Source organism: Medicago truncatula, chromosome 8 (genome assembly GCF_003473485.1).
Source record: "Medicago truncatula cultivar Jemalong A17 chromosome 8, MtrunA17r5.0-ANR, whole genome shotgun sequence".
NCBI classification, from domain to species: domain Eukaryota; kingdom Viridiplantae; phylum Streptophyta; class Magnoliopsida; order Fabales; family Fabaceae; genus Medicago; species Medicago truncatula.
This window is the reverse complement of record NC_053049.1, coordinates 11,655,449-11,912,454: the sequence shown is the minus strand read 5'-3', so window position 1 is coordinate 11,912,454 and position 257,006 is coordinate 11,655,449. Positions and strand designations below refer to the sequence as shown.

Below are 257,006 nucleotides of genomic sequence, written 5' to 3'. Positions count from 1 at the left end.
AAAAAAAAATAGGACATCGAAATAATTTTTTACTAGAGATAAGTCAAAATAGGATAGCAAATGGCAGGTAAAAGTGAGATTTCTTCGAAATAAAAAATAATCTGATTTATTTTATAAATTTTAGTATCGTTTTAAAATGTAACATTAACTTTTGCAAGTTACAAAATTAGATTATTTTAATATGTAAAGTTGTATGAGAAGTTAAAAAAACAATAACAAATCTCGGTTTCTCTAGAACTTGAAAACTTACCTTTCTTAGTATTTTATGAGAGTTACACCAACATACTAAATACATTTTTACGTTAATATAGTGTCACATATATTATAAATAAGAATAATTTGATAACCAATTCAACTAACCAAATCATCTTCAAGACTTTGATTAAAGTATCATTCTCTAAATAGGCATGGCATCATTCAATGGCTTTTACGATGTTGTGACTATTATAATCGGTTTTACTTTGCTTTTCACAACCTCATTGTGTTCTGAAATTTCTCAGCCACCTTCTGGAGGTCCCTTGAATGATGTTGCTTCTGCCCCAAAGCCATTGTCGCCGTATGAGAAGTATTTAACTAATTGTGCAAGCAAATTAAAGCCTGCAGAATGTGGTAAACAAATATTCTCTGGTGTATTTGTTGGAAATCAGATTATTAGTGATTATTGTTGTCATAGCCTTGTGAATGATGTTGGAAAATCATGCCATAATGACTTGACAAGAAATGCACTCCAATGGCCAGCATATGCCAAAAACAAAACTGAAATTTTGAAGAGGAATGACAAAGTTTGGAACGATTGCATTGCAGTTCGTCCCATTTTACCTTGAACATAAATTCAGTGAAAAATAAATGATTTAATTATAGCCTCACGATGTATCGTATGAATATTTTATATTATATTAAATGAATTTTGATCAACTTGAGTATTTCATATCACAATGATCTATTTTAAGATCTCTACCCGTTATTTTAATATCATAAAATAAAAATATATTTGTACAAACAAATATACAATAAGTTTTTCTTATCAAAATTACTATGAAATAGTCATTTCTTACAAATTACATTAAAAAAAAAAATCATATGGACCACCTTTTGGAAATATTAAAGTAAATATGCTCGTAATTACCTCAAAAAGTAGACTAATCTCTCTCATTTTTCACTATATCTCTCTCTAATTTTCTATCTCTCATTCCAAAATATCAAGACGTAGGTAAATAAAAAAGAAAGCAATATATCACTAAAATAACACAAATCAGCAATAATAATATTACTAAGAAAGGCTAGTCGATATTTTCTATTGATGACTTAAGCTTTGTTGATACTTTTTAGGATATTTAATACGAGCCAATATATTTATTTAAACTAATACTGGAGTGTCTATTCCATTACGTAAGTCTCAATAATTAATAGAAAAATTATTAAATTCCAAAAACTTCAACAAAAAAAAGATTAAACCATGCATTTTAAAACAAGTAATAAAAGTACAGGTTGACAACTAAATAAGTAAGCTAATATATATGTTCGATTAATTGAGTTTCCTTCCCTAATTCTTACAATCTGCAAACAGATGCTAGTCGTGAAAAAAAATCATATTAAAAAACGATAATTTAAGTAAAAAAATAGTAGGAATTCATGTAAAAAAAATGTACATTCTTATTTTATATTTCGGAAAAACTATTTCATATGCGTGGTTTAAAATAACTTTAAATAAGTCAAAACTAAAAAAACAAATTAAAGCATGAAAAAATAATGAAGAGCTTCAAGAACGTTATCCTAAAGTTTAAATTTTTAATGAAAAATAGCTTTTATACAGTTGATTTAGAAGACACAATACATAAAAAGGTATCATATTTCTATATGTGAATTAGTTGGGTGCCTAATGTAAGAATAGTAGAAAATATGATCACCTCGCCAACAACTATTTGCTCATGTCTCTTTCCCTATCGTTTGGATTTGAATGAGGGCGTATGGAGATGATAGTACTATATACATGCTTTATGTATTTGCTTCTAATCATTGTTTTGTGGGAAAATGATTTAGCGCAAGGTAATGATTAGTTCTTAAAAATATGAACACAATCTCTTTGTCCTAACATAGTTGATTATCTATCTTGGTTTAACTCATTCTCTATATATCATATTCAATTGGCACGGAAACATTTATTTTACACCTTTTAGAACTAATTTAACCCATCATTGTCCGAATTTAATCTTAGTCCAAAAGAAACCCATGATATCATGGACCGACTTGATTAAATAGTTTTTGTTTAAAGAAAAAAAAAATACGACATCGAAATAATTTTTTACTAGAGATAAGTCAAAATAGGATAGCAAATGCGCAGGTAAAAGTGTGATTTCTTCGAAATAAAAAATAATCTGATTTATTTTATAAATTTAAGTATCGTTTTAAAATGTAACATTAATTTTTGCAAGTTACAAAATTAGATTATATTAATATGTAAAGTTGTATGAGAAGTTAAAAAAACAATAAAAAAACTCGGTTTCTCTAGAACTTGAAAACTTACCTTTCTTAGTATTTTATGAGAGTTACAACAACATACTAAATACATTTTTACGTTAATATAGTGTCACATATATTATAAATAAGAATATGTTGATAACCAATTCAACTAAGCAAATCATCTTCAAGACTTTGATTAAAGTATCATTCTCTAAATAGGCATGGCATCATTCAATGGCTTTTACGATGTTGTGACTATTATAATCGGTTTTACTTTGCTTTTCACAACCTCATTGTGTTCTGAAATTTCTCAGCCACCTTCTGGAGGTCCTTCCAATGATGTTGCTTCTGCCCCAAAGCCATTGTCGCCGTATGAGAAGTATTTAACTAATTGTGCAAGCAAATTAAAGCCTGCAGAATGTGGTAAACAAATATTCTCTGGTGTATTTGTTGGAAATCGGATTATTAGTTATTATTGTTGTCATAGCCTTGTGAATGATGTTGGAAAATCATGCCATTATGACTTGACAAGAAATGCACTCCAATGGCCAGCATATGCCAAAAACAAAACTGAAATTTTGAAGAGGAATGACAAAGTTTGGAACGATTGCATTGCAGTTCGTCCCATTTTACCTTGAACATAAATTCAGTGAAAAATAAATGATTTAATTATAGCCACACGATGTATCATATGAATATTTTATATTATATTAAATGAATTTTGATCAACTTGAGTATTTCATATCACAATGATCTATTTTAAGATCTCTACCCGTTATTTTAATATCATAAAATAAAAATAAGTTTGTACAAACAAATATACAATAAGTTTTTCTTATCAAAATTATTATGAAATAGTCATTTCTTACAAATTACATAAAAACAAAAAAATAAAAATCATATGGACCATCTTTTTGAAATATTAAAGTAAATATGCTCGTAATTACCTCAAAAAGTAGACTAATCTCTCTCATTTTTCACTCTATCTCTCTAATTTTCTATCTCATTCCAAAATATCAAGACGTAGGTAAATAAAAAAGAAAACAATATATCACTAAAATAACACAAATCATCAATAATAATATTACTGAGAAAGGCTAGTCGATACTTTCTATTGATTACTTAAGCTTAGTTGATACTTTTTAGGATATTTAATACGAGCCAATATATTTATTTAAACTAATACTGGAGTGTCTATTCCAGTACGTAAGTTCCAAAAACTAAACGAAAAATTATTAAATTCCAAAAACTTCAACAACAAAAAAAAAAGATTAAACCATGCATTTTAAAACAAGTAATAAAAGTTCAGGTTGACAACTAAATAAGTAAGCTAATACATATGTTCGATTAAGTGAGTTTCCTTCCCTAATTCTTACAATCAGCAAACAGGTACTAGTCGTGAAAAAAATCATATTAAAAAAGGATAATTTAAGTAAAAAAATAGTAGGAATTCATATAAAAAAAATGTACATTCTTATTTTATGTTTCGAAAAAACTATTTCATTTACGTGGTTTAAAATAACTTTAAATAATTCAAAACTAAAAAAACAAATTAAAGCATGAAAAAATAATGAAGAGCTTCAAGAACATTATCCTAAAGTTTAAATTTTTAATGAAAAATAGCTTTTATACAGTTGATTTAGAAGACACAATACATAAAACGGAATCATATTTCTATATTTTAATTAGTTGGGTGCCTAATGTAAGAATAGTAGAAAATATGATCACCTCGCCAACCACTATTTGCTCATGTCTCTTTCCCTATCGTTTGGATTTGAATGAGGGCGTATGGAGATGATAGTACTATATACATGCTTGATGTATTTGTTTCTAATCTTGGTTTTGTGGGAAAATGATTTAGCTCAAGGTAATGATTAGTTCTTAAAAATATGAACACAATCTCTTTGTCCTAACATAGTTGATTATCTATCTTGGTTTAACTCATTCTCTATATATCATATTCAATTGGCACTTATTTTAAACCTTTTAGAACTAATTTAACCCATCATTATCCGAATTTAATCTTAGTCCAAAAGAAACCCATGATATCGTGGACTGACTTGATTAAATAGTTTTTGTTTAAAGATAAAAAAAATACGACATCGAAATAATTTTTTACTAGAGATAAGTCAAAATAGAATAGCAAATGCGCAGGTAAAAGTGAGATTTCTTCGAAATAAAAAATAATCTGATTTATTTTATAAATTTAAGTATCATTTGAAAATGTAACATTAACTTTTGCAAGTTACAAAATTAGATTATTTTAATATGTAAAGTTGTATGAGAAGTTAAAAAAACAATAAAAAAACTCGGTTTCTCTAGAACTTGAAAACTTACCTTTCTTAGTATTTTATGAGAGTTACAACAACATACTAAATACATTTTTACGTTAATATAGTGTCACATATATTATAAATAAGAATATGTTGATAACCAATTCAACTAAGCAAATCATCTTCAAGACTTTGATTAAAGTATCATTCTCTAAATAGGCATGGCATCATTCAATGGCTTTTACGATGTTGTGACTATTATAATCGGTTTTACTTTGCTTTTCACAACCTCATTGTGTTCTGAAATTTCTCAGCCACCTTCTGGAGGTCCTTCCAATGATGTTGCTTCTGCCCCAAAGCCATTGTCGCCGTATGAGAAGTATTTAACTAATTGTGCAAGCAAATTAAAGCCTGCAGAATGTGGTAAACAAATATTCTCTGGTGTATTTGTTGGAAATCGGATTATTAGTTATTATTGTTGTCATAGCCTTGTGAATGATGTTGGAAAATCATGCCATTATGACTTGACAAGAAATGCACTCCAATGGCCAGCATATGCCAAAAACAAAACTGAAATTTTGAAGAGGAATGACAAAGTTTGGAACGATTGCATTGCAGTTCGTCCCATTTTACCTTGAACATAAATTCAGTGAAAAATAAATGATTTAATTATAGCCACACGATGTATCATATGAATATTTTATATTATATTAAATGAATTTTGATCAACTTGAGTATTTCATATCACAATGATCTATTTTAAGATCTCTACCCGTTATTTTAATATCATAAAATAAAAATAAGTTTGTACAAACAAATATACAATAAGTTTTTCTTATCAAAATTATTATGAAATAGTCATTTCTTACAAATTACATAAAAACAAAAAAAATAAAAATCATATGGACCATCTTTTTGAAATATTAAAGTAAATATGCTCGTAATTACCTCAAAAAGTAGACTAATCTCTCTCATTTTTCACTCTATCTCTCTAATTTTCTATCTCATTCCAAAATATCAAGACGTAGGTAAATAAAAAAGAAAACAATATATCACTAAAATAACACAAATCATCAATAATAATATTACTGAGAAAGGCTAGTCGATACTTTCTATTGATTACTTAAGCTTAGTTGATACTTTTTAGGATATTTAATACGAGCCAATATATTTATTTAAACTAATACTGGAGTGTCTATTCCAGTACGTAAGTTCCAAAAACTAAACGAAAAATTATTAAATTCCAAAAACTTCAACAACAAAAAAAAAGATTAAACCATGCATTTTAAAACAAGTAATAAAAGTTCAGGTTGACAACTAAATAAGTAAGCTAATACATATGTTCGATTAAGTGAGTTTCCTTCCCTAATTCTTACAATCAGCAAACAGGTACTAGTCGTGAAAAAAATCATATTAAAAAAGGATAATTTAAGTAAAAAAATAGTAGGAATTCATATAAAAAAAATGTACATTCTTATTTTATGTTTCGAAAAAACTATTTCATTTACGTGGTTTAAAATAACTTTAAATAAGTCAAAACTAAAAAAACAAATTAAAGCATGAAAAAATAATGAAGAGCTTCAAGAACATTATCCTAAAGTTTAAATTTTTAATGAAAAATAGCTTTTATACAGTTGATTTAGAAGACACAATACATAAAACGGAATCATATTTCTATATTTTAATTAGTTGGGTGCCTAATGTAAGAATAGTAGAAAATATGATCACCTCGCCAACCACTATTTGCTCATGTCTCTTTCCCTATCGTTTGGATTTGAATGAGGGCGTATGGAGATGATAGTACTATATACATGCTTGATGTATTTGTTTCTAATCTTGGTTTTGTGGGAAAATGATTTAGCTCAAGGTAATGATTAGTTCTTAAAAATATGAACACAATCTCTTTGTCCTAACATAGTTGATTATCTATCTTGGTTTAACTCATTCTCTATATATCATATTCAATTGGCACTTATTTTAAACCTTTTAGAACTAATTTAACCCATCATTATCCGAATTTAATCTTAGTCCAAAAGAAACCCATGATATCGTGGACTGACTTGATTAAATAGTTTTTGTTTAAAGATAAAAAAAATACGACATCGAAATAATTTTTTACTAGAGATAAGTCAAAATAGAATAGCAAATGCGCAGGTAAAAGTGAGATTTCTTCGAAATAAAAAATAATCTGATTTATTTTATAAATTTAAGTATCATTTGAAAATGTAACATTAACTTTTGCAAGTTACAAAATTAGATTATTTTAATATGTAAAGTTGTATGAGAAGTTAAAAAAACAATAAAAAAACTCGGTTTCTCTAGAACTTGAAAACTTACCTTTCTTAGTATTTTATGAGAGTTACAACAACATACTAAATACATTTTTACGTTAATATAGTGTCACATATATTATAAATAAGAATATGTTGATAACCAATTCAACTAAGCAAATCATCTTCAAGACTTTGATTAAAGTATCATTCTCTAAATAGGCATGGCATCATTCAATGGCTTTTACGATGTTGTGACTATTATAATCGGTTTTACTTTGCTTTTCACAACCTCATTGTGTTCTGAAATTTCTCAGCCACCTTCTGGAGGTCCTTCCAATGATGTTGCTTCTGCCCCAAAGCCATTGTCGCCGTATGAGAAGTATTTAACTAATTGTGCAAGCAAATTAAAGCCTGCAGAATGTGGTAAACAAATATTCTCTGGTGTATTTGTTGGAAATCGGATTATTAGTTATTATTGTTGTCATAGCCTTGTGAATGATGTTGGAAAATCATGTCATTATGACTTGACAAGAAATGCACTCCAATGGCCAGCATATGCCAAAAACAAAACTGAAATTTTGAAGAGGAATGACAAAGTTTGGAACGATTGCATTGCAGTTCGTCCCATTTTACCTTGAACATAAATTCAGTGAAAAATAAATGATTTAATTATAGCCACACGATGTATCATATGAATATTTTATATTATATTAAATGAATTTTGATCAACTTGAGTATTTCATATCACAATGATCTATTTTAAGATCTCTACCCGTTATTTTAATATCATAAAATAAAAATAAGTTTGTACAAACAAATATACAATAAGTTTTTCTTATCAAAATTATTATGAAATAGTCATTTCTTACAAATTACATAAAAACAAAAAAAATAAAAATCATATGGACCATCTTTTTGAAATATTAAAGTAAATATGCTCGTAATTACCTCAAAAAGTAGACTAATCTCTCTCATTTTTCACTCTATCTCTCTAATTTTCTATTTCATTCCAAAATATCAAGACGTAGGTAAATAAAAAAGAAAACAATATATCACTAAAATAACACAAATCATCAATAATAATATTACTGAGAAAGGCTAGTCGATACTTTCTATTGATTACTTAAGCTTAGTTGATACTTTTTAGGATATTTAATACGAGCCAATATATTTATTTAAACTAATACTGGAGTGTCTATTCCAGTACGTAAGTTCCAAAAACTAAACGAAAAATTATTAAATTCCAAAAACTTCAACAACAAAAAAAAAAGATTAAACCATGCATTTTAAAACAAGTAATAAAAGTTCAGGTTGACAACTAAATAAGTAAGCTAATACATATGTTCGATTAAGTGAGTTTCCTTCCCTAATTCTTACAATCAGCAAACAGGTACTAGTCGTGCAAAAAATCATATTAAAAAAGGATAATTTAAGTAAAAAAATAGTAGGAATTCATATAAAAAAAATGTACATTCTTATTTTATGTTTCGAAAAAACTATTTCATTTACGTGGTTTAAAATAACTTTAAATAAGTCAAAACTAAAAAAACAAATTAAAGCATGAAAAAATAATGAAGAGCTTCAAGAACATTATCCTAAAGTTTAAATTTTTAATGAAAAATAGCTTTTATACAGTTGATTTAGAAGACACAATACATAAAACGGAATCATATTTCTATATTTTAATTAGTTGGGTGCCTAATGTAAGAATAGTAGAAAATATGATCACCTCGCCAACCACTATTTGCTCATGTCTCTTTCCCTATCGTTTGCATTTGAATGAGGGCGTATGGAGATGATAGTACTATATACATGCTTGATGTATTTGTTTCTAATCTTGGTTTTGTGGGAAAATGATTTAGCTCAAGGTAATGATTAGTTCTTAAAAATATGAACACAATCTCTTTGTCCTAACATAGTTGATTATCTATCTTGGTTTAACTCATTCTCTATATATCATATTCAATTGGCACTTATTTTAAACCTTTTAGAACTAATTTAACCCATCATTATCCGAATTTAATCTTAGTCCAAAAGAAACCCATGATATCGTGGACTGACTTGATTAAATAGTTTTTGTTTAAAGAAAAAAAAATACGACATCGAAATAATTTTTTACTAGAGATAAGTCAAAATAGGATAGCAAATGCGCAGGTAAAAGTGTGATTTCTTCGAAATAAAAAATAATCTGATTTATTTTATAAATTTAAGTATCGTTTTAAAATGTAACATTAATTTTTGCAAGTTACAAAATTAGATTATATTAATATGTAAAGTTGTATGAGAAGTTAAAAAAACAATAAAAAAACTCGGTTTCTCTAGAACTTGAAAACTTACCTTTCTTAGTATTTTATGAGAGTTACAACAACATACTAAATACATTTTTACGTTAATATAGTGTCACATATATTATAAATAAGAATATGTTGATAACCAATTCAACTAAGCAAATCATCTTCAAGACTTTGATTAAAGTATCATTCTCTAAATAGGCATGGCATCATTCAATGGCTTTTACGATGTTGTGACTATTATAATCGGTTTTACTTTGCTTTTCACAACCTCATTGTGTTCTGAAATTTCTCAGCCACCTTCTGGAGGTCCTTCCAATGATGTTGCTTCTGCCCCAAAGCCATTGTCGCCGTATGAGAAGTATTTAACTAATTGTGCAAGCAAATTAAAGCCTGCAGAATGTGGTAAACAAATATTCTCTGGTGTATTTGTTGGAAATCGGATTATTAGTTATTATTGTTGTCATAGCCTTGTGAATGATGTTGGAAAATCATGCCATTATGACTTGACAAGAAATGCACTCCAATGGCCAGCATATGCCAAAAACAAAACTGAAATTTTGAAGAGGAATGACAAAGTTTGGAACGATTGCATTGCAGTTCGTCCCATTTTACCTTGAACATAAATTCAGTGAAAAATAAATGATTTAATTATAGCCACACGATGTATCATATGAATATTTTATATTATATTAAATGAATTTTGATCAACTTGAGTATTTCATATCACAATGATCTATTTTAAGATCTCTACCCGTTATTTTAATATCATAAAATAAAAATAAGTTTGTACAAACAAATATACAATAAGTTTTTCTTATCAAAATTATTATGAAATAGTCATTTCTTACAAATTACATAAAAACAAAAAAAATAAAAATCATATGGACCATCTTTTTGAAATATTAAAGTAAATATGCTCGTAATTACCTCAAAAAGTAGACTAATCTCTCTCATTTTTCACTCTATCTCTCTAATTTTCTATCTCATTCCAAAATATCAAGACGTAGGTAAATAAAAAAGAAAACAATATATCACTAAAATAACACAAATCATCAATAATAATATTACTGAGAAAGGCTAGTCGATACTTTCTATTGATTACTTAAGCTTAGTTGATACTTTTTAGGATATTTAATACGAGCCAATATATTTATTTAAACTAATACTGGAGTGTCTATTCCAGTACGTAAGTTCCAAAAACTAAACGAAAAATTATTAAATTCCAAAAACTTCAACAACAAAAAAAAAAGATTAAACCATGCATTTTAAAACAAGTAATAAAAGTTCAGGTTGACAACTAAATAAGTAAGCTAATACATATGTTCGATTAAGTGAGTTTCCTTCCCTAATTCTTACAATCAGCAAACAGGTACTAGTCGTGAAAAAAATCATATTAAAAAAGGATAATTTAAGTAAAAAAATAGTAGGAATTCATATAAAAAAAATGTACATTCTTATTTTATGTTTCGAAAAAACTATTTCATTTACGTGGTTTAAAATAACTTTAAATAAGTCAAAACTAAAAAAACAAATTAAAGCATGAAAAAATAATGAAGAGCTTCAAGAACATTATCCTAAAGTTTAAATTTTTAATGAAAAATAGCTTTTATACAGTTGATTTAGAAGACACAATACATAAAACGGAATCATATTTCTATATTTTAATTAGTTGGGTGCCTAATGTAAGAATAGTAGAAAATATGATCACCTCGCCAACCACTATTTGCTCATGTCTCTTTCCCTATCGTTTGGATTTGAATGAGGGCGTATGGAGATGATAGTACTATATACATGCTTGATGTATTTGTTTCTAATCTTGGTTTTGTGGGAAAATGATTTAGCTCAAGGTAATGATTAGTTCTTAAAAATATGAACACAATCTCTTTGTCCTAACATAGTTGATTATCTATCTTGGTTTAACTCATTCTCTATATATCATATTCAATTGGCACTTATTTTAAACCTTTTAGAACTAATTTAACCCATCATTATCCGAATTTAATCTTAGTCCAAAAGAAACCCATGATATCGTGGACTGACTTGATTAAATAGTTTTTGTTTAAAGATAAAAAAAATACGACATCGAAATAATTTTTTACTAGAGATAAGTCAAAATAGAATAGCAAATGCGCAGGTAAAAGTGAGATTTCTTCGAAATAAAAAATAATCTGATTTATTTTATAAATTTAAGTATCATTTGAAAATGTAACATTAACTTTTGCAAGTTACAAAATTAGATTATTTTAATATGTAAAGTTGTATGAGAAGTTAAAAAAACAATAAAAAAACTCGGTTTCTCTAGAACTTGAAAACTTACCTTTCTTAGTATTTTATGAGAGTTACAACAACATACTAAATACATTTTTACGTTAATATAGTGTCACATATATTATAAATAAGAATATGTTGATAACCAATTCAACTAAGCAAATCATCTTCAAGACTTTGATTAAAGTATCATTCTCTAAATAGGCATGGCATCATTCAATGGCTTTTACGATGTTGTGACTATTATAATCGGTTTTACTTTGCTTTTCACAACCTCATTGTGTTCTGAAATTTCTCAGCCACCTTCTGGAGGTCCTTCCAATGATGTTGCTTCTGCCCCAAAGCCATTGTCGCCGTATGAGAAGTATTTAACTAATTGTGCAAGCAAATTAAAGCCTGCAGAATGTGGTAAACAAATATTCTCTGGTGTATTTGTTGGAAATCGGATTATTAGTTATTATTGTTGTCATAGCCTTGTGAATGATGTTGGAAAATCATGCCATTATGACTTGACAAGAAATGCACTCCAATGGCCAGCATATGCCAAAAACAAAACTGAAATTTTGAAGAGGAATGACAAAGTTTGGAACGATTGCATTGCAGTTCGTCCCATTTTACCTTGAACATAAATTCAGTGAAAAATAAATGATTTAATTATAGCCACACGATGTATCATATGAATATTTTATATTATATTAAATGAATTTTGATCAACTTGAGTATTTCATATCACAATGATCTATTTTAAGATCTCTACCCGTTATTTTAATATCATAAAATAAAAATAAGTTTGTACAAACAAATATACAATAAGTTTTTCTTATCAAAATTATTATGAAATAGTCATTTCTTACAAATTACATAAAAACAAAAAAAATAAAAATCATATGGACCATCTTTTTGAAATATTAAAGTAAATATGCTCGTAATTACCTCAAAAAGTAGACTAATCTCTCTCATTTTTCACTCTATCTCTCTAATTTTCTATCTCATTCCAAAATATCAAGACGTAGGTAAATAAAAAAGAAAACAATATATCACTAAAATAACACAAATCATCAATAATAATATTACTGAGAAAGGCTAGTCGATACTTTCTATTGATTACTTAAGCTTAGTTGATACTTTTTAGGATATTTAATACGAGCCAATATATTTATTTAAACTAATACTGGAGTGTCTATTCCAGTACGTAAGTTCCAAAAACTAAACGAAAAATTATTAAATTCCAAAAACTTCAACAACAAAAAAAAAAGATTAAACCATGCATTTTAAAACAAGTAATAAAAGTTCAGGTTGACAACTAAATAAGTAAGCTAATACATATGTTCGATTAAGTGAGTTTCCTTCCCTAATTCTTACAATCAGCAAACAGGTACTAGTCGTGAAAAAAATCATATTAAAAAAGGATAATTTAAGTAAAAAAATAGTAGGAATTCATATAAAAAAATGTACATTCTTATTTTATGTTTCGAAAAAACTATTTCATTTACGTGGTTTAAAATAACTTTAAATAAGTCAAAACTAAAAAAACAAATTAAAGCATGAAAAAATAATGAAGAGCTTCAAGAACATTATCCTAAAGTTTAAATTTTTAATGAAAAATAGCTTTTATACAGTTGATTTAGAAGACACAATACATAAAACAGAATCATATTTCTATATTTTAATTAGTTGGGTGCCTAATGTAAGAATAGTAGAAAATATGATCACCTCGCCAACCACTATTTGCTCATGTCTCTTTCCCTATCGTTTGGATTTGAATGAGGGCGTATGGAGATGATAGTACTATATACATGCTTGATGTATTTGTTTCTAATCTTGGTTTTGTGGGAAAATGATTTAGCTCAAGGTAATGATTAGTTCTTAAAAATATGAACACAATCTCTTTGTCCTAACATAGTTGATTATCTATCTTGGTTTAACTCATTCTCTATATATCATATTCAATTGGCACTTATTTTAAACCTTTTAGAACTAATTTAACCCATCATTATCCGAATTTAATCTTAGTCCAAAAGAAACCCATGATATCGTGGACTGACTTGATTAAATAGTTTTTGTTTAAAGATAAAAAAAATACGACATCGAAATAATTTTTTACTAGAGATAAGTCAAAATAGAATAGCAAATGCGCAGGTAAAAGTGAGATTTCTTCGAAATAAAAAATAATCTGATTTATTTTATAAATTTAAGTATCATTTGAAAATGTAACATTAACTTTTGCAAGTTACAAAATTAGATTATTTTAATATGTAAAGTTGTATGAGAAGTTAAAAAAACAATAAAAAAACTCGGTTTCTCTAGAACTTGAAAACTTACCTTTCTTAGTATTTTATGAGAGTTACAACAACATACTAAATACATTTTTACGTTAATATAGTGTCACATATATTATAAATAAGAATATGTTGATAACCAATTCAACTAAGCAAATCATCTTCAAGACTTTGATTAAAGTATCATTCTCTAAATAGGCATGGCATCATTCAATGGCTTTTACGATGTTGTGACTATTATAATCGGTTTTACTTTGCTTTTCACAACCTCATTGTGTTCTGAAATTTCTCAGCCACCTTCTGGAGGTCCTTCCAATGATGTTGCTTCTGCCCCAAAGCCATTGTCGCCGTATGAGAAGTATTTAACTAATTGTGCAAGCAAATTAAAGCCTGCAGAATGTGGTAAACAAATATTCTCTGGTGTATTTGTTGGAAATCGGATTATTAGTTATTATTGTTGTCATAGCCTTGTGAATGATGTTGGAAAATCATGTCATTATGACTTGACAAGAAATGCACTCCAATGGCCAGCATATGCCAAAAACAAAACTGAAATTTTGAAGAGGAATGACAAAGTTTGGAACGATTGCATTGCAGTTCGTCCCATTTTACCTTGAACATAAATTCAGTGAAAAATAAATGATTTAATTATAGCCACACGATGTATCATATGAATATTTTATATTATATTAAATGAATTTTGATCAACTTGAGTATTTCATATCACAATGATCTATTTTAAGATCTCTACCCGTTATTTTAATATCATAAAATAAAAATAAGTTTGTACAAACAAATATACAATAAGTTTTTCTTATCAAAATTATTATGAAATAGTCATTTCTTACAAATTACATAAAAACAAAAAAAATAAAAATCATATGGACCATCTTTTTGAAATATTAAAGTAAATATGCTCGTAATTACCTCAAAAAGTAGACTAATCTCTCTCATTTTTCACTCTATCTCTCTAATTTTCTATTTCATTCCAAAATATCAAGACGTAGGTAAATAAAAAAGAAAACAATATATCACTAAAATAACACAAATCATCAATAATAATATTACTGAGAAAGGCTAGTCGATACTTTCTATTGATTACTTAAGCTTAGTTGATACTTTTTAGGATATTTAATACGAGCCAATATATTTATTTAAACTAATACTGGAGTGTCTATTCCAGTACGTAAGTTCCAAAAACTAAACGAAAAATTATTAAATTCCAAAAACTTCAACAACAAAAAAAAAAGATTAAACCATGCATTTTAAAACAAGTAATAAAAGTTCAGGTTGACAACTAAATAAGTAAGCTAATACATATGTTCGATTAAGTGAGTTTCCTTCCCTAATTCTTACAATCAGCAAACAGGTACTAGTCGTGAAAAAAATCATATTAAAAAAGGATAATTTAAGTAAAAAAATAGTAGGAATTCATATAAAAAAAATGTACATTCTTATTTTATGTTTCGAAAAAACTATTTCATTTACGTGGTTTAAAATAACTTTAAATAAGTCAAAACTAAAAAAACAAATTAAAGCATGAAAAAATAATGAAGAGCTTCAAGAACATTATCCTAAAGTTTAAATTTTTAATGAAAAATAGCTTTTATACAGTTGATTTAGAAGACACAATACATAAAACGGAATCATATTTCTATATTTTAATTAGTTGGGTGCCTAATGTAAGAATAGTAGAAAATATGATCACCTCGCCAACCACTATTTGCTCATGTCTCTTTCCCTATCGTTTGCATTTGAATGAGGGCGTATGGAGATGATAGTACTATATACATGCTTGATGTATTTGTTTCTAATCTTGGTTTTGTGGGAAAATGATTTAGCTCAAGGTAATGATTAGTTCTTAAAAATATGAACACAATCTCTTTGTCCTAACATAGTTGATTATCTATCTTGGTTTAACTCATTCTCTATATATCATATTCAATTGGCACTTATTTTAAACCTTTTAGAACTAATTTAACCCATCATTATCCGAATTTAATCTTAGTCCAAAAGAAACCCATGATATCGTGGACTGACTTGATTAAATAGTTTTTGTTTAAAGATAAAAAAAATACGACATCGAAATAATTTTTTACTAGAGATAAGTCAAAATAGAATAGCAAATGCGCAGGTAAAAGTGAGATTTCTTCGAAATAAAAAATAATCTGATTTATTTTATAAATTTTAGTATCATTTGAAAATGTAACATTAACTTTTGCAAGTTACAAAATTAGATTATTTTAATATGTAAAGTTGTATGAGAAGTTAAAAAAACAATAAAAAAACTCGGTTTCTCTAGAACTTGAAAACTTACCTTTCTTAGTATTTTATGAGAGTTACAACAACATACTAAATACATTTTTACGTTAATATAGTGTCACATATATTATAAATAAGAATATGTTGATAACCAATTCAACTAAGCAAATCATCTTCAAGACTTTGATTAAAGTATCATTCTCTAAATAGGCATGGCATCATTCAATGGCTTTTACGATGTTGTGACTATTATAATCGGTTTTACTTTGCTTTTCACAACCTCATTGTGTTCTGAAATTTCTCAGCCACCTTCTGGAGGTCCTTCCAATGATGTTGCTTCTGCCCCAAAGCCATTGTCGCCGTATGAGAAGTATTTAACTAATTGTGCAAGCAAATTAAAGCCTGCAGAATGTGGTAAACAAATATTCTCTGGTGTATTTGTTGGAAATCGGATTATTAGTTATTATTGTTGTCATAGCCTTGTGAATGATGTTGGAAAATCATGCCATTATGACTTGACAAGAAATGCACTCCAATGGCCAGCATATGCCAAAAACAAAACTGAAATTTTGAAGAGGAATGACAAAGTTTGGAACGATTGCATTGCAGTTCGTCCCATTTTACCTTGAACATAAATTCAGTGAAAAATAAATGATTTAATTATAGCCACACGATGTATCATATGAATATTTTATATTATATTAAATGAATTTTGATCAACTTGAGTATTTCATATCACAATGATCTATTTTAAGATCTCTACCCGTTATTTTAATATCATAAAATAAAAATAAGTTTGTACAAACAAATATACAATAAGTTTTTCTTATCAAAATTATTATGAAATAGTCATTTCTTACAAATTACATAAAAACAAAAAAAATAAAAATCATATGGACCATCTTTTTGAAATATTAAAGTAAATATGCTCGTAATTACCTCAAAAAGTAGACTAATCTCTCTCATTTTTCACTATATCTCTCTAATTTTCTATCTCATTCCAAAATATCAAGACGTAGGTAAATAAAAAAGAAAACAATATATCACTAAAATAACACAAATCATCAATAATAATATTACTGAGAAAGGCTAGTCGATACTTTCTATTGATTACTTAAGCTTAGTTGATACTTTTTAGGATATTTAATAAGAGCCAATATATTTATTTAAACTAATACTGGAGTGTCTATTCCCGTACATAAGTTCCAAAAACTAATAGAAAAATTATTAAATTCCAAAAACTTCAACAAAAAAAAGAGTTAACCATGCATTTTAAAACAAGTAATAAAAGTTCAGGTTGACAACTAAATAAGTAAGCTAATACATATGTTCGATTAAGTGAGTTTCCTTCCCTAATTCTTACAATCAGCAAACAAGTACTAGTCGTGAAAAAAATCATATTAAAAAACGATAATTTCAGTAAAAAAATAGTAGGAATTCATATAAAAAAAATGTACATTCTTATTTTATGTTTCGAAAAAACTATTTCATTTACGTGGTTTAAAATAACTTTAAATAAGTCAAAACTAAAAAAACAAATTAAAGCATGAAAAAATAATGAAGAGCTTCAAGAACATTATCCTAAAGTTTAAATTTTTAATGAAAAATAGCTTTTATACAGTTGATTTAGAAGACACGATACATAAAACGGAATCATATTTCTATATGTTAATTAGTTGGGTGCCTAATGTAAGAATAGTAGAAAATATGATCACCTCGCCAACCACTATTTGCTCATGTCTCTTTCCCTATCGTTTGGATTTGAATGAGGGCGTATGGAGATGATAGTACTATATACATGCTTGATGTATTTGTTTCTAATCTTGGTTTTGTGGGAAAATGATTTAGCTCAAGGTAATGATTAGTTCTTAAAAATATGAACACAATCTCTTTGTCCTAACATAGTTGATTATCTATCTTGGTTTAACTCATTCTCTATATATCATATTCAATTGGCAATTATTTTAAACCTTTTAGAACTAATTTAACCCATCATTATGCGAATTTAATCTTAGTCCAAAAGAAACCCATGATATCGTGGACTGACTTGATTAAATAGTTTTTGTTTAAAGATAAAAAAAATACGACATCGAAATAATTTTTTACTAGAGATAAGTCAAAATAGAATAGCAAATGCGCAGGTAAAAGTGAGATTTCTTCGAAATAAAAAATAATCTGATTTATTTTATAAATTTAAGTATCATTTGAAAATGTAACATTAACTTTTGCAAGTTACAAAATTAGATTATTTTAATATGTAAAGTTGTATGAGAAGTTAAAAAAACAATAAAAAAACTCGGTTTCTCTAGAACTTGAAAACTTACCTTTCTTAGTATTTTATGAGAGTTACAACAACATACTAAATACATTTTTACGTTAATATAGTGTCACATATATTATAAATAAGAATATGTTGATAACCAATTCAACTAAGCAAATCATCTTCAAGACTTTGATTAAAGTATCATTCTCTAAATAGGCATGGCATCATTCAATGGCTTTTACGATGTTGTGACTATTATAATCGGTTTTACTTTGCTTTTCACAACCTCATTGTGTTCTGAAATTTCTCAGCCACCTTCTGGAGGTCCTTCCAATGATGTTGCTTCTGCCCCAAAGCCATTGTCGCCGTATGAGAAGTATTTAACTAATTGTGCAAGCAAATTAAAGCCTGCAGAATGTGGTAAACAAATATTCTCTGGTGTATTTGTTGGAAATCGGATTATTAGTTATTATTGTTGTCATAGCCTTGTGAATGATGTTGGAAAATCATGCCATTATGACTTGACAAGAAATGCACTACAATGGCCAGCATATGCCAAAAACAAAACTGAAATTTTGAAGAGGAATGACAAAGTTTGGAACGATTGCATTGCAGTTCGTCCCATTTTACCTTGAACATAAATTCAGTGAAAAATAAATGATTTAATTATAGCCACACGATGTATCATATGAATATTTTATATTATATTAAATGAATTTTGATCAACTTGAGTATTTCATATCACAATGATCTATTTTAAGATCTCTACCCGTTATTTTAATATCATAAAATAAAAATAAGTTTGTACAAACAAATATACAATAAGTTTTTCTTATCAAAATTATTATGAAATAGTCATTTCTTACAAATTACATAAAAACAAAAAAAATAAAAATCATATGGACCATCTTTTTGAAATATTAAAGTAAATATGCTCGTAATTACCTCAAATAGTAGACTAATCTCTCTCATTTTTCACTCTATCTCTCTAATTTTCTATCTCATTCCAAAATATCAAGACGTAGGTAAATAAAAAAGAAAACAATATATCACTAAAATAACACAAATCATCAATAATAATATTACTGAGAAAGGCTAGTCGATACTTTCTATTGATTACTTAAGCTTAGTTGATACTTTTTAGGATATTTAATAAGAGCCAATATATTTATTTAAACTAATACTGGAGTGTCTATTCCCGTACATAAGTTCCAAAAACTAATAGAAAAATTATTAAATTCCAAAAACTTCAACAAAAAAAATAAAGATTAAACCATGCATTTTAAAACAAGTAATAAAAGATCAGGTTGACAACTAAATAAGTAAGCTAATACATATGTTCAATTAAGTGAGTTTCCTTCCCTAATTCTTACAATCAGCAAACAAGTACTAGTCGTGAAAAAAAAATCATATTAAAAAACGATAATTTCAGTAAAAAAATAGTAGGAATTCATATAAAAAAAATGTACATTCTTATTTTATGTTTCGAAAAAACTATTTCATTTACGTGGTTTAAAATAACTTTAAATAAGTCAAAATTAAAAAAACAAATTAAAGCATGAAAAAATAATGAAGAGCTTCAAGAACATTATCCTAAAGTTTAAATTTTTAATGAAAAATAGCTTTTATACAGTTGATTTAGAAGACACAATACATAAAAAGGTATCATATTTCTATATGTGAATTAGTTGGGTGCCTAATGTAAGAATAGTAGAAAATATGATCACATCGCCAACCACTATTTGCTCATGTCTCTTTCCCTATCGTTTGGATTTGAATGAGGGCATATGGAGATGATAGTACTATATACATGCTTTATGTATTTGTTTCTAATCATTGTTTTGTGGGAAAATGATTTAGCTCAAGGTAATGATTAGTTCTTAAAAATATGAACAAAATATCTTTGTCCTAACAATGTTGATTATCTATCTTTGGTTTATCTCATTCTCTATATATCATATTCAATTGGCACGTAAACATTTATTTTAAACCTTTTAGAACTAATTTAATCCATCATTATCCGAATTTAATCTTAGTCCAAAAGAAACCCAAGATATCGTGGACCGACTTGATTAAATAGTTTTTGTTTAAAGAAAAAAAAAATACGACATCGAAATAATTTTTTACTAGAGATAAGTCAAAATAGGATAGCAAAGGCGCAGGTAAAAGTGTGATTTCTTCGAAATAAAAAATAATCTGATTTATTTTATAAATTTAAGTATCTTTTTAAAATGTAAAATTAACTTTTGCAAGTTACAAAATTAGATTATTTTAATATGTAAAGTTGTATGAGAAGTTAAAAAAACAATAGAAAATCTCGGTTTCTCTAGAACTTGAAAACTTACCTTTCTTAGTATTTTATGAGAGTTACAACAACATACTAAATACATTTTTACGTTAATATAGTGTCACATATATTATAAATAAGAATATGTTGATAACCAATTCAACTAAGCAAATCATCTTCAAGACTTTGATTAAAGTATCATTCTCTAAATAGGCATGGCATCATTCAATGGCTTTTACGATGTTGTGACTATTATGATCGGTTTTACTTTGCTTTTCACAACCTCATTGTGTTCTGAAATTTCTCAGCCACCTTCTGAAGGTCCTTCCAATGATGTTGCTTCTGCCCCAAAGCCATTGTCGCCATATGAGAAGTATTTAACTAATTGTGCAAGCAAATTAAAGCCTGCAGAATGTGGTAAACAAATATTCTCTGGTGTATTTGTTAGAAATCAGATTATTAGTGATTATTGTTGTCATAGCCTTGTGAATGATGTTGGAAAATCATGCCATTATGACTTGACAAGAAATGCACTCCAATGGCCAGCATATGCCAAAAACAAAACTGAAATTTTGAAGAGGAATGACAAAGTTTGGAACGATTGCATTGCAGTTCGTCCCATTTTACCTTGAACATAAATTCAGTGAAAAATAAATGATTTAATTATAGCCACACGATGTATCATATGAATATTTTATATTATATTAAATGAATTTTGATCAACTTGAGTATTTCATATCACAATGATCTATTTTAAGATCTCTACCCGTTATTTTAATATCATAAAATAAAAATATGTTTGTACAAACAAATATACAATAAGTTTTTCTTATCAAAATTACTATGAAATAGTCATTTCTTACAAATTACATAAAAAAAATAAAAAAATCATATGGACCACCTTTTGGAAATATTAAAGTAAAGATGCTCGTAATTACCTCAAAAAGTAGACTAATCTCACTCATTTTTCACTATATCTCTCTCTAATTTTCTATATCTCATTCCAAAATATCAAGACGTAGGTAAATAAAAAAGAAAACAATATATCACTAAAATAACACAAATCAGCAATAGTAATATTACTAAGAAAGGCTAGTCGATACTTTCTATTGATGACTTAAGCTTAGTTGATACTTTTTAGGATATTTAATACGAGCCAATATATTTATTTAAACTAATACTGGAGTGTCTATTCCATTACGTAAGTCCCAAAAACTAATAGAAAAATTATTAAATTCCAAAAAAAAGATTAAACCATGCATTTTAAAACAAGTAATAAAAGTTCAGGTTGACAACTAAATAAGTAAGCTAATACATATGTTCAATTAAGTGAGTTTCCTTCCCTAATTCTTACAATCAGCAAACTCGTACTAGTCGTGAAAAAAATCATATTAAAAAACAATAATTTCAGTAAAAAAAAAGTAGGAATTCTATAAAAAAAATGTACATTCTTATTTTATGTTTCGAAAAAACTATTTCATTTACGTGGTTTAAAATAACTTTAAATAAGTCAAAATTAAAAAAACAAATTAAAGCATGAAAAAATAATGAAGAGCTTCAAGAACATTATCCTAAAGTTTAAATTTTTAATGAAAAATAGCTTTTTTACAGTTGATTTAGAAGACACAATACATAAAAAGGTATCATATTTCTATATGTGAATTAGCTGGGTGCCTAATGTAAGAATAGTAGAAAATATGATCACATCGCCAACCACTATTTGCTCATGTCTCTTTCCCTATCGTTTGGATTTGAATGAGGGCATATGGAGATGATAGTACTATATACATGCTTTATGTATTTGTTTCTAATCATTGTTTTGTGGGAAAATGATTTAGCTCAAGGTAATGATTAGTTCTTAAAAATATGAACACAATCTCTTTGTCCTAACATAGTTGATTATCTATCTTGAATTAACTCATTCTCTATATATCATATTCAATTGGCACGTAAACATTTATTTTAAACCTTTTATAACTAATTTAACCCATCATTATCTGAATTTAATCTTAGTCCAAAAGAAACCCATGATATCATGGACCGAGTTGATTAAATAGTTTTTGTTTTAAGAAGAAAAAAAATACGACATCGAAATAATCTTTTACTAGAGATAAGTCAAAATAGGATAGCAAATGCGCAGGTAAAAGTGAGATTTCTTCGAAATAAAAAATAATCTGATTTATTTTATAAATTTAAGTATCGTTTTAAAATGTAAAATTAACTTTGGCAAGTTACAAAATTAGATTATTTTAATATGTAAAGTTGTATGAGAAGTTAAAAAAACAATAGAAAATCTCGGTTTCTCTAGAACTTGAAAACTTACCTTTCTTAGTATTTTATGAGAGTTACAGCAACATACTAAATACATTTTTACGTTAATATAGTGTCACATATATTATAAATAAGAATATGTTGATAACCAATTCAACTAAGCAAATCATCTTCAATACTTTGATTAAAGTATCATTCTCTAAATAGGCATGGCATCATTCAATGGCTTTTACGATGTTGTGACTATTCTGATCGGTTTTACTTTACTTTTCACAACCTCATTGTGTTCTGAAATTTCTCAGCCACCTTCTGGAGGTCCTTCCAATGATGTTGCTTCTGCCCCAAAGCCATTGTCGCCGTATGAGAAGTATTTAACTAATTGTGCAAGCAAATTAAAGCCTGCAGAATGTGGTTAACAAATATTCTCTGGTGTATTTGTTGGAAATCAGATTATTAGTGATTATTGTTGTCATAGCCTTGTGAATGATGTTGGAAAATCATGCCATTATGACTTGACAAGAAATGCACTCCAATGGCCAGCATATGCCAAAAACAAAACTGAAATTTTGAAGAGGAATGACAAAGTTTGGAACGATTGCATTGCAGTTCGTCCCATTTTACCTTGAACATAAATTCAGTGAAAAATAAATCATTTAATTATAGCCACACGATGTATCATATGAATATTTTATATTATATTAAATGAATTTTGATCAACTTGAGTATTTCATATCACAATGATCTATTTTAAGATCTCTACCCGTTATTTTAATATCATAAAATAAAAATATGTTTGTACAAACAAATATACAATAAGTTTTTCTTATCAAAATTACTATGAAATAGTCATTTCTTACAAATTACATAAAAAAAAAAAAAATCGTATGGACCACCTTTTGGAAATATTAAAGTAAATATGCTCGTAATTACCTCGAAAAGTAGACTAATCTCTCTCATTTTTCACTCTATCTCTCATTCCAAAATATCAAGACGTAGGTAAATAAAAAAGAAAACAATATATCACTAAAATAACACAAATCAACAATAATAATATTATTATGAAACGCTAATCGATACTTTCTATTGATGACTTAAGCTTAGTTGATACTTTTTAGGATATTTAATACGAGCCAATATATTTCTTTAAATTAATACTGGAGTGTCTATTCCATTACGTAAGTCCCAAAAACTAATAGAAAAATTATTAAAGTCCAAAAACATCAACAACAAAAAAAAAAGATTAAACCATGCATTTTAAAACAAGTAATAAAAGTACAGGTTGACAACTAAATAAGTAAGCTAATATATATGTTCGATTAAGTGAGTTTCCTTCCCTAATTCTTACAATCAGCAAACACGTACTAGTCGTGAAAAAAATCATATTAAAAAACGATAATTTAAGTAAAAAAATAGTAGGAATTCATATAAAAATGTACATTCTTATTTTATATTTCGGAAAAACTATTTCATTTACGTGGTTTAAAATAACGTTAAATAAGTCAAAAATAAAAAAACAAATTAAAGCATGAAAAAATACTGAAGAGCTTCAAGAACTTTATCCTAAAGTTTAAATTTTTAATGAAAAATAGCTTTTATACAGTTATTTAGAAGACACAATACATAAAAAGGTATCATATTTCTATATGTGAATTAGTTGGGTGCCTAATGTAAGAATAGTAGAAAATATGATCACCTCGCCAACCACTATTTGCTCATGTCTCTTTCCCTATCGTTTGGATTTGAATGAGGGCGTATGGAGATGATAGTACTATATACATGCTTTATGTATTTGTTTCTAATCATTGTTTTGTGGGAAAATAATTTAGCACAAGGTAATGATTAGTTCTTAAAAATATGAACACAATATCTTTGTCCTAACAAAGTTGATTATCTATCTTTGGTTTAACTCATTCTCTATATATCATATTCAATTGGCACGTAAACATTTATTTTAAACCTTTTAGAACTAATTTAATCCATCATTATCCGAATTTAATCTTAGTCCAAAAGAAACCCATGATATCGTGGACAGACTTGATTAAATAGTTTTTGTTTAAAGAAAAAAAAATACGACATCGAAATAATCTTTTACTAGAGATAAGTCAAAATAGGATAGCAAATGCGCAGGTAAAAGTGAGATTTCTTCGAAATAAAAAATAATCTGATTTATTTTATAAATTTTTAAGTATCGTTTTAAAATGTAAAATTAAATTTGGCAAGTTACAAAATTAGATTATTTTAATATGTAAAGTTGTATGAGAAGTTAAAAAAACAATAGAAAATCTCGGTTTCTCTAGAACTTGAAAACTTACCTTTCTTAGTATTTTATGAGAGTTACAATAACATACTAAATACATTTTTACGTTAATATAGTGTCACATATATTATAAATAAGAATATGTTGATAACCAATTCAACTAAGCAAATCATCTTCAATACTTTGATTAAAGTATCATTCTCTAAATAGGCATGGCATCATTCAATGGCTTTTACGATGTTGTGACTATTATGATCGGTTTTACTTTGCTTTTCACAACCTCATTGTGTTCTGAAATTTCTCAGCCACCTTCTGGAGGTCCTTCCAATGATGTTGCTTCTGCCCCAAAGCCATTGTCGCCGTATGAGAAGTATTTAACTAATTGTGCAAGCAAATTAAAGCCTGCAGAATGTGGTAAACAAATATTCTCTGGTGTATTTGTTGGAAATCAGATTATTAGTGATTATTGTTGTCATAGCCTTGTGAATGATGTTGGAAAATCATGCCATCATGACTTGACAAGAAATGCACTCCAATGGCCAGCATATGCCAAAAACAAAACTGAAATTTTGAAGAGGAATGACAAAGTTTGGAACGATTGCATTGCAGTTCGTCCCATTTTACCTTGAACATAAATTCAGTGAAAAATAAATGATTTAATTATAGCCACACGATGTATCATATGAATATTTTATATTATATTAAATGAATTTTGATCAACTTGAGTATTTCATATCACAATGATCTATTTTATGATCTCTACCCGTTATTTTAATATCATAAAATAAAAATATGTTTGTACAAACAAATATACAATAAGTTTTTCTTATCAAAATTACTATGAAATAGTCATTTCTTACGAATTACATAAAAAAAATAAAAATCATATGGACCATCTTTTTGAAATATTAAAGTAAATATGCTCGTAATTACCTCAAAAAGTAGACTAATCTCTCTCATTTTTCACTCTATCTCTCTAATTTTCTATCTCATTCCAAAATATCAAGACGTAGGTAAATAAAAAAGAAAACAATATATCACTAAAATAACACAAATCAGCAATAATAATATTACTAAGAAAGGCTAGTCGATACTTTCTATTGATGACTTAAGCTTAGTTGATACTTTTTAGGATATTTAATACGAGCCAATATATTTATTTAAACTAATACTGGAGTGTCTATTCCATTATGTAAGTCCCAAAAACTAATAGAAAAATTATTAAATTCCAAAAACTTCAACAAAAAAATGATTAAACCATGCATTTTAAAACAAGTAATAAAAGTTCAGGTTGACAACTAAATAAGTAAGCTAATACATATGTTCGATTAAGTGAGTTTCCTTCCCTAATTCTTAGAATCAGCAAACACGTACTAGTCGTGAAAAAAATCATATTAAAAAACGATAATTTCAGTAAAAAAATAGTAGGAATTCATATAAAAAAAATGTACATTCTTATTTTATGTTTCGAAAAAACTATTTCATTTACGTGGTTTAAAATAACTTTAAATAAGTCAAAATTAAAAAAACAAATTAAAGCATGAAAAAATAATGAAGAGCTTCAAGAACATTATCCTAAAGTTTAAATTTTTAATGAAAAATAGCTTTTATACAGTTGATTTAGAAGACACAATACATAAAAAGGTTTCGTATTTCTATATGTGAATTAGTTGGGTGCCTAATGTAAGAATAGTAGAAAATATGATCACATCGCCAACCACTATTTGCTCATGTCTCTTTCCCTATCGTTTGGATTTGAATGAGGGCATATGGAGATGATAGTACTATATACATGCTTTATGTATTTGTTTCTAATCATTGTTTTGTGGGAAAATGATTTAGCTCAAGGGAATGATTAGTTCTTAAAAATATGAACACAATCTCTTTGTCATAACATAGTTGATTATCTATCTTGGTTTAACTCATTCTCTATATATCATATTCAATTGGCACGTAAACATTTATTTTAAACCTTTTAGAATTAATTTAACCCATCATTATCCGAATTTAATCTTAGTCCAAAAGAAACCCATGATATCATGGACCGACTTGATTAAATAGTTTTTGTTTTAAGAAAAAAAAAATACGACATCAAAATAATTTTTTACTAGAGATAAGTCAAAATAGGATAGCAAATGCACAGGTAAAAGTGAGATTTCTTCGACATAAAAAATAATCTAATTTATTTTATAAATTTAAGTATCGTTTTAAAATGTAAAATTAACTTATGCAAGTTACAAAATTAGATTATTTTAATATGTAAAGTTGTATGAGAAGTTAAAAAAACAATAAAAAATCTCGGTTTCTCTAGAACTTGAAAACTTACCTTTCTTAGTATTTTATGAGAGTTACAATAACATACTAAATACATTTTTACGTTAATATAGTGTCACATATATTATAAATAAGAATATGTTGATAACCAATTCAACTAAGCAAATCATCTTCAAGACTTTGATTAAAGTATCATTCTCTAAATAGGCATGGCATCATTCAATGGCTTTTACGATGTTGTGACTCTTATAATCGGTTTTACTTTGCTTTTCACAACCTCATTGTGTTCTGAAATTTCTCAGCCACCTTCTGGAGGTCCTTCCAATGATGTTGCTTCTGCCCCAAAGCCATTGTCGCCGTATGAGAAGTATTTAACTAATTGTGCAAGCAAATTAAAGCCTGCAGAATGTGGTAAACAAATATTCTCTGGTGTATTTGTTGGAAATCAGATTATTAGTGATTATTGTTGTCATAGCCTTGTGAATGATGTTGGAAAATCATGCCATTATGACTTGACAAGAAATGCACTCCAATGGCCAGCATATGCCAAAAACAAAACTGAAATTTTGAAGAGGAATGACAAAGTTTGGAACGATTGCATTGCAGTTCGTCCCATTTTACCTTGAACATAAATTCAGTGAAAAATAAATCATTTAATTATAGCCACACGATGTATCATATGAATATTTTATATTATATTAAATGAATTTTGATCAACTTGAGTATTTCATATCACAATGATCTATTTTAAGATCTCTACCCGTTATTTTAATATCATAAAATAAAAATATGTTTGTACAAACAAATATACAATAAGTTTTTCTTATCAAAATTACTATGAAATAGTCATTTCTTACAAATTACATAAAAAAAAAAAAAATCGTATGGACCACCTTTTGGAAATATTAAAGTAAATATGCTCGTAATTACCTCGAAAAGTAGACTAATCTCTCTCATTTTTCACTCTATCTCTCATTCCAAAATATCAAGACGTAGGTAAATAAAAAAGAAAACAATATATCACTAAAATAACACAAATCAACAATAATAATATTATTATGAAACGCTAATCGATACTTTCTATTGATGACTTAAGCTTAGTTGATACTTTTTAGGATATTTAATACGAGCCAATATATTTCTTTAAATTAATACTGGAGTGTCTATTCCATTACGTAAGTCCCAAAAACTAATAGAAAAATTATTAAAGTCCAAAAACATCAACAACAAAAAAAAAAGATTAAACCATGCATTTTAAAACAAGTAATAAAAGTACAGGTTGACAACTAAATAAGTAAGCTAATATATATGTTCGATTAAGTGAGTTTCCTTCCCTAATTCTTACAATCAGCAAACACGTACTAGTCGTGAAAAAAATCATATTAAAAAACGATAATTTAAGTAAAAAAATAGTAGGAATTCATATAAAAATGTACATTCTTATTTTATATTTCGGAAAAACTATTTCATTTACGTGGTTTAAAATAACGTTAAATAAGTCAAAAATAAAAAAACAAATTAAAGCATGAAAAAATACTGAAGAGCTTCAAGAACTTTATCCTAAAGTTTAAATTTTTAATGAAAAATAGCTTTTATACAGTTATTTAGAAGACACAATACATAAAAAGGTATCATATTTCTATATGTGAATTAGTTGGGTGCCTAATGTAAGAATAGTAGAAAATATGATCACCTCGCCAACCACTATTTGCTCATGTCTCTTTCCCTATCGTTTGGATTTGAATGAGGGCGTATGGAGATGATAGTACTATATACATGCTTTATGTATTTGTTTCTAATCATTGTTTTGTGGGAAAATAATTTAGCACAAGGTAATGATTAGTTCTTAAAAATATGAACACAATATCTTTGTCCTAACAAAGTTGATTATCTATCTTTGGTTTAACTCATTCTCTATATATCATATTCAATTGGCACGTAAACATTTATTTTAAACCTTTTAGAACTAATTTAATCCATCATTATCCGAATTTAATCTTAGTCCAAAAGAAACCCATGATATCGTGGACAGACTTGATTAAATAGTTTTTGTTTAAAGAAAAAAAAATACGACATCGAAATAATCTTTTACTAGAGATAAGTCAAAATAGGATAGCAAATGCGCAGGTAAAAGTGTGATTTCTTCGAAATAAAAAATAATCTGATTTATTTTATAAATTTAAGTATCGTTTTAAAATGTAACATTAATTTTTGCAAGTTACAAAATTAGATTATTTTAATATGTAAAGTTGTATGAGAAGTTAAAAAAACAATAAAAAAACTCGGTTTCTCTAGAACTTGAAAACTTACCTTTCTTAGTAGTTTATGTGAGTTACAACAACATACTAAATACATTTTTACGTTAATATAGTGTAACATATATTATAAATAAGAATATGTTGATAACCAATTCAACTAAGCAAATCATCTTCAAGACTTTGATTAAAGTATCATTCTCTAAATAGGCATGGCATCATTCAATGGCTTTTACGATGTTGTGACTATTATGATCGGTTTTACTTTGCTTTTCACAACCTCATTGTGTTCTGAAATTTCTCAGCCACCTTCTGGAGGTCCTTCTAATGATGTTGCTTCTGCCCCAAAGCCATTGTCGCCGTATGAGAAGTATTTAACTAATTGTGCAAGCAAATTAAAGCCTGCAGAATGTGGTAAACAAATATTCTCTGGTGTATTTGTTGGAAATCAGATTATTAGTGATTATTGTTGTCATAGCCTTGTGAATGATGTTGGAAAATCATGCCATCATGACTTGACAAGAAATGCACTCCAATGGCCAGCATATGCCAAAAACAAAACTGAAATTTTGAAGAGGAATGACAAAGTTTGGAACGATTGCATTGCAGTTCGTCCCATTTTACCTTGAACATAAATTCAGTGAAAAATAAATGATTTAATTATAGCCACACGATGTATCATATGAATATTTTATATTATATTAAATGAATTTTGATCAACTTGAGTATTTCAGATCACAATGATCTATTTTAAGATCTCTACCCGTTATTTTAATATCATAAAATAAAAATATGTTTGTACAAACAAATATACAATAAGTTTTTCTTATCAAAATTACTATGAAATAGTCATTTCTTACGAATTACATAAAAACAAAAAAAATAAAAATCATATGGACCATCTTTTTGAAATATTAAAGTAAATATGCTCGTAATTACCTCAAAAAGTAGATTAATCTCTCTCATTTTTCACTCTATCTCTCTAATTTTCTATCTCATTCCAAAATATCAAGACGTAGGTAAATAAAAAAGAAAACAATATATCACTAAAATAACACAAATCCGCAATAATAATATTACTAAGAAAGGCCAGTCGATACTTTCTATTGATGACTTAAGCTTAGTTGATACTTATTAGGATATTTAATTCGAGCTAATATATTTATTGAAACTAATACTGGAGTGTCTATTCCATTATGTAAGTCCCAAAAACTAATAAAAAAGTTTATTAAATTCCAAATACTTCAACAAAAAAAGATTAAACCATGCATTTTAAAACAAGTAATAAAAGTAAAGCGTTTTTTTTTTTTTTTTTTGTAGAAAGGGTGGTAGCTAAGGTGCTAACCAACCCAAAATATATTGATAAAAGAGAATGGGAAAATACAAGATGGAGGGGACAGCACAAAAAACACCATCAAAAAGAGATATACCTAAAAGAAGGCATCCCTAGTAAATTTCTAACATAACAATCATTAATGAAATCAGGAGTAGCATTCCAAACACGTAAATCTTGCAAAGTACGGCCATGGTTAGCTAGACAGTCTGCAACTTATTCCCTTCTCGATAGATATGAGTCATAATACAACGCATATCCCTCAACATGACTTGCATATTGTTCCATCTGTTTCTTAGTTGCCAAGGCACAAGTGAAGTTTTTTAAAGGCTAGCACAAGCAAAGAAGACAACATTTTTTTTTTTTTTTGATAAACTAGGAGAGTGTATACAGCATCAAGAGGCGTCGTCGACATCCCAACTAGGTTGGCACCCCGAGATACCTCCATCCTCTACCGATACAAATAAGTAAGCTAATATATATGTTCGATTAAGTGAGTTTCCTTCCCTAATTCTTACAATCAGCAAACACATACTAGTCGTGAAAAAAATTATATTAAAAACGATAATTTCAGTAAAAAAAATAGTAGAAATTCATGTCAAAATAAATATACATTCTTATTTTATATTTCAAAAAAACTATTTCATTTACGTGGTTTAAAATAACTTTAAATAAGTCAAAACTAAAACAACAAATTAAAGCATGAAAAAATAATGAAGAGCTTCAAGAACATTATCCTAAAGTATAAATTTTTAATGAAAAATAGCTATTATACAGTTGATTTAGAAGACACAATACATAAAAAGGTATAATATTTCTATATGTGAATTAGTTGGGTGCCTAATGTAAGAATAGTAGAAAATATAATCACCTCGCCAACCACTATTTGCTCATGTCTCTTTCCCTATCGTGTGGATTTGAATGAGGGCGTATGGAGATGATAGTACTATATACATGCTTTATGTATTTGTTTCTAATCATTGTTTTGTGGGAAAATGATTGACCTCAAGGTAATGATTAGTTATAAAAAATATGAACACAATCTCTTTGTCCTAACATAGTTGATTATCTATCTTTGTTTAACTCATTCTTTGTATATCAAATTCAATTGGCACGTAAACTTTTATTTTAAACCTTTTAGAACTAATTTAACCCATCATTATCCGAATTTAATCTTAGTCCAAAAGAAACCCATGATATCGTGGACCGACTTGATTAAATAGTTTTTTTTTTTTTTTTTTTTTTTTTTTTATAAAAAATACGACATCGAAATAACTACTTACTAGAGATAAGTCAAAATAGGATAGCAAATGCGCAGGTAAAAGTGAGATTTCTTCGAAATAAAAAATAATCTGATTTATTTTATAAATTTAAGTATCGTTTTAAAATGTAACTTTAACTTTTGCAAGTTACAAAATTAGATTATTTTAATATGTAAAGTTGTATGAGAAGTTAAAAAAACAATAAAAAATCTCGGTTTCTCTAGAACTTGAAAACGTACCTTTCTTAGTATTTTATGAGAGTTACAACAACATACTAAATACATTTTTACGTTAATATAGTGTCACATATATTATAAATAAGAATATGTTGATAACCAATTCAACTAAGCAAATCATCTTCAAGACTTTGATTAAATTATCATTCTCTAAATAGGCATGGAATCATTCAATGGCTTTTACGATGTTGTGACTATTATGATCGGTTTTACTTTGCTTTTCACAACCTCATTGTGTTCTGAAATTTCTCAGCCACCTTCTGGAGGTCCTTTTAATGATGTTGCTTCTGCCCCAAAGCCATTGTCGCCGTATGAGAAGTATTTAACTAATTGTGCAAGCAAATTAAAGCCTGCAGAATGTGGTAAACAAATATTCTCTGGTGTATTTGTTGGAAATCAGATTATTAGTGATTATTGTTGTCATAGCCTTGTGAATGATGTTGGAAAATCATGCCATTATGACTTGACAAGAAATGCACTCCAATGGCCAGCATATGCCAAAAACAAAACTGAAATTTTGAAGAGGAATGACAAAGTTTGGAACGATTGCATTGCAGTTCATCCCATTTTACCTTGAACATAAGTTCAGTGAAAAATAAATGATTTAATTATAGCCACACGATGTTTCATATAAATATTTTATATTATATTAAATGAATTATGATCAATTTGAGTAGTTCATATGACAATAGTCTATTTTAAGATCTCTATCCGTTATTTTAATATCATAAAATAAAAATATGTTTGTAGAAACAAATATACTATAAGTTTTTCTTATCAAAATTACTATGAAATAGTCATTTCTTACAAATTACATAAAAACAAAAAAAAATCATATGGACCACCTTTTGAAAATATTGAAGTAAATATGCTCGTAATTACCTCAAAAAGTAGAGTAATCTCTCTCATTTTTTCACTATATCTCTCTCTAATTTTCTATCTCTCATTCCAAAATATCAAGACGTAGGTAAATAAAAAAGAAAACAATATATCACTTAAATAACATAAATTAGCAATAATAATATTACTTAGAAAGGCTAGTCGATACTTTTTATTGATTACTTAAGCTTAATTAGTTGATACTTTTTAAGATATTTAATACGAGCCAATATATTTATTTAAAATAATATTGGAGTGTCTATTCCATTATGTAAGTTCCAAAAACTAATAGAAAAGTTTATTAAATTCCAAAAACTTCAAAAATATGCGTCTTTTTCACTTAAAATAGGAGAAAGGGTTAAAGTCAATTAAACCAAAAGTGGGTACGTGGCAGAAAAATATACCATGTGATAAATCCAACGATGGGTATTGCTTTGACTGTAGACTGTAGTGAATCTGCATCCAAAGTGGACCCTATCATATCTATCTCAAATCCAAACATCATTATTATCTTCAACAAACAACATCGGCAACAAAACATTTTGACTGAGAAAATGATGACCACTATTACGCCTCTTCAAATTCAATCTTCTTTGTCACCAAAAAAAAAAAAAAAATTCAATCTTCTTTACAAAACCAAAATGTTTCTCTTTCACTTTCACTTTCATCTTCCCTCTACTATTCTCATACTCTTCCCTTCAAACAAAGGGTCAATGTCTTTTACACTGACCCTGGAATTGGAATTGGAATTGGAGGAGCAAGAAGAGTTTCTGTCACTTGTTCAATTTCAAAGATTCACAATTATGGTACTCTTGATTATGAGAGAAAACCCAATTTGAAATGGAATGCTATATACAAGAGAATTTCAATGATGCAGAATCCTGAATTGGGTTCTGCTTCTGTGTTGAATCAATGGGAGAATGAAGGCAGGAATCTCACCAAATGGGAACTTTGTAGAGTTGTTAAAGAGTTGAGAAAGTACAGAAAACATGACAGAGCTCTTCAGGTAAATCCAATCATTATAAACCTTTTCTTCATTATATGTTATTCTATATGGTAAAAAGATATTTAATTGGAGTTTGGTGTTTGTTTGGCTCAATTGAATGGTGCTATGTTAGTGGTGGAATGTGTTTTTGTGATAGGATTGGAGTACTGTGTTGGCTGTTTGGGTTTGTATTGCGTTGGTTGGATTGCAATTGTGTTCATTTTGAGTTATTCATGAATATGATTCTACTACTTTGTGTGAATTATAGGATGCTATGAAGCACAGACACTCCTCGGATTAGGCGTGTAATTACATGTGTCCGACACCAACACATATAATTACACTGAATCATGTTAAACTATGTTCAAATGCAATATAATAAGCATCAAAATGAAATAATTTACCAAGATAGTATCAACTTCTGAGAGAAAGTCCACTTGATGAGTAACTAGAATGACTGTTTTCGCTCTCAAAGCAGTTAGTTCATCAAAATGAGGACAGTAGCGAAATCGCTAAGACAAAGTACATCACGCAGTCATTTAAAATGTTTAATTGTACCTCTTGTTCATTTCTAAATTAGGTCCAACAATTTGTGGACAAATACTGCAGGATAGAGTAGATAAATTGGGGGAAGTGCCCAGACTAGGCTGTATAGCCCCAAATGTAATTGTTGCCCAATACATACACAATATGACTTAAATAACTTATGTGGGACAAAGGAATTAATAAAATTCAACAATTTATTGGACCACAGGATGTATTTTTCCTTAACATGATAAAATGTTATATTTGCTTACATTGAAAAGTATTGCTGCTGTATGAGCATCAACTGCACTGAAAGGATCATCAAGGAGATAGATATCTGCATCATTATAGACTGCTCTAGCTAGTTGAATCCTTTGCTTTTGTCCTCCACTTATATTGATCCCTCTCTGACCAATTTCTGTAAGATCACCATGGCTAAAATCATTGATATCCTTATGTAAGGAACAAGCTTTAATTGCTTTCTCATATCTTGTTTTGTCCATGGTCTTGCCATCTTGAACTGTTCCACTTTGTATCCAAGAAGATTGAGAAACATAGGCAAGAGTTTCACCTACCTTAACCTGTTTTCCATTACATCAAAATATCATGGGGTGAAAAAGTTGAAGATACTAATACTATGTTTCTTCATATGAATTTGGCATGATAAAAATCTAAATCTGTTTTATTAGTTTTAGATACTAATAATATGTATATCCATATGAATTTGGCATGATAAAAATTTAAATGACAACATCCCTCACATTATTAATACTATAAAATCATCCCTGAAATTGCAAAATGTCTTTCAAGTTTATCCCTCTTTTTGGATATTTACTCATTTAAATATGTTCTATTAGAAACTTACAGTTCCTGAAATCTTTGGAATCTCTCCTAGTATTGCATACAAAAGAGATGATTTTCCAGCTCCAACTGGTCCACAAACTGCAATTTTCTGTCCCCACCTGATTTCTATATTAACATCTCTTAAAGTTGGAGACACAGATTTATGATCACAAATGAAGTCTCCATCTTGAATTTCCATAGAATTAACTGAACATTGCTTTAAGTTTCTTTCGCCATCATCATTGTATATTTCTTCATCAAGCAAAAAGTTATTAAGACGATCGAACAAAACTTTAACTTGAATCATAATGGAAAGAGCCTCTGGGATCATAAATCAACTTGATTGAACACCAACTGATTCCTCTCAAACCAAATTGCAGAAAATAAGAATCCAAACAAAGTGGACCATTCCATGCCTCCAATCAATAGAACTTGGCTATTAAGATTATCCTTGATCTACCATGCATAGTGGAATTGGATTAATTAATAGGGATAAAATCCAAGAATTGCTGCCAAATATCTTTTTGACATGGGAGAAATCTCTTAAGCATATGAATTAAAACTTCTTCCTGAGAACCACAGACAGGACACATTCGAATGCTGGAAAATGCACTTCCTTTACTATTTATATAATTCACTTGATTTTATGAATTCAATTACCTAAACTGTTGGTCAAAAAAAAAAAAAAACTGAACTGTAACAGCATTCTTATACTATCCACTTGTCGATTCCTGGTTTGCAAACTGTCAGTAAAGTTTAATAATCTAGAAGTCCATTTCCCCTATGATTCTATTAAAAGGAATGCTTCCTTTGGAATGTATGAAAGTATGACATCACTCACTGTTTCCTTTGGAATGGCTGATCACTCACTGTTTCCATTTCCCCTATGATTCTATTAAACGGAATGCTTACTCGCCTCAAATAATGTCTTATTATCAGCCACAAACGATTTTATGAAAGTAATGACTAATGAACATGTTTTGCAGGTATATGATTGGATAAACAATAGACCAGAGAGGTTTAGAATATCTGCAAGTGATGTTGCGATTCAGTTAGATCTAATCGCAAGAGTTCACGGAGTTTCTAGTGCAGAAGGTTTTTTTCTGAACCTAACCAATGATTTAAAAGACAAGAGAACATACGGTGCCCTCTTGAATGCATACGTTCATTCTAGATCAAGAGAAAAGGCAGAATCTTTACTCGAAGTAATGAGGAGTAAAAGGTACTTAATACATTCACTACCGTTTAATTTAATGATGACTCTGTACATGAACCTTAAGGATTATGATAAAGTCGATATGTTGGTTTCAGAAATGAAAGAAAAGAACATACGGCTAGATATATATACATATAATATCTGGTTGTCCTCTTGTGGATCTCAGGGATCAATAGAGAAGATGGAACAAGTTTTTGAATAGATGTCGAAGGATCCTACCATTATTCCTAATTGGAGTACATTTAGTACAATGGCTGCAATGTATTAAGATGGAACTGTTTGAAAAAGCACAAGAGTGCTTAAAAAAGGCCGAGGGTAGAATATTAGGTCGAGATAAAGTACCTTTTCATTATCTCCTGAGTTTGTATGGAAGTGTTGGAAACAAGGACGAAGTTTACCGCGTGTGGAATAACTATAAATCAATGTTTCCAAGTATACCTAACTTGGGATACCATGCTATTATTTCTTCTCTCGTAAGAATGGACGATATTGAGGGGGCAGAAAAGCTTTACGAGGAATGGGTTTCTGTGAGGCCCTCTGATGATTCTAGAATAGGAAACCTTCTCATAAGCTGGTATCTTAAGAAAGGTAAATCAGATAAAGTTTTTAGCTTCTTTAAGCATATGAGTGAAGGTGGTGGATGTCCAAATTCGACTACATGGGAGCTTCTTTCTGAGGGTCATATTGCCGAAAAGAGGGTTTCTGAGGCGCTTTCATGCTTGGAAAAAGCTTTTATGACAAGTGATTCAAAGAGTTGGAAACCCAAGCCAATAAAATTGGCTGCATTCCTTAAGCTTTGTCAAGATGAAGATGACATGGAGAGCGCCAAGGTTTTAATTGAGTTGTTGAGGAAGCCAGGATACCATAACGATGAAGCATATGCGGCACTCATTAGCAAAGATGAACCGTCAAACAGGACTGAAAGAATTGATGATGTTGACAGTGAAAACATGGATGATGATGACTCTCAAGTGTTGTTCAGCCAAGTAGATAGTAGCTTTTGATGCCTATGTAGTACCTACACTTCAAATTGAAGGTGTGTGTGGTGTCTAACATGTGTCGGTGTCCAACATTGACATTACACCAACACATGTTATTACATTCAAGGGTTAATAGTGTTTTACCCCCCTGTAATATAGGTCATTTCCGGTTTTTCCCCCTGTAAAATATTTTTTTTGAATTTCATCCTTGTAATTTGAAGATTTTTTGGTTTTGGACCTTCATGGAAAATTTCACTCCCTGTAATTTGAGCAAATTTAGGTTTACCCCCTTGTAATTTGAGAAAATTTCGGTTTACCCCCCTGTTAATTTGAGCAAATTTCGGTTTACCCCCTATCATATCTTCGATTTTGTACTGTCAAAATTCATGAAGGTCCAAAACCAAAAATCATCAAATTACAAGGACGAAATTCAAAAAATATATTTTACAGGGGGTAAAATCGGAAATGACCTATATTACAGGGGGGTAAAACACTATTAACCCTACATTCAATCACTTTCGCTTGTTTAAATTATTGTCGGTGTCAATATCAAGTCTGCCCTCGATGTGTGTGTGAGTGGGTGTTTCATAGTTTGATATTTCAAATTTTGTTTTGACTTGTGGAAAATGAGTTGATAGAACATAGGGGGAAATATTGTAATATTCTTTTTCTCAAGCTTTTATGGCTTATCACAACAGTTATGAAGGGCTAGGTTCTTATGCTAGGTTAGGACATGGACTGATGTTTTGCTCTAATAGGAATTGACTCTTCTGATGCATGTGACATGAGGCCATCCTTGTGTATGTTTTCTATGACTTGTGTCTTTAAATTTGGACTGAAGTAGTATTACATGGATGATAGTTTGGAATTGGACCCTTAGTAGATGGTACATGTAATATATATCTAGGTGTGTGTTACTTCCTTGGCTTCTTTTCCTGTGTCCTCACCATTGTTGCAATGTCTCCTTTGGTGCATCCAAGCTGTAAAAACTATCGCAATGGAAGGTTTACTAGTGTGAGGAAGTTGATGCAAGTGAGGAGTTATCATATTATTTTTTTTGGGGTACAAATCATCAATTTTTTCCTTCATTTATCATACAAAAAATGGAATAGTACAATTCAAAGGTTTACATTCTAAATACAGAAATGATAGTTATATGCCTGAAAAGCTCGGCACCGACAACACCTGATTTATATTAATTCTTAAATTCTTAAAAAGAGAGAGAAACTAATGCTAAATTGAGATATATAACGTCAAAATTAAGAACTGAAATCTTTATATATTGTAGCGAGAGGATTGCTATACCGCACGACAAGAAAAATTCATGCGGTTATCTTCTCTTTTAACGGTGCTAGTTTATAATATTTTAAAATAAAAGAAGGATCTAGTTATTATATAAACGTCAGAGAAGACAAGATGTGGTATTTAGCCTTGTGTGGTGCAAATACATGTTGGACACTCTGACAATCAATAGAGATCGGCAATACACTACATTTAACAATGATATGGAAAAGTAATTAGTTGTTAGATTAAAATATAATTTTTGTTTGAGTTTGAATTCAGAACCTTCAACTTTTTATTCCTTAATTCAAACTAATTGAGTTACTCAACTCTGTGCTCATAATAAGTGTCTTGGTGAAGATGAGAAAATGGTCATGTTGTTGAGATGAAAATATTCCCATTACATCTTTACCAAAAACATTTTAAAATAATTTTTACTTGACATCAGACAGTCGAAATCGACACATTTATTTACAAGGAGTCCAAGTACATGTCATTGCTACTAACACCTTCTTAAGACAGGAAAGGCACAAAAGGGTATAACTCCACCACATTTACTTAGTAACTAATTGGTGCATGTAAAATAAAAATTTAAATAAACTTTCAAAACAAAATTTAAATAGGAGAAAACTTAGGTACAATTCCTTACTTGCTTTTCATATCGTTCTTAACTAAAAATACATATTTTTTTTTTGTTAGATATAACAAACTTTGAGAAAATAATGGATTTGAGGAAATTATGGTGAATTTAGTTAAGAACCATACGAAAAACACCTAAGAAATTGATAGTACGTAAGTTCAATTCCATCATCGTCGTCGTGACAACAAATTGAAAAAACATGACTATGTCCAGAAGTTTGTCACTAGAACCCTGTACCTTCCATTTGAAGTGGAAGAAGCAATTCTCTTTTCCTCGCACTCACACCTTCAGAACTTCAATATCAATACCCAACATAAAATCACACAATAACGCCGCCATCAAATTGAAATTCAAATGTCACTTAAACCAAAATCACAATTCCAATTCAAAACCCCTATTAGAATCTCTCGCAACCACAATATGGAACACACTTCGAAAACCCGCGGTAGCCGCGATATTATTAATAGGAATTCTTCTATTGACTACGTACAATCCAAACACGTCCTTAGCAGCACCATCTGGAGGTAGAATGGGAGGAAGTGCATTCTCTAAATCATCTTCGTCCAGGAGTTATTCGGCTCCATCGTCTTCGTCTTCGTCTTCATGGTCCAGGAGGAGTTATTCCAGAGTTCCATCGCCACCGAGTCCAGAGTTTTCTTACTCTGATGAGCCTCCTCTGTTTTGGATTGATCCTGCGGATATTAATTTCAATTTATTCATTCACGTCATAGCGGCTATCTCTACTTTACTTCTTATGAATGCATTCATGGTTTTAATTTTGGTTTCGGTTTCTCGTTTTCTTTCTGATAGTGATGAGGGTAGTGTTCTTACTAATACTGCTGCTGTAAAAACAACCGTACTCAAGCTTCAGGTAATTTACTTATTATAACTGACTTAGATGAAAGAGAGAATGATCCATCATATATTGGTAGTGTATTCAATTCTACCATAAATGTTATTGAAAATGGAAAAGAGGAGGGAGTAGTACACTAGTATTTTCTTTATTCCTTGCTTCTTATATTTGCGTTGCTTCATGTTTTTCTGTTGGTATCATTGCTTTTGCGTTTTCAACTACGCTTTTTCATGTTCTATTTTGTTTTTACGCAAGCAAAATCAAGCCGTTTCTGATCGTGATGAGGGACGTACTGTTCTTACTGCTGCTGGAATAACCACTGTACTCAAGCTTCAGGTAATTTAGTTTAGTTATTACGAGAGAATGATACTTTTAGTGAAAATAGTATCCATCATATATTACTGTACTCAAGATTTCTCAGCACCTTGTTAGCTACCACTACACTGCACATCATAGTCATTTCATTTTATTCACTATTTTGAATCTTTGGTGAATTTCAAATTCTCAATGTTAGTGTTGTTCTTATAGGTTGGTTTGTTGGGGACGGTTCGCTCACTTCAAAGGGATCTCAATAGGATTGCAGAAGTTGCAGATACATCATCTCCAGAAGGTTTGAATTACATATTGACAGGTGAATCTCCTCCTAAACATGTGATTTTTGGTCACTTGTCTTTAGTTGTTTCTTTTTTCCTAACCACATGATAATACTTTAAGGTTTACTGAAAATGATTAGTGATTTCAGTATTGTGTAATGAACGATTATTAATGACATAAAATTAGTGCTTTGTGATGTTGTGTAAACTATTGTGAAAATAAATATCTGTGTTAAATATTGAATTACTTATGAGTTATATAAATTATAATGTAGTTGAAAGCCATGTGGCTGTACAAACTACTTTCTGAATCTATTTTGACCTTCTGTTGCAGAGACCTCATTAGCTTTGATTCGGCATCTGGATTACTGTATCTCGGGGTATTCTTCTGTAAGTGACCTCATTATTGTTGTAAGAGTTGTATTCTGTGTCCTAAATAATAATACTTAATACTTAAAACTTCTATGTTTTCTGTTTATAAAGTTAATTGTATCTAATATCTACTATACAACATTATTTATTTATTAGAGTTCATCATTAGGGAATTTTTTTCCATGCTCATTTGCGATTTAAATTATACTTACTTTATATTGTTGGCAACCGAGTTTATAGAAATTGGAAAGTTGAAAGCACATATTTTCCGACATTTTTGTAGGTGGACATAAAGCGGGGTATAGAAGAAGGGGAGGAACGTTTTAACCAACTTTCAATTGAAGAGCGACGCTGGTCAACGTTGACAACATAAAGAGGCAAAGCACGAGAAGCCAGAGATCTAATGGGTTCAGCAATGAATACACAGTGGTATCATAACTATCTTGGTGTCTGTTTTCAACATGTTGTATTCCTTTATGCACTATAGACTTAAAACCTTAAAAAAATAACTTTGGGATTAGCATGACACAAAAAAATCAGATATTAGTACAAGTTAACCTGTTCTAGGCATGAAACTAGACATACAGTTAATCATTTTAGGCACCTCTTACCGGTTCAATATCCAGGTTTATATCCCTATTGACATCAATATCTAAAACAGAATGTTTTTCTATCCAAAAGAAAAATAATCTTCTAAATTCAATAGGCATGTAACTGAACTAAAACTATATGACCCTTTTTTTTGAATTTTTATTTGGCTGCAGAAACTTTGAATTTAAGCCCTGCAAATCTATTCGCTGAAAATTAAATAGAGCATAGAATCGAGTATCGACACATGATTTGGTTTAACTATTAAGTTGTAGCTATTTTGACTTAAATATGTAATACAACTGTTCTTTATTTTCAACTTCTTTGTCCCTAATCACTTGAAAAAGTGAAGTTCCATGAGGATGGTTCACCTATCTTCTAAACTTTGTTGTTCTTATATATCAGATAACAATCTTGGCCGCTGCTGAAGGAGAACATAAACTTCCTAGCATCAATGGAAGTGGAAAATTGAAGGAAGCTTTACAAAAACTTGTATCCATTCCTTCGAGCAAATTATTAGTAAGATCAGCAATAGTTCCAAGTCATTTTCAGATGTTGTTAGTACCTTTTTTTTTACACGATTTTTCTATAATTACTTGCAGGCAGTTGAGGTGTTATGGACCCCACAAGATGAAAATGATACTCTCTTGGAACGGGAGTTACTTGAAGATTACCCACTTTTGCAGCCTTTGTAAATTGTAATGGCATGCTTGTTTTTATGTCATCTTAAGTTAGTTCAACCACAAATTTTTTCTTCAATCAGTTTACTTTTCCGCTATCGGTTATAGTCTAACCTATCAGTCATTCGTTATAGCCTAATTTATCAATTATTTGTTTTTTTACCGCCAAATAGAACCGACGTGTGCCTTTGAAGTGAACTAAATGTAAATATATTTATAAATGGTCTTTAACTTTAATCCTGAAGGTTTCCCTCACGCTTGAAACGCCATAAGAGAACAATGGTAAAAGTGTTCCAATTAGACTAGTGACGACAAGACCACCGTAGCCACCATAGAAGACCATGACCTCACATAGTCAACGCAACCACCGTCATCTTAGCCACCTCGGATTTTCCTATTGCCCTAAAATAACTCTCAGTGCAGAGGATTTGCCAATAGGCATCTTCGTTTCCGTTGAAAAGTGAAAGCTCCATAATTGACCTTATTTAGTGGGGATGAGATCAAGAATGAAATCAGTAAATAATACGACTCAATTCGAATAGGGATCACACTCCATAAATTAAGAGAGAAAATTAAAGATAAAAGAAAGGAAATTGATTATTTTTCATTCATTCTAATCACCAATGGTACACTATTTATATAAACTAATGCATACTCATGAACGTAACAACTGCAAAATGGCAATGACAGTTATATTAGAATTCCTAAATAACTTGTTACTAGTCAAAGATAAAGCATAGTTAAACTAATCTCCTAAACTTAGGTATAAAATTAACAACATACTAATATTTGTTGCATGGAATATATATTAGTGGTTGTTAATAAAATTTGAGTTTTTTTTTTAAATAGTTTAGTGGCTATAATTTCATCTCTTTAAGGTAAATAAGTTGAAAATTCCGAAATTTCATCTCACGAGAACAAAATTTGATAGATTTAGTTTTGTTGCGTTTGTCTCTACATGATTTAATGATTATAAAAGTATAAGTGAAATGTGACCATCTCAATTAAGTCATAACAATTATTATTTTTTTTAATGATAAATGTTAGTTAGTTTTTCTTACGAAGTAGGAAGTATTAGTAGTTAGTTGTTATATTAAAATATAGTCTTTGTTCGAGTTGAAACTCACGACCTTCAACTCCTTATTCCTTAGTTCAAACCAATTAAGCTGCTCAACTCTCTGGTCATAACAAGTGTCTTGGCTAAGATGAGAAAATGAACATGTTGAGATGAGAATGTTCCCATTACATCTTTACCAAAAATATTTTTAAATAATTTTTACCATTTACTTGACATCGGACGGTCGAGTCGAGATCAACACATTTATTTTCAAGGATTCCAAATACATGTCACTGCTCTAACACCTTATCAAAACATGAAAGGCACAAAAGAGGTATAACTCCACCCCACCTTTACAAAACCTAGCCTCATCCTATCGATTTTAGAATTACAAAACCAAAATATCATATTAATACTTTTACAGTGTTATTTTATTAAAAAGATTTCTTAGCAATTTTAGTATACATGATATGTTAACTTTTTTCCAACATATAACTTTGCTAGTGGTTATAGAATCTTGTTCTCTATCAGACACGGTAATGGTATGCATTATTTTGTTATCTTAATCTCTAGTGTAAATTTTATTCTAGTGTAGGATGAGTTACAACCAGCCGTATATGATAAAGTATTATTTTCAACACTTAGCAGTGAACAAATAATTTAAAATATTCCTTCAAAAAATTAACCTATATTAAAACATTAAAATAAAAAACAAAACATTTTATTGATGAAACTAGTTGCATAAAATAAGAGTGTTGCACGTTTGAATATGCGATCTAATACATCAAATGTCTCTACAATAATATTTTTACTATCTTAGTTGCACTTACATGACATGTTTGTCATGTCTTTATCGTATCATATCATGTTCGACCATTTTATCTTATTCTTTTATATTCCATCATGACCATCAACCGGGTCATTAGTATCTTGGAAAATAAGTCAAAATTGAACACACGGATACAAAAAGAGTATTTTCGAAATATAGACACAAAATGAACAACTTAGCTTATATATGTGTGGAAATTGCAAAAGTAACTTGTAAAATAAGTAACATAGAAGTAGATGTCAAAGAGAAGGAAAAAAAGTAACATAGAAGTAATTGATAAAAGATTACATTTAAATAGCTTTTAATCAAAAACGTTTGTAGAAGAGATTATTTGCTTTTCTTCACCAGCAAGCATCTAATTTCAAGCAATAGTTACTTTTTCCCTGCATGTTAAGTAGCATTGTTGAGTGGAAGAAATACCAAATGAGACAACAAAGTTGACAATGTTTATCACAAATCTTTATAGTATTTTGCTTTCCTAGCACGTTAGATTAGATCCACAAAAGGGGTGTCATGTTGCAAAAGCTTCATATCTTCTATTTTTTGGTTCATTACATTGAATTATGCATCTTATTGTGGCAAAATACATTTCATGCTTGCATGTTGATCATGGGGAATGCAACGTTGTCGCTCTCCAAAGTATCATAAATAAGTTATATTAGATTAGATTTATGATTAAATCATATATTGGTTATGTTATCTTTTTTTGATCAGCCTAACGGCTAGAATTCATCTTATAAGGTGAATAAGTGGGGTGTCCGGGGTTCAAACCCCGGCCCCTACATAGTATTTTGATCCAACGATACTAGACATGGAATATAACTAAATTGGACTTTAGCATAAACATAAAGTAATAAATAATCCATGAACTAATTTGTGCAAAATGGGCACTTATAGGGCAAGTGTAACACAAGTTAAAATCAAAACTTGAATGAAAGAATATATTGTAGTGCTCAAATATTTGGTTTGAAATTTTGAACAAATAAACAAACCTCTCATGTTATATAGCTTACAAATTAAACCCAAAAAATAACTTTTGAACAAATATTTTGGACAGTAAAATTCAACTAAAAAAACCCTTGCTCCAAAACAAAGGGAGGAAGGAATTTTTCATATTTTTTTGTTACTGTTTCATTCAAGAGGTTTCTTCTGGATGATCTTGAGGTGCTTCTGCTGATTGTGAAGGCTCTTCAACAACTTCAACTGATTCAGAAGAAGAACCATTCCTCTTGTGTGCAGATTTGAGTACATGACTGTAGTTACCTTTCTCCATGAAAAGTTGTGCAAAATGAACCCTGCAGTATAGGACACCATCAAGAGCAGCATAGTTTGAATGTGTGAGAGGGCACCCTGCATGAGCACACCTAAAGCATGTCTTGTGGTAGATTTCTCCTTCCAATGTCACCTGTTTAATAAAACCAAAAAAATGTATTACAACTTTTGGTCACGGGTTTTGGCCTAATGCGCCTGTATTACAACTTGTGTTTAAATACTACGTTTATCGATAAACTATGAACCATATCCAACAAAATGTACGATTGCTTTTTAAAATCAAATTCTTGGTCCAAGTAATATGAAATTAGTTAACAACCAAATTTTTATAAGAAACAATTTTCCGCAAAATCAAGGATCATAACAAAAACAACAATTTTCCTCAAAATCAAGAATCGCGACAAACCTTTTCCAGCGGATAGACAGTTTTAGAGCAAGTCGCACATTTGTCCAGGGTACCACTGAACATGGAAGATAGTCTACTTGGTGTCCTATTCTGTAAAAGATCAATACATTTGACATATTAGAAGGAGCACTAAAATACATAGAAATTGATATTGTGTATCCATACATAGATGCATACATATATATACATTTATATCACTACTAGAAAGGAAAAAAATTGATGCTTATCAAAATAATAATAATTTGATGAAATTCATCTCTAATATTTTATGGCGATATTAGAGACGAATTTCATATCTTTTTGGTCCCTAATTTTCATCGCTGATTCGACTTTTTTTCTTGTATTGTATACAATAAAAATTCAAGTAATGGAACACTCAAATTGCTTATAGATAAAGATAAGATATGGAACATACCAGCTCATTTGCTTTGTCAGAAGACTTTGCTGCAATATTTAACATAGCATGTTAGCCAAAATGAACAAAAAATGATATATGTGTATTAATTTGTATTTTGAGATTGAATAATGAAAGACAAAAAATGAAAAAAAATGAAGGATTTGATCATACCAAAGTTCTTGCTAAAATTGCCAGATTCCTTGAAAAGCTGTTCAAAATGTGTTTTGCAATAGAGAATTCCATCCATGGAGGAGTATGTACTCATCTGCACCAATATTCAATAATGCCATTGGTATCTCATTTAGAAAGCTTTAAAATGTAACCAAAAATAAATTGAATCTTCAAAAAATACAACTAGTTTTAAAATTGAGTTAATAATTATTCATAAAATCATATAAAATAAAAGAAATGGCACCTAAGATGCTGCAAATAGGTACATGCTTGTCACAAAATAAATTTGTTTCATTTCATTATGTATATAAATAATTAAAAGGAGCCTATGAAGAATTTAAGGACAAGATATAAAACAAGCAAAAATAATAATAAAAATACCGTAAGATTTCCCTTGCAATGACTACATTTGAAGCAGCTTTTATGGTATGGAATATTTTCAAGAGTTAACAAATCAACCACATAAACAGTCTTGTCACAAGCCTTGCATTTATCAAGAGTTCCAGTGAAAGACATGTTTATTTCCCCTTATTTAGTTTTACTCACAAGATATATTTGTTTCTTGTGTGTGTGTGTGTTGTTTTGTAATTTTTTTGTCTTTGAATGTCTGAGGATCAAAGATAAGAAATTCAATGAGAGTGCAAACCTCAGACAAATGGGGATTAGAAACAAAGTCTTGTATTTGTTTAAGCAAAAAGTAACTTAATTATATTAACATATAATGGATTAAGATACCATTAAGTAAATGGTTGAGAGAAGTGAGTGGAGAGCCAAAAATTATGTTAAGCAAAAATGGAAATTTTTTGTTGTGATTTGTGGATATAATTTATTTGCTTGGAGTAAAAACAGGTTTGTTTTTTGACCATTCCAATGAGAGGTTATTTTTGGATGTATGTAACAAAAATAACTAATTTTACATCTGTTTACTTTTTGTCATTTTCTATTTTTAGTAAAAGAAATAATGTAAGTAGTTCTAGCTTGATTTTATATTTGACATGTCATAAAAGATTGTTTTTGAGTTAATATTTTGTCATTGTGGCAGAGTCCAAATTTATTATACATGTTTATTTTTTATGAAAAGAACCATCCTTTATTGAATTTGATAATTTAAGAGATATAATATTTTAACATGTTTTTGTTTGGGTAATTCTATAAACAGATGAAACTAGAGAGACTCTAAACTTCAATCTTGAGTAAGAAAATAGTTCTTCCTCTCTGGCTTTGTGGCTCCTAATTTAAAGGGTTCTTGAAGATTGGTAAATGTAATTAGTTAGCAGATAATTAAAAGAGAATAAAAATGTGATATCAAAAATTGGTAAACGTAATAATACATTTATGTGAATATAGTTTAGTTGTTACATACATCGCATTATGCAAAGATCAAAATTTAATCTTGAAGTTCCTCACTTATTCATCTTAAGGGGTGAATTTTAAACTTAGACTACTTGACAAGGAAAAATTATGTATTGACTGCCCGCTATAATAAATCGAAGAAAACATGTCTTTGAAAAAAGAAATACTAGTGTTATGGAAAAAGTTGTTTGGTGTTTATTGTCCTTTAAAAAATAAATGTAATGATTGATCCATCTCATTTGATATGCCATTTTTTACAATAAAAAAGAAGGGGAAAATTATATTTATTTTTTTGAAGAAGCTAAATTAGCCCACCCAAATTGACACTAGAGTGAATCGAACCTGAGACCTTGAGGAGGAGCACACTCCCAAGTCCCAAGCCTATACCACTAGGGCAACCCAAATGGGTTAAGGGGAAAATTATATTAATTTATTAAAGTGACATTACTGATCATTTTATAATTATCCTCTCCAAGAGCTTTAGATTATATATATTCTTTGAAGTTATAAAGTTAAGCTCTTATCATTAAGTTGGCATCTCGTGAACTTCATTTGATATGCGATTAAATTTCACTAGTTTGCGACACCTCTAGAATCATGTGTAGTTTTTTGGAAACATGGATTGTGTGTATAGTCACTCCCAAATTAGATTTGAAAGATAACGCCCGTTCCCATGTAAAATATACTTCGGTCTTAAATATAAGCATAAGTTGATGTATTTGGTTCAAATATTAGACTAAACATGTTACTTTCTTTGACCAACTTGAGACTGGAGAATTGCATACTAAATATATTATAAAGTAATCAATTGATGAATATATTGTGACTGGATTTAATATTATTATTTTTATGAAACCTAGATTTCATATATTACAACTATATTAGATGATACTGTTATTATTAGTCTGTAGATACTAAAGAACACAATGGATTATTCTGCCACATTGACTATAATATGAAAGTTTATAGGTGTTCCAAAGATTTATATTTTTTCAGTAAAACTTTAGCCATAATAAACACCATGGCAAAAGCTGAAACTCATTAAAACATTGGTATAATCAAGGAGGCAACTCAACTTGTTGGCACAATATGAGATCTGAAATGGTCTTTCCATGCCGGTCAATTCTTCGCGAACAGTTTACACCGCCATCTAAGACATTCCGGACTACAATATTCAACGATTGGATTCCCTTAACTTCATATATTTCCACTTTAACATTTTCACTTATCCATTTATCTCTTTGATTTCTTGCATCTAAATCAAGAGAAGGAGACAAATCCAGGAGAGGTGAAACCACTGATTTTACCCATTGAGATGTGATAATCTGTTTCAACCTCTTGATGTCAGGTGGAAAATGTGGGATGAGAGAAAAATTGATATCATTTCCTTTATCTCCAGCTCTGCTATGTGCTACATTGTAAAGCGGAATCTTCTGACCTAATGGAGCAGGTGTGTAACTTCTACCAGGTGAAACAAATTCTGAGGAGGATTCATCGGTTTCGGCTTGTGACTTTGGTTGCAATGTTGATATGTTCTTCAGATTGTATTCATGATCAAGTACTTTATTTGACTGGCTTTTTGTGTTCCTCTTCAACCCAATTCGCCAGAAAACATCTTCACGCCTAACCTGAAGAAGAACCTAGCTATGATGAATCTAATAGCATGGTTATGAAACCGACAGTAAGATCACTAGTACAACAACATAAACAAACTGTGTATGTCATGAAACCACATGTTTCGTTGATTGTTTAAGTTAATTATCCGATTGCAGCAGTTCGGAAGATCATTTCCCATGAAGCACTGACATACACGGACACCAGCACGACATTGACACGTCGACATTGGTAAAAATTTTAGAAATTTTTTTTTTAATGTAATCACATATGGCAGTGTCGTGTCACTATTGGACACTGACACATGCTGGAGATGCCTTCAATCTGAAGTGTCAGTGCTACATAGATCATTTCACTGCAACCAAGCACTATGGCTCATTATGTTCCAAGTAATCATTATTATAATGTTGATGGAACAACAAACACCAAGTACTATACCAATAAAACAGATTTAGCTCTAAATTGTTTTACTGAAAATTTGGAAGAGCTCGATGGACTAAATTATTTGATCCAGGTGGTATAGTCCTAATGCATGCATATGCTCAAATGTAAGGCCAAGAGAGGAAGGAGAAAAAGAGAGTACCAAATGTTTTTCTAGAAGAATCTCTTTCTTATATCCAGTACTGCATTCAAAACAAAACGATGTCAACAACAGAATGCGGGAGTAACACATCTTTTGCAACGAAGAAGAAATCAATAAAAACTTAACTTTCTATGCAAAGTTCAACAACCCAGTTTCAATATTTTACAGCAACATCTTTTGCAATTGCAGTTTCCAAAAGAACTGTTATCATGTTTATTTACAATAACAATTGAATTGAAATCTTCAAGAACTGTTATCATGTTTCGTAAACTGATTCCTGCCATTTTTCTGCTGACTGAATAAACGGAAAAATCCAAGTTGATAGTCACACGAAATTTTTAAATGGTGTGGTGTCCACGAGTTAAGACTTTCTTTTATTATTTTAATTAATTGGTTTAAAACGTAAAGTAATCGTAAAACAAGTTTACTATTTTAAATAATATTAAAATCTTAACTCAAATGTCACAAGACACACCATTTAAAAAAGTTCATGTGGTCGGCACTGATATGGGTTTTCGTCTGTTCAGTTAGCAGAAAAAAACAGTAGGGACCAATTCTCGAAACGTGAAATAAGTTGAGAACCAAACTTAGGAGAAAAAATTTGTATGGAAAAAAACTTTTACGATGGGTGTTTTGTAGGGACCAAAAACATATATAACCCTAGAGTATATAAAACATATCTAACCCTAGAGTATATGGTTATCGACAATTATCAAATTGAAAGAACATCGATTACCAATTCAACACAGATCAAATATAAAAACTGGCCATTAAAATTTTAAGCAAACACTAAAAATACTAAATTTAGAGGGACATTGACCTGATACCGCCACCACCGGCGGGTCCATTTGTATACAACGCTGTAAATTCTCTAGTAAATTGTACAGCGTGATCCCTCTGCTCAAAAAGTCCATCCATGCGTAACCTAATATCTTCAGTAGTCGTCTGTCGTGAGGCATTTCCGTTGCTGCTAGCAGCTTTGAGGCTATCATACCCAATTATATAAGAAACTATATGGTCATGAAGACCGGGAAATATTTCTTCCATCCATGATCTAACCTAATAAAGCAAATGAATAATATATTATTAATTGGTGTAAGCTGGATACGTATAGTAGTATCTCTTATCAAGCAGTTGAATCAAATAAATTTAAAAATAATAACGAAGCATGAACATGGATATATAATGGTTGCTATAAGCTTACTAGATATTCAGCTGCTTTAGCACGTTCAACGCATTTGTAGCCTCCATAAGATATCTCTCCCCATCCTTTCCATCCACAATCCTGTAAGAAACAATCAGAGCAAATGAACAAAATGATATACTCTAAATATCAATCTTAAAAATAAATGCAATGTAGGAAAAATACCAAAAGCAATGTAGCACCGACAATTCTGATTTGAATGCATGTCCAGTGTCCAACATGTTGTACAACACGACAACGACACATGTCGTGCCATTCAATTATTTCACTTTCTTAAATTATCAATTGAGTCAATGTCATGACAGTGTCTGTGTAAGTGCTTCATAGCAAAAGTGAATACTTTCATTCTCAAGAGAATAAGAAATGTACCTTTGGAACCAACTGCAGAAGTTTATCTGGAACTGATATAGTAGATGGTTTTGCACCCGAACAGAGAACTCTACAACTTGATAATGGAAGGAAGGACACATCCTGGAAGTCAATGACCTGTAATAGAACACGATAAGAGTTCTATTTTTGTATATTTTACCCTTTAGTCATAAATCATTGATATTTGGTGCTTCATAACAAACAATCTAACTTACTACATCAGGAGTCACGTAAGCACTGGGGTCTCCAATCTCATAGAGTAATTGTTCGGCACATGTATTGAAATCTAAAACTCCCCCACTACCTTCAGCCTTTGCCACGGACACTTGTCCATCGAAACTGATTTCAGCATAAGGAAGTGATAAATCCAGTAGTTGCTGGAAGGACATATCTCGGTATTTTTCACCTAAAATAAACAAGACAGATGTTAAAGTGTCATCCCATTCACACAGCACATGACTTATATTCTATGTAGCACCGAAACTTCAAATTGATGGCGTGTCCGTTGTCCGACATGTGTTAGTGTCTAACTCCGACACACCTGGTTACATTCAATTATAACATTTTCTCAAATTATTATTGGTGTCAACGTGTCAGTGTCGTGTCTAATATCTGTGTCCGTGCTTCAGAGCTTAGATTACATCTCAAACTATATGCAATATCAGCAGACCTGGATGCATGAAATATCCCCCTGTGAGTTGGCAACCACATTCTAGAAGATGACCAGCCAAAGATCCTTGAGCTAGATGCTCTAACTCATCCCAGTTCCAACCTAGTTCATAAACCTACATGTATATCAACCTAATCATTCAGAATTTTATCCAACAGATAACCTAGCTACAGAGAACTAAAGTAAACATTGCAGCTCTTATGATCCTATATTTCGCTTAGTAGTTTTTTTGAAAAATATATTTTGCTTAATAGTATTGTGGTCAAAGATATTTAGCATGCTCCACAGAATATGTCTCAAGTTATTTGAAAGAAAATCTTGATATTATACATATGAAAACTCAGCTCTGTTACTTAAAACGCAAGCAAAAGATGGGAAATATGAAGTAAAGAACAGATCAGATATCATACCATAGGTGCTAAGAATAAAGCAGCATCTGCAATTCTTGATGTAATTATCACATTTGGTTGGTACTTTTCAAGACAGTGAACAATAGGAGAAGCTCCCAAGTAGGTGCTGATACCCTTCGCATATTACAGCCAAATTTCATATCCATCTTAACAAAAAAGTAAAGTTGAGAAAGCATACATGAATAACAAAATTTTATCAGATTCTGCATAGTTTTATTGACAGATAAACAAAGGAGGACAAAGTGATCCATAATATCAATTAACTTGATTCGATAAATCAGAATGTAGCCCTAAAATTTGACAACTGAAGGAAAATTACTAGAGACATAAAAATAGATTCTTACACCCTCCATGATATATTTGTGTGTAGGCGAAAATCCTGAACCTGAAAAGTAGCATATGTATATATAAGTAGTAGAACTTAGCATGGAGAATAATAGGAACATTTCCAATTTTATTTTCTTTCATTGATAAATAAATATATGATAACGTGACAGGCAGGATAGTACAACCAAAGTACACATTAGCAATTTAAGAGAAGCACCTTCCAAAGAGTTAAAATTACCAAAAAGAAAAAGGCCTTTGTAACAGAAAGTGAAAACAAATTTCAGAGGCAAGTAAAAAAAAATATGAAATTAGTTTGTATAAACCCCCCTCCCCATAACAATTTAAACATTGTCTGAAAATTAGGTTCGACCCGAGAAAATCATCTTGTAAGGTGAGGATGCCTGCCACTTATGAACTCATTTTCAGGTCATATCTCATATAGTGAGACTAACACATTGCTTTTTAACCAAAGGAAAGTTCGCAAGGAAATCTAAGTACCTAAATTTGTAACAGACACCTCATGAGAAACAGCGACAGAAACATCAAGCCCTAGTGTGGTAGCTATTTCCAAGACCTTTTGTTGAGCACCCAGAGGATCCACTTTTAGAAACAAAGAATGAATCAAGTTAGAAAAACAATTACAAGAAACCATATAGTCCAACAAATTTAAACCAAATTCATTACAAAACGTGTCACTGAACTTATAATATCTTTTGATGATCAACAGTTGTTACATGATCCATCAAATGCAGCATTAAAAAATTCTTACTAGCACCCATATTGGTAATTATGCAAGTTCCTCTTTCCAAAGCCAGTGGTAGCAGCATATTCATCCAGCTAGAAACTGCATATAAAATTTAACAACAATCAAAAACTTATGAGAAAAGTGCATGACATGTCGGTAACAACAGGTCTTGCCTGCAAGGCTAAAACCGAGTATGCGATAGAAAGAAAATAAAATCAGTGTTGTCAATCGCGATTAGTGGAAAATAGTGGTTTGTTCAAATTCCGTTACATTACAGTGTTATAACACTGCTACTGTCGCTATTTGACAAAACTTTGTACTAAATCGTGTATCACAGATCAATAGTAGTTTGTTAAAATTCTGCTACGCTGTTATTGCGTTTAAGCATTTGGAAAGGAATGAATATTACATTGAAGAATCGAAAACCTATTGAATTTAAAAGAAAAAATGAATTAGTTTGAATATTAAACACCTACTCTGAGAATCATAACCATCACCACCAGACAACATGATTTGATAGCGTTCGGCTAGAGTACGCTCCGCCAGGCATTCAAGGACCAGATAATTTAGTTCTTTGACTCTTTGTAGCAACTTAAGAGCAGCCAAAGGCCTGTCACCGCCAAATCCTGCTCCACAGCCAATGTAAACCTTATCCCTTCGCCTTTTGGGATTACTTCTCTGCAATGCAATATCAACATAGTTGGTATTGATGCTGCATTGGAAACAATAATGAAAAAGACAACAAAAGGTAGGGAACGATAAGTTCACCAGCTCTATCAAACAATTATGAATCTCTTCTCCGTCGTGTGCTTCCATCGCATTAACTTCCATTGAGGCGCTGCTAGCAAAAAAATGACGATGACAAAATGAAAAAATAGAATCCAAAAGCTGTCCAAATATATCTAGAAAAAAACTGGATAAATGAAAAGCAAAACAAAGGTGCAAGTTATTCATCAAACGGATTAAGTCCCAAAAACATCACCTAAAAGAAACATTATCGTAGCATAAACGCTTATCATATAAGTGCTTATGTACAAGATATTTCTCTAAACAAATATAAAATAAAAGAAAACTGTTTCCATATAATTTATAATCTGTTTTCATAAGCTATCTTCAAGAGCTTACAGAAATAAGCTGAAAACAGCCTATGGATATGTCATAAATTGTTTCCATAAGTTCTCCCATACAGTTTCACGAGTGTTTATGTCGGTAGATATGCTCATAAAATTCGATCCAAGTTAGTTTCAGTATGTAAAATTGAACTTCAACATCAAACCAAATAAATTTGACACACACCATACATCAAATTAAGATTTTCTTTAAACCTTTGACAAAAATGATAATTCACTCATGGCCCACTACAGAAGACTGCAAAAATAATCAAAATTGGACATAAACCATTGATCAAAACTAAAAATTATAATTGATCATATGATAATTGTTAGAGTGAGGTGGAAATAGCAAATTGGGGTGTAGCCTAAATTCAGATAACATCATCAGTCATAAGGTCAGAATCACATGCATAGATGATCATTAAGCAAAACTAACATAAATTAAAATTATAATAAGGTTATGGTGAGTACCTTGATCCTGAAGTCAAAAGTTGTGTAGTTGTTCTATTGCATGGAAACTGGTATCGGAAAATTTGTTTGAGTCAATTTTTAATTCAAAAAACCATTTTCATATAAATATTTGTCATGTTTAATACATAAACGGTTGTTTTGAAAGGCTTCAAAGGTTACAATATAAGTTGTTGATATATATAAAAAAAAAAAAAAAAAAAAAAATTGTTGATATATATGTTTTTTTTTTTTCTTTTTGACAAATAATAGTTATTTCAATTTTTTATGCGGTTCAATTCATAGAGTTGGTATCATACGGAAAGAAAATGTAAATTGTTTAATTTTTGTCTTTGGTTCAATCTCTAAAATGTTTATGAGTGAAGATGTTGGTAAAGTGATTTTAAGTTTTATGTTTTGATTATTTTATTTTAATATATTATCGTTTGATCTTTAAAAAGGAAAAAAAATTATCTTGGTGTATTTTTTCGGAGATGTTTTATCTTAACATAAATTTTACGGTTCATTACACAACAAATCAATTCAGTTCGAAAACATACAGTTTTGTTTTTTGTAAAAATTGTTAAAATAGTTAGAATATAAATTGAGTTAGTTAGTGAGTTAAAGTTCTTTACTCACTCTAGTTAGTTAGTTAATCGCACTGGTTAGTATAATTGAGGTCAACCATACATGTACTCATTTCTCATGCTTTTATCAATCTAGTCATTCTACTATGAGTTTCTACGAGTATTTTTCACATGAATACACATATATGCTCTCTATCTTATTTACATCTATAATATTTTTCCCTTCGATTCCATGATTCTTAACAAAAACGGTTCCGATTCGGTTCAAAATAACAAAATCGGAGCACTCAACTTTTATAATGGTCTAGTTTAGTTTTGCCAAATGTTCGTAACAGTTGAAATCGATTTGATTTCCTTCCTAAACCAAAACATTAATGGCATGTTCGGTGTGACCAGACAGGATATGATAAAATGATCATATCGTGTTTAAATTCAATGTTTGATGCACCAATAAGAAAGAATAATTTAAGGGTCCTGCGTATCATCATCGCTATAAAACATATCATAAAAGCTTTGAGCAATTGCATATACATTTATCATCCTTTAGGATCAAAAAGGAACTACAAAAACAAGAATGTGAATTCCTATTAAAAAAAGGAACAACTAATCCAAAACTATTGTCCCTTGTTTTTACTCTGCCAATATTCATCTTCCCAAATTTCTACCTGCATTACTGAATTTGCTTTTCTCCCTAAAAATTCTTCTAAAGCTAAAGGTTCATATGGAGGAGGAATAGTACATGGATTTGAATCACTAGGAACCTTCACCATTGACTCTTCCATAAACCTCATTTTGTTACCACCTATTACATCACATGCCATTAATTTTTCAGGACAAATTTCCACAGCTCCTCTAGGTATAGTTGGTTTGAACTTCAAAAGCTTTGCATATTCATTTAGTAGATGAAACATGTAATTGTATACATTTTTCATGTCTAAGTCCTCTTGTATGAATTTGCTACCTGCCTCCCCTATTGACTGTGCCTGTTAGATGATTTAAGGAAATGTGAGAAAAAATGTAACAAAAAAAAAATTATGGCAAACTTAAGAGTAAAATAAAATCATAGGTAAAATGAAGGTTTTAGTACCTTATGAGTGTGATTGTTTCCCCATTCCACAGCAAACTTAAGAGAGGTGCATTTACTATTGTTTCTAATAGGCCAATAATGTTGTAATGGCACCATGCCTCTGATGAAAAAATCATGGTAATTAGACTTTACATATAATGTCATGGAATCACATGCCATGATGTATTTTTCACTAACTGACCAAGCCCATCCTTCTATGTATATCTTGTACCTGTGCCATGCCAAAACCACATGTATCATTCTGTTTCCCCATATATATGCATGGTAGTTAAGAGTTAGTTATACACCGGCGTCGTTGTTAGAATTAGTTGAATTTTGTATAAACGAAATTCAACTAATTCTAACATACGCGTCAAGTAGTTTATAGTAACTACAGGTAAATAAGTGGGATGTCTGAGTTTTGAACCCCGACCGCTATATATATTATGCATTATCCATTACCAAGTGAGCTAAGCTCACGGGACAGTATCTATATAGTTATTATATAGTCAAATTCAATCATGTCACTCTTGCATAAAAATTGTCCTTGCATCCCCTACCTATGAGTACATTGGTCCCCTAAGTTTGACTTGTTGAAACCTTGATTGGATTCTTGTATCCAGTCCTGTGATCAAATATACACAATACATTATATTTCTTTGATGTTAATTTTAGGCCAAATGCATCCATGATTAATGAAAAAAAAAAAACCTGTATGTATATGAGAGTGTTCCAATCATTTTCTAATGTAACATTGCATTGTAGAAGGTTTTGCCTAGTTGGAGCAACATAAGGGTTCCCCTTCCAATAAGCATAAGGTACTCTATCCTTCCACTTGGTCTTTTTGTTCCCTTCTTTTATGTCTTTAAGGATATTGTTCCATGGCTTTATATTTGTCTCTGCCCTGTTTTAAGTAAAAAATATTAAAAGTAGAAGTGTTGAATAATAGCATGGCAAGGGGAAAATATCTCAAACTTTAGTATTTTAAACCTCAAAATTATGGATAAAAAAATGCCTAAAAAGTTCAATTTAATTATAAATATATAATATGACTTATTAGTTATAGATGTTCATCTTGCCTAGTTAGTCAAGATGAGGGTTTAATATCCATCTTGACCCCCAATGAACTCAGTAAAACTTTATCTTTTATTTTTATAAGTTGTTATTTTTTTTAAAAGAGGTCTTGCTATAAAATTAATTTGTTTTATGTCTTTAAACATGTTGGGTTGGCCTAGAGTTTTTAAATGGGTAAAATGCAAATAAAAATGTGTCCAAGTAACACCCTTACTTAAATGGTTAAAAAATTAAAAATGAAGATAAAAATCAAGTTTTATTAAATAAATTAACAGAGCTTATAAAAAATAAATAAATAAAATCAATTTTTGTTTCTTTTTATGAGGAATATCAAGTTTATATTGATTGCAAAGTTTGACCTTATGAGTCCCTCACTTTAACCTATTGATCTAGTAAACATTTTGGCCAGATTTTGATCTAGTGAAATTATATTTTTTTATACTTTTTTTCACCTAGAATTTAGAGGCCTAAATCTCTAACATGAGCAGCTTTGGTCCTAGGCTAACTTTGATAAAAATGTAGTGGTAGCTATTGATCCACCTAGAATTTTTTTTAAGAGAGAACTAACTAGAATTAAACTCTTACAACATGACAATGACAATTCAAAGCTCAAATTATTGCATGACTAATGGGGCCTGCATTTGTCAAATGTGTGGATTTTTCTAAAAAGAGACTACAATTACCTTTCTCCTTATAAGACTTTTCAATTTCTATCTCCTGAATTATATATATTTGCAATATGATACTTCATTCGATATTATTTTAGTCAACTAAGGTTAATGTATCTGGTTAAAAAATTGGATTAGATAAATCCATTTTTATTGATCTAAATATCTCTTATAAATAGAACCGGAGGAAGTACCAATTATATAAAAAATATTAAACTACTATCAATTTTCTTAATTCTCGTGATTTAAACATGTTTCTATAAATAGAAAGGAAGAAAAGAAGTTATGTTTAGGACATACCATCCCCAAAAGGACCAATCTGGGAACACAATATCCAAGCTCCATTGATCTGAACAATATCTAAACAATGGTGGTGGTGAAGCATTTGGTCCTTGAAACTTATCCAAAGGAACAACAGGCTTATCTTCACAATCAAACATAAGTTCCAAATCAGGCAACTTGCCAGGGTACAATCTCAATAATTGCAAAATACCCCACAAAGTGAACACATCTCTTGTTTGAATTGACTTCCTATACTTTTCCACATACATTTTTCCATCCACAATCACAAGCTTGAAATGTGCTGTCTTTTTTGCCTTTTTCAACATGTTCCTTGTGATCCCTTTTTCTCTCCATGGTTTAAGATCTTCATGGATCCATCTAAAGTATGAGGGACAAACATGGTTGTTGAGATTTGTTGGGTTATGTGTTGTAGGGTTGTCTCTTGGACATTTTTGTTTGAAAGATTTTCCTTGTATGCATTTAAGAAGAAAATCTTCTTGGTTTTGGAGTCTGTCTTTGTGGATGAATGGAAATGAAACACCTGCAAATATGTACTTTAAAAATAATTTCAATATTAGATTTTGTTGGTCAAAAAGAAAATACCAACATTTTTCTATAAACAAAAAATAACATAAAAATCCAATATTAGACTAGCTCCTTCATAGATCAATTATATGTCACAACATTTATTTATGCTAAGAAATGCCAATAGTTCTAACTTGGTGTCAAAAATGTTCACATAATAATAAAGGGGTAGCAATTATAATGTTAAAATGAACAAATAATGAAAAAAGAGTGATATACCATTGAATAAATTAATTAGCTAAAAAGGGTAGTTTCTATTTTTGAGTGTCCTTGGTCATGCTTAACATAATTAAATTGAGTCTCTACTAAGAAGAAAAAAAACATAATTAAAATTTTCGATTGTTATATAATAATAGTGTTACAGCTTAAAACATCAAATAATGAATGAAAAGTTGATATTGATATTTAAAAAGAAAGCTTAATAAAAAAAATATTATGCAGAACTCACTTACAGTCCAGACAGCAAAAGCACAAAAAGTGGCCACTAAGCAAGTAACTTTAGCTTTCTTGGAGAACATACACAGCTTCTGTTGATTAGAACCGCCATAGAAGTGTTTCAGATATGTCTTTTTCATGATTCAAGTTGAATCCTCCTATAAGGAACTTGTTGCAGACATGAAAAACTCAAACTTAGACAGTGTTCTAGGGGATGGAGCAGAGGAACAATGAATATGGTCCACGTTTTGGTCAATTTGACATGTAGTTGAGTTATTTGTTTAAATATATTTGCTTAAATCTAGGAAGGTTGTAAAATTAATTATTTAATATTTGAAATATTAATATATTCAGTTTTATTGTTGATGTGATCTACAGCTGGACCACTTGTTAATTTTGTATATATATAATCATAAAGTAGGAATTTTTGGATAAACAAAAATTGAGTTTTATTGAATACTTATAGCAGCCCCTCATGCTTCTCGAGCAAAAATCTCTGTCGTTGTATTAATCAAGGGCTGAGGAATGGACATTAATACAGCGGCAGATTTGTAGAGAGAATAAAATTGGATATACTAATAAAGCAGCAGCATCAAGTGGGACCCGTATTTGATGTTGTGGCAAATGCACGCAGTTTTCAATCTCAGCCGTTTATTTTAGATCGAACGGTTAAAATTGAAAATGATCATGACCATACAATTCTGATCGGACAGCTCAGATGCTTTACAGCACCTTCCTGTTACAGCAGGAAATCTGTTTCCCATCAAGTGATAGATTTCGGTTGTATAATTTTAAATTGGCGAATGGGACCGTTTTTCTTCATAAAATTGTATTCGGAATATAAACCGTTTCATTTAAAATCAATGGTCGAGATTGGTTTCAACGTAAAATTGTTACAATAGTGAACTCAGGGATTACAAGGATTTGGATTAGGTCGTGTGACCACGCACATGATCAAGATTTCAATGTTAGATCTTGATTTTTTTTTTTTTTTTAATAAATCTAAACTATTGTGTTTGCAATGTTAGAACAACAACTATCAACAAAAGATTAAAGAAATGCAAATCGCAAACAATGAAACTCCATATCATTTGTTTACACACTTCGATCAATTGTGTGTTGGGGAGCAACATGGGTCACAGGAGAAACAATGAGGACAATGATCGAGGACAAAGAGAGAGAGTGTGTGTGAGAGAGAGAGAGAGAGAGTCTCCACCCAAAACCTTAAGGCACAAGGTATATGGGTCACCTCTCTTATATATACACAACATTTTACTCACTTGCATTTGAAACAACAATCTCCCCCACAAGTGTGAATTCCCACCTCTGATATCAGGATCCAACATTAGATCCACTTCTCCTCCCCTGCCAAGCCGAACCATGGCTTGATATCTATTGTTGGGTCGACAACTAGGGGGTGCGTGAGACAAACAACTAGTTAAATGCTCTAGGACCACAAGAGAATGAGACTTCATATCTTCATCAAAAACCTTAACACATTAGGTGTATGTCTCTCTTATATATCCAATATTTTACACATTCATATACAATGTGGGACTTAATCACTCACACATGTAACCCAACAATCTCCCCCCAACAAGTGTGATTTCTCACCTCCTATAATAAGACCTAACACATAATCCACTCTCGCTCCCCCACCAAGTCGAATAAGAGCTTTTATACCACTTATCGGGGAGTCTGCGAGACATGGGAGCAACATTGGCATCAATTGTCTAGGACCATAAGAGAGAGAGAGAGAGAGAGAGAGAGAGAGAGAGACCAAATCTCCACCCAATCATTAGGTATATGCGTCAACTATGATTGCGGTTAAGTTATCACGCTTAGTGGCATAAACAAACCAGCCCTAGGGAAGAATTTTGGTTAAACCCGAAAGGAAAGCTACTTTAAGATAAGAAGAAAATCGTGGGGTTTCTTATGTCGAATAGTTACCCAGGAAAGCAAGTTGATATGGAAGGAAGGAAACATTAATATGGGGCTAGCATTGTAGGCCGAGCGTCTTCAAACCTCTGCTCATCAATCTTCATTCCAAAGGTAAACATTTCAATTGAGTGACTGTAACTGCTATGGTTTATAGTCAATAGTTCTTAACCAACTCTTTCTCGCCGAGCTTTATAAAGTAAAGCTTTAAGAAAGAAGAGTAAGGGGGGCCTTCTTTTTCTCCAACAGAGCCCCTCAGAAAGTAACATGCGATCGATAGCTCTACTAAGTGAATAACCGCTCATTGCCTTTTCTTTGCGAATAACATGTGCAGGGAGCCTCCTAGAAAAAGAAAAGCAAGATACCTCCATCTATGTCTATATGAGGCAACCTAAAATTAAAGGAAGGCAGCCGAGCCGAAAGCCATACAAAGAATATCGCTTATGAACAAGCCCAGGGGTTGTCAGTTGAGAAGGAAATCTTTATTGAATTGATCATAGAAAAAAGGATAGAAATGGAATTGGTTATTTAAGTCGGAAGATCAGACTTTTTTTTTTCAAGTGATTAGAACTGAGGAAGGAACTTTGTTCCTCTGTTGTACGTTTCTTAACCACTCTAGCAGAGCGTTAAGTACAACTGATTGGATTTTTCCTACTACAATATGGAATGTCTATAAAAAATAATATAAAAGAAAAATAATAATGAATAAATAGCAAAAATATATTTTCGTTTTGATTGATGTGTCTTTTAACAATGTACAGAAGAAAAAAAAATACTTATAGGCAAAAATTATTCCTACTAGTCAAATGGCATGGCATATAGTGATCCTTGGTGTGCAGCTCTTCTACGAGCGTGCTTTCTTTCTCATTGCTCTTTGCGGTTAGCGAAGCTAAACATGAGTTTTAAGTGTCACTGTTTAGTTTTACTAAGCTTTGACTTAGTCTGAAATCCTCAAGATCAACGTACTTAGTCAATAGACTTGAGAAAGAATAAGTTTTCTTTAACTTGATTGTCTTAGTCTTCACCTAACCTTTCATTAGTTGAGAAGTTCCTATTATAAACCTTGATCACCACGTCGTTTCAACCAACACATTCTCATTTGAACTAAAAACACAAATTTTGGTTTTTGAAGGGGAAACAAAATCAAAACTCAAAGATAAAATTGTAATTTACGTTTAATAATTAATGTTTTTGTTTACTTTTTTTAGTAACTATGCTTGTGGGGTCATTATTGCTATTGTTCTTCCTCTCTCTCTCACCAATTCTCTCTCATGCACCACTTCTTCCATTTTTTCAAATCAAGTGCAACAATGGTTATAAAATCTTCCAATGTCATTGTTTTGCTTTGTCTCTATCAATTTCATTTTCTTCAAATTAAGCAACATTGATGAATAGGTTACAATTATTGACATACCTCATCTTGGAGGAAGCTTAACCTTATTCCTTGGGCAATCGTAAGCAACAAAAGAAATCCATCCCCATTGGAGTTGCCGGTGGAAGCTTTGCAATCGTCGTCGCCGTCCAGTATCCCCTCCACGTTGTCCAAGCTAGCCTTTCTCTCTTTTTCATATATGCAATGGGAATTTTAAAACCAATGCTACACTTCATTTGAAGAAAATGGAAGAAGAGGTTGAAGAAAGATAGAGAACCGTTGTGTGAGAGCGAAGAACAATAGCAATAATGACCACAAAAAATAGTCTCTCAAAAAAAATAGAAAATAGAAAAGAACATTAATCATAAAGGTACATTACAATTTTATCCATGAGCTTTGATTTTGTAAAAAAATAAAATTCAATCTTTTGATCCAAATGAAAATGTGTTAGGTTGTTAAAATGCTTCTTCATAAAAAGGAGTGGATACGAGTCTATTGTCACACACACACACACACACACACACATATATATATATATATATATATATATATATATATATCGCTATAATTATCTCAAATTTTGTTTTAACTCTCAAATTTTCGATACCTATAAATTACAAAATGTATGATTTTACCGTTATTCTTCGAAGACCTACCGAAAACATGTAAATTTGTAAAGCATACGAACTATAAAATAAATACAAAAATGAAAAACGAAAAAACATTTACAGCATATGATTGTGTGGGCTCTCTGCAACCATTCATAGAAGGTGGGTAGAGTTTCACTTTGATGTTGGGTTCGGACCTTTATTAATAAAATTTTAACTATTGAAAAACAAATATCAACTAAGCCATACTATTGTCCATTGTTTTTCTTCAGCCAATATTCATCTTCCCAAATTTCTACCTGTCTTGTTGAATTAGCTTTTCTCTCTAAAAGTTCTTGTAAAGTTAAAGGATCATATGGAGGTGGAATAGTGCATGGATTTGAATCACTAGGAACCTTCACCATTGACTCTTCCATGAATTTCCTTTGATTACCATTCACATCACATGCCATTGTTTCTGAACAAAACTCCACAGCTCCTTGAGGTATAGTTGGTTTGAATTTCAAAAGCTTTGCATATTCATTTAGTATATGAAACATGTAATTGTATACATTGTTCATATCTAACTCCTCTTGTATGAATTTGCTGGCAGCCTCCCCTATTGCTTGTGCCTGATATGTAATTTTAGGGAATGTAAGATATTTAATGTAATTTAAATTTCTTATGACAATTATATAATGTTATATCTAGCAAACTATGAAGCACGGACACTCCTCGGATTAGACGTGTACCTGTGTCGGACATGTGTCGTATCCAACACCAACACAACACCAACACATATAATTACACTGAATTATGTGATTTTCTTAAATTATTAACAGTGTCAGTGTATCAGTGTTCGTGTCGTGTTTGGTGTTCGTGTCTGTATTCGTGTTTCATAACTAGCAAGTCCACAATCAAATAAAGTCATGTTTGTTGTTGGAGTGAGAGAGAGACCTTATCGGCATGTTTGTTTCCCCAATCCACAGCAAATTTAAGAGAAGTGCATTTACTATTATCTCTAATTGGCCAATAGTGTTGTAATGGATCCATGCCTCTAATGAAAAAGTCATAGAAATTGGGTCTAACATATAATGTCATGGAATCACATGCCATAATGTATTTCTCACTAACTGACCAAGCCCATCCTTCTATATAAATCTTATACCTGTAGCAAGCCAACAATGCACATAAAATTAAGTCTCTACATTAATGAAAAAAAATAAAAAATTTAAACATATGTATGTGAAAAAATCTCTCTTATAAAAAAAGTTTGTTCAATACTTAATAAAATTTAGTTAAGTTTGTTCCGACGAAATTGAAATTCTACTTTGCCTGAACACATTTTATATTCTAACAAACTTGAATTGAGTTTATCGGAATTCCGACAAACTCGAAATTCAACTTTGGTGAAACACATATTATTTTGATAATTCTCTTGCTAAAGGGATATTGATATTACCTATGTGTGCATTGGTTCCCTAAGCTTGATTTCTTGTAACCTTGAGTGGATTCTTTATCCCAGTCCTGTGACACAAACATATATATACACAATGAATTAATCTTCCTTTGATGTGTATTGCAAGGAAAAGTTAGTGCAAAATTATATTGATTAAAAAAAATACCTGTATGTATAGGCGAGTGTTCCAATCATCTTTTGATGTAGCATTGCATCTCAAAAGGTTTTTCCTAGTTGCAGCAACATTAGGGTTCCCCTTCCAATAAGCATAAGGTACTCTATCCTTCCACTTGGTCTCTTTGTTCCCTTCTTTTATTTCTTTTAGGATATTTTTCCATGGCTTTATATTTGTCTCTGCCCTGTTTTATGTAAAAATTATCAATAGTTGAAATGTTGTCTAGCTAGATGGAAAAATATAATGTGCAATTTTTTTGTGCTTTGTGTACAATTTAAACATGCATAATATAAGTTTGTTGAAACACCACCATCACTTGCACACTATTTTATAAAGGTTAAATTTGTATGATATAAATATTTGTACGATTTTATTGGAAACATGTACCTCTCCGTCCTAATTTATAAACACAAAAAGTCAGTTCACACTTTTCGCACCTCCAACATAAAATAATTTTTCCCTCAAAAAAAAATAAAATTGAGAGTTTCTTTTCACACCTCCAACATGTACTTGAGATGGGTAAATATAGAAGAAAAAACTTTTTTTTTTCTCCAAATGGGTGAATGAACTAGGACAAAAACGGAGTTTTTTCCGATTCAAAAGTATACTTCCGCACAGGTGCGGTTTTTTAAAATATCAAGGAGGATAAATGTAGCTCTCAACAATTTTACGATGTTTTTCGGTGCATATCAATTAATCTCATTCTAAAAATAGAAAGGATGAAAAGAAGTTAGTTTAGCATTTACCATCCCCAAAAGGACCAATCTGGGAAGACAATATCCAAGCTCCATTGATCTGAACAATATCTAAACAAAGGAGGTGGTGAAGCATTTGGACCTTGAAAATTACCCTTATGAATAACAGGCCTATCTTCACAATCAAACATAAGTTCCAAATCAGGTAACTTGCCAGGAAACATTCTCAATAATTGCAAAATACCCCACAAAGTGAACACATCTCTTGTTTGAATTGACTTCCTATACTTCTCCACATACATTTTTCCATCCACAATCACAACCTTAAAATTTGCTGTTCTTTTTGCACCCTCCAACATTTCCCTAGTGATCCCTTTTTCTTTCCATGGTTTTAAATCTTCATGGATCCATCTAAAGAATGAAGGACAAGTATGGCTATTTTGATTTGTTGGGTTATGTTTTGTAGGGTAGTCTCTTGGACATGTTTGTGTCTCTTTTTCTCCATTGGTGCATCTAAGTGGAAATTCTTGTTCTTTGTGGTTTTTGCTTATTTGGATTGATGAAAGGTTTTGATTTGGAATGGAATTCCCTGCAATTATGTACTTTAATAAACAAAAAAAATTAATATTAGTTTCTTGCAAATTAATTGGATCAATTTAGGTCCTAGAGTCATGTCACAACATATTTTCTATAATGGTAATAATTACAACATGGTGTCAAGAATTATGACATGATCATTGATCAAGGATTTCATGTAATTCTAATGCTAAATCAACAATTAATGAAGGAAAAAAAATTATATAATGTGACTGATAATCTTTCAATAAAGAGAATATGTGTTGGGATGTTGAAGCATAGGATTGGGCACCAAACACTTAGTTTAGTGTTGTTATTTTAAATTTTAAAAACAATAGCTCCTACACAAGATGGGTGCACAAATCAAGACTAAAAATAAGAACAAGAATAAGATTTTGTTTCCCAATATTGCATTCTTAACATATAATTAAATTGAATCTATTCTATCATTTATCAATTTCTTTGAGTCATGGCATATTTTTGTCTTAACTCTCCGATTTTTAGGTGAAAGAGATTTGAGTAATTCAAAATTCTACTCAGAGACAAGTAAAATCTTGCTAAAGATAGTTTAAGTCATAAATTGAACCACGGTGTTCTTGGTTGATTCGACCTTAAAAATTACTTATTTGAGCTCAACCACATATTTTTCTACCATGGTGTTGATAATACATCAGCATATAACACAACTAATGAGGAAAAAATATGAAACAGAAAACATGTTTGCAAATTATAACTATTATTATAAAAAGTTGAAGTACAAAAGAAAATTAGCAGCAGAAAATATGAAACTAGACTCTAATTTTTCACATCTCTAGCACCTAACAAAATTAGAGACAAATTTCACACTATTCCATTGCTAATTTTTCATGCTAATTCAACCATTTTTCAAGCATAAAGAAAACTATGATTATGCATAATAACTCACAGTATTCCATGTTGCAAAATCACAAAAAGTGGCTACTAAACAAAACAAAGCAACCACAGTAGTGGTAGCTATTGTAACTTTAGCCTTGTTTGTGAACAAACACCTCTTATGACGCTTAGAACCACCCCAGAAGAGTTTCAAATATGTTTCATTGTCCTTGTTCATGTTTGAGTTGAATCAAGCTTCTCTAACTCTTGTTAGATGAAGAACTTGTGCACACATGAGAATCTAAAAAAAGATGTATATGAAAGAGTGTGTTGGAGGGGAGAGAGAAGCTATGGATGCAATGAATATGGTATTTGAATTCTTAGAATTCCTTTGATCTTAGTTTTAAGTCCACGTTTGGGTGAGTCTACCATTGAGGTGATTTATTTAAATCTATTTATTTAGGTTGAATATATTAGTATTTTTTGAGGAAAGATTAGTATATTAGTATTGAATTGTCTTTATATGATCATTGAATTTATTGGATACTAAAGTATTCAAATTATTTTTGGTGAATTAAAATATTCAACTTATCACTTATATTGTATAGTTTTTGTTTGACGGACCTGATTGTCTTTAGTTGGATCATGAAATGGTTTGCAAGATACTTCAAAAAAATTATAATATAAAAACTCTGCAAAGAAATCAAATAAAAAACTACGTACATGCACTAAAGTTGGAAAAAGTAAACCAAGATTTACTATTTTCGACCAAAATTTAGTGTAACTAAAAGTTTTCAATTAATGATGTGAAGATTTACCATGTGATATATTTATACTTTTTTTTTGGTACAAGTGATATATTTACACTATTAGAAACAAGATGAAAAAATTGTACCAAAAAAAAAAAAAAGCTTTCGATTAATGAATGAATAATGACTAATCACTATTTTGATGCATGGTTGCTTTGGACCTAACATTTTATTTGTTACCACCAAAAATGGAAAATATGAGTGCACAAAGTCAACCGTCAACCCTTTAGTATCTCCCCTTATAAATTTTCATGTGTCATGTTAACAAGTGTTTTAAGAAAACTCCGAGTCATAAAAGAGTGGTGATATTTCTTACGAAAATTATGTGTAAGAAATATAAAAAAATAAAAAATAAAAAAAAGAGTGGGATGTGACCGAATAAAGGGAGACATTTGGAGATGCAACAAACGATTGATACTTAGTCTTCGTTTTCGTATCGTAATAACAAAGATTTCCTATGAAAAATAAATCAGTCGTTTTGCATTGAAAATAACAATTTTCAAACTTTTAAAAAATTTAATTCATCAATTATAACAAAATATTCTCATATTGGTTTCTTTAACTAGTACATTAAAGACATTCGTTAATATATTTTTTCTTTATAGAAAAATGTTTGTTGTTAATATGCTATATTAGTACTCCCTCCGTCCCTAATTATAAGACCCTTTTGTTAAAATCATGGGAATTAAGAAAACGGATATTTGTATTAAAGTTGTTTGTAATCACTATTGTTTTTACAATTTTATCCTTAAGAGAGAGAGTTAGTTTATGTTTTCCATATGCTACTTATTGCTGATTGAAGAAAAAGATGTATAATAAATAGGGGCATGTATGTAAAGAAATAATTAATGTAGTTGGAAATAACAAAGGGGTCTTATAAAAAGGGACAAAAAAAATTCTCAAAAGGGTCTTATAATTAGGGACAGAGGGAGTAGTACGAATTTAAACGTGAACTTCCTCCTCAAACTTGTTATTTTTGTGTGTTAACTTTCTGAAACTTAGAGAGAAAAACCTTGGTAATCCAAAATTCAGCCGAGAGGTAAATAAAGTCTGACCAAAAATCGTTTCACTAGATATTAAACACACTTTCTTCTCAACAATTCGTCATTAATAAAGATCATTAACCACTTAAACCAAATTGTTTGGTTTCTCAAAACTTGTCCTTACTCCCATCTGAACCATTCAAGTTACGCTTTTTTTTAACCTAAGGTTCACTTGACTATAAAGACTATTCCACGTTTGTTCCCGTCGTTTACTCCTCAATTTGATGTTACAGTTTTCGGAAACTTGATTGATGCATGTAGAAAAATTTAAAACTTTGAAAATAATTGTTCAATTATACGTGTATTTTGTTTCCATTATTCTCAATTAATTAATGAGGCACTATCATGTTGCGTAAACGAAAAGGCACCAAAATGTAGACCAAATTTTCAGTATATATACTGCTACAAACTAGTCAATTACTTCAAATATAGGCCAAAACTATTAAGCAAAGTAGCAAACTATATTATAATTTAAATCAAATTATTATTACATTAAGTTTCACCTATTATGCCTAGCTAATCAATAGTCAGATTTCCATGTGCTTGCTTCTTTTAGGATTTTTTGCATGATAAACATTGAAGTGTTTATGTCAACATACATATACATATACATATACACACACACACACACACACACACACACACACATATATATATATATATATATATAAGTCCAAAAGAAAAGTAAAATAAAAAGTTGATTTGTGGTTGAAGCTCGTCCAAGAAATCTTTCCCTATTTTCCATTCTACTCCATCTTTTGAGATGATTTTCTTTTTGGAGTAGTAGATGACTTTGAGTCTACCAAAATTAATTGGAGCTTTATGAATTTTAAAACAATATATGTCTATTTTTATTCAATATACATAACGAAATTGAAAAAATATACATAGTTTTTGCCTTGTGTTTAGAAATTTAAACATAAGTTTTGTTACAAATTTACTTTCAAAAAAAAAGATTCCAAATATACATATTGCAAACTTAAAAAGTCAATAAGGTAGGAAAGAAGGCTATTAAGCCTACCGATAAAGTTAGGTTCATAGCATTTTGAAGCCAATAAATTTGGTTAACTCCCTAATTGAAAGTCAACAAAGTTGCACCTTGATTGTGGAAATAATATTGTATTGAAGTATTTTTTTTACCTCATATTTGGTTCTTTTGTCCAAAATAGCATATATTGTATAGACATTTACGTTATCATAATGTGAACCAAACTAATGAGAATGAATCAATCTTCAAATTGTTGAACATCAACGGCAATCCTCAACCCATGTGCCATCTTAGAATTGTGTTAATTAAGATTTCAGTGAACCTTTTTGATTTGTAATATTCAAGCCAAATTATTTTGAAGGTCGGTTTTCCATTGAAAGTCATAACTCTGATTATTTATATATTTCATAATATATAGTAGCTTGTAGTGCAACTAACTCATAGGTTTTTATAAAGCTAAATAAATGCAACAGCCTGGAACAATATTACCATCAACATGATGTTCATTTCACCCATGGTAAAATCAAAACCAGCCTTAGAAACATTAACATTGTATTTCGTTACACGTCGATCTTATTTTTCATGCATACCGATATAATTTCAATGTGATTTTTTCGAAGCTACAAATGTGAGCCCTGAATAGACACCGTGTTTTCTCACTTTTCCAAACATAAACTAAAGGTATGTTTGCGAGTTGAATTTTGGAGGGGAAGGTTTTAGAGAGCTAAGTCTATATTTTAGTATATATTTGATTGATATTGATATTTGAAAATTGAAAGAACATCATGATACATAGTTGTGTTATTTGTACAACCAAAATTGTACAACTTATGCAACAACACAATGTGAGGAGCACGCAAATCAAAATCAGTAAAAATATATTAAAAAGCAAAAAAGTTGTTGGTTGTACAAAAATGATGTTCAAATATCATTCCTCACCCTCCAAAGCCCTCCCCTCGAAAATCCTCCAAAAACCATCTCGCAAACACACCCTAGTAGCACTTGCTACTCAACGTGCATGACTAATACTTTTACACCTATGATAGCCGGTATGAATCAAAATTCCTAATCATTTAGAAGGAAAATGGAAGATAAGACTTAAACAAATTCCTACAGTTAGATATAAAATATCTATCTGTACCACATATCACACAAAATGAACTGTGGGTTGCGTAACTTCCGGATGGCGCATTCAACTACCATGCGTCGAGGCTGTGAACAAAGATGTTAGGAAACGTGAGAAATATTTGAAGAATGGGGCATTACTACAAGTCTAAGACCAATATTGACTTGCATTTTTAACTGCCCAAAGAAGCAAATTACCGAAGATTGAGTCCCACATTGCTTTAAAAATGACAATTACTGAGAACTGTGAACTGTGAACTGTCATAAAACTGGTGAAATTGTTTCTGAACTGGTTTTTATGCAAAGAGTATTATTAATTTATTTGCCCGGACATATGCCAAATTCCCAAACAGACCGGTTGAACCGGACGGTGCAATCCAGATTTCATAATCTTGAATAGAACTGGTGCCAAATGAGCTTACATTCTCATATAACAAAAGTTGGATTCTTGCATGAATTTCAATTGGCGTAATATGCTTTCCGCTTTAGATAGGTAGTCTATGTTTGGGAGTTAAGAGGAGAGGGAAGGGAACAGAAAGATATGACAATCCCTCGCCTTGTCTAAAAGGAAGGATAAACTATCCAGTTTGGGGAAATAGGAAAAACAAAAGCCGAAAAAGAGCGGTTTGGGGAAATAGGAAAAACAAAAGCCGAAAAAGAGCGCTTTGGAGAATTTTTTAAAAATCTCAAAAATCCTCTTTTTTGAAAACTCACACCCGATGAGATATTATCAATATAATAAACCCTCCCCTGGTCTCCTTCCCTCCAAAACCATGCTCTCAAACAAAGCTTAAATGTATTATTATTTTGAAATGGGGAATGCCTCACAGTCCAATGGTTTCACGAACCAGTTGCTAAAAGGTGGCTTCCCTTTAAAAATCTTGGAAGCTAAATGATATTCTTCAGCACCATCCTGCAAAGGATTCATCATGCAAAAAACAAGTGAAAAGGTGAATAACCAAAAACATTCATCCCCGCTATATCCAAGGACAACATAATAAACTAAACCATCACATGAAATACCTTCAGTTCTCGGTAAGTAATATCGTCATCCAGGGACTTGGCCAAAAACTCTTCTCTCAATGGCAAGAAAACCTCTAACAGCCTCTTTCTGGAAAGCAATTACAGTCAGTCTTTAACAAGAAAAATATCTGCTAGGTCTGTTTGGATTGTCTCCTTTGAGTTTATTTATTGGCATAAGCAAGCTGTGAGAGGGCTTATGACATGTCCATAACCTGTTTTCAGCTTATTTCCATAAGCTCTCCATAATAGCTTATGAAATCAGCTTATAACTTATATGAAAACAGTGTGACTTTATTGTATGTTTTGTCATAGAAAAAGCTTATACATAAGCATTAATGCTTTAACTGCTTAATTAAGCAATTTATCCTAACAATTAAACAGGGCTTAGGTCTAGGTACAAATTGACCGCTTACTTGCATAAAGACGACTCCGTTGATGGATAGAGTGCCCCTTTTGCAGACGTGCCTTGCTTTCTTCCGGTAGTTCCAAGAGTGACTTCATGTAAGCCACATTCATTCCAACATATAGAATACCTGAAAATTTAAGCATTCAGCTAAATGCAACAAAAAACCATACAGTAAAATGAACATCTTCACACAAGTACCCGCATGTCAAATTGTTAGCAGAACTCTCAGATTGCAGAAAATCGTTTGGCGGTACAGGGGCAGCCTGAAATAGCGGCTACGAAATGAAAAATACATAAAAATTAGGCATCCTACAATGCAGTCTTTAAGTCAGTCACAGATATACTTAATGTTCCACAGACCTGGTTCACTAGAAATGGAGATGTTAGCGCATTCTCCAAGTGTACAATACGATCATACAAAGCTCTTTTCAAGTTATCCTCGAATTGAAAATTTTCAGGACTGGTATGTGGAAGACCAACGGTAATTGACGAAAGATATACAGGTTGGAGAAAGTACGAAAGCAAAGCTCCTGGTATAAGATGAACCAAGTTACTACATTTAACCGAACAAATGTAATCAATCACGCTAAATTACTTCACATATGAGTTCTATTTCATGATTTTTAAAACTGATTATTTGTTTAGTGATAGTTCCAAAAATACCTCAAACTTCATATCTATGCTTTCATTTAAACTATAAACTAAAAATGTATAAGATTTGTAATAATCATCAAACCAGCATCTCTCAGAATGGTATAACAAACATAGTTAACACAAAATCCTACATTCACACAGAACAATATGATCCTCAATGTCAATTTTGTTTGATTGACACAATTAAAACTGTTACTTTTATACCAGGAACTTTTGCAAAAATAACATCACATATGATTTTGATGCAACAACTACAAACACAGAACAATTCTGGTTTAAGCATATCTAACCTTGAATGCCAACAACGTTCCAACGTGCTATCTTGTCAGAACAACTAACTGACAGGGTTGTATCACCACGACCTGGCTTCCTCTGGACCATTCCTATTTGTTTTGAACTATTAACTGAAATGAAAGGCAAAAGTATTTCTCATCAGATCAGAAAAAACAACAGTTAACGTTCAAATTAAAAATTTGCATTGAATATAACATTTGAAATAACAACTATGGCTTCAAAATTCAAATTTAATAATTAATATAATTAAAAAGCATTTTTTGAAGAATAACAGGGAAAGAGTTACAGCAAAGTATTGGCTATAATTGAACTTGTGGTCCCTCTATGATATCTAATGTATAGTTTTGATCTTCCAATATTTTTTTTTAGCAAACTTGATGCTTCAATCTTTTAATTGTTTTCTACTCAAACCCACTTGGGTTGGTCTTGTGGTGTTCGCTTGGGACCTTGGAGTGTGCTCCTCCTCAAGGTCTTAGGTTTGATTCTTCCCGGTGCCAATTTGGGTGGGCTAGTTTAGCTTCTTCAAAAAAAAAAATTGTTTTCTACTCAAAACCCTGCAATTCCCACTTTCTACTTTGAATCGATCAGATAGTTTGGTGCCTTCTACAGCTCAAAACTCACCAATCAAAGCATAATATTTTACTCTAAATCATAATGTGCCAAATTTACTCCTCTTAAAACCCTATTCTTACATCCTCAAAAATTCCTTCAAATTTTATTAATGTTTCACTATACTTACAAATTATTGCATATCCTAAATCCATTATAAGCATTCTCTTGGCCTCAGTCAAGTTATACGTAAAATGTAGCTTACCTGATGATGAATGTGGACCATTTTCCCCTAAAGGCACACTTTCCAAAGGAGTCACAAGCGAGCTCAGTGAAGCATCTCCACCTACAAAACGAAACACAAAAAAGAAATTACTGTTGAACCTACCTCGGATAGTGACAAAGGAAGGATTTTGAAGACAAGTTCACTATGGAGAGAAAAGGATGCGAAAATGAGGAATTAAATTACATGGTAATTGTGATATATACATATGTAATTTCCAACCACTTCTTAAGGTATATTTCCGTTTGTCAAGACACCCTTCGTCCACCTCGAATGCTAAGTTGTTATCATCAACTTTGAACCGTTTTGCTCCATTGCTAGGTGCAGATTTGCTACTTGGTTCAGATAGACGTTGAATCTGTGTATAGAAGAACCTGGTGTAAATAGAAAAAAAAATGAAATAATATCTTCTCTAAATGCAAGATGTTAAATTAATCAATAAGCATGGTTTTAAAAAAGGCTTTTTAAGTGTGATCTTGGCTACAACAACGAGTATTTTGAAGTATTAATGACCGCAGTTGAAGCCACAAAGTACACATCAGCCACTATTCTTCGCAAAATGAAGAACTACTAAGCAACCATGAGTCCGTGATTGGAAACTTTGTTGAAAACAAAGAGTAGTAACCACCTTATATTTTATACAACTTTAGAAAAATGAAATGTAAAAGTATGTATTAAGGCAGATAAATGATATTTTGATAAATAAAAAATTGACATCAAATTAAATAGTTGATGCAGTTCAAATATGTGGTTAACGCAGTTCAGTTTATGGTTAATGAATTAACAAGATACCACAACTCATAAATGATCCATCAAACACATAGTATACATTTTTCTGTATTTTGGAATTATATAAAGCTAAAGTTAATAAATGCAGCCCAGAAAGGGTCTATGAAAGTGTATATTTGAACACAAATTGTGATCAATGAATATCATGTATATTTGAACACCTGAAAAACATATATTGAACATAATTTGGATGATTAACAGATATGCGTGCACTTGAAAATTGTGGCTAATGACATTCAAAATCATAGTTAAATTACGCACGGGGAATTGTTAATGAGTTGCAGCACCTTAATATATTCATTAACCATGTATTGACCATAATCAACCACATATGTGAATTGTGTTAACCGTCTAATTTGTTGTCGAAATTTGATGTCAAATTCTTATGTCAAAATCACACAACTCATTAAGGAATACAGATATGGTTCACAAACAAGTCTACACTATCAATGTTAAAAATTGACACATCGTATTGACACAAATTGATCAAAATTGATTCCTAAGAAGTGAAATTGATTTTGGCATGTTTGGTTGCCTTTGAATATAATTGAATTTGCCTCCATAACTGATTCTACCTTCAAGCTAGGATTTGTAGCTTTTGAGTCTCAACGTGATTTTTACACTAAAATTTACTGTTCAGCTTACTTTTACGTAAATGTATCCTACCATAGATCAGTTTACATTCAACTAACTTTCAATTTTACAAAATCAATCCATTCAAAATCTATGAAGCACAACACTCCTCGGATCAGGTGTGTCCCGATGTCAGACATGCATGTCTGACACTACACTAACACAACGCCTATGATTTATGTCAATTTCTCAAATTAGTATCTGTGTAGGTGTGTCTGGTGTCCGTGCTTCATAGTTCAAAATCAATATTCATCACTGCATAACCAAACATGCACTAACACTTCCAACTCCAAATTGATTATATGAAGAATTTACGTTGCATAGTAAATATACAGAATTTAAACAAAAGAAAAAAGTTAAACCTGATCAAAGCTCTTCTAGCAATAACTTCAGCATGAGAATCATGAACAACATCACCATAAGGACGTAACATAGAGCGTCCAATACACTTTGTTCCAGTTCCAAGTGCAACCACCTTCAATTCTTAACACCCCAAATAAAAAGTTCAAATTTTTACTTCAATTTTGGATTAAAAATTGAAAATTGGTTAATGGGTATTGAAAATTGAGAAGAGAAAGAATACCATTGGAAGGAGAAGAGAGAAGAAAAGCGGCCAAAACAGTGACTTCACGACCTTGTGGTTTGCCTTTCTTTGGAAGTGAATTGTATAAAGAGATAACTTTTTCTGATACACTTTGATCCAAACATGTTCCTTCTGAAGAAGCCATAGACATGGCTTTGCAAGTGCAGTGAATGTGTAGTCGTAGTAGTACTGTGAAGCCTGAAGAGTGAACAAGTGATAGAGAGAGAGAGAGACGACTTTGTCCAGTAAATTACTAAATACTCAAATTTGTTCTTGAATTTGCAATGATCCGTCAAATTTGTCCCTCAATTTGTAGAAATATCACATTAGTCCTTGAAGTTGTCAAATGTCAATCAAATTAGTCTCTCTGTCAAGTTAGGATGTTAAAGTGTTGACGTGTTCTATTAACCTCTCACAACTCACAAGGCTTATCATGTCAGATGTCACGCAAGTAGGGACTAATTTGGTCGAAAGTGACAAAAATTTTAAGGACCAAATTGAATTGAATTATTTGCAGAAAAATGATTGTTATGCAACGGCACTTTCTTCCTCAAATCTATAAAAATGGAACCTTGATTTTACAATTTGTTATCTATAGTCCAAAATCCCCAAAATTTCTTCCATTAATTGATGACAACCTTCTTCCCAAATTCTAAAAACTTCAAAACCTAATTTTTTTTATTGAATCCAAAACTCAAAAATCCCCAAAATTTCTTCAAGCTTTGGTGTTCAGGTTGAATCCGAAAATGATGGACGGTGGACACGTATGGGCAAAAACGGTTATCAAAGTCGGTATTCATCTTCAAGCTCTATCTTGAATGGTGATGTGAGAGTACTTGAATGTTGGTGTCCTAGAATTTGAACTTAGGTTGACTAAGTATTAAGTATTTGATAATCATAATTTGTTTGTTTGGGTTGTTTAACATGTCATTGTATTGTACTAGGTGTGTGTAATGTTGTAATCAAAAGAGGTTGAAGATGAATATGAATGCAACATTTCTGGCAAAATATTTTCATCAAATTGGTCCTTAAATTATTTGTCTATTTATCAAATCGATCTCTACATTATATAAAAAGGAAAATGTTAACGAGACACAATTTGCAGAACAAAGTAAGTTCTTGAATTTGTTAAATATATGTCAATGTGATCCTTGATGCATATATTTGCATAACAAAGTAAAAAAGTAAAGAGACACAGTTTGATTATTGAAAATAGAGTAGTGATATTTGTACAACTATTTGTGATATCTTTGATGACAACTTTCATTTGTTCTCTTCTTAGAGAGAGAGAGAATACGAATATAATGTGAGTATAAGAAAGAAAGTTGTCATAAAGTGTTTGTACAAATATCATTTCTCTTTAAAATATACCATCAAATAAGCCATAATCAAGTCATTGCACTACAAGTGCAGGAATATTGCATATGTAAAAAGCAACCCAACTATAGGGCATTAACAAGTCATAAGTTATGAAGCCCGGATACTCCAAAACGGAGACGTGCCCGTACCAGATACGTATCAGATACCGATACTCCACGGATACTCGCGGATACGTATCCACGAAGTATCAGAATTAATTATTTTAATTTTTAATAAATATTTTATCGGATACTTGTGTGATACTCCACAAATACACAATGATACTTCCAAGATACTTCACAGACACATATCCTAGAAAAAGATGAAGAGTAAGAAAGTGAGACAATGTTGTAAAAATTCATTATAGATGTATATGACTCAATTTTAGATATGCATCAATAGAACTGTTTCTCGATGAAACACTTAAAATTATACTTCTTGTGGATGAACATAGCGAGAGATGTGATTCAGTTAATCAACATTAGATAAAATTTGTGTTGAGTTCTTTTAATGATGTTTCTCTCAATATCCCAACATATGAAAATGTAATATGGTTTATAAGAAAACTTTCAAAAAAAATATATTTTGATCACATGTATTATTTTTAAAAAATTATAACTTTTATAATAATACAATAATGAAGAGTACAATGTTAATTTTCTTCGAATATTTTACATACATATAAGTTTTATTATAAAATTTTGTTAACGTATCCTAACCGTATCGTATCCTAAATTTTAAAAATTCACGTATCTGCGTACCTGTATTGTATCGTACCCGCACCCGTATCCGTATCGGGGCTTCATATGTTATAAGTCATACATTCTATGTTTTTAAATCTTACATAGTAAAAAAGAAACCCAATTAGGGGCATAAAAACAACTCCAAAAACATAATTTAAACATGCATCATTGCATCAATTCTTTGGAAATCCTGGGGTTGTGATAAACGCCATCAATTGGGGTTGAATAGAACCGGATTGCCCATAACTTTGATATGGTACTCTAATAACTCCAGGAGCAGTTGGATTTTATGGAGCAGGACCCCTCATTGGTGCTTGCCTAGGCCTTTCAGTTGAAATAACTCCTCTCATGCCATACCTCCTTGTACTCACTCCCTGCAATAAAATCAATCGAATCAATCCCTAAATTTCTAATCAAATCAGTCCCTAAATTAGTTCACTTACTATCAAATTGATCCTTAAAAGAGGGGTAAAATTGAAAAAAAAAATTGAAAATGAAAAGTTAAAACTAAAATTTGTTGCGTTTCCATCAAATTGGTCCTTGTACACATGGCTGACTATATGACACGTGTACAAAACAACACAACATACAAGAAGACACCTCAGCATCACTAACAGAGATATTGGACGGAGGGATGAATTTGATGGACGTCTGTTAAATTCGAGGACAAATTTGATATTTCGATAAATTAGGGGACGAAGTTGGCTAGTCGTTGCAAATTCAAGGACAAATTTGAGTATTTACTCGTAAATTACTCTTCTCACTTCCATTTTTCCACGTAACACTCCAAAAATAACAAAAAAGAGCAGGGTTAACAATACTCTCTTTTCATCACTCTTTTAACATTCACTTTTTTGGCTTAATTCATGGTGGGTACTTCTTTAGTCAAAACTTACTTTTTAGACTTGATAGTTGCTTTTTAGTCAAATTTGATACATTGTAATGCTTGATTAGTTATTTCTGTGTGTAAAATTTGATCCGTTCGTACTTTTCGACAAACTTTTCAACAAGGTGAGCGATTTTGAGGTGTCTAAAGATCAACTTTCTATAGACTTTGACAATTAGGACTAACGATGTAAATGGATATCCGTAAACGCAAATGGTATGATATCCGTGTCCACCCTATTAGATAAACATGATATGTGCCTTCTCTACATCCGTGTAGATATTTGCTTAACGGATAATCCACTGATTTTGAGGTATTTGCGGGTATATACAAACTATGGATAACATTTTTAAAAAATGATCATTGTTAATCTTTTTATAATTACCTAAAAGATTTTTTGAAAAAGATATAATTACCTAAAATTTAACAACAAATGTTCAAAACATTCATTTTCTTCTTCTTACCAAACATAATAATGTAATACATTTCATTTCTAACAAAAAAAAAAAAAAGTTAATCACATTTAACAAAAACAAAGTTCCTGGACAAAAACATAAATAAAGTTCATCATATTTAACAAAAACAAAGTTTTAGAGAATTGAAGCGTCGCGTAGTAATATTGTAAAGTATTAGGGTTTTTTTTACTGAAATTGAAACGATAGTTAGATTATTTACGTAATTTACTTAGTTTAATAATAGGTATGAATATCCGCATGTATAGGTACTATCAAATCCGCATCAATATCCATTAATTAACGAAAAGTTAAAATATCCGTTTTTTATATCCATGAATTAAGATATCTACCTCGTATATGTGGTAGATTTTATCCAATTGCAATTACCTCTTTCAATCATACATTTCTCATATAATACAATGTAATGTTAATATTATATTTATTTTTTTAGTCAAGTAGCCTAGTGGTTAGAGCTCACATAATTTAATTGTGGAGAAGTGGAGTGTCCGGGGTTTGAACCACGGCCCCTATATATAATATGTAATATCCATACCAACTGAGTTAAGCTCAAGGGGATAGTGATAATATTATATCTAATCTAACGAGAGAGAAAAAAAAAAATGGAAAGGAGTCATTAGGAGGGAATTATATCAGGGCTTGGTCAACAAACAAGAAAATGAAACATCGTATTACATTCTTATTTTTTTTTTAATGGCTAAAAATTCACTCAAATAAATAAGTGGTGAATTTGAAGTTCGAACTTCAATCCTTACCTATCACACTATCATTTTATACTCACAATGTTTCAACCCTTGTATTCTTATTTTTACACATCAAGAAAACAACAATGCATTTATTTTGTCTTATATACAAACAACTTTATTTGTATGTGTGTATCTATACATAGTTGAATTATTCTTCAAATAGAGTTTTGAGATTGTAAGGGCCGGTGATAGTTTGATTTCCACTCCACATATATTGGGATATAATCCTACTCCCAGCTTCAGTAGGATGAGTAGAGTCAAATAACAAATATTCAGAAGGATTATCACACAAATCATAATCTTTTACTTCTCTTTTACCTCCACAGCTGTGATATCCATTGTAAGGGCCACTACCACAGCATGCTACTCCTCCTTCTTTCAAACCTTTTCATCATCAAATTAAGTCACAAATTTTAGAATTAGATAAATGTAAAGAAACTATAGCAGTGTGATATTTGAATGCTATTACAATAACTTTTTCGTATATATATACCTATATTACAAAACTCATCATTTAATTGAAAACTAATATCATGTAATTTGATATGCCTTTAGGATATAACCTATTTCATGGTAAGTCAATTTCATAATACAAATATGCAGGTCACCAAAGGAATAACAAAAAAAAAAAAAGATTTATATGCGTTGTCAATTTTACATTCTCAATCAATCATAACTGTCAAATCATTCGAATGTTTTACTTTATTCATAACTGTACATGGGTTCAGGTCCCTAATCCTGCCTTTTAGTGTTTTGTGCCTTATCAAAAAAAAAAAAAAAAACTTTATTCATAACTGCTTTTAAAGTCATTCATTTAATTTGCTATAATTTTTTTGTAACAGTTGAGTACTTTAATATTTTTTTATGTCTCTTTCAAATCTTTCATTTCTTGAAATGTTTGCAAGTTAGTCTTTTTTTTTCATTTTTTTATTTATTTTTGCACCGGTTTCCGATCCATCAAAGATGAGCGATTAATCTGGCTCATGCGTAGAGGCATGCACACTGCCCAAACGTTGCTCCCCTTGGAATCGAATCCGGTATTCCCCGGGTACGTCCTTGGAATGAGCTCCTTGCACTGGAGCCCATGCAACTTGGTTATATTTTCATTAAAAAAACATAGATGAGACTAGCCACATATGATTATTATAGGGTTGTTATTTTCTAGGCTTTGATTTGAGACACTAAATCTTAGGGTGTGTTTGGATGGAGGGTTTAGGAGGGTAAGAGAAGGGAGGGTTTGATTTTCATTTTTAAATTACGGACATTATGAAATATTTTTTAAAAAGTTAGCATATTAACATGATAAACAAACATATAATACTTCAATCGCAATTAATGTATTTTAGAAAAACATGTTATATAGTTCATAATTTAAAAAAGAAAAGTAAACTCTCCCCTCCTAAACCCGGAATTCAAACACACCCCTTTTGATTTGAATTTTATGGGTTTGATAAAAAAATATGATGATCGTGAAGATGATGAATATATGAAGAATAATATGAATATATTTTTTTTCTGAGTTTTTAAATGATAAAAATTATTTATAATAAAAACTATTACTATTAATCATACGTGGCAAGCCACCTCAACACTTTTGTTTTTAATAAAAATGAAGAAAGGACCAACTTGTACATGTATTAATAGATAAAAGATTTGAATGAGATAAAAAAATAAGATAAAAAACTCAAATGTTACAAATAAATAAGATAAAAAATTTAAATGAGACAAAAAAATATAGTTATTGAACGATGTATGATTGATCATCAATACTCAAATTTAGATATATAAACAGTGCTAAAAATAAATATACCATAACTTACCAAATTTGGAAGGGTTGCTTATGACTTCAAAAGATAGATGATATAAATCAAAATATGAATATTTAAATCCTTTGATCTGTTTCGTTAAATTATGAAGTTCCACTGATAGTTTTGTGTTGTGCACTTTGGCAAGTGCCGAATACTCTTCAATGCAAGAACCTGATTTAGTTCCATTTACCAATGCCTTGATGATTGGAAAACAACCAAAAGATGGTTGGTTAAGAATCCCAAATTTCCTCCCTCCAATCTCATGTATTCTCTGAAATTAAATATTGGAATGAATCAGATACATAAATAATTAGAATAGTAAAATATTTAGGACGTGTTTGAATAAACAGATTAATTAGTTGCTTATTTCCTTAAAAAAAGCATAAGAAATCTTACAAAATATAAATAAAGTCAAACTATCTTCATATATGTTATAAGTTATTTTCATAAGCTATAATTGAGCTTATAAAAATAAGTTGAAAATAGGTTATAACATGTATGTCATGAGTTGTTTTATTACTTCTTTCAAACAATCTTACAAATTGTTTGTACTGATAAAAAAGTTTAAATAAGTCAATTTAAAAATGCTTTTATTATAACCAAAAGAACTTCAATATAAAAATACAGAAGTAAAGTAACTCTTACATACTTTGATCACTGTTGTAAGATTACCAACTACCATGGATACGTATTTTTCATGAGTGTATAAGCTGGAATTTTCTACAAAATAATCATTCCCTCCTATATTAATCAAGTAAACAGCTTTGGCCAGCAGAGTTGTGGTTTCTTCATCTCCTAGTCTCTGTCTCAATACTTTCTTGACATTCTTCAAATAAGTCAATTGTGTCTTTAGATCTGTCACCTGGAAATATCCAAACACCATATCATCAAAATCTCATACACAAATGTCATATATATATGCTACATAACAATCTTTAAATAAATTTTTTTGTCAGATAATGGACCGTCAATCTATCCCTAAGGGCACAAATGCTTTCCAGAAAGGCTTAGGCGCCCTCCAGAAGGGCTTCTGAAGGCTAGGCGCATTCTCCCAAAGGGCGCCGCCTCAACAGGCTTCTAGAAGTATCTAGAGCACTGTAAAATGACTTTAAAGCTAAAGTTGCTTGGGGCTTAAGTCACAGGAATACAAACCCACAAAGGGATATAAATACCCCTCTTGAGAGCATTCTCAAGCATCACTTAAACAGTTCTAAACCCTAGTTTCAGATATTGCAGTTTTGATTCTCCATTTCTCACTCATCGTATGAGTTCCCTTATTTAAAATCTAGTTTTTTGATCCCTTACTAGGATTTTGCATCTAAAAATGGCGATGTACCAAATTTTTTATTGACAAGCTAAAAAATTAACAAGCATAACATGATTAAATCAACAACATAAAACAGACCAGTCCTTGATGTGTTTCTACTAAAGCACCAGCTCCTGCTGATGCAAAATTAACTCCATTAATATATAGTTGAGAACCAGGAAATAGATATGGTTGAATTAACGGTAACTTAGCATACTCAGCTGCAACAAAGTAATCATGATCAGATTGTTAATTGGTATATGTAATTGAAATGCATTAAAGTACGATTAAAGCTAAAATAAAGTTAAATTGTTTGCATATAAGCGTATTATAAAGAAATTATGAAAATAAGTTGAAAACAACTTATGTCATCTCTCAAAACATATTTTTACCTATGAAATCTGGAATGACACGTCCATCAGAAAATCTACCAGATGGATACTTGAAGAAGGTTTCACCATATGGTGGGTAATTAGCCAGCAAATCAGTAGTAGTATTGATATAATTATTGTTTCCAACATCAAAGAAAGAATCTCCAAATACAAATAACGCAACATGTTCTTTTGGTACACATATATTACCAAGGCACTGTGTTGAAATTAGAATTCCATAACATAGGAAGAAAATTAGGAAACCAAAATTGAATTTTTCGCTTGCCATCTAAGTTAATTTCTCAGAATACTCTTCGGATTTTTTTGTTGGGGTGATGAATACTCTTTGGGTCCAATCAATATATATAATCATATAATGTGACAGTATATATATATAATACATGGGAAGCATGAGGTTTGCATTTTTTTCTTTAATACATGTAACTATTCATTAACTTCATCCCCAAGCAAATGATCTAAGAATTGTGTAAAAAGTCTAACTAAAAATAATTAAAATTTATATTGGAAGTTTCTTAAACTTAAAAAACGGCAGCAAAGGGACAAATATTAATATATTATGCATCTAATTACTTTGTCAACTAATATAAGGATTTTTTTTTTTTTTTTTTATTAATAACACTGAAAACAAAAATTTGTTCCCTAAAAATAACACTAACACAAATGTTCATATTATGGTTGTCTCAGGTGAAATTCAAACTTTACCCCTTAAAATTACAAAATCAAACTCTAACCATAGCTGAATTAAAAAGTCAAACTCTAACAGATGAACTACGTACATTTCTTGAACAACATAGAATGATAAAATAATACTATAGTCAAGTGATTTTATTGAAAAATATACACTCAATAAAATTGTTTAGACTTGAAAACAATTCAGTAAGATACAATATTTAAACATTCGAAATTATTTAATTATGTTTATCAAAAGTTGCCACGTGTTAGTGGCACGTCAATGTCTCTTAAGGAAAATTGTCATGTGTCAATGTTACGTCAACATCGTTAAAGAGAGTTAACAAGAGGGATCAATTGTCATTCGATGAATTCTTTTAAAGAAATAAGAGTGAAAGTTAAGATAATTAGAGAGACCAAAGACATATTCAGCCCTTTTTTCCTTTCAATTAAACTAAGCATGCAAAAGTACGTTGTGGTTTCTTTTGAGGCTTAAGAATGAGATCTGTTTGTGGTGGTTTAGTTTGCGGGGTGGAAGCTTGAGTAAATCCATGGTTAAAAGGTTGAAGATGGCGGTGGAAAAGTTAGGGATGGGGAAAGGTGACGACTAGAGTGCAAAAATCACCCAAATATGGAAAATCAAAAACATGAGACAAGAGACAATTGTTTCATGTCTCAGTCCCTTGATTACACATTTATGCAGATTAAAAATATCCTATTCCTTCTCTTGTTAGATTGAAACTCTTGAGCGTTTCATTCCAAACTTATGTAAGAGTAGCCTTAGAATACTTTAAAATTAAACTTATTTGCACCAAACTATAATTGCCTCTTCCAATCATACATTTCTCATATAGTATTAACAATCCCATCAAGTAGTACTCCTAAATAATAATATAATGTAAAGCTAATAAAACATGAACCATTACTAACCATTTTGGAGATGCACTGAAACAGTTCGGTTCAGTTCATCAGTTTAGTCCAAAACAGTTCATATTGGTTTGAAACAGTTCGATTCGGTTTTCAGAACTTCTAAAATTCGATTTCGGTTGTTTTTTTTATATTATTTTTAACACTATCAATAATAACAATTCAGTTCGGTTTGAAATGCAGAAAGTTCGATTCGATTAGTTATTTTGAATTTAACAAACGGTTCGGTTCGGTTCAGTTCAGTTTTCATCCCAAACCAAACTATGCCCACCCCTAGTGGGCATCACACATTTGAAATGGATCATATATAAAGTGGTGAGACCCACATAGGCTTCACCCAATACAAAAATGAGTGTTAAAAGAGTATTCCTAACATTTTTTATTATATTTTATCCTCATATGGCAAGAACACCTTAATATGTAATAACTTAGTTTAAGTTCTTGATTCTCCATTTATTCATATTAGTTTAAGTTCTTTTTTTAATAATATATTGAATAAGAGAAGAGTATGGGGTATCAGTTAGATGCCAACCTCGTTAGAATATTTCAGACTCTCTGAAAAACCAAAATTGTGTCATGTCCCAGTCCTTTTGATTAAACTTTTATGCATATATATCAAACACATTCTAATACTTGACATGTTGGGTTGAAACTCTAACCGTTTCATTTCTAACTTATGTAGGAGTAGCCTTGGAATACTTCAAAGTTAAACTTATTTCTAATTACCTCGTTCAATCATACATTTCTGATATAATAATATTAACAATCCCATCAGTATTACTCCATAATGATAATATAGTCTAACGAAGAAAAAAATGCAATGGGGGGGGGTAAAGAGGAAATTATATTAGGGCTTGGTCAACAAACAAGAAAATGACACACTGCATTACATTCTTTTTTTTTTTTTGAGTGACTAGAAGTTCACCCCTTACATAAATATGTCGGAAGTTTTAGGTTTAAATTCCGACCATTACATATAACAATATCCATATCAAATAAGTTATAATCACGGTATATTGTTATTCTTATTTACACATCAAGAAAACAACAATGCATTTATTTTATCTTACAAACAACTTAATTTATGTTTGTATATATATTTGAATTATTCTTCAAATAGAGTTTTGATATTGTAAGGGCCAGTGATACTCTGATTTCCACTCCACATAAATTGGGAAATAATTCTATTAGCACTTTCAGTAGCATGAATGGCATCAAAGAACAAATATTCAGAAGGATTGTCACACAAGTCATAATCTTTCACTTCTCTTTTACCTCCACAACTGAAATATCCTCTATAAGGTCCACTGCCACAACATGCCACTCCTGCTTCTTTCAAACCTTTTCATCATCAAATTAAGCCAAAAAATTTAGAACCAAATAAATATATAAAGAAACTATAACCGTGTAATATTTGAAGGCAAATTCTATTACATTGTTCAATAACTTTATACTTATATTACAAAACTGACAATTGAATTGAAAAAATAATATCATATAAGTTATAAGTTATGTACTTATATGTCTATAACCCCTCTCAACAAAAAAAAATGTCTATAAAATCATTTGATATGCCATTCAGATATAACCGATTTGAAGGCTTATGACACAGGACGTCGAGGGTTTGGTAAAATAAAATACGGAATACACTAGCATAAAATTACAAAATAAAAAAATTAATCCATATACATTATCGGTGTAAATTCTTTAAAAAAAAAAAAAACATTGTCGGTGTAAATGTGTTTTACCTTGTGAGTCAATTATAATTGTTTGTTCATTCAAAAATATTAAACTTTTTTCATAACTATTTTTAAAGTCATTCATTTAATTCCTTCAAAAAAAAGTCATTCATTTAATTAGTTGTGATTTGTTGCCACCGTAAAACTTTTTACACTAACAACACTACATGCAAATAAAACTAAAATTTTTTGGAAGGGTGTAACTATACTCAATTTTAAAAATAAATAATGCTAAAAATAAATATGACATAACCTACCAAATTTGGAAGGGTTCCTTATGACTTCAAAAGATAGATGATAGAAATCAAAATATGAATATTTAAATCCTTTGATCTTTTTTGTTAAATTCTTAAGTTCCACTGATAGTTTTGTGTTGTGCACTTCAGCAAGTGCTGAAAACTCTTCAATGCAAGAACCTGATTTAGATCCATTTACAAATGCCTTGATGGCTGGGAAACAGCCAAGAGATAGTTGATTAAGAATCCCAAATTTCCTCCCTCCCATCTCATATATTCCCTGAAATTAAACAATTAGAATAGTAGAAGATCTATCATCTATGGCATGTTTGAATAAACGGCTTAATTAATTTCATATATGTTAAAATTATTTTTATAAGTTATTATTACGAGCTTATAAAAATAAGTTGTAAACATGCTATAAACTTTTTTTTTTTAGGCAAGAAGCAAAAATATATTAAATAACAAACAAGAGATGCAGAGACTGAGGGCATTAGACTTGACCTAGATACAACCCAAATGAAAATAACACAATACATCACAGACCAGATAGATCAACTCTAATTAATTCTAACAGAAAACACTCCTCATGAATACAACCTAGCGCATCCATGTACGAGCACGAAAACATGCTATAAACATGTATGTCATGAATTTTTTTGTAAACTCTCTCGAACAATCTTGCAAATGTATGTACTGATAAAAAGAGTTTAAATAAATCAATCTAAACAAGCTTTTATTATAAGGAAATGAACTTCCATATAAAAAATGCAGAAGAAAAGAAACTTTTACATACTTTGATCACATCTGTGAGATTACCAACTACCATGGATACATATTTTTCATGAGTGTATAAGCTGGAATTTTCTGCAAAATAATCATTGTTTCCTATGTTAATCAAGTAAACAGCTTTGGCCAACAGAGTTGTGGTTTCTTCATCTCCTAGTCTCTGTCTCAATACTTTCTTGACATTCTTGAAATAATTCAATTGTGTCTTTAGATCTATCACCTGGTAATATATAAACAGTTACTTAGATTTTTTGATATAAAAATGACGATGTATGAATTTTTTTATTGATGTGGCATAAAACCTACTGATGTGGAATCATTCAATTGAATTTATAATAATATAGATTTTTCAAAAAAAAAACTATCACATCACAATTTTCTGTTTTCAAAATTTTGATGAGTGAACAAAAAATTGGATTTTTTTAAAGAGTGGTTTTTTGAACAAGTAAAGCACGATTAAGCTAAAAATTAACATGCACGACATTATTAAATTAAGGGAAATGTTAACGAGTGCATTCGAGGTACTCTTTAAACACCTAAAGTGGTAAGATTTTATAAAATTTTGTGCATTTATTGCATTAGAAATTGAAATTTTAATTTTTAAACAAAATAATTTATTCATTGGAGAATGCTTAAAAAATAATTTATTCATTAGAAAATGCTTAAAGAATGCCCCAAAAACACTCGTTAAATTAACAACATTAAACTGACCCGTCCTTGATTGGTTTCTACTAAAGCCCCAGCTGCTGCTGATGCAAAATTGATTCCATTAATATATTCTTGAGAACCAGGAAATAGGTATGGTTGAGTTAACGGCAACTTAGCATACTCAGCTGCAACAAATTAGAAGAACAAAAAAAACATAAAAACCAATACAATCATATATTAACTGGTTCAACTTTTTGAATTTTTTTATAAATATACGGCCCTTATAGGAATTTGAGAAATATTAAATATATTTATTAATATTAAAAAGACAAACATTAAATAAGGGTTAAGAAAGTCTTTTACGAAATAGATACATCTTAAAAATTGTGACCTTTTCTTATAAATAGAACCAAATATTATTTTTTTTTGAAAAGTTTCTTATAAATTTTTTAAAATTGTAACGGGAGGGAGTATCGTATAAGATGTTTTTATTATAAAAGATTAAATAAAGTTAAATTATTTGCATATAAGTTTTTTTTTTGGAAGGTTTTTGCATATAAGTTATAAGTGTTGTTTAGAAATTTTTTAGGGGTCTTATAAGACTCTGGATCTTACTTAAGATCCTCAATCTTAAACGGGACTCGCACTCTTTTAATATTAAAAAGTTGAAATGTAATGATATAAAGTTATTGATAGTTGATTAGTAGGTCTCATTTAAGAAATTTGTGTGATATATGGATTGCAGGGATTGAATGCTTGTTAGGTACTACTATTAAGAAATTATAAATGAATGATTTGTACACGTTGAACCTAAAGTACCTGAAAATAGGCGTCTACACTATGGATGCTCTTAGAATAAAAGTAAAAAATTACCTATGAAATCTGGAACCACACGTCCATCAGAAACCCTACCAGTTGGATACTTGAAGAAGGTTTCACCATATGGTGGGTAGTTAACCTGATAATCACTAGTTGTATTGATATAATTATTGTTTCCAACATCAAACAATGAATCTCCAAATACAAATAATGCAGCATGTTCTTTTGGCAGACATATGTTACCAAGTGTTGGAATTAGCATTCCATAACATAGGAAGAAAATTACGAAACAAAAATTGATTTTTTTGCTTGCCATCTAAGTTAATTTCTCAGAATACTCTTTGGATTTTTTTTTGGGTGATGAATACTCTTCGGATTCTATCAATATATATAACATTGGAAGTATGAGGTTTGTATTTTTTTTCTTTAATACATGTAACTATCCATTATCTTCACCCCCAAGCAAATGATCTAAGAATTGTGTAAAAAGTCTAACTAAGAATAATTAAAATTTATATTGGAAATTCTGTTGTGATTGTTTTTAAATTTCGTTGGAAATTTACTTACTTTGTCAACTAACATAACTAAAATTACTGCCCTAACTAAGAATATTTTTTTTTTATTAATAACGATGACAATAATCACTACTAGAAAATTCGCTTTTTGCGACGGAAATTTGTGAGGAAATTCGTTGGAAATTTACTTACTTTGTCAACTAATTTTTTTATTAATAATGATGACATTAATGTTTGTCGAACTCTTTCCTTTAAAATTACAAAATCAAACTCTTATCCGATACTTTTGAGCAGCTAATGGAATAATAAAATTATATTATATAGTCAAGTAATTCCATTAAAAAATATATATTCAACAAAATTTATTGGACTTGAAAATAATTGATAACGAATCAAAGAAAGAAGCACAAAGATTATTTGAAATTGATGTAGCGGAAGCAGAGCAGGTTCGAACCTGCTCTGATACCATCAGAGTAAAACCCCGCCATTTGAGAAGGAAGAGAAAAACTGTTAGAACCAGAAAAATCAATTATCATTCATTAGCTTGAAGTGGTAGATGATAGGAGCTTATATACAATTGGCTACATGCCAGCTAGTAACTACCTGAACTAAAAAAATGAGAGTCAAATGTAAAATGAAATTACAAATCAAATGCAAACTAGTTAGTTGGTGATTTGTCCAGTGAGAACGGTTGAATGGCAACGGCGGCAGAGAATGCTCTGGTGTGACAGTAACTATTTTCGGCACGACGGAGATGAGTATTTGCGGTGGGACGAAAGATGTTTGCAGGCACGTTAGCACTCCGACGCTCAATGGAACTGAGAAAGAGTGTTTAAGGAGTGTTGGGAAAAGTGATATGTACCTTGAGGGTGAAACAAGTTCACCTTTATATAGGTGCGCGTTGGGCATAACCGTCTCCGGATAATGCGGCGTGTGATTAAGGATGGAGCATGACACATGTAGGGTGATCCCTACATGAAGGTGTGTGTAACGCCCCAATTTTATTTAATTATTATTGGTTGATTTAAAGTCTTTTTTTTATATATATGATTTTATATAATTATGTTGATTATGTGGTGTGTTATATTTTATTAAATGAGTTATTTTACTATTTAATAGAATAAGTGGGAATTTAGAATAATGTGAGAAATAGAATTAATTGGAGTCTTGGGGGTTTTATTTTAATAAATAGAAATTAAGTGGGAGGTTATGTTTTACTGAATTATTAGAAACTAGAAACTGTCAGTCAGAGAAACAGTTTTCACGTACAACAGAGTTTTGGGAGAAAAACCAAGAGAAGAGCCAAGTGGGGAGAATCAGATTCTGTAGAGCTTTGTTCATCGATCTAAGGTAAGGGTGAGACTAACATTCAGTAATCATAGTATATAAATTCTGAATTTGTGATTTAACATGTTGTTGTTCTTAGGTTGAATAATTGGGATTAGGTTTTGATTATTGATTTTTGAATTGAAAAGTGTAGAAACCATCGAAATTGTGTTAAGAATTGATGTTCAATAATCATAGGTTAAGTTTCCTATCAAATTTGGGGTTTGGGTGGATGAAAAATTGGGTTTTTGGCTGGAAACTGGTCTGTTCCCGTAGAGTTGTCTGTCGCAACTCGCCACAGCGAGTAAACGTACTCGCCTCGCGAGCTGCACTTTGACAGCATCCCCTATTTCGCGTTCTTGCGTCTTTTTCACACGTTTCTGTTTTGAATTGGCCTTTGGTGTAAACATGAAAGTTGTAGATAATTTTGTTAGATTTCCAATGACTCTAGTTTGGCGTGAAAATGATTTTTGGTTTAGGAGTTATGATGAAAATACTCCAAGGAGGTCTTAGTGAAATTTTATGAAAATTCAGCAAAACCGTTTCTAAGTTAATCCAAAACTTAGGGAATAATTCCAAACCTCAAAACTAGAAGTACTAGGGGTTTAATTAAGGTGTTTAAGAGTATTTAACCTAAGTTGTGAGTTGGTCCTTGGGGTAGAAACGAAGTTGTTTATAATATTAATGTTCTTCAGAGAGTCTGAAATTAAGATGATTAATGTTGTTGGTTATGTGAAATAACTATATGCCTTATGTGGAAAATGTATGATGTTTAAGTAGTGTTGATTATCATTTGGTATTGTCATATTTTGGGATGTCTATGTGCTACTAGTGTTGCTGTTGGATCTTAATTAAGATGTGAATGTTGGTTTAAATTGTAAGTGTGCTGGGTTGTACGTTGCCGAATGAGTCATAAGAAAATTATGCAAATTGTCGATGTTGTTATCATCGTTGGTGTTGTTGTTGAAGTTGTAGTTGTATCTGTTGTTGATGATTGATCATGTTAGATGTTTCTATAAGAGGTGGTGTACTCTTACGTGTCGTCTTTATAAGAGGTGATGTACTCTTACTTGTCGCTTTTATAAGAGGTGGTGTACTCTTACTTGTCGTCTTTATAAGAGGTGGTGTACTCTTACTCGTTGTCTTTATAAGAGGTGGTGTACTCTTACTTGTCGTTGTTATAAGAGGTGGTGTACTCTTACTTTATTGTCTTTCTAAGAGGTGGTGTACTCTTACTTGTCGTTGTTATAAGAGGTGGTGTACTCTTACTTTATTGTTTTTCTAAGAGGTGGTGTACTCTTACTTTGATTGTCTGTTATAAGAGGTGGTGTACTCTTACGTTGTTTATGTTGATGAGTATGACGAGGTTATGATGATCTTTTATGATGTTGAATGTGGGGTTGTTATGATATTACATGAGGTTACCCATGAGTTGTTAAATGTACTTGATGAGGGTTATGTTAAGTTGATAAGTTGTCTTTTATTCATGAATTGTTAATGGAATGTTTGATGAATAATTATTATTATGAAATGATGATGTTACGTATAGTTGATAAGTTGTCCTCTATTCATGAGTTGTTAATGAGGTGCTTGGTGGAGAATGTTAATACGAATTAATGATGCTGTTATGATGTTGTTTATGATATCGAGTTATGACTGTTGATATGATGGAGTTTAAGTTGTTAGATGCATTTGATGAATTATATGCTTATTATTATTGTTTGTGAAATCTCACCCCTTCTGCTTGGAAATGTTGCCCTTCGTATGGGTAACTTGCAGGTAATAAAGATTAGTAGGAGTGGTGGCTCAAGTGTCTTAGGGCTCTGATACGTACGGGATGGGATTTTCTTATTGTTTTTCATTCCTATATATCAATTTTTGAATATTGCTGACGTAGCCCTATGGTTGTTGAATTTATGTTGATAAGGTTTTTATGCCAAAATTTAATTATGGAGATTTAAACAGTTGCTGTTGTTGTTTTGATGCAAATTTTCCGCTGTAAAATTAATGATGACTTTGAAGGATGTTTATTAAATAGATTTTATATTCTATTTAAGAAATCTTGAAAATGTAGTGTGTCATGTCCGTTTGGGAATTACTCTGATGCATGTTTTATTAATTAATTGATTTTTGGGAAACGGGGTGTTACAGTGTGCTCCTGTGTGGTACGTTGCACGCAAGCAGGTGTGCTCCCTTACGTGCGGTGTCTTAAGACGGTATAAGTCCAGCCACGTGTCGACGTGCGGTTGGTCTTCTGACCGGTCCAAAATAGTAGGTAACTTATGTTCCAAGCTAAGTTACTTTTATTATTTCATCCTCTTTTTCTTCACATGCTAATAGTTAAACAAAATTTCATAAATGTATTTGTAGAGATCAATTTGAATAAAATTTCATTAATGTATTCGTCAATTTGTAAAATTGAAATACTTAGTCGGGATGTATTTTATTAGTATACAAAATGAAAATCTTGGGAAAAGGTAGTCCAAAGTTTATTGAGAAACCAAAATTTGGTTTTTTTTTTTTCTTTTTCTTGTCTTTCCTCCTTGTTTTCTATTTTTTTCAATAATATGAAATTTTTTAAAATCAAAACACGAGACAAGAAACAATCATGTCTCAGTCCCTTGATTAAACTTTTCTGCTGATCAAACACATCAAGGAGATAGTATTCTCAATAAACTTAGATAAATAAATAGGTAATTTGAAACTCGAACTCCGGCTTTTATATATCACAATGTCTCTACCAATGAGATAGTATTCTCAAGGAGACGTTGTATTCTTATTTTCACACAACAAGAAAACAATAATATATTTATTTTGTCTTATATACAAACAACTTTATTTGTGTGTGTATTTCTATATATAGTTGAATTATTCTTCAAATAGAGCTTTGAGATTGTAAGGGCCAATGATACTTTGATTTCCACTCCACATTAATTGGGAAATAATCCTACTACCAGTTTCAGTAGGATGAGTAGAGTCAAAGAACAAATATTCAGAAGGATTCTCACACAAGTCATAACCTTTCACTAGTCTTTTATCTCCACAACTGTAATTTCCATTGTAAGGGCCACTACCACAGCATGCCACCGCTCCTTCTTTCAAACCTTTATATCATCAAAATAAATTAAGCAATATATAATAGAACTAGATAAATATAAACAGCGACATCAGTGTAATATTTTGATATCATTATATTGTTCAATAACTTTTAATGAATAGTGAAAAAAAATGTTTTGATGAATATATATATTTATATTACGAAATTCACTGTTGAATCAGGTTCAAAATTGGTTCAAAATTGATGTTGAAGTTCGTTAAAAACCATGGTACAATTTGGACAAATCGTGACACGATTTTGGTTCGCATTTTTTTGAGGCACGAAGGGAGCAAATCGTGGCGTGATTTTAAGGATCCGGTGTAGTACAATACTATGCACGAGTTTCAAATTGTGGCACAATCGAGGCAAATCGTGGCGCTATTTTGCCTGGGTCTGGATACTATATAAGACTTTATTCTTCATTTTTTTAGTCGCTTCAAGAGAGAGAATCTTGGAAAACCAAAGGAGATAATTTAGGGTTGATGGTCATTGGTGAGAGGTTCTTGGGTTTTAAAACACTTCACAAACACCTTGTATAGTAAGATCTCATTGAGAAAGAATCAAAAAAAATTCTTTATTCATTGGGGGTTTGAGTGACTTGAAAAAAGGGTAATATTAGGATATGTTCTTTGTGAACTTGTAAACTAATTTCTTTTAACCTCTTTGTATCACTCTTATCATAGTGGATTGGAAAGTTGATCTCTCCCCTAGATGTAACATAAATTTGTCCGAAGTAAGTAAACAAATATTGGTGTGATGTTTCTTTATTATCTTTGTTGTTTTTGTTATGCTTTTGGTGTTGCTTCATACTTAGATCTAGGTATGTTTGTTGTTTTTGTTTGAGACAACTTAACTCTTGATTATTCCTTCATTTTGCTTCACACAATCTAAGTTTTTTTTTGTTTTTTTTTGTGGTGGTCGAGGTTCGAACTCGGACCTTGCATATATTATGTATTGTCTCTATCAACTGAGCTAAGCTTACGAGGACTCACACATCTAAGTTTATTGATCTGATTTTTATTGTTCGAATTCACAACAAATCGACTATATCATATAAATTGTCCATAAAATCATTTAATATGTGATAAGATTCTTAGAAATCTGAATGACATTGAATTTGGAACCTCTAGAGCTTGAAAAAGATAGAGTTTTCAAAAAGAATCATATTCAAAAGATAGTGAATAGTGTACACGTTAGTCCTATTTATAAAAATCAATTACTTTTTTTTCCAAGTAGTTTAGTCTACACGTTAGTCCTATATAATTTTACCGGTAAAAAAATCTTTATTAAAGTGTAACAATAATAAATAATGCATCCCTAAAAATCTCTAAAAAATGTCATTACTTACCATATTTGGTAGGGTTGCTTGAGGCATCAAGAGTAAAATTAAAGAGATCAAATAATGAATATTTAAATCCTTTGATCTCTTTGGTTAACTTCTCAAGTTCCTCAGAAAGCATAGTGTTGTGCACTTGAGCTGGTGCTGAAAACTCTTCAAGACAAGAACCTATTTTAGTCCCATTTACAAGAGCATTGACAAATGGAAAACAACCTATAGATGGTGTGTTAAGAAGCCCAAATTTCCTCCCTCCAATCTCATGCACTCCCTGAAATTTTCATAAGATATTATTAAAAAAAACTTATAAAAATAAGTTGAAAACAACGTATAGACATATCATAAGTTGTTTTCATAAGTTCTTTTAAACAGTCTAACAAATATTTATACTGGTCGATAAACTTAAAGAAGTAAATCCAAACATGTCTTTATTATAACGAAATGAACTTTAATATTAAAAAAATATAGAAGTAAAGTGACTTTTACATACTTTGATCCAAGTTGTAATATTACCAACCACCATTGATACATATTTTTCATGAGTGTATAAGCTGGAATTTTCTGCAAAATAATCATTGCCTGCAATGTTAATCAAGTAAACAGCTTTGGCCAACAGATTTGTGGTTTCTTCATCTCCTAATTTTTGCCTTAGTACGTTCTTGACATTCTTGAAATAAGTCAATTGTGTCTCTAGATCTATCACCTGGAAATATATAAACACCATATCATCAAACTCTCTTGTACACAAATTTTATATGCTAATACATAACCTTTCAATAATTTTTAAAAGATCAGGCAAATTTGGTGTGCAAGTGAAAACGTCCGGGGACAAAAACTGCAATTAAGCTAAAATTTTAACGATTGCAACATCATTAAATTAACAAATAAAACATACCATTCCTTGATAGGTTTCTACTAAAGCCCCAGCTCCAGCAGATGCAAAATTGATTCCATTAATGTATTGTTGAGAATCAGGAAATAGGTATGGTTGAATTAATGGCAACTTAGCATACTCAGCTGCAATAAATTAACAAATAATACCAATATAAGTCATTTTGGATAAACAACTTAATTAAAAACTTATAGCTTAAGTGTTTATGCATAAGATATTTTTATAAATAAAAAAGGTCAAATAAGTCAGTCCAAAGATACACATATTCTTACCTATGAAATCTGGAATGACACGTCCATCAGAAAATCTACCAGTTGAAAACTTGAAAAAGGTTTCACCATATGGTGAGAAATTAGCTTGATAATCAGTAGTTGTATTGATATAGTTATTGTTTCCAACATCAAATAATGAATCTCCAAATATAAATAATGCAACATGTTCTTTTGGTAAACATATATCACCAAGGCACTGTGTTGGAATTAGCATTCCATAACTTATGAAGAAAATTAGGAAACAAAAACTGAATTTATTGCTTGCCATCTATGTTGATTTCTCAGAATACCCTTCTGTTTCTATCAAGATATGTGGTTCATATAACATAATGTTATATATAATACATTGGAAGTACTTTTCAAAAAGAAAATAATACATTGGAGGGTCCCTATATTGGAAGTGCCAGGCTTGCATCTAAGAATTGTGTAAAAGTCTAACTAAAAATGTTTGAAGATAGCGTGTGGGACTTGAAAATAAAAACTGAGTTCCATATTTGGATAATATAGCATACTATAGTACGTCTAATTTGAAAAATACTAAAGTCTCACATTGCTTATACCCACATTGGTTAGTTTTCAACATTATGTAAGGAGTGCTCATGACTCTTTTAAAGTGCATCAATGCTTTAGACATTTCCAAATGTTCTCTTTTATGCTCGACGCACTTTCGAATCCCTTCTCTCCTTTCTTTTATGATCCTTCGGTAATTTTTTTCCTTTTAGGAAATTTTGTCTCTTTGGAGAAATTTGTCTTATTGGTTCGTGAGTGGTCGTAGTACCATATTAGAATGGTCATAGTATCATTGTCCCTTCGGTTTATGAGTGATCATAGTACCATATTAGAATGGTCAAAGTAACTTTGTCCCTATGATTTAGGAGTTAGTCCTAGTACCATATTAGAGTAATCTTATTATCATACAAGAATGATCTTATTATCATATTAAAGTGATCTTAGCATCATATTTAAGGATGTATAATTTTTAGAATGAATAATACACTGCAGTAGGACTCTGATACAATTGTTGAACTGTTTTATCACAGGAACATCGTTGTTGATAATCTGTTTGTACCATTTTAAAAAATGTCATGAAACGTCTCAAAGAGAGAGTTGCTTAACTCATTCATTCCAATAATCCCTTCGGTGCCCGAAAATGTTTTTGAACTAGGGTTCCAACAAAAGAAAATTATTAAAGTTCAGATATGCTTGAAAAACTTGAAATTTCGTTGTGATTGTTTTACAACTTGAAAAACGTCAGCAAAGAGAAAAATAATATGCATCTAATTACTTTGTCAATTAATATAGTGATAAAGTAATATTGTAGTCTTGACAAAAAAAAAATGTAGTCCAGTCGTTCAATAGTATTCAACAAAATTGATTGGACCTCAAAATATTACAGTCAGTCGTTCCATTGTATTCAACAAAATTTATTGGACCTGAAAATGATTGAATAAGTCTTATAACAACATTTAAGCATTTGAAATTATATTATGTTTGATTTTTTTTAACAAACTAAAATGAGATATATTATAGACACATCTGATTCACCCCGCACAAGGCATGCAAAAGATAAACCATCCAAGAATATTTACAAAGTCAAGGTGCCAAAATTATGAAAGCACCAACAAAATAGGCAAAAAGATTACATGTGGACACCAAAGGAGCGGATGTTTCCACCAAAATTATGTTGATTAATTTATTACATTTTGTATATATCAAATATATTTTTTTTATAAATGTTATTTGAATAACTATTTTTGAACAATTTATGGGATGATTAATGATATACCGGGTAATGCAGTATTTTAATAATCTTTTGCTTGCTTTAATTTTCATGTCAATACTCACATTGCTTTGTATATCTTTAGTTGTATAAATTGTATCAAAATGGATGATGAAATAACATATCATTATATTTTTTTAACTATCCTAAAAAAAAAAACTTTTTTAAACTAAAAGAAGCATGGTAAAAACATCACCTATACCTAAGACTCTATCTATCGTCTACAAAATGACCTAATATTAAAGGAAACTGAAGGAAAAAAAAATTAAGCACAGAATGATAAAATAGTTTCACAAAAACTTGAAAGATTTTTAAAAAAAATTATGAATAAAATAGTTTAAATAAAGAGTAAAATTTTAAATCAAGTTACACAAACACTTAACATCGCCTTATATATACAAACACTTAGCAAGTCTACTCCCACTTACATTTTACCAAAACTCACACTCCCTTTCACAAAACTTCCTAAATGTATGGACATATATGTCATTTAAAATTTTAACTAAATGGTTTTTTTTTTACAAAAGCTAGAGAAATTTAAGCACTTTTCATTGAAGTCCCTGTTAGTGTATTGTCATTGGTGTCATTGAGTACTTAATATGAATTTTTATTAAAAAAATATAAATAAATGAGGTGTACATATGAGGTCCATTAAAGGAATCCCTATTAGTTGACTACCATTATAGATGCTCTTAAAGTTTTGATGATAACAAAGCAATATACGAAGCATAGTTGAGAACAATTATGATTCTCTAATATGTTTAATTGTGCATAAAATTTTAAGTACATGAAGTACTGCCTCTTGATATAGTCTAAAATCTAGATAAGTTAAAGCTCTAGACGTGAAGTCAAAGCTAATTGTTGCTTCACATGCTAAGTATTTTGAAGCTCTGGACCTTATTGAGTTCAGTGTCATAGATAAAGGCAGAGCTCTGGATCAAGAATAAGGTCATATGTGGAAGTCAATTCTTATGTAATATCCTCTGTAGTAGGATCATTTGTACCAAGCATTTGACTCTAGTGAAACATCATTGATGCGCGCAACAACTAGCATCTCAAAGAAGGAAAGCTTATGCTGACTTATGCAAGGGAATAAAAATCCTTTATTATCATCATTGATGAATTTGAATGACCGAAGCGTTAACCTCCAAATCTTCAAGATATCTCAGCATTTATTCAGGCATTTAATGACAATGATTTCTTCATCAACGGTCATCTAGATCACTGTTATATAAGAGACCGAGTTTGTTTAAAGAAGGTTATGACATAATACTGAATTCAAGATTACATACAAAGTCTTACCTATTCGTATATACTTGTAATTACATTCATACTTGTTTACAGTATATACCTTGTCTAGCAAAAATAATAGAAACATTTGTAAGGCTATGCTCTAAGTGTATTGTGCTTCATATATGATTACTACTCCTAGAGTTTGTGTGAAAAACTTGTTGTATCTCTGGATTGAGAATAGGAAGTCTTTTAGGTTGAGGCAAGGAAATCTAGGACGAGATTGTCTTAGTGTTATTGTTGTAATCAGGATTTGATTATAGTGAGAAAAATCTCTTGAAAGTGCAAGAGTCCTGGAATTAATCCCAAGTTGTAGGGTGAATCAGGATATCACCATAATACATCACTATAAATAGGGGTCTCTCCCCTCCGGTACGTGACAAGTGCCAAAATGGTGTTAATTTACCTATATATTTTAGGGTGCTTTTTAACTTATTTTGCAAGAAACCAGATGAAAAATGCTCAATTCATGTAAATATTATAAGAGAAATGCTAACAAATGCTCTTAGAGCACTTGTTTAGAAGTTTAAAGTGGAAATTTTACCTTGAAAATTGTGCATTCAAGACATTGAAACAACAAAAAGTAATTTTTTTCTACATAAAATTTAACAAATATCTCTATTTTTGAATCTTTAACAAGTGCCCTAAGAACACTCGTTAGCCTAACTCATATTATAAATCTATGTCAACACTGAATTCATTGTACTTTAACATTGTTTCCAACACATTGTAGCAATTTAGGTCAAAGAGTAAAAGGCCAAATCAAAAGAGCAAAGAAGTTGCATTTCCAACTATTCGCCTGACAAGAACCATTTTGTTTGAGACAACAAATAAAAAGTCCATAGTTTGTGTGAGAAACAAAAATTTGGGTTTTTGTTCTGTGTTTCTCCTTTTCTATTTTCAATAACACGAGTATATACTTTTCCTGAAGGATGGAAACTTGACTATATATCTTTATTTATATTTTATATTTTTGATAATATCCTAATCTAGTGGGGGAAATACAAAGGAGCAAAAAAAGAAGAAAATGACACATTGTTTTTTTTGAGAGAAATGACACATTGTTTTGTCAAAGAAATTAATGACACAATGTATAAGAAAAGTATTCTTTCAGTTATTCACCAAGAAAACACCAGTACATGTATTTTGTCTTCTAGTGCAAACAACTTTGATAATTAATGTGAATATATATGATTGAATTATTCTTCAAATAGTGTTTTGAATTGTATGGGCCAGTGATACTTTGATTTCCACTCCACATAAATTGGGAAATAATTCTATTAGCACTTTCAGTAGCATGAATGGCATCAAAAAACACATATTCAGAAGGATTCTTACACAAGTCATAATCTTTCACTTCTCTTTTACCTCCACAACTGTAATATCCATTGTAAGGGCCACTACCACAGCATGCCACTCCTCCTTCTTTCAAACCTAAATTAAGCAACACATATTAGAACTAGATAAATATAAATAATAAAAATCAAGTTATATCGATATAATATTTGTCAAGATTATTTAATATTTATATCGATGTAGTATTTGTCGCGATTAAAAATTGTTTCATCCATGAATCAAACTCATCCTTAAATTGAAAGTTATTATCATGTAAATTATGTCTATAAGATTATTTAATATATCATTATAATATGTCAAGATTAACATCTTGTATACATTTTGGATTAATATATAGTTTTACATATATAATTTATTTGATGGTAGCTTAATACAATTTTTTTAGGAAAATCAATTTCACAATACATATATTCGGTAAAGAATTATTCAACAGTAATAAATAATGCTATAAATAAATATACCATTACCTACCATATTTGGATGGGTTGTTTATGAATTCATAAGAAAAGTCAAAGAAATTGAAATATGAATATTTAAATCCTTTGATCTGTTTCTTTAACTTGTTAAGTTGCACAGAAAGCACATTGTTATGCAGTTTGGCAAGTGCTGAAAACTCTTCAATGCAAGAATCTGATTTAGTTCCATTTACAAATGCCTTGATGGTTGGAAAACAACCAAGAGATGGTTGGTTAAGAATCCCGAATTTCCTCCCACCAATCTCATGTATTCCCTGAAACGTATTCGAATAGATAGTTAGAAGATTTGGGTCGTGTTCGGATAAACAGTTTAATTAATTATTTATAGTAGAAGTGTTGATCATACAAGTATTTATGTATAAGTTATAAAACAATACAAAATAGAGGCGAATTGTTATCATAAAAGATATAAGTTGTTCAAAAGTATTAATGAGAGCCGATGAAAATAAACTAAAAACAACTTATGGGCCTACCATACTTTGTTTCCGTATAAACTTTCTCAAATAGTCTCATATGCAAGTAGATATTTAAATAAGTCGATTCAAACAAGTCGTTAAAACAAGTGAACTTTGATGTATTTAAAAATGCAGAAGAAAAGAAACTTTTACATACTTTGATCACATCTGTGAGATTACCAACTACCATGGATACATATTTTTCATGAGTGTATAAGCTGGAATTTTCTGAAAAATAATCATTGCTTCCAATGTTAATCAAGTAAACTGCTTTGGCCAACAGAGTTGTAGTTTCTGCATCTCCTAGTTTCTGCCTCAATTCTTGCTTAACATTCTTGAAATAAGTCAATTGAGTCTTTAGATCTTTCACCTGAAAATATCAAAATTTCATATCATCTACTATAAATCATTGAATTATATATTTTTTCAGATACTTGCACCTCAATGTTAGATTTAAACTACGACGAAAAATTGCAATTCAACCAGGAATTAACAATTGCAACATGATTAAATTAGCAACATAAAGCAGACCAGTCCTTCATGTGTTTCAACTAAAGCCCCAGCTCCTGCTGATGCAAAATTGATTCCATTAACATATTCTTGAACACGAGGAAAATATGATTGAATTAATGGCAACTTAGCATACTCAGCTGCATCAATGTAATCATGATCAGATTGTTAATTGGTATATATAGTTAAGTTGAAAAGCATTCAAGTAATCAATCAACAAATAGTAAAATAAACTGAAACTGTTTTCATATAAGTTATAAGGTATTTCCATACCGTATTATGAAGTGCTTATAAAAATAAGTTGAAAAATAACTTATGAGCATGTCATAAGTTATTTATACCAATAGATTAGTTCAAATAAGTCAATTTAAACAGACACATAATCTTACCTATGAAATCTGGAATGACACGTCCATCAGAAAATCTACCAGTTGGATACTTGAAGAAGGTTTCACCATATGGTGGGTAATTTGCCTGATTATCAGTAGTAGTATCGATAAAGTTATTGTTTCCAACATCAAATAATGAATCTCCAAATACAAATAATGCAACATGTTCTTTTGGTAGACATATTTTACCAAGGCACTGTGTTGGAATTAGGATTCCATAACTTAGGAAGAAAATTAGGAAACATAAAATGAAATTTTGTATGGCCATCCAAGTTTCTTATAATATACTTTTGATTCTATCAGGATATATAGTCTTTAACATAAAAAATATACATTGGAAGTATGAGGTTTGAATCATTCCTTTCATTTAATGCATATAATTGCTTTGACAACTAGTATATGTTGATAAAACAATATACTAGTCAGTTCATTCCTCTATAAATTATAGTCAATTGATTGAACTTGAACCAAGTTGCTTAGGTTCCAGTGGTAAGGAGTTCCTCCGGGAAATATCAGGTTCAATTTTCAGAGGAAAAAACGCTTAGTCAATACACATGCTTTTACGCACGAGTCGGATTAATCGCTCATCATTAATGGATCAGAAACCGGAGCGAAAGCCAAAAAAAAATTGATTGGACTTGCAAATAATTCAATGAATATGATAGCAATATTTAAGCATATGAAATTATTTAATTATTTCGATTACTACTTAAGCATGTTGTTTTTTTATGATTCTTTTCCGAGTTTTTAAAAAAATTTAATGAATTTATTATATCTAATAAAAATGATTGGTATTCCCCTAAAACAAATTATTGATATTATTTTACAAGCTTTAATATGTGTTTCGTCCCTGCAATTAAGGATCATTTAAAAATTGGTCCTTGTAATCGCTAATCCTGACAAATTGCTCCTGCAAACGTTAATCATTTAAAATTTCGCCCCTCATCACAGTTAATCACTGATTAGCTGACGTGGCAGTCTGACCCAGCAAAGCTTGGTTTGAACAGACGAAAATGCCCTTCCTTCTATCACAGCGTGGCAAAATGACGGATTTACCCTTATACCAATTTCTCTTATTTTTCTCCCCTCTTCTCTTCTCCCCCGTATTCATTCCCTTCTCATTTTTTCTTCTTCTTCTTCCCAGCAACTCAAAGCCAACAAGATAAATCAACAACTGAAGGCAAAGTAAAAAACAAAGAAACAACATCCAAAGAACCTGTATGTTTTCAATTTCCAATTCCGATTCCAATCCGGATCATAACATTCTTCACTTTTTCAACCACAACCACCGAATTACTCTCAACAACAACACTAAAAACAAGTCGATCACTGTTAGAATAACTGATGAAGATGAAGGTGAAGGTGAAGGTGAAGGTGGAGCTGCTGAAGCTCTCACCAGTGAAGATGAAGGCTGACGGTGGTGATTTTGCTCCAGTACAATTCCACCACCGCTTGAAGCCCAACACTCATGCGACCTTTTCGTTGAAGCTGACAACACAACAAAAAAACGTTAGAAACAATAAAAACGAGATAATTAATCGACGAAGGATTGAATTGAAAGAGGGTGGAATTGGTGGAACTCGGGGATGCTACTCCCTCACACACCACCAGAATTGGTGGAATTTAAACACCAATCAATCTCGCCGGCGATGGTCAAATTCGATGGTTCTTCGTTTTGAATTGGGATTGTGTTGTTGTGAAACTCAAGAAACATTCGCGTGATTTCAAAAGCGTGATTTAGTTTCTTTAGTTTGAAATCACTTTTTGTTGATATTGTAGAAACTGTGAAACTTTTTTCTTTATTTTCTTTACTGAACAGAGAAGGAGAATGAACCATGGAGGTTTGTGGAGAACAGGAAGATGAATTATTTAAGGGGTAATTTTGTCCTTTTGCGTTTGTCTGAGAAGTTAGGGGTATTTTTGTCCATTCCCATGCTATTTTGCTAATTTGATGACGTGGCAGTGATTAACAGTGATGAGGTACGAAATTTTAAATGATTAACGTTTGCAGGGGCAATTTGACAAGATTAACGATTACAGAGACGAATTTTTAAATAATCCCTAATTGCAGGGATGAAAAACATATTAAAGCCTATTTTACAATATTATGTAACTAAATAAATAAATAGGTTTAAATATGCAAACCGCCCCTGTAATTTGGGCTAATTTTGATTTTCGTCCCTGTAAAAAAGAAATTTTAATTACATCCCTGTAAATTTTTTTTTCTTTTAAAAATGTCTCTGGCCCCACTTCGTTGGTGATGTGGCATGGGTCTTGCCACGTGGCAGTTGCTGACTGTGCAACTTCTGCCACGTGGCAGTCCACATAATTAAAAAATTAAAATTATTTTAAAATTTTAAAAATTATTTTTTTAAATTAAAAAAATATGAAAATAAATTCAAAAATCATTAAAAAAATCGAAAAAAACTTTTAAAATTAAACTTTCGACCATTAATTTTTCTAAATTTGAAAATTATATATTTTTTCTTCATATTTTAAAAAAAATTAAAAAAATCATTTCATTTTTTTCAGAAATATCAGATTTTATAATTTAAAAAAAAAATTAATTTTTTTAAAAATTATATGATAAAAATAATTTCAGAAAATAATTTTAATTTTTTAAATTTTTTTTTATATTTTTAATTTTTTTTTTATATTTTTAAAACATTAAAAATAATTTTAATTTTTTAATTATGTGGACTGCCACGTGGCATGAGTTGTCCAGTCAGCAACTGCCACGTGGCCCAAAACGTTGCCACATCACCAGCGAAGTGGGGCCAGGGACATTTTTAAAACAAAAAAAAATTTACAGGGATGTAATTAATTAATTTTTTTTACAGGGACGAAAATCAAAATGAGCCCAAATTACAGGGACGGTTTGCATATTTAAGCCAAATAAATATGTATAAAAACTCGTGTCGGCCCAAGATGAAGTTTTGCTTTAATGAATAAATAAAGGCTTAAATGCTCTTTTGGTCCCTTAACTATTTAATTGGTATCGTTTTGGTCCCTTAACTAAAAAAAAGATTATTTGAAGATTTTAAGTTTTTTTTTAGTCTCGTTTTGGTCCCTTCTGTTAGGTTTCCGTTAGGGTTTTAAAAAAAAAAGATAACTCCTGGATATGTGTCACCTTGTCATTGGCTCTGAGTTTTTTTTTTTTTTACAAAAAAAAATTAATTTTTTTTCAAAATATATATTTTTTTTATAAAAAAAATCCCAGAACCAATGACAAAGTGACACGTGTCATTGGTTCTCGGAATTTTTTACAAAAAAATAAAATATATATATTTAAAAAATAATAATTTTCAGAGCCAACGACAAGGTGACACGTGTCCACACTTAATATTTTTTATTAAAACTAACGGAAACCTAACAGAAGGGACCAAAACGAGACTAAAAAACACTTAAAATCCTCAAACAATCTTTTTTTTAGTTAAGGGACCAAAGCGATACCAATTAAATAGTTAAGAGATTAAAATAGCATTTAAGTCAAAATAAATATGCATCTTTGAATTGTGTTGAGGAAGATTTCAATGAAACAGTCTGAACCATTTGACTTTTAATCTTCAAGCCAACTTATTTTGAAGGTCTATTATTATTGATAATGAAATTGTTGACGAAGTTTCAATAGTTAACTATAAACAACACATGTGATGTTAGTTAAGCTAAAACTCAAAGTGACTTGTAACATAAAACACTTAAAACAATAAATTTGAGACTAAAAAACTATTTTAGAGGTTAAATTTTAATTTCTAGCTCTAATTTGGTGTTTAATAATAACTAGAGTAAATTACTCTCCCCTCCCTTCAAAGATGCTTGAATTACATTCTCCTCCTCTCTTATGTTAAAATATACACTCTTCTCCTTTGAAAAGTAAAATTTATACTCCCCTCCTCTATAAGATGCTTGCATTACAACCCCCTCCCTGAATAATTAATTATGGATTACACTTTAATTTATTTTAACATAGATAAATATTTTTATAATATATATTAATATTGAATCACCATTTAAAAAATATAAATTTGTTTCTTTATAATCTAGATGTCAATGACATTAAATTTAAATATTTTGTTATTAATTTTATAATATAGAGTATAAAATTCACTTTTAAATAACCATATACTTAATTGACTTTAGTAATTTTTCACATATTTTAATTTTATTTTGGGTTGTTTCATATTTTATAATAGAGTTTAAAACTATATATTAATGAGATTGTGAATAAAAAAAATAGAGAAAGATATGTATTTAAAATTTGATTATATTAAAATAAAATGAACCCACACTACTATTTTTCTTTGAAGTGAGTTAGATTATTTTTTTGCTATATTATTAGAAATTAAAAAAAAATTGTTTGGGGACTAAATAGTAGATTTTAACTTAAGAGGGGAGGGAAATGTAATTCAAGCTTCTTTCAAGGGAGGGGAGTGAAATATTTTCTAATATGTTTTGAATAAGAGGGGAGGAAAGTGTATATTTTAACATAAGTGGGGAGGGGAGTGTAATTCAAGCATCTTTGAGGGGAGGGGAGTGTAATTTACTCTAATAACTAATGGACAAAATGGCATTTATTTTTGCAAGTTTTAGAATTTTCTCATTTGGTGAAATAGTTAATGCACTAGGTGGCTTGGATGATCCTCTCCATTTATAAAAATAAATGGAAGATGCAATTTGGATTGATACAATGACTTTACTACGGTGACACAATGGCTTTGGGAAAAGTGATAACATGGCAAGAGTCAACCGATAATTATGCTCTTATGCTCCTCTCATCAAAAGGTTAGGCAATTCCACAACTTACATTGGGTGATTGCTTTTCATCATATTTTTAGAAAAGTTAACAAATATATGGATCGACTTTGCATATATTATACATTATCCTTATCAACTGAGCTAAGTTTACGGAGACAATTGAATCATGTTTTGATAGTTGATGCCTTAGGCGTTAGCTCGTCCTCGAGCTTTGTTTTTTTTTTCTGTTTTATTTCTTTTCAAATCCTTTGTATATAAAAAAATATATATATATATCACGCCAAAAATGCACTAAAATTGTCGATAAAATATGCAACATAGAAAGAAAAAAAACATTATGGCGTCAAGTTTTTTATGGGGGGATAAAAGAGGGTCTAAACCCAGGAAAAGAATGCTAAATATAGCAATTAAACAAGGAGTCATCAATTAATAGAAGAAAAAAATCGATGATATTCTAGCAAGCTAACAAGGGTCTAAACCCACTTAAAGCACATTCAAGATTAACTAAAGCATATGTACACTAGTTAGCCTCATGTTATGTATGGAAAGAAACCTGATCAAAGCTGTTGAAGCTATATCTTCAGCATGTGAATCATGAACTACATCACCACAACACAAGCATTGCTCGCAAAAGAGACTGTCCAATCCACCTTGTTCCAAGTACAACAACCTTCATTTCTTAAACCGCCCAATAAAGTTTAATTTCAATAAGTAAAATTCAGAACCCCAAATAAAAAGAATGTTGATCCTCCGGTTAGAGATGCGGTGAAAATGGTTTGTTTTATGGGTTTTATTGGAAATGTGGGTTGAACTCATTTTCATTTTTAATAGGGTACAGCTCTTCCCAATTTTTTTTTTCTCATTTCCAACAAAATAGCCTAACTCATGTACGAGTATTCTAAGCGTGAGTTAACTCACGCATAAGTATTTTGTGTTGGGAATGAACAAAAAATGTTGTGAGAATAGCAATTTTCTTTTTAATATGGATCTAGACCATAATGTGCGTTTAAATGAAGAATATTTCTTTTCCCACCCTACTCTTCTCTCATGAGCCCTTCACACGCGCCTTTCAGTTTGGCCATTTTACCTCTTTCGAATTACATAACCCAATTTAATCATTTTTAGATTATATATAATTGGAACGCGTTCAAAATACAGAAAAAAGAAAAATCTTCCGTTAAAACACAACAATTTACACTAATATTTAATAAAAATTTGAAAAATAACTCTTTTGGTCCTTTAACTTAATTTCATATAGAAATTTCGTTATTTATCTTTTTTCATGTCATTTTTCTTCCTTTTAATCAATTTGCATATAGTTTTTTAGGATCTAAATCTATTATTTTTTTAATGTTCAAATATATTGTCTTTCACTCGTATTTCCATATGAAATTGTCCAACCTTACTAACCAAGCCACCGTCCATATTCTGAGATGTTTCGGATTTTATAATCCGAAATTTTGCTCAAATTTGTTCGGATTATATAATTTAAAATGTTCATAGACTATGTTCAAACGTGTGTTTTTGAGAGTTTGGCGGGGATATAAATCAGGTTATGCCTTTTTTTCCCGATAATCCGGGCTACGTCATTAATTAAGGTTAAAACATTTTATAGGTTCTTGTCCAAAAAATCGTGCTATCACAAATGTCTTAAAGGTAGTACTTACTCTTTATATGGTACCTCACCAATAAATTAGACTAACAAAGACGTGAAGTAGACATGCAACATTTAATTATGTAGTTTAATTCTTCAATTAATTGGACTTCACGTTTGATTTAAGTAAGAGAACATGAAGCAAAAATAAAAAGACACACCGTGACGAGTGGAAAGTGCAAGAAAACACTCATGGCATCTTATATCATCTCATAATCACGCATTTCCAACGTAATTTTGCTGTCCTCTAACCCCACTCTTTCTTTTTTAGAAGGCAAATTAATTATCAATAATCAATATATTATAACAAACAGGAGTACAAGACATCTTGCAAATACCACGAATGCCTGGAAAAATAGCATAAATATAAAAGTTTACATTTTTTTTGCTTATAAAAAACATTGCTCTCTGGCCAAAGGAGAGAGATACTATGATAGCTGGCTATCTTTTAGAAGAAAAAAAAAATAGTTGGCAACACCTTTTACTCCCTCCGTCCCTTAATACATGACACAGTTGACTCCATTACGCATTCCAATGCATAATTTTGAGCTTGAATATCTTGAATAATATGTTAGAAAAAATCATGAAAATTTGATATTTTGAAAATACTCATCGAGACGAATCTAACGACATCTTATATGATATTATTTATCTATGTATATATTAGTTGAAAAATATGGTCAAAGTAAGTTAGGTCAAAATTGCAAATTTTCAAATAAGTCATCTATTGCGGAACAGAGGGAGTAAAATTTAGGGCTAAAACCAATAAAATTAAGATGAACACTTGATACCTAGAGTTTGGTTCAATACGTATTCATCATATAATTATTAAGTGATATGTTATTTTTTTCTATTTAATTATTTTAAAATGAATTTAAACTGTAAATTCGTTATACCTATTAAATATCCGTATTCTTTCGGCTTTTCTTTTCGAAGCATGTTGGTTCTGTCGGTTGGCAGCTTCAGTCAACGAAGGTTTAAGATTAATAGGCTAGAAATGGCCGTATAAACTTGTTGTTTTCTCAGTGAGTGGTTGGTTGGTGGATCCGCTACCGTGTTGGCGGTCAGACTGATTGCCATTTAGGAAAGGCTCGAGTTCAGACTCATGTCTAGATGTGTCATTATCGGTGTTCACTCATGCACGACTCTTTTTTTGCAATTTGGTTTTGGGTTCGTATGCGGGCCCGCTGGATTATACCAGTTGTGTGTGTGTGTTCGCTTGTTGTTTTTTCGTAACCTTTTGGGCTGAACTGTGACATCTTTTAGACTGATTTCCGATGTTTGAGTTTTCACTAGGTCAGGTTATTGTCCCCCCAATTTATGTAACATTTTTATTTTGTTTTAATCTATCGGGGTATGCAGCTTCGTCTGCGTCCTTTTTGTTTTAAAACAAAAAAGATATTCTTATTCAACCAAACTTCAAAGTTTCAAAGAATTCCCCTAAAATCAAAAGCATAATTAATAACACCTTTTAATTGCTTTATATTAGTCATGTTTCTTTTCCAAACAAAATTAGAGGCATGTTACTATGAAATCCGGATACTTCAAAACGGAGACATATCCGTATTGGATATATATTGGATACTGATACTTTACGGATACTCTTGGATACGTATTCACGAAGTATTATAATTAAATATTTTAATTTTTAAAAAATATTTTATCGGATACTTATAAGATATTCTACAGATAGACCAGGATACTTATAAGATACTTCACATATACATATCCTAGAAAAATGAAGGGCAAAACAATGATTCAATTTTAGATATGCATTAGTAGAATTGTTTCTTGATGAACCGCTTAAAATTATACTTCTTGCGGTTGAAGGTAACGAGAGAGAGAGAGAGGAGATTTAACTAATCAACATTGGACAAAATTTGCGTTGATTTCCTTTAACGATGCTTCTCTTGATATCTTAACGTATGAATGAAAATATAATATGGTTTATAAAAAACTTTACATTTTTTATTTTGATCACATATATTATTTTTATAATAGTATAATAATCAAGAGTAATCAATGTTTATTTTCTTCAAGTATTTTACATGCGCATAAGTTTTAATATAAAAAATTTGTTAACGTATCTTAGCAGTATCATATCCTAAATTTTAAAATTTTCGAGTATCCACGCACTCGTATTGTATCATACATACCCGTATCACGTATCTGAGCTTCATGATATGTTACATTCTCTTTTATTTTAGGGATAGAGTCGTTTGTAACTTTTTATAGATTGAGAAGACAACCTTCAGCGATCTACATAGATCCTTAAAAAAAAACGATCTACATAGATAGTGGATGATGTGGAGGAAGATCCATTTGAGAAAGGCTTGTGACGGTACATCTATATGTTTGGGTTGAATTTTGACTAGCAGAAGATAGTAAGCTTTTGACCAGAGTTAAACAAAAATAGAACAAGTACATCCTATATGTTCGATCGATGAATCACAAGAAAGACGGGTAATTAGGGTTTTAAAATCCAACATGATATTATTTTTTTTTGAGAGAAAAATCCAACATGATATAAAATCCCGTGTAAAAGAAATGTATAGTCCAGTAACTCTTGGTTTAATGATATACACGAGACTTTTTGCATAATACTTTCTTTAAAAATGATCCCTAAATTTCTTAATTCTGACATTTTACCCTCCCAAAATTTAATCATTTAAAATTTATTTCCTTCCTCCACTTAATCACCATCACGTGACTAGATTAGCTGACGTACGTGCCACAATGACTCCGTAAAGTTTGGCGTGAAGCGACAAAAATATCCCGCCAAACTTTACGATTAAACCAAGAGTTAGTGGACTACTACACACATATTATTGAGATTGAAATCTGTTTGAAACATGGTCCCACGTTGAAACAGGACATATCTAGTGGATCCTACCAACCGAAGAAGAAGGCGACGTTGTCCACCATGCAATCTTACGTGTCTTAATCCCCTTTCTTATTACCTGTCGGCATTTCACATCCACCGTTCGATCAAACCTCACATTAAAATCAACGGCCCCAAAATTCCTTCATACCCGCCAAAAAGACAAACACGTTACTCACACATACTACACACTCATTTTCATTACCGATCACTTTTTTTTTTTATCTGAATCAAAATATATGGGTTTCATTTAAGTGAAATTAATTTTAGTGACATTTTTTTTTGTTGCAAAAAAAAATCATTTCTTGTTTGTGGTGGTCGGGGTTCGGTTTGAACCCGAAACTTTACATATATTATACATTGTTTCTACTAACTGAGCTAAGATCACGAAGATAAATAATAATTGATTAAAAGAGATATAGAAACAATATTATTAATGTCACCAAAAGTTAAGTCATCTAAATACAATTCCGTGAGCTTAGATCAGTTGATAGAAATATTATATTTTATATGCATGAGCCGAGGTTCAAGACCTCGAACACTTAACTTCTTCACAATTAAATTGTGTGAGATCCGGTCACTAGGCGAGTTGACCGAATAAAAAAAAAATATCATCTTAAAAATTGTACACAAAATTTAAACGATTATTATTGTAAAACGAATGGACTATAAATTTAAAATTAATTTTTGTAAAGAAGAAAAAAAAAGACAGTCTGTGAGTTGAAGAGCCACACAACTGTTTTGTTGATCTTAACGTTACTACAATCTACAAATACGTTGTTTTTGTTCTTGTTCTTTTCAGATAAACACAAACCTTAAACTTCTTCTTTCTTTCTCTCTCTGTCTCTTAAACATTTTGTGTCTGAACCAAACTCATAACCTATGGCTGAACTCCAAACCAAGCAAGAAGCAGTTCCTGCTCCGGCACCGGCACCGGCACCGGTTCCAACTCCAGTTCCTGCTGCTGTTGAGCCACCTCTAGCTGAGGCTCCTCCGGTTAATGTTGTTGAAAAGAAAGCGGTGGCACCACCACCCGTGGCAGATGACACAAAGGCACTTGTTGTTGTGGATAATGAGAGTGAGTTTGTCAATTCCTTCTTTGTTATTTTTTGGCTTTTAGAAATCATGGGTTGTCATCAAAATTCAATTTTTACAATTGTATCAATATTGTTTCATAAGGTGATAGATAGCTTTGGAACAAAAAATTGATGGAGTGAAAATTAATGAAAGTATGGTTCTTTTATTTGTGTTTAATCATCAATTAATGTTTGTACTATGGTAATTGTCTTTGAGCTTGAGTTTGTTTTTTGTTTAATGTTCTGTGAAGGTTTTTTTGAGTTAATTTGAATTGTTGGTTGAATATACTATTAATTCATGTTTAAGCTTTTCATGCTGTGATGTTTTATGCTTTGATTAAGTACTTATGTTGGTTGAATATATTATTGAATCATTAATTAATGTTTTGTGCTTTGATTAAGTGCTTCATAACTTTGTCTAATTTTGATCAAATTGTAGTGTGGTGTTTAACTGTTTATGACTGCTCTCAATTTTTGAGAAAATGGAAAAAAAATGTTTACTTTTCTTTCATTTTCTGTTTGATAAGTCTGATATATGTTTTTGGGATTCTTATGATTTTCAATTTTCATTGTTCTTTTGAGAACCATTTTTGTATGAATTGGGAAAGTTTTCAATTACTAGCTTCTTCTAATAGTAATTATTTTTTCCTCTTTGTGTGAATTTTCCAAATGCTTTGTTCATATCTTGAATCAGTGATCCGTTAGGCATGCCTTTTCAATTATTAGTTATGGTCTTGGATGCTTTCTATGATGTGACATGTTAAATATGGGGTAGGGTATCTTCAATTTCTTTGCCTTACAAAAGTTGGTTTGACTCTTTCTCAATGCTCATTATTGCAACATAAATGATTATCTAGCTAACTGTAGTTTTTGCTCCTCAAGCTGACTAAAGATATAAAGGGTCTAACCATCTAATTGGGCTTACATGGTTAATGAGTTTCATTAAGAATGAATTGTTCAATTAAACCCGAGTTTGATTCCTGGAACAATTCAAGGCCAAACTTTATTTACCTTCTTGCAGAACTTCATATTACCATGATCTCTTTTCCTAAAACCGGAGTACCTTAAATGTGTCGGTTCAAAAATCTATAAATAAAAAATTCATAATAATTATGCTTTTAGGGCACTCATTAGCATTTTTCATACATAAATTCTTAACTGAGTAACTAAATACACTTAGATTTAGTTGGGCTCAAGTGAAAAATGAGTATCGGCGAAATATAAATCAATTGTGATATTCAAATTTGAACTCTATCTGAAATAATACGAATCAGATTTTACTTACCTTTTGACCGAACTCTAGATCAATGTGGTCTATTTCTCTTGTGAATCAAATTATACATTTTCTTTAAAAAGCTGCTTTGGGACCAGCGTGTCAAAAAAGGTGAGAGATAATGCTTACACAAATAGTTCCTCTCATATCATTAGGTACCTCCCCATAAGTCCCCCCAATAAAGGTACCTTAGATTAGACTTAGGAAACTTTCACTCAACAAACTTGGTAGTTGTTCTTAAATTATTTCTTGTTCTACACGTCAATAAATAATTTCTCCTTTGTCTCAATTAAAGTGATTTTCATTATCCCCTCAAACTACATATTTCTAAATACTGTCCCACTATGTTGCAATGACAGGTATTTTTCATTGTGTAAATGATGCTTTGATTTATAGGAAAAGTTATTCTAAACATTTATCATATCTCACTGGCATCTTTAATTTATTAAAGATAATAAAAAAGTTAGCATCCTAATTAGAATCCAATAAAGAAAGGAATCATGTTTTCTTTACCTTTGATGTAATTATCTTAGACATGATTCCTTTTCTTTACCATGTTTCTTTTTGTTTACAGAGATACCAGAACCTGTAAAAAAGAATGCATCCCTTGATAGAGGTTAGTCTGGTTGGATTTTCTCATATTTCACTTTGCTTTATCATTACCTTACTAACTCCTCTTATGAAACCTCTCCTCAAATATGTTTTTTTGTGGTCTACAGATATTGCTCTTGCAGAAATAGGGAAAGAGAAAAGGTTATCTAATGTGAAGGCATGGGAAGACAGTGAAAAAACCAAAGCAGAGAATAAGTAAGAATTTATTTGATTGTTTGTTTTGCAGTTAGTTATTATAGCCATAAAACTTAGCTTAATTGCATAAAGGACCCTCATAAAAAAAAAACTATAGGTCAATTAATTAAAATAAAGCTTTTATTTAAGATATTTAAATTCTGTGATCTGTAAGCTATATGATTTGGAGGGACAAGTTTGGTTAAAGTTTTGCAATTTTTGGGATCATTTTAGAATATTGATAAAATGAGGGACTAGACTGATACAATTATGTAATTTCAGTCACCAATTTAGATACTTACTCAAAATAGAGTGAAAATAATGATCAGTTTTGCAATTAAAAATGAGAACATACCAAACAGACTATTAAAGTATCATTTGAAAATAATTTCTTTATGTTTAGTATCCTAAAATTTAGGGATTTGTGTTATCTTTACAGGGCACAAAAGCAGCTCTCTACAGTTGCTGCTTGGGAAAACAGCAAGAAAGCAGCTCTTGAAGCTCAACTCAGAAAAATTGAGGTAATAATTAATCTGTTATTTAATTATTTATTAAAGTAGTAGTTATTATTATTGATTAAAAGATGGTAGCACTATAAATTGTGATGTATGTTGGTCCACCAAACAGATAAGCACATCCTTTTAAAGGACTAAACAAAATATAATCAAGATAAAGATAAGATTTTATGTTGTGGTACATTGCATTACATGGCATAAGATACATGATATAGTATATGCTTTTTTTATTGACAGAAAAAATTGTATACTTTTGAAGTAATAAATTCTTTTACTTTTTAATGATGTCTTTTCTTTACTCTTGTCATATTCTAACCAGACATTTGGAACTTTCATTCCAATTATTGTCTTGCTTTTGTCAAATAGTATCAAATTAAATACCTATGTAGTCCAGAAATGATATCCTTTCCTTCTTTATAATGAATTATGCTTTTATCAAATTAGAAAAGAAACTCTAAACGGTCTGTAAGACCTAACTCAACTGACGATGCTGATATCAACTGAAATGTTGATATTGGCAGGTCGGACACCTTCATCTAAGTTTCGCCGTTAGTCTCTCTGAACAATTTTTTTTTTAATAATTTAATTAAAATTTTGAACACCTTGGCAGGAGCAATTGGAGAAAAAGAAAGCAGAATATGGTGAGAAAATCAAGAACAAGGTGGCAATGGTTCACAAACAAGCAGAGGAGAAGAGAGCAATTGTTGAAGCACAACGTGCTGAAGCAATTCTCAAGGCAGAGGAAATAGCTGCAAAACACAATGCAACAGGAACTGTTCCAAAGAAACTCCTTGGATGCTTTTAATATAATGTCATACCAATTATGAAATTTTGTCTATATTGTTGTTATTATTATTCTTGTTTTGTTTTAATGTTGTTTGTGTGTGAGTGTAAAAGTTATGGAAAGGGAAAATACATTGGAGGAATATGTTGGACAGCAAAGAGGATCTTTGGTTTTGTTGAAGTATCCAATGTCAGAAAATGTTTTCTTTTTTAATTACTATATAAAACTATTGGGACAAAGATGTATGTTGTTATTACCTTAATACTTTAGAGAAAATATTCAATTTAATCCTTAAATTTTTAGTGTTGTATTATTAACCTACTTCTAAATTTCCTTTCATTGATGATTTCCACTCCATTACACAACCAATCTACCAACTATACATTGTATGATGTATATTTTAACTCTGTTCTTTCTTTGAATTTGAAGAAATGTAAAAGTTATTTGATAACCAATCTACTACGTTTTTTTTTTTTTATTTCTTGCTGTATGATTATGATTATATTTTTATTGCTAAGAATCAACTAGAATTATTATAATTGTTTAGTTATTTATTGTATTCACAATGTTGCCTTATTGTGTACAATTCATACAACAACAACCAAGTCTAATCATGTGTGTACAACTCATGTTTATGAATAAACATTCGGTATGTGTTTGGAAGGGTGTCATGCTTTGCAAAACTGCGGCATGAATCCACATCAACGCAACGTGAAAGCTTGAACTACTAGCTTCTTTGTTTCCACGAAAGTGACCTGTTGAGACGCATGTTTGGCTGTCCCACCGCCAAGCCAAACAGGTGTTGAACCATTCACGCAAATCAATATTCTTTATATGATTGTGTTATGTCCTTGTGTTTCACTACCTCTGTCGGTGGCGGATTTTGCCGCCAACAGCTCTTCCTTTAAGTTTTTTCAATTTTGGCCACATATATACAATCATCTATTGCTGTCAACTCTAACGACCTTTCTAACAATCAACCACACCACTACGACCGCCTCCTCAAAATTGTTTTACCCTAAGAAAGATCACTGCCGACAACCATCTCACGTGTGCATCATCCTCTGAGGTGTTGCCTCGATACATTGGTTTCATATTTCGTCTTAGTGTTTAGTTTCGGTGTAAGAATACCTAGATTCTATTGTGGTGACTTATCTTCTCGTCAACGATCGTTATAGTGATGATTCTTTTTCCACATATGAGAATATAAATAAACACTCTGTGCGGTCTCATTTGAGACACAACTCACAAGCATTCACACAGATCTACATTTTCTACATATATCATGTGGTTTTGCAATACACTTAAAATGACATGTTATTAATTTTGCCAATGTTTATTCATAACTGAGATTAATACATGATAGAATGAAAATCACTTTACCAATTTCCATAACATGACTACAAGACATAATGAGCAATTAGATGGACTTGTCGCCTAACAACAATTAACAAACCTAACTGAAAAAAAAAAATGATTTTGATGTGAGAATGACTCTACATAATCAATAATGACACCATACTAGAATAGACAAGACTTAGAATTATAGATACTATTCACTACCAATTTAGAGTCAAAAGTCAAAGACCACATGATCCAATTCCAAGTCTCTACCCTACAAACAGATAATAGTCTCCAAGCTTCACTCTCTAAATACATACCCATGTGCACCCAACAAATTCTTGTGTACCTTCAAATATGTAGTAGTAGACATGGTACATACTTGTGAGAGTGTAAAGTCACATCTAGTGACGGTGATAAGCTTAAAAAAAAGTTAACTCTGGTGTACTAAACTTCTTGCATATGCAGGATTCGGGAAGGGGTCCTACCATTTTTTGTATATTGTACGCTGTCTTACCCTGCTTTTTACAAAAGAGGCTGTTTCCAAGACTTGAACCCGTGACATTTCAGTCACATGACAACAATTTCACCAGTTGCACCAAAGTTACCCCTTAGTGATGCTGATAAGCCTAACAACCTAAAATTCCAAAATATCATTAGTTCTATATATATTTAATGTAGTCATCATCATAGTCATCCAACAAAATTACTACATAATCAATCTTCTCATACTTGTCCAAATCCAATGGCTTACATAGAAAACACTACTTAGTCTACAAAATTAGCCAAAAGCATCATACAACCAGCACTAAAAAAAGGGTGCCCAAAGAAAGCTTCATTCTAAGAAGCTCATATCATTGTTAGAAGGAAAATCCAACAAGAGTTGCAGTGCAGTGTCAGATGAGTCTTCAAGATCATTAGAGCTTGATGAATCATCATAACCTACATCAAATGACTTGTAGTTTCTCCATTCAAAATCCTCCATCACATTGCTTGTTGTAGTAGTAACAGAAACTGATCCACATTTGTTATTGTTATTACAAGATGACCCTTCTTGAGACATTGAACTTTGGCACTTAGTTTTATCATCATCGTCCTCGTCGTCTGATTTGCGGCCGGTACGAAAAGATTGTCCAACTTCAGAGTTCCATATCTTAAGGAAATAGTCAGAATCAGCTTTGTTGCTTGCCAAAGAAGGAATGTTGCCATTGTTGAATAAAGATGTGTCTTTTGAGAGCCTTGCTTCTGCTTCAAGTCTTGCACTTTCCCATTGAGCCATGTGGCGCGTGGCGATAGACGAATTTGATTTGGAAATTGGGAAGTAATGTGATGAGGCTATTGGTTCATGAGTTTGTGGATCAATTCCCATGCATATGAGACGTTTCTTTAAGTGTGTGTTCCATAAATTCTTGATCTCATTGTCAGTTCTTCCTGGTAGCTGAGAGGCTATTGAAGCCCATCTGTGAAATTGTTTCATTTGTATTAAAATCCTTAAAATTTAATCTTGAAGAAAATGGACATGAAAGTTAATGCGGTGAAATTTGAAAATAATCTATGTACGGCCACATACGCATGCACAGACATCAGATACAACATTAACATTGACACTGACACGTAAACATCACTAATAATTTAAGAAAGTGGAAGTGATTGAAAATATCACATGTGTTCGTGTCGTTTCGGTGTCTAACAAAGACATGCATCTGACATTGAACACGTATCAAACATGGTTCATCTACTGAGGGTCCTAAAGGTATTTCACCACATGTGACAGCCCTAATATGAAAAATTTATACTAACATAATAGCTATAATATGATGCACCAACAGATTATTTAAAAATGTTTGTGCCATAAATATCCACCTGATTTCTATCATTCAATATCAGTAAGGATTTTTAATTTCAAATGAACCTAATCAGGCACAATTCCCATTAGTTTGGATTTTTTTCTGTTCAACTGGAGGAATAGGATTGTGACATACTAAAGACTATAGATCAAAACTTTCAATTTCCAAATACTCATTTACTGAGTTTTAGACTTCATTTTCACATATAAGTTTGGCAAAATTACAGTTCCAACGTGATTTGCTGAACTCACCATCAATCCAAACAGACACTAAATAGGTTTGGTAGTCAAAAGTAACAGAAATAGGACCACTCAGCACTCTAAAATGCTGAAAAAAAAGTCTAAAAGGAACTCAAGAAAGTACCTGTTTCCAAGTATGGCATGAAGCTGTATGACTAGTTTTTCTTCCTCAGGTGTAAAGGGACCGCGTTTAATATCAGGTCTTAGGTAGTTTGTCCATCTTAGCCGGCAACTCTTACCACAACGAAGAAGGCCTGAAAGAAACGAAAAAACTTAAAATCGTCAAAGAAAGGAATGCAATGTGTATCAAGCAAAATCACAATTTATATGACCAACTATTCTTTAGTTTTTTGCAAGATTTTATATTGCAGTTGCGGTCGCGATCATTGATGTTACAAAAAATGTGGTCAAATACTATTGTTGCATAAACAACATGAAAACATTAACCTCATATTTAGAACACATAATGGTTATATAATCACAGACAACATATTGCTTGTAAAGGTGTAACTTTCCTTCTACTTCAATTTTTTTCCTTTCTCATATTCTTGGCTTTTTACTTCAATAAGTTAAAAAAGAAGAGCAGAAAGAAGTTAAAAAGCTCTTAACTTGATTCAGAGTTATAATGTAGCATATGTTACAAAAGCAGAAAAACACCATGAAGCTTTCAAAAATAAAGAAAAACACCATGAATATTGAATACAAACAAACAAAACCATAAAGATTGGAACTTTCTCTTGTCCTTTAAGACAATATTATTATCTGAATAATAACTTGTTAGGTAAAAAGTACAAGCCAATAAAAGGGTCACAAAAAATCAACCAAACACATTTGTTTAACAAGCACACAGCCTATTTCATAAAAAACATATTTAAGAAACACAAATTTATGATTTATGCCAATGAAATGTTAGGTTAAAAAAAACACACTTATGACCTGTTTGGATAAACATCTTACTTAACCACTTATATCATAAGCTCTTATCATGTAAGTGCTTATGTATTATGTTATTTTCATAGAATTTTTTTTATTAAAATCTAACTGTTTTCCCATTAGCTATAAGCTGTTTTTATAAGCTATCCTAGTGAGCTTATGAAACTAAGCTGAAAACAACTTATAAACCTGTTTTAATAAATTTTATTTAACAGTTTCACAAGTGCTTATATCACTAGAACAAGCTCATCCAAACATAGCCTTATATTTCTTCCTAAACACATAAGGAGGGAAAAAAATAGTTTAAAAAAGAAAGCTTCAAAAACCTGCTAACTTAGGAAGAGAACGCCAGCTTCCATGACCACCATTTTTCTTGATAAAATTAACAAGAACTTCATCTTCTTCACTAGTCCAAGGACCTTTCTTCAACCCCATTTTGTTATCACAACAAGGTGTTCTTCCCATTTTCTTTTCTCTCTCAAAAAATGCAATGAATACTATAAGCAAAACCAAAAATGGTTTTAATATTTAACACTTTTAGAACAATCACACTGGTGCATTATTAATGTTGATTTGTTTGTAGCACTTGAAAAGACTTAGGAAAACACTTGGAAAGTCTTAAAGTGAGGATGATAACATAAAAATGGAAGGATTTAAATGTTGAGAAATAAAGTTTGTGTGATATTTATCTGAGTGTGTAGCTATTTGAGGAGAGGATGCATTATTTATTGATTTATACGGCGTTGTGTAAGAACTGTTACTTGTAAGGTAGTCTCAACCTGGCTATGTGCATTTAATGTGTGCAGTATATTAATGTTTAGAAATTTAAACTAGGGATATGGTAGTGGATCATGTTACAACTTACAAGACATCACCAACATATTGGTCCAAGTGTAATAAGATTTGTGTTCGAATAGGTGCTCAGTTTGATAAAATCACGATGACATCACCAACATATTGGTCCAACTTATAAGACATCACCGACATATTATAAGTATCAATTTTAATATGAATAGATTTTACAATGACTAAAACAAAACATTAAGAGTGTGTTTGGATGAGAGAATATTTAGAGGGAATGTAATGTTGTGAAGGAATTCAACTAGTTTAAGGTGAATTCTATTGTTTGACATGAAAAAATGAATGACATGAAGAGACAACAACAGTTGTATAGTGTTTAATCCGTTAATTTTTTTTTTTCTTTCTATATTTGAATAAGTCGGTCCATCCCAATCTATTTTTTAAAGGGTAAATTAAGATGTTTTAAAAAGATATGATTATTGTTTTTCATGCATTTTATAGTTCACGTCACCTTAAAATTCAAGTTCGTCGAACTAATTCACTTTAACAACTCACTAGAAAAGTCAAAGTAAGATTAAGGTTTTGCAGTACCGACCCTAAGCCTGATCCATCATTAACCTAATACAACACACACAACAAAGGGTCAAAGCTTCTTCGACAAGCAACCAACGGCTAGCATGGACAATGGCCAAACAAAGGCAGGGACAAGGGCGAATATCATGGCTACGTTACTACTCGGAGGCTCCTCCTCAATCCCACTCTAAATCTCTTGAAACGTCGGGAAAGAGACACTATTTCTATTCAACATACCTCATACTTCCATTTTTCTTACTTATCTGGGAGTCAGAGTGTCTGCATGTAGTATCTCTCATCAACAGATGTGAAGTGCAGCTCAACCGCCTCTCTCAGGGTGATTCTCTCGATCCAAATCAAAGCAAAAAAAAGTTTTTTTTTACCAAAAGTAACTTATACTAAAAAGGCAATATAGAATCAAATTAGAGACTCACTGACGAGCGTACAACTTTGACACCCTTTCTTATCTATCAGCGACATAATTTGTTTGTCTCCTTACAAAATTTATCTTAAAGTTTGGATAATGTTATAACAAGGCTCAGGACCATTCCAATCAAAATGGGAACTCTAATATTAAAAATGGATTCTTAATAAATAAAAATAGAGATAATTTGAACAACAAGTGTTATTCTCCCTAAAAAACGTTATCTTGATTTCGTTTTTGGTTTGTTTGTGAGTGTGTGTGAGTTGGGTTGAGCCTATCTTGTCCATTTACTCTTTTTTATTAGATAATAAGTGTTTGATTTGAATTTACCTACTATATATAACAAGAAAATTATATCCTACATCCAAACAATTATACTCTTACGCCCTACAAATATTTGAGGCCCCCATAAATTAGAGACGTAACTCTATAGAACTTGATGCACATGCTCAAGAACGGCCCATACAAGACTCTATATGCATTTAATTTGATATTGTCAAATTCAGATTGGTTATTAGATCTATCGCGTATGCTCTCAACCACTAGCTACCAATCTAGCTTAATATGCACTTTTTATAGGACTATAAAAAATATAAATGTCACAAAATATGTGTCCATAAAATGTTGGAAGCAAACTACAAATGCATCGTCTTTCTGCTTGTAATTGAGTAAATTGAATTATTGTCGGACAAAACCTACAGAAAGAGGTAAAGAGTGTGGCATTGAACAATTGAAGATTTTGATTTGCACATAAATGGTGTGGAGAGAAGAACAGATGCAGTGAATATGATAGTGACTGCATTAATGAGAGTCAAGAAAAATATTGGAGCAATGAATCAACAACACATACAGTGACGTTCTGAGATATGTCAAAGGGAAAGACTGAGATGAAAAGAAAGCATTAATGGAAATGGAAGGTGCATTTATTGACTTGTGCAGTGTACGGACTCATTCAGAAACTTCATTTTTGGCCGCAAGAAGTTAATATGATCAAGGAGGGATGGATACACACATCATGCAAGATGAAGGAGAAAGTCATATCATTTGTGGCATCTCAATTGGTAACTTTGATCGCTCGGTATAAACCTTTACTGTTTTTAGTTAGACGAAATGACAAATATTGCATAAAATTCATCCATAATTACGAGATCTTAGATTTGAATTCAAGTGAAGATGTTCGGTCTAACAATAATGATATTGTCATTTGAGATATTAAAAGAAGTGACATGCAAGCACAATTCACATTTCTTCACTTCTCGATATTTAGGTCTTGTTTGCGAGTTTGGAGGAGAGAGGAATGGAAGGGTTTGGATGGTGGGAAATATGGGATAAAATGAAGAATCTTTCACATTTTTTGAAAAATTAGTTTTTTAGAGAATGATAAATTAATGGTTATCATTATTATATTTTTAATTTTATAAGTAATATGATCCTTCTTGTCCAAAATAAAAAGTAATATGATCATGTCAAAAGAAATTATAAGTAACTAGATGTTTTTGTTACCAAAGTCACAGCCTAAGGTAGCCACTTGAGTCCTGGCATGGCTGGATTTTTATATCTTTTTTGTACACAACATAGAACAAAAAAAAAATATAAAATATAAAATATTGTTTATTATTGTTTCTTTTTTTTTTTAAAAGAATTGTTTATTATTGATGTTGTGACAAAAAAAAACATAAAAACAAAAGGGCCAACCCGTCCTGTCCGTCTCGCAAATAACCCGTCTAAAAAGGGGCAGAGGAGGGTGGGTCAACTAGAGATGTATGATTGAAAATCTCAACCCGCCTCGTTTTATAGCATATAAGCTGGTTGACCCGTCAATTATTTTATTTTATTTTTAAATATTATTAAATAAAAACTTCACATAAGCAATGTAAAAATACATAAATTTAAAGTCATTTTAAGAAAATCTAAATAAATAACTAATGACTCCACTAAAACTATGGAAATAATCATTCAAACATATAAATTACATAATCTAAAAATCTACAATAAATCAATAAGACGCTCAAAATGAAAACTTCTTGAATTATCAATTGACTAACGGTTAAGACTTAAAAATATGAGGCTAAAGTCATGAAACAAAAGTGATAAAATTAATTAAAAAAATCCCCCCACTGTACAGAGGAGAAAATTAAAAGATTGATTGTGACTTATAAGTAAATAAATAAATAAGTAAAGTTAAAAATAAAATGTTTCTTTCTAACATCCAACGGCCCAACCTGCCCCACCCCATCACCGGCCCGTTTTTTGTGGGTTAGGCGGATAGGGCATTCTACTAGTAGTAGCGAGTTCAAAATCTCAAACCACTCCACTAAAAAAGACGGTTAACTCGATGGATTCAACCCATTTTGCATCCCTAAACTAAGTTTTAAGATTGTGGGTTTTTTTTCTTCTTCAAATTGATATTGAATCTGACTCGATGACGACACTATCCCTTATCTCAAATGGATGTAGTTTGCAGCATCATTACTACAATTTGGTTAGACAAATTAAAGATTTATTCGGGAATTTTCCATCATACTCTTTATATCATGTGCATTGTGAACCTAACCAAGTTATTGATAGCATTATCAAATTTAGCCTTAGTTTGCCTCTAGCGTTAGGATGTTTGATGAGCAGAGGAAAAATTGATATTGCAAGGGCTGGTTCATGTTATTGATATAAAACAGATGAAGGGTGCCAAAAGTGGGGGTGATGCCGAATTGCAGGAATCGCGGTGATGTCTTTCAGTACAATGCAGGTTACCTCAGAAATGAAATGTTGAACGATATAGGGTCTGTTTGGTTAATCTCAAAAAAGAGCTTTTAGCTTTTAGTTTATAGCTTATAAGCTCGTTTGACAAAAAAAGTAATACTTTTTTACCATGAGCTTATAGCTTATTTCACGAGCTTATAAGCTATTTTTCAGAATCTATTCCAAGTAGCGTTTGAGCTTATAGCTTATAGCTTCTCACTTTTTCTTCCAATTTTACCCTTATTATTTCATTTAAATTGTATGTTTATCCATTATAATTTTTATAATAAGCTACGTAATAAAGACTACTATCCCTTTATTCCAATTTTTGTATATATATCAGCTGACCTTTTTTTTTTTTTAAAAAAATATATACCTTCGTTTTTTTTTACGAAACAAAATACTATTATTCTATTAGTGTTACTTTTTTTTTTTTTTGAGGTAAGTGTTATTTTCTTTATTCTCTGTTATTAGTATTACTCTATTAGTGCTACCTTTTTTTTTTGTTTTTGAGGTAAATGTTATTTTTTTTATAAAGTGGAAACACTTAAATGATAATAAATATAAGATAAAATTTTAGTGAATAAAATTTAATTTAATTTATAATACATAGGATATATTAAATTAATAAATTTAAAGTATTTTTTTAAAGAAAAATTAGTTTACAAAATTACAAATACTTAAATTAATGATATAATTTTTATTATGAATTAAGAATACCCTTTATGTCATTTTACATTTATCAGCTAGTTGAACCACTATTTTTACCAAACACTTCAGTTAGCTTATCAGCTAAAAGCTATCAGCTATCCGCTATTTTTACCAAATAGAGCCATAGGAAATGCTAGCAATAACATAAATGATTGTCAAACTATCTGTTGGAGCAACTGCAGCTGCATTGGATTTAAAAACTCTAATGTTAATGGAACTGGTTTTACGTTCATTCTATCAATGGAAAGTCTTAACATTGCTAGCGGTGGCGAAGACAACTTCTATATTCTAGTAAAGAGCGCCGCCCATAACAAAGGTATGTATCTAGCTACTACAATTACACATCATTTAGAAGTGTTTTATGGATCAATAATCAACATACGCTTCATCCAAGTTTCAAGTCTTCTAAGAATTTCGGTTGAGTCTAACTCAACCCTGTGAAGTTGTCTTGTAAGGGGGGAGATTTCCACTACTTATAAACATTTATTCTTACATCTACCGTGGAACTATCAAGACAACCCCTCGCGTTCAAGAGTGGACATTTGCTGCTTGACTTGGGTTAGGTCAAGCTCAATCCCACAAAACTGACTTGTAAAGAAATTTCAACCTTGTTTTCCCAACATTGCTAAATTAAAATCATGGATATGACGAAAGCCCATTCCGCCCCATTCCTTCCTCATAGTAAGCCTTTCCCGACCCATCCATCGGATACCCCCACGCTCCTCATTTTTCATACCCCATCAAAAGGAATTCAACATTTTGTCAATGTCATCCGCTATAGAATGAGGGAGAAGGAACACACTCATGCAATATGATGGAATAGCTTGAGCCACCGATTTAATCATGAACAAAGATTAATAGTACTTTATTTCAAGGTTAATATATTTACCTCATCAATGACAAGCATGAAGCAATCTTCAAGAACGCATACACCATTCTTTGTGAGATCCAATATCCTTCCTGGTGTTCCAACCAATAGATAAACTGGTTGATTCAAATGCATTATGTCATCTTTCAGACGGGTACCACCTGTTGTTACCATAACTTGGATTTTCAAATGTTTTCCAAGCTCTTTGCACACTTGAGATGTTTGCAAAGCCAACTCTCTTAGGACCAAGAGAATCAACTTTGTTAAAGCCTAAACTTTAGCTATCATATGGACTTCAAATAGCGTCAACTTGATTCTCTTGGTCCCAACAAGAGAATTGGCTTTGCAAACATCTCAAGAGTGCAAAGAGCTTGGAAAGCATTTGAAAATCCAAGTTATGGTAACAATAGGTGGTACCAGTCTGAAAGATGACGTAATGTTTTTGTATCAACCAGTTCATCTACTAGTTAGAACACTAGGAAGGATATTGGATCTCGCAAAGAAGGGTGTTTGTGTTATTAAAGATTGCTCCATGCTTGTCATGGATGAGGTAAATATATTAACCCTGAAATAAAGTACTATTAATCTTTGTTCATGATTAAATCGGTGGCTCAAGCTATTCCATCATATTGCATGAGTGTGTTCCTTCTCCCTCATTCTATAGCGGATGACATTGACAAAATGTTGAATTCTTTTTGATGGGGTATGAAAAATGAGGAGCGTGGGGGTATCCGATGGATGGGTCGGGAAAGGCTTACTATGAGGAAGGAATGGGCTTTCGTCATATCCATGGTTTCAATTTAGCAATGTTGGGGAAACAATGTTGAAATTTCTTAACCAACCCGGATGCTATGGTCTCTCGAATCTTCAAAGCTAAATACTTTTCGAATGGGAATTTTTTAGGAGCGTCTTTGGGACACAATCCTAGTTATGTTTGGAGTAGCATATGGTCTTCTCGAATATTGTTGAAAATAGGTTACTGGTGGTGAATTGGTGATGGTTCACGTATTCTGATTTGGCATTCTCCTTGGCTCTGAAATGAGGCGAATCCAAATATATCAACTCCAACAATTCAACCCGCAACAACAGCCACTATAAGTCATTTAATTGATTCTCAAACTAGGTCTTGGAATGAACCGTTGATTAGGCATAATTTTAATTTGATGGATTTTGATGAAATTTTAAAATCCCTTTACTTCACCGTGATCAAAATGATGCAATTATTTGGAGGTTTGATAAGAAAGGTGTTTATTCAGTTAAAAGTGCATACCGCGTTTGTATAGATGTGTTGATTAATAGAGATGAGTAGAAAGTAGAAGGTGTTTGGAATAAGTTGTGGTCTCTACCGATTCCTCAAAGGTTAAGCATTTTATGTGGCACCTTGGAAGGGATTGTCTACCGATTGGACAAAGATTGAATTGTAAAGGAGTGGAGTGTACTTCAAATTGTGTAATTTGTCAATCTTATACAAAATATAATTGGCACCTATTTCTTGTTTGTGCGGATAGTATAACATGTTGGAGGAAAGTAAATATTTGGTCTTTGTTGGAAGAATTGATGGATGGGGCTGAAAGCTTTGGTGATGTTTTCACTCGCATGTGGCAGAGATTGTTAGTGGAGCAATTGATGAGTTTTTCTATGACTTCTTGGAGTATATGGAAAAAACGAAATTTGAAATTGTGGAAAAACAAAATTGAATCACTCGATCAGATTTTGCAGCGTGCACAAGTAGTGCTCAACGCTTGGGAATGGGCTAGACGAGTACAACAGTCTCACACCATGACTCAGCAGCAGACACATGCCACAGTTTGGCAGCCTCCCAGGGCTGGTTTGTTAAAATGTAATGTCGACGCAACAATTTTCACCGTTGATCGGATAATTAGCATGGGAGCGGGTCTTACTCCAAAATTTTATCAACCATGAAGTTATGTTTACTAGGCGTCAAGCAAACGGAAGCGCTCATGCTCTTGTAAAGACAACTTTATCTCATGCTTCACGCATTATTTTTGATGTAATTCCAAGTTGTATTACTACTATTATTTTTAATGAAATGACATAAGTTTTGTTTGTGTCAAAAAATGAATGATGTAAAGTAATTGTGTGAATACAGTGAAATTTGGAGTAATAATGTTGAGTGTTGTATATGTCTTGAAATAGTAGTTGAGTAATATTAGAGCTTAAGAAAATTATCGAGAATCTTTTACAAAGTCAAGAAAAAAATATAGGATGTATGTATTAGCCTAAAATTGGAGAAGCATTGAATGTAATTTTAAAGACTAGTATGATTATTTTTTTGAAATAAGACTAGTATGATTATGAAAACCGAAAATCAGTCTGATTTCTAAGACTACAAAATCATGGGAAATGATTATACATGCTTTTGAGTTTTTTTTTTTTTTTTTTTTTTTTGTGTGTTAATTTGTTTGAAATATGATCCTATGTAAAACCCCGTGTGATGTGACTGTATGTTTGTATCATATGATTATGATAATTTCTAAGTCATAAGAACCGTTAAAATGAATCCCCAAGTAATAATATATCTAAGTTAATGAGGTTTGTGGATGATTTAAATCATTTCGAGTTAAAATAATGTATTTTCTAGGGTGAAATTATTAGATTATATTTACATTGTTTTGTTAAGTAAATAAGCATGATTTATGCAAAAATAAATTTGGATACTTTATTACAAAAAATTCCTTAAAAATTTGGAAAAATAATTTTTTTTATAGGGTTAGTTGTTTAAATTGTCCATATAATATAAGTACGTCAGAAAAATACCCTTGTAATAATATAAAGCACAAATTTACCTGTGTAATTTGATAATCTTCCTATGTGTTAGGAAATCTTGCCATATGGTTGCCTGTTTCCGTTTTGAATTTTGTTGATGACGTGACATTGTTTTTTATAGTTGAAATATATTTTTTCCCTCAAACTTTTTTCCCAACATTAATCCATGTACTAAAATAAAGAAATATTTTACCTTTATTTTTAATAGACAAAAAGTTCAAAAAAGGGACACAAGCATTGAATTTTTAAATTGCGGACATGTTTAGGACATTATAATATTACTTCCTACATAAAATTATCTTTTAGATAAGAAACTGAATAATTATGAATTTTTAATTATGTATCGGCATGTGTACAGTGGTTGACTGCGACATGTATTTTGGAACGAATGGAGTGGAACTTATGACAATAGCTTATAAAAAATAGATGTCCATTTACAATTTTACTTATAGTAATAATCACCCCAACATAGCTTATGAAAGCAGTTTAAAACTAGTATGAAAATAATTCAACGATCCTCTTTGATAATAGAAATAACATACATAAACGCTTAAATAAGCAATTAAACTGCTTACCAAAACACACCATTAAGACTAATAACAAAATAAAAAGGCTATTTATATATAACCTTGTGATAAACATTCAAGGTAGACTACATCAAATTATGAAACGTTAATGGCACAAAAGAGACAGATCTCCAACCAAATTAGACGGTTTCAACTCTCAAATTTTCTCCCAGGAAGAGGTCAATAAGAAATCTGTCATTCTGATCAAATAAATCAAATTCAAAAGTGTTTGCAGAAACAACAACTAGTCTTTGATTTAAACCAATATACCCATAGGATGAATTCAAGACAAGAGTATAATCTATTTGTTGCTTTTTTTAGCACGCTTTCCTTGTCCCTTCTTAGGGGGGCCTTTACCTCGACGCTTCAACATTTCAAGCTTCGATAAACGTCTACATAGAACAAAATAACAAATGTATCAAAATTCTTGAATGAGTTTGAAATATATGTAAGATAACCAGTACAGAATATGCCAAATATCATAGGGAAAACCATATACATACTTCACCTAAATTGAATATCAAAGAAGATCTGACATTGACAAAAAAAGTAGTCTAACGTACAGTGAATATGGATGATATCAATGAACACATCAATAAAATGGAACCAACATTCATAGAGAAAACTTCACCGTTTCCCACCAAAACAATAAACTAAGAATATCCATGAATGAGGTAATTTTAGTTTAGGGTTAAATATGTTTTTGGTCCCTATAAATATGTTAATTTTTCGTTTTAGTCCCTCTAAAATTTTTCTTCAACATTTAGTCCCTATAAAATTTTCAATCACTACTTTTGGTCCCTATTTTTTATTTAAATTTTGCATTTTTTAATGAAATTATGCAGAAATATGTAAAATATTCTAAAAAAAATTTCCTTTAAAAAATTAGAATTTTTTAACAAAACACAAATTAAATATGAATTTTTAACCGTAAAAGATATAAAAATTCATATTAAATTCATGTTTTGTTCAAAAATTCTGAATTTTTTTTGGAGTGATTATTATAATATTTTGAATTTTTCTGGAAAATTTCATTAAATAATATGAATTCTACATATGAGTTTACTTTAAAAGAGGGACCAAAAGTGAAGATTGAAAATTTTATTGGGACTAAAAATCGAAGGAAAATTTTAGAGGGACTAAAACGAAGAGTTGATATATTTATAGGGACCAAAAACATATTTAACCCTTTAGTTTATTAGGTGACTATATACTAAGACTATACATATATATCCCTCTTTGGCTCACCCTCCTCGAGCAACCCCTCTCTATTTCACACTTTGCCTCACCACTTCCTCCTCTACTAAGCAGTTAACACCTAGCTAGCTAGCTCCCACCCTCCCTACATTTTTTCACTTCACTCTCATACCCATCTTCACGAGCACTTCACATTTTTGCTGACCCATTCGACAACTCAGCCACTCATTGACCTTAGCTATAATTGGACTCAAGGCCCTAGATGCAATAAAAGAAGCGGAAGATTCCATTATTGTTGAGATCAGTTCATATACACAAAACGGAAGAGACCACTAAAATGATGCATGTTGATCTGATAAATGAACCAATCCAAGGAAAGGAGCTAACAAAACAACTCAGTAACCAGCTGGTTTCATATTCTCCATCATCCCATGAAACCAATGAATCCTTGATTGAGGAAATAAGTTCAGCCTAGAGAAAACTTACTAAGCTGAACTTTCAGCCTAATGTGGGAGGGATTTAGACCATTAATGGCAACATTAGGAGTCCATTTCCCATTGTTCTTTCGAAAAATGAAAGCCTCATAATTGATATTATGGACAATGAGTTTAAGCACAAAGCTCTCTTCAAGAAAAGGTAATGTCAACAATGAGTGTTGTAAAGAGAGTGTTCCTATCACTCACGTCAACGATAGTTACCGAGTTCTTGTTTCTTTTATGACGTGTATGAATAGTCAAGGCATGTGGACCTATTCAAATTTGTGGTAGTGAGGTGCAAAAAGATCGTGCCTAGATCGAAAAAGCAATTGATGATTTGCTCAAAAAACATGATACGAGGGTTGTTTTGTACAGTCACCCTTTAAACTCACTCAACCCCTTTACCATTACATGGGATTTCAGTTCATAACAACCTATTTTTCCTATTAACTGCATAACTAAAAAAAATTGAACTTTATGATGCTATGCCACCCATTAATTAATCAAAATAAAACAACCCCACATAAAAAATAAAAATAAAAAATAAAAAAAACTCTCAAAACAAATGAAACTACGTCAAAGAGACATAAACACAAACACACAGTGACAAATCCACAACAGATTTTTCATTGCAATAGATTTTTCCTATTAACTGCATAACTCAATTTGAATTATCAACAACAACTACCACGTTTTATCCCACCAAGTGGGGGCAGCTAATGGTTCAAACGACGCCATAATGCTCTATCACATACCATATTTCTATCTAACTCATTAATCTCTAGATTTTTCTTTATAGTTTCTCTTGTAGTATTTCTAGGTCCACCTTTGTCTCTAGTGATCTGACTATCCTCCACGTGATCTACTCTCCTTACTACAACATCTACAAATCTTCTCTCAACAAGATCAAACCACTTAACTCTAGTTTCCACCATCTATTCTATCATAGGTGTTATCCCAACTCTTTCTCTAATGTTGTCATTTCTAATCCTATCTTCTCTCAATTTGAATTATCAAACGCCATCATATATCCAATTAAAAAAACTGAACTTTACAACACTGTTCCATCCATTAATTAAAATAAAACAACCCCACATAAGAAACTCAAAAACAAATAAAAGAACATTACAAAGACACAAACACAAACACAAACACAAACACAAACACATAGTGAGCAACCCCCAGCAGATTTTTCTATTAACTACATAACTCAATGCAATTTGAATTACCAAACCCCATCATAGACCCAATTGAAAAAAACTAAACTTTTTAACACTACTCGCTTTATCAATCCAAATAACGCAACCCCGCATAAAAAACTCCAAAAAAACAAAAAATAACATCACAGAGACATAAACACAAACACATAGTGAGCAATCAGAAAAAGAAAGAAAAAAGGAAAATTACTCTTGTTGTTGACGAGCCATAACATTAGGGTCATCTTCATTGATATCATGAGGGTACCATTGAGCAACTTTTTCACCAAACATTTTCATACGGAGAATTTTGTGAGCAGATTTCTTCCCTGAAGGGTTCAATTGATGACCGAATATGGTTGCTCGTGCAGAAGTCAGACCTCCGTTGATTGCAGAGGTTAACATCTTCTTCAAACCGCCGCTAGCCATCTTCTTCGTTCTCACCGTCTCTCTGTGCGTGTGACTCAGGTGAAGTGAAAGAAGAGAATTGAACAGTGCATCAATCTTTATTTAATTATACGTTAGCCCCTTCTTTATGTTCTTTTTTGAGTTAACCACAAATCGGTCTCCGTTTTCTACCAAATTATCATATTAGTCCCTGACTCTAGTAATAACTCAAAATGGCCATTGTCTTTATCAAGTGTTTCTCAAATTGGTCCCTGACTCTATTAATTTTTTTTTACATTTTAAGCCATTAACGTACCAAATAAGATCCAAAATGCATTATGCCATTAACCACTAAATAATATTCAAATGATATTGAGTCATTAACACTCAAAATACAAAACAACAAATAGAGTCAAAGACCAATCTAAGAAACACTTCACAATGACAGAGACCATTTTGAATTATTAATAGAGTCAGTGACCAAATTGAAAATTTGGTACAAAGACATGTACTAATTTGATGGTTTACTCGTTCTTTTTTCAACCACATCCCACTCAACATTTATATTTTATTTTAAAAGAAATTTTCCTTTATATTTTAATTAGGCTCCTTTGGCTCGTTTGTAATATATATTTTTATAAATCACTTTTTTTATCGAATAAACATGTATTACACTTTACTCTATTTTAACGTAAATAAATATTTTGTATTATATCTACTAATTTTGAGCCATTATTTAAGAAAAAATAATTAGGCCTCAATTGCGATTTTAGTCCTCCTATTTTTATCGTTTTGCGGATTTGATCCCTCCATCTTATTTTTGCACTAAAATATGACTATTTTCATCATTTGTATTGTATTGTGTTATTCCCATTTGGGTTATACTTTGGTCAAGTTTAATACCTCCCACTAATCTTTGTATCTCTTTATTTTTATTTATTATATTTTTGCTTAAAATAAAATTGGTAATGTGATATGATTTAAATGACGTGTTATATGATTCGATGATGGAAAAAGATCAACATCGACAAAATTGTAAAAAAAAAAAAAAAAAAAACCTTAAAAATCCCATTTAAAACACATCATAATGAGATCAAATATTCGATGAAGGAAGCGAAACTGTCAAATTTTAAAATATAGTGACCACTCTACAAAAATGTTAAAATAGGGAAACCAAAAACACATTTAAGACAAAACAAAGATATGACAACACTTAGATTGTGTTTGAAAAATATTAACTTCTTCGTGATAATAATTTTGTTACACCTCTTGTCAGGATATTTATTATTAGTCTCTTTGTCGTACTTATTTAAAACGTGAGCCTTATAAAGGCTTCTTGCTCCTTAATTTTGTTAATGACTTCTAACAATGATCACTCTTGCGGCTTAGTTGCATGTGAATTTATTGTCTATCTTGTTGAAGACTTTTAGAAAGAACAAGAATTCCTTAATTCTCCCCTCAAAAAAGAATTCCTTAATTCTCTTAATTTGTTTGAGTCTCCTTATCACTCTTGTTTAAGACTTCTGACATGAATCTTTTTTTATTTTCAGTTGCATGCGAGTCTCCTTGTCGCTCTTGTTGAAGACTTATGGCATGGATTTCTTCTTGCTCTAGTAGTTGCACTTTTCTTCATGGGCGTATACTTAAGATGAGCCTCATAAGTTACAAGTCATAATCTTCATTAATCACATGTGTTTGTTTGCTATGTCTAAACTTGAGTCTTAGGGGCCAAAAGTTTGCGACAATATTTGAATTTGAACCAAAGAGGGTCGAGATATTAGGCTACCTGAACTCCTCACTTCTTTTTTTTTGTTTTGGGTTTGAACTTAAATAGAGCCGAGTCGTGATATGTACTTCTTTTGCATATGAGCCTAAGACCTCACATTTTCTAGTTTAATAGTATAGTAGAAGTCGGTGTGCAAAATGAACAATTTAAGAGAGTGGTTGGTGACCACAGTTAATATTTTGCTATGTCACTTAACGCAACTTTGATTTAAATGCAATATGAGACTAGAAGGAACACATTACTAATTAACTTATCTTAAAGAGGTGAGATATACTATCACTACTAGGTCTTTTGCCCGTGCTACCGCCCGAGACATTAAAAATGGAGAAGCTAAAAAAGTTCCGAATATATTCATTACATAAAAAATAAAATAAATAAATATAAAATCATAGTCCCACCGCCTACACAATTGCTTGCTGCCGCATGGGTCATGAACAATGGAGAAGCTAAGAGCACCTCCAGCGGTTGGAATTTTGCTTGGTCCGCCAGTCTGGAGTACCCAAAGTCATGGTACTTTTGTTGGTTTTACCATTGGGGTCCCCCACTACACCGTTATTTTCTGAAGTAACGTTATTATGTGGGCCCAACATGAATAAAGAGTTGTGATACATATAATAAATACCAATATAATATTAGTATGTGAGATAAAATTGTGGGACCCAATATGAGTTTTTAAGGTTGCACCATTGAAGTAAAAAATAAGTGAGTTGCTTCAAAATGATGTGACATTAGTAGGACCCACAAAATAACTTTGGGTGAGTTCACCATTGGAGGCGCTCTAATAGATTGCAATATGATTCATTACATAGATAAGGAAACAATTCAACATAAACTACGTTATCTTTTAGGACATATAACAGTTGTTCACACATTTTTTTTTACGTCTAATTTCACACATTTTGGAACACCTCTTTATATACTACATTTCAAGTGGTGTTGATACAATCCCCATAACCTGCCTATCGAATACATTAAAATTAAAAAATATCACTTATCGTGATATATGTTCTCTTCATCATCGTCATCTTTTTTTCCTTAAATGTATGATTTCTGCATACATTTAGATACAATATAAACTTGAAAAGCTGCGAATAAATCTCCTATGTCAAATAGCCTAAAGGCTTGTTACACTTACCTACCATAACAAAAAATGCCTAAAGAATTACTATTTGAGTGAAGAAAAGGAAAATTTAAATTGTCTTTCAACATAAATAATTTATTTTCCTATAGTGAAGAAAAGTAATCCTTTGGCAGCTATGCAGACACTTATTTTGTCTATAGTGAAAAAGCTTTTTAAAACATTGATTGTTGCATGCATGAAGATTTCTATACATCAATATTTCTCATTTAAATATCTTAAAAAATTCAACTACATGTAATGAAAGCATACTGATAGGCTCATTATAAACTACTCATAATCGCTCCTTTTATGGCTATAATCAAATGCTAAAATAATACTAAACAACCATGAAAACCATTAACCACTATAAATTACACAGAAATCTGGATAAAGTGTTCAGAAAAATGTTTGTACTCATCATTCATGACCTAAAAAAATAATGTAACAAAATAAGAAAGAAAGATAGAACAACCTTGGAATTTCAAGAAACCAAGAGACCATGAAACTTTTTAAAAGAAAATAGATGGATAGTGCAAGAAGTGACAGAGAAAAGTAACATGAACAAAATTCACGACTCAAACTGATTATTTCATTAATGTTGGCTGACACCAAATTCACATTGGCAGTGAAAGTAACAATATATAGGCAACTGCTTGCCTCTCTCTCGATGTAAATCAAGCCAAACTTTAAATAAGAAAGTAAATATGAGGCAACAAAATTATTAAAATTACTTTCTACCTTCAAACAGTCTATGTCATGAGATAACAAAATCATATTAAAGAGTAAATTGAATCAGATGCTACTGAAAATTTATTTGCAAAAGAATGAACACATGTCACTGGATATCACACAACCATGATTGAGAAATAGAATAGAGAGAACATACATACCTTCTATTAGTTTCTTTCCTTTGGACCACATAATTTGAAGTAATTTAAATTACTATAGCACTGATCATTAGATTACAAAATGATTTACTATACAGCCGAGTCGTGATATGTACTTCTTTTGCATATGAGCCTAAGACCTCACATTTTCTAGTTTAATAGTATAGTAGAAGTCGGTGTGCAAAATGAACAATTTAAGAGAGTGGTTGGTGACCACAATTAATATTTTGCTATGTCACTTAACGCAACTTTGATTTAAATGCAATATGAGACTAGAAGGAACACATTACTTATTAACTTATCTTAAGAGGTGAGATATACTATCATTATTAAAAAAACGCAAATTAGAGACGGATTTTAGGGAGGAACAAAATTCCATAACTAATTGTGACGGATTTAGGAACGGATTTCGGTATTAAATACAAATATTGAATTACCAATTACCAGTGAGAGAATGGTTTAAACATCCCTCATTAAATCCCTTTGTAAATTGATGAGTTAAATGTTTGTTATGAAATTTGACATGGAACTGATTCTTCTATAATGATTTCCTCACTAAAACCATCACTAATATCAATTATATAGTTGGTGAAGGAATTATGGTAGTTTAGTGACTATGTTGAAGCCTTCAATGTCATTCTCATTACATCTGAATGCAATTTTACGTAAATTTACCTATTTATAAGTGTGAGAAATATATTATAAATACTACATTCTAGAATTTTAATGACAATTCCCAATACAAATATAGTATTGGTTTATTCTATGTACTACTAAAGTATTGTAGAAAATTCAAAACACATGCATCATCCTTGCCTTTAACAAGTAATAGTTATTCTCCTGTAATAATAGAAGAAAAGTAGTAACTATTATTCTATAATTTACTAATGTATTTCGGAAATATCTAGTAGAGGGGGCATCGCATTTCAATGCATACTTTCATTTGTTTGAAAACGACTTCACAGGCAATAGATTCAGAAATTTCAAAATCAATTGTTTTTACTCTCAGAAATTTCAAAATCAATTGTTTTTTTTCTTCTAAGAGGATCTGAATCAATTGTTTGTGAAGTCGTCGTAAAAGTAGCGTTAGAATAAAATATTAGTTTTACTAAATAATATTTTTGTAATGAGGGGTGATATTTGTACATCTTATTTTGGACAACTTTTGTAACAACCATTTTTTCTTTTTTTTTATTGGATAAATTACAATTGTGAGAGAAAGAAGAAGAGAGCGAATGAAACGACATGTGAGTATGAAATAGATGGTTGTTCCAAAAGTTCTTAAGAAATATTTGTATAAATATCATTTCTCTTTTAAAATATTCTCTAACGACTAAAAATTAAGAAATTATTCTTTAAAAAGTCAAATACTTCAATTTTCAATACATTAAATATACAAATTTTCATTAAAACTTATTATTTAAGATCTTAAAAAAATGGGAAATGTTAACGAGTGCCTCATGAGGCACTCTTTAACATTTTGTATAAAGGTACTTCCTCTGTTCCTTTTTAATTGTCGCATTTTAACTTTTTACACAAACCAAGACAACAAATACTTCTACTACTTTTGATACAAAAATTTATCTTTTTTCTATAATAATCTTAATAATTTAATACTTCATTCCATATATTTCTCTCTCAGCAATAAATATATAAGGGTAATATAAGTAAAGCCACATTTGATGATACATTGAACTTTGAAAACGACAGTTAATTGGAAACAAATTTTATATGCAAAAATGACAATTATAAAAGAATGGAGGGAGTATTAATCTAGCTCTTGTAGCTGAGCGAAGCTAAACGTCAAACTATACTCACATCAATTTTAATTAAATTACAAGAAAATAAACGAAATCAAAGTCTTTGCATGTAAACTTCAAAGGGAGCTTCTACGGTGCAGTCATGAAATTGACATTTTTTAAAAAAGTTAATTTTAATCTTAATAATTGATTCATTTTTAAATTGTTGATTACTGATTAATGATCAATAGTAATTCATCTAGTAATGCTTGCAACATCTTAGACTTACATATACTATTTTATCGTTGGCATCTTTAACATTCAAACAAAGTTGTTGATATCATGTGATAGTCTTAAGTGTTACATTTTGTGGGGTGTTACACTTAAAATAAGGTAGGATAAAATTAGATTAAATGTATTCTTGTTAATTTGATGAATTGATGATATTATGAGGACTGAACTTTTGATGCCACTATACAAATAGTGGGGTGTTACTTACAACACTTTTGATGTTATAGTGTTAACTTCACCAAAAAAATCATTCTCATAACTTCAAATTAACTAATCTGCATGCATGTATATACCTTTCTGGAATATGATGTTTCTGCCAAGGGCCAACTTACCCCAAAGTTCCTTTGCGTTAAGACTTGACAACATTAGAATAGTTAATTACTAATAAATTAGGTTTAATGTGAGAAGCTTTCCTTAAAATGATGTTTAAGACAGGTTGCACTAAATTTTTGCATGTGTTCAGTTCCATATTATGTGCTAATTAGCAATCTGTAGTGTAGTTCCTTTTAAGCAACATATTCTTTTAACATATCGGTAAGCAATGAAATTAGTCAATTAGACTGTACTTTATTTTAGAGGCAATTGTGTCCACAAAAGACCACATTATTTTATTGACTGAAGGTGCTTAATTATGATGATAATAGAAAACCAGCATTTTTGCACCAAAAAATAAATAAAGTCCAAGATTTGGTACATGAACCTCTATTGTAGGGAAGAGGCGCCGTAAGAAGGTAAGATAGCTTTGTGACTATTTGTATTATTGTCACTTCAAAATTGAATATCTTTTATTATTTTTTTTAAAGAAATTGAATATCTTTATAGAACAATAAAATGTTAATGTTGTTAGTATTATCTATTTGAAGTGATGGTCAATTTTGACTTCTTTATATCTGTTACTCATCCACTTCAACCTTAGATCGAATAAGATCATTTTTAATTAACAGTTTTTGATTGTAAAACAATTATAGTACAAAATCAAAACGTTGTCTAACATATTGTTTATCATATCTAGTGATGATAGGAGGTCATACTTTCAATTTTCTAATTGTGATTATACACGATCCGTATTTTTCTTTTATAGGTAGACGAAATGACAGATAACCATTGAATCCTAAAATTATCTTTAATTCGTATAAGTTGTGTTCTATTATAATATATTGGTATACACTTTATACTCATTGTTTATATATTTTCCTATTAAAAGAAAGAATATATATATATATATATATATATATATATATATATATATATTCATTTATGTTTTCAATTTTCAATATTTGTTGGAACATACATAAACAATTTTTTTTGACAAAAACAAAAATGATATTCATTCATTCAAATTGAGAGATTACATCATTCAACACCGCTAAAAACGTAAAGGATGAATCTGTGAACAAACTCACATCATCCAAGTTAATAGCATATAACGGCATAATGCCTACAAAAATATATGATAAAACTAAAGTGACCGGAGTATCCATGGCCTCCGGATCTGCAACGTTGACGCCCAAATCTTTAATTGAATAATCGATCTTCAATATGAATCAGATGAACACCGCAAGAAAATGGGAAATCAAACAATGTCGCACAAGACGATGAACAACAAACCACCACACTTAGATGATGAAATCAAAAAGAAAAAACCTAGATCTATGTGAAAAACACTTATTTAGATTGAAATAAAGAGAAAAAGACGAAGAGGGGTGATTTCAGGTCAAGAATTGACCCAAAACCACCCCTCAATGAAGAAACTGAAAGAGAAAATCTAGAGAGAGAAAACTAGGGCCGGCTTACATAAACAAATTTTTGAAACGAAATGATAATAATATGTGGCGGAGCCACCCTAGGGTTCGGGTGAGCCACAACACTTTACATAAAAACTAGACTTTCCACCCGTGCTGCTGCACGGGTCATATACATTGTAGATGTAGTAGACAAAAACAAATCTCAATGCATATCAAAGAGAATGAAATATGTGGTCTCAAATATATGCAGATGTTGGAATTCGAACCTCAGACACCACACTTATTCACCTTAAAAATATTAATTTTTATCAATCGTGTGTTACTTCATTCTTTTGTTAAAATTATATGTCAATGTTATATTATTGGTATGTTACTTCATCTTTTTTTTTTTTTTTTGACAAAATGTTACTTCATTCTTTTGTAAAAATTATATGTTAATGTTATATTATGTACCTAAAAATAGCTCATTCTTAACCTCAACATGTAAAATGTTTTATTTAAATAATTTTCCTTTTATCGAATATTTGGCCTTTACCGTAAATGATACCCTTTAACTGTTTGTTGAAATGTTTCTTCCACCTGTTTATATAGATTGCAAAATTCTGGTGCATTTTGTGGTAGATATTTAACAAAGAGAGTTCAGTTTTAATTTGGATGAAAAGTGTAATATTAACAAAAAAAATGTTGCTATAATCTTTCAAAACCCTTTTATTCCAATAGGGCGATTTGTTTTGTTGAAGAAATAGGGCGATTTGTTTTGAAGAAATAGGGGAAATAAAGCGATGCCGATTTGCTTTGTTCATGAAAATAGGAGATTAGGTGTGAGCATTAGGATTGTTCATGAAAATAGGAGATTAGGTGTGAGCATTAGGGTTAAAACAGTAAAATTATGCAATAGGGTTTATGTTAAAATTAGAGCTTACGGGTTAACTTTAATATATAAGAAGAGATTAAATCTTTTTATTGAGGAAATTATTAAAATTGTTTGACTTTTAAATAAAATTATGTTGTGGCCCACCATCTTCTCCATCTTAATGCGCTTTACTATCACACTTGAAATGTGTAAATGATTATTTTGAATTTTTAAGGTATGTAGTTTAATTTTGTTGATAATAAACTTTGTGCTTAATATTTATTAAAACATAACTTTTGTGTATATATTGTAGTTTATTTTTGTGATCCAACCGATTTTTTTTCCTGACTTTGCAACTATAATAATATAAATAATATATATGTAGCTAATTCTTGCCAAAATAGTTAGCTAGTTGTTGCAATTATTTAGTAAATTAATTTTCTATTATTGAAATAGAATTTCAATTCGGTGTAACTATTTAAACAAATTATAAATATATGAACCTTAATTTTTCTAACATACCATACATTTTAAAATACTTATTGGTTTATTTTAGGTAAAATGTGGTCAAGTACATATATATGTATATGTATATATGTAACATATACATAAATGATATTGGGGATGGGGGTGGAACCATGACGAAAAGAGACAAAAACCAAATCTCAATTGAAAATCTAAAGACATTAGAAAGATCAACACAACTGTTAGTGCTAAGGTCTTTTTCAGAGGGGTGGAGATCACACAACTTGATCTCTTCAACAATGAAATAGTGTGGTTATTCATGGCCTTTTAAAGTTATATGCTCTCTTATATATTCATTATTTTATCAATTCATAATCTATGTGAAACTAACATTCTAAATTGAGAAATCTAACTTGGCCTGCTCTTCTTTTTTTTCATTTGAGTTAAACTATGTATAGTTCTAGTCAAAATTTAAACTTAGTTCGCCATGTTATGAAGAACTATTTGATTCTACCTAGTGCCAAACTTAAATGGTTTTATAACTTTACTTAATTTGGGTAAAATTGGCACTAATAATAGGAGAGAGATAATATATGTAATGACAAATTAAAATTTATCTCATTAGTAAGATACTCCAAATTTTACAACACCCTCTCACATATTGCTCTAGCTTTTTTTATTTTTTACAGTTCAATTACGCACCAAAAAAAGAATGCCTCCCCATATTACCAATTTCTTATTTCCTAATTAAATAATTAGATGCATTGGTTTTGCTATAAAATGTAACTTTTTTGACCAAAAAAATTATGTTGATGTTGAGGAAATTATCATTTTATATTATAGATATTAGACATTTTTGTTTCTTAAGTTACATAACGACTCTATGATCTTTTTCCTCAATGTCTACTATTTATAACTTAAGAGACAATAGTTTCTAACATTTATAACTGAGAGACCAAAGTGAAAATGTAAAACTTAAGGACTAAAATGTTTAAGAATGACAAAATTAGAAGGAAAAAAAACTTAAGACACCAATGGCCAAAGTTGGAATTTAACTTATTTTAAAAAAGTAGTCATCCATAAATTAGATCACAAATGCTATGATGTATGTTTCATAATACGATAGTTAAACAAAAATTAACTTATTTTAAAAAAGTAGTCATCCATAAATTTGATCACAAATGCCATGATGCATGTTTCATACGATATTTAAACAAAAAAAAAAATATAAGCCAAGAGCGTTTGAATAAAAATAACACGAGTATATCATATATATTTTTTAATTATAAAAGTTTAGCAGCGAGTAAATACCTAAGTTCGTCGTTGAATTTGTAAGGGTCAGCCAAATTCGTCCACTAATTTATCGAAATGTCTATTTCGTCTTTGAATTTAACAAACGTCAATCAAATTCATCCCTCCGTCCAGATGCTCCATTACTGATGCTGATATGTCGTCTTGCATGTTGTGTTGTGTTGTACACGTGTCAACAAGGAAGCCACGTGTACCACTACAAGAATAATGACCTTTTGCCAGGGATTTTGACAAGGGTTTGAAACCCCTGGCAAATTTGCCAGGGAAAATACCAAGGAAAACCAGTGGCACAAAAGACAGGGATTTGCCCCTCGCTTTTTGCCAAAATCCCTCGCTTTTTTTTAGGCGCCAGATTGAATTTTTAAAATCTGAGGGAATCTTATCTATGTCAGAGAAAACCGACGGAAAAAGCCAGGGAACTGCCCCTCGATTTCCGAAATTCAAAGGATTCCCTGCTTTTTCCCAGTTGACTTGACAAGGGCCTGCCAAAAGCTGTGCGTTGCCAGCCTGCCAGGGGCGGAACCCCTCGCTTTTTGCACAATTCCGTCGGTTTTTTCAACCCGTTCTGCACCTACTTCTGCGCCTACCTAAGCTAGTTTTTGACCGGATTTCCGACGGACTTGTCCCTGGGAAAGGCCCTGGTTTTTTCCCTTCCCTATATAAGAGAAGCACCGGTTTTAACATTTGCAAAACCCTTAGAAATTTTCCTTCTCTTAAAACACAACACCTTCATACAAAACATTCATCAAACTTCTATTATTTGGTAAAAAAATTATTCATTTGTTATATGTTTTATCATGATGTTAAATTTTACTACTTATTAATGTTATTTATTTTGTTTGTTATTTGCAGCTGTGTTATTTATCCGCCTCCTGTTGTTAGCTTTTGCTCCAACTCTTGCTGTTTTTGGATTGCATTGCAGATTTCTATTGTAAAGCTTCAACAAGTTAGTGATATTTTTTCCTCATAACACTATAATACATGTTGATGATGTGTTGTATGTAAAATATGCTAATTGTTTGATAAAGTATTTTTTTTTTTGAAAATCTGAAAAAATAAATAATATCATGATAATTTTATTTTCGTTTTTTAATATTATTATGCATGAATGTTGGCAATTTTCAAAATATATCCATTTTATTTTGTGATAAAATGAAATGCATGTTTTTGTTATGATAAAATGAATTATATATATATATATGCATAATTTTTTTTTTTGTGATAAAATGAAATACAAGGATCAATTTGATGAAAACGCTAAAAATATTAGTTTTAACTTTTCAATTTCAATTTTTTCTGTTTTTTCAATTTTACCCCTCTATTACCCATACCTTCCATAATCACATTTCACTCGGACACATCAAATACGTCCCTGATCTTTCTCCTTCCCGCTAAAACCTTCACCTTCTTCACCTCTCCAAAATCATCATCATCTCCGGCGATCAACATTGGAAAAGATAACTTTTTGAAGGAAGAATTCGTCTGTGGTTAAGGTAACAACGTTCCTCTTCTTTTTCTTTTTCTTTTTCTTTTTCTCTGTTCGTTTTCATCCATTTTTGTGTCCTTTTTTTTTTTATTTTTCATTTTCAGTTTTTATCCTTTCGTTTTCAACTTTAAACTTCATTTGATGCTTGCTTTGTTGTTTGTTTCTGAGTGTTGTGTTAATGACTTAAAAATTTCATGTTTTTATGTTTGGTTAAAAAAATAAGACATGACTCAAAAAATAAGTATTGATTTGATAGATATTGTTATAATTTAAAGACTTATTTGATTGATATTGTAATAATTTAGGGATTGATTTTATTGATTTTATTGCAGGGAGTGAGTACAAGGAGGTATGACATGAGAGGACCAATTATTTTTCAACAGAGAGGCCTAACCAAACACCAGTTATGGGTCCTGCTCCACAAAATCCAACTGCTCCTGAAGTTATTAGAGTACCATATCCAAGTTTTGGACAATCCGGTTCTACTAAACCTAAATTCATGGAGTTTATCCCAACCCCTGAAGTTCTTAGAGATTTTATTAAATTATGATTTTGTCTTTTGGACTTGTTTAAATTATGTCCCTAGTTGGGTTGTTTGTTTTGGCTATGTAATGTTTAAGAACATCAAATGTATGACCTATAACTTTATGGCTATGTAATGTTTTTTTTTTGCTATGTAATGTTTAAAAACATCAAATGTATGACTTATGATTGTATTTTCAACAATCAAATTGTGTCTCTTTACTTTTTACTTTGTTCAACACATATATGCACCAAGGATCACATTGTCATATTTTTAAAAACTTCAAGGACTTATTTGATGATATTTTTCACTAATGTAGGAATCGATTTGATATATAGACAAACAATTTAAGGACCAATTTGATGGAAAGATTTTGACAAAATGGTTGCATTCATTCATTTTCAACCTCTTTTCATTACAATATTACACAGAATTAGCACAATACAGTAGCATGTTAAACAACTTAAACAAACAAATTACTCCTATTAAATACTTAATCAACCTAAGCTCACTTCCTACACAGTCAACTTTGTCCATCAACCTTGTCCTTCAAACCTCTTCACTGCCACTATCCTTAGACTTAACCATGGACTGAACCTTTTTCATCAACCTTGCATTTCTTCTATGACCAACACCAAGTCCAATGTTTTTTAAAAATAACTTAGTTCTTTTGCTTCATCGACGCAGACAAAAAATTCACAATTTTCACCATCATCTTGTACAAAGAAAATTCAAAATCAGTAGAACTTAAACAAACCATTCACACATCACATAACCATTGTTAAACAAAACTTTGGCAGAGGGCAGACATAGAAAAACCTTCCCGGGTTTTTTAAAGTGTTGGCTTTTCTTACAGCACAAATTATGGGACACCAACATTCAAGTACTCTCACATCACCATTAAGCATAGAGCTTGAAGATGAAGACAGACTATTATAGCTGATTTTACCCATACGCCCACCACCCATCATTTCTGAACACCAAAGCTTGAACAAATTTTGTGGATTTTTGGATTCGAATTCAATAAAAAAAAAAAAGGTTTTAAAGTTTTTTGAATTGGGGAAGAACGTTGTCATCAATTAATGGAAGAAATTTTGGGGATTTTGGACTCTAGGTGATAAATTGTAAAATTGGGGTTCCAATTTTATAGATTTGGGGAAGAAAGAGCCGTTGTATAACAACCATTTTTCTGCAAAAGTGAGTTCAAATTTTATGTAAATCAATCAATTTGGTCCTTCAAAATTTTGTCACTTTCGGCCAAATTACTCCTTTCTTGTGTGACATCTGACATGACAAGTCTTGTGAGTGATTAACGATACACGTCAGCACCGTTAACATGCCAACTTAACAGAGAGACTAATTTGATTGACATTTAACAAATTCAGGGACGAAATAGACATTTCAATAAATTGGAAGACGAATTTGATTGGTCCTTGCAAATTCAAAGACGAACTTTGGTATTTACTCGTAGCAAGACACATACTATTACATAAAGTGGAGAATTGCAAGTACAAACTCGAACCCCATCAAATTAAATGTACCAAAAAAAAAAAAAAAAATCAAACCTTTTATTTGTAATAAAAAATGCCATCCATTTGCCACTTAGGCCGTAGCCTAATTTTTCTTAAAACCAAATTGCATGTAACTAAGCACCATATAATATACATGATTAAACTATTTCACGTTCCACAAGTCGTTCTTAAGCAAGCTTAAAACCTTGATTAATATAATAAAAATATGGTCAAGATCCATTATCTGAGGTAGTTGGTGCATATATTTAGTCTTAACAATGTATAAATCAACATAATTAAGGTGGGGTAGAAGTGGAACTCTCTAATCTCTATCTATGGCCAGTAGTCAAAGCTTTCATCAAGCATACAACAAAAATAAAAGATGGGTTTCAACTTCAGCCTTATTCTCCTTCATCTTTTTGCTTTTATTTGCTCTAAGCACTTTCATCATCCATTGGATTGACCTTGTAAGTCATATGCTATCTCTTAATCATCTTCTTAATCATGCTCTTTTTTCATCAATTTAATTTTCTCTTAGTTTATAATATAACTTTTGATGCTTTGTTAGTTGCTTCCTGATTTTTTTGGAAGTACTAACTCAAATTTTGTTTGTCTCTCTCACACACTCAATTGTTGGTTTGAACAATCGAGTTATGTTGGTATGAATGATTGAAGTGATTAAAAGAGCATAATAATTTTTTAGTTTAGCAGAAACTACTACATAAAATCTTTCATTCTAATTCTTTTACACATTTAACACTGAAACAAAATAGTATTAAGATTGCTTCAATCGGAACAATATGTATTAAAAAAAGTTAAAACTAGAGTGAGAACACACAATAATGCACTAGTTTTTTGTTATTTTTTTATTTTTATTTTTATTTACAGAATACGAGTTTTTTTTTTATGACTACTATATGTGCACTAAGGTCACTTCGACATGTAGTTAACATCGAACTTGTATGACTTGAATTTGGCTCATTTAAGCAAACTCGGTCTTTAATTTGTTTATTAATTAAACAAATCAATTTATCAAATATTGAACAAGTCAAACTAATTAATTCATCACCTAAAAAAAATAATTAATTCATGTATAATTTAACACGTGTCAGATGAGTATTTGAAAAATGAGATTTTAAAAATGATTGAAGTTCTAAAATTATTTGGTTATGATTTTGTTTTTGATGAAAAATTATTTGGTTATGATTGAGTTCGAAATAAATTGTTTATGATTAACTATATTGAAGTTAGTGAAAAAAACTTGTTTGGACACAATCTTTTAGACACAAGACTTAGGCACACATAAAATATATTTTATGTAAATATTTTAAAAAATAAATAGTATTTAATTATTTTCCCTCTCTACTTTTTGTCAAGTATGTATGTATGTCTACATTTAGTGTCTAAATACTTATGCACAAGAAAGCATTTTCCGAAGTTAGAATGTGTGCTTGGCACATCTTGTGTTTTAGGTCAACTCAGCTCAATTATTATTTTTTGATCTAGGAAATCTTTTTGTCGTAGGACAATTATTATTTGGCTTATAAAAAGGTAGCCAAGTTGTTTTTAAAATAATACTTTTTTATTTAGAATATGGATATTTAAAAGTTAAATCAAATTCTAGGTAATTTGAATCGAGTCTTTTTTTTTGTTACAAAGAGGGTCGGAATCTATTTTTGAGTCGAGTATTTGCATAAGCTAAAACAAATATAAATCTATGACGAGCGTTTGTTATATTTTGACGCGAATTTGAGCCCGCAAACCCCTCTCCATCCTTAGGTTTTTATAACTATATATTAAAAATCTATCTTCTCATCACTTATTTCAATAGATGTTAGTGTTAGAAATAATAACTTTTTAGATAATATGTATGGAAATCAACCTCCATGATATCACCATAAAAAATTCATAGTAATTAGTACCATTGTGGTTAGGATAATAGTGAAAATATAAAGAGAGTCTCTATATTTAGTCTCCTTTGACAATAGTAATTTTTAATTAATCAAATAACTAAGAAACAAATAAAAACAGTTGCATCATGCAATTGGCACACCATTAGCTTGTAGAATTCTAAGGCTAACCTTTCGCATATTCAATTCACTGAGGCTATTATGAGTCACATTGAACATAATGACGAGATGGATTTCCTTCTCCATTATCATCCTCGTTATATTTGTTGCAAGCTCTTTTATCTTGGAAATTGATCTTGTAAGTCTCTCATATTTCACAACATATATCTATTGATTCTTGTGTTTAAAATGTGTACTTGTTATAGATGTTACATACTTTGGTCATGGTTGTTTTTGTTTCTATTCACTTTATCCCTTCATTCATATCTTTAACATTCTTTTTCTTGGTTGGTTTGTCTCCTTTCCCTCAATTGTCATGATTCTCCCATTAGTATGTGACATATTGATGAAGAGAGAGTGAAGGTGTTAAAAACTAATGTTACATTTTACTCCATTGAAATGATGAATTATTATTGAGAAATGTGAGAGGGTGGGTATCTCAGATATCAAATTGAAAAATCTCACGGTCGGTGGGGAGTGGAGATTGGACTAACCCTAAGATAGGGACAAGAGGTTCTAAATTTACAAAAAAAAAAAAAAAAAAAAAAAAATTGTCATCAAAATTTACAATTTCTTTAGTTACATTTCTTCGTGCTTGCGACTTATGGCAACCTATATATAGATCGAAGGAATAACACATGTTGTGTGGCATTTCAGTCTAGTCTTAAATTTTAAATTTTCAACAATTCTTTTGTAAGTTCAACATTTTTTTCAAAAGTATACTTAATCTATGTATGCATTGAGATTGATTAATCTAATCAATGTAATTTTTGTTTTTTCAGTCCAAAGTAACAAGCACTACTATTTTCAAGACAATAGAAGTCTTAAACAACATTAAACAACAACCTCAATTCCCACTAAATTGCAACAATGAAACCTCAAACTCAACTTGTCCATTTTCCTACCCAACAACATTCCATCTCAATGATGATTCACCATCCTCATCATGTCCAAATTACTTCAAATGGATCCATGAAGATCTTAAGCCATGGGAGAAAACAGGAATCACAAGAGAAATGGTTGAAAGTGGAAAAAACATGTCACATTTTAGGCTTGTGGTTGTGAATGGAAAAGCATACATAGATAAATTTGCAAAATCTTATCAAACAAGGGATGTGTTCACAATATGGGGAATTTTACAACTTTTAAGGTTATACCCTGGAAAAATACCTGATTTGGAGCTAATGTTTCAATGTGGTGATAAAAATGTGGTGGACAAGAAAAAATTTCAAGGGCCAGAAAATGTGTCACCTCCACCTATTTTTCATTATTGTGGAGATGAAGATACACTTGACATTGTTTTTCCTGATTGGACCTTCTGGGGTTGGTAAAGCTTCTATTCCCTTTAATTGGATTTATGATTATTTGTGCATGGAAGCATAACTATCATGCAAGGATTAATATCATTGTTGTTTCATCTAATTAAAGTGAAATAAAAGGAAAACAAAATTATAGTTTACATTTTTTTCATGTTAGGGCTGAGCTCCACATAAGACCATGGGAAACAACATTGCGCAATATACAAGAAGGCAACAAGAATGTCAAATGGAAGGATAGAACACCTTATGCATTTTGGAAGGGAAATCCAGCAGTATCTCCCATTAGAAAAGAACTCGAAAAGTGTAACGCCTCCGAAGAACATGATTGGAATGCTCGAATATATGACATTGTAAATACATAACCTTATGCCTCTCGCTTTTGTTTAGAGAAATTGCATCAATTTTTCAAAGACGATATTCATATTTTTTTGCTCCTTTTCAGCAATGGCAAAAGGAGAGATCGAAAAATTTCCAAGACACAAAATTGGAAAATCAATGTACCTATAGGTATGCAAATAAATTCTTTTTTAAGTACTCCATGTAACTTTGAATCTTTTATTTCATTTTTGAGTTTGTTGTATTGATGTATGAGATTTTTATTTGTTAAACTATGAAATTTATGTTTCATGTTTTATGTTTTATGTTAAGGTACAAGATTTATGCAGAAGGGGCAACATGGTCTGTGAGTGAAAAGTACATAATAGCATGTGACTCCATGACTATGTTCATAGAGCCTAAGTACTATGATTTCTTTACAAGAAGCTTGATACCTTTGCAGCACTATTGGCCTATCAGTGCCAAAAACATGTGTGAAGAGATTAAGTTTGCAGTGGATTGGGGGAATGCTCACCTTGACAAAGTAATCATCTTCTTTCTCAATTTTCAACTAAATGATTTCTATATTTAGAAGAGAAAAAATTTGTGTTAAGTTAAACATATGCTAGTTTTGTTGCACATTATTTATAGCTGATAATATAGTTTTGTTCCACAATAACCAATTTATTGTTGGCCTAGTGGTTGGTTTGAGATCTTGGAGTTTGCTTCTCTCAAGATTTCAGGTTCGATTCCCCCTGATGCCAATTTCAGCGGGCAAGTTCATACGGATTTTAATGGGGTTCCTACAAGTGGGCGGTGGGATCCGCCCACTCGGATTAGTTGGTTCATAGATTGGATACCGAATTTTAAAAAAAAAGTTTTGTTCCACAATGAAGTTGAACCATTCACTTTGTTCCTACATACACAAACATAGCCTTAGTTTAATTGGACTCAATTACATTCTAGCCAATATTTACTACTCCCTCCGTCCCAAATTGTATAACGTTTTGGGCATTTCACACATATTAAGAAATGTAATTAATATTGTGTGGGAAAGAGATATTATGAGTTATTTTACAAAATTGTCCTCAATAAATGATATGGGAAAGATAAATGAAGGAATTGAAATAAGATAAAGTAATAAATAGTGAAGGATATAATAGGAAAAGTAACATTAATTTTTCATTGGTATTGTAAAGCGACATACAATTTAGGACAAATATTTTTTCTAAAATGACATACAATTTGGGACGGAGGGAGTAGTTAATTACTTTCTCTAATCTTTTTTTCCTAATACATTTAAATTCTCTTGCTTACCAAGGTAAACAAGACTTGATCTAATTGATTTCAACAATATTAATTGCAGGCACAAAAAATTGGAGAAGGAGGAACCAACTACATCATAGATAACTTAAAGATGAAGTTTGTTTATGATTACATGTTTCACCTATTAAATAGCTATGCTAAGCTTTTGAGATTCAAACCAAAAATACCAGAAGGAGCAGTTGAGGTTTGTTCTGAAAGTATGGCATGTTCTTTGCGTGGTGCAAGGAAACATTTCATGGTTGAGGGCATGGTGATTTCACCAAGTGATACTCCTCCATGCACAATGCCTTCTCCTTATACAACTCAAACTCTTCATCAATTTCTACAGGAAAAGGAGAATTTAATAGGGCAAGTGAAGACAAGGGCAATGAATAAAGAGTTATAGTGGCATTTGTTGTAGATGTAGATATAGTTCACACACACACACATACACTCAAGCAAACATGCATGTCATTTTAATTAATAATCAGTCTTACTGGAACAAATGAAGCATGTTAAAGTGTAATTGAAAAATTTCTTAATTGGAAGAGTATTTTTTTTGTTAAGTAAAGAATCCTTTAACTACATTTTGTAAATTTAGATTGCTACATCAATAAAGAACAGAGTTGGCAACTTCATTCTTCTTTATTTATGTTTTAAAAATTGAATTATGTGGGAAGGGTTTTATTAATTGAGTCCTGGTAGTATTTGAAAATTTAAAGTCCCACACAAATAGTTTTTTATCTTTTAAACAAGTGATAAAAAAAGCTTAAATGCTCTTTTGGTCCCTTAACTATTCAATTGGTATCGCTTTGGTCCCTTAACTAAAAAAAAGATTGTTTGAGGATTTTAAGTTTTTTTTTAGTCTCGTTTTGGTCCCTTCTGTTAGGTTTCCGTTAGGGTTTTAAAAAAAAGTTAACTCCTGGACACGTGTCACATTGTCATTGGCTCTGAGTTTTTTTTTTTTTTTACAAAAAAAATATTTTTTTTTTGTAAAAAAAAAAATCTCAAAGCCAATGACAAGGTGACACGTGTCCACACTTAACGTTTTTTATTAAAACTAACGGAAACCTAACAGAAGGGACCAAAACGAGACTAAAGAAAAACTCAAAATCCTCAAACAATCTTTTTTTTAGTTAAGGGACCAAAGCGATACCAATTAAATAGTTAAGGGACCAAAAGAGCATTTAAGCCTAAAAAAAACTAGAGTTAGCAACATACAAATTTTTAATTTTTTTTGGTTGATGACCAACACACGGATTTGGACCCTCTTATATAGAGATTTCATATAAAGAGTTATTTGATAAACCTTACTATTAAAATTTAGGGTAATAGTCACTTTAGTTCCTGAATATATAATGAGTAGTCACATTTGTCCTTCAATATATAAAGAGTTATTTGGATCAATATCATTTCATATTTGTTTTCTTTCAATATAAAACCTTTTTGAAAGATTGTCTTGGTTCATGAACAATGTCTTCAACCTCTATAAATTAAATTGAGATCAATACATTTTAACAACAACTTTCATAATCTCAATTAAAATTTTCAATATCACTTATCTCTCAAAATTTCATACTCATAGTTTGTGAAACTTTATTCATACTTTCAACTTTAATAAAAGTTTCTGAGCACTAAGTGTTAAAGTGATATTGATTAAGATAACAACCATACCATATTTTCTTCATTATTATTGTGTAAGAATCTTATCATTATTGGTGGTAATCGTTGTAAAGATAGTGAAGTGTTATCTTGATTTGTATAGAAATATTGTTAGGGGGACTTGGGGTGATGTTGCTTGTAACAAATATTCAATCATAGTAAAATCCTTCACATCGTGGATGTACCCTTAGATTAGAAGGGAAACCACAATAATTTCTCGTGTATTTTTCTCTTCCTTACTCTCTTTATTTTTCCTGCATTTTTTTCATACGTTCACCATTACATTCCGAAAAAATATAAGAACCCTAATCTCTCGAAAATAATTAAAATGTCCTTAAACTTAACCCCCTAGGTAGCACTCTATACTTACACGATTTTCTTGGGACATGTGCACTATATAAGGTTTCATTCTTTATGTTTTAGGTAGAGCTTCAAGAGAGAGAAACTTAGGGTATCAAATGAGGTAACTTTAGGGTTGAGTGTCTTTGGTGAGAGGTTTTCTTGGGTTCCGAAGCATTTGTAAACATCTTGGATGAGTGAAATCATTGAGTCTTTTGTTCTTTGGAAGAGATTGAGAAAATAATATAAATTAGGTTTTGTTCCTTGAGAGCTTGTTGAAGCTAATTTCTTGAAACCCTTTTATATCTCTTTGTAAATAACTCATTGATAGTGGATTGAAGAGATCAATCTCTCCCTCAAAGTAGGTCATTGTTGGTCCTAATTGGGTAAACATTTCTTGATATGTTTGTAATTTCTTTTCTCTCTTTATCCTTTGTTTGTGGTTTTATGCTTTACACTCTATTCCTATATTAGATCTAGGTTTGTATTGTTGTTGTTTCTTGAGGTTACTTTTATCTTGGTTACTACTTTCCTTTTGCTCCACACATCTAAGTTTATTGGTGTAATTTTGAGTCCGAATTCACAACAGTACACTATACAAGACATTTCAAATTTTGATCAATCCAAAACCTCATTTTTAAAAATTTTAACTCAGTCAATGAAAGCATAGCAATTTGATTTTTCATTACAAAGGAGGCATCCTGGAGGGCGCGCGTATGAAGTCTTATTTTCCTTATTCAGAACATGGTTCATTGATAAGATCTTTGGGGCCTAACTATTCCATGCATGTGCTTTCTCTCATTTACGATTAGTGGTGCAAATAACATAAAACATGAATTTCAAGCATTATTGTCTAGTCCTATTGAGCCCTGACTCATTTTGAGATCCTTAAGTCCCACATACTTAGTCAATAGACTTGAGAAAGAATCAACTTTTCCTCACTCAACATTCCTAATCATCACCTACTCTTCCACGGCTGAGAGGCTCTCGCCTAAACCTTAATCATATATAGGCCGATATCGATTAATAAAATAACTATTTTAGGTGTAAACAATATAAACAAAAATCTAAAAGTATTTTCATGTGTACTATCTAAATCATTTCATTAAGTGAACTAATTGTTTTGATATACGATATGTAAAAAAATAATGAATTCTAATTTCTAAACGATTTATTCCTATGCAGATTTTTTTATCTTTTTTTTTGTTAGGGATCCTATGCACACTCAATGTTATTTAAATGGAAAATGATATGTAGTACGGCAATTTTGAATACGGAAAACAACGGACGCGTGAAAACCTCTACAGTTCTTAAACATTTCTAATAAAATAAAAAATTAAAAATATATAACTAACCGGTCTCTCTCTTCTTTGTCCAGCTCCAGCAGTTAAGTAAATGCTCTCATTCTTATCCCTTTTTAATAAAATAACCCTTTTTCTCAACCCACACTACTTCTCATTCTTCCCCAATCCTTTCAATGATCTCCAATGGCTCTTATTACCCCAAACATGATGTTTGAAACATCCAACAAAGTTTGCAAACATTCAATTTTTTCTAATGCAGAATTTAATTACTTATACACATGTTTTATTTTGTTTTTATTTTCATATGGATTTTCACTGTTTAAAATTGTTGAATGGTGAGGAAGGAAGGTGTGATGGTGGGGGAGGAAATTCGATTGGAAAGGGGAAAAGGGTGTTGGTACTGTGATGCGAGTTCTTCTTCCTGTTAAATTGAAGGCAGCTTGTTTGGTTAGTGTGCCTGTTTGCTTGTTGTACCACTACACAGCTCTGTTTTCTATTGGAGTTTTTGGGCGTGTGTTAATTAGTTGTGGGAGGTTTTTTTTTCAATAAAAAAAAAAAAAAAAGTGTACATTTTTTGCAGCGCGTGGAAAACAAAAAGATACAACCTTCCGTGAAAATTCGTAGCCAAAATCCCGTACTGAATAGCATCTCTCTACTTAAATTTAATTGATTTTTTTTTTTGTCAAGTAGCCTAGTGGTTAGAACTCACACAATTAAATTGTGGAGAAGTGAAGTGTTCAGGGTTCATATCTAGTCCCCTGCATGTAATATGCAATATCCCTAACAACTGAGTTAAGTTCATGGGGATAACTCTCCACTCAAAGTGGCCAACCCACGGTCTAGATCAAACCTCATCATCCATCCAAGGGCCCTGATTAAAAATAACAGTACTGATAACACGTTGGAAACACAAACCAAGAACAGCCTTCAGACGCTAGGTACTCGAGTACCATACTAGCCTTTACACGTGTCACTCAGAAACCAAAGGTCATGTCTCCTCAATCTTTCCCTCAAGACGTGGGTATTAATTGTGGAATGACAATCGACCAAACTTCCTGACGAGGAAATTTTTCCATCCGACCAAGAAACAATTGAGTGGTCACCTGCCGAACACAAATCACTCAACTGTCTAACCTGTCTAGCTATGAAACAAAAATGCTCAGGGAATAGCGAGCGCATCCCTACACACGCTTGCCCAATTCTCATAAGTATTATAGCTATCCAAGACGAACGGTTCCTAAATCCAAGGCGTCCTCACATGTCTCAACAGCTCGATCTCGCAAGAGCAAATCTCTCTTCTTTAACCGTTTACGAGCAGCAAAACATGGTCGCCCTTAAGTCATCACTCTTCACCAAGAACAACGACTTGGGGGCTACTATTCTGGACCGGCCAAAAGGATCTTTGGCCCATTTACTTAGGCCCAATACAATCCAAAGCCCAAATACCACGTTTGACAATATTACTTGCGACACACCCCTTCACCGCGAGGGGGGGGGGGGGGGGGTGCACGGAATAAGCAAGATCGGTTCAAACGAACCACAACGTCTCTCTGCACGTTCCCACAATAATCTCTCTGGCGGTTACACTTCCCACGATTTCGTAAATGCCAGAGCCTGGTGTGCCATTACAACGGCTCTGCAACCCTCCACCTCTATATATAGGGGACTCTCAGCAGTCCGAAAGGTAGAATCGATCTCTCCCTCTTAACCCTCACTATCTGATCTCTACTGACTTGAGCGTCGGGGTGCCTGCAGGTACACCCCTCGTTCCAAGAAGCATTCTTGACGCATCCTGCCATCATTCAAACCACCACATTTAAAGCACCGACAATCACCTTCTGATCAGGTATGATCAGATTACCTGGACCGAACGCAACAACAAATTTTTTAAGAACATGGAAATCACCGCTCACCAGCTGCTAGAGAAAGTGAAATTACATTCTTTTTTGTGGTTAAAGGCACATAATGAGACTTTTGGTCTAAGCTTCCATATGTGGTGGTCGACAGGGCGCAGAGCCAGGATTTTTTTTATGGTGGTCGGGGTTTGAACTTCGGACCTTGCATATATTATGCATTGTCCCTACCAACTGAGCTAAGCTCACGAGGACCGAGTGTAACAAACATAATTTGATTGAAAGAATAATTATTTAAAGGGTCATGTTAACCAGTGCCTTGTGGCACTGGTTAAGGAAGCTAAAAGTGGAAATTTTAAGTCAAAAAACACTTTTTAAGCCTTTAATGCAATGACAACACAACTTTCAATACAAAGTACTACTATATTTGACTCTTAACCAGTGCCTCGGGGGCATTGGTTAACATTTCCCTTATTGTCTTATATTTCGTATAATATATCGATATGGTCATCTCCAGAACACATTTTAAATAGAATGAACCACAATGATATATCTCATTCATTTTGTGTCAACCTTCCGGTTCTCATGGGAAAGGAGTCATGGTAATCTGGTGTCCGATTAGGAGTAAGTAGAGTTTGGTCAAAATTTGTTCCATTCAAGAACTAGACTCATATTCTCCTTAACAATTCATCATTTGATGTGACTCGTTAACCACTTGAACTCAATTGTTTGTTTTGTCAATTGTCGTTTTTGTGTGTCCATGGAAATATACTTTTCATTTCCAAATTCTCTTTTTGAAATAAATTTCAAAGTTACATACATAATACATGGCTAAATATGTTTTAGTTTTTACAAATCGCGAGCTTTCAAGTTTATTTCTTATTAAATTAGAAGTGTAAATTTAAACCTCCATAATATTACGATGTATAAGAATAATCCTTATTTTAAAAACTTTTTCATAAACTAAATAGTTTTAGTCCTCAAAATAGTCCATATAAATGTAAATAAGGACTAAAATTGAACAATTTTTTTTGAGGGACTAAACTTTAAAATGTATATTTTATAGGAACTAAAAATATTTTTATCCTAGAACATATACAATATTATTTTTATATTTTTTTATAAGAGTGTTTGTTTTTCTCTATTTGTTTTACTAATTAATAAGTGAATAAACGTTAGGGCTTATATTATGTGGGTCATCTAACTTTATTTATTAGTATCATTTTGATCTTATGTTTTGTTAAGGTATTATGATTAAATAATGACTGATATTATTGGTAACTGTTATGGTTCATATGTATGTGTGAAACAGAAGGACAAATACCCACATAACACAAACCCTAACATTTATTTGAATAAAACTAAGAGAAATGACTAAATGTATTAACAGTGAGAAACTTAGAGGATCGAAACAAATCAATTTTTAGTTAGAGGACCAATCTGATACCAACTAAATAGTTAGAGGATCAAAAAGATAATTAAGCCTAAAATAATACTCCCTCCGTTCCTTTTTAAGTGTCTTGGAGATTTTTTTTGTTTCTATTTAACTGTCACTTTCAAAGTTCAATGCAACATTAAATGATGTTTTATCAATATTACCCTTAATTATTTATTGCGGAGAGAGAAATATATGAAATAAGATATTAAATGAATAAAGTCATTATAGTAAAAGTATAATTTTTTTTTTTGACTAAGAGTAAAAGTATAACTTAATACATCAAAAGTAGTAATAATTATTGATTGTCTTAATTTATGTAAAATGTAAAAATATGACAATTAAAAAGAAACGGAGCGAAGTAGTTGGTACCAACCTTTTGTGGGGCACGACAAGAAATTGTTGTGACATTAGTGACCAATCGAAACCACATTTTTCACAAGTTCAACCTCAGTCAATGTAAGCATACCATACCACTTTCCTTTATCATTTTTATACTTTCTTAGAAATTCCATTTCCCCATCCTTTTTATTTCTAACACCCATTTCTCTGTTACTCACACCTCTCTCTCTCTCTCTAACTGAAGTTTCGGTCTTTAAAGCTCAAAATCTCAGGTTTGCTTTCCTTTTTTTCTTCTTGTTCTTCATTTTGTTATTTTTTTCCTGGTAATATTTTTTTATTTGTTGTTGGTTTTGTATGATGAGGGTTTTAATTTTTTGTGGGTTTTTAACTAATTTTTACCCTTAAAAAGCATAAATTTCTTGTCTAAATTTGCTACTCGGATTCAATTTTTGCTCTTTTAGAACCAAAAAAATTGGTCTTTTCTGTGTATGTGTGTGTTCCCCCTTTTTCCGCAAACATTTAATAGAAAATTTAGGTGAAGTTTCTTCACAAAAAAGTTGCTTATCTTCTCTGGGTTTTTTTATTTTTCTTTTTAATTCCACTTAATTTTCAATAAAATTGGATAATTATTTATCTCATGTGAAAACATGTTGTTTCAGCTGAAAACACTTTTTTTTTTTTTTTTTTAATATTATAGGAATATGAATGTGAATAAAGAATCATTTTTTGTGTGAAAGATTATTTTTTTTATTCCTAGTCTCTAAAGATCCTTGTCACATGATCTTATGTACTTTATATGACAAGGAGATCATGCATTTTATTCCTTTGTGATTCTGTATTCTTTTGTAAAATAAAATACTTTTTATTTTTTAATTTATTTTTTTATCTTATTTGCGTAAAATAAAAGCAAGGTTCATTTTGAGGGAGTGGTAGGTTAAAACTTTTATAATCTTACTATTTTTTGTTTGATCTTTAAGAATTACTTCCTTTCTATGATAAAATGTGTATTTCCTCTTACCCTTTTCACTTTAGATGCATGAATTATGGTATACCTTATTTATTTATGACAAGAACCTACCCAATAGTAATTTAGATCTCCTATTGCTTTCCTTCAAATATGCACACATGAACACATAATTTTAATATTTTGTGTATTTTGCTAAATTTCGTTTTATGTTGACCTTAGCGGTTCATTTTGACCGACAGTAGCACCGACAATTCTGATTGAAGGCGTGTCCTGTGTCCAGCACAACACTTGCGATTTTGTTCAATTAGTTTACTTTCTTAAATTATTACAAATGTCGTGTCTAGTGTCTGTGTTGGTGCTTCACAGATTTTGACTATTGGAAAAAGTGTTACTTATAACATTTCATGCTTGTCTTGATAAATATTACTTGGAACATTAGTTAAGTAATGTTTATTTGCTGAGGAACTTGCATTTTTTTAGTTGGATATTTGTGTGTGGTCAATGTGGTAATGCTATAGTCGGTTATGCTATCCATCTGGTGTGTTGTTGCCTTTTGTATCTTATAGAGAATTTGTCTGCTAACAAATTAGGATTTTGACGTCTAAATGTGTCATGGAATCACTATTATTGCTGGAATGCTTCTTTGTATATTATTGATAAACATAAACAAGTTGCTGGATTAAGGGTATGCTATTTGTCAACAAATTTCAAGCAAAACTCTTACCGATTCAGGGTTTAGTTTTCATATAGTGATGCTTATTTGAAAAATCATTTATTGGTACTTATAATATGCTATTTGTCGATAATTTAAGCCTATGGTGTAACCAAAAACCTTTACTTGCTTGCTACAATAATGTCGCTCTCTTTTCAATTATTCGTATATTGGAAATTTGTATCTGAGACTAGCAATCACAAGTCCTGTATATTTCTTTCTTTCCAGGTATAGCGTCTCTCTACCTAAGTCTTCCCTGAAGCTGATTATTAGCAATGAGCAATCTCAAGCTAGGTGTGGAAGTGGTTGGTGCTCATGACCTTATGCCAAAAGATGGGGAAGGCTCGGCAAGTGCTTTTGTGGAACTTCATTTTGATGATCAGAAGTTTCGGACAACTACGAAAGAAAAAGATCTGAATCCTGTTTGGAACGAGAAATTTTACTTCACCATTGCTGATCCAAGCAAATTACCAAGCCTCGCGCTTGATGCCTGTGTCTACCACTACAATAGCAAAAACAATAATCCCAAAATCTTTCTTGGTAAGGTCCGTCTCACGGAAACCTCATTTGTGCCACTTTCTGATGCTGTTGTATTGCACTACCCTCTGGAAAAGAAAATCACCTTTTCTCGCGTAAAAGGAGAGCTTGGTTTGAAGGTATTTGTTACCGAAGATCCTTCTGTAAGATCCACCAATGTTTTCCCTGATCAAAAACCCTCTATGGATTCAGATCAGCACTCAAACAAAGATCAACCACCGGTATCTTTGACAGATTCATTCCTGAACATGTTTTCTCGTAAGAAAAATGTGCCGAAGCACTCATTTCATAGCATTCCTGGTTCTAATCAAGAAGAACATAAATCTTCTCCTCCAGTAGCTGCAAAGATGGATGTGGACCATGTGAAGCATGGGATGAAATCTGGACCTCCTCAGAAAATCATGCATGCATATGCAGATTCGTTGTCTCCATTTGATTATGCGCTCAAAGAGACAAGCCCTTCTCTTGGAGGGGGACAAGTAATTGGCGGGCGAGTTATTCGTGGGAACAAGCCATCCAGCACCTATGACCTTGTTGAACCGATGCGTTACCTTTTTGTACGAGTCACAAGAGCTCGCGACCTTCCTTCAAAGACCGGGAGCCTTAATCCATATGTTCAGGTAAAAGCTGGAAATTTCAAAGGAACTACAAAGCATTTAGAGAAAAATCAGGAACCTGAATGGAATGAGGTGTTTGCCTTTTCAAGAGACAATCTGCAGTCAACTACGCTTGAAGTTGAGGTCAAAGACAAAGGTACAATACTAGATGAAACTGTTGGTACTGTGAGGTTTGTTCTCCATGATGTTCCTACACGTGTTCCACCAGATAGTCCGTTGGCTCCGGAATGGTATCAGATTGAAAAGAGCGGGAAAAAGAAAAAAGGGGAGTTGATGCTTGCTGTATGGTTTGGTACGCAAGCCGATGAAGCCTTTCCTGATGCTTGGCATTCTGATACACTCTTTCCTGGAGGAAACTCTTCAGTTTCTCATCATCAGATGCGATCAAAAGTTTACCATTCACCAAGATTATGGTATGTACGGGTTAGAGTGATCGAGGCACAAGACTTAATTCTGTCGGAGAAATCTCAAATGTCAGATGCTTATGTTAAGGTGCAGACTGGTAACCAGATTTTGAAGACAAAACCCGTTCAATCAAGGACCAAAAACATGCGTTGGGATCAGGAGCTGATGTTTGTTGCTGCTGAACCCTTCGATGAACCTTTGATTCTTTCCATAGAAAACCGTATTGGTCCAAATAAGGATGAGACAATTGGGGCGGTTGTTATTCCTTTGACCAAAGTAGAAAAGCGTGCTGATGATAGAATTATCCGTACTAGGTGGTATAACCTTGAACAATCCATGTCCTCTGCAATGGATGGGGAACAAGGGAAGATGAATGATGTGTTTTCTAGTAGAATTCACCTTAGTGTCTGTCTTGATGGTGGGTACCATGTTTTCGACGAGTCAACTTATCATAGTAGTGATCTCAGACCGACATCAAGGCAGCTGTGGAAGAAGCCGATTGGCGTCTTAGAACTTGGCATTCTAAATGTTGATGGACTTCATCCTATGAAAGCCAGGGATGGAAGAGGAACATCAGATGCATACTGTGTGGCAAAATATGGGCGAAAATGGGTCCGTACTCGAACTCTTAGTAATACTCTAGACCCAAAATACAATGAGCAATACACATGGGAAGTTTTTGATCCAGCTACAGTTCTCACTGTCGGGGTGTTTGATAATGGTCAGGTTAATGGTCCAGATAACAAAGATTTGCTAATCGGTAAAGTTCGGGTCCGAATCTCAACCCTTGAAACCGGACGTGTTTACACAAACTCTTATCCTTTACTGATGCTTCATCCTTCAGGTGTCAAAAAAATGGGTGAACTTCACTTGGCCATTAGATTTTCTTGTTACTCAATGGTTGACTTGATGCAATTGTATTTTAAGCCTCATTTACCGAAAATGCACTACAAAAGGCCACTCAATGTTATGGAACAAGAAATGTTGCGGCAGCAGGCTGTAAATGTTGTTGCTTCTCGCCTTAGTAGGGCGGAACCCCCGCTTAGAAAGGAGGTAGTTGAGTACATGTCTGACACACATTCGCATCTTTGGAGCATGAGACGCAGCAAGGCAAACTTCTACCGTCTGATGACAGTTTTTTCGGGATTTCTTTCAGTAGGGCGATGGTTAGGGGAAGTTTCCACCTGGAATCATCCTATGACAACTGTACTTGTGCACATACTTTTTGTGATGCTTGTGTGTTTCCCTGAACTTATTATGCCAACTATGTTTCTATACGTGTTTGTTATCGGGATGTGGAACTGGAGGTTCCGCCCGAGATGCCCTCCTCACATGAACACCAGACTCTCTTACACAGATGGAGTGACCCCCGATGAGCTTGATGAGGAATTCGACACATTTCCTTCCACAAAGAACCCTGATGTTGTGCGATGGAGGTATGACCGGTTAAGAAGTGTGGCTGGAAGGGTTCAAAGTGTCGTTGGAGATTTAGCTACTCAAGGAGAGAGAGTCCAAGCACTTGTGAGCTGGCGCGATCCACGTGCTAGTAGCATGTTCATGGCATTTTGCTTTGTGTCTGCTATTGTGTTGTATATTACCCCTTTCCAGATGCCTATTCTTATGGGTGGTTTTTACTTTATGAGACACCCTATGTTCCGGAGTAAGGTACCAGCAGCACCAGTTAACTTCTACCGCAGATTACCTGCCCTCACAGATAGCATGCTGTAAATGGAATTTGACCTGCTGACAGTGACAATGTTTGAATTTGGCATGGAGTTTTTGGCAGTGATTGTATAATCCTGGAAGCTATTTATCATGTCTTTGTTTATTTTGGTGTTGAGTACTATTGGTAGAGATCTATGTATAATTGCTGTGGAAAACTGTAGTATAGTTTTATTATTGCTTACTAGCCTTTCCTATAGTAGCATTTCATCTTATGCTATTAGGAACCATGCACAATGGAACTGGTTTGATGATGAAGGATCTTGTCAAATAAATTATGATGTTGGACCAATGAAATTCCGATTGACTCATATTGTCACTGTTTATTCACAGCATAAGCCTTCCAAAAAGATTTAGAGGTGTCAACAATAATTTTCAAGCAAAGAGACTAGTAATCATATTCTGCATCACAACCTTTTGGTAGAGTCATACTCATCAACAATAGAATTGCTCCAGTAGAATAGCTGATATTTTTTATACATGGATCAGCAATGAACATTATAAAAAATTTCTAAATATCATTTTCATTAGTTTAAGTTAAAATTAATTCTTTCTGAAGACTAATTTTGCTCAGCTTCCAAACGTACTTTTCTTTATTATCAATTTTATATTATTGACAAAATTAAAGGACAAGAAACTTGTACCAAAAACAAACCACAAGAAACAATGAAAAAAGTTAGTTAGTAGTACATTTGTTGGAGTTCGTATTGATCATGTGAATACCAAAACAGCCACAATATTGTTGGGATTGATGCTTATAAAAACAACAATAATGTATGTTTTCATACTTAAAAAAAATTGTGTTACAAAAAGAAAATGTTTCAAATGCATTATATTTTTAAGACACAAAATCAACGGTTTGGGATAACAGTGTAAGTTATTTATTTATTATTTTGAGAGAAGTGTAGGTTATTTTTTTTATTGTTGCTGCGACTATAAGTATATTATGCATTTGTATGTTATCATATTATTATGTATTTTAATGACAAATAGTTGTTAGATTAATATACGATGAAATTGACTCAAAATTTGATGGACGAAGAAGATTGTTGCTGAAAATATATTTATGGTCAGTAAATATATTTTTGTACCGTATGGAAGAATTGATGTAAATATATTTTTAAAGGGAATATTTGATGCAAATATATTTTGCACGGAAGGAGAAGAAAAGTATTTTCAGCGTGATATTTATTTCAAATTTACGAGTTATATTTCTCTATAAATTCAGATGCATCAGATGAAGTTGAGAGAGAGTAGAAAACAAGATTAGAAGCCAATAATAAAACTAGGTTGGTAGAAGTTTTCTCTTGGCAATAAACACCAGGGTTGGATTGAATCACCATTGATTCACCTTGAAGAAACATTATTAGAATTGAGTCTCTTGGTCACGGGAAGACTTTAGGTGAAATTAGATTTGAAGACTAATTCTTGTAACCCTTTTGGAATCTTTTGTAAAGTTACTCATAGTTATAGTGGAACGGAGAGCTGTAGAGTTGCTCTCTCCCGCATAGTAGTTCAGTATTTGACCGAATTGAATAAACAAATTTTCATGTGTTTCCTCTCTTATTGTTCTATCTTTTGATAGTGTTTATAACTATCATCCACATTATTTTAGTTGCTTGATTAATTTGCTTCACACATCAAATATTTTATTAGTGTGATTTATTTAACGAATTCACAACAATATACATACTCGTTTGGATATGAATTAGGACCTCCAACTCCTTTAAGTATTAGTTCAAACCACTTAAACTACTTAACCACCGCATGCTACTATAATCATACTACTATAATTTTTTGAAGGAATATATTTACTGTAGTCTTTTTTTTTTAAAGAATATTACTACAGTCTTATTTAACGTTTTCTTACTTAATTCAACAGTTAATACATGATAAATATATAATTTATCTATCTTTTGTAGAATATTACTTAATTCAACTATTATCTATCCTTTCTATTTATACCCAAATAACTTTCTCTATCTTGTTTCCATTAGAAAGACAAAAAAAAAAAAGAAAAAAAAAATCCTTCTCTACCTTTTTAAGCACGTGTAGTTGTTCTCAATTCATAAAGTAAAAGTAGATCATGCAATTCTTATCTTTGCAATATGTATTCTTATTTATTTTTCTTTTTAATTGACTTGTGTTGTAACAGGTCCTTCTCCATTGATTTTTCTTCCATGCTCAGAAACTAGCAAAATCAAGACAAGGTATTAGAAAAGAACACAAATCACTTTCATTACACAACTTAGTTCAAAGCAATCGTAAACTCACTCATGTTTGAAGGATTTTTAACCATGTGTTTGACAATCACATAATTTTGATTTCTATATCTTCCATTCTCCTCAAGTAATCATAACCTATTTTCTCCCCATCTTCTATAAACTTAGTATTTTTCCTAAGTCGCAAAAATGGAAAATTTATCAAACGACGTCCTACTCTATATAATAGTGATATTGGCATCCACAAGTGTGCAAGACCTATTCAATATTATGTTTGTTTGCAAATATTTGAAATCGGTTGCGGAGGATACCTTCGTGTACAAGAATGTTTCTTTGAACAAAGTTTCACTAGTCCCTTGGGAAACCAGTGAAAGGAAAGAGCGTTTTCTAAATAGGGTATGCCTTAGTCTCAACACCAAGTACCATTTTCGCATTGGTTGTCAAGAAATATTTTGCCCTATACCAAATATTTTAGCTGCAACCAAACATTTGACAATTGCAACATCACAAGGACATTGTGCAGCAACCTATGCATTGGCATTGCTAATGGTGTTCAAAGAGGATGGAAGCACCTTCGATGAAGGCACTCATTTGTTGACCGAGTTATGGAACAAACAATGTCTTTTAGAATGCAGGAAGCTAGTCCATGACATAGAGAGTAGAGGATGGATAACAACTCCAAGGTCATGGCCAACAAACTTTAAGTTCAATTTGATTTGCAAATCAAATGGTACTTGCAAAGAAGTCACATTGCGTAAAGGTGTCTGGGTCGTATTTTCTGAAGATGACTTTTGTACTGAAGACATTTGCATTAGTTGCCGTCTTGACATTGAAATCCGGTCGTTCAAAGCAAAATGTGGTTTTCATTGACCACCCGAATCTTAATCACATTAAGGCTCATGTTAATTGTTTTTTTTCATGATATTATGTTTTATTTTTATTAGCATGTAACTATTTTTTTTTTTTTTTTTTGTGTTGAGTTGAATGGACTGACCAGTAGTTTGTAAATACTTGCTATTATATTTTTTTTTTGAGAGAGTTGCTTGCTATTATAATAAAAGTGGAAAATATAGCGTAACGTATTTTGGCCAAAATAATTTTCTTTTAAATATGTAAAACTCATTTAATTACTTTTCCTAACAAAAATCGTATTTTGGCCAAAATAATTTTCTTTTAAATATTTAAAACTCATTTAATTACTTTTCCTAACAAAATAATAAGTTGAAAAATTGATTTATATTGTGTCCTTCAACAATTTCTTTATGTCTAAAGGAAGATAAACGATGATATTTATATATTTTTAATTTTCATACATTAGTTCATAATAAAAATTGATAAGTTGAAAAATTGATTTTCATACATTAGCATTGTTTGGCTAATCATGTGGGGAGTGCAATATTTCTCAACGTGGTGCCATTTATATATGAAAATTACATATGAATGAAAAACAAGCCGGCAACAAGTTGCACCACGAAGCATAATTCTATGATTATTACTTTTCCCTACCTATGGTCTTCTTCCGTGCCCTGTAAAGTTTTCATAAATGCCCTTGTACATTCCGGATTTTAAAATTCGGATTCATGTTTACTATTTCGGATTTTATAATCCGGATAGTTCTTATGTATAATCAGCCATCAGACTATCTCGCATTTCAGCAATTTTGAGTTTTGCTTTTAAAAACAATAAAAAAAACTAAGTAAAAAATGCTAAAAACCTGTCAAATAACACCAAAAAAATTCTAAAAATCAAATAAAACTAATACAAAATTTTCTGAGAATATGAAGAAAAAAAAAATGAAAAATGGGTCTAAACGATGGAATTTTTGATTTTGTAATCCGGAAACTTCAAAAAATAAGACGTGTTACATGATGTTTCCGGATTACATAATCCGGAACAGTTCGGATTATATAATTCGAACTGTATCAGCAGAAATTCTAAGCATGTTTTTAACATGGATAGTCATTTTAGGGATAATATTAATCTTCCTAACTCTCATCCTTCCGTTTTTGGTCATTGTTATCTGTTCTTAGTCAAAAATCGGGTTTTCGGGCTACTTGATCGGAATGCTCCGAAACTTCCCCAGAAAATCAGAAAAAATTCAAGGACCATGACTCCCATAGAAGGGACGTCTTACGGGACTCCGCCCCTCAAAATCCAAAATTCCATCGTTTAGACCCATTTTTAATTTTTTTAATTTTTCATATTCTCAGAAAAAATTCGAAAAAATTTGCATTAGTTTTATTTGATTTTTAGAATTTTTTGGTGCTATTTTTATGATTTTATTTGACAGATTTTTAGCATTTTTTACTTAGTTTTTTTGTTGTTTTTAAAAGCAAAACTCAAAACTGCTGAAATGTGAGAGAGTCTGATGGCTGATTATACATAAGAACTGTCCGGATTATAAAATCCGAAATAGTAAACATGAATCCGGATTTTAAAATCCAGAATGCACAAGGGCATTTATGAAAAATTTACAGGGCGCGGAAGAAGGCCATGGGATGGAAAAAGTAATAGTTATAGAATTACGCTTCACGGTGCAACTTGTTGCCGGCTTGTTTTTCATTCATATGTAATTTTCATATATAAATCGCACCACGTTGAGAAATATTGCACTCCCACATGATTAGCCAAACAATGCTAAATTTTGCACGTCACGTCGTTATAGTAGTCAATAGAACCGTGGTTTAAGTTTTGTATGAAATATTAATGTATACTTTTTTTTATAAATGGCATACTCGTGTAATGCAATAGAAAATTACCTGGATGAGAGAACAATCAATTCAGTTTCACTCTCTTTCTTCTCTTGCTCTGCCAGTTTTTCACATAAACGAACTGAATTGCTCCGGGTTTGCAGGCTATCAGACCTCTTATTCTTTTCAGCCATGGTTGATTTTGTTGTTGTTTTTTTGTAGAGAATTAGGTGCTTTTTTGATGTTTTGGTGTTTACAAAACACAGTCTTGCTCTTTTGTTGATAATAAGAAACTGCCCCAAAAACGTGTTAATAAAACACAACCTTGCTATTTTTTTTGCTAATAAGAAACTGCCCCACTCTTCCTTCAAAAAAAAATAACTACCCACCTTCTTGTCATATGAGCGACCACCTTGATCTTCTTGTTATTTTTTACTAGTTACAAACCCGTGCTTTGCACGGGTTGAATAACGTATCTTGTAAAAAAAATTATTCCAAAAGAAATATTTATCAAAATATTTATGAAAGCTCTACCAAGTCTTGATTCATGAAAAGAGGATATACTTTGTTCATGAAACCAAGAAATCATGATCATAATTAAGTTGAAACTACTTGGAACCAATGCAGGGTAAAGAACATAGAAATAAATTTGAACTTCATCGAGTTCTTTCTATTTTTTAAACAGTTTCACTTATCACCTATAGAAGTTGAGATTTTATTAGATATGATTGTTGGTAATGTTTTTTTGTATAATTAACATGAACTTTCTTACAATATTATTAGTGCAATTTATCTATGTATAAACTTCCTAACTCAACTCCTCTGGAAGCTCTATGAACATGTAAGTCAAACATTTATTCAGAAAAAAAAAAATTGATTAGTATCAGACGGCCAAAGGACTAAAGTTTAAAATAGTAATTTTACCACCATGACAATGATAATTTTTTTCAATCAAAAAAGGGTACCACCATTCCTATTCCTCAACTATACCATCAATTGTACCACAAAATATAAACGTATCACTCACCCTAACTTCCTTTAGTTCTGCAATAGACTTCTTTGGATGGAGATGCAAGAAATCTTCATCTATCGATGGTTTACCCCTCGGACCAATAAGCGGCACAATGGGCTACTTCCGATTGAATTAACATCCAAACTGATACAATATGCAGAAATTGAGGCGTAAACAAACGCAACACATACATATTTAATTAATGTGTATCAGAATCTGAACATATATTAAAAATCACGACAATCCAAATAAAATAACTAACCCTTTCTTAAATTCAGCAGCCTCTGATATATCCGGATTGATCATAATTCGGGTAGTATTCACTACATTTTGCGGGGATCCATTCTCTACAAAAATTCAACCAATGAAAAAACTTATAAGAATATTCATACATTAAAATTTCAAAATGTTTAGAAGAAATAGACCAAAAACACACCACTGAAAATCTTCACTTTTGTGAATTGCATATCCAGCACATGCAAACCTTCATCAACTTTGGCCATGAGTTGTTTCAAGTGATCCACATAATCTCCAAACAGAGCAATCTCACATTTTCCACTTGTGACAAAAACCAAACAGAAGTTTAAACGATGGTCCCTTCTATAAACAAAACGAAGATAAATCTTAACATGCCTCATAAAATAAGATATCAACATGTGATCAGTTAGCTGAAGCAAAATCATCTTGGTGATCTTCCCATCCTTAATATACTCCCTTATCTCCGATATTACAGTCATTAAGCCAATGTCATCTAAACAACAAAAACGATTAAGAAAAGAAAGAGGTAATCATAACAAAAAAGGAACAATAACAAAGGGAAGCATAAGGAAAATAAGCAAATTATGAAGATATGTAGATAACTCTATGAAAACAACAAACCAATCAAATAATCGTTGTCCAGGGTTTGATGGTTAACCTCAACTATATTAGTCAAAGTTAATCCAAACATGGGAAGCAAGGGACCCTCAACAACACTCACTTTGGTCCTCATATGGAAAAACAACTTATAAGTATGGGTAGTTGTCTTGTACAAACCACTGTTTGGAGCAACTGAATTCTAATCTTATAAACGCATAATTGCTTGAATTCTAATCTTCTGATTTTGCCAAAGACATGTCCTGAAAATGCCCTCGACGACAATGTAGCACCTTTTTATTATACTCTTTAAGGGGCTGACACAAAGCATTATAAAACTTTGATGCATAAAAAGTGTCTCTTTCACTCTGATCAAGAAAAACTGATGCAACTATATAGTAAACATTTTAATGTTTTTCAACGATTAAAATTAGGTGTCATTGCATGAAAGTTATATTATGTAGTTCGTAACACCATTGTTTCTACAAATGTGTTTTCATGGAATGCTATTAACATTTTTGTCTTTAAACGTATGCAACATGTTTTAGCAATTTTTTACAGAGATGTTAATTTTCATTTGTTTCAACAATGTTGATGCATTTTTTTCTAAGAATATTGGTTAAGATCATAGACGAATCAATTGGGTGACATAATGCACTGATAAAGTTAATATTTTCCGTCCTATACAAGCAATTATAAATAAGAGTTTAACCGTTCTTGTTCATTGGTTATTATATTCAACCAATTATTTTTTTTAAAAGAGGCATAAATAAAAATCATAAATTATGATCAATCTTATGTGTTTCACATACTAAAAAACTTTAAAATTAAAAAAAAATGTTGTTCAACTTACATACATGATTTCTTTATCAGATTAGATTTTGGAAACAACCATTAGTTTATAGTTAGAACCAAAGACAAACAAAAAAAAAACTTTCAAAAAAAAAAAAAGAACTAAAGACAGACTCAGCAAAACACCAAAGACAACACACTTAGACCAATAAAAAACTTTTTTTTTTGAAGGGGAACCAATAAAAAACTTGTTATGCTTAAGTGTTGTTAAAAAAAAAAAAGTACAATATTTATAAGAAACACTACAGCATTTATCCTTTATAGCAACAGTTGAAAAACGTTGCCCGAACTATGAAAATCGTCCCCTAAGAGAATAGGAAACGCTTTTCAGGCGTCTCCTATGCGAGCGTCGCCTATTATCTATGGGGACGTTTTTTATGATCTTTGGGCACACTTTTAGAAAGCGTCGCCCAAACCTTGCGAAAAAGGGACGCTTTTTCATGGCATTTAAGGCGACAACTTTTAATTGTTGCCAAAGTTGACTACAATTACTAACCGTTGCCTTAGCGTAGATTAATAATCAAAAACAAAAAATATAGCTAAATCTTTTAGGCCACTTTTTTTTATAGTATTAAATGCAATTGTTTTATAAATTAATATATAAATATGGTCGATTATAATAAGAATTCTTGGTACACGAGTTCAATCATTGAGTCAGCACATAACACTAAACAAAATATCTAAAATTACTTAATACAACATCCAGGCCTAGTAAAATACATATATAGTTCACCCAAATTTAAAGCTTTCAAGTGCAAGCCTAAATAAAAATTCGTTCAATTCATTCAACTGTCTTGAAATTCACTTTTATCTATGATGTCGTCTTGAAATTCATCACCTACGACATTCTCTTGAAATTCATCTTCTACGTCTTCCTCTTGAAGTTCATCACCTATGTTGTCCTCTTGAAGTTCATCATCTATATTGTCCTTTAAATCATCTTCAATGATACCTTGTTGCATAAGAAATTAAAACAAAATACATCAACCATATAGTGTCGGTTCAATGGAAAATTAGGACGCAGTCAAGAGCTATACATCACATAAATAAAAACAAAGACAAAAGAAACATGTCATCTTGAAATTCATCACTTACAACATCCTTTTGAAATTCATCTTCTACGTCTTACTCTTGAAATCCATCACCTATGTTGTCCTTTTGAAATTCATCATCTACATTGTCTTTTACATCATCTTTAATGATACCTTGTTGCATAAGAAATTAAAACAAAATACATCAAACCATAGAGTGCCGGTTCAAGGGACAATTAGGACGCCGTCAAGAGCTATAAGTCACATAAATAAAAACAAAGACTAAAGAAACTCATTCACCATAAATGAACAATTGAAATGATTTGAATTTAACCTTATTGAATCTTGAACCAAACCTCTTTAACAACAATAAAATCCATCAATATTACTCAACAAAAAATCCATAAATACTCGAATTAGCTTGTCCTCATATAATAAAATCTCTAACACTCTTTATGATTTAAACCTTATTGATACTTGAGGTAAACTCATCAACAATAGTATCTTTTACAATATCAAACCATAGTGTAGCCACCAATAATTCCTTAAGATAGAAATTAGAATATTAACAATATTGTCAAACACTAAATAATCATGTAACTATATCTTTAAGATAAAAATTAGACTAATAACAATATTGTCAAACACTAAATAATCATGTAACTATAAACTACATACACACACATCTTTATCCAACCTTCGAGCATTCAATGTAATACGAATTAAATTAGAGTCTTGGCATTTTTCTCAATTACAAATTTAACTTCAAGTTCTCATTATAAACAAACATAATCTAAAATAGTTTTGAACTCAACCTACGTCAAACAAGGCTACAAATTTGACATATGTGTTTGGTTAAAGAACCACTCACCATCAAGAATAACTACATTCAAAGACCCAAGTCATCAACTGCTTATGTTATTCTTGAGTTAAATGAATTGATTTCTAAGAACTAACTCACACTCACACATGTTTAATTAGTGTGTTAATCCAAAAATCCATAAATAAACATAAAAACTCTTAAAACATAATTTAGAGAAGTGAAAGAATATGGAACTCACCCAAAAGAAGAAAAATGATGAAATTGCCGCGAAAAAGTTTTCCGGCACGGCAGCAAGGACTCCGATGCGGTGGTCACTGGTGAAGTTGCACTGATTGTGAAATAAATTTAGGGGTTTTGTAGTGAATCTCATAGGGAAAAATAATATCAATTTAGTTTCTGAAAATTGGTCCATGGTGGCCGGGAATCTAAGACAGATGGCGATGATTGAAAATTTTAAAATCTCATAGATCTAGAAATAAGAGGGTGGTTTTTAAATAGAAAGAAGTGAGAAGTTCAATGGTGTTGGTTTTAACAGCCATGGAGGTGGGCGTGCGGTGGTGGGTTACCGGAAAGGTGGATGACGGTGGTTGGTGGTTTCAACTTTAAAGGAGAAAGAAGAGGCTACTTTGGTTCTTCTTTAGAGAGAGAAGTAACAGCAACAAATAAATGAGAGAGGGTAGTGTCGTATGCTTTTAATGGAAATAAAATAATTTAAATGATTTACTACTATTTAGAATAAGTGTGTTTGAAAAGTCAACCATTCAAAAAGAAATTGAAATTAGATAATGAAGTGGAATATTTACGTTAAGTATAAAAGAGTAGTGGAAAATCAATTACACCATCGGATCACTAATATAAGAAAAAAATTTCTTTTTATATTCAATTAATGATGTATGTGACATATAATAAAGATCACATACATCATTAATTAATGTGTCTAAAAAGTGGATTTTTGTTTATATTAGTGACCGGAGGGTATACACTCTAAGATTCCAAGAGATTATCAATTAAATTTCATCTTTCGATTTAAAGGGTTAGAAAGAGACAAAAAATTACTAAAATACTCTAAAAAATATAACAACAAAAATAATAATATTAAAAGAATCATTTAAACCCAAATTAGATATTGAACTCAACTGTCCTCGTGAGTTTAACTCGATTTATAAAAACAATGCATATTATATGCAAGGTTTGAGTTCAAATCCTGAACACCACAAAAAAAAATATTGAACTCAAACTTAATAAAATACACCATATCTTTATTTTTGACAAAAAATACACCATAACTAAAATTATTATTTCTTTTCTTAAAAAATAATAATAATATATTTATATCATATATAAAGCAAATATATGGTTTTTGAGTTGCTTTTCATTTTTCATTATACCCTTAAACAAATTTGTCTATAAATTTCTTATTGGTGCTGTTTAAAAATAAAAGAGTTTATATTATAGGCTAAATTAGATCATGGGTCTTCTAAGTTTGACGTTTGTAAAAGATAAGTCCTTTAAATTATTTTCTTCACACATAAGTTCTTCAATTCCTGAATTGTTTGCACTTATACCCTTTCCGTTACAAAAATGTTAAGGTGTTTGTTAAGGGATGATGTGACAAGTCCATGTCAACAAAAAAATAAATATTTTATTGACAAAATTACATTAGGGATCCTTTATCTTATTTATTTATTACAGTTTGGTCATTTATCTTTATTTTTTCTTGTTTAGGTCTCATATCTCTCATAAAAGCTTGTATAAATCCTTTTTCTAGTTTTTTTTATTAAAAAATACACAATTTTATTTTTCAAAATAATTTTGATTAAAAATAAAAAAATCCATAAATAAGATTATCATGTTCAAAATAAAAATATATTTTTTCAAAATCTTTTTTCTAGATTTTTTTATTTTTAAAATAAAAATATATTTTTTAAAATTAAATTATGTACTTTTTTAATAAAAAATTAAAAATATACCTAAACGGGAGTCCTCGTGAGCTTACCTCACTTGGTAAGGATAATACATATTTTATGCAGGGGCCGGACACCCCATTTATTCACCTTTAAGGTGAATTTCTTTAGCTACTAGGCTACTTTACCAAAATAAGAAAAATGCATAAACGGAAAAAAACAAAGATAAAAGACCAATATGTTACAAATAAATAAGATAAATGACTCATAATGTAGTTTTGCCTATTTTATTCAAAACATATATGTTATTTTTTTTGTCAAGAAAATATATGTTAATATTATATTACATGTAAAATTAATATTTTTTTATAATGTTTGGAGGGAAGATTATTTTCTCTGCCCCAAAACATATTTGTTTTTTTGATGAAAAAGTATGGAAGGAAGATAGCCACAAAAAATAAGATGTTGCTGAAATTTTTATGCAACATAAAGAATTGCAGCCTATTGTTAGAACTAATGTATCACTAAAAATTGTCCCCAAAAGTATTTAAGGGGACAATTAATGATAGTTGCCAAAATAATAATAGAGTAACGCTTCAAAAACGTCCCCAAAGGTATTTTAGGGGACGCTTTTCATTGGTTGTGAAATTTGTTTTGGCAACAGCCATAAATGGTTGCCATAGCAGGTTTTTGGGGACGATTTTTACACGTTGGCTAAAAAAGTGTTGCACAATAAATGGTGTAGTGACTATGTATTTGAAACCCATAAATTCCACTCTCATTAAAGTTTTGTTTTTTATGTTGTTAATGTTTTGAAGTTCTGAAGAAAACAACAAGCACCAGAAACAAATTGACCAGGGAGAGAACAGCAACCCAAAAACTCCGCATGAATCTGAGGCTGAATCAAAAAGAAAGTTGTCAAAATTCAAATTTATGAAAAGACAACACATCCTGTCATAAAAAGGAACATTTTCTCTCCCAAAAATGATTGCTACATTAACTACCAACCAGTGAATTTAACTGGAATCGAAGGGATCACAGACGGTGTTGCTATCCCGGAGGTTATCATTTTAATTTCACTAGATATTTAATCATTAATACTTCTATGTAATTTAGTTTAATATGGATATTTTTTTTTTTTTTACAGTATTTTCCTCTATTGATCAAGCCGTTCCTGTATTTGATCATGAATGATTTATCATCGGCATCTTTTGTTGCATATATATTTATTGTTGATGAAGAAAATCAATATGGGTATGTAACTTTATTTTATTTGATTCATATATACAACTGTTTGATTTCATCATTTAATGTGTTACTGATACCCACGCAGGGAGGAAATATCGGCTAAAAGTGAACTTCGGGTTGTAGCATATAGGAAAACTCTCAAATCCTTAATGCCTAATTGCTGGGTTGACCAAGAGGTACATTTTCATACCAAATCCAGATCAAGAAAATTTAAAAGACTAACCTTAGCTGCTGCTTTTAGTGCATCAAGCTGATGTATTTGTTCATATGCCTCAACAACTTCATAATTTTGGCAGTTAGCGCATTTACATCAAATCCAATTTGGTAATTTGCTAATTTTGGCAATCAATCTTTTGTGTTGTAAACTAACACAAGAAGAACAATGTGTCGGAAAATTATATGTGTGGTACCTTCCCACAACATTTTTGGTACAAACTCTACATATATGTTTAGTTTCTATTTTTATTAATATTGCAAACTTAGAAATTCATTTATTTGATTCAAAACTTTGTGTTTCACATAAAAGCAATATGCATTTGATTGGGAGCGCAGTCCTACGGTAGTGAGGAAGCGTTATGAAAAAGACTTCTTCGATAAAATAGAGAACGCTGGAAAGGTGAGATTTGTGTGATATATTCCATAATACTCTGCCATTTTCAAATAGACATGCACACTAATACTTTAGTTTTCTAAATGTTTTTTTACAACTTTTGCAGATTTTCATTCCTATTAATGACCAAGGTGTACACTGGTATCTTATGGTTGTTGATTTTGTTGAAAGAAAGATATATTTGTTGGATTCATTACCGTGTGCAAACAGAAAGTTGCTTAGACAAAGAGATGTATTGAGAGTGGTATTTATTATTCAGTATTATTTTTCTATTTTTCTTTCTCTATTCTAACGGATACTAAAGTCAAATTTACTACACAGGCCTTATTTTTGGAGGAGATGTTTATTCATAATTCATTTTATGATTGTGGAATCAAGTTAGAGAACCACCTTATCTCTAATTTCCCAAGGCAGAGATATGGCTCGTAATTATCTTTCATCTACTCTTCTTACATTATAGTGAACAAATCTACTATTGAACTTTTAGTTTGTATTCTTCTGAATTATATGAAAGAATGTGGCTGGCTAGATTATTATGCTCGTGTAGAAGTAAGCCCTTTTTTACTCTCTTTTTTGTGAACTTTTTTTTTCCTGCGTCAAACAAACTTAAAAACCATTATAAATTTTATTCTTTTGGTTTGCAACTTTAAGGTTTATTTACTTTTTATATTTAACTTTTTGACCATAAAGTAGTTGTTAAATATTTGTAATTTTTAATCTAACATTTTTTATTGTTTACAATGTTGTCAGGTTCGTCCCGATTCAAGAATCAAACTTGCCATTGATCTCGTTGATAGTAGTTACAATGAAATGAAGGGAAAAGTTATTGAAAGAGCTAATAAACACCGGATGAACATCGAAAAAATGAGGAATTCAATTGTCAAACATTGATCATAGTACTTTGACTTTGATGTTTTGGTTTTTTTTTTAAAATTTTGGCTACATGTTTTGGTTTTGGTTTAGTTTGGCACTGCAGCCTAGACAAATTTATTTAAATGTTTTAATTTGGTATTTCAACTTAGACAAACTTATTTATTTGAATCTTTTAATTTGGCAATTCTGCCTAGACAAATTGATTTGAATAGTTTAACTTGGCAATTCAACTCGAGTACATCTCATTTATCTTGGATTTCTACTTGAATAGTTCTATGTTTATAGTGGTGATTACAAAATATCAATATGTCGATTTCCATAAGACTATGGTGCAGCGACACGGCCACAAACAATAAGTGTCATGATAATTTGTTGACATTATTAGGTATTAGGTATGTAATTTAATAGTATATATTTACCTTATTTTTTGAATTACATAATATATTATAGGCTGAAATACTACATTTCTGACACTCTTTTTTATTTCAATTTAGACACTTGTTATCAACACATTGCATTCTTACTTGCACGAATTAATAGTTTGATGGAAGATTTTTTTGAGGGAAATAGTTTAATGAAAGTTAATCGCTAAATTGAAAATTTTATGAGTAGATTAAATTTATGAAATTTTTATTCTCCATAAATTCTCAAAGAATTCAATTCAATGATGATGCATTTGAAAGATCGCACAAATAATTGATTAAATGTTATATAGTTCTTGTATAATTAATTTTTAATACTTGAATAAAATCTAGCCGTGATGTTTTTTTTTATATCTATTTTAACTTATTCATAGTTAATTGAAAATTTTCACAAAAAAGATATGAAATAGTTAATTGAAAATTTTCACAAAAGACATGTGAAATTTGATATATAAATTTCCTAAATTTGTTCCTTAATATTCTAATAAAGCATTATTTTGTTATGTGAAATCTTAATGTTTTACGATAATAAGGGTGTGTTTGGTAAAAATAAGCTATAAGCTAGCTGATAGCTGAAAATCTAGCTTATTAAAATTAAAGTGTTTAGTAAAATTAGTTGTTGAAATGACTGATAAATATAAAATGACATAAAAGAATATATTTGTTTATTTTTATTTCTTTATAAATCACATATATGATTTTTTTTCCTAATTTATTTCTTTTTAAATATCAAAATTTATTTCCAATTACTTTCAACTCTAAAATAATGAATGTGCTTTATGAACTCAATTAACATTTTTTATTCAACAAATTTTCATTTTTTGACAAATTTTATTTAACTAAACTAGCTTCACAATTTATTTATTATTATATTATATTTAAAATTAAATACTACATTAATTAAAAGCAATGTCATAAACAAAAGTGAACAACAAAATATAAAAAGAGTTAGGATCCGTTGACACCTGGTGTCAACGAATTCGTTGACACTAAATCTCAACCGTCTAATTTTTTAATCCAAAGGTAATTAATAGCTCTCTAAATTAACCCACGTGAGTCTCTATTTGGTTAGTGTAGTTCATCAAACTTAATTTGAAACACAGCCATATCCACTCATCAGATATCGATGTGAAATCAATCAAGCTTCATTCACCTCGATTAATTTCTCAATTGAATTGCAACCTAACTAGATATTTCATGTAAAATTTATGAAATCAATTATACATAATTTTGAATGAGTGTGACTCCATGGATGCAATTTAAGGTTTAGGAATGAGTTGCACAGATGTCGCCGATTTAATAATTGGAATACTAACAATTGCATATCTGAATACATATAGATAAAATCAACTGTGTTGTTCGGTAAAATAGAAAACTCTTTAAATAAAATTAAACTTGTAATTGTTGATCCGTATGAACGCACATGCTATAATTTGTATTTTTTTTTCTTTTCAAACTTTGTTGGTGAACGCACAATGAAAAATTTAATGTTAATGGAATGAAACAATTAATCTATTGTATTTCTTATGGCAATTGATCAAAAGTATGGCTTTCTGCAAAAACACCGTAAGCATGACCGAGTGAGTTCAGAAAAAGAGGGGTTGGTTTCTGTTATCCACTGCTGAGTCCGTATGTTAACAACTAAAGTGAATATATGTTTGCCGTTAGATCAGAAAATTGTGTGGACAAGATTTGGTGTCAACGAATCCGTTGACACCTGGTGCCAATGGATCCTAACTCATATAAAAAAGTATACTATATAGAGATCTCGGTAAATTATGTCATGAATGAAAGATACTAAAGGAAATATTATTGTTTCATCGTGATCCTCAAGATATAACACATTTGTAAAATTGAAAAAAAAAATCGAATATCAGCAACCAATGCTCCAAATGATAGAATAGAATATTTGTCATAATTAGTTTTAATGATTTCCCTGTAATTATGTTGTAACATAATTAGATAGTTGACCTACACTTGTATATATACATTCTATTCGGTATTGAGAAAGGCAAGCATTCCATTATCTTACACCAAACGAAATAGATATTCATGTCAGATAATCTAATATTGCAAACAAGTCAGCCGTGCACGAAGCATGGTAGATCAATCGACAAATATAAAAAGCCTCGAAGAAGAAAATGAGTTAAACGAAAGATAACCTTGAAAACTCTAAAAGAATCGTATAGCATAATTGATATTTAAGTTCCAGAAGAACCGATTAGGTACCTGCAATTTATGAAAATAAAGAGATCTCGGTAAATTATGTCATGAATGAAAGATACTAATGGAACTGAAATGAAGTCAATGTTGACGATCTTTTTGAATATAACGTAGCGTTGTATGTGATAACTGATAAGTAATAATGAGGATCTTGAGCTGAAGTCTATTAAATATTATAGATAAATAAAATATCTACAAATAGAAAGAGATAATTCGAGTGAAATCAAACTCAAACTCATAAAACATAATTTGTTTGGAAAGATAGTCCGCACACTTAAAGATATGTGAAATCAAACTCGGGCCATAAGCTAGCTTTTAGTCCTTATCAAACACATCCTAAAATTAACGTGTTTGATAAATTTAGTTGTTGTAAATATAAAATGACATAAAAATACATTTTTTTTTGTAAATTACATTTATAACCACTAAATATATTTATTTTAAATTATTTTAATCCATTTCAAATTATTATTTGTATTTAAAATCGTAAGTTTGCTATATGAATGCAATTGATATTTTTTTATTTAACTAATATATATTTTTATTTGATTAATAAGTATTTTATGAATTCCAAGAAGAAGGCAAAGGAGAAAAAAACCAAGGAGGCAGTATAAAGAAAAAGATCGTGTTCTATAAGAGAAGAACAGAAACAATTACTTGGGTAGTTGAGTGGGACAGTTTCCTATTAGCAACAAAAGAAGTGAACGTGCTCTACAAACACAGTTTCTTCTAACTTCTAATTCTCTGAACAAAACAACAAACTCAACCATGGCTGAAGAAGGTATGAGGTCCAATAGCCCACAAATCCAGAGGAATTCAGTTGGCTTGTGTGAAAAACCGACAGATCAAGAGAAGAAAGACATTAAAGCTGAATTGAGTATGAAGGTATTAATGTAGTATCAACACCTGTGTCAGGTTTCTTTAACATCCCTTCATATTAAATATGATTTCAGTTCATTTGCTTGTTGTATAGGAAGTTTGGCGGTATTTAGTATGAAGGTATTAATGTAGTATTGACAAAACTAATATAGAAAATGAAATTATGTTCTATAAATGATATAAAAAACAATACAGGTTGGTTTACTATATTTTCTTTTGAACAAGTAGGGGGTATAGATAAGTGAAAATAGTAAAGACTAAATAAGTGTTTTTAGCATCCAACTTAGAGAATGAAAAATTATCTAATATGTCAAATTATCATTCCAATTATCTTGAAGGGATTGCTATACTGACTACCACCCAATGAATCCAACTGAATTTGAAGGGATTACAGAAGGTGTTAATATCCCGGAGGTAATCATTTCCACTTGACTATAATTTTAATCATTAATTATGCTATGTAATTTAGTTTAATATGAATTTGTATTTTTTTCTTCAGTATTTTCCTCTTTCAATCCATCCATTCCCGCATGTGGTTAAGAATGATATGGAAGCATATATGGCAGCTTACCTATTTATTGCTGATGATGAAAATCGTCATGGGTATGTTATTTTTATTTAGTAAAATTCGTACAACTATTTATTTTCATCGTCAACATGTGTTCCTGACACTTACACAGGGAGGAAATACTGGCACAAAGTGAACTTGGGTCGTGGGATACCGGAAAACCCTTAAGACTCTGATGCCTGATTCTCCGGTTGACCAAGCGGTTAGTTATAAATTGCATAATACTATTTTATATATAGTTAACTTTAACTGAGCATGTATAATTGGTTTTCTGGTTACTGTATAGGTCATTAATTTAGTGTGTTGTAAACTAACATACCAACAAAGATGTGGTGGAACACCATCTTTGTGGTACCTACTAGCAAATTTTGCGGTACATACTCTACATATTTTATGTTTCATTTTACTATAATTACAAAATTTATAAAGTCTTTTATTTCATTCACGTTTAACTTTTTTTTGTTTCACTTGAAAGCAACATGCACTTGACTGGATGCACAATCCTAAGGCTGACATGGAGTTTTTTCAGAATGCCTTCATGGGAAGAATAGAGGACGTTCGAAAGGTGTGATGGAAGAAAGCTGCTTAGACATAGAGATGTCTTGATAATGGTATTTATAACTCATTATTTTTCAATTTTCCCTTCTCTTTTCTAACAGATACTAAAGTTAACAATACTATACAGTCAATATTTTTGGAAGAAATGTTTTTGGAGAATTCATATTATGATTGCGGAATCAATTTAGAGAAGCGCATTATCTCCAATTTCTCAGTTGTTGAACCCAGAGGACTCCTAAGTCAGAGATATGGATCGTAAGTTTCATTCACTTACTCTTCTTACATTATGGTGAATAAATCTACTGCTAGTCTTCTCATTTCTATTCTTGATTTTTAGTAACGACTCCGGAGTCTGGGTTGCTGCTTGGATGAAAGAATGTGATAGGAAAAATGACTACAACTGTGTAGAAGTAAGCACCTTCTGAATATTTTTTCTGTCAACTTCAAACAAATTTATAATTCACAATAAATTATATTTTTCTGGCTTGCAACTTTAAAGTTTATTAGTTTTTGTGGTTAACTTTTTTTTTATTAGGAAACACTTGGTGCAACATGATATAAGTTGTGGAATAGTTGCTATATTAAATCTAACATTTTAATGTGTGCATTGTTATCAGGTTTATCCAGATACAAGGGTTAAACTTGCCATTGATTTGGTTCATAGCATTTACAATATAAAGATGAGTAAAATCACTGAAAAAGCATGCGAACACTGGAAGAATGTGGAAGAAAAAAAGGATTCAACTCTCAAATGGTGGATGGATCTGCAAAAAATCACATGACTTTGCTTTAATTCGGCACTTCAGCTTGGACTAATTTATTTCAATGTTTTAATTTGCCATATCAGACTAGACAATTTTATTTTATTTTATTTTGAAAAATCTAGACAATTTTATTTGAATGGTTTGATTTGGCAGTTTAGCCTAGACAGATTTGCTTGAATTGTTTAAGTTGGAAGCTTTTTAAATTTCACGTCTCCGTTTAGTTTTTTTGTTGGTTTTGTTAGATATGATTTCATCTATACTGAGTTTGTGGATGTCATTTGTATAATGGTGTTTGTGGTAACATGTGATATTTTCAGTGACAGTGAGTAAACCAAATTTTAAAGACTTACCTCTTAACATTCGGTTTTATCAGTAAAAGTTCTCCTTACTAATTATGCTGACCCACTCAATGAAAACCAAAGTTACCTGCAAATACTATAGCAGAAAGATGGCTAAAAAGCCTAAAATACATGTTTGTCCCTTAATTTATTTTTAAACTTTAACTTTGGTCGCTTAACTTAAAAAAAAATTAATTGGATTTCTTGTCTTACTTTTTAGTTTCAATCTGGTTTTTTTTATTTTTTTATTTTTTATATTGTGTTAAAAATGGCCACAGTGGTATAACTTTTATAACACAAGGGAACAAAACATAAAAATAAGGGTCAGGATTGAAACTTTTAGATGTTAAGAGACCAAGCTGAAACTAAAAATTAAAGAAAGTGACTGTTTTGGTGTCCGTTTGGCGTTGTGGGCTGCTGGTCCAGAAGTTATGGCAGGCCACTTTTGATTTTTCTGCTATGGTTTGTCTGTCCCTCGGCTGCTGGTTTTTTCTGCTATGGTTTTGGTGTCCGATTGGTATTGTTGGCTGCTGGTTCAGCAGTTGTAGCAGGCCAATGTTGGTTTTTCTGCTATGGTTTGTCTGTGCCTCGGCTGGGATTGCCTTTAGGGTCCATATTGGCGTTTTTTTGGTGGTTTAGGTGTGGCAGTAAGCTGTATGATGCTGCTGCAACTTCTGTTTCGGCCTATTTCGTTGTTTGCTGTCTACACTATTATTAAGAATAGAACACTCTTTTCGGAAACTAGAGAAATGCTATTCTTCAATAGTGCATAGATCTTAAGCTCAGTAGTACAAGAAACCTAGAATCAGTACACACTTCAATTTAATTATCACGTACTAGCACTTAGCATTTCAATTAACAACCTTAAAAGCACTTGGCATTTCAATTAACATCCTTAAGGAAATGTTAAACTACTTGTAGAATCTGACATCAAATGTAATTTTATTTATTGAGTAAATAGTCAATTACCCCCCTGAAATTGTAACTTTCGTCAAAAACCCCCTTGAATTTTGCAAAATGTCAAAAACCCCCCTGAAATTGTTAAGCGTCTGTCAATTACCCCCCTCCGTTAATTTCCTCCATCCAACATGCTGATGTGGCCGTTAACTGCCACGTGGCACTGACACATGGTCAAAAAAGTCATGCCACGTCATAGGGGGGTAATTGACTATATTTTATTTTTTTTTGGAAAAAATCTGATTTTTTTTCTTTTTTAAATCTGATTTTTTTTTTCTTTTCATAATTAACATTTGTGCCACCCACTGTACATGCAAATACCCCCTGAAATTAAACATTTATGTGCAAATACCACCCTCAAATTTAAAATTTATGTAGCAAATATCCCCTCAAATTTATAACTTATATGCAAACATCCTCTTCAAATGTAAAACTTATATGCAAATTACACCTTGAATCATAAAACTTTAATGGTTAAGTAAAACTTATTCTTAATCTATAATTTACTATATCTCTAATAACAATAAAAAAGAAAAAAAATCACATCTTTAAAATAAAACAAAGGGGGAGAGGTTATTGGTGCATGAATGGATGGTTGTGTGTAGGCTCACGTAGAATTGTTTTTTGGCCAAGAGCTTGGGAATATTTCTAGTTATGCTCCTTCAGGGGTTCCCACCGAACACACCACTAGTTCTCTATCTGTTAAGGCCTAATGGTGTTGCTCGAAATGATGACAAATTATTGCCATTACACTTTTGTTGTTGGAGAAAATTTAACTTCCCGCTGTAATTACACTTTGCCATAACTACCAAATTTACCTTCATATATTATATATATGTCTTGGTCAAATCCTTGTTAATTTTTTTTTCTGTAGGATTTGCAATTATTTGCTCTCAAAACACAACATTTTGATGCATATGCATCTCTGTTTCCATGTTATTTTAAAGATGTGATTTTTTTTTTCTTTTTTATTGTTATTAGAGATATAGTAAATTATAGATTAAGAATAAGTTTTACTTAACCATTAAAGTTTTATGATTCAAGGTGTAATTTTCATATAAGTTTTACATTTGGAAAGGATGTTTGCATATAAGTTATAAATTTGAGGGGATATTTGCTACATAAATTTTAAATTTGAGGGTGGTATTTGCTCATAAATGTTTAATTTCAGGGGGGTATTTGCATGTTCAGTGGGTGGCACAGATGTTAATTATGAAAAGAAAAAAAAATCACATTTAAAAAAAAAAATCAGATTTTTTTCAAAAAAAAAAAATCAGATTTTTTTCAAAAATAAATAAATATAGTCAATTACCCCCCTATGACGTGGCATGACTTTTTTGACCATGTGTCAGTGCCACGTGGCAGTTAACGGCCACATCAGCATGTTGGATGGAGGAAATTAACGGAGGGGGGTAATTGACAGACGCTTGACAATTTCAGGGGGGTTTTTGACATTTTGCAAAATTCAGGGGGATTTTTGACGAAAGTTACAATTTCAGGAGGGTAATTGACTATTTACTCTTTATTTATTTATTAATAACAATATATATTGATCTAGTCTCGATCAGAGTAATTTAATTTATTTATAATATATATTGATCTAATCTCGATAAGAGATGTACACATTACAAATTCAAACCTATAAAACAAAGAAATTTGAGAGTCTTCCAAGAAATTGATGAATGAATTATACGGCTTTCAAGTTCTCTGAGTTAAGGTTCCTTAAGTTATGAAGAATGTGTGCACGGTTCACTGAGGCATCTGGTTAGTTGTCATGTTTGCTCCTTGGAATTCTTAACCAAAATCTTGACTCATCCTTTAACACCCCTTGAAGGCGCTACATGAAAGGTTTTGGAACCTATAAAATCATCTGGTTATTATTAGTAGAAATACTGAATTAAAAATAAAATGTTATCAACACATAAGTTCATTAAAGAGATGATTGACCAACTTTAAAGTTTAAATTAACCAAGAGATACATAATGAAGAGACCAAACCAAACATACCCAACAAACAGATAGATATATTCAGAATAATTATTACAATTCCAAACAGTCCCATCAAATAGTATTAAAAAAAAAAAAGCCATATGGAGAGAATAGTAAGCATGCTACAAGCCTACAAATGTAAAAGCATGTGTATCTTTACTTAGGGGCAGTTAGTAAATTACTATATGTTTCTGTCATGTTAAACCAAATCCCAATCAAATATGTTAGCTATTTGGAACCAAAATGTAGTATATTTATGCATTATTTTCGAAGATTCTAAAAATAAACCAAACACAAAAAAGAACAAATATGTTTTAGACGTTCATAGGTTGAGCATGAGATAGAAGACTTGGAAGATAACCAATTTGTTTTTCACAAACCTCTCTGGAACACTTTAAAAATGCCTTAGAAAAAGTTTGTCTAACATTGAAACAACAATACCCTCAGTAAAGCGAACCAGAAAAATAAATAACAAATAAGAGCCTAAATGCTAGCACATTCTAAACTGATTTCGAATCTACGTTTCCTTCTCAAATTTGGTCCTCAATCCCTCAAACGTAGACTTGATCTCAGAGGCAACACTGTCAGAAACAATAATCACAAAGTGATTAAACACGTCTGCAAATTCTGTGAGGTCATGTGATCATCATGTAAAAACGAATTATCATGATGATGACGAGTATGTTGTCGTTGTAATAACAATGAATGAAGAAGGTTGTTCAGAAGGATATTATGGTCTTGGAGAGAATTCAACCAAATAAACTTGGAAAAAGAGGTCACTTGATGAAGACTCTTTTGTTCTGATGTTGTTTTGGACAAATTGTGCAAAGAATGTGGTAAGGGTTTTCAATCTCGGAAAGCTTTGTTTGGTACTTGAACTGGCATCGAGATAAAGAAAGAGTTTTTTTTTTTTTGAACACCGAAATATATTATAAGCCCAACACCACTTAAGATAAGCAGCTAGGGACACAAGAATACAATGCAAATAGCCAATACACCAGAAAGCAATTAGCCAAATCCACAACACCACAAACGGTATGGAACAGGGATAAAAGCACAACAACACCACTAAAAACAGCTGCCTATAAACACCACCAACAGGGCAAGGGGAAAAGAAAACAACGCCCCTGTCTCAGAAACAAACTAACAGATATCCCCATATCAGACTACTTGCACGCCCAACACATAACAACTAAGACGAAAAAAAACAACCGAATTAGACAATCCCCACGGGTTCCAACACCACTCATAAAATAGAAATGACGGAATTTACAACTGGGATAAACTCCAAACCCAAGATTGAACCTTAATTTTCTCCACCATATCCTCTACATCAGTTACACCATTCTTGAAAATCATCTCATTTCTCACCTTCCAAATCACCCAAATTACGGCATGCCAAATTAAACCAAAACCTTGTCTAAGCTTTTTCGGTCTAACCTCATTAGACCAACAATAAAGAAAGAGTATCTAATAATAAGAATAATGGTTTTATATGGGATGAACGAAATTCTAACGGTGGTGGCAAGATTAGACAATTGGATACTGCTTCAACTTCTCTTCCAAATAGAAACAGAACATCCAAAAGAAAATTAACAATAAGACACAAATATCTTCAGGTGGCGTTTAATTTAGGAAAGGATAGTTTTTTCCTATGATAGAAAAGTTGCACTTTTAGCCATTGATATAATAGTTCTTTATTTGGATGGCCAAGATTAATTACCTAGTAATTGTTGATATTTTTTGATGGTTATTGTGTAACAAAAAAGCTGACCCTACCAAATGATTAAATATCAATTTTGCATTTTTTTGATTTATTGTATTTTTTGTAATAAAATGTGGACCCCACCTCATTCTTTTTCCTCTCTCTCCGAACCTACTTCACAGGGTCACAATGTTGTTGTTCTTCACTTACCATCTCATACTCCTCTAAGTTTTTAAAAACTTAAAGCACAAACAAAATAATGAAAAGAGGTGAAGCCATAATTAAAATGATAAAAAAACAATTAAACTTAAGAACTATGCATCAATTTTTTTATCAGTTTCATCTTCTATTTTTTACTTTCTTACTATATTCAATCAAATTAAACTTAAAAAGAGAAAATTACTCCCCCTATAATTTTGTTCCTAAAATTTATACTTCTTCAACCACCATGAAAGTAAATAGGAGCATCATCCTAAGAACAGAACCAGAGTGGCAGAGAACAACCATGAGAACTAGACGTTCACATAGGAAATGTGGTTGAAATAGAGATAAACAAGAGACAATGGAGGTGCAAATTGTACTGTGCAAAGATATTTAGTGTGCAAACTCAGCAGCAACATACATCAGCACATACATGGTTGACTGATTCAACAACAAACTTTCTCTAATGCTTCTGCCATTGACGGGAGAATATTGATGTTTTGTCTTTGAAGGGAGGTCGCTCAACCTATGAAAACATGTACTTAAGATTAAGTTTATTTCCAACTTGAATTTGTTATGTTTCAGTGTCAGATCTGGAAAAGAAATCAGCTTACCAGCTTATACCTCAGGCTACAGTTATGGAATTCAGGTGATAGAGTAGTAAATGGGGTGAGGTACACCAGAAAAATTAAAAACAACATTAAAAAAACAATTTAATTTTAATTTTTTCTTTTCCTAAACCGGTTACCAACCTATACCTGTCCTGAAAAGGGGGACTTTTTCATGGTGGGAAAGAACTTCCCTTTCCCAAATTAAACAGCCACCATATCTTCATTCTTCTTCCCCTCCACTGATTACAACCAATTTTGCAAATATCTCATCATAATTCAATTTTTTTTTATTTCAATATGGAAATGTAATTTCAATAAGACTCAAATAATAACAAATTAAGTTAAATCAAAATTAAATAAAATGAACAAAAAAAAAAAAAACAAGATAGAAAAAAAGGCTAAATCATGTTAAAAAAATACACATTATTATAACCTCCAATGTCTACGAGGAAAGCAACACAAGAACACAAATCATTGTATTACAAGAATAAAAACACATAGATCAAGACGAGGCTGATGAAATTATTAAATAAATTACAATGAAAAACATTAATTTATGGCAAGCAGAACGAACAAGAAGCAAGAAACGGCAACACCAGAATCGCAAATCGCAAGCAGGAAGAGAAGTAAGTAATTCATTTGTGTAAAAAAGATAAGATTCAGATTCCTTCTTCTCCTGTTCTTGTATTCTTGTGCTTTTTTTTTAATATGAGATTCGATTCCTTTTCTCCTGTTCAAATTACTGAATTTTCAAGTCTGTAACGGTGTTTTGCGGCCGTAACGGCGTATCGCGCCCGTAACAGCGTTCCGTAACGGCGATTTTGCTGTGATTTTTGTTCTCAACGTGAAAAGGACCAAAAACGGTCACGGTGGCTGCCGATACCGATTTGTAACGGCCGCAATCCCGGTACCGGTCTGTTTTTTGAAACCTTGAGTCCGTAAAAATCAATTAACTTGTGGAATTTTGGAGATTTTTAAAAATATCCTGGATTGTTACCGGCATCTTCAATCAAGGCACAGCAGTACTCCTTCTCAATAGATTTTGTTTGTGATAACCCAATTACTGTTTTTTTCTTCTTTTCTTACGGTAACATGTTGATCCCGTCGACATTGGCAAGAAGTATACGGGCACTGTGTTCTGGGACCTATCTGAACTCACCGACAGGTATTTTCACAAAGATATCAACCTCTTAATCTAAAAAACCAAACTAATTGCCTCAACATCAAATTCATCTACTAAAATCTACATCCACCACCATCACCTCATGATCACATAAACAATGAAAAATTACAAAATTCCAACCCATCGCAAAATCCCAAAAAAATTAACCACCTTTAACATCAAAATCATACACAAAACACAACAATTCTCCAAAAACAATCATCAACCCAAAAAGTCAAAATCATCCACACAAAAAAACACGTTTTCACCATCTCCAAAATCACAATCCAGAATTCAAAACTAAAAACAATTCAAATCACATGAAAAAACGAACAGATCGCAAAGAAGAATCAAATGTCACCTGTTAATTAAGGAGAAAAAACTTTCTCGGAATTAGGGTTTGGTAATTGAGATGAAAGAGGATCGTCGATGAGATTGATCGATACGATGTCGTTTTAGGATAGGAAGAAAGTAGCGTAACGGCGCGGTAGCACCGAGCAACACCGTTTGTGTGACGCTGTTGTCGTTTACGAAATGTGGATGAAACGGAAAAAGTCGTCGAACGCAGCGTCGTTTATGATGTCTCTTGTGGATTGTGCTACGTCTATGCGGGTTATTTTGTTTTGTTGTATATCTCTATGTTGACAGGTAAAAGTGTCACTTTTTTTTTTTTTTTTTTTTTACAAAAAGTGGGTATTTTCATCATATACATATTATTTGGGTGAATAGCAGCATTCTAACTATGCTAACACATTATTTGGGCTGTCTCCATTGTTAACGTATGTTTCCCACTTGCCCTAAGTCAAAAATACGCACTCTGCACCGCAAGCCGTCGCTTCCCGTTTCTCACTCGTCGGCGTTACTCCGTCATAGCTTCTGCCTCCGGCACCACCTCTCGTTTTGGTTAATTAATTGAGTATTTATAAATTCTAGGCTTAATGATGTGATTAGTCCTTGCAATTAGGCGTCATTTAAAAATTCGTCCCTGTAATTGCTAATCCTGGCAATTTAGCCTTGCAATTGTTAATCATTTAAAATTTGGTCCTTGGACCAACTTAATCACTGCCACGTCACTAATTTGATGACGTGGCAATCACTGTCACACATGAAATTCCAATTTTGCCCTTAAGAAGAGGACAAAATATTAAAGAAAGAATTGGAAACCCAGGGGTAAATTTGGAATTTCATGTGGCGTGGCAGTGATTAAGTGGGAGAGGGACGAAATTTTAAATGATTAACAATTGCAAGGCTAAATTGCCAGGATTAACAATTACAGGGACGAATTTTTAAACGACGCCTAATTGCAAGGACTAATCACATCATTAAGCCTAAATTCTATAACTTCCTCATTCATCTATCTCCCTCTCTTTGGTTCCATCTTCCAATGTAGAAATATTTCTCTCTGATTATGAAAAATCCCAATTCAATGCTTTTATATTACTCTCTGAAATATCTCTCATTTAATTTGGGAAGTTTTTGTTATAATTTTGTTCTGTATTTTGTAACACTAACCAATTTGGTTTATCACAGTTTTTTCGCTGCCCAATTTAATTGTAAAAAAAAAAAAAATACTTAAATTAGTTTCGGACATTCATATAGGACAAATTGGTTTTACTGACACAATAAAACATGCATGATGATGTAATCTTGAATTATGTGTTTGTACATGAAATTGGCGATGAAATGTGTGGTTATGATGACCTTATTCAATGAGTATATATACATTTCTATGAATTATGTGTAAGTAATGTGCATTTGTGTGGAATGTCAATTTTCTTGTCTCTGATGGATGTGACTGTGAGTATGTAATATCAAATATGTGATGTTTGTTAATTGCGTATAAATTTTTGTTAAAATTCCGCTATGCTACCGCGCTATAGTGCTGCAATAGCGGCTATTTGACAACACTCTGTACCTTAAAGCAGATTGTAGAGTAATAGTGATTTGTTCAAATTCTGCTATGCTATAGTGCTATAGCCTTCATTTGACAACATTGTGTGGATCCACTATTTGTTTTGGAAAGTTTTGATCATTACTGAATGGATGAATTGATATAATAATGGAAACAACCAATGAACTTAAAAGAGTTAAGTGACACATTATTAGACCCTAATTGGGTTCCTAAATGTCTTGGAAGAAATTAGCGTAGGTTAAGAAGTGAGAGTATATAATTTTTAGTATTTTAGAAACTTTGAGCATGACAACAAGTGATGAATCAGGGAGGTTTATCATGAATTCAATGATGGTTTTAGGCTAGCATGATTAGGTAATGATTTTATATTCTTCATAAATTGTAGTGGAAAATAATAAAATGAGAGACCACAATTTCCTAACATCATTTTATATCACTATTTGCTCAACAGGACATGCTGCTAGTGCCACAGAAAAGGAAGATTAGTGATTGAGATGTAATAATAAATTTGAATGAAACAAGTAAGATGAATACCTTATGGAAAGGAGGAACCTTTTAGTGAAGTTATTGGAAACTTGTTGCAGTAAGTTATCAATTTCACAGTTGCACTCACAGTGTTTGAAAGTCGGTCTTGTTCATGATAGTTTCATTGTTACCAAGCTCAATGTTCTTTATGCTAGATATGCATCAATTCACCATGCGCATAAGCTGTTTCAAGAAACGCCTCACAAAACTGTTTACCTATGGAATGCTTTGCTTAGGAGTTATTGTTTCGAGGGAGAATGGGTAGAGACGCTGTCTTTATTCTGTCAAATGAAGAACGTTTGTTCTGTATCGATTGAAGAAAAACCCGACAATTACTCGGTATCTATTGCCTTGAAATCATGTGCGGGTTTGCGGAAGCTTTTATTGGGTAAGATGATTCATGGGTTTCTCAAAAAGGTGAGGATAGACAATGACATGTTTGTTGGGTCTGCCTTGATTGATTTATATACTAAATGTGGTCAAATGAATGATGCTGTGGAGGTTTTTATGGAGTATCCGAAACCTGATGTTGTTTTATGGACTTCAATTGTTAGTGGTTATGAGCAGAGTGGTAGTCCAGAACTTGCGCTTGCCTTTTTCTCCCGAATGGTTGTCTCGGAGAAAGTGAGTCCTGATCCAGTGACCCTTGTTAGTGTTGCTTCTGCTTGTGCTCAGTTATCTAATTTTAAGCTTGGGAGAAGTGTTCATGGCTTCGTGAAAAGAAAGGGTTTAGACAATAAGCTGTGTTTGGCCAATTCACTGCTTCATTTATATGGAAAAACTGGTTCTATAAAAAATGCATCAAATTTGTTCAGGGAGATGTCTGATAAGGATATTATATCTTGGAGCACAATGATTGCTAGTTATGCTGATAATGGAGCCGAAACTGATGCATTAGATCTTTTCAGTGAAATGTTAGATAAGAGAATTAAGCCCAATTGGGTTACTGTGGTTAGTGTGTTGCGAGCGTGTGCTTGCATTTCCAATTTGGAAGAAGGTATGAAGATTCATGAATTGGCAGTGAATTATGGTTTTGAGATGGAAACCACAGTCTCTACAGCTTTGATGGACATGTACATGAAGTGTTTTTCACCTGAAAAAGCAGTTGATATTTTCAATAGAATGCCAAAGAAAGATGTAATTGCTTGGGCTGTTTTATTTAGTGGCTATGCCGACAATGGAATGGTGCACGAGTCAATGTGGGTTTTCCGCAATATGTTATCCAGTGGAACTCGACCCGATGCTATTGCTCTTGTTAAGATTCTTACTACTGTTTCAGAACTTGGGATTCTTCAACAAGCTGTATGTTTTCATGCGTTTGTAATTAAAAATGGGTTTGAAAATAACCAATTTATTGGAGCTTCACTTATAGAGGTATATGCAAAATGTAGTAGCATAGAAGATGCTAACAAGGTTTTCAAAGGAATGACGTATAAAGATGTTGTTACTTGGAGCTCAATAATTGCAGCTTATGGATTTCACGGTCAAGGAGAAGAAGCTTTGAAATTTTTTTATCAGATGGCTAATCATTCAGATACTAAGCCTAACAATGTAACTTTCATCTCAATTCTATCTGCTTGTAGTCATTCAGGTTTGATTAAAGAAGGGATAAATATGTTTGATATCATGGTTAACAAGTACAAATTAAAACCAAACTCGGAGCATTACGCAATAATGGTTGATCTTCTTGGTCGAATGGGAGAGTTAGATATGGCTTTGGACTTAATTAACAACATGCCGATGCAAGCTGGGCCTGATATATGGGGAGCCTTACTCGGCGCATGTCGCATACATCAGAATATAAAGATGGGGGAAGTTGCAGCTAAGAATCTTTTCTCACTAGACGCTAATCATGCAGGGTATTATATTCTTCTGTCAAATATTTATTGTGGTGATGAAAATTGGCATAGTGCTACAAAACTTAGGAGACTCGTAAAGGAGAAAAGGTTGAACAAGATTGTTGGACAAAGTGTGGTGGAGTTAAAGAATGAAGTTCGAAGTTTCGTAGCAGGTGATAGAATTCATGATGAATCTGACCATATTTATGAAATTCTGACAAAATTACATGCTAAAATGAGAGAAGAAGCTTTTGATCCACAAGTACAGATAGAGGAGATGCTATGAGTTCTTGAATTCGAAAGTTGTCCCATTTGAATGGCATAAAGACTTTTGGATATTTGAGCTGATGATAGTTAGAGGGGGAGAAAATAGTTTTGAGTATGCTATTGATTGTTTCTTTATTATGTTTTGGATCATTCTTTTTGTTGTAATTTGTAAATAAATTAACAGGTTTTGATTAGTGCACATCGATACTAAAGGTTACAAAAGTTATTTAGATTGAAGATAAATGACACAGATTAATTCATTTCATAGTTTAACCATGGCAGACAAGGGAAAATATGAACTTATTTTGTCGCTTCGTGTGTCTAGCCCATTTTTTTGAGGCTTGGAAATTGGCCTTTCTTCCAAAACCAGGTTACATGCATTTTATTTGAGTAATAGATAGAGTATTGTTATGACACTTTAATTAATGTCCTTAACTACAATATCTATTTCTTTTTTCATTTTAAGAATAAAATAGATCGAAGAACATTTCACTTCCTTATTCTTGCAAGCATTACAATGAGAATCATAAGAAAAACAAAATAAAATGAAAGTTTAAATATGTAAACGTCCCTGCATATATATGTTATTTTTTCTTTAAATTATATTTACACGATATTTAAGAGACAAACTAAAAATATTATAGTGTCTTAGATTTTTTGTGGTGTTTGGGGTTCGAACTCCGGACCTTACATATATTATGTATTGTCTTTACATAACCCGCGTAGACGTAGCACAATCCACAAGAGACATCATAAACGACGCTGCGTTCGATGACTTTTTCCGTTTCATCCGCATTTCGTAAACGACAACAGCGTCACACAAACAGTGCCGCTCGGTGCTACCGCGCCGTTACGCTACTTTCTTCCTATCCTAAAACGACATCGTATCGATCAATCTCATCGACGATCCTCTTTCATCTCAATTACCAAACCCTAATTTCGAGAAAGTTTTTTCTCCTTAATTAACAGGTGACATTTGATTTTTCTTTACGATCTGTTCGTTTTTTCGTGTGATTTGAATTGTTTTTAGTTTTGAATTCTGGATTGTGATTTTGGAGATGGTGAAAACGTGTTTTTTTGTGTGGATGATTTTGACTTTTTGGGTTGATGATTGTTTTTGGAGAATTGTTGTGTTTTGTGTATGATTTTGATGTTAAAGGTGGTTAATTTTTTTGGGATTTCGCGATGGGTTGGAATTTTGTAATTTTTCATTGTTTTTGTGATCATGAGGTGATGGTGGTGGATGTAGATTTTAGTAGATGAATTTGATGTTGAGGCAATTAGTTTGGTTTTTAGGTTAAGAGGTTGATATCTTTGTGAAAATTCATGTTGAGAAGTGTTGTTAATCTCGACAGTAGAAAATTTTGACACACTGTATTAAATGAATAATTCAACAGTTGATTAATAAGTCAATGCTCTTGATCCTTGTATTTTTAAAAGAAATAGATTTTTCTTTGTAATTCTAAAAATGGATTTTTTTGGAAATTTACTCAAATATTTATTTTGACATTTACTAACTTAAATATTTATTTTTTGAGATTTTACATAGTAAAAAGCACATATTTTTTTCAAAATGACATCTTTCAAAAATGATTTTTATGAAAAGCTATTTGAAATAACTTGTTTTTAGAGATTTTTTTCAAAATTTTAGTATTTAAAAAAAATTATAACAAAAAGGTGAAATACTTATAATGACATTTTAAAATAAGCTATTCAAATAAATTTTTTATTTCAAGCTTTCCTTAAAAAATATTATAACAAAAACATATTACATTACAAAAATCTATTTTAAAAAAAATCTATAACAAACGGGCCAGCTAACTATGAAAATATATAAACGATTGCTTTTTGACATTTTTATTAATTTTTCAATTTTAATCTTAAAGTTTTATTTATCATGTGATAAAATTAAATATTTAAAAATTGAACTTTACATCCTTTATTTAAAAAAAAAATTGCTTTCTTTGCATTTTGCATTTGTCTTTCAAAAACCCGTTCTTGCTGTTCTTTCATCAGCAAATGTGGCTTAAAGAATGAATTCTATTAAGTTGTGGTTCAGGAATAGTAATGCTTTGAAAAAGGCATGATTCATTAAGTGAAAGACGCTAACCGAATAGTTACCCAAGTCTTTGATCAATACAAGAGTTAGCTAGGCCACTTTTCCGAATGATAGAAAGAGGTAGGAAGGAAATATGTGTGAAGGCTTTCTGCGGTTGGTCAAACAGCCGACTAAAAACAGAGGCATAACCCTTTACAAATAGGTCCAATTCCCCGACCCCGCCTGTGAGTGCTCTGTTGCCCCAGGTGTACCTGTAGCTCTCTGGTGTGGCCACAACTACAACTACTAGCGCTTCAAAAGGCCGTTCCTGACCCTCGGATCAGTTGGCAAATCCCGAATGACTGTACCGGGGAATTCTACTGTACTCCATGCAGCTATTGTTAGGGGTAATGCCGCAGGAATACTTCGAATAAACTGAAAGCAACACAAGAACACAAATCATTGTATTACAAGAATATAAACACATAGATCAAGACGAGGTTGATGAAATTATTAAATAAATTACAATGAAAAACATTAATTTATGAGAAGCGACATTCATGTAGATGAGTGAAAACATCTCTCTCACGTACAAATCATTATCGTGAAAATTGAAAAGGAGTGAGATCGAAATGCAAACCGATACCTTGAAATAGTAGCCTCCTTCTTCTTTTTGCTGTCCTTTTCAATATTTAGACCACTGGAGTGCTGGTTGCAATGAAGGAGATGAAGAAGAAGAACTGCAATGAAGAAGGAGAAGAAGTAATGATTTGTTTTCTGTTTAATCAAATTAAAATTAATTATACCATAAAATAAAAGCCCCAAAATGCAAAACTCACAAGTCTGGTGGTGCTAATTCTATAATCCAGTCATACTTACTTGTTCTATGCTGTCAAAAATCTATTGGCCATTTTAATTTGGAGTATTGGTACATACAAATATATGGGTGTATAGTAGAAGGAGCTTATTAATTATTATTAATTTATTATTATTGAATGAAGAGTGAAGCGGCGCATACGCGTGTGTATTGGTAACCAAGTTGACTTGATAACAAACCTTATTCACTCAAAAAAAAAAACAAAAAAAAAAAACAGAATCGCAAACCTGAACAAAGAAACGGCAAGCAGAACGAACAAGAAGCAAGAAACGGCAACACCAGAATCGCAAGTCGCAAGCAGGAAGAGAAGTAAGTAATTCATTTGTGTAAAAAAGTTTTTTTTTTTTAATATGAGATTCGATTCCTTTTCTCCTGTTCAAATTACTGAATTTTCAAGTCTGTAACGGAGTCCGTAACGGTGTTTTGCGGCCGTAACGGCGTATCGCGCCCGTAACAGCGTTCCATAACGGCAGTAACGGCGATTTTGCTGTGGTTTTTGTTCTCAACGTGAAAAGGACCAAAAACGGTCACGGTGGCTGCCGATACCTCATTCCTAGCATTGAATTGGGATTTTTCATAACCAGAGAGAAATATTTCTACATTGGAAGGTGGAACCAAAGAGAGGGAGATAGATGAATGAGGAAGTTATAGAATTTATAAATACTCACTTAATCAACCAAAACGAGAGGTGGTGCCGGAGGCAGAAGCTATGACGGAGTAACGCCGACGAGTGAGAAATGGGAAGCGACGGCGTGCGGTGCAGAGTGCGTATTTTTGACTTAGGGCAAGTGGGAAACAGATGTTAACAATGGAGACAGCCCAAATAATGTGTTAGCATAGTTAGAATGCTCCCAAATAATATGTATATGATGAAAATACCCACTTTTTGTAGAAAAAAAAAAAAGTGACACTTTTACCAGTCATCGTAGAGATATACAACAAAACAAAATAACCCGCGTAGACGTAGCACAATCCACAAGAGACATCATAAACGACGCTGCGTTCGACGACTTTTTCCGTTTCATCCACATTTCGTAAACGACAACAGCGTCACACAAACGGTGCCGCTCGGTGCTACCACGCCGTTACGCTACTTTCTTCCTATCCTAAAACAAACGACATCGTATCGATCAATCTCATCGACGATCCTCTTTCATCTCAATTACCAAACCCTAATTCCGAGAAAGTTTTTTCTCCTTAATTAACAGGTGACATTTGATTCTTCTTTACGATCTGTTCGTTTTTTCGTGTGATTTGAATTGTTTTTAGTTTTGAATTCTGGATTGTGATTTTGGAGATGGTGAAAACGTGTTTTTTTGTGTGGATGATTTTGACTTTTTGGGTCGATGATTGTTTTTGGAGAATTGTTGTGTTTTGTGTATGATTTTGATGTTAAAGGTGGTTAATTTTTTTGGGATTTTGCAATGGGTTGGAATTTTGTAATTTTTCATTGTTTATGTGATCACAAGGTGATGGTGGTGGATGTAGATTTTAGTAGATGAATTTGATGTTGAGGCAATTAGTTTGGTTTTTTAGGTTAAGAGGTTGATATGTTTGTGAAAATTCATGTTGAGAAGTGTTGTTAATCTCGACAGTAGAAAATTTTGACACACTGTACTAAATAGTTTATAGCGGAACAGTGGTGATTTGTTCAAGTTCCACTATGCTATAGTGCCTCTGTAGCCGTTATTTAACATCACTGACTTTGGTTTAGAAGGATGTGGATGCTGGCGTCTGTTGATGGGAGTGGTGTTAAATGGAAACCCGGTTCAATGGTTGATAGTCAAGGGTGGGAGGTGGCAGTTATTGTTGAGGTTTATGTGGTGGATTGCTTCTGTTTCTATCCGGTTTGCTTTTTTGTTATAAATTATTAGATATAGAGAGAGGAATTTTCGAAGGTGTATTGGAGATTTTCGAAGGCTTTGTTTGAATAAACGTTTGTATCAGCTAGGCATGTGAATAGCATGAGATTTTTATCATGTAAGCGCCTATGTATATGCTATTTTTATAGCAGAAGATAAAATAAATCAAACTATTTTCTTAAGTTATCTTTTGTCAGCCGTTGGTTCCTTCGATGTAGCTAACTAAGAGCTATGTCTTCCTAGCTTGGTAGTTTTTCTCTCAATAGGTTTTTTCAACAGCAAAAAACCCTTCTCAGGCTATTTGGATCAATGTTGCAGACACATAGATTGTGAATTTTTGACTTTTTTTTCAAGATATTAGCTGGCCATGTGTTTTACTTACCAAGTTGAAAATATTTTATATTTTTAAATGTCTAATGGAACTCAGTTGCGGTCAAAGCTGCAATTAAATTGGAGACAATGTATGTTGGTGGTCGAGTCTAGCAAGTTTTCGTTATAATGTAAATTACCATTGTGTCTGTGTTAGAGTGTTTTCAGTATTTTTGTTATCATAATTTTGATTGCATGTTTGTATGCCGGTCTGTGTGTGTGTGTGTGGGGTGCTGTTTTGAGCAGCTGAGTAGGCTGCAACCTATGGATTTTAAATTATCATAAGTGGGAGATATTATGTAAATTACTATATCAAATCATAGTTTTATGAGTTTCTCTAGCCAGGTAGTGTTCATTCCGTGTTAATCACGTGGAATGGAAAAGCTCTTTATTTTGCTGGATACTACTTCAAGTTGTTGGTACTTTCTAGATTGTTGATTGTATGGAATCTTTCTCGTTTCATCTTTGGTGTCATTTGATGTAAAATCTAACAAGCACAAATGTACAACTTGTATTGATGATTTTTTTTTCTTTCTATATAATCACTATAATTTGCCTCTCATTTTTTCTTTCTTTTTCACCTAATTTCAGGCCAATGGCATCTTCTTCAGACTCATGGGTGAAGGAATATAATGAAGCAATGAAACTTGCCGATGATATCAGTGGCATGATTTCTGAACATAATTCATTTCCTTCATCTGGACCAGAAACACAACGTCATGCATCTGCTATAAGAAGGAAGATCACAATATTGGGGACCCGACTAGATAGCTTGCAATCCCTTTTGTCAAAGCTCCCTGTAAAGTGAGTATTCAGCTGGTGTTTATCCTGATTAAGAAAGGATGGTGCTATTACAGCAGTGCAATGAGGACCTGAACTCAATGTCCTGTAGTAATATGATGCTTTTTATTTTGAAAAATGTTTTGTGGGATTCTCCATATCTATCCCCTTACCATTTTCTTATGATTATACTATAAAACTTTTGTGATAATACTGATAAGAAAATATGTTATCAATATAAGGTCAGTGTCTTCTTTTGAGCTGCAAAGGCATGTGATGTAATGCATTTCACGTTTCTTTGTCAACTGATAAACAGGTCTGAGAAGGAGATGAATCGTCGCAAGGACAACCTTGCAAATTTGAGGTCAAAGGTTAACCAAATGGCTTCAACTTTGAACATGTCAAACTTTGCAAATAGGGATAGTTTGCTCGGGCCAGAAATTAAACCAGATGCAATGAGCAGAACTGTTGGCCTGGACAACAATGGACTTGTTGGTCTGCAAAGGCAAGTTATGAAAGGTAACTTCTTTTTGAATTGTGTGAACATTGAAATATATAGTTTGTGCTTTGGATATTGATTTTGGTGGCTGTTTTTCGAACAGAACAAGATGAGGGCCTTGAGAAATTGGAGGAGACTGTATTAAGTACAAAACATATTGCGTTGGCAGTGAATGAAGAGCTGACTCTACACACTAGACTCATTGTATGTTCCCATTCTATTTTAATTGTCTTTGCTAATTTTTTGAGATCCGTTTTTCTATGGGTATGAAAATTGAATCTCTTTATTTTCTGCTAGGATGACTTGGACGAACATGTAGATATCACAGATTCTCGGCTGAGGGTAACACTCTTACCACAACTTTCTTTAGGCATATATCAAAAATAAACTTTTTGAGATTGGAAAAGTTTACAATAATTAGTCTTCATCATGCAAAAATTTCTTTGAATTCTATATGGTTTAGTTTCTAAGTTCCTTAATTCTGATAAGTATTTTGTCTAAGAATTAAGATAGGCCAGTTTGTCTTTGTTGATGTACAGTATTTTGGAATATAATCATTAATTGGGGAAAACAATAAACTTACGCCATGTCATTCATGGATCTGCGGGGATTTGGGCTAATGTTGTTACTTTTTGTATGAGGAGATACAATTTAAGTAAATTTACTGTAAACTTACATAGTTAACTAGGTTAACTTATAAATTATTGAATATCTGTGGATGCTTTTTGCAAGATAAAATTGTCATTTTTCGGCTTGGTGGGGTGATGGGTTAATTTTTTAATGCTTCTACTATTTATTTATTTTTTTAATAATTAACTTGTTACCTTTTCCCGTTTAAGTTTTTTTTTTTTTTTAATTCTTGAATGGATATATGTTAATATTGTAGAAGTTGCATGCAACTAACCTTTTCTGTTTCTGTTGTGATAACAGAGAGTGCAGAAGAACTTGGCAATTTTAAACAAACGTACTAAGGGAGGTTGCTCGTGCATGTGCATGCTATTAGCAGTGATTGGTATAGTGGGTTTGGTTCTTGTCATATGGCTTCTTGTCAAATATTTGTAATTATGAAAATACCCAACTCAGCGAACTTCTCCCCTTGTGTTTATGTTTCTGAATGTGTGCCTTGAAACATATCATAAATATAACCGAGGTTCTTTGATTGTTTTTTGTACTTTGCCAATGACAAGGAATGTATGAGGTCTTGAAAGGCTATGACATGTTGTAATCTTCAGATCTTTCAAGTGTTGATATGTTTGTGCTTTCGTTTGTTAAAGTATGAAAGTTTAAGTGATTTGTGATAAACTGATAATGCCTTAAGTTGCCTATTATTGAGTGCTCCGGTACTAGATTGCAACCTTACTGCATTGTCATGTTCCTTTCTTTTTGATTCTGAACCTTCTATAGAAGAAAATTGCTCTTCTCCCATCACATTTTACTCGTCTCATACCAAAATTCCCAAACTACCCCCGTGTGAGTCAACTCACGCAGTGATATGGTATCTATGTTTGTATTACTGAAGGGATTCCTCAACATGAGTTACGAATTCTGAGATGAACAGGTTAAGGTTTTGGCATGTGAATGGGAGTGAATTATGAACAAACATCAGAGGAAAAAACAACACAAAATTGCAGCACTGTGTCTTGCGATTTATAGTACTTGTTATTATAAACAAACATCAGAGGAATTGCAACACAAAATCAAAAACAACACATAAATTATACACAATGTTACATGGATCACAACTCATAATCAAATAGATCACCGGGGGATCAAAATTCGCCCAGGAAAAAACAGAAACAACAAAAAAATAGAACGAAAATCTCACCATGACGGAGCAAGCTTGTGTTGTGCTGGCCGGAAACGATTCGGAACACGGTGGTTCTAGGTGGTTCAAGTGATGCAGCGTGACTTAAGTCACGCAGGTTGTACTCCAACATGCCTTAAGTCACGCATGTTATACAGCTGCATGAGTTAACTCAGGCGGGGTCTTTTTCAAAGTGTAGTTGGGAACGGGCAAAATGTGATGGGAGAAGAGCAATTTTCTCTAGGGGTGTTCAGAACCGAACCGATCCAAAAAAAAAACTGCCAACCGATCCAAAAAAACCGAAAATCGCAAAAAACCGATTTTTTTTGGATGTGTTTGGGCCATAAAAATTAAAATCGACCGGTTCGGTTCGGTTTTTGGTTTATAACTTAAGGCCGAACCAAACCGAACCGCACTTATTATATTGTTACTAGACTATTCTATTACTTAGGCCGGTTTTGTCAGCTGAAATCGCTCTCATCAGTTACCAAAGCAAACTAGCCATCTATCAAAGTACCAAGTACCAAGAGCGTGTTTAATTCTTTCTTACTCCCCAATGATGACTTTTGCTATTAAATTGAAGGAATCAAATGGTTCATTCACTAATCTACCAACACTCCAAACACTAATCCCCTCTCTTCTCTCCCTTTGCAATGCGTCGCTCACCTCCAATACCGGTACCACCGCCGCCGATTCCGTCATCCTCTTAGGCAAGCATCACCAGCAATCCTCTCATCGGATCCGACTCTCTCTCTATGGATCATCAGGTAACATTTTTGTGTATACTCACTACTACTTTGATAGTCTTTTCCTTCTCTTCAATAGCTGAATCAGATAGATTAGAAAGAATGGGTTTTTTGGTCCAATTTGTGAAATCCATAATCAAAGGGCGCTATTGATGCTGTAATTTAGGTTTTTTTATAATTTTGAATGCTACTGGTAGCTTATATTTTTTGCATTATAAGGAAGGGATGCGTCCCTGTAGAATTTGGTAGCTAGCTTTTCTTAAATAAAATCAGCTTGTGAAAATCCATCCGAAAGAATATATTAGAAAGGATGGGTTCTAATTAAATAAAATTAGATTAGAAATTTATCTTAGAAAAATTAGCTTGGGTTTCTTTGCGTATTTTACTTAAATAAAATTTATCAGTTTGTCAAAATCCATGATCAATAGTTGAATGAAATAGATTAGAAAGAACAAGTTCTTTGATTCACTTACTTCTTGTGTATAAAAAATGTTGATTGATTTTTTTTGGTTTTTTTATCACTTACTTCTTTAGTATAACTTCTTCTTGTATAAAAAATGTTTGGTTACGACAATTGTTGATTTGTTTTTTGCCACGTAAATGTATGTTTTTTTTAAGGAAAAAAATAACATTCAAACCAATGAGAATTTATGTTTGGAATCTTCTTTGTTATAGAATTATTTGTTAATTCGTATGTGTATACTTTGCAGGCTGAAAACATTCAAACTAATGAGAGTAGAATAGCTGGGAATGTTGAATCCATGAACTCTACTGCTGAACTTGAACTACTTGCAACATTGCCATGGATAGCATTTGTTTAAATTGCATACTACAAAAGTTTGCAGCAACTTATATGTATCCAGTCCAGTATACCTATCCTACAAATTATAGAATTAGGAAAGAATTTTCTACAACATAATATATTAAAGAAAAAAGAGATACTATAAGTCGTAACTTTATATGTGTAGAACAAGGAAAAAGATTCTCTCAAAATAATTTTTAATAAGAATATTACTATCACTTTTTTAGGGGGCGTTTGTTTTTGGGAAACACAAATTATTCCCAAGAATAAGATACTCGGGAATGAAAATATGAAAATTTGATTCTTAAGTATTTGTTAAAAAAAGTGTTTGGCAAATAACTTGACATTCTTGAAAAAATTGGAAGTTACAATTTTTGTTTTTAAATCTATTTACATGGGAATAAATTCATGGGAATAATGGAAGTTATGGGAAGTTACTCCATTCCCAGGAACCTTTATACCCAGGAATATTTTTTTCTCAACCTCATAACAAACATGGGTATAATCATTCCCTAGCCATGTATTTCCGGGAATGTCATTCTTAACCTTGAAACAAACACCCCCTTACAATTTGGATAACCGAAAACCGATCCAAATTAAACCGCGATAATTTGGATCGGATCGGTTCGGATTTTTTTCTAGCACCAACCGAACCGAGCCGAACCGCATATGTTTGATTTTTTGGATCGGTTCACTTTTTGCCTCATAACCGAGCCGAACCGCACCGCGAACACCCCTAATTTTCTCCATAGAATGTTGCTTGAATGAATATTCATATCTTCAAAGTTCTGGAGCACGTTCCGGGCCCGTTTGTTTTAGATTTTAAAAGAAATAGATTTTTCTTTGTAATTCTAAAAATGGATTTTTTTTGGAAATTTACTCAAATATTTATTTTGACATTCACTAACTTAAATATTTATTTTTTGAGATTTTACATAGTAAAAATCACATATTTTTTTTAAAATGACATCTTTCAAAAATGATTTTTATGAAAAGCTATTTGAAATAACTTGTTTTTAGAGATTTTTTTCAAAATTTTAGTATTTAAAAAAAATTATAACAAAAAGGTGAAATACTTATAATGACATTTTAAAATAAGCTATTCAAATAAATTTTTTATTTCAAGCTTTCCTTAAAAAAAATTATAACAAAAACATATTACATTACAAAAATCTATTTTAAAAAAAATCTATAACAAACGGGCCAGCTAACTATGAAAATATATAAACGATTGCTTTTTGACATTTTTATTAATTTTTCAATTTTAATCTTAAATTTTTATTTATCATGTGATAAAATTAAATATTTAAAAATTGAACTTTACATCCTTTATTTAAAAAAAATTGCTTTCTTTGCATTTTGCATTTGTCTTTCAAAAACCCATTCTTGCTGTTCTTTCATCAGCAAATGTGGCTTAAAGAATGAATTCTATTAAGTTGTGGTTCAGGAATAGTAATGCTTTGAAAAAGGCATGATTCATTAAGTGAAAGACGCTAACCGAATAGTTACCCAAGTCTTTGATCAATACAAGAGTTAGCTAGGCCACTTTTCCGAATGATAGAAAGAGGTAGGAAGGAAATATGTGTGAAGGCTTTCTGCGGTTGGTCAAACAGCCGACTAAAAACAGAGGCATAACCCTTTACAAATAGGTCCAATTCCCCGACCCCGCCTGTGAGTGCTCTGTTGCCCCAGGTGTACCTGTAGCTCTCTGGTGTGGCCACAGCTACAACTACTAGCGCTTCAAAAGGCCGTTCCTGACCCTCAGATCAGTTGGCAAATCCTGAATGACCGTACCGGGGAATTCTACCGTACTCCATGCAGCTATTGTTAGGGGTAATGCCGCAAGAATACTTCGAATAAACTGAAAGCAACACAAGAACACAAATCATTGTATTATAAGAATAGAAACACATAGATCAAGACGAGGCTGATGAAATTATTAAATAAATTACAATGAAAAACATTAATTTATGAGAAGCAACATTCATGTAGATGAGTGAAAACATCTCTCTCACGTACAAATCATTATCGTGAAAATTGAAAAGGAGTGAGATCGAAATGCAAACCCATACCTTGAAATAGTAGCCTCCTTCTTGTTCTTGCTGTCCTTTTCAATATTTAGACCACTGCAATGCTGGTTGCAATGAAGGAGATGAAGAAGAAGAACTGCCATGAAGAAGGAGAAGAAGTAACGATTTGTTTTCTGTTTAATCAAATTAAAATTAATTATACCATACAATAAAAACCCCAAAATGCAAAACTCACAAGTTTGGTGGTGCTAATTCTATAATCCAGTCATACTTACTTGTTCCATGCTGTCAAAAATCTATTGACCATTTTAATTTGGAGTATTGGTACATACAAATATATGAGTGTACAGTAGAAGAAACCTATATTTATTTATTTATTTTACACCCATGCTTATTGTAGCTTCAAGGGAAAGTCGTTGCACCTTCTAAGGAAGCATTGAAAGATGATGAACATTGGATTAAGATCCAATATGTAAACGGTGTCACAATTGATGGCACAGGCGGAGGAGGAATCGACGGCAATGGTTCTACATGGTGGCCATGCAAGAGTTGCTCTCGACCTAGGGTATGATTATTCTGCATCTTGTGCTAAAAATTCTTTTTTAAGAAAAGAACTTTAATTCAATAATGTTTTTATTTTGTGAGAATTAGTATTCTGCATCTTGTGCTAAAAATTCTCCAATTACTAACGATTGTATATCATAATAATTTATTTTCTCCAATTATTGAGTCCAAAGTATAAATTTTAAATGATTGTATATCATATTAATTTCATGTTGATATAATTGTACAGATATTGTCTTTCTTTTTCTGCAATGTGTTAGTAACTTGAAGTTTACTAATAGCCCGAAACAACATATAACCTTATCGGATTGCAATGGTGCGAAATTCTCCAATATAGATATTCAATCTCCTTCTTATAGCCCTAACACCGATGGATTTGATATTTCTACTTCCAAGAATGTATCAATAGAAGACTCTACTATTCAATCAGGTAATCAAAGATTATTTATTTTTATCTTATGAAATTTAAATTTAAATATCTTTAAATGAGTTTAATTTATATACACACCGTTACTATCAGCGTAAAACATATTTTAGACACGTAGATTCTATAAAATGAGTTGACTTTCGTATAAACAGGTGATGATTGTATTGCCGTCAAAGAAGGTTCCTCTTACATCAGCGCTACTCGTATTGCTTGTGGACTAGGTCATGGGATAAGGTTATTTTCTATAATTTGTATTTTATTTTCTTTAAATTTGTAAATGAATTGTAGTTTATTCCATTTAATCTTATAACTCATGTTTCATTGATAGAGTATTATCATTTCAATATTTGAGAAATCTAATAAAACGTGTGAATGAAGCAGCATTGGTAGCCTTGGTATAAATGAGTCTTATCAGACAGTTGAAGAAGTTTATGTACATAATTGTAGCTTCACTAACACTACAAATGGAGCTAGAATCAAGACATTTCCTGTGAGTAACTAATATGTGGGTGGAAATTAATTATAATTCAACAACTTTTTTTCCACTATTTTCTTAATCTCAAATAATTTATGTAAATTTGATACTAGTAATATATATATATATATATATATATATATATATATATATATATAGTGACAACTTTTGCAACAACTTTCTCTCTCATACTCACATTACTTTTTATTTTATCTCTCTATTATTATGGTTTCCGTGCCAAACCACTTTTTTCTTTGTAAAATATGATTGTCAAATAAGTTGTCAGCAAATTGGTTGTTCAAATAACATTCATCTTAAAATAAACATACGCTCTAGATCTCTCGTCTATAACAACATGGTTTAAAGTTCTAACTCCACGGTTTCAAATTATATAGTAACTATCTTTCACGTCAAGATTTTCTATTTGCAGGGTGGATCGGGTTATGCAAGAAATATAACTTTTGAGCAAATCCAACTTTCAAATGTTAAGAATCCAATAGTTATAAACCAATTCTACAGAGCTAAAAAGAGAGCTAAACACTATGACATTAAAGTGGAAAAGGTAAACATTTTACTATAGATTTATATCTATCTTGTCATTTCAAATATGTGTCTTTCTATTGGATATAATAATATATCATACTTACTTAGTTATGTTTTGAATTTTGTGGAAATTACTAGGAATCATCCGTGCAAGTGACTAATGTGACATATCGTGGATTTAATGGAAGTTACATTGGTGACTTAGCTATTAATCTGAATTGCACGAGTTGTTTCAATATTGTATTAGATCAAGTTTACATTTTATCTTCTCAAGATAAAAAAAGAGGTTAATGTCTTTTGCAAAAACTTCCATGGAACAATTGGCTCCAATGTTCTAAGAGTATATTACAAATAAAAATGTTCAAATCAATAGTTGGCTGTCATATTTAAAAAGCTATGTAATAATTGTGTCATCTATGAGTTTGAATAGAAAGTTATTAGCTTGAATGTTATAAGTTTAATCACAAATTCATCCATTTTCGTGTTGTTCTTGATCAATCTATATATTCTACCAATTTGAATGAACGGATATCATTATTTTAGTTCTGTGAGCCGTTCCTAGGGTTTGTTTGATGGTAGGGAGACAATATATGATACATTAATCATATCCTGCTTAAATCTCATGTTTGATGTACCAAAGGGATATGATAAAATAAAGGCTTAATTACACTTTTGGTCCTCGTGTTTTGGCCTACTCACGAAACTGGTCCCGGCCTTTTAAAACAGAACAAAATGGTCCTTCAATTATCATTTTTGTTGCATTTTTCGTCCTACCTCCTATTTTCAAACTCCAGAAACGCAGAGAAATAGCAGTTTTAGGCGATTGTAGACCTACCCCTATGCTCAACCATGAAATCAACAAGGAATAAAACATGTGGGCACAAAGAATTTATTCTATTCATCACACTAACCAAAAAAACCCTAACTTGAAACATAACTTAGAAATTAGGATTTTTTTTGATTAGTGTGTTGAATAAAGTGGATTCTTTGTACCCACATGCTTTATTCTTTGTTTATTTCATGGTTGAACATAAGGGGTAGGTCTAAAACTGCCATTTCTCTGCGTTTTTTGGAGAATAAAATGGGGGGTAGGACGAAAAATGCAACAAAAATGGTAATTGAAGGACCGTTTTGTTCAGTTTTAAAAGGGCATGACCAGTTTCGTGAGTAGGCCAAAACACGAGGACCAAAAGTGTAATTAAGCCTAAAATAAACCATTTTTCTATCCTATCCTGACTTTCCTTTGTAATTTCTATCCTGAATATAGGTTGGGTTAGAAATTATCCTAATGAGATTAGAAGATCATTCCTTATTTATTGTCTTAATATTCTACCATTTTGAAAATATTGTCATTTTTAAAATAATGATAGCATGTAATTTCTATTATAATTATAACATGCCATTTTTACAATATTTAATCAATTATGAAAGCAATTTTTCATTTAATTATAATGGTACCTTGTTTGTTATCATGTACGCATCAAACACATGATATGATTAATGTTTATCATGTCCTTATCATATCCTATCTCTATCCAACTTTATATCATATATCTTGCCTCTATCATATCCAGATCATCAAACGGACCCTAAAACTCTAGTTTTTTTCCTCCATATCATCGAAGATGGGTGATTTAGGATCAATTTTTGACCCGAAATCACTCTTCCAACTCGTTTTTCTCGTTCCTTTTTATCGAAATAAGTGATTTTCTCATCTATTTCATTTTTTCTTTTGTGATTTTATCATCTTAGTGCGACGTTGTTTTGTTCATCGTCCTTGTACGACGTTATTAGAATTTTTTTAACAAAACATGAATTTTTATATGTTTTTGCAGTTAAAAAATTATTTACAATATTCATATTTTGTTAAAAAAATTATATTTTTTATTTGCAGAGATTTTTACAATATTCTACACTTTTTTGCATAATTTCCTTGAAAATATGTTATTATTATTATAACTGAGAAATTTCTCTATTTTTTTCTATAAAAATTTGTGTCTATTATAATATCATAAGAATCTCCAAAAAAGGTTAAAAAAATTTAACAAAACATTAATTTTTATATTTTTGCGTATAAAAATTCATATTTTGTTAAAAACTTCATTTTGCTATTTTTGCAAAGATTTTTACAATATTCTACATTTTTCTAAATAATTTCATTGAAAAATACAAACTCTAAACATGATTTTACTTAAAAATGGAGACCAAAAGTGGTGATTGAAAATTTCATAGGACTAAAAGTCGAAGGAAAATTTTAGAAGGATTAAAACGAAAAGTTAGTATATTTATAGGGACTAAAAACATATTGAACCCTTATTTGTATTATAAGTTTTGTCTATGGTGCACAAATGAATTAATCTTACATCATGTATAAGTTTGTTTTTTACCATTGAATCTATAAGTTAAATCACATCTTGATTTTGCTCCGACTTATTGATTCAACGATGAAAACGTAGAATTTATCTCACTTGTATATCATAATCATCTCACTTGTATATCATAATCTTCTCACTATATCATAGTCTTGGCTTATATTATGTATGTACCATGATAAATACACACTAACACACAAATATAGATATAATTAATTTTCATTGCATCAAGTATCTGACCAGAAAACTTCCATTTCACCCCAATCTTTTTCAGGCACACCCAAAGCCTTCCAAACAGCAGCAGAAGCATCAACAATATTGTTTGAACAAGGAGGTTGAAAATCATGTTCAGCATCACACCCTTGAGTAGAATCACACTCATCAACAACCATAGCATTAACCTTTTTACCATTTCCAAATATAGTAATCTTTTTCAAACACCTCTTATTATTGTTGAACCAACCAGTTGATAATGCTACAACAGGTGTTTTGTCAGAGTGAAACTTGTTGTCACATTCTGATGGTGCTCCTCCATCTCCACCTTTTTCAAAGCTGTTCAGTGTTAGGGTTGCTTTTGTTTTGTGTGACACTTGTGGTGAACACTTGAATGTTGTGTAAGATTTTCCTGGTTTGCAGCACTCAGATTGGTCTGCTCTATTGCATAGTCTTGATTTAAATTTTTTACCTTTTATTTTTCCACTTGGTTTGCATGTTGAAGCTTCAATGCTTAGGCATAAAGTTGATACAAGAATTAGAAGAAAGATTATGGTTTGAATGAAATTTAAACTAATTTTGACACCCTTCATTTTATTTTTATTTTGTTTTCTTAACGATGGTGTGAAGTAGAGTTTAGGTAACATGTTATTTATAAAGTTGTCAAAGCTCACAAAGACAAAATTCTTATGTTAAAAAATTAAGACATTTTAATTTAACATGTTTGTTTTTCCATCAAGTCCAATGATTAGTTTGAACCTTATGTTGCTATCTTGATCTTACCTCCGTAAACCCTAGTCCTTTTTGTTTTATTTTCTTCTTCTAATGTAACCATAGAAATCTCGATCTTACCTCCAAAGAGCACATTAACTTTTTTTCTTCTCGGTTTACTCTTATTTAAACTATTTAGTTTATGGATATATAAAATAATTTTTAGTTCATATAAATATACAATCTTTTATTTTTAGCTCTAAAAAATTTCTACAAAAATAGACCTTCGAAATGCTTTCAACCACCAAGCAAATTTGGTCCTTGTTGATAAAGGTTGGACACGTGACAATATATAGATAGGCTAAAAACTTACATTAAAATAAGTTTTCGGTCTATATAATAATATCATCATCATCTTTCATCCATTAATTCCTTTGCATTATGTTTTTTTTTTTTGAGTAATCTCTAGGAAAAATAACATCAAGAATTCTTCAAGAATAAAGAGCAGTCAATCAATCATAATGTACTATTTGCCACAATTCAAGGATGTGTGGCTTAAAAAAGTAAGTGAACAAATAAATCATGTAATTAAAACTTGTCAGCCGTGTCTTAAAAAATTCTTGATGTTATTTTTGTAGAGAAATAGCATTTTGCTTTTAACAATGATCACCAATTTTTTTGACATAAAACATTTAAAAGACCATTGTTTAAAGAAAAGTTTTATAGTGACGAAATAAAATGATATATTTATCGAAACAAAAAACTTATTTAACCTTTCATATGTAATATTTGTTCTCTTTTTCAGTCTAATTTTTTTTCTTTTAGTTTTATCCTTTATCTTAAAATATTTAACTTTTTCTCTTAATTTTGCAGAGCAATTAGTATTTATTTTTTATTTTTTTTTGATAAAGCAATTAGTATTGTTCTAGAGAACATAAATACACTATGAGGTGAGGTGTTCCCTAGACTCAGAAGTCCATCCAAATACGGCAAGGTACTAAAAATTACTTTACTTTTTTAATCACATGAAGACAATTAGTCCCTTTTCATGAATATTTCTTGTTGTTTTTAACTATAGCTCTTTCAATGAATTAGTGACATTAAAAATATTATTGTGCATAGATCAGATCTAAGATCCCATGAAGCAAAGTGAGGTAACTTCTACCACTGTTCTTCTCATCATTCCAATTCTAACAAATCTACTAAACAATGACACATACATGACCAAATTTCAAGCCAACATTTTATTAGTTTATATACCATTTTTTTGTTTTGTGTTAGTAAACATTGGTATGTACGTGATCATATATACTGAACATGATATATTTTAACTTTCACGGTAAAAAAATGGACCAACTTGTCATCATATATATGGTGTATAGCATCAACATGTTATCGTTCATAAATATATGACAAAATTACAAGTCAAAATCAATTGAGCATCATATAATCAGCTTTATTTCAGACTACAATTTATGGCTTGGACTAGGAATTTTTGTTATTGTCGAAGTAAGTATTAACACACAGCAAGAAATTGATGTTGATACTATATAATGAATTTTATTTGCTTTCTCAACAATTTAAGTTGGTACCTGTTTTATTTTTCTTTTCTTCAAAAAGTCAGGTGTTTATCTTTTAAAATAGTCCCTATAAAAAGCCAAAGAGGGACTTAGAATGTATAAAATTTATTTAAGAACTAAACTTGAAAGGTAATGATTTTCTAGAGATTACAAATATATTTAACCTTATAATAAATTATAAATTTCAGTAATAAACATTCTACTTTCTTTTTGGTAGTAACCATAATTCCTTCTTCCTAGGAGGTAATTGGTCAGATATATTTTGTGTTCTTACAAAATTGAGACCTTCAAAACTTAGTCCCTATTTAAGATAAAGAATGTAATTTAGTCGTGCACGTACACAAATTCATTTCTTGTAACATTGATCCTTATTTGGAGAACTACTATGCCTAAGAAATGAATATAATTTGAATGATTAAAATACCTTTTTTTTAATAGGATTAAACTTAGAAGATCCCATTTTTACAAGGAGTAATAACATATTCAACCTTAAACTAAATCCCTTTCTTTGATCAAATCCTATAGGGAACATATTCGAGATGAGTTTAGCCGAAGAAACTAGCTGTCTCTTATAACATAACAAATCAAAATTTGAATCGTGTTTCGGAAACGATTATCTCCCATGTATTAAACTTGTGGGATACCAAAAATAATATCTTAAAGGAAAAATTCATGCTGATTGATTAAAATTAACTTTTTGCATCTCAATTTTTGACAAGCTCTAGCTTTTTGTCTATAAACTATTTACTTACGCAAACTTGCTTGTAGTATAAACTATGAAATTATTTTCTGAATTTAGAAATAAATCTTTATCCACATCATGTCATTGCTTGTATTTCCATGACACAATTGCTGACTAAAATCACAGCATCCCCTATAAAAAAATAATCTTGTTTGAGAAGAGCAGCTATCTCAATATTGTCGATGATTAGACAAAGTTATATGACATGAGCCATGATACATATACTCTTAAACCATGCACAAAGCAATATCTTCTACAAATTTAAAAAATTCCTCCGGCCTAAAGTCAATCAAATCATAGGTGACATTTTTTTTTTGAAAGAGTCATAGGTGACATTTATCAAGCTCCAACAGTCAGAAGGTTTTTTACACACACACACATATATTTTTTTTTGAGATAACACACACATATATATATATATATATATAGACACACATGTGTATGCTAATAACAATAAAAAAATATTGAGAGATATTAAATGAGTAAATCGTCAATTTCCCCCCTGAAATTGTAAGTTTAATTAATTACCCCCCTGAAATTAACAAAACTTCAATTACCCTCCTGAAATTTCACAACGTTAGTCAATTTACCCCCTCCGTCAAATTTTTCTGTTAGTGAACATGACGTTTTGCAAATACCCCCCCCCCCTGAAGTTTTGCACTTATGTGCAAAATGCCCCCCAAACTTAAAAATTTATATTATTTTTTTCTTAAAAACAAACAATTAATAGTTAAATATTAAAGCTAACTATTAATTTTGGAGTTTGGAAAAACTACATATATATATATACATCAAAATAGGGAAAAATGTGTATTTTTAAAGTGACAATAATGATTATTTCTAATAGACAAATTATTATTTTTAGAGGTTTCTAAACAAATTAATAATCAGATTTAAATTTATATTTTGTCCTTCACCATCTTAGTCTTTTAACTCCTCCAACTCCTTCAACAATTTGCTCAAACCATTTAAACTACACAACCTCCAATATTAATCCACAAATCATCCCATTATTGTCACTTTAAAAAATACATATTTTCCCCCATTTTGGAGCCTATTTTGATGTATATATGCATGTAGTTTTCCCAAATTCCAAAATTAATAGTTAGTTTTAATATTTAACTATTAATTGTTTGTTTTAAAGAAAAAAAAATATAAATTTTTAAATTTTGGGGGCATTTTGCACATAAGTGCAAAACTTCAGGGGGGGTATTTGCAAAACGTCATGTTCACTAACAGAAAAATTTGACGGAGGGGATAAATTGACTAACGTTGTGAAATTTCAGGGGGGTAATTGAAGTTTTGTTAATTTCAAGGAGGTAATTGATGGAACTTACAATTTCACAGGAAAAATTGACTATTTACTCGATATTAAATATATATATCAAGAATTGAGAGATATTGGAGTCATATTTTGATTGGAGAAATGCTATTCATTGCAACTGGATTACGAATTCCATGATGATGAATGCTTACAGGTGTTTGGGTTGCACTTTCTGAAGATTACTTTTGCATAATGCTATTATTGTCGTAATAATAAAACTAAAAATATTGTATAATGCATTTTGACCCAAATAATTTTCATTTAGAATTCTGCTCTTTACCCAACTAAAATTGCTCGCTCCGATCTGAAATTCCAAAAATACTCCTATGAGTTAAGTCACGCTAGATATGTCTCATAGGCCTGACAGAATGAGGAGAGAAAGGGAGTCGTCTTTGAAATAAAGGTCAAAATACCCCTGCGTGGGTTTTGACCTTTATTTCTTTTGGGCTTGTTTAGATGCACTTGGCCCGTTCTGTTATCGTAATCCAACTTCGAATCAAGAACAGTTGAAAATTGCTCTTTAGGTATTTATGGTTTGCTCACAAACACCTCAAACTGAAGAAAATGTCTCGAACGACAATTAATTATAGTTCGCTCACAAATGATAGTTAATTGTCGCTTCCGACACGATAGTTAATTGCCGCTGACAGAAACGTCAATTAAGTATGAGTTACAGAGAAAAAACGATGCAACAATTTCAGAAACTAAGTTTTATCTGTTTTAGTCACTACTTCTTACATTCTTTTATTTCAACATTCATTCATTTCTTCATACATTCATTCCTTCATTGACATGTTTCATCATAAATTCATTCATGCGAAAATGCGAATAACTTTTTAGGTGTTTGCATACTAACATTCACCAATTCACTATTTACAAACCAAAATAAAAAATAATAACAAAATGCAACATTTAGTTTCTAAAGCCCTTCTCTTTCTTGAAATTGCAATAAAATTGACTACATACCCTTTTAGTATTCTTAAATCATTTTGAAGATCAATTAATCTAAAAGAAACTACTATTTCCTCCGTCTCATAATAAGTGTCATACTTGAGTTTTACACGGTTATTAAAAAAATAATTAATAGGGTTGATTTTAATAATAAAATGTGTATCATTTACTAAAACACCCTTATTAATTATGGTTAATGGAATAATTATAAATGGAACAATGCTATAGTGCACGACAAACCCACGTCACATGTATCAACCATTGAAACAAACCACATGGAAGAGAGAGAAACAAAAGTGTTGCAATCTAATGTCAATATTCATTTGTTGCATGTCGTGCTTGGTTCGTCTCGTGCCAACAAGCATTTTCCTTATAAATGATTGAAATGCAATAAATAAGGTATGTTTGTGAAAAAAAGTAATAAATGTTGTATTGATATTGTAAAAGAGAGAAATAATTTTAGACAAATAATTTAAAAAAGAGAACAAGTATTAAGAGACGGAAGGAACAACAATTTTAGCCTATTAACAGATCACCACTATACGTCTGACCAAAATTTACTAGCGATTTTGGCTTCAAGTTGGTGAATTGTTTACCACAATCCTAACTAACGACGAGTTTTTGAAGTTGGCTCACCCTCACAGGGTCATGATCCTCTGTCTCGACCATTGTAGCATGTGTATCACCACATAATCAGGGACGACCTAGGCATAGGTCGGGGGTGCGACGACCTAGGACCCATGCCGATAACAAAGTTCACAGAAAGGCCCCAAACATCGACATGATGAAAGGCTGAGCTGAAGTCTGTTAATGTTTTTTTGGCCTTTTGGGGCGATACTCTATATATACCCCTATATTCCACAATAATTCTATATACACCATCCCTATAAAAAAAATTGGTTGTTCTTAATAATGTGCTAAAAATTTTATTATCGATAAAATTGGTGATATTTTTTGGACCATTTGTTCCTAATAATGTGCCTCACTAATATTAAAAATATTGGTGATATTTATTATCAAAGAAATTGAGATAATTTTATAACAAAACAAATTATATTTTAGTTGAAAATGGACTCATTAGAGAAATTAATCTCAATCTTGTCTTTCAAAGGTTCCAAATAATTAAATTATATCATTATACTAAGGTTAACTTTCTTGAATTGATTAAAATGATTGCAAAATTGAATTTGATAATGCAAAATCATGCGAGACACATTCATGATCATGAAACCGATGTGAGACGCATTCACTCATTTTTCTTTGTTTTGTTTTTATTTTTTTAATAGCTGCATTTGAAATACGATGTTTTGGGGTGTCAGCATAGTTGAGATATCAACCGTCAATTTTAATGTGGGTCTCACCAATTTCAATGAGGCAATTTCTTATCATAAGTGTGATAAAACTATTAATATAAGTTATTAAGTGTGCTTAAATACACCATTGAAGTTACACATTTAACAATAGTCTAACATTAATTTTGTATCATTATAATGAACTTGTTAGAGATACTTATAGTTTATAAAAAGAGGAATGATGTATTTCTAGCATACAAAGGAGTTATTGTATCTATGATTCCTCTAAAGAGTCAAACACTAATTTTGTATCATGTTATTGTTGTTATGAGTTTAACATTGGAGTATTTTTCATCCAAAAGTTTAAAATTTAATTAATTATGTGTTGATATACTTTTACTTTTTTGGTGTTATTATTCTTAGGTGCTAAAATTTCAGTCTACTTCGCATGTGTTATTGTTCACTACTTTTATAGTATTTTATTTTGTTTTTGTGTCTATGAAGTATTTGATTGATTTACAGATGTTGCCTAAAAAAACATTTATTTGGTAGTGAAAAGCGAAAAAAGGAAACGAAATGAAGACCTAATAAAATCATAACAGTGAACTAATTTTTTTTATGATGTATTATGTTAGGGGCTCTTTTCTCATATTATGTCTAAGGTCTGTAAAACTCTAGGAACGACCCTGCACATAATGACTTGATGTCCTCCTCACCTTCCTCCGGCCGACATATCACTACCATGGTCAACATTTATGCTATAAGCTACAAATTAAGTTGTTTGTCTAAACATGCCCAAAAAATTTGTCCAAACCAACCCGTTCATTTTGACATGTAGTGTTTGAGTATAGTATAATTTGACTCTTAATACACAAGTCATCACTCCATCATTCTGTTTACCGGTGTTCTTGGTAAACAAGAAGACTAATCTTAAAAGTTGCTTGCATGATCAAACTAGAAATCCTAGGACATGTTCTACAAAAAATTTCTAGAAAATGTATGAATGTTCATCATATTCATAAGTTTGTTCGACATAAATAACAAGGATGTTTAAAGTTCAAGTAATAAAAGACTTTGAGTTTAAAGGCAAAGAAATTTAAAGAAAGTAAATTGCATTGCTTTAATAAGAAAATGGTTCATCAAATCATTACATATATTCTGACACTCGTTTCTCTCTAACGATGGGTATTTAAGTTTGAAGAACTTTTGATAAATGATTTGTGACCTTTTTTTTAATGAAAAACTACTATCGGAAATGCTCCTTATAGCGAAATCATGCTTCACGAAATCTTTGCGACATGTGTAAAAGCTAATTCCTGAATGTTTTTTTGTAACTGCAACATGTATGGTGGGCCAGGCTTTTTTTTTTTCATTACCCTTGCTGTTAGCTTTCACGATGCATTCTTGATGAATTTTCTCGTGATATATAGCATCACTCCAATTATTATATATACATAAGAAAAATAACTAACTGACCAACGGTTCTAAACTACATCTTTTCAATAGCTTAAGCCTGCTTCCACGTGTCTGGACTCTTAATCTTGCTTCTTTAGCAATGATTTGAATTCCTCTAGTCGAATTAAAGAACTAGTCGAACCACTCCTGTCGAAATCTTTATTCTCCATCCCGCAATTAGAGAATTTCATTCATGGTCTTGATAACCAATTTTCTTGTCGAATCACACGCTTAAAAATACAAACTAACACATACCCACCACATATTATGTCTTTGTTGATTAATTTTCTTATTATAGGCAAATATTAATATATTAGTTGTTATATTAATATTTTTCTAGAGTAAAGTTGGACCATAATTTATCTATTATAGGTTGGCGATGCTATAGGTACCATATATAGATATATATTTGGTTTTTCTCTTGTTTACGTTATGGTGTTTTTAGCATAATATTTACGAGTTAGCAATCATTTTGATTAACATGTGAGATACTCCCTTCGTTTCAAAATACATGTCCATTTTGGAGAAATTGCACTAACCAAGAAACCAAATAAATTTTGTTATTTTTGATGAAAATATATGTGTGTTTTCTATAATACCCTTAATCATTTATTATTTCATTTTACTTTTTTCTCTCTCTACAATAAATATGCAAGGGTATTATTGACAAGTCAATAATTAATGTTGCATTGAAACTTGAAAGTGACAAGTATTTTGAAACAAAATTATTCTCTAAAATGGACAAGTATTATGAAACGGAGGGAGTATTGTTTATAGTTTTTAAACGTATTGAAATTGCAAACACGTCATCAAACATCTGCACACTTTCGTATGGAATCTTGTTTACATTAATTAGTTGGAACAAACGTCTTTAATTAGTAATTTTAGTCGTCAAACATATCTTGTTACTCATTTTGGTCCTAAAATATCAAGTTAGTTTGTAAAATAATAAACATAAAGACACTTGCGGATGCACTTGCAACTTTAATACATTTAGAGATTACAATGACAACACCTCACATATTCAGAGTGTGTATCTGCTAAAAAATAAGGGACATGACAAGATAATTTTGACAATTTTAATTGTATTGTGTTTTATTGTAAATTGTCCCGAGCACCTCACGAAGCATACGTGTTAAACAGTGGAAGGGTGTGAAATCCGGATTTTGTGGAATAAAGGAGTTGTGGTGGATATATTTGTGGCTAAAATAAGCATTATCCTATAAAAAAAAATAGCATTTGTTTACCAAACTTCGTCTAAGACAAAAAATTATTCAATATCATAAAAATTAGTCGTTTATTGAATGATAAATCACTACAAGTGATGGAGATATACTTTACAGTCGTCTTCAATTTAGGACTATGATCCAATATTGAGTGTAACAAGATAAAACTTTTATCACTAAACCGACACTTCATCGACATATTAATGATATGTTATGTGGAGAATAAAAGCTCTAATATTAAAACTTTTTCGTGACATTTTAATGTATATTTGTACCGTTATTTTAACTGAGAAAACTGTGTCTGTTATACTTGATATATGTATGTATTATGATAAAAATACATACACATTAACACACAAACATAGATATAATAAATTCTCCTTTAATTGCATCAAGCATCTCCCCAAAAAATGTCCATTTCACCCTCTTTTTCAGGCACACCCAAAGCCTTCCAAACAGCAGAAGAACCATCAACAATATTGTTTCCACACTTACACTCATCAACAACCATGGCATTCACGCTTCTACCATTACCAAAAATAGTAATTTCTTTGAAACACCTCTCTTTATGGTTGAAATACACAGTTGATAATGCTACAATAAGTGTGTCATCGGAGTGAAATTTGTTGTCACATTCTGATGCTGCTCCTCCATCTCCACCTTTTTCAAAACTGTTCAATGTTAAGGTTGCTTTATTGAGTTGTCCTGATGCTACTTCAATGCTTAGACAAAAAGTTGATACAAGAATTAGAAGAAAGATCATGGTTTGATTGGAATTTGAACTAAATTTGACACCCTTCATTTTATTTTGATTTTCTTTTCTCAATGATGGTGTGAAGTAGAGTTTAGCCATTAGGGTATTTATAGAGTTATCAAGTTTAAAAGACAAAATTCTTGTGTCAAATAATTAAGACACTTAATTTAATAAGTTTGCTTTTCATCAAGTCCAATTGCTAGCTAGCTTGATTTGGTAGAACTTATGAGTTTGTCACCTAGCTATCAATGAAAAACATTAATTTTTCAAGAACAAGTTAAAACCTTATGTTACAATCTTCATTGTATCTCCAGAGGGAAAAAAGCTGTTGTTGACAATTAAAAATGAAACATAGAGGTTGTGTTTTGTTTAATCACATTGACTAAATTTATAATTTTACTTTTTCTACCAAGCAACTAACTGATTTTATTGATATATTTATAGTCCGTTAAGTTGTATTTTTTTTTTAACAAATTGATCCTTGTTCACCAAACTTTATTAAAAAATACATACATGACTATTTAATATTGAGGTGAAAGGTCGAAAAAGCCTTATGACAACAAACATGACCACTTACATACATTTTTTCTTATTGTTTTCCAATTCCCTCTTAATTTTAGAGGTAAATATTTTTTCAACTGCGTTATAAATGAATTAATCGATCAAATTTGTTTCAAATTAAGACTAAATAATATACATATGAATCCTAATTTTAGAATGATGAATTTTTACACGCTAACTTTTTAACCGAGTTTGATGAAAAAAAATGTAATTGTACATATATTTTAGGGTTAATAGTGCTTTACCCCCTGTCATATAGGTCATTTCCAGGTTTGTCCCCTGTAAAAAAAATTGTTTTCATCCTTATAAAAAAAATTGTTTCAAATTACCCCTCGAATAAGCCATTCAAAAACCAAAATTTTTAGATTTTTTTTTTAAAAATGACCTATTATGGTGTATTCTGAAAGAAAAAAATTACAACGATAAAAACAAAAAAAATATTACACGTGGTAAATTCGAAAATTACCTATATTACAGGAGTAAAATATTATTAACCCTATATTTTATGACTTAAAGCTCTAGATGCACACTATTACTAACATTAAAGGCTATTTAAAGTAAAAAAACCTAAAGAGGTAATCTGATGCAACTTATTAAACATAAAATTTGGTCTTTTTTATACTATAGTGTGAAATTGAACTTATATTTTATACATGCAGGCCAATGATTTTTTTAGAGAACATAAAAACACTATTTCGTGCTTCCTATTCCCACCCAAATACAAGAGACCAAAAAAGTACCTTTTTAATCACATGAAGACAGTTAAAAACCACTACTAAACAACTAAACGATGAATGGACATCAACTAAACAATGATGATACAAGCCTATAGTTATTAGTTTATAACCATTTTTCTTGTCGTGTTAGTAAACATTGATATATACGTGATCATAGATATTCTATTGAACATGATTTTCTGTTACTTTCCCAGTAAAAAAATGGACCAATTTGTCATCATATGGTGCATACATCAGCATATTACTGTCTATAAATACGACAAAATCAAAAGTCAGGATCCTTGGGCATGATCATATAACCAGCTACATTTCAGACGTTAATAACAAAGGAAAATGTTATTTCCAGTGAAGGAAATGTATCAAGAATTTTTTCAGACACAGCATGGCAAATTTTAATTGTATGATTTATTTGTTCACTTCGTATTTTTCAACTACACTTTCTTAAATTGTGGTAAATAGTGCATTGTGATTGACTGCTCTTTATTCTTGATGTTATTTTTCTAGAGATATATATAGCACTACTCAATAATAAAACATCATAGAAATGCTGTTGATATGTTTTCATTTGTTTCCTCAATAATGTATCCTTAAAAAAATGAGTTCATCCCTATTTTTGACATTCTTTTACAAAAATAAGTGTATTTAATTCGTCAATAATTCTTATAAACAACCAAATAAGAAAATTTTGGTGTAAATAAGATATTCTTTGCACATAATTACAGACTCTAGTCCCTCGATAAAAAATAGGATTACAATGAATAACAAAATTCAAATTTATAACCCTTTGTTAAGCAACTAGAGACCTAAACAATCTCATTTGGGTAGATGAGTCAAATAAGGACTAAGGGTAAAACAAATTTGAGGACAAAACTTAAAATTAATAGATAGAGATTAATATAGTCTCTCATAACATACTTTTTTCTATCTTAAATATAATTAAATATTTTTTCCAAGTTTATTGAATAAGCGATGTGTCTAATCTATATTATAGATCAGGTACATTATTATTCAATAAACCTAAAAATGAAAATTACTTGTATTTGAGACCAAAGAAAGTAGTAAATTAAAGTTTGAATGTTAAATTTATAGGTTTAGGGTTTTGAATTTTGGGGAAAAATTAACATTGATTTTTTTTTTTTTTTTTTTTTTTAGTTTGGATTTGGATTTTAGAGAGTTTATGGTTTACAGGTTTGAAGAAGGCTGGTGATTAAGACAAAGAAAGAAGAAAAATAAAGTTGGTGATGGTTTATAAAGGTTGTATATGATGTATTTGGATTTGTTTAATGAAGTTCATGGAAGATGATGAAGATAATAAAGATTGGGAGGGAAGAAGAAAAGTAAAAATAAAATAAGATGATTTTCTAGGTTATGTGACGAAGGTGACGAATTTTTTTAGTTTTCTGATGAACGATGTGATGAAGGTTAACGTGTTTTTTTCACAAAACTTAACATAAAAGATTTCTTTGACGGATAAAAGCATAATTAATGGACTTAAATGTTACAATAACTAACTAAGTGATCAAAATGAACACGTTAAATAAGTTAAGGGACCAAATATTCAATTTAGCTCAAAAGAAACAATCGTTTATTAAAAATGTTTCCAATAAGAAACCATGTAATTTATAACACCAAATCATTAGTCAGGTATAAATTATGATGTTGCGGCATTTCGTTTTTTTTTTTTTTTTGCAATACCAACAACATATCATTTTTTTTTGACCAAACAACATATCATGTTAATAGCTGTTTGCACCTAAATATAATTGTTTTGTTAGCTGAATTAGGCAAGTAGGAAATTACCTAATAGCGAAATTGGTCTAAAATTCGTCAATTCAAAAGGGGACATAACCTTTGGTATCAAGCCAAACAAAATAAGACAATAAGCTCTTCGAGACACAACTGTTACCATGAAATGGATCAAACATAATTCACACCTATCTTTTAACAAGGATCAATACTTTTTTATAAAAGCAAAAGTAAAACCGTTCAATTTCACTTAACAAAATGGAATCTATTATTATCCTCTTCCAACAAATACACATGTAAACAAAATACAAAGATTAGACCTACAATTATAATTTATTTATTTTGGTACAGAAGAGGGCCAAAGTCCCAATCTACAATTATACTTTAAAGCAGGAGTGAAATAAACATGTAATATATGAATTAGGATATACGACATGTTGATCTATCAAAGATATTAGGAATATTCGTGGATGAACTATTGATGGTAGGCGGCTTATCGATGATACTTCTAAAACGCAAAGAAACATACATATGACAAGCACTCATTGGCTTGTGGCTTAGGGTTTTCATTATTATGAAATGGATCATTCCAACATCCATTCAAATTAATCTCATATCAATTAATTAAATATTTAATTAATTATCCAATTATATAATTAAATAAAAAAATATTTCAACTTTTTGTCTCGACATAAGAAAGCAATTTCATATCACTAAACCGACACTTTATTGACATATTCATGATATTACAACAATGATACATTTGACACTCTTAATTTTCATACACCGTTCAACATCTCATTTTCATTCTATCTCTTATCACATCACATCACTAATATACTACATATATCACACCAACTTTCTTTTTCTCTCTTTTTTAAATTGGAAGTTGGGTGTACCTATCAAATATTTTCCATGATATTGATGTGGAGAATGAAAACCCTAATGGTAAACTTTTTCATGACCTTTTTATCGAGAGTTTGTGTTTTTATTTGAAATGAGACACTTATGTCTTTTTTTCTTTATATTATGTGTGTATATTATGATAAATACACACTAACATATATATAATCAATTCACATTTGATTGCATCAAGCATCTGACCAGAAAATGTCCATTTCACCCCTTTTCTTTTTAGGCACACCCAAAGCCTTCCAAACAGCAGCAGAACCATCAACAATATTGTTCTTACACCCTTTACTTGAATCACACTCATCAACAACCTTGGCATTAACCCTTTTACCATTACCAAATATAGTAATCTCTTTCAGACACCTCTTCTTGTGGTTGAACAAAACAGTTGATAATGCTACAACAAGTGTCTTGTCAGAGTGAAACTTGTTGTCACACTCTGATGGTCCTCCTCCATCTCCACCTTTTTCAAAGCTGTTCAATGTTAAGATTGCTTTATGACGATGTTCTGGTTTAAACCTTCTTCTATTTGGTTTTCTGGTTGAAGCTTCAATGCTTGAGCACAAAGTTGATACAAGGATTACAAGAATGATCATTGTTTGAATGGAACTTGAACTCATTTTGACACCCTTCATTTTATTATTTTTATTTGTTTTTTCTAAATTATGGTGTAAAGTTAGAGTTTAGCCATTAGGATATTTATAGAGATATCAAGTTCAAAAAGACAAAATTCTTGTGTCAAATAATCTGGACACTTAATTTAATAAGTTTGTTTTTCATCAAGACCAATGGTTAGTTTAATTTGGTGGAACATACGGGTTATGTCACCAAGCTATCAATGAAAAACATTTGTTTTTTACTTTTAGAATAGGTTAAAACCTTATGGTACAATCTTGTTCTTACCTCCATATAAAAATAAATATAAAACTGTTGTTAACAATTAAGAATCAACATGTGTACAATGTACATAGAGATCATATTTTTTTTATAAGGCAAGAGCATCCAAAATAAATGACACAGAGATCATGTATTATGTTTTAATGCAATAACTTATTTCTTCTGATTTTATTTTTCATTAAAACTATTTAATTTTTAATATTCGTTTTTACCAAATAAATAATTGAATTTTCTTAATCTATTTTTATATTTAAAAAGTTACCTTTTGTCAAAAACAAAAATACGAAATTTCGATATAACTTTTTCTTTCATATGTGTGTAAATGTATGTGTATTTATATGTTTTTTCAACGGCAAATTTATTAATAACTAAATTTGTACGAGACGAACAAAGACCGATAAGAAAACAACAAGTAAATGACACCATATATAGACAGAACATCCAAAAGAAATGAGTATTTGGCCAAGGACAAAATATGATATACTTACAAAAACCAAATATATATGTAAGTCAGGCCACGTGTCAGCTTGTGCTTGGTCTCTCTGACCGGTCCAAAACAATAACCAATAAAAATATTAGAATTGTTAAACTGACCTAACTCCATAATTTATGTGTATAAATTTTCGATGAATATTATCATTTTGTCTGTCAATAAAAAAAAAACACTACAAAAACATTCAATCACATCTTATTAAATTGACATATTGTAATATGATTAGATATCTGCTAATACTTTTTTTGGGTTTTACTAACAAATGTCTTCGAATATTCTTTAAGCATTTCAAATTAAAAACTATTATTTGAAAAAGGTAAATAATTCAACTTATAATATATTAAAGGCTAAATTGCATTTTTCGTCCCTTAACTATTTAGGTAGTATCGAAATAGTTAGATTTTCTAATACTTTTAACTTCTCTCCGTTACATATTTTGGTCATTTCCGTTAATTTTAATTCAAAAACGTTAGATTTTCTTCATCTTCTTATCTCTTTTTCATCTTCATATCATCTCCATCAACCTTCAACAACAAGAATGCCAGAAAAACTCTAGAAGAAAATGAACAAAACCTAACGTTTTGAATTAAAACTTACGAAAATGACCAAAATGTGTAACGGAGAGAAGTTAAGAGACGAAAATAAATCGAATTTTAATTAAGGGACCAAAGCGACGCTACCTAAATAGTTAAGGGACAAAAAATACAATTTAGCCTATATTAAATACACAAATTTATATTAAAAAAATTATTATTTAAAATTTTAAAGAGTGTCCCAAAGACATTGACGATTTAAAATTCATTTTTTATATTATATACATTCAGGAATCAGGCCAATGATTTTTTTTTCCGGAACATAAATTCCTATGAGGTGAGGTGTCTCTCAAGACTCAGAAGTGCATCCCAGTACGGCAAGGCATTACTTTTTTTAATCGCATGAAGACAGTAACTCCCTTTTCATGAAAGAGTTCTTGTTGTTTTTAACTGTAGCTCATTCAAAGAATTAGGGACATTAAAAATATTATTGTGCATATATCATAAGATCCCATGCAGCATAGTGAGTTAACTTCTGCCATTGTTCCTCTCATTATTATTCTAATTCAAGTGAATCAACTAAACAATGATGCATGACCAAATTTCAAGCCGACATGTTAATTATTTGTTTATTATATATAACCATTTTTCGTAGTGTAGTGTAGTAAACATTGATATGTACGTGATCATATATACTGAACATGATATATTTTAACTTTCACGGTAAAAAAAAAAGGACCAATTTGTCATCATATGGTGCATTGCATCAGCATGTTATTGTTCATAAATATATGACAAAATCACAAGTCACGATCACTTTGAATATTGTGCGCTTGTACTATGAAATTGAATATTTGTTATTTTCAAAGTTTGTAGCACACAGCAATCACTTGATGTTGATACTATTGATTTTTATTTGTTTGTTTCCTTAATAATGCTTCCTCAACAATATTTAGTGAATCCCTATTTTGTTAAGTTTGTTTTTAATATAAAAAGTATGTTTATTTATAGGTCATGCTAATGTGTCTCTAGGGCTTATATTAAGAATTTCATAAATAAAAATATTTATTGAAAAAAACTTAATATTTAACTATCGACAACATAAATTGCCACACTTTCCAATACCAAATTTCTAGCAATAAAATCCTTAACTTATGAAATATGCTGTGTTTTCAATCCCATGAAAATAAAATACTTCCTCCGTTTCAAAATACATAAAGTCAACCACTTCATATATGTCAATGAACAATTTTGACCGTTAATATCATTAATTATCTAAAGTAAAAAATTATAAAAATTTAATATTTTAAAAATATTTGTCGAGATAAATCAAACAACATCTTACATGCTAATACTTGTATTTATACACTAGTTAAAAAGTACGGTCAAAATAAGTCAAGTGAATAGTGCACATTGTAAAAATTGGACATACATTTTGAAACAGATGAAGTAAATAGCAACGATGAATAAAATTCATTTAAAGACTAAATTTGAATGGTAGAAGTGATTTGGATGTAAAATATGTTTTACCATTAGATTGTAAACTTCGAGTCAGATAAGTCCTAGCTCAACTGGAAAAAATGTCGAAATTGTTAGGCCAAACGTTTTGATCGGGATTCGAACCCCAGTACCTCCACTTTGTGTGCGAGTTTATGATGGTTTTGTCATTTCTTCTATGTAAAAAAAAAAAAAAAAAAGATTGTAAACTTCAAAACACCGAGAGTTCAATTCCTATTCATTAGAAATTATAATTCATTTTTGTTTAATTAGGGTCCAAGACTTAAACTAATTATTTACTACTCATTTTAAGGAAGAAAAAGATAACTTTTGCCTCTCAAATTTTGAAAAGCCCTCTAGTTTATAAACATTTTTGTTCGATGAATTCTCTCAATAAACATATACTACTCCCTCCATTCTATTATAAGTGAACATTTTGTTCATGTCACACATATTAAGAAAAAGTGTATAAGTAAATTAAGAGAGAAAAATGTTTTGAGTGTCTTTGCCAAGTATTGATACATTATTCTTTATCATAAATGTAAAGTAGAATATATTGAATTGAGAGTGGTGAAAGTAGTATTAATTATAGTTATATTTAAAAAAAGAGTAATTAATATTGTATTGAAAAATAAAATGGATCAATTTTTTTAGGACAATATTTTTTTTTCAAATGACTCAACTATTATAAAACGGAGAGAATATTAACTTACGAAAGACTTATTTATGGTAAGAAATTATTTTAGTAAAAAACTTCTATAAAATAGAAATAATTCCAAATAATTCATAAGACTTAAATTGGCAATGCCAACATTGTTAAGTTGCGCATATAGATCCTCTCCATTTATTATTTACCAATGATTATTTCTTGAAAACATAAATTCCGTGTCTCCCTATACTCAGAAGTGCATCCAGGTACGGCAAGCCATTACTTTTTTAATCACATGAAGACAGTAACTCCCTTTTCATGAAAGATTTCTTGTTGTTTTTAACTGTAGCTCTTTCAAAGAATTAGGGACATTAAAAATGCTACTGTGCGTGTATCATAAGATCTCATGAAGCATAGTAAGTTAACTTCTGCCACTGTTAGTGTGGTGTTGGACTGATGGTGTGGTGTTAAAAATACTTTTAGTCGTCCATTAATAAAACGGTTACAGTGGCTGAAATGTCTATTCTTGGATGGAGGAGGAGGGTGAAATTTGGTGGTGGAGGCGTAGGTTATTCGAGTGGAAGGAGGAGGAGGCGCCTAAGTGTAGTGTTTTGTTTACTAATATTATTTTACAGTCTAGTATTTCTGACAGGTGGAATTGATATTTACATGCTTCCCAATCTTACAATGTTACAAGTGTCTCTCATTACTTGACTTCGACGCTCAATGTCGGCGAGACGGATCATATAGAATCAATTTGGAACAAGGAGCTCTAGTGGCGGAGCCAAAAATAAAAACTTGGGTGGGCCACTAAAATTAATTATAATATATAAACACAAATTAAAGTTGTAGTAAGCATTATATACGAATTTGAAATGACGAAGTTTAACTAAAAAGTTAGGTTGTATACTTAAATAATTACATATTTAACAACTACTATAAATTATGAAGGGAAAAAATTACATTACAACTGTTAACCGAGAGAATTTTCATTGACAGGACAATATGCAGGAGATTTGAAACTCAAAGGACTATAAGCCTAACGTGCCAAGTATAAGCATCACAAAAATCATGTATGCCACTTTTGAAACTGTGGAAAACTATATTCGTTGAAAAATTGTTTAAAGTCTCACAAAATAGACCTATAATTGAATTATTTAAATTTTTCGGGTGGGTCACTAGACCACTTTGCGGAAATTTGGATCAGTCGAAACCTAAAACCGACACAAAATTATATAAAATTTCGCAAAATAGACCTATGATCATTGATTTATTTAATTTTTTCGGGTGGGTCGTGGCCCACCCTAGCCCATGAAGGGCTCCGCCACTGAGGAGCTCCCTCTCAAACTCAGCTTGTTTGCTTGGTGTCTGTTTCAGAATTGGTTACCAACAATGGACAACTTGTCAAGGAGACACGTTCTTCAACATAACACTCAACCTTGTGTGGATGGATGCAGATCGATGGAAGACCTTGATCACTTATTTTTGTCTTGTGACTATTTTATGAAAGTATGGAATGGCATTTTGCATTGGCTTGGCTTCATAATTGTTCAACCAGCGCAAGTATGAGATCATTTCTAAAGTGTCCGCTTAGTTTTTAATCTCATTTGGCTCTTTTGTGTGTGTAATCTAGAATGAAATAAATGCTCGGATTTTTCGTCAAAAAGAGTCATCATTACAATAACTGTTTGACAAAATTAAGCTTCAAACTTTTTGGTGGCCGAAAGTAAACCGCGCAATCTTGCTTTTAACTATCACTTGTAGTGGCTTAATCCTCTTAATTGTCTGATGATCTTTTTATAATGAGCTTCATTTTGCTTTTGTTTCTTTTATCATTATGTTGATGTAATTGTTTTGACTTTCTGTTTTCAGAAACTCTTCATACTTAAATTCTCAGGTTTTGTGAGTAATGAAATTCCATTTTAGTTTCGTGGAAGAAAAAAAAACTTCTGCCACTATTCCTCTCATTATTCTAATTCCAGTAAATCATCTAAACAATGATGCATAACCAAATTTCAAGCCGACATGTTAATTATTTGTTTATAGCATATATAACCATTTTTCGTCGTGTAGTGTAGTAAACATTGATATGTACGTGATCATATATACTGAACATGATATATTTTAATTTTCACGTAAGAAAAAAATGGACCAATTTGTCGTCATATGGTGCATTGCATCAGAATGTTATTGTCCATAGATATATGACAAAATCACAGGTCACGATCATTTGACTACATTTCATACTGGAATATTGTGTGCTTGTACTATGAATATTTGTTATTTTCAAAGTTTGTAGCACACAGCAATCATTTCATGCTGATACTATTGATTTTTATTTGTTTGTTTCCTTAACAATGCTTCCTCAACAATATTTAGTGAATCCCTATATGTTGTTAAGTTTTTTTTAATATACAAAAGTATGTTTATTTTATGGGTCATGCTAATGTGTCTGTACTATTAATGTTAAGGATTTCATAAATAAAAATATTTATTGAGAAAATTTAATATTCAACTTTTTATAAAATAACTTGTCACACTTTCCAAAACCAAATTTCTAGTAATAAAATCTTTATCTTATAGTACATGTTAACATTTATCTTAAACAACTTTTTTTTTCCGATAAATTCTCTCTATAAACATATACTACTTACGAAGAGTTCTTTGTAGTAAAAAACTAAGAAATTATTTTAATAAAAAACTTCTATAAAATAGAAATAATTTTAAACAATTCGTAAGACTTAAATCGGCAATGTCAACATTGTTAGGTTGGATACTTTTATGGTGTTCCAAGTTGGAACTTGAGATCTTCTCTTCTACTTTGGGTGTGTGAATTTATGGTGGTATTTGTCATTTTGTTTGTAGACCAAAAAAAAAACTAAATCCAAACAAAACTAAACTTTCTTGATTCGGAAATAAGTCATCATGCACATCATATAATCGCATTCCATGAAAAAAAAAATTATTGATAAAAATAACCTATTTGAGTTGGTTTAATGGTTTTGGTTTGGAATGTTGGAGTGTGCTTCTCTCAAAGTTTCGATTCTCTGTCTCAATTTCAGTTTGTTAGTTTAACTTCTTAAAAAAAATTACAAAAATGATAGGGTCTTATTGGAAATAATCTTGTTTGAGGAGCATCTGTCTCAAAACTTCAAGGCTTGATTCACCATATTGTCGAAGATTAGCCCCTTCTACTGATCTAATTGCTACTATATTTTACTACGAGTACAACCTCTAAAGTCAATCAATCATAGCTTAAATTAATCAAATACTATAGCTTGTACTTAACAGTGTAATTACAACGAGAAAATCATGAAAATATATTACTCAAATAAATTGTTGTACATAGATTATTTTTTATTACTACAAAACAGTAGTGTGTTTATGATGGTGGGAAGAATCAACGTAAACGATTGCGTGAGCGCAGATTATAATTTTTTGATATAGAGCTTGTGATTGAATTCTCTGCAACTTCTTCAGGAACTACAAAGTCCGGATCATCAAGACAGTTCACATCATCAGGTAAATCAGTATCAAGCAATCGAGACCAATCCACATAATCAGTTGTTTCAGAGTCCCAAGTTGTCTCCTTCAATTTTTGAATGTTGTTAATCTCATTAACTAGTGTTAGGAGCATATGATGGTTCAACCTTTCATAGTCCCTGCATGATTAACAACCAATTCTATTATTTTATTTTGTTTTGATAATCAAACTTGAAATGAGTTTTGCATCAAAAAGTGATATATTATCTGTTTGTATACTTACCTATATGTGAAAATTGTATACATAAGTTGAACTGAAGCAGCTGCCATAAAAAATAAACGGACGTTGTTTATTATCCATGTTTGTTGCTCAATGTCGTCATTCGTTAAACGAATAATGAATACTTCCACAAAGAGAGCAACACAAAGCTCTATAAACAAACCATAACATGAGAGTTAGAGAGTATATCGATCGTTGATGAACAAATCAATGGTTGATATTATATGTACATGCATAACAAATGATCGATGATTACAATATCGACCTTTAATTTTCTCATTTTAGGAGACAGACAAATCACTTGTCGGTATACTTACCGATGTAAAGTAAGGGTCGAACATTGTAGGTTTGCTTTGTGCTCGTCAACATAAAAATGACAAAGATTGATATGGCATACATGAAGAAAGCTTTAATCAATCTTGATTCAAGCAACATGGCATTTTGCAAAGCAAAGATTTTATCCAAAGCAACAAACATGGTAGCTTGTTTTGCCTCAAAAGTTTCCTGTAAAGTATAAATAGATATTCTTAATCAAAATAATTGTAAGGATGCATGTGTATAAGGATTTAACACCCAGAAACTATAGTTTCAAACCTGAGTAGACAATATTGTTTTTAAATTTTCCATTAAACGATCATGAATTCCTTGCATCTGTTCTTGACGTCGTAAGAGTTCTTCTTGTTGCTTATGTCCATATTCAGCAAAATATTGTAGGCTTTTCCTACATTTCACCAATTATGAGGTTAGCACTTTGCAAATGCAAAATTTTATTTATGAATACAAATTTAACCAATCTTACCTGCTCTCCTCTAGTGCTTTGAATTGAACCTCGTTCAACGAATTTAGGCCTTCGAGTGCCGTGGATTGTCCATCTAAAAGTTCTTGTTGTTTTCCTAAGGAAATCCCAGCCATATTTCCAATATCTTCAGCTTTGCTTTGTAGCGTGTTCATCTTTGATGACATAGCATCTCCAACTTTGATCACTTCATTTTCAATCTCAATGGCTTCATCTCTTAACTTTTCTATTTCTTTGCCCAAATAACTATAAGATTCCTTTAGCAATGCTACACCATCCTCTAATTTCCTCTTCATGTCCTCTTGACCTTCTTCTAGTTGTGATTGCGATGCTGCAATTTTTGTAGTTTGCTCGTAAACACTTTCAGAATGTCTTAGTACCACATCAATATGAGTTTCAACATTCTTGACAGTTTGAGCTACTAGTTGTGTGTGACTATTAACTGATTCAAGAGAATCAGAAATCTTTTTTGAGCCTTGTAATAAATCATCGGATTTCTCTTCAATGCTATCTAACTTGTCCTCGACATATTGCGCAGAACTTTTCAATTCAGTCACTAGTCTCTCAGTTTCATGTTTGAATGCATGTGTCCTATAAAAGTACACAAAACATTATTAGGGTTTGAGACAAAAACAAAACTTCATGAAAAATAAATATATCACTAAGCATTTTTCTTACAATCTTTGTTTATTTTATTTTTCTTGCATAAAGAACATACAAATAGTTTGGTAAGAAGCAAATGCACTTAACTGTAATTGATAGCAAATTGAGTTGGTTTCGAGGTAGAATTCAAGGTAAACCTTATGAGCAAGGTCATCTAAGTTTCTTAAGCATTTTGCAATTGATGTTTTTGAGTCACAATGAGGAAAGGAATCCCTTCCAGAATCCCTTTGAAAGCAATCACTTAGATGCCAAGCTAATCTAGACCTTTTCTCATCGGCAGCCAAAATCTCGGAACATCCGGCAAAAAGATGTTGATAAGCATTTTGCCAACAAGTATTTGAGCCAACCATTTTATTCTTAGCATTCTCTATTAGCTTCATTCCCTTTGGATCATTGAAAGCCTCAATTGAGAATTCAGCACTTGCACCTCTAAAACTTCCTTTGTTGTCATAAGATCTCTCACTAGAATGACTCTCCTTAGATGATGAAAACCAACCCAATGATTTACATCTTAATGAGAAAAGGAGCAAAAGAAGAACAAGAAGATGAACCCTATGATTCATTTGATAATTTTACCACACTTTGAAGTTTCACAGGTGGAGATTAAACCTGCATCAAACAAAATTATAAATCAACCATCACATCATGGAATCCTTTGAAAATATAGTACAAAATCAAGTGTTTTATGTAATGATGAATGATACGTAAAAATAGTATTAGCAAAAAGAAAATGATGCATAAAAATATAAAGAAAATATTTTTATAAAAAAAAGTGACTTTCCACCAAATATCTAACTTGAACATGTAAAAAAAAAATCATTTTATATATATAAAATAAAGAAAATGTTTTTTAAAAAAAAAAAATTGTTCGCCGATTTTGATCGAGAATGGACCATCATATTTATATATGTTTTGCACTCTATATGTTAACTTTAGAATAAAGTAACTATTAAAAAGACAAATAAGTGGTCAATTAAATCAAACAATATCATATTAAAACTAATTACCATATACCAAATAAAAAACTTTTTTTTTTAAGGATGTACGAAATAAAAAACTAAATAACATAAAAATAACAAAATGATCTTCCGTATCCTACATTTTTTTTGGGTAATTTTTCACATACACCCTTTTAATCCATCCACCCCTTACACCACTCCACTGTGGCAATTTTTTTTGTCTTATTCAAACAAAATAATATTAAATATAACATAAATATCATTAAAAAAATTAAAAAGAAAAACTGGTTTATCTCTCTTCATCCTCCTCATCTCCCATTACTATCACTTCTTCTTCTTTATCCAGCCTACCTCCGCCTACCTCCGCCGCTGCCGGCGTTGGCCTTTTTGCCTTGCATCTCCGATCGTCCTCTCTTCATCCATATTAGATCTATCACATTTTCTTCTCTGTTTCAATCTATGTTTCTGATGAGGTTGCGCCGCCGTTTTTGGGCGCGATCTCTGAGTTTTCCGACGCGGTTGCCTCTCCATCTGCCGACCTCGATCTATGTGTTTCGACGCGTTTTTATTAGTCGGAGAAGCCGACAACGTCATAGCAGAGGACGTTTCCCGGCATCAGAGGGTGTTTTCCGGTGAAAAGAGGCATTTTTGAGAAAAGAGAGAGTGATTGGTGGTGGCTGTGTTTTGTTGGTGGGGGACTGGTTTTGTTGAAAAAATGAGGGAGGATAGAGAAGAGAGAGAGTGGAAGAGGGTGATGAGAGTTGTAATATTGTAGGACAAATTTATCCCTTATTTTTTGTTGATGGACAAAATTGTCCCTGCCACATGGGGTGTGTAGAATGATGGTATGCCACCTATGGTGGTTTACCTATCACTACTCTAAGCAATATGCACTTTTTTTTGGGTGGTGATGCAAGTAATATGCACGTGATAAAACTATATAATATACAAAATAAAATCCAATAAAGAAAAGGAAAAAGACACATACCTGTAGAATGGAATGGTTGTTGAATACTTTTGTGAAATGAGTAATACTTTTGTCCCTCGTTTATTGTTGAACAGATACGTCGTTTCGTGGTGTGTTGCAAGATGATCAGTCGCAACCCCTTTAAACAAATTTATCCATTCATTTTTTGGGTGAAAAAAAGAAAAGATTATGTTGGTGTGGTGTGTTTTATTTAGTTCACCCACCAAAAATTTTAAGAGAAAAAATTGTTGTTGTTCAAATATTATTTCTCTTTTTTTTTTTTTTTTGAGCAAATGCAAAGTTAATTCATTTCATTAAAAATTAACGGATACAAAGTAGGTGCTACATGATGAAAGATATGGGGCCTAGGGTGAGATAATGATGCTCTAGCAATACTATGAGCAACTCTATTTGCTTGCCTCCTAACATACGACACTACAAAGTCGGGTCTATTAAGAAGTAACCTTCTACATTGAGTTACAAGATCACCGAACTCGTTGATGGGAATAGTGGTGGTGGCAATAGTATCAGATAAGATTTTTGAATCGGTCTCAAACATGATGTCACGCATTCCATGTGAGATAGCCACTTTGATAGCATCTAGAAGGCCTAAAGACTCAGCCTCTAAAACAGTGGCCGATGAGTAGTAGAAGTCTGATTTATCAAGTAATAATACACCCATAGAGTCACGGAAACACATACCATACCCCATAACAGAGTTATTGTCGAAAGCAGCTGCATCTACATTACATTTGATCATGCCAACCGATGGTTTGATCCAAGCGTGCTCTGAATTTGTGTTGTGGATTGGTGTCTTTGCTCGTTGCATACAACTCCATTCATTTAGTGTGTCCTTTGCGCGAGTGACTATATATGAGGGAGAGGTATCCGTAGACTCCCATAGCTTGGCATTACGACTTTTCCACATGCTCCAAAGGGTCATTGCAACAAGAGCTTGTTGTTGTGTGGATAACCTGTCAATTAAATCAAATAACATAGATGCAAAGTTGTTAGCATTAAGGAGCAGATCTTGGATGATGTGACGGACACCAATCAACTCCCAGCAGCTGATCGCTTTCGTACATACAAAGAAAACATGCATCTGTGTTTCTGCCAATTGATCGCAGGATACACATGAGTCATCACAAGAAATTCCACGGGAAAGGAGGTTTGCTCGAGTAGGCAAGCAATGTTGTGCTGAACGCCATAAAAAGGCGCGAACACGCGGTGGAATTTGCATTTTCCAAATAGAATTCCAGCGGGTTTCACTTCTAGTAGGAAAGGATTCAGTGATAAGGTCCGAACATATGCGGTAAGCTGATTTAACGGTGTATGTACCATCAGCAGTAGCCTTCCATATACGTGTTGAGGCAAAATCCCTAAATTAATTTTAAAGATAATAAACCAATATGATTAGAGAATTAATGGACTTTGATTAATTCCTTGGTATTTAACTTGTGCTCTTGAGTGTTTTACTAAGACAGGAACAAGGTTTAAATCATACCAAGAATCAAGAAATCAAAGGACATTTGAATTCATGATCTAACACTGAGGTCAGAAAGTTAGATCAAAATGTTGCTCGAAGATCAGAATGTTCAAGCAGAGATCAGAAGGTTGTTCTTATACAAGCCAAGAGTCTCAAGAACTTTGATCAAGATCATGCAAAGCACATGTGACATGGGAATATGTCCAGGAAAGTACATTTGCATGGATCAATCAAGCAATAAAGGCATATACAAGGTTATGTCAAAGAAGGTATTCAATGTTCATTTAAGACTATGAACATTGATGTACTAGGAATATTCCACAAGGGAATATCATCCTAGATGTTAAAATCACTGCTCTTCATTATTGTTTCACTATTAGGATTTGATTACATCAAATGGTAGTCTTACAAATCATCCTAAGTGAAACAGATGGAACATTCTGATGGTCAGAATGTTCAAGCTCTGCACATGCTTACTTTATGAACAGTACAGTAGGTGAAAAGCAAAAGGCAAAAGCAAAAGCAAATCTGTCTTGATCAACAAGAGATAGACACGTATGGGAGTTGGTACAGTACAAGGACCACACAATCCCTCAAAGCATGGGCATGAAGATGCAGAATCCCACTAGATCTTTCCTGCACCGGTCCCAAGGCAAACCTGGGGAAGGAACATTCTGATGTATGTGGAAAAGCCCATACCTTGAATGTTGCCCAGAAATTCATATGAAAAGCATATGACACGCCCAGAAATTCATGTGTTCATTCATACATGATGAACCCAGATGAAGATCATGATGAACCCAGATGAAGATCATCATGAACACAACAACATTCTGATGTTCATCAGAGATCAGAATGTTTGCCCAGAATTTCAAGTTAAAGCTTGTGGGACCCAGGACACATGGCATAACACCATTGGACACCCTACAACGGCTATATGAGCCCAAAGACTCTATAAATAGAGATCAAGGCCTTAGCAAAACTGGCACCATTGCAAAGCATACAAGAAAACAACAAAGATTGTTTGAAGCTCTTGCAAAACTGAAATTGATCAATCTCTAAGGCTTTCGTTTACTTAGTGCAAATCAATACAATCTGTTATCTTAAAGATAACTTCTTTCTTCTCTTCTCTTCTGTTTGATTCACAAACATTCAACCTCCATACAAATTGTAACAAAGTCTCATCTAGCTTTAGGGGTACTAAAGTGTTAGTTTGAGCAAAGGTTGTAAAAGTCTAAGTGGTTAACTTAGCAACAAGGTGCAAGCCTGCTGAGGCTTAGAGAATACAGAGTTGTAATTGTTTAGGTGAACAACGATTGTAAGGTGCAGGACTTGAGAGGTTATTTCAAGCACCATAGTGGAAACTCTCACAAGATTGTGAGGAGTGGACTAGCCCACGTTGGGTGAACCACTATAATTCTCTGTGTGTTCTTTCCTTCTTCTCCATACTCTTTAATTATAGTATACACAACACACACTTGCACATTTACTTTATTAAACTATTTTTGTGTATGAACTTCAAAACGTTCTGAAGTCAGAAAGTTAACTTAACTATTCCAAGTAAACTACTTGAGAATCACTTTTAAGTTTCAGGATAATTTTTAAAGGGTCACAATTCAAACCCCCCCTTCATTGTGACTATTTTATCTACTTCAATACGTCTGTCGGTATAATCTCGAGTGAAGAGAGGCATGGAAAGGATTGATGCAGCATCCAAAGGGTTGAACAATGACCGTACCAAAGGGATGTTCCAAGAATTCCAACACGGGTTCAACAAATAATTAACTGTAATATCCTCATGGTGCACCAACGGCGAAGTAGTCGGTTTGAGATTAGGAAGGGTGCGAATCCAAGGCATACGCCACAAATTAATTTGAGAACCATCACCTATCTTCCATCTATGACCCAAGGTAAGTAAAGATTGTGTACTCCATAGACTCCTCCATGTATAACTTGGATTATGGCCGAGGTTGGCATCCAAAAAATCCCTTCGCGGGTAGTATTTAGCTTTGAGGATCCTTGATAGTAAAGAGGTTGAGTCGGATAAGAGTTTCCAACTTTGCTTACCAAGCATAGAGAGGTTAAAAGCTTCTAGGTTCCGGAAGCCTAGGCCCCCTAAGCTTTTGTGACGTGTAAGCTTTTCCCATCGCAACCAATTAATGCCTCGTCGCCCATTCTTTTTCGAGCCCCAATAGAAAGAGTTCATCATCCTTTCTATCTCATCGCAAAGGGAGGTAGGAATGAGAAAGGCCCCCATGCAATAAGAAGGAATGGCTTGGGCCACCGATTTGATTAATATTTCCTTCCCTGCCCGTGAGAGGGATCTAGCGCTCCAAGCTTGACATTTTTTTCCAAATAAGATCTTTTAAGTAAGAGAAAATAGCCTTCTTGCTACGACCCACCATTGATGGTAGGCCCAGATACTTGCCACTTCCAATAGCTTCAGAAACGCCAAGGCATGCCATGATGGATGAGATAGAGTCTTGGGAAGTGTTAGCGCTGAACGAGATCGCAGATTTTCTGAAGTTAATGGCTTGACCGGAAGCTTGTTCATAGCTGCAGAGAATATCTTTGAGACATTGTCCTTCTGAGATTGTAGCCTTACAAAAAAGAAAACTATCATCTGCAAATAAGAGGTGGCTGATAGGCGGAGCAGTGCGGCATATGCGAGTTCCATGGATTTTACCTCGAAGCTCATGATTTTTAATAATAGTTGATAGCCCTTCAGCACAAATGATATACAAATATGGCGAGAGCGGGCAACCTTGTCATAGTCCTCTTTCAGGAGAGATGGGGCCAATACGATCACCATTAAAAATAACATGGTATTCTACAGTTGAAATTCACATCATCATCCAAGTGATCCATTGGTGACAAAATCCCAGTTTACACAAAATAGCTTTTAAATATGACCAGCTAACACTATCAAAAGCCTTCGAAATGTCAAGTTTTAGAGCTACATCACCTTTTTTTCCTTTATGCTTGCAGCGCATATAATGTAGTATTTCAAAGGCTGTGAGCGCGTTATCCATTATCGAACGAGAAGGCACAAACGCTGCTTGCTCTAGAGAAATCCATTTATTAATCAGAGGCTTCAGACGGTTCGCTAAAACCTTGGAAATGGTTTTGTACAATATGTTGCAAAGAGATATGGGACAGAGGTCTTTCATTGACTCTGGATTATCCCCTTTGGGAGCAAGAACAATATGTGTCGCATTCAAATCTGATGGGAAGACTCCGGTTGCAAGCCATGAGGTAGCTGTAGTGAAAATGTCGCCGCTTATTAAAACACAATTTACACATTAAAACACCTTGATGAGTTACACTTAGTCCTTCATTTCTTTCAAGCTATTTTAGAAGCACTTGGCCTTCCTGTGACCCAACTTTGAATCAAGAAAAGATTATCCTTAAAAGCAAGGAACTCAAGCATATGCATTAGCCATTTTCACTTGCAACCAAAGTTATCCTTCTATATTACTTTATCCTCGTTATTTTTCTTTTGATTTGAATCAGTTAACAATAAATACTCTAAAATTCTAAATAATAGTTTTAAATCAAAATTAATTGACTTTGAACAAAGACATACTACTTTTAAAATAGACTATAATTTTGCATAGCTAGACAAACTTTAGAAATGATTCATTTTTTATGCAATTTTATTTATTACAAACGAGAAATTATGGGAAAACCCATAATAAACAATGAAAATTTATTCAGTCATATATTTTATGGAGTTCATTATGATCATGTAATACCTAAACAGCCACAGTAACATTATGATTCACGACCGTAAAGAAAAACATTATGATTCATGTATATTAAATTAAACAACAATAATATCCTTGATACTTGCAAATAATTTTTTTTTTCTTTGTCTTATTTGGATTATAAAAAAAATCTTGACATACATATGATTAAACAATAAAATATATATACTCTTTAACAAAATTTTGAAAAATGCTATTAAATTATGGAAGGGAAAAAAGAGTAAGGGTCCTCTCCAACGTAGGGTCGTATATGAGGCAGGGTAAGAAGGATGACCGTCCTAGGCCTTAAAATATAAGTAAGAAATGTTGGCCCCCAACAAAAAATTAAGAATTTATTAAGCCCTAAAAATATTACTACAATTTTAAAGGAGATGTGGTTGTGTAACCAAAAAAAAAAGGAGATGTGGTTGTTAGTAATGGACTTAGTTCTTTGTTGACCTATAAATATTTTTTTGTGATGTTATAAAGAAAGTTCAAATCCGTAGCCTTTCAGCATTCCAAACCCTTCCGTCAAAAGAAACCATCCTATAATGCAAGAATGTTGAAATCATTGGATAATGCTGAATTAAAAGATCTTGCACAACTTTTAAGGTTGTGTTTTCTCATAAGGATTTGTCAGATGTTGATGCAAATGATCATTTTTCTAAATTAAAGGTGTTACAAATGTTTGTGTCACATATGTTGATGTCAACATTTGAAATTCTTCAGTTTGTCAAAGGTGCATATTGTTATCCAAATGTCAATTGCTTCTCGAATTCTCTTACCTATGCTGGTGATTGTGGCATAAAGAAGTTTTTAGACATAAAATTATTGAAAAACGATTTGAGATCGTCAATGTCACAAGAAAGGTTGAATGATCTAGTCATTTTATGTATTGAGATAAATATGATAGAACATACTATTGATGTAGACACAATTATTAGTGACTTAGTATCTAGAAATGCCCATAGAAATTGTTTGCTGTTTTTGTTAGATTATTTTTTAACTTTTTTTTTTTTTAGAGAAGATTATTTTTTGACTTAGTACTAAAAACTATCCTCTTCAAGCAAATTATTTTCACACTTTGAAAATTTAAATTTTTTATATACTCTTATTTAGGACCCAGATTATTTGTTCGTCCTAGACCATCAAATTTCCAAAAACGGCCCTGCTCCGATGATTCGTGTTTATTAAACTTTTTTGGAAAATGCTATTAAAACCGTTTTTTGGCACAAATCAAGGTGTGTTTTTAACATAAATTTAAAGATATAGCTGAAGAACGTGTGTACTATAGTGAAGATTTTTTAAAAAAGAAACATGTGAAAGTCAAATAAATAAATTATTACTCTTTTTTTCTTTTGAGTTTTGCATAGATACTACGAATATAATAAATAGTTTTATTTTAATCGTAAAATATTTTTTATTTACTAAAACATCATTGTTAATTCTAGTTAGAGGAGTATTTAGATTATTGAAATACAATAAATAAGGATATGTTAACATAAAAGATAAATAAATGTTGTATTGATATTATAAAATGAGCAAAATAATTTTAGACAATAAAAAATAGTAAAAGAAACTTAAAATACAACGAAGGGAGTAATTTAATCAAATAGAGAAATTACTACATGAACTTTGCCTCATAGTTCAGCGTAACAAAGTCAATTTCATATCACTAAGCTAAAACTACATTGACATACTAATCATCTTACAATAATGATACATAGACATCTTTAATAATTCCCTATATATACATTATTCAGAATTTTATTTTCTTTATATCTTTCTTCTCATCACATCATTAATATATTACATCTAACACGACATCTTCTATACTTCTCTCTCTCAAGGAGTATGTTGAGTGTACGATTTTCATGATATTAATATGGAGAATCAAAGCTCTACTCTACTAGTAGAACTTTTTCATGACATTTTTATGCAGAATTTGTGCCTTTATTTTAAATGAGAAATTTTTGTCGTTTATTCTTATATTATTACACAAACATATATAGATATAATTAATTCTCATTTATTTGCATCAAGCATCTGACCAGAAAATGCTCATTTCACCCCTTCTTTTTTCAGGCACACCCAAAGCCTTCCAAACAGCAGCAGAACCATCAACAATATTGTTCTTACACCCTTTACTTGAATCACACTCATCAACAACCTTGGCATTAACCCTTTTACCATTACCAAATATAGTAATCTCTTTCAAACACCTCTTTTTATGGTTGAACAAAGCACTTGATAATGCTACAACAAGTGTCTTGTCAGAGTGAAACTTGTTGTCACATTCTGATGGTGCTCCTCCATCTCCACCTTTTTCAAAGCTGTTCAATGTTAAGATTGCTTTATGACGATGTTCTGGTTTAAACCTTCTTCCATTTGGTTTTCTGGTTGAAGCTTCAATGCTTGAGCACAAAGTTGATACAAGGATTAGAAGAATGACCATGGTTTGAATGAAATTTGAACTAATTTTGACACCCTTCATTTTATTATTTTTATTTTCAATGATGGTGTGAAGTTAGAGTTTAGTCATCAGGGTATTTATAGAGATATCAAGTTCAAAAAGACAAAATTCTTGTGTCATATTAATTTAATAAATTTGTTTTTTCATCAAGACCAATGGTTAGTTTAATTTGGTGGAACATATATATATATGGGTCTGTCACCTAGCTATCAATGAAAAACATCATTTTTTTATAGAATAAGTTAAAATCTTATGCTACAATATTGATCTTACCTCCATATAAAACAAGCTGTTGTTGACAATTAAGAATCAACATGTGTACATAGAGATCATATATTATGTTTTACTGCATTAACTTATTTCTTGTGATTTACATTGATTTGGTAGTGTTGGTTTGAGACATTGATGTGTGCTCATCTTCAAGTTCTCAAATTTCTAATTTTATTCTTCATTAAAACTATATAATTTTTAATATTTGTTTTTACGAATTAGATAATCGAGTTTTCTTAATCTATATTTATATATTAAAAAGTACCAAATTTCGGTATAACTTTTTTTTCAATTATTTATCATTTATTTAAAATATTTAATTTATAGTTTTTTATTTTTACCAAATAATAACTAAATATAATAAATTTATAATTTTAATTTTTTTTTTTACAATTTACAACTAGATATAATAAGTTGTTTTATTTACAAGGACTAAAAAAACAAAAAAGTGCATGAACTAAAATATGATATATTCTTTTTGTTAGTAAACCTTGCATATATTATGTATTTTCTCTACCAACTTAACTAAGCTCACGAGGACAAAAATATGATATATTTACAAACACCAAACATATATGTAAAAAAAAATCCCCGTAGAAAAAATTTGTATACATTAACAAGTTTTAGTCTAATTGACAAAAATACTATAAAAAAAAAAAAAAAACATATATTGTTATTTCATTTATCTATTAAGAAAAAATATTATACAAAAACATCTAATCACATCTCCCTATTTCATTTAATGCAGAAGCAGAAGTTATGGGGATCATTTTTGCAATTGAATTTGCTGCCCGCCATGGTTGGAGGAATCTCTAGTTGAAAAGTGATTCAACCAGTGCTCTCATGATCTTTTCGAACCATTTCTTGGTGCCCATGTTGTTACGTAATAGATGGCACAATGCTCGCAATCTGGGGATTCAGGTAATTGCTTCTCATATATTCCGTGAAGGTAACTGCTGTGCCGACTATTTGGCGAATTTGGGTCACTCGGTGGTAGCCACGGTTTGGCTTGACACTCTCCCTCTTGCACTGAACTTCGATTTCTTTCGGGACAGAAGCGGTTTGCCTTACTACAGATTTCCTTAGTCTGTTTTTAGTCTGTTTGCTGTTTTTTCTTTCTTTCTGTTTTGTTTTTGCTTTGTTTATTTTGGAGGGTATTGGCCTAGTTCCCCCTCCTTCAGTAATTATTTTTCCCCTTTTTTTAATAAATTTTTATTCGAGTTTGGCGGCAAAGGATGGCGATGTCTCGGGGTGCCAACATAGTTGGGATGTCGACGATGTCTCCTGATGCATGTCCTTTCTCCTAGCTTATCAAAAAAAAAATATATGATTAGATATATGTGTAAAATTGTTTTTTTATACTAACGGTTTAAAATTAAATTTTTATATTGTATACATGCAGGCCAATGATTTTTCTGGTGAACATAAATTCCCTATGAGTTGCATCCAAATACGGCAAGGCATTACTTTTCAAATCACATGAAGACAGTTACTCCCTTTTCATCAACATTTCTTGTTTTTTTAACTGTAGCTCTTTCAATGAATTAGGGACATTAAAAATATATAGTTGTGCATATATTATAGATCTTATGAAGCATAGTGAGTTAATTTCTGCCACTGTTCCTCTCATTGTTCCAATTTCCAGTAAATCACCTAAACAATGTTACATAACCAAATTTCAAGCCGACATGTTATTAGTTTATAACTATTTTTCTTGTTGTTTTAGTAAACATTGAAATGTACGTGATCATAGATACCGAACATGATATCTTTTAACTTTCACGGTAAAAAATGGACCAATATGGTGCATTGCATCAGCATGTTACTGTCTATAAATATGACAAAATCATAAGTCATGATCATTTGAGCATCATATAACCAGCTACTCCTATTTCTTACTATAAATAGTGCTTGGACTAGGACTAGTATTTGTTATTTTGGAAATTTTAGTTGCACAAAACAAGCAATTGATGTTGATACTAATGATTTTTATTTGTTTCCTAAACAATGTTTACTCAGCAATTATTAGTCTGTCCCTATTTATTTTGTTTCTCTAGGAATCTGAAAGAAAAAAAATACCAACAGTAAATAAAATTTGTATAAAGACTAAACATGAATGGTGGTGATTTATATTAAAAAAAACTTTCAATAACAAACTTTCTAATATGTAACTGCAATTCGTTTTACCACTTGAGTCTAGCTCAAGTTGTTGACACATCGAGTGTGTGAATGTTGTAAATTTTGAAGTATCGAGTTTGATTCCTTATTAAAAAATATATTATAATCTAGCTCAATCGGCAATGCTAACAATGTTAGTCTGGATACTTTTTGTGGCATTCTGCGTTCAAACTCGGGGTATTCCGCTGTGTGTGAGTTTATGGTGGTGTTTGTCATTTTGTTTACAGACGCAAAAAACAAATTTGAAACAAACCCGGCCTAGGTTTTCCCTGGATTCAGAAATAAATCATCATTTGCATCATATCATTGCATTCCATGAAACAATCTAATGACGAAAATCGCAAGATCTCCTAATGGAAATAATCTTGTTAGAGGGAACCTCTCCCAGAACTTCAAGCCCTGAGTCACCGTATTGTAGAAGATCGGCCCCTTCTGCTAATCTCATTGATTAAAACTACGACATTTTACCACGAGTCGCAACATACCCTTGAACCACAAAAGGCAAAATCTTAAAATTAAAATTCCTCACATCTACAAAAATATGAGTACAACCTCTAAAGTCAATCAACCATAGCTGACATTAATCAAATTCCAAAAGTCAAGAAAGAATTCTACTCTATAGTTTGAACTTCACATTGAGTCATTACTAGGCGAAAATTAGATGAGTGACCATGAATCTTAAACATGTATATCCAATACTGGTGTATGCTAATAAATAAATAAATTGTCACCCACGCATTAAATCAATGTCGATATGAGAATTACGCATATCCAATGGACGCGATGCAGGCCAAGAATTGAGAGATGTTGGAGTCAGATTTTGATTTGGTGACATGCTATTCATTGCAGCTGGATTATGAACTCCATGATGATGATTTTCCTCTACACCAACTTCTTGATCTTCTGAATCTTCATTCTTCTTGTTCTTGGTTTTTGGTCCACCCCACATAAAGCTCCCAATTATCACCTGATAGTCATGACCAATCAAATTTAGCAATACAAATAAAACTAGGGTTTTGTAGCCGAGTTTAATTTTGATAATATATTAGTGTAAAATGTTTTATATTGTCGACAGATCACAACCAATCATGTGTAACTTAAGTAGTTGTTATTAAAATCAAATGTTTTAATGATCTAGCTATTCTAATTCATTGGCAACTTAAAAAATCTTTATACACTGATGATGTATATGAATTAGATATTGTCATATGTTTGTGCAGTAAAAGTGAAAACACAAAATGTTGCCACTATTTCCTATACAAACAGAAAACATAAGTGAAAATAATGTGACAATTTTGCAAGTAAAAGTGAAAACAGAAACTTAAAACATGAAACGTTTTCTCAAACTAAACAGACACTTGAGTGAAATAGAAAATGTTTTCACAAAGTAAACATAAAATGTTTTCTAAGTTTCTGATTTTGAGGTGAGAAAGGGGAATTTCAATGCTATCCTAACAGCAGTAGAATAGCAGTTACCTGAACAGGACTTGCAGCAATGAGCAATCCACCGACGCCTCCACCAATGACACGACCGTCAGGACTGGCAAGAGAAACACTTAATGAACCCGTTCGATTACGCGAGCCATCATTATCAGCAACCAAGTAAGAGCCTGTCAGGCTTAGTATCTCAAAACGCCCCTATCGAGGCAAAAGACCACAAATTATTAAACATAATCATATATACAAAAGAATAAACAAACTTAACGTGCTAAAGAGACTTTTTGAAGGATAAGAAGAAAAAAAACAAAACAAACAGATTATTAAATTCATAACATGGTGATCATATAAGGAAATGCTACCAGTACCACTAACATTTGCCTATAAAAATTGATTGAATTCTTAAGCTAAGCAATTTTTCCAAAGAATTGCTAATGCATCCACTAACATTTTCATAAAGGATTGCTATTATGTGCATGTATAACAATTCTAGGCAAGAACATATATCCGAAAATGCATTTAAACAATCATAATTCTTTATGAAACTAGAAACATATAGAAACATAGCTGTACGTAAAAATGAGAAAGCTTCATACCTCATATGTGACAGAACCCCCAGATGTCGAAGCCTGACAAAGTGTCACAGTAGAGACAGCACCATTGGCCGACATAACAAATATAGTTCTAGGTCCCTGCTGAGAAAATGCCAGAATTTTTGTTGCAATGTCCTACACAGAAGAAAAGGGTCAATTTTCAAAAGTGTGTCTTACATATGATTGCACAAATGAAATAACATGTGACAAAAATTCAAACGGATCGTCTAAAAGAAACATCAAAGATTTTCTAAAGCATGATATTATGTCTTGAATGAATTCCCTTTCTAAAAAAGTACGTCCATTAAAAAAAGAAGCACTGTTAACAAAACTAAATGCTAAAATATATTTTTGGTCCCTTATTTTATTTCTTTGGTCCTGTACCTTTTAAAATTTTCGGATTTTTGGCTTCAATGTGGACCTTTTCATTCAAATTGTATTAGAAAAGGACCGTATTGATAAGGGACTATTGCAAATCATAAATAATAGATAAGTGGCCCAAATCCTAGTTGAAGCTTTGAAAAGATAAGGGATAAAATTGAAACTAAAATATTGGACAAATGACCCAATTAAAGCTTTTAAAAGTTAGTCTACCAAATTGGAACCAAAACATAGATTACAGGAACTAAAAATGTACTATTTTAGCAAAAAATAAACAACAGACATATATAATAACAAAACAGAAAGATTAATACTGTTAAAGAAATGTAGCATACTTCTCCAATTGCAATTGAGATGACATGAGGAGTGAAACCATTTCCAGCTGAACTGGAGATCAAACCACCTGGCAATAACAACTCAAAACATTAAACTAAAACATATATAGAATTAGTAAAACCAAATTAACATAAATCAATCACTTAGGTTGAATTAGACAAGAAACTTTCAGCCCAAGTTATACTTCTTTATACCAAAGATTCACAAGAATTTATCCATCTTTGCTACTTGCCGCATAAGATCATTCTAAGAGAAAATTATCTTATAAATCATTGCATTAAAAACTAAACTCAGCCGGTCACGTTTCTCAAGAACGTAGAGTTGAGGTTTTGAAATTACAGTTACTTGTCCTTGTGCATTTTATAGGGGACAAAAACAAATCAAATATCTTGTAGCTAATCCTAAGACTTGCATTACTTCACAATGCCTTATAGGCTCGACAAGCTAACCATATGAATAAATGTAAAGTAATAAAATGACAATTTTACTGTTATTGTTTGACAATATACTAAATATTCATTTCAATGCCTTGAATCCATGTACATTTTGACCTATTCAAAGAGTCAGTCCTAGTGGCATATATTACATAAAGACTTAGGCCTGTCATCCCATTAAGAGGTAAGCTTTTGGATTCTTTAAAGGCCTCGCTATAAAAAGGCCGCCTCAGATAAACAAACCAAACTTGGGCCTTAATTTTGAAACAGGAAAGGTCTATCTATGGCAAACCTAGCTTATCGAAGCCCATTTCCCCCAATCCCAAAAATAAAAAACAACTATATCGATCTTAGTTAATGTAAAAAAAAGTACATATATTAATTAATATATAAGTATAAATTGCCAAATATTATTGCATAGAAAATAACAATAATAAGGAAAGCCATCAAAAACTCGAGTGTCTCAACATTTTAGCTATACTATTTGAAAAACAAGCCATGGCCAAAACAATCGAGTGGGGCCGACGTTGCAACATGTTTTGTTGAAATTATGAGATGACAATATTTGTTATAATATATTAAACTAAAATCATAGACAATATCTTGACCAAAAAAAATAATTCATAGACAATTTATATTGTGTATTAAAACAAAAATTTAATAAACCAAAACCATTTATCATGCCAGCATCCATATTAGGGGTGGGAATATTAGATATTAATCAATAACTGCATTTGTAACTAACTTCTAGATAAGTTTGTTTTAAATTCTATAGTTAGTTAGATTGCTTGCTACACAAGCAAGTGACTTGTGTGCCTATATAAAGGCTTTGTATTGTGAAACTCAAAATATGAATCACATTCACATCATTACCAATCATCATTCATTCTATTTCTCTCCTTCAATTTTATTGTTTGTTATAAACTCATCTTGCTAAAACAGCTTATTCATATAAGCACTTATTGCTGCGCATAGAACCAGTTCATGTTCTAACAGGGAATAGGTCAAGAGGCCTCTTGGGGCTTATAGGCTTGCCCAAACCTAACCTAGGTCAAGATTTATTTTAAAAGAAGAACGTATGTACGAAAACAAAATGTGTGTCTTTACTCTTTAGCTCATCCAAAATAAAAAAAATTATTGTTAATGTTCTCAATATAGTAAATATTAATTGTATTATCATCAAAAATATATTTGGTGATCTCTTTAAAGAGATAGCTCTAGTGGTCCGACTATAAAATAAGCTTTCAACTATATTAGGTAAATAGACTAGGTAGGCTAATGATTTAAATTTGTTAAATGGGCCAGGTCAATTTAATGATAAGGCCTAGCCTGGACTGGCCCATTTCACTTATAATCCCAGTAAAAATATCCATCAATATTTCTGGTATGGTAAAAAAATTGATGTATTGAAACAAATATAAAGGTATAAATTGTCAAATATTATCTTAGTGACAAAGGAACAAATAATGTGGACTACTATGAAACGCTTGAGTGTTTTGGTGTGTTAGTTGTAACGTTTAAACAAATAGAATTGAAATTAATCTTTGAAAAATAACTAATGACCAAAATAGTCTAAGTTTTAATGTGTGCTGTAATTTAATCAGTAAAATCTTTGGGAAAAAAAGTCATGCAATGGCTGAAACAATAGTCTGTTTCACGCATCATGTGTAATAATTACAAATAAAATGTACGTCAAACGTTGAAAAAGATGTCAAGTAACAGAGGAAGAAAACGACGATACACATTGATTGCAATATTTGAATAATAAAATCTAAGTCAATATTTGAAAAATGTGAAGAAAACGTACGTCAAACTTTGAAAAACAAGTCAAGTAACGGAGGAAGAAAACGACAATACACATTGACTGCAATATTTGAATGATAAAATTTAAGTCAATATTTGAAAAATATGAAGAAAACATACGTCAAACTTTGAAAAACAAGTCAAGTAACGGAGGAAGAAAACGACAATACACATTGACTGCAATATTTGAATAATAAAGTTCCAAGTCAAATTTGAAAAATGTGAAGTAAAAGTCTAAGCAATCAAGTGTTTCAAGTTTCGACGTTGATAGTTTCATCGAAAATATCATAAAAATTTAAAACAGATAGAATGAACCGAGACTTTTGAAAGCTCGACCACTTTTGTGCACAGCCCATCTATCTTTGTATTCAGTAAAATTTTGAATAGACAGTGTTTTGTATATGTGAGAATATAAAATTCGTTGTTAATTCAGTTCATTAAGGGATTAGAATGCCGGCATGAACAAATAAAAAACCTTGACTCAAAAAAACTTCAAAAACTATAAAATCAAACAACTCATGGATATGAATTTACGAAACAGATATATCTCAAGTTCAAATTAAAATTATTATACTATAATTAAACGCCACAAAATAAAAAGTGGAATAGAGATTTACCGAAAGAAGCCAACTGTTGTTTTTTCCCGGACCCTGGAGGGCGCCCTCGACCGCGTTTCTGGACTTGCGGTACGGTTCCAGGATGGCTTGCTGGTGTTGTTGGAGTCAATGCTAAGGACACACTTCCATCAGCCCCGTATTTTCTAGGCCTTCCACGCTTCCTTTTGGCAGGTTCACCGGTTGAAGCAGCACCCCCAGAAGAAGCACCTACATTGATACATTGAGATCCAATTCCAGAAGAATCCATCGGCAACGTGGATCCAATAGTACCACCACCACCAATGCTTGATTGAAACGATGAATTGGTATTCAGTGGACGAATACCAGGCGAATTATGCAACTCATGTTGGTTTCCAGAACCAGGTAATCCTCTCTGCATAAAGTATGATGCAGAACCGGATAATGCCGCCATTTGGTCCCCTCGATCCATGCATTTAAATTCAAGTCCCTTCACAATCTTTGACAACCAAAATTGAACTTCCCTTTAATATTCAGCAATCCAAACTTAACCACCTATCTCTGTGACATGTAAAATCAATGACAAAGGAACAAATGCACAAGTCAGAAAACCATGAAATCAATGAAATCCAATATGCAGGCACAAACAAGAGTGTCAAGAAGTGCTTAAAATTTAACCATATAATCAATGACAGCAGTTTGATAAAATTAGCCACAAATCGTACAAATAAAAACTGAAAAGATAGAACAAATAAAGTTTCTCAACAATGGTAATCGTACTCTACTGATTTTTGTTTTGTTTTAACCATATAGTTCTCAGAAAGAAAAAAAAAAAAAAAGGGGTTCTGGTAATCCAAAGTTCGGCCAGAAGGTAAGCAAAGTCTAGCCAAAGATTGTTTAAGTCAGGGATCGAACTCAAGTACTCCTCATTAATCCGACCGTAACTTAAACTCATCAACCACTTGGTTATGCTCTACTCAATTATACATATGAATGTTTGACATCTACATCTAAATGTGAAGAGCAAGCAAAGGAAAAAGAAAAGGACCTTAAGACTAAAAGGCAAACCAAACATGCAGAAGAAACTAGATCAATGGAAATACTTTACAAAATCAATTAGAGTGAGGACAAAAGCAGAAGCTAGATTACATCATACCAAACTATATAGAAACATGAAAATTAAAAAAGGCTTCATGTTGAAGATAAAGACCAGCTGAACTGTAACAGGTCCACTCTCACAGTCACACCAACCAACCATAACAAAATCTTTAACATTAAGCAATTTCTAATGTAACCCTTTTAAGCTTATCCTTTGATAAATACACTCACAAAATTAAAAAGCCAAAAAAGAAGAAAAAAATCATTTTTTTCACTTGAAGTCAATATTACAAAGCTTAAGAAAAAACCAAATGCCACACTAAAACAAAACAGCTTAAGAAAAAACACAAAAAGGTAAGAACTTTGGTGAATTAAGTGAAAAGCAGTAAAAGATATTTCACACCTCAAAGCATAGTAAAGCATAAGAAATAAAGAGATAGTGCTATGAATCAATAGTGACACATGAAAAAAGAGAAGAGAGTACTAACATATGAAGAGAGAGAGAGAGAGAGAGAGAGAGAGAGAGAGAGAGAGAATCAAAACTCAAGAGGGTATTCTGAATTGTGAATTGTGATTGTGATAAAGTGGTTCATATTCTTCATGAATTTGTGGTGGAAGCTAGTGTGAAAGTTGAAAAATGTTCAACGGTTTCATATGGGGAATTAAAGAGAGATGATGGTGGGTGACAGAAGAGCACAGAAGAGAGAGAGAGAGAGAGAGAGCAAAAAAGTGAGTGAGTGCAAAGAAAGAAACAGAAGATGAGAACAAACAACATTAACTACAGAATGTAAAAAAAAAGGAAGAAAAAAAAACATGAATGTTGAATAGTGTTTTGCTATGCTATGTTTGTTGTGAGTGTCTGTTTTTTTCTCTTTCTTAATATGTGTGTGTGTCAGTTGCATAAGTCATTATCAAGATTGCATAATTTTTTTTTTATCTAGGGATGAGGGTCCTTGTTTAGTTTGAATAATGATGATGATGATGGTGATGATGAAAAGATGCTGTAGGATAGAGTTTAGCTATATGCTTTACTCACTGGCATTTCACAAACAAACAAAACTTTTCAACACAAACAAAAGCACTTCTTCTTTTTTGTTTTTTTGGAAGTTTCAAGTTTGAACTAGGATTTTTTTGGATACCATGCAAACACTCTCCTCAATAATGAAAAGTTTGATTTTGGTTTGTAAAGTTTTTTTTATATAAATTTATGTTTTGAGATAAATTATTTTTAAGGTCTTGTTAACAAGTGTCCTAAGGACATTGTTTAAGGAACCCATAAAAAGATATTATGCTTTGAAAAAAATAAGTTAAACACTTGTTGAAGTTATTACCGTATAATTCTCAATGCAAAAAGTTGCTACTTTTATATGCTTAAACATTGCTCTTAAAACACTTGTTAACATTTTCCTTA

General features: G+C 31.3%; 27 protein-coding genes, 2 long non-coding RNA genes and 2 pseudogenes across 41 annotated transcripts; 12 read left to right on the top strand and 19 right to left on the bottom strand.

Moving 5' to 3' along the window:
- The first annotated feature begins 20,874 nt into the window (after window positions 1-20,874).
- On the top strand, window positions 20,875-21,291 carry LOC120577461 (uncharacterized). Its single transcript, XM_039828998.1, has one exon. The coding sequence runs from the start codon at window positions 20,875-20,877 to the stop codon at window positions 21,289-21,291; it is 417 nt and encodes a 138-aa protein (XP_039684932.1).
- An 11,416-nt stretch (window positions 21,292-32,707) lies between these two features.
- On the top strand, window positions 32,708-33,124 carry LOC120577460 (uncharacterized). Its single transcript, XM_039828997.1, has one exon. The coding sequence runs from the start codon at window positions 32,708-32,710 to the stop codon at window positions 33,122-33,124; it is 417 nt and encodes a 138-aa protein (XP_039684931.1).
- Window positions 33,125-33,976: 852 nt separating this feature from the next.
- On the top strand, window positions 33,977-38,753 carry LOC25500930 (pentatricopeptide repeat-containing protein At1g02150-like; annotated as a pseudogene).
- A 1,282-nt stretch (window positions 38,754-40,035) lies between these two features.
- Window positions 40,036-43,219, top strand: LOC25500928 (uncharacterized; annotated as a pseudogene).
- A 2,609-nt stretch (window positions 43,220-45,828) lies between these two features.
- Window positions 45,829-47,764, bottom strand: LOC25500927 (LIM domain-containing protein PLIM2c). Its single transcript, XM_039829603.1, is given in 5 exon segments — window positions 45,829-46,273; window positions 46,457-46,636; window positions 46,962-46,990; window positions 47,115-47,208; window positions 47,496-47,764. Coding segments are annotated over 5 exon segments (708 nt in total). The 5' UTR covers window positions 47,631-47,764; the 3' UTR covers window positions 45,829-46,003.
- Window positions 47,765-49,275: 1,511 nt separating this feature from the next.
- Window positions 49,276-56,129, bottom strand: LOC25500926 (uncharacterized). 3 transcript variants are annotated; one of them, XM_013589430.3, is made up of 14 exons: window positions 55,973-56,129; window positions 55,158-55,227; window positions 54,866-55,067; window positions 54,414-54,488; window positions 54,143-54,244; window positions 53,662-53,702; window positions 53,318-53,431; window positions 52,908-53,022; window positions 52,453-52,643; window positions 52,238-52,354; window positions 51,869-51,949; window positions 51,485-51,723; window positions 50,665-50,704; window positions 49,276-50,095 (listed from the first exon to the last, which is right to left on the bottom strand). In XM_013589430.3, the coding sequence occupies exons 2-14, from the start codon at window positions 55,218-55,220 to the stop codon at window positions 49,526-49,528; spliced, it is 1,950 nt and encodes a 649-aa protein (XP_013444884.1). In that variant the 5' UTR covers window positions 55,221-55,227; window positions 55,973-56,129; the 3' UTR covers window positions 49,276-49,525. The 3 variants fall into 3 exon arrangements, with proteins under 3 accessions (XP_013444884.1, XP_024628456.1, XP_024628458.1); XM_024772688.2 differs by having other exon boundaries at window positions 55,158-55,230; window positions 55,973-56,112; XM_024772690.2 differs by lacking the exons at window positions 54,866-55,067; window positions 55,158-55,227; window positions 55,973-56,129 and having other exon boundaries at window positions 54,346-54,469.
- Window positions 56,130-56,996: 867 nt separating this feature from the next.
- LOC25500925 (protein O-glucosyltransferase 1) lies at window positions 56,997-60,926 on the bottom strand. Of its 4 annotated transcripts, none has more exons than XM_039829433.1 (6): window positions 60,659-60,926; window positions 59,644-60,166; window positions 58,313-58,505; window positions 58,162-58,226; window positions 57,623-57,833; window positions 56,997-57,518 (listed from the first exon to the last, which is right to left on the bottom strand). In XM_039829433.1, the coding sequence occupies exons 1-6, from the start codon at window positions 60,783-60,785 to the stop codon at window positions 57,150-57,152; spliced, it is 1,488 nt and encodes a 495-aa protein (XP_039685367.1). In that variant the 5' UTR covers window positions 60,786-60,926; the 3' UTR covers window positions 56,997-57,149. The 4 variants fall into 4 exon arrangements, with proteins under 4 accessions (XP_039685367.1, XP_013444881.1, XP_024628459.1 ...); XM_013589427.3 differs by having other exon boundaries at window positions 59,644-60,179; window positions 60,663-60,925; XM_024772691.2 differs by having other exon boundaries at window positions 59,644-60,179; window positions 60,659-60,798.
- Window positions 60,927-64,613: 3,687 nt separating this feature from the next.
- Window positions 64,614-68,735, bottom strand: LOC25500923 (O-glucosyltransferase rumi homolog). The gene is made up of 6 exons (XM_013589425.3): window positions 68,373-68,735; window positions 66,923-67,473; window positions 66,168-66,360; window positions 66,005-66,069; window positions 65,500-65,710; window positions 64,614-65,174 (listed from the first exon to the last, which is right to left on the bottom strand). Exons 1-6 carry the CDS (start codon window positions 68,535-68,537, stop codon window positions 64,812-64,814), a joined length of 1,548 nt encoding a protein of 515 aa, XP_013444879.1. The 5' UTR covers window positions 68,538-68,735; the 3' UTR covers window positions 64,614-64,811.
- Window positions 68,736-72,191: 3,456 nt separating this feature from the next.
- On the bottom strand, window positions 72,192-77,722 carry LOC25500922 (tRNA-specific adenosine deaminase TAD1). The gene is made up of 10 exons (XM_013589424.3): window positions 77,479-77,722; window positions 77,258-77,378; window positions 75,660-75,847; window positions 75,456-75,536; window positions 74,638-74,751; window positions 74,054-74,223; window positions 73,892-73,968; window positions 73,701-73,820; window positions 73,288-73,375; window positions 72,192-73,177 (listed from the first exon to the last, which is right to left on the bottom strand). Exons 1-10 carry the CDS (start codon window positions 77,627-77,629, stop codon window positions 73,067-73,069), a joined length of 1,221 nt encoding a protein of 406 aa, XP_013444878.1. The 5' UTR covers window positions 77,630-77,722; the 3' UTR covers window positions 72,192-73,066.
- A 3,856-nt stretch (window positions 77,723-81,578) lies between these two features.
- LOC25500921 (GDSL esterase/lipase 1) lies at window positions 81,579-85,532 on the bottom strand. The gene is made up of 5 exons (XM_013589423.3): window positions 85,192-85,532; window positions 84,899-85,020; window positions 84,143-84,355; window positions 83,506-83,764; window positions 81,579-82,069 (listed from the first exon to the last, which is right to left on the bottom strand). Exons 1-5 carry the CDS (start codon window positions 85,457-85,459, stop codon window positions 81,834-81,836), a joined length of 1,098 nt encoding a protein of 365 aa, XP_013444877.1. The 5' UTR covers window positions 85,460-85,532; the 3' UTR covers window positions 81,579-81,833.
- Window positions 85,533-87,632: 2,100 nt separating this feature from the next.
- Window positions 87,633-91,392, bottom strand: LOC25500920 (GDSL esterase/lipase 1). The gene is made up of 5 exons (XM_013589422.3): window positions 91,073-91,392; window positions 90,263-90,384; window positions 89,559-89,771; window positions 88,784-89,042; window positions 87,633-88,128 (listed from the first exon to the last, which is right to left on the bottom strand). Exons 1-5 carry the CDS (start codon window positions 91,332-91,334, stop codon window positions 87,893-87,895), a joined length of 1,092 nt encoding a protein of 363 aa, XP_013444876.1. The 5' UTR covers window positions 91,335-91,392; the 3' UTR covers window positions 87,633-87,892.
- Window positions 91,393-95,522: 4,130 nt separating this feature from the next.
- On the bottom strand, window positions 95,523-98,827 carry LOC25500918 (GDSL lipase). Its single transcript, XM_013589420.3, has 5 exons — window positions 98,457-98,827; window positions 98,188-98,309; window positions 97,783-97,995; window positions 97,305-97,563; window positions 95,523-95,963 (listed from the first exon to the last, which is right to left on the bottom strand). The coding sequence occupies exons 1-5, from the start codon at window positions 98,722-98,724 to the stop codon at window positions 95,728-95,730; spliced, it is 1,098 nt and encodes a 365-aa protein (XP_013444874.1). The 5' UTR covers window positions 98,725-98,827; the 3' UTR covers window positions 95,523-95,727.
- A 1,995-nt stretch (window positions 98,828-100,822) lies between these two features.
- LOC25500917 (GDSL lipase) lies at window positions 100,823-105,094 on the bottom strand. 3 transcript variants are annotated; one of them, XM_024773270.2, is made up of 6 exons: window positions 104,713-105,091; window positions 104,345-104,463; window positions 103,971-104,183; window positions 103,354-103,612; window positions 102,895-102,960; window positions 100,823-101,460 (listed from the first exon to the last, which is right to left on the bottom strand). In XM_024773270.2, the coding sequence occupies exons 1-6, from the start codon at window positions 104,978-104,980 to the stop codon at window positions 101,453-101,455; spliced, it is 933 nt and encodes a 310-aa protein (XP_024629038.1). In that variant the 5' UTR covers window positions 104,981-105,091; the 3' UTR covers window positions 100,823-101,452. The 3 variants fall into 3 exon arrangements, with proteins under 3 accessions (XP_024629038.1, XP_013444873.1, XP_013444872.1); XM_013589419.3 differs by having other exon boundaries at window positions 102,865-102,960; window positions 104,713-105,090; XM_013589418.3 differs by lacking the exon at window positions 100,823-101,460 and having other exon boundaries at window positions 101,759-102,960; window positions 104,713-105,094.
- A 9,615-nt stretch (window positions 105,095-114,709) lies between these two features.
- On the top strand, window positions 114,710-118,746 carry LOC25500915 (uncharacterized protein At3g61260). Its single transcript, XM_013589416.3, has 5 exons — window positions 114,710-115,080; window positions 116,926-116,967; window positions 117,071-117,158; window positions 117,577-117,658; window positions 118,263-118,746. The coding sequence occupies exons 1-5, from the start codon at window positions 114,885-114,887 to the stop codon at window positions 118,455-118,457; spliced, it is 603 nt and encodes a 200-aa protein (XP_013444870.1). The 5' UTR covers window positions 114,710-114,884; the 3' UTR covers window positions 118,458-118,746.
- A 1,674-nt stretch (window positions 118,747-120,420) lies between these two features.
- Window positions 120,421-123,563, bottom strand: LOC25500914 (transcription factor MYB17). Its single transcript, XM_013589415.3, has 3 exons — window positions 123,123-123,563; window positions 121,988-122,117; window positions 120,421-121,237 (listed from the first exon to the last, which is right to left on the bottom strand). Exons 1-3 carry the CDS (start codon window positions 123,259-123,261, stop codon window positions 120,613-120,615), a joined length of 894 nt encoding a protein of 297 aa, XP_013444869.1. The 5' UTR covers window positions 123,262-123,563; the 3' UTR covers window positions 120,421-120,612.
- An 8,631-nt stretch (window positions 123,564-132,194) lies between these two features.
- Window positions 132,195-135,656, bottom strand: LOC25500910 (uncharacterized). Its single transcript, XM_013589411.3, has 2 exons — window positions 135,343-135,656; window positions 132,195-132,654 (listed from the first exon to the last, which is right to left on the bottom strand). Exons 1-2 carry the CDS (start codon window positions 135,558-135,560, stop codon window positions 132,564-132,566), a joined length of 309 nt encoding a protein of 102 aa, XP_013444865.1. The 5' UTR covers window positions 135,561-135,656; the 3' UTR covers window positions 132,195-132,563.
- A 13,860-nt stretch (window positions 135,657-149,516) lies between these two features.
- Window positions 149,517-154,881, top strand: LOC25500909 (O-glucosyltransferase rumi homolog). Its single transcript, XM_013589410.3, has 6 exons — window positions 149,517-149,702; window positions 152,087-152,631; window positions 152,781-152,973; window positions 153,066-153,130; window positions 153,272-153,482; window positions 154,305-154,881. Exons 1-6 carry the CDS (start codon window positions 149,571-149,573, stop codon window positions 154,647-154,649), a joined length of 1,491 nt encoding a protein of 496 aa, XP_013444864.1. The 5' UTR covers window positions 149,517-149,570; the 3' UTR covers window positions 154,650-154,881.
- Window positions 154,882-161,274: 6,393 nt separating this feature from the next.
- Window positions 161,275-166,449, top strand: LOC25500908 (FT-interacting protein 3). The gene is made up of 2 exons (XM_013589409.3): window positions 161,275-161,450; window positions 163,086-166,449. The coding sequence occupies exon 2, from the start codon at window positions 163,133-163,135 to the stop codon at window positions 166,142-166,144; it is 3,012 nt and encodes a 1,003-aa protein (XP_013444863.1). The 5' UTR covers window positions 161,275-161,450; window positions 163,086-163,132; the 3' UTR covers window positions 166,145-166,449.
- A 2,100-nt stretch (window positions 166,450-168,549) lies between these two features.
- On the top strand, window positions 168,550-169,230 carry LOC112417313 (uncharacterized). Its single transcript, XM_024772866.1, has one exon. The coding sequence runs from the start codon at window positions 168,550-168,552 to the stop codon at window positions 169,228-169,230; it is 681 nt and encodes a 226-aa protein (XP_024628634.1).
- Window positions 169,231-174,418: 5,188 nt separating this feature from the next.
- LOC25500907 (uncharacterized) lies at window positions 174,419-176,304 on the bottom strand. The gene is made up of 3 exons (XR_003007715.2): window positions 175,862-176,304; window positions 174,865-174,974; window positions 174,419-174,721 (listed from the first exon to the last, which is right to left on the bottom strand). It is a non-coding gene; the product is annotated as an uncharacterized lncRNA (long non-coding RNA).
- A 7,230-nt stretch (window positions 176,305-183,534) lies between these two features.
- Window positions 183,535-185,833, top strand: LOC25500905 (uncharacterized). Of its 2 annotated transcripts, XR_003007454.2 has the most exons (9): window positions 183,535-183,788; window positions 184,121-184,196; window positions 184,282-184,385; window positions 184,463-184,552; window positions 184,637-184,723; window positions 184,826-184,961; window positions 185,036-185,163; window positions 185,246-185,318; window positions 185,526-185,833. XR_003007454.2 is itself a non-coding variant. In XM_039829602.1 (4 exons), exons 1-4 carry the CDS (start codon window positions 184,959-184,961, stop codon window positions 185,688-185,690), a joined length of 369 nt encoding a protein of 122 aa, XP_039685536.1. In that variant the 5' UTR covers window positions 184,737-184,958; the 3' UTR covers window positions 185,691-185,833. The 2 variants fall into 2 exon arrangements, 1 of the variants encoding a protein (XP_039685536.1); XM_039829602.1 differs by lacking the exons at window positions 183,535-183,788; window positions 184,121-184,196; window positions 184,282-184,385; window positions 184,463-184,552; window positions 184,637-184,723 and having other exon boundaries at window positions 184,737-184,961.
- Window positions 185,834-191,074: 5,241 nt separating this feature from the next.
- LOC120577630 (uncharacterized) lies at window positions 191,075-191,784 on the bottom strand. Its single transcript, XR_005643599.1, has 2 exons — window positions 191,476-191,784; window positions 191,075-191,387 (listed from the first exon to the last, which is right to left on the bottom strand). It is a non-coding gene; the product is annotated as an uncharacterized lncRNA (long non-coding RNA).
- A 138-nt stretch (window positions 191,785-191,922) lies between these two features.
- LOC25500904 (putative pentatricopeptide repeat-containing protein At3g01580) lies at window positions 191,923-197,441 on the top strand. Of its 3 annotated transcripts, none has more exons than XM_013589404.3 (2): window positions 191,923-192,098; window positions 194,998-197,355. In XM_013589404.3, exon 2 carries the CDS (start codon window positions 195,084-195,086, stop codon window positions 197,193-197,195), a length of 2,112 nt encoding a protein of 703 aa, XP_013444858.2. In that variant the 5' UTR covers window positions 191,923-192,098; window positions 194,998-195,083; the 3' UTR covers window positions 197,196-197,355. The 3 variants fall into 3 exon arrangements, with proteins under 3 accessions (XP_013444858.2, XP_024628334.2, XP_024628335.2); XM_024772566.2 differs by lacking the exon at window positions 191,923-192,098 and adding an exon at window positions 193,914-194,900 and having other exon boundaries at window positions 194,998-197,441; XM_024772567.2 differs by lacking the exon at window positions 191,923-192,098 and having other exon boundaries at window positions 195,004-195,129; window positions 195,227-197,441.
- A 2,802-nt stretch (window positions 197,442-200,243) lies between these two features.
- LOC25500903 (syntaxin-52) lies at window positions 200,244-204,903 on the top strand. 2 transcript variants are annotated; one of them, XM_013589403.3, is made up of 6 exons: window positions 200,244-200,400; window positions 202,914-203,126; window positions 203,419-203,621; window positions 203,705-203,805; window positions 203,899-203,943; window positions 204,532-204,903. In XM_013589403.3, exons 2-6 carry the CDS (start codon window positions 202,918-202,920, stop codon window positions 204,661-204,663), a joined length of 690 nt encoding a protein of 229 aa, XP_013444857.1. In that variant the 5' UTR covers window positions 200,244-200,400; window positions 202,914-202,917; the 3' UTR covers window positions 204,664-204,903. The 2 variants fall into 2 exon arrangements, with proteins under 2 accessions (XP_013444857.1, XP_024628337.1); XM_024772569.2 differs by lacking the exon at window positions 200,244-200,400 and adding an exon at window positions 201,139-201,299.
- A 1,061-nt stretch (window positions 204,904-205,964) lies between these two features.
- Window positions 205,965-211,283, top strand: LOC25500902 (polygalacturonase ADPG1). The gene is made up of 9 exons (XM_024772865.1): window positions 205,965-206,102; window positions 206,862-206,966; window positions 209,384-209,548; window positions 209,635-209,677; window positions 209,777-209,977; window positions 210,127-210,208; window positions 210,356-210,464; window positions 210,880-211,011; window positions 211,131-211,283. Exons 1-9 carry the CDS (start codon window positions 205,965-205,967, stop codon window positions 211,281-211,283), a joined length of 1,128 nt encoding a protein of 375 aa, XP_024628633.1.
- A 2,308-nt stretch (window positions 211,284-213,591) lies between these two features.
- On the bottom strand, window positions 213,592-214,195 carry LOC25500901 (kiwellin-1). Its single transcript, XM_013589401.3, has one exon. The coding sequence runs from the start codon at window positions 214,168-214,170 to the stop codon at window positions 213,592-213,594; it is 579 nt and encodes a 192-aa protein (XP_013444855.1). The 5' UTR covers window positions 214,171-214,195.
- An 8,957-nt stretch (window positions 214,196-223,152) lies between these two features.
- Window positions 223,153-223,640, bottom strand: LOC25500900 (ripening-related protein 3). The gene has a single exon (XM_013589400.3). It carries the CDS (start codon window positions 223,619-223,621, stop codon window positions 223,250-223,252), a length of 372 nt encoding a protein of 123 aa, XP_013444854.3. The 5' UTR covers window positions 223,622-223,640; the 3' UTR covers window positions 223,153-223,249.
- Window positions 223,641-227,359: 3,719 nt separating this feature from the next.
- LOC25500899 (putative ripening-related protein 1) lies at window positions 227,360-228,225 on the bottom strand. The gene has a single exon (XM_013589399.3). It carries the CDS (start codon window positions 228,201-228,203, stop codon window positions 227,748-227,750), a length of 456 nt encoding a protein of 151 aa, XP_013444853.2. The 5' UTR covers window positions 228,204-228,225; the 3' UTR covers window positions 227,360-227,747.
- Window positions 228,226-234,924: 6,699 nt separating this feature from the next.
- Window positions 234,925-237,517, bottom strand: LOC112417249 (protein GAMETE EXPRESSED 1). The gene is made up of 6 exons (XM_024772576.2): window positions 236,947-237,517; window positions 236,200-236,787; window positions 235,995-236,121; window positions 235,718-235,904; window positions 235,404-235,551; window positions 234,925-235,299 (listed from the first exon to the last, which is right to left on the bottom strand). The coding sequence occupies exons 1-6, from the start codon at window positions 237,420-237,422 to the stop codon at window positions 235,038-235,040; spliced, it is 1,788 nt and encodes a 595-aa protein (XP_024628344.1). The 5' UTR covers window positions 237,423-237,517; the 3' UTR covers window positions 234,925-235,037.
- An 8,130-nt stretch (window positions 237,518-245,647) lies between these two features.
- On the bottom strand, window positions 245,648-246,529 carry LOC25500898 (putative ripening-related protein 1). Its single transcript, XM_013589398.3, has one exon. It carries the CDS (start codon window positions 246,509-246,511, stop codon window positions 246,056-246,058), a length of 456 nt encoding a protein of 151 aa, XP_013444852.2. The 5' UTR covers window positions 246,512-246,529; the 3' UTR covers window positions 245,648-246,055.
- Window positions 246,530-249,425: 2,896 nt separating this feature from the next.
- Window positions 249,426-256,466, bottom strand: LOC25500897 (AT-hook motif nuclear-localized protein 9). Of its 2 annotated transcripts, none has more exons than XM_024771932.2 (6): window positions 256,084-256,466; window positions 254,540-255,058; window positions 251,685-251,752; window positions 250,972-251,103; window positions 250,415-250,576; window positions 249,426-249,905 (listed from the first exon to the last, which is right to left on the bottom strand). In XM_024771932.2, exons 2-6 carry the CDS (start codon window positions 254,967-254,969, stop codon window positions 249,666-249,668), a joined length of 1,032 nt encoding a protein of 343 aa, XP_024627700.1. In that variant the 5' UTR covers window positions 254,970-255,058; window positions 256,084-256,466; the 3' UTR covers window positions 249,426-249,665. The 2 variants fall into 2 exon arrangements, with proteins under 2 accessions (XP_024627700.1, XP_024627702.1); XM_024771934.2 differs by lacking the exon at window positions 256,084-256,466 and adding an exon at window positions 255,654-255,802.
- Window positions 256,467-257,006: the final 540 nt, after the last annotated feature.

Bases quoted from the DNA above. Each gene is read 5' to 3' on its own strand.
- LOC120577461 (XM_039828998.1), top strand. From the start codon at position 20,875: ATGGCATCATTCAATGGCTTTTACGATGTTGTGACTATTATGATCGGT.
- LOC120577460 (XM_039828997.1), top strand. From the start codon at position 32,708: ATGGAATCATTCAATGGCTTTTACGATGTTGTGACTATTATGATCGGT.
- LOC25500926 (XM_013589430.3), bottom strand. From the start codon at position 55,220: ATGGAAGTTAATGCGATGGAAGCACACGACGGAGAAGAGATTCATAAT. The intron at 53,703-54,142 runs GTACTTAGATTT...GCTACTTTTCAG, and splicing joins GGTGTCTGTTACAAATTTAG to GTTCAGGATTTTCGCCTACA. The intron at 51,950-52,237 runs GTACATTTCTTA...TGTTTCTTACAG, and splicing joins TTCTGCAGTTGGTTCCAAAG to GATTGTGGATGGAAAGGATG.
- LOC25500925 (XM_013589427.3), bottom strand. From the start codon at position 60,785: ATGAAAAAGACATATCTGAAACACTTCTATGGCGGTTCTAATCAACAG. The intron at 60,180-60,662 runs GTAAGTGAGTTC...TTATTTTTAAAG, and splicing joins GTGCTTTTGCTGTCTGGACT to TACATATTTGCAGGTGTTTC. The intron at 58,227-58,312 runs GTTTTTTTTTTT...ATTTGATCACAG, and splicing joins ACACTCTCATATACATACAG to GACTGGATACAAGAATCCAA.
- LOC25500923 (XM_013589425.3), bottom strand. From the start codon at position 68,537: ATGAACAAGGACAATGAAACATATTTGAAACTCTTCTGGGGTGGTTCT. The intron at 67,474-68,372 runs GTGAGTTATTAT...TGTTTATTAAAG, and splicing joins ATTTTGCAACATGGAATACT to TACATAATTGCAGGGAATTC. The intron at 66,070-66,167 runs GTATTTTTTTTA...TTTGTGTCACAG, and splicing joins ACACTCGCCTATACATACAG to GACTGGGATAAAGAATCCAC.
- LOC25500922 (XM_013589424.3), bottom strand. From the start codon at position 77,629: ATGTCTATGGCTTCTTCAGAAGGAACATGTTTGGATCAAAGTGTATCA. The intron at 77,379-77,478 runs GTATTCTTTCTC...TGGGGTGTTAAG, and splicing joins TCTCTCTTCTCCTTCCAATG to AATTGAAGGTGGTTGCACTT. The intron at 73,821-73,891 runs GTACTTGTGTGA...TTAAATTTTCAG, and splicing joins GCTAACAATTTGACATGCGG to GTATTCTATATGTTGGAATG.
- LOC25500921 (XM_013589423.3), bottom strand. From the start codon at position 85,459: ATGGCAAGCGAAAAATTCAATTTTGGTTTCCTAATTTTCTTCCTATGT. The intron at 83,765-84,142 runs GTATGTAAGAGT...ATTTAATTTCAG, and splicing joins ATCTTACAACAGTGATCAAA to AGAATACATGAGATTGGAGG. The intron at 82,070-83,505 runs GTAAGTTATGGT...GATGATGAAAAG, and splicing joins AAGCAACCCTTCCAAATTTG to GTTTGAAAGAAGGAGGAGTA.
- LOC25500920 (XM_013589422.3), bottom strand. From the start codon at position 91,334: ATGGCAAGCAAAAAAATCAATTTTTGTTTCGTAATTTTCTTCCTATGT. The intron at 89,772-90,262 runs GTCAGTTTAATG...ATATATTACCAG, and splicing joins TAGAAACCAATCAAGGACGG to GTGATAGATCTAAAGACACA. The intron at 89,043-89,558 runs GTATGTAAAAGT...GTTTAATTTCAG, and splicing joins ATCTCACAGATGTGATCAAA to GGAATATATGAGATGGGAGG.
- LOC25500918 (XM_013589420.3), bottom strand. From the start codon at position 98,724: ATGGCAAGCAATAAATTCAGTTTTTGTTTCCTAATTTTCTTCATAAGT. The intron at 97,564-97,782 runs GTATGTAAAAGT...TGAAAATTTCAG, and splicing joins ATATTACAACTTGGATCAAA to GGAGTGCATGAGATTGGAGG. The intron at 95,964-97,304 runs GTAAGTAATGAC...GATGATATAAAG, and splicing joins AAGCAACCCTACCAAATATG to GTTTGAAAGAAGGAGCGGTG.
- LOC25500917 (XM_013589418.3), bottom strand. From the start codon at position 104,980: ATGGCCATACAAAATTTCATTTTATGTTTCCTAATTTTCTTCCTAAGT. The intron at 104,464-104,712 runs GTAAGATTATGT...ACATTGATGCAG, and splicing joins TGTCATTCCAGATTTCATAG to CTGAGTATGCTAAGTTGCCA. The intron at 104,184-104,344 runs GTCTGCTTTATG...TGATATTTTCAG, and splicing joins TTGAAACACATGAAGGACTG to GTGAAAGATCTAAAGACTCA.
- LOC25500915 (XM_013589416.3), top strand. From the start codon at position 114,885: ATGGCTGAACTCCAAACCAAGCAAGAAGCAGTTCCTGCTCCGGCACCG. The intron at 115,081-116,925 runs GTGAGTTTGTCA...TTTTGTTTACAG, and splicing joins TGTTGTTGTGGATAATGAGA to AGATACCAGAACCTGTAAAA. The intron at 117,159-117,576 runs GTAAGAATTTAT...TTATCTTTACAG, and splicing joins AAAACCAAAGCAGAGAATAA to GGCACAAAAGCAGCTCTCTA.
- LOC25500914 (XM_013589415.3), bottom strand. From the start codon at position 123,261: ATGGGAAGAACACCTTGTTGTGATAACAAAATGGGGTTGAAGAAAGGT. The intron at 122,118-123,122 runs GTTTTTGAAGCT...CGTTTCTTTCAG, and splicing joins TTCTCTTCCTAAGTTAGCAG to GCCTTCTTCGTTGTGGTAAG. The intron at 121,238-121,987 runs GTACTTTCTTGA...ACAATTTCACAG, and splicing joins CATGCCATACTTGGAAACAG to ATGGGCTTCAATAGCCTCTC.
- LOC25500910 (XM_013589411.3), bottom strand. From the start codon at position 135,560: ATGGCTAGCGGCGGTTTGAAGAAGATGTTAACCTCTGCAATCAACGGA. The intron at 132,655-135,342 runs GTAATTTTCCTT...TGTTCTATGTAG, and splicing joins ATGGCTCGTCAACAACAAGA to ACGTTTATCGAAGCTTGAAA.
- LOC25500909 (XM_013589410.3), top strand. From the start codon at position 149,571: ATGGCCAGTAGTCAAAGCTTTCATCAAGCATACAACAAAAATAAAAGA. The intron at 153,131-153,271 runs GTATGCAAATAA...TTTTATGTTAAG, and splicing joins GAAAATCAATGTACCTATAG to GTACAAGATTTATGCAGAAG. The intron at 153,483-154,304 runs GTAATCATCTTC...TATTAATTGCAG, and splicing joins GGAATGCTCACCTTGACAAA to GCACAAAAAATTGGAGAAGG.
- LOC25500908 (XM_013589409.3), top strand. From the start codon at position 163,133: ATGAGCAATCTCAAGCTAGGTGTGGAAGTGGTTGGTGCTCATGACCTT.
- LOC112417313 (XM_024772866.1), top strand. From the start codon at position 168,550: ATGGAAAATTTATCAAACGACGTCCTACTCTATATAATAGTGATATTG.
- LOC25500905 (XM_039829602.1), top strand. The intron at 185,164-185,245 runs GTAAGTTTCATT...CTTGATTTTTAG, and splicing joins CTAAGTCAGAGATATGGATC to TAACGACTCCGGAGTCTGGG. The intron at 185,319-185,525 runs GTAAGCACCTTC...CATTGTTATCAG, and splicing joins ATGACTACAACTGTGTAGAA to GTTTATCCAGATACAAGGGT.
- LOC25500904 (XM_024772566.2), top strand. From the start codon at position 195,084: ATGGAAAGGAGGAACCTTTTAGTGAAGTTATTGGAAACTTGTTGCAGT.
- LOC25500903 (XM_013589403.3), top strand. From the start codon at position 202,918: ATGGCATCTTCTTCAGACTCATGGGTGAAGGAATATAATGAAGCAATG. The intron at 203,622-203,704 runs GTAACTTCTTTT...TTTTTCGAACAG, and splicing joins GCAAAGGCAAGTTATGAAAG to AACAAGATGAGGGCCTTGAG. The intron at 203,806-203,898 runs GTATGTTCCCAT...ATTTTCTGCTAG, and splicing joins CTCTACACACTAGACTCATT to GATGACTTGGACGAACATGT.
- LOC25500902 (XM_024772865.1), top strand. From the start codon at position 205,965: ATGACTTTTGCTATTAAATTGAAGGAATCAAATGGTTCATTCACTAAT. The intron at 206,967-209,383 runs GTTTAAATTGCA...TGCTTATTGTAG, and splicing joins CATTGCCATGGATAGCATTT to CTTCAAGGGAAAGTCGTTGC. The intron at 209,978-210,126 runs GTAATCAAAGAT...TCGTATAAACAG, and splicing joins AGACTCTACTATTCAATCAG to GTGATGATTGTATTGCCGTC.
- LOC25500901 (XM_013589401.3), bottom strand. From the start codon at position 214,170: ATGAAGGGTGTCAAAATTAGTTTAAATTTCATTCAAACCATAATCTTT.
- LOC25500900 (XM_013589400.3), bottom strand. From the start codon at position 223,621: ATGATCTTTCTTCTAATTCTTGTATCAACTTTTTGTCTAAGCATTGAA.
- LOC25500899 (XM_013589399.3), bottom strand. From the start codon at position 228,203: ATGAAGGGTGTCAAAATGAGTTCAAGTTCCATTCAAACAATGATCATT.
- LOC112417249 (XM_024772576.2), bottom strand. From the start codon at position 237,422: ATGAATCATAGGGTTCATCTTCTTGTTCTTCTTTTGCTCCTTTTCTCA. The intron at 236,122-236,199 runs GTAAGATTGGTT...GGTGAAATGTAG, and splicing joins AAAGCACTAGAGGAGAGCAG to GAAAAGCCTACAATATTTTG. The intron at 235,905-235,994 runs GTTTGAAACTAT...TATACTTTACAG, and splicing joins AAACAATATTGTCTACTCAG to GAAACTTTTGAGGCAAAACA.
- LOC25500898 (XM_013589398.3), bottom strand. From the start codon at position 246,511: ATGAAGGGTGTCAAAATTAGTTCAAATTTCATTCAAACCATGGTCATT.
- LOC25500897 (XM_024771932.2), bottom strand. From the start codon at position 254,969: ATGGATCGAGGGGACCAAATGGCGGCATTATCCGGTTCTGCATCATAC. The intron at 251,104-251,684 runs GTATGCTACATT...TCTTCTGTGTAG, and splicing joins TCTCAATTGCAATTGGAGAA to GACATTGCAACAAAAATTCT. The intron at 249,906-250,414 runs GTAACTGCTATT...CATGACTATCAG, and splicing joins TTGCTGCAAGTCCTGTTCAG to GTGATAATTGGGAGCTTTAT.